The sequence below is a fragment of the Magallana gigas genome, chromosome 10 (assembly GCF_963853765.1).
Source record: "Magallana gigas chromosome 10, xbMagGiga1.1, whole genome shotgun sequence".
NCBI lineage: Eukaryota > Metazoa > Mollusca > Bivalvia > Ostreida > Ostreidae > Magallana > Magallana gigas.
The window spans coordinates 12,687,395-12,938,947 of NC_088862.1; the positions used below are offsets into that span (position 1 = coordinate 12,687,395).

At 32.0% G+C, this 251,553-nt stretch overlaps 10 protein-coding genes, 4 long non-coding RNA genes and 1 other non-coding gene across 31 annotated transcripts; 7 read left to right on the forward strand and 8 right to left on the reverse strand.

Moving 5' to 3' along the window:
• The first annotated feature begins 2,269 nt into the window (after window positions 1–2,269).
• On the forward strand, window positions 2,270–4,037 carry LOC117687220 (uncharacterized). The gene is made up of 2 exons (XR_010710518.1): window positions 2,270–2,925; window positions 3,442–4,037. It is a non-coding gene; the product is annotated as an uncharacterized lncRNA (long non-coding RNA).
• Window positions 4,038–20,549: 16,512 nt separating this feature from the next.
• Window positions 20,550–22,371, forward strand: LOC136272513 (uncharacterized). Its single transcript, XR_010710521.1, has 5 exons — window positions 20,550–20,649; window positions 21,359–21,425; window positions 21,587–21,724; window positions 21,923–22,001; window positions 22,276–22,371. It is a non-coding gene; the product is annotated as an uncharacterized lncRNA (long non-coding RNA).
• Window positions 22,372–36,530: 14,159 nt separating this feature from the next.
• LOC136269603 (allene oxide synthase-lipoxygenase protein-like) lies at window positions 36,531–44,253 on the forward strand. The gene is made up of 15 exons (XM_066074180.1): window positions 36,531–37,064; window positions 37,302–37,346; window positions 38,074–38,202; window positions 38,294–38,391; window positions 39,067–39,199; window positions 39,436–39,531; window positions 39,617–39,713; window positions 40,496–40,613; window positions 40,811–40,903; window positions 41,093–41,153; window positions 41,912–42,023; window positions 42,405–42,496; window positions 42,580–42,756; window positions 42,980–43,143; window positions 43,640–44,253. The coding sequence occupies exons 1-15, from the start codon at window positions 36,603–36,605 to the stop codon at window positions 43,752–43,754; spliced, it is 1,992 nt and encodes a 663-aa protein (XP_065930252.1). The 5' UTR covers window positions 36,531–36,602; the 3' UTR covers window positions 43,755–44,253.
• Window positions 44,254–46,947: 2,694 nt separating this feature from the next.
• Window positions 46,948–58,459, reverse strand: LOC117683959 (uncharacterized). Its single transcript, XM_066074182.1, has 15 exons — window positions 58,067–58,459; window positions 57,341–57,546; window positions 56,860–57,005; window positions 55,631–55,778; window positions 55,238–55,374; window positions 54,733–54,868; window positions 53,943–54,038; window positions 53,089–53,228; window positions 52,441–52,532; window positions 51,940–52,024; window positions 51,458–51,529; window positions 51,089–51,184; window positions 50,686–50,844; window positions 49,934–50,029; window positions 46,948–47,899 (listed from the first exon to the last, which is right to left on the reverse strand). Exons 2-15 carry the CDS (start codon window positions 57,495–57,497, stop codon window positions 47,765–47,767), a joined length of 1,695 nt encoding a protein of 564 aa, XP_065930254.1. The 5' UTR covers window positions 57,498–57,546; window positions 58,067–58,459; the 3' UTR covers window positions 46,948–47,764.
• Window positions 58,460–63,219: 4,760 nt separating this feature from the next.
• On the reverse strand, window positions 63,220–80,929 carry LOC105342834 (uncharacterized). Of its 3 annotated transcripts, XR_010710515.1 has the most exons (16): window positions 80,810–80,918; window positions 80,672–80,705; window positions 74,678–74,893; window positions 74,202–74,365; window positions 73,150–73,297; window positions 72,593–72,729; window positions 72,194–72,329; window positions 71,543–71,638; window positions 68,046–68,185; window positions 66,239–66,330; window positions 65,655–65,739; window positions 65,161–65,232; window positions 64,683–64,778; window positions 64,178–64,336; window positions 63,818–63,913; window positions 63,220–63,608 (listed from the first exon to the last, which is right to left on the reverse strand). It is a non-coding gene; the product is annotated as an uncharacterized protein (transcript). The 3 variants fall into 3 exon arrangements; XR_004597812.2 differs by lacking the exon at window positions 80,672–80,705 and having other exon boundaries at window positions 80,810–80,929; XR_010710516.1 differs by lacking the exons at window positions 80,672–80,705; window positions 80,810–80,918 and adding an exon at window positions 76,637–76,757.
• A 4,844-nt stretch (window positions 80,930–85,773) lies between these two features.
• On the reverse strand, window positions 85,774–98,504 carry LOC105339995 (uncharacterized). Its single transcript, XM_034454276.2, has 16 exons — window positions 98,458–98,504; window positions 94,617–94,713; window positions 94,240–94,419; window positions 93,811–93,965; window positions 92,798–92,945; window positions 92,272–92,408; window positions 91,860–91,995; window positions 91,321–91,416; window positions 90,112–90,251; window positions 89,672–89,763; window positions 89,086–89,170; window positions 87,824–87,895; window positions 87,328–87,423; window positions 86,825–86,983; window positions 86,461–86,556; window positions 85,774–86,246 (listed from the first exon to the last, which is right to left on the reverse strand). Exons 3-16 carry the CDS (start codon window positions 94,388–94,390, stop codon window positions 86,073–86,075), a joined length of 1,737 nt encoding a protein of 578 aa, XP_034310167.2. The 5' UTR covers window positions 94,391–94,419; window positions 94,617–94,713; window positions 98,458–98,504; the 3' UTR covers window positions 85,774–86,072.
• A 5,544-nt stretch (window positions 98,505–104,048) lies between these two features.
• On the reverse strand, window positions 104,049–155,490 carry LOC105340042 (uncharacterized). Of its 8 annotated transcripts, XM_020072120.3 has the most exons (20): window positions 155,405–155,490; window positions 154,819–154,908; window positions 135,554–135,759; window positions 130,021–130,041; window positions 129,452–129,472; window positions 127,749–127,766; window positions 123,957–124,120; window positions 119,726–119,873; window positions 119,246–119,382; window positions 117,361–117,496; window positions 116,953–117,048; window positions 112,053–112,192; window positions 111,508–111,599; window positions 110,537–110,621; window positions 108,876–108,948; window positions 106,954–107,051; window positions 106,463–106,621; window positions 105,749–105,844; window positions 105,048–105,306; window positions 104,049–104,322 (listed from the first exon to the last, which is right to left on the reverse strand). In XM_020072120.3, exons 3-20 carry the CDS (start codon window positions 135,708–135,710, stop codon window positions 104,300–104,302), a joined length of 1,923 nt encoding a protein of 640 aa, XP_019927679.3. In that variant the 5' UTR covers window positions 135,711–135,759; window positions 154,819–154,908; window positions 155,405–155,490; the 3' UTR covers window positions 104,049–104,299. The 8 variants fall into 8 exon arrangements, with proteins under 8 accessions (XP_019927679.3, XP_065928854.1, XP_019927680.3 ...); XM_066072782.1 differs by lacking the exons at window positions 154,819–154,908; window positions 155,405–155,490 and adding an exon at window positions 144,621–144,664; XM_020072121.3 differs by lacking the exons at window positions 154,819–154,908; window positions 155,405–155,490 and adding an exon at window positions 139,813–139,944.
• A 7,120-nt stretch (window positions 155,491–162,610) lies between these two features.
• LOC105337408 (D-3-phosphoglycerate dehydrogenase) lies at window positions 162,611–177,244 on the reverse strand. Its single transcript, XM_034454258.2, has 11 exons — window positions 176,971–177,244; window positions 174,948–175,099; window positions 173,755–173,820; window positions 172,849–173,005; window positions 172,118–172,250; window positions 169,863–170,011; window positions 169,240–169,392; window positions 168,901–169,033; window positions 168,460–168,602; window positions 167,673–167,889; window positions 162,611–163,021 (listed from the first exon to the last, which is right to left on the reverse strand). Exons 1-11 carry the CDS (start codon window positions 177,103–177,105, stop codon window positions 162,867–162,869), a joined length of 1,593 nt encoding a protein of 530 aa, XP_034310149.2. The 5' UTR covers window positions 177,106–177,244; the 3' UTR covers window positions 162,611–162,866.
• Window positions 177,245–179,553: 2,309 nt separating this feature from the next.
• Window positions 179,554–181,214, reverse strand: LOC117683955 (uncharacterized). Its single transcript, XR_004597811.2, has 2 exons — window positions 180,941–181,214; window positions 179,554–179,776 (listed from the first exon to the last, which is right to left on the reverse strand). It is a non-coding gene; the product is annotated as an uncharacterized lncRNA (long non-coding RNA).
• A 1,818-nt stretch (window positions 181,215–183,032) lies between these two features.
• LOC105322634 (excitatory amino acid transporter 1) lies at window positions 183,033–191,776 on the reverse strand. Its single transcript, XM_011421461.4, has 8 exons — window positions 190,759–191,776; window positions 187,966–188,008; window positions 186,824–186,923; window positions 186,145–186,325; window positions 185,426–185,659; window positions 184,267–184,461; window positions 183,671–183,805; window positions 183,033–183,526 (listed from the first exon to the last, which is right to left on the reverse strand). Exons 1-8 carry the CDS (start codon window positions 191,313–191,315, stop codon window positions 183,358–183,360), a joined length of 1,614 nt encoding a protein of 537 aa, XP_011419763.3. The 5' UTR covers window positions 191,316–191,776; the 3' UTR covers window positions 183,033–183,357.
• Window positions 191,777–194,820: 3,044 nt separating this feature from the next.
• Window positions 194,821–204,617, reverse strand: LOC105322635 (neuronal acetylcholine receptor subunit alpha-6). Of its 2 annotated transcripts, XM_066073687.1 has the most exons (9): window positions 204,199–204,617; window positions 202,909–203,172; window positions 202,313–202,384; window positions 201,609–201,757; window positions 200,089–200,133; window positions 197,898–198,007; window positions 196,854–197,392; window positions 195,790–195,980; window positions 194,821–195,573 (listed from the first exon to the last, which is right to left on the reverse strand). In XM_066073687.1, exons 4-9 carry the CDS (start codon window positions 201,702–201,704, stop codon window positions 195,226–195,228), a joined length of 1,329 nt encoding a protein of 442 aa, XP_065929759.1. In that variant the 5' UTR covers window positions 201,705–201,757; window positions 202,313–202,384; window positions 202,909–203,172; window positions 204,199–204,617; the 3' UTR covers window positions 194,821–195,225. The 2 variants fall into 2 exon arrangements, with proteins under 2 accessions (XP_065929759.1, XP_065929758.1); XM_066073686.1 differs by lacking the exon at window positions 202,909–203,172.
• A 3,689-nt stretch (window positions 204,618–208,306) lies between these two features.
• On the forward strand, window positions 208,307–231,857 carry LOC105322636 (uncharacterized). Of its 2 annotated transcripts, none has more exons than XM_066074178.1 (16): window positions 208,307–208,462; window positions 208,766–208,853; window positions 212,694–212,792; window positions 213,132–213,230; window positions 214,326–214,424; window positions 214,720–214,818; window positions 215,056–215,147; window positions 215,688–216,024; window positions 216,116–216,307; window positions 216,552–216,764; window positions 217,350–217,414; window positions 229,314–229,443; window positions 229,805–229,939; window positions 230,190–230,484; window positions 231,037–231,244; window positions 231,606–231,857. In XM_066074178.1, exons 2-16 carry the CDS (start codon window positions 208,785–208,787, stop codon window positions 231,706–231,708), a joined length of 2,235 nt encoding a protein of 744 aa, XP_065930250.1. In that variant the 5' UTR covers window positions 208,307–208,462; window positions 208,766–208,784; the 3' UTR covers window positions 231,709–231,857. The 2 variants fall into 2 exon arrangements, with proteins under 2 accessions (XP_065930250.1, XP_011419769.3); XM_011421467.4 differs by lacking the exons at window positions 229,314–229,443; window positions 229,805–229,939; window positions 230,190–230,484; window positions 231,037–231,244; window positions 231,606–231,857 and adding exons at window positions 217,851–218,118; window positions 219,018–219,186; window positions 219,768–220,010; window positions 220,171–220,251; window positions 220,388–221,606 and having other exon boundaries at window positions 208,308–208,462.
• On the forward strand, window positions 222,093–229,237 carry LOC136272511 (uncharacterized). 2 transcript variants are annotated; one of them, XM_066074189.1, is made up of 6 exons: window positions 222,101–222,164; window positions 225,805–225,879; window positions 225,985–226,059; window positions 226,923–226,991; window positions 227,300–227,507; window positions 227,612–229,237. In XM_066074189.1, exons 1-6 carry the CDS (start codon window positions 222,119–222,121, stop codon window positions 227,697–227,699), a joined length of 561 nt encoding a protein of 186 aa, XP_065930261.1. In that variant the 5' UTR covers window positions 222,101–222,118; the 3' UTR covers window positions 227,700–229,237. The 2 variants fall into 2 exon arrangements, with proteins under 2 accessions (XP_065930262.1, XP_065930261.1); XM_066074190.1 differs by lacking the exon at window positions 226,923–226,991 and having other exon boundaries at window positions 222,093–222,164.
• Window positions 231,858–232,418: 561 nt separating the features above from the next.
• Window positions 232,419–243,300, forward strand: LOC105337085 (uncharacterized). Of its 5 annotated transcripts, none has more exons than XM_066074188.1 (6): window positions 232,419–233,246; window positions 235,816–236,089; window positions 240,484–240,646; window positions 241,909–242,151; window positions 242,322–242,402; window positions 242,536–243,300. In XM_066074188.1, exons 2-6 carry the CDS (start codon window positions 235,850–235,852, stop codon window positions 242,604–242,606), a joined length of 798 nt encoding a protein of 265 aa, XP_065930260.1. In that variant the 5' UTR covers window positions 232,419–233,246; window positions 235,816–235,849; the 3' UTR covers window positions 242,607–243,300. The 5 variants fall into 5 exon arrangements, with proteins under 5 accessions (XP_065930260.1, XP_034310147.2, XP_034310148.2 ...); XM_034454256.2 differs by having other exon boundaries at window positions 232,420–233,246; window positions 235,794–236,089; XM_034454257.2 differs by lacking the exon at window positions 232,419–233,246 and adding an exon at window positions 233,286–233,793.
• Window positions 236,849–238,616, forward strand: LOC136272514 (uncharacterized). Its single transcript, XR_010710522.1, has 3 exons — window positions 236,849–237,300; window positions 237,480–237,605; window positions 238,022–238,616. It is a non-coding gene; the product is annotated as an uncharacterized lncRNA (long non-coding RNA).
• Window positions 243,301–251,553: the final 8,253 nt, after the last annotated feature.

The following is a 251,553-nucleotide window of genomic DNA, read 5'->3' on the forward strand; positions in this document are numbered from 1 at the left end:
TGACAATTGTATTAATAACTGATCAGGAAACTTTACTGGACTTTACATACATTATTAAAATACAGAAATATATATTTAAAATATTGCTATATGTTATTATACACAATAATTTAATCAGTAAAGTTGTTTGAATCTCCTCAGTGATAAAAATACTAGTGCAACCCTTGCGTCTCCATAACTGTACTCGCTAATCTTTTAATGGAGATGCTCACGATTTTGGTCAAATTCCATTGTGCTATTTTTATTGTTTACAATGCTATATGAATGTAAATCTAACGATCAAGTGAAATTTTAGAATCGGTCATTGAGTTATGAGCAAGGTACAAGTCCCACAACTCTTTGTCATGTAAACAACGCTCGTGCCCTGTTTTTGTTTACATAGTTTTAATATACCAGGACAAAAAAATTGAAGCTGATTTTTCTATCTTCTTATTCATTTTAAGCATAAATAAACGTTTCTAACGTTAAACACATTTCTTTTAGGTCTATAACTGGAATTTTCACTTCAACATTCAAAATGTAAAAAAACAGCTTTGTTTACATAGCAAAGATTTGTAAGCTCTGTAACTCGCTTAAAACTCAACAAATGATACTCACAATTTGATTGCCTATTAAAATGCCTTACTGAAGCATTGTAAATATTAAAATCGGAAAAATAATTTTTGACTAAAATCGTGATTATGCCCCTTTAGAATGTTCTATAGTGGAAGTAAAACATGTTTAGAATATGACAAGCATATGTTTAAATTTTACTATTGCTTTGAAAATTGTCATTGTTGGATTCTTTGTACACGTAGATATTAATAAAACAAGATATATAATATGTAAAGCCATTTATGCTATGAATTGGTCGTCAAAGTACCTTAATTTATAAAACTTGGAATATTCTTAATTTCTCAATTATTGATTTAACTTTAGAAAGTAAGCTTTACAATTTCCGTCTCCTCTTAATTATGTTTTTTTTTTGTGAACAAAACATGAGATTTTTTACAAAAGTTTACGTTCGTTGGTGTGTTTTTGGTACTTGTGATAAAGTCCCAATATTTTCAATCTACTTTTATCAATCCGATAGCCTTTTAAACTAAAACTTATGGTCTCCTTCCACCTAAAAATTTTTGTTTAAGTAATTGATTGGGCCAAATAAATCCCATTTCAAGATTCTCAATAATTTAAAGTATACTTGTGCACCGCCTTCACGTCAAAATTCAATATTCCGTCGTAGTCAAACTGTTAATAGACTTACACTATTTCTGTATCTTAACTCAAACAAAATTGAAACTTCCGCGAAGGTTAGCCAAAATTAATGAGAGTACAATTTCTTTTTTCGAATCAAGGTTTACAGAAAATTTCTATGTAGACAATTAACGTTTATACTTATCACCAGCCACCGACTATTTGATGTACTGTCAAACATAAAATCCTTATTATTTTTAAATACTACTTTTTTAATTATATGTTTGGGTTTGCTCAAAGTCTATGCCTAAACTTCAATAGCATCCGTCACTTAGAAAAAAATATATATGAACTGTCTCAAAAATCTCCGAAAACCTACGTACAACCATCTGTTGAGAAAAAGGTCGTCCATTTAAGTTCTAGCTTTGTCTCAAAATAGGGTACCTTATTCTTAAAATGAGTCTCAGAAACTATCAGTTGGCACGAGATATATTTTTGTGTCTATGGAGGTACATTGAAGAAATATTTGAAGTGAAAAATATATGTAATTTTTTTCCTTAGTTACGACAAATATTTTTATACCTTTGCCCCACTTCAAAAATAATTTTGATTTATAGAACTGAAAAAGAAATTGGAACTAGTATAAAGAAATGTGTCGTATTCAACAATGACTCTTTTGAATTGACATCAATTTTTCTATGAACATACAACGTCAATATACCTTCATGGAAACAGGAGTTCTAAGTATGGACTGAATTTTTTTTGTTCTAAATATAGACCCCATGCCGACTGATAAAAATGGGGTACCATATTTTGAGACAAAGCTACATCATTAACGTGCAAGATTTAACCTTTTTCTCAACAAATGGTTCTACAGTGGACACAAATCAACGCCTTTTATATATTGTACCGATTTTTAAGTCTTTAAGAAAAGTATCGAGCTGTGCAGTTGTAAAGTTGTTCTAAGTGATTAAAATTGCATTATTCTGGTCTTGTGTTGGCAGTTTGCATTAAAAAAAACACGTAAAATTTCAAATTCATTGCTTTTTAAGAGTAAAAATCAACAAGCATCAAGCATTTTGTGAAAGATATGGAAAGTGACATAAAAACAATAATGATAAAAACACATATTAAGATAATCAGAATGAAGATTGTATTAAAAATATTTGGGTAATTTTTTTTTATTCGTGCTGTTACTATGGAAACCACGTGCTTTTAGACTGACTGATTTGTACTTCATTTTAACATGAAAATTTTTGTATATACGAATACAATATTATGTTAAATCATCTTAAAACTCTATCAATAATTTTTTATACAACAAAACACTTTGCTGTAATTTAAACATCATTAAGAATTTACATTTACTTCATCCTTTGATATTTATACCCGTTTTATCTTGTTAATTTTGCATGCAAACACCAGTCAATTCAGTGCACTTTTATAAAATTCTACAACCATGTCAAGGTTAACTAACACTACATATTTATATTATGACATTTGTTCTAGAAGAATCAATTAAAAAATCTTTAGGCAAGTCAACCGTTTATAAATAAATACTGATTTTATACACCTGGAAACGTGCAAGTTTTACTCTAATTACCTCCCTTTGATATGACTCTCTTACGAAAGGAGGTATAAACGGTATTTTGTTTACATTGTTTACAACCAATATTTCTACGGAGCTGAAGTGAGACGACTATGGATTTTAGTTTCTGGATTATAGAAGTGTTTATTTAGTTCATTATCATGGTAAGTGACAACTTTTACTAGTTTCTTATTTTCTACTGGCAAACATTTCTTTAACGGGAGAAATAGTGGGTGCTGTAGATCTTCGTGAAAATTCGGATTAACATGTCAATGCACACAACATTATAAATAAAAGTTTAAACATGACAAAGAAAATGTATACGTGATTGCTAATTGTACATAGTGTTTGTGCATCAAGGACAATAAACTTTTAATGAAAAATGTATTAACATACATGTATAGACTATATGGTAGCTACATGTATACAAATCCATGTTTAAATGTATCTTGTGTGAATAATTGATCAGTCTTCTTATTATTCTATATGTTGGTAATTAATGTTGTATTCACATAAAATCAACTATTTGTACCATATTGCTAGAAAAAGTCAAGATTTTACACATATCTTAAATGACTTATAACAGTAAACTATTTTACTGTATGAGTTTTCAAGACAGTTTAATTAAATAGGGGATGGAAAGGTGTATGAGTTATAACAGGTTCTTTGTTTTATTACAGATAACTTAGTGAGTTGTAAACAGAAAATGTGTCACATGCAAGCCAAATGAATCAACTTAAATGAGGATGGACACTAAAATCTACCATGTCTACACAAAAATTAAAATATTCATACCAGACAGATGACAGAGACAATGCTTGAAATATTTAAATTTCGCAAAAGAAGAGGGTGAAAGTGCAATTGAAAAAAAACCCCAGACCAACAAATACTAAAGTTGACAAGGGATGATTTTCTTTAACAGAATTTCTTTCATCCTTGAACATAAACAGCTATGTTATCCACTTTGTTCCACAGAAAAGAAGAGCTGGCTTTCAACTAAAACTGAAAATCTTATCAAATAGAATTCAAAATTATATATAATTATATATAGGGATATTTGGGTTAAATACAATGGTACAAACAAGTATTTTCTGAACTATTTCAAAGTAAATGTGTGCCTGACTTAAACTCTGTCTATTTTTGAAAATAAGATGTGTTCATATGTCAATGCTGATGCATAATGATTTATTACCACTTGATCATTTGAGTTGTTGAATTATTTTCAGTGAAAATTATTACAATTAATGATGGTAAAAATTAAAGTTGATATTCATAAGATTGTTTTATTTGTGTTTACTTTACACTGTTAAATAAAGAATAAAATCCATGTTAGATAGAGCATTCAGCAAGTTCTGCAGTAAAAGCAGTAATACAGGTTTATGTCAAGCTATTTGAACTGACCTGATGACATTGACAAAACCAAGACTAAATAGGAAATAAATTCATGCATAAGAATATAAACCAACAATTCACATATTGATATTAAGGCTACTGTACTATCTATATCAGCTGACTGTCAAAATATTTCTCTGAATTTTTGCAGACCAATTCAATTTTATGTAAAATAATTGATTATTAGATTTTGAAGAAAAAATATTTCCCCATCTTAATGACAAAAAGTTTAATTACTGATCGAGTAGGGAGATGGACAGAACACTTTTTAAAAGTGGCTTAGTAGATCAATTCTCAAAGTAAGCATATACATATATTGTTGAGACAATTTTTCTTATGTGAAATTCCTGCATGCATGGGTGCTGGGAGGGGGCGGATATGACCAATTTAACTGAAATAATTATTGTCATTTATTTGTTATAGTTACATCCAAATATGATTCGGGCTGATATCAGTGAAAGAAAGAAACTATTGGTGACTGTGTTCAACTATAAAATAATATGATAATCAGATGAACATCTAAATTGGATATTTCGCCTTCTGAGGAATAAGTTACCTCCTTGATTTCTTTTTCTGACCTTCACTTTTTAAATAACATCTCTGCACATACTTTTTCATGCAGCAATGTTTTTTCTTAAATATACATATTGAAAAATGAATTATGATGGACTTCCACCCACCCCCCCCCCCCAATAATCTTATTGGTGTTTGATTTTATCAGAACAACTTGAAATCTCTTAGACATGTTAGAGTAGACTGGAGATTCAGTATTACATTTAGAGATGAAGAGCATATCTTTCTTCTAAGCTGATGTCATTTTAAATAATTACGCGCCCTTCAGAGAGCTTTATAGGTGATAGACTTTTAGTGTAAACTGTTTCAAATAACAAGAAAAAACCTCGAATATTTTTGTAAGAATTTTACATTTAAAGCCCTCTTTCTAAACATTTATATATGATATCTTATTTATGAAGTGGAAAACAAAAATATCCAGAAAACTGCATTGAAATCATAAGAAATCTAAACATTTAGAAAGCTTTTATTTCAAATCACACTTATTATTAAAAGTTGGCTTATTTTAAGTACAAAAAGGTCAGGAAAGATGCAACTTAAACAAAATATATATTATACCCGGTATATATATATTTATTTTATATATTCATTCTGACCATCATTATAGTACTTATATAATGAAAAACAATATTGGTATATGATGTTATTGTTCACATTTTTTGTCAGGAATATCTAAGTCATTTTTCATTATGTTGAGAATTGCATTTTAAGTACAAAAAGGTCAAATAAAATGAACTCAGAGGGTAAAACCTGACCTCCTTCCTTGCTTTTTCTTGGTACATAATATTTTAAATGATTGTTTTGTATGCAGATTTTCACTAAATTTATGATTCAACCACATTGAGGAGTAAAATACCTCATTTATAAATGAAATAAGTATTTTAATTACCTTATATTTGCCCTTACGTCCGTGTGTCCATGTTTTCTAATTTTAGATGAAAATGATTGATCTTTAAAATGTCATTTTAAAAAAAAACTTTATAAAATAGAAAATTTGACTTATTGTGCATCTTGAACCAGGGAATATTTTAAAAATAAGGTACAATATGATCTATTCAATTTAATAATACTTGGTTTTTATGTTACCATTACCTCTTTGTAAAAGCTTAAAATGCAAATTTGATATACTTTTAAACCTTGTACAACTTTCCCCCCTCAAAGTTGCCTATGAATTTTATTTTGCATATTTATAGTACAGATGATCACTAACAGAAATACATAATTTATTTTTCCAGCAGTGGTTGTAGATTTTGCATATAAAGTGATAAAGATGTGCAATTTTTGAAAATTGATAAGCGCCTAAATGCATGTTCTCCTCCTGTTGTCATGGCAACAATTACAATGAAATATTTTAAAATTTTATTTTTTCATAAAAATGGGAAAACTCAATCTTATGATAAATACAAAAAGCAAAATACTATATAATATCATGTAAAGGAATAATTTACGTAGATGTTTAGCTAAAATCATTGTTTTATTTTCAAAGATTTGTGCACCCGTAACTAAGGAAATAAATTTCCTTGGATACCAGTCCCATAGTATGACAGAAATCATTGTTTATCAGGGATTTTGTGTGAAGTAGATTAAATTCAATAATATACAAGCAGCTTTTCAAAAAATAATTTTTCCACTTTCCATGGAATGCTTGATGCTTGTTGATTTTTACTCTTAATTACTTTGACAACCGGCTTTGATCTGTTTTTTTTTTTAAAAGTCAATTAAAGAAATGTTACATTTTTATTCAAATGTGAACATATAAGATTGCCAAACATCCCCATTAATAAAAAGAAAGTTTGATTTTCAATTACATTAAGAGATAATGTACAATTTTGTGATATAAATATATATGTTTTTAATTTCCTTTAAATACAATTCAAACTAAATGATTTAAATAAAAGAGATTTGAACACAATGAATAGACAGTTCAACAATTAACTGCACACATTTTATGCTATCATGTTAGATCGACATTATACATTTCATGCTTATGGTTTTCTCTCTCAATTAGATTTTCAAAGATTATCAATGTTTATTAAATCTCGTTTGTTTTATGTCATCTAAGTCACTCATGTTATCTATTCCAGTTAGTCTTCGTCCATCGTCGTGCGTCGTCTGTTAACAATTTAACAGTTTTAATTTCAAAACTACAACGCAAATGAATGCCATTTTGGTGTGAAGTATTTTTATGGTAAGAGGAATCTTAATTGTAAAAAGCATGGCTTTACTACCCCGGGCGTCATAGACGGGGCCAAATAGGCATTAAAATGTCAAGTTTCAAATAATATTCTTCTTTACTCCCACACATGTTAGGGAAACACTGAATGCATGCATATGGTTATGCTATTCATGAAACTATCTACCTAAATCCATGGCCCCTGGACCAGGGGTTTAGGAGTGTCTTATTGTGAAGTAGTTAAAAGTTTTGTTATGCGATATAAATGCATATCTTAAGCCAATAAAATAAGGTAATATAACCAGAGATAAATCATACCCGTAAAAATTGGGTAGATATTGAAATAATTATCTAAATAGCGAACTTTTCTAAATGAGTAAACGTCATCCGAAACCTAAAATCTTTGTTGGGTAAAAATAAGCCAGTCAAATGAATCCTTCTTTATTTTCCACACTATTATGACCCATATTATGAGCGTTAGCAACGGTCCCATCCATAGCATCTAACTCGGTTCCCTTAATGAAGTCATCATGTGTGTCGTTTTCAATTGCATCCTAATCTTTGACTTCATATTCCAAAGTGCTAGATTTAGACTGGATTCGTTTTTGAAGTGATTCGTCAGCATTCTTTAGAAGTTCTTCTTTGGCGGCAAAGTATTTCAAAAAAGTCATTGTCGATTTGTAACTTTGCTGTAAAAATGATTAATAGATTAATGTTCTGTATGTTTGATGATTAAATGTAACTTAAAGCTGACGTGAATTCATAAAAGCATCAAGAGCCCATATTAGTCTCTATCGCTCAACTGCCACTGGAGTATATATAACAATCGAGCAAGTTAGGGTCTACTAGTAGGATATACAAGTAAAATCGCTTATATGATTTGTTTCGTTTTTGCAAAAAAAATTAAAAAGTTTAATCGCTTTACTGTGATTTCATGGGAAATCTTCCAATTTAAGTAGCTTGAACCCAAAATATTTCATTCACAAGGTTAAGGAAACCAAATGAATATTATCTTAGTCGAAATCAACTAACATCAATAACAAATCTCATATCTTCTTCTTCCAATTTAAAATCAGTGAGTCCCACGTGGCCAGTATCAATGCCAACAGTTCTATCAAAGTCTCGAGGCTGTAAATCAAAGATGAATTATAAATTTCGAATCAATCAACATGTTTGAAGTTCTAAATAAGGCAAGTTTTATTTAAAAAGCATAAGACGCGGGGTTTGTGGATAAATTGTCGGACAATATTGGTAATATCTGCTGTATATAGGGAAACATTTCCCACTGGTTTATTTCACTGCTTTTGCCTTCTTGTCAGCGGCCTTTTCAACGGCCGATTTTAAGACTGAGTGAATTCCAATGTCTCAAACGATCTCTCTTTTATCACGAGTTTACCCGGGCGAATTCATGATGGGGTAAAATCGTTTGTAAGTGAAGAAGGACGAAAAAAACACGATGTGAAAATAACACTGTACACATTATTTCACTATATAATATCAGAATATAATCATAATCGTAATCAGCATGTATACTGCGGAATCATTTTATTTCGTGGGGGCCAATTTTCGTGGATTGTGGGTTTTTTGCTTATTTGTGGGGATGTAATTTCATGGATGTTTCAGTTTTTAGTTTAAGTAGGTAAACTAAATCTTTTATAATTAGTTTTCGTTGAGGATGTTAATTCATGGGCGAGGGCTACCCACGAATACCACATAAATTGAGCCACAACGAATTCTAATGATCCCACAGTATGACCCAAATGTGAAGGTAACCTGAAGAGGACCTTACACTGACAAATGCCCGTTGAACGTTTGTTTAAAGGCGCTTTGAATCGTTCCAAAGAAGTCAAAAAACCCATCAACGTTTTTCCTCTGGTAGCCAAAAAAACGCTCAATTAGTTGTACACCTGTGCCATGCATAAAATTTAATAACTCCCGAAAGTCTATCTGTAATAAGAAATCAGTGTAAATTCCTGAAACTTGCTATGATACCTCTTTGCTATTTAATATATTGTTTGGTCATATTTTGTATTGATCATTCCAAATTCGTCAAACAGCGTTATTTAGGTTTTTAAAACTGTTCTGATATATTTTTTTAAATTTTGAATCAATACTAAATTACTCTATATCTGTGTCTGAAAATACCTTGCACATTTCAAAAAAACAAATCGGGAAACATTTAATTTTCCAACCTCGCCAGATTTTTCTCTGTCCAGAAGATCAAAGGCATTCTGAACTGTGCAATCTTTTCCAAAAAGAATTTCACAGCTCGTCGTAGAAAATTCCTCCTACAAAAATTAACGGAATATATAATTTCAGTTTATGAAAAAAGATATGTTCATCAAGATTGAAAACTAAAACAATATGATAATGTGTGTTTCCCTTGGAGGGTATCTGCGTTAAAAGAAAGTTAAAACTGTTTAAAACGTAATCTAGTTTCATCAATACTCGCTAGTAACCAATTTTCGTGGCTTTTGTTGTTGAGAGTATACACGAAAATGAATCTTTATTATAGTGAAATTTCTAACACTCAAGAGTACATTGTGATAGTTTGTACTTACAGATATAAAAACAGCTTCTAGCTCTGTCCTGTAAATGGTGTGGTTTTTATCCAAATTGTGTTTCTTCAAAACCTTAAAATAAAAATGACTGTATACTTTGCATAGAATTATGTTTTATTTATTTGTTGTCAAAGTTCTGTTTTCATGTAGAGATATGTTAAGTTGATATATTTCGGTATTTATGGTTTATTATAAGTTATTATATGTCCGTCAAATATACCTTTTTAGTGGCCTAATTATAGTGATATACTGGTAAAAATCAATGGAACCGTTGATTCCGAGTATCAGCAATTGCTTGCTAGACCTCTATTTATCCTTGGACTATATTGCTTTAACTTTAAGCATTATGCAACAGAAATCTTCTCTTGAATCTTATTGAATCTCGATTTAAGTGGAATATTCATTCCTAATTGTGTCAATTCATATGTTATACATTCCTTAATTATAGACAATATTGCAATTCACTTTCAAAAATTCATCCACTGCCATTACAACTCGTCTGTCTTCTCTCTTAGCCTTTTCTTGATCCTGTTTTTGTTTTAGTTTTATCCTGTAACATTGAATCGCAAAGTGGCTTCATAACAAACCTGAAATATACATAGGACACTTGCTAACATTATGTTCAATGGCATGCACTTAAAAAATGCTATTTTAATGTGCAAGGCAAGTTCCAAATAATGAATAAAAAGAAGCTGTTTCTGTTTTAGCATATTAGACTCACATGAATCTTTTGGATACAAAATTAAAGGTACTTCATGGTCAACATAAAAGCCATCAGATTTCACTTTAATTTTTGAGAAATAATTTCCCAAGCTTCAAACTACATGCATTATTTAACATAATAATGTTAATATTTTCCTATATCTTTCTATACAGCTTCATTTACAATAGATTAACTGAGTCTTAATATAATTAGGGATACCAGTGATAAATGCATGTTATTTTAAAATGCCTTCCGTTCTTACCTTCCTAGTTTAGTGTTGGGAATTGGATCAAGTTGAACACCTATTCTCTTCTCACACATAAATCTGAACATATCTGTCTCAGAGTCGGCGTACTCGAGCACAAGAAAAAAGATAAATGAAAAACAAATGATCATTAGAAATGCCAAAAATTATATATAAACGTACATACCATTTGAAATATGCTAGTAGAAAGACTGTCGTGGCTTTTTTCTATAAACGTTGTCAACGTTATAGTTTTGGAGTGTTCGTTTTGATTGGGTTTTTATATACGTGTTTTTTTGTTTTTGCTTGTTTTTTAATAGAGATACCTGGTATATTGGTTTCAAAAAATATGTGAAATATTGAGATAAATGCGAAACAAATGTTTATAAATCAAAAAATACAGTTTTTATTAATGTATATCCTAATTTTTAAAAGTTTTGATTTGAGGAATAACACTACAGAGCATCTTGAACAAGTGTGTGTTTGTGTTTAATAGTTCTAGGTTAAGCGTTTATTTTTTGAAGGGATAAATGATTCCTTTAATGTGAAAAAAATAATGCGAAATGGTATACATTTGGTTTTATAAAAAATATGATAAGCTTAATTTTTTTTTTTTTTTTTTTTGCAATTATAGAACATGAAACTAGAAATGAAGTATGTCAACAGTTCATACCAGTACAAAGTCCAACGTCTTTGCTTGGTCTTTCTGGTCAAGGGCAAACCTTTGCCGTTGGTCTAATAAGTTTTGTAGATCATCTAATGGTTTGAGTTTTTCTAAGAAACTATCTTTTGAATCTATCGAGAGCCACCATCCTGTAAGTAAAGTACCTGAATTATAACTGCATTATCGCTGTTCTATGATATGATTTGTTTTATGTACTGTGAATTCCTAATTAGACGCAAGAAATTAATATTCACGCAAAATCTTGATAATCTTATCTCGCTGATTTTAAAATCTCGCTTTAATCTTTATACACATTTAAACTATTTTGAATTATGATAAAAATTCTGTGTTCGCGTTATCATATTCTCGCTATTTGATGCTAAACCGTTGAATCGTTGAATTAAGTACTGGCGTAAAATAAGGTATCTACAGTAAACACTTGTCGGAAGAGTAATTGAAGCCGTTATCATTTTTAATAAATGCCATGCATTGTTTACTAAAATATATGAATACAGGAATCACCATGATAATTGATCTATTGTATGTTTTTAAAGTAGCGATACTGGAGTCACTATACAATACTCTTGGAATATATAGTACAACTCTAATATGAATAAATGATTATTAGTTTAAAGAAATACATGATTTATATGGAGTAATAACCTAAATTGTTTCACGGTTTGCTATGATAATAACTTTTTCTGTGTTTATTCTTATTAAGTGATAAATAGGTACTTTTTACTTATACAGAATTATCAACTCTCTCAGGATTACAAGCATATGTTCTATTCTATCTCAACCTAGGCATTATTTTCAAGCAGTGTTTAAATAACAGCTTTATGATTTACCTACATTCTTACAGTACAACGTGTGTTAATGGAATCTATGTAAACCTACTCACCGTCGTAGCAGTGGATGGGATAGTTACAAATTAATCCGCCGTCTACATAGGTATTTGTTTCTCCGTTACATGTGTAATGTGTTGGTTGAACGAGACCTTTATCACAAAATGATAATTAATTTGGATACTTGTAACCACATGAACATGCATACTGGATTTTTATGAATTTTATTATTGTATCTGTTTTAAAGGCTTTTCGCAATTTCTTCATTTCTATCAAGAAGCTCCATAGGGTAATACATCTGCTTAAGAAAATACGTCTATCTATCTATCTATCTATCTATCTATCTATCTATCTATCTATCTATCTATCTATCTATCTATTTATCTATCTATCTGTATCTATCTATCTATCTATCTATCTATCTATCTATCTATCTATCTATCTATCTATCTATCTACCTATCTATTTTTCTTTCTTTCTTTCTTTCTATCACATAATTATCTTATTGTCATATTCTTTCACACACACACACACATATATATATATATATATATATATATATATATATATATATATATATATATATATATATATATATATATATATATATATATATATATATATATATATATATATATTGAATAAAACAACATAAAGATCATATTAATGAAACGATATTGAAAAATATAACCGAATAATAAAGCATGATCGTTCAAAATCAGTTGTAATAATTCCAACACTTGGTGTTGTTATTTGGAAATCCCATAAAGTGTTATGATCATAAATATATTTAAAAAACTGTTTTTCTACATATATTCTTCTAATCTCTGAATGTTTCAAACATTTTTTTTTATGAAAACAATATTATTTTCCTTGTGCCATAATATCATCATCAACACCCCCTTTCTAACTCTTAAATGTTAAAAGAAAACAATCGAATTTTAATTCTTTTAAATTCATATCTATCATCACAACGATCAAAAACGAAAATTAAAAAAAAAAATTAAAAAAATACAGTGAATGACATTATACTGAGTATTACCTGGTAGTGCAATAGACATCCGTACGGCAGTTCTAATGGACATAGACGGTGTAGTCTTTACGTGACAATATTCCTCTCTCATTAGGTTAACATTAGTCACAATGATACAAAGCTCTAGCACAGTCTTTCTATAATGCTTAAAAAAATATATATATTCATAAACCATAATAATAAAAATGCTTTAAAAAATGTATATATATTTATAATGAAATGTTAGTTTTGTATATATTGATACACTCAGAAATAATAATGAAAGAAAAATGCTACAGTTCAAACTAAACACAAGACATATTATTTTGAGCCGTGTTTTTTTTTATTAATAAATTGTACATTTGGTTTACTACTTTGGTAAATTAAAACTTGTTGAAATTGCAGTTCCTCGTCGTATTTGTGACGTCTCAGTTTTGAATTATTTAAAACACAAGTTTAATATTCAATTATGTACACTTGATGAAAACAAAAGCAAAGAACCTCGTCAAAAGTTACGTCTTTGTTGCCCATCTTTTTTTCCAACAGTTCCCCGAACCAGTTGTAAAATCTATTACCAGGATGCCACTCGTATCTAGTCAGTAGATTCGGCAGAAGACTAAGTATTCCACACTTGGCATCTGACAAATATATTCTATAAAACTATAACGTGTCCTAGAAAATTAGGGGAACAGGGCATATCATATCCAATCGTTAGGTAAGGAAGAAGAATAGATCTCCCATATTATCATCTGATTTTTGTCTAGAATATTGAATCAGTGACAACTTTGAAATATCTGTAACATCAAAACTAATGATTAATTACAAAATGTTCTTGCATCAATTCTTTTATAAGACATGGAGAAAATATTCGATAGTTAATATACATGTGTATCTCTTTTTACCTAATACTATTGAAGATAAATCTTGACCCATTAAGTCTTGGGTTTCTTCCACATCGTATCCTACGGCCAAAAGGGAAGCTGAAATTGCGCCTGCGCTAACTCCAGCAAATCTTCTGATCTGACTGACTAGTCCAAGTTCCTCCAAAGCCTACGAAAGGAAGACAAACATCCTGTATGTACAAATATTTAATGCAGCTTAATTTATGCTTTAAGTTCACATATACAAAATATTTCGGTGGAAAATTCACAGTGCAATTTAAAAAAGCTCATTCAATATTGGTATATGCTTGTGTTATTGACATACTATTAGATAAAATACACCAACAATTTTTTTTATCATTCTCATTTAGAAAAAATCTTAGATCTACTCAAGTAGATCGTTACACAGGGGTTATTCTGGGCCTATTTAATATGTTACGTCGTATACGTGCATCATAACTATAGCTATGAGCAAGGTTAAAGATGTTTTGATCACCTGCTGCATCTCTGCACAGATTAAAGCATTATATTTTTTTTAACTACATTTTCTCTATTATTCTTGTTTTTTCTGTTGTTAAACTGACACAGTATCTCAAAACAGATGTTATACTTTTTTACAATGACAACTGAAATAAGAAGAATTAAATCAAATATTCATCATATGAAAGAATTCACGAATAATGTCATCATCTATTCGTTTACAAGACATTAAAACCCATTCAGGACTTACACATGTAAAAAAAAAAAACCAAACAGTTTCGGACATTAATTTGAGTGTCACGCGATTGCATTTGCTATCTAAAAAGGTTATAGTAGGATTGACACACTGACAAAAAAATATAGTTTGAAATTATTCGATGTATGTAGTATGAAATATGCACTTTTAAAGAGCGCATCTTAAGATATAATTCTTGAAGACATCAGGTTTCACAGAGAGCCACTGGCTCATGATTTATGCCAAGCTGCAGGTTTTTTTTAGTTCCCTGCGCTGTGTGGCTATATGGAACTCAATTTCCATGTGTTGGTCCGTCCAACGCTTTATTCCTCTTTTCATCTGATACATAAAATATGTTGAAATTGGTAAAAATTCTATATTTGGTAAATTATTAGTTTTAAGTCATTATATCTTTTAAAGCGTTGTCTGATAGGTCTGAGAAACATGTCCATATCCTTTTGAATAGCAACTGGGCAAGGCAAAAATGTTGATACACCATAAGAATAGTATTGCAATGCAAATTCACAATATATTCTTGTACCTTGTTAGCGCCTGAGTTCGCATATCCCTTGGCACCACCTCCTTCAAAAACAAGGTTCTCAAAAGGGTAACTATGGTCTTTGGGATTAATACTCATGGCTTTTATTTCAATCTCGTTTAAAATAGATGGCGATTTGCGATTGACACCTAAAAAACCCCAGAACACATGAAAATAGCAGTGGGTCGAGGAATATAATTTTTAAAACAAAGTTAGAAAAAACAGATTAGCACTTCAACAACAACAAACAAAACAGAAAAGGGACAAGATCATTTTATTGTGAAGTTTCTCCATTAAATGATAAGTAGATTTTTCAGTTTATATATTAAGATAAATCATGGACATATTTTATTGTATAATACGTAAGGAGGCTGACCGCCTCTATTTTTTTTATTTTCGGCTTTATGTATTAACCTGTAATTATAATGTGTGTTAAGGGTAGTTAATACATGTAAAATGAATAGTTAACACTATCTAAAAAAGCAAAAAAAAAAAAAAAATGACCTGTGTTTCCAGTGTCATCAGGTGTCGCTTTTTCTTGTTCCTTTTCGACATCTTGTATGAACTGTTCGTCAAGATAACGCTTTCTAGCCTCCAAAATTTCTTTGTATTGAATATCTCCATGATCCGTTTCGATTTTTTCCCCAAAGACGTTCCCCATTTTCATTAACGGTCAATAAACTTAAAAGGCCTTCTGACAACTTTAAAATCTGAAATTGAACCATATTCTAAGTTAGTTATTCTACAAGAAACACGAATGAAACTATACAAGCAGCTAAAGTACTACTTCATCATTTGAGGATCATAAGGTGAAATGCATTATACCTAATAACATATTGATTGTGAATATCATGGGTCTAGAATATACACTAGTATTTACATTTAATAGTGTTGTTTCCCACAAAAATCAATTAATTAAAAGGATAAAAATTGAAATTCTACTTTGGAAATTAATAGTACGAGATTATCTCAGAAACAGCAAAATTATGTCGTCTAATTTTTCATCGCCGAATTCTTGTAAAATGGATCTTTTTCTTCTCATAAGCACGTTTTCGACACATTTGCTTTGTAAAATAAATAGAAAAATATTAGTCGAACATTGAAGTACATGTATTGATTTTTTAAAAAATCGAAGTTTGATTGATCACTCCTAAAATTTGTCAACATTAGTTTTTCATAAAATTACATGGACATTGTACAAACCAACTTCTTGACATAAACTTTATATCAATAAATTTAAATCTTACCTCAACGAATTTTAGTCATTTGTATTGTTACGCTCACAAACATGTGATCTGAAAAGACTTGTATGAAATATAGGAATGCGGAATTTGTAAAGTAATTGGGAAACCAGCTGTCCTGCACTGTTCACCTACAAGAATTCTACATGCATATCATACAATTTTACTGATAGTTATATCAAATGATTGATTCATTTTACTGCGTTCTTTAACCGCTAAACGTGTTTAAGATGTTCCTTCCCGCAAAAAACCTCCAATATAAACTAAAAGAGAGATAGAGAAAAAACACAACGAATTAAACTTTCCGAACACAGTATATCATGCATCACGAACATTGTAAAAAAACTTAACTGTTAGACATACTTCTTTTTTTCTTTATCAAAAATAAAACTAATAGAACGAGACTTTATCATGGAGGGAACACGTGGTAGAGCTGGCGGGTTGATTTGATTAACAGGTGCAGCACGTGGACTGAAATTGCATGATGAATTCAATAAGAGTGTACCATATTCTTTTATGAATACTAATTTTATGAATATTTAGTATTGGATATTAGTATATTTCACATTGGTGTACGTTAAATTACACCTAAACGCTCTCTCTCTCTCTCTCTCTCTCTCTCTCTCTCTCTCTCTCTCTCTCTCTCTCTCTCTCTCTCTCTCTCTCTCCTGTAAGGTGTACTGTTGTGCGATTAGACGAAGCCGTACGAGATATATACTTTTTCTTTTGTCGTGAATAGGTGTGAAAACCCTCAAGGGCATGTCGTTTTCTACCCTGAGATTGTTAATCACTACATGTATACACAGAAAATAATCGTGACTTAAACTTTATATGTATACACAGGAAATGCATACTGACATAACACGTTATGATTCCATGTGCTTTAACGCAGCACCAACTTTATATAAGAATGATAATTTTATTATTGAATGGAAAAATAGATGTGTTAGTTGATTCCCGACATCTGTTCATTTCTCAATTTAAAACATACACATGTATTGACAGTTTACGGTGCTATGCGTGTCAACTTATAAAATGAGAAGATGAAATTGCTCTGCAATGATACGAGTTCATCTAATGAAAATATTTAATTTAAAGATTGTTATAAAAACAGGATTATCAACTAATAGAAATAATAACTGAAATAAGCACGTCAAATACAAAGATATGTGTTCTTATTTACACATCACAAAATTTAACAGCGTAATAATCATGTTATGTTGTAATTCAAATGTACATGTAGTTTCCGATTTCATGAAATTCTATTTCATAAATATAATTTATGCATTTTATAATAATATGGACCACAATTATTTTACAATGCAGCTGTTATGCTTAAATCTGAAGTCGCATATTTGACGTGGAATTACGCGACCCGCATTGCCTGTAATGTACAGTACAGGTAAAGTAACAACAACAAGCAGCAGCAGGAAGAACGGTAAATCACACCGTCGCGGTGTCATCACGGTCGCAATCCATACCGCGATCAAAAACCGCGATGGTGTATCGCGGGAACGATAAAAATACCGTGACGGTAACGCGGGCCAATACGGGATCCGCGTTGCCTGTACTATATCTATCTATCTATCTATCTATCTATCTATCTATCTATCTATCTATCCGACTTTAAAGAATGAATTTTAAACATCCCGATTACAATTATAACATTTATTCAGTTAGCGAAGAACTTGACTTGGAATAAAAAATTTAATCGAGGTCGTTTTCAACTTTGAATGATAGCAGATTAACAGCTGTCATTTACTTATGAAAATGCATATATTTATACACACAATGATACATGTATTCATTCTTTAGATTGACGTGTGAACTCAAACATTATCAATTTTGTTTAGTCGAGTATTTGAGTAACAGAAAGGAATAATCAGAACACTGTGTATATTCATTTGTATATGTAAATCAAACCGGAATAGATGGTGTGACGTCAAAATAATTATTTTTTTTTGTTTTTAATACAAAAGAGTTCTACATCATGTCAGCCTCCAGTAAATACGATTTCTCCAACTTCAGACGTTCATTAAAGCTTAATTACGTATTTTTTTTTAAAAACAGCATGACCACATGTGATAATTTACACCACTTTATTAAAATAAATAAATTATGTTTTTGACTTTCCTTCCCCTTTAATTTTCAGCAAGAAACTCAATGCGGTAATACACTTGCTTCTGAATATGAGTTGCTAGAGAAAAAAAATATGAACTTGTTATTGTAAAAAAGTATCTATCTATCTATCTATCTATCTATCTATCTATCTATCTATCTATCTATCTATCTATCTATCTATCTATCTATCTATCTATCTATCTATCTATCTATCTATCACATATCTTTTCATACTCTTTAACACGTAATGAATAACTAATATATATATTGAATATGATTTTAATATAGATAATGTATGGTTGTAAAAGCATATTAAAAAAATTATGACGAAATAATAATAAAGCATGGTTGTTCATAATCAGTCAGTCCAACACTTGGTATGGCTATTCTGAGATCCCTTCAATTGCAATTATGATTATAGATATATATTGAAAAAAAGTGTTCTTTGGTAGGTTTTCTTCAATGAACAGAATGTTTCGAACATCTTATTATGGAAAATAAATTATTTATTTACCTTGTACCACTTAATCATTAGATTCGACCACTGAATAAAAACAAAAAAGGTCCAAAACGTCATTATGTTACCTGGTATTGCCATAGACATCCGAACGGCTAATCTGATAGGCATATCTGGTGTAGTCTTTACGTGACAATATTCTTCTGTCATATAGTTAACATTAGTCACAATGATACAAAGCTCTAGTCCAGTCTTTTTATAATGCTTGAAAATCAAATATGCATTCATGAGATGTTGGTATGGCAAAAGAAAAATGCAACAGTTTACAATAAAGACGAATTCAAAGAATTTACTAGCACGTTAAGCCATGTCTGCTCTGATTTTACTACTGTTTATTAAACTTGTTGGAAATAGGTGTTTCCCGTCGTATTTGAGACGTCCCACTTTATAATTAAATTTGAATAACAAGTTTGATGTAAAATCTGATGGACAATTGATGATAACAAGAAACAAGAACCTCATAAAAGGTTACGTCTTTGTTGCCCATCTTCTTTTCCAACAGTTCCCCGAACCAGTTGTAGAGTATAGCAGCTGGATTCCAACCGTATCCGGTCAATAGATTTGGCAGAAGACTAAGTATTCCAAACTTGGCATCTGACAAAAATATGTTATAAAACTATAATATTCAGTCAAATGTGTAATAATAAAAAAAAACAGGAGTACAGGGTATGTCTTATCCTATCGAGAGGTAAGGAAGAAGACCACGTGTAAAGACTCAAAATCTTGCATCGTTGATGCAACAAATGAATCATGGAAAGGAATAAGCTTATGATGAGTATTTCACGAATGATTGGTACATGTACATAATGTATATATGAAAAACTGTTTTTGCTATAATAAATTGTTGATAGTTCTTTTCGTTGAAAATGACTTCAGTCAAATTTTACACGGATTCAATATGATATTATTTGTTATATATATTTTTTTAAATGTTGAACCTGTATGACAATTTTGAACTGTTTATTATATTAAGATAAATGATTAATTAACACAATGTTCTTGTATCATTATTTTACAACTCAAATCTTGATTTAAAAAGCCTTGGAGATCTTTCGAATCGTATCCCACGGCCAAAAGGGAAGCTGTCATTGCGCCTGCGCTAGCTCCGGCAAATCTTTTAATCTGACTGACTAGTCCAAGTTCTTCCAAAGCCTACAAAATGAAGACAAACACCATGTATCTAGACATATACAGGTAAAATTGCTACATATGTTCAACATATGTTTCGAGTAACATATGTTGAACATACGTTGAACATACGTTAAACATATGAATTTTTCAAAGTATGTTGAACATATGTTTGAAATATATTGTTAACATATGTTTGAAAAAAACATTAAATATATTACAGACTCAAAACATATGTTGAACATATATTTGTGGTAATCATATGTTCAACGTATGTTTAACATATTTTGAACATATGTTTGTTTAAAACATATGATCAGCATATGTTTTCAATTTGCGTTATGTTGATTAAACATGTTTGTTGGCTTAAATGTTTACATATGTAGTAATGAATACGTGTATAAACAACTTATATAATCAACATTAGCCATGCAATTTTTTCATATGAAGTGTTTCGTTAACAAATCCAGATTTAAGCCTGAATCGGTATTAAATTTAGTGTTCATAAACACACGTCATATTTTACGTCACGGAGGCAGAAGATCAATCTCCAGGATGGATTTTAACTTGTACTTATAAGGTAAAAATGCGTTTTCATTTACCTATTTAAAATTATATAGTGGCAATGAGTCAATCTACGGGCATAGTTGTGTTCTTCTAGAAAATTCGGATTGAAAAACCATACTGTATAAAATAATGTAATGTCAACAACCGACGGTCATCATTGTTGTTAAACTTTTTTAAAACCAGCTCTATAATTGAACCTCTAAGGCTGTTGAAATTGTTTTAAAATACAGTGAATATATCATACAGTAATTACCATGTTTACGAATGAGAGAATGTAGAACATCTCAGAAAAGGTTACGTCTGTAAATTTCTTCACACAAAGCTACAACTCAACAGCTTACTGTCTATAGTTTATTTAGACCTTACAAGTTTAATAGTAAACAAGCATAAAAATGTAGATTTGAAAAATATATTAAGATCAGACGCATTTAAAAACTTGGAAAGTGAAAGTAGCCCCCAAAACTAGAGCAAAGCTCATTGCAAAGCAACGAGTATGTCATATTGCTGTTTTAAATCAGTTATTAATGAAAAAAAGTCTTTACAATCCCACAGGGAAATTCCTAATGAATTATTTTGTGTCAACACAAATTGTACAATGATTTATATCTTTTCATTGAAATATTTATATCAATTCAATTCATTTTTCTTTTAAAAAAATCTTTATCAATATTTATAGTGTAATTTTTATTACATGCTAATTGCAAAAAGTGTTTTTATTTTAGGAATGCAGTGACTAGTGGACACATCACAGATGGCATCAAATAACACAGTGTCAGAAATTATGAAGAAGTAAGTACATAATTATAAAAATGTCTTACATTTCTTCAAAACTGCAGCATAATGTATATTTTTTAAACTTGTAATATTATTGTAGTAAAGTTAATTAGGTTCTATGAATATCAAATACTAGTAATGAGTAACACTGTTTGACAGAGTATTATAATTTGTAGCAAATGGATGTAGTAGTGCAGAGGTTTGTAAGATTTCTTGGATGCAGTCTGAAGACGATGAAGTGATGAAAGATCCAGGATCCAGATATTCGTCCTGAGCTCAAAGATATCTGCACAACATTTGCTATACAAGTTATGGTAATTAAATTCAAACATGGCTCTGACTGTATGATTGATTCTAATTATAAAATGTTCTTAGTTCTAATGATTTTTTGTAAGATTTTAAAATCTCACTTTGTAAAAATAACACAAATATATTAATGGTTTTCCACTTCTTAATTTGAAAATTTTTAAAAGGTCTGATGGTGGTTACTTGCATTTGTATTAATATTTTAGACAGAAGTTTAGACTTGACTTGTGAAATGATAAACAGCACATCGAAAAAGAAGTTGGACAAAAAGTGGGATTAATGCAGGTATATAGTTATTAATTTCTCTCTCTCTCTCTCTCTCTCTCTCTCTCTCTCTCTCTCTCTCTCTCTCTCTCTCTCTCTCTCCCCAGAACTTACAATGATGTAAGTATTCAACAAAATTTACTTAAGGAATAGAATGAAAAAACTTAACTCATGTTGTATTTGCAACTTGATCTTGATACTCTTCAAACTTTTATTTTAATAATGGAACAACTGAGGCAATTATAAACTTGTAAAGCATCTTAAAAAGTGTTTCATTCTCTGTTTCTTTTTCCAGAAACTATTAAAGCTGCAGTGAGTGAGAACCATTCACAGGAGAATAACAAACTTGTCTATATGATATTTGCAACAATAAAAATGATATGTATTTTTATCTCTGTTTTTTTCATCAGATAGATGGAGCTAAAAGACTCAGTGTTGTAAAAACAGGATAATCAGTTGAAGAGGGAAATTCAGAAAGAGAATTTGTACCAACAATGAATTATAAAATAAAAAAAATATTTAAAGGCATATTTTCAAATATGCATAAGACATATGTGATACATGTTGTGTAAAAAATCCGAAAGGATAAAGAAAATGAGTAAACACAAAAATGAAATTAACATATGTTCAACATATATCTAACATATATTTATAAACATATGTTAATCATATGGTTATAATTTAATTCTGGTTGTAACGCTCTTTCTGATTGGCTAGAAAAATTATTTTATATCGTATAAAGAATGTTGCCTACGTCATAGTAAGACTAACGTCAAAAACATATCAATACGCCTGACGTTACGTTTGAATTTTGTACAATTTTACGTCATTTTAAAGGTCAAACAACCGTTTTTATCTACAATGAAGAGTAAAAAAATTAAATTATAAGCAATGAATTCAATATTTATTAGTTTTATACGATATAAAATGGTTTGAAACAGTTTACGCTTTTTTATAAACCGCTTCGCGGTTTATAAAGCGTAAACTGTCCCAAACCATTTTATATCGTATAAAACAAATAAATATTGAATTCATTCCTTAAATCAAAAACATGTTTAATAAATGTTAAACATATGATGAACATATGTTTATGAACATATGTTTAACATATGGTGCTCGTTTTTTATGGCGAACATATGTTTCAGAACATATGTTCAACATATGTTAAACATATATTGAACATATGTTGCAATTTTACCTGTGTACTTAAAGCAGTTTTAAGCACTTAGAACTGCTACATCTTTGCTATAGCTAAAACGTTTTATCTTTATAAACAACAGATTTCTTTAATTTCATTTTTATAAAGCAGAGTTTGATATTTCTATGAAAAATGGGTACTCTTTTTAATAGAAATTAAGTATTAAGATTGCTGATACACTATAAAATACCATTGCAATCCATAATCCATTATCTTACTTTTACAGCGCCCGAGTACGCATGCCCTTTGCTACCACCCCCTTCAAAAACAAGGTTCTCAAAGGGGAAACTATGGTCTTTTGGATTGATACTCATAGCTTTCTTTTCTATCTCGTTTAAAATGGATGGCATTCTTCTCAATTTACGATTGACACCTGAAATGAAAAATGAAATAAATATGGCAATTTGAGTTAAAGAATAGAAATTTAAAATCATAGACTACGAGTTGAGAAAAAAGTTTGACTCTCAAAATGACAAAGATAATATTATATTTCATTGCGAAGTTTTCTTGATTAAATAATGGGTGAGGTATTTTAATTTACAATTTTGGCATCTTCTTTTGGATAAATCATGAATATATTAGGATGATCCGTTTTGCATTATTGAAGAAAGCTGATCTCCATCTTTTTTGTTTTTTGCTTTACGATCCCTTTGTTACCTTGTTTGTTACGGCAGTGTATAAAAATAAAAACTTAGAAATGTCAAAATAAGATACAAAAAATGACCGGTGTTACCAGAAGGATTGGGTTTCGCATTTCCAAATTCTTTTTCGTCATCTAGCTTGGACTGTTCGTCAAGATAACGCTTCCTAGCCTCTAAAATTTCTTTGTTTCGAATATCTCCTGGATCTGTCTCGACTTGACTTCCAAAGACGTTCCCCATTTTCTGTAGCGGCCACACCAATTTAAAAAGCCCTTTTGAATACTCTGTAATCTAAAATTGATCCATGTCGCAGTTAGTTATTCGACAAGGGACATAAATTAAAATATAGCTGACGCGGTAATTATACTAATTCATAATTTAATGAGGAGAAGGAAATATACATGTAATGAAAACTTTAAATTCAATTAAGTTTTTTATCGGCAAATTCACATAAAATTGATTTCTTTCTTCTAATTTGCACATTTTCGATAATATATTGGTTTCTCATATTTAAAAAAAAAAGAGTAGCATAATAGTAAGGTTTTGGTCGGAAGGATAACTAACGTCAAAGGAAGACCGTGGTTTCTCATACAGTAAATACAGAGTAACATTTATAATGTTCAGTTTAATGAATTTACTTAATAGAAAATCAAACTTGCGTAAAAAATGATTTTAATTTTACCCCCAACCGCGAGTTCCATTTTACTGTGAACAAAAAAAAATCAAACATGTAGTAATGTATTATATATAATTGTGGTGAAAAGTAGCATATTAATACATATATGTACTTAAACTATGCTCGCTCAGGATCCATATATGTAATTTAGGACAGACACCTAGATGTATGTACCTAACAATACTTCTGTAAAAAGACCAAGCGGCAAACATATTTTTGTCTTATTCATTGTAGAGAAGAAATGAAAATGTAAAAACAAATACTAACACAAAGGTTTATTTGTATGGTCCTTTTTGATCTGATTAGTAGATTTGGTTTTGACGTTAAGGTAGGCTTCAAACCAAACTATCATTTGTATTCCTGTAGGCATAAACAACAGAGAGCGTGGATGCTTATTGTTAGATAATTATTTAATCGTACGGAGTTAAAAACTGTCAATGGTTTCCTCAACAGCATTTGTTGACGCCAATGAATAGTTGTTTAAGAAAAGAATGTAGTTGGTCTTATTATTTCGCTGAAACGCTCTGATTATTTTAAAGTTTGCTAAATAAGACTTAATTCAACACCGGTCTTCATGCATTAATAAATTTTCATCACATACTTTCAAAACTCTAGCATGCTGAGTTTAGGACTTTTTTTCTTCTTAGAAATTGCCGTCGGGAAAAAATTTGTCTTTAATCTTTAAAAAAAGTTATTTTAAAAGATGTTGATGGCATTGACTGCAGGTAAATTGAGGTCTGATACATTTCTCAAATGCAATTATAACAAGGAAATTATTCAAGTTGTTGGACTTCATTTGCCCCTGATATTAAAGTAGAAAAACTGTTTGTAAACGAAAGCGATGACAGTTGTTAGCTTACGCTGCTAAAAATAATATGTTTGTCTTGTATGACAGATTACAATTTTTTTAGAGTAACTCAATGCTTCATCTCTATATTCTATACGTTTAAAAAACTTCTTTCACCAAGCATTTTGAAACTATCAGTATAATTTTTACTCTTTAAAGATACATCTCCTGATTTTTTTTAGGTTTATAGTTGGCTTAAAAGGGACCTAGACACGATGTGTCCCCATTTTCAATGTCTAGTATGATTAATATTGGTAAAACACAGTTATGTTAAGGCTGTCCCAAGCTAAATTTATATCGGAAAAACGATACTATTTTAATTATCGAAAAATAATACTTTAACCGGGCGAACTTCTTAAAACTTTTATGACATAAATTAAGAGCGATATCGAACACTATGTTTGATGCGTTATTTTGACGTTATATATTCTTCTTAGGCACGTGACGTGCGTATCCTAACACAGCAAATGAACTATATAAATCGCATCGGCGTAAGAGATTAATGACATTAAATCAAAAATATTTTTAATGAAAAATCATTCGATAAGTAATGTTTATTGCAGTTCTTGCTTAGGAGGTGGGGGGGGGGGGGGGTTATAAATATTTCAAAATATTGTCGAAACATTTCACATCATCATCGATATTAGGCACATTTTTACCTTTAAGGCTCGATTTAAACAAAATTGGGTCAAATGGTAGGTTTACCCCAACATGATTCACATTGGTACTTGTTTACTCTGCCAAATTCATGTAAAATATACTAAATTGGTATTGATCTTTTACTTGTGCCAATCTGTTTTTTACACCGTCAAATTATTTCCATTCATTAGTTTACACGTAGCAGGGGAAGTCTACAAGCCATGACACTGCCTTGAGGTGTTAAGACACGTTTGGAGTACAGCAAAGCTTTGAGACTTAGGAAACTTTTACATGCTTCCTTTCCTTCGTATTGAGTCGAGACACGTAAACAAATGATTATACATTTTAACGTATGACGTCACAGTGACATCGCGCTTTATTTCCCGCGACAAATTTCGAAGTGGATCAAAGATCTGTAATGCGTGTACTAGCTGTTTCAGTATATACTGCGCTACCTGCCTCAGATGGTTTGTTTTAATATGTTTTAGATAGAGTGATTAGAGACAGGGGCACGGATACAACGCATGTAAATAATTAGATTGCAAAAATAAACACATTTTTTAAAAAGATATGAACAAGGAAAAAAATTAAAGTGAAATAACAACAATGTACACAAGGAAAAAAACCTGTATTTATCGCTAACACTTTTGACCAACTTAAAGACAAATTATATTTTACAGGCTGATCAATTCTCTCCAAAAGTAAAGAACGGTTTCATGAGGTAGCAAGTCTTTGTATTTTGTTAAAAAAATTAAATTTATAAATCTATTTATAATATTCACTCTCTTTCTTTCTTTCTCTCTCTCTCTCTCTGTCTTTCTTCTCTGTGTCTTTCTCCGTGTCTTTCTTTGTGTGTTTCTCTCTCTCTGTCTCTCTCTTCTTTTTTTGTTTTCTGTCTGTTTGTTTTTCTGTATGTCCGTCTTTAATGTTAGTTGATAACTGTCAAAACTAGCTTAAAGTTGACAATGATGCAAGGTTTGTGTAATTCTTGCTGCGCTCGCCACAACGGTAGCACCGTAAAACATATTAAATAGTTATTTACCTAATACGAAGCTTCAAACTGCTGATTTTTTTAATACTCAACATTGAAAATATTGAATTTTGTATCACTATTATTTACGACAGCGTCTATGTAAAGGAATAATGCGGTTTTGTAATGTGAAAAAAAAACTTACCGGATAAGGGGTATTTTTACGTGCTGCTATTTTTTACTAATTTTTACGAGTTTTATTAAATCGTAAAAATTAAACGCGTAAATTTTCACAGAAGTAAAAAAACACCGCACTTAAATTTTCTACATCGTACGTTTGAGATTAATGCTGATGACCTTCAGCTCAGTCCCTGACGGCTGTACATGTAGGTATATTTGAGCGGTTTTGGTCACGTGGTGATAACAGTTCATATCTTTCTATTCAGTCTTGAGTATTTTTTAAAATTACGTATAATGCCACGTTAGTAGCTAGATTTCAATCACTCAGTCAATAACAATGGCGGGGATACGAAGCTATTTCAAACCAGTGTCTACAATGCCATACCCAAATGGATCGCTTAGTTTGAGAGAGAAAGAAAAAGAGAGAGAGAAAATGAATAAACACAATCATTTTAATTAAGGACTTGTTAACAGAAAAACGATTTTCTAATTTATATGTGTGTTAACTGTAACAAAGTCACCATGAAATTTTACGCCTTTTACCACAGATGACATGTCCAATTCGTAAAAAAAATACGCGTAAAAATTCAAATCGCCCTATTTTAAGACATATTCGTAAAAAATAACAGCGGTAAAAATTACCCGTTATACGGTATTACTTTACAATACATTTCCTGCGAACGATTGAAAGGAATGCATATCTTATAAAGAGCAGACAAGTGACTTTCTACACATTGCTGTGAAGTAAATTGGGCAGCCTTAACATACCTGCGTATTTATTCTTCGTCATTGTTTGAAAGTAAAATGTCGAGTTACATGTACTAGGAAGATACAGAGTTTATAATCACTTGTTTTGTAAACATAGTCAATTCAATCAGTTTATTTTGTATACCATGAGTCTTTTAGTCAACGAAATGGTACTTTCCTTACTTCACAATATTTGTAAAACAAGTCTCGAGCTTGGTTTATAATTAAAAAACAACGAATTCTTACCCCCTTTTCCTCTTTCTCTCTCTCTCTCTCTCTTTTTTCTTATAATTTCTCTCTCTCTCTCTCTCTTTTTCTTATAATTTCTTGTTTTGTAAACAACCCCCGATTCTTGTTATTGTTTACAAATGTTTATTATTCTTTTTAAGTTTCAATTTTGTTGTCAAGTTTCTTTTGCTGATAATATTATTTTTGAACATATTCAATCAGTTTCTCTTGTTTGCCACGAGTCATTTAGTCAACAAAACAGTACTGTCCTTACTTGACAATACTTGTTAACAATTATAAGTGTCGAGATTTGTTGATAATTACAGACCCTGAAACGTGCTACTACACCAGTTGCACGGTTCAGTTCGTTACGCTTTTTGAGCGGTACGGTTCGCTTTTTGAACGGTACGATTCGTTATATGAATGGTACGGTTCGGTTTGTGAACGGTACAGTTCGATTTGTGAACGGTACGGTACGCTTTGTGAACGGAACGGTTCGCTTCTTGCACGGTACGCTTTGCTTAAAATAGCTGCACGCTTTGTGAACGGTTTGCGCGCTTTATTAATGAGCTAGGCGTGGCCTGAACGCTTTGATTTTTCTCGATATGATTTTGTTTAGTTTTTGCCCGATCTACTTCAGCAAGGTGGTAATTATGACAAGAATTTTTCTTTATTTATATGATATATTACAAAAGTATTTCAATCGATTTATTTAAAATCGATATCAGAACTTCCATCCGTTCCCCCGTTTTTGATACGTTGCGTGAAACGTGTACTCAGTGACAACCGGGAAGCGGAGGTAATTTTGATTTTGATCAGTCTGTTATTATTTGTATTTAATTTAGATTAATGTAATCATTAAGATAGATTAAAAGAACTGTTTGACTTTAATCCGATATAATTTTGTTGATTCAGCGAGCTGTCGATAATTTTACAAAGCATCTTAAGTTTTTATTTCTATACATGTATTTGAGGTGAAGTCATAAATATTCAAGTTCTTATCCATTTAAAATTGCTATGAAAAATTGCCCCGACTTTATTCCGATATTTCTTTAGTTTCCTCTATCCTTGTATTGATTCTCGGCTAGTTGTTATTATTCATAATTCGTATGATCATTCTTTATTGCGTACTACTGTAGTACTATTGCCGATCGCAGATTGCCCTAGTGAATAGACGATGTGAAATTGATGATAAGATAAACAATGAATTTCAGATAAGATATCTTGAAATCAACTGTTATATGGTTTTTTGACACGAATTTTTGTTCATTTAAATATTGATTCTATGATTTTCTGCAATTGTCCGTATACACAGATCATACCAACATGTAACCCGTCATCGCTTCTCTTATCTGAACTAAGATCGCGTGTGTAGTCAACATATGACTATTAGTTTTTGTTTTTCCGTTAAACTATACATGTACATGTACAATGTAACATATTTCTTACGAAATGTACACAACTGGATATACACAACATGTCAATGATTTATATATATAATGGCGATATTTATCATTCTGTTGAACAAGTGTCCGCTCTTCACTGAATGCATGCGATTTAGCTGACGTTTTACAAATCCTGACTAACCGGTTTATATTTTATTTACCTTTTTACACACATACTTGTTGTAAACAGGACACGAAAAATTACCCGGTTATCAACAAATGAATGCTAAAAGTGATAAATATATAAGAATTTATCTAGTAACAAAAATAATACGGCAGCGAGGGAAAACGACTCAGTATATGAATTATAATCATGAAATCGGAAAGAAATTATTGTTGAATATAATTTAAAATAGGAACACTCTTTTCAATAGGGATTTAAGAAAACATAAAACAAAAACGTTTCATTCGATGATTTTTTTCTAGTCATATAGTAGGAGTCAAGTAGCACGCGGTGCATGGCGTGATCTGTACTGTTATACCTAAACTGATTGACAGGCGAAGCACGTAGAGTCCTGAGATAAAAAAGCTGTGTTTGTGCTTACATGTACTTGTTATCTCATTCAACTGTTTATGATGTAAAAAATCATATTTTGGTACATTAATGTATTCGGTAAATGATATTTTTATCGCAAGTTAATATGTAAAAATTCCTCATGTATAGAGTCGCTGTATTGTTCTACGGATTCTTGGACCGATAGTCTTACGTGTAATTGTTTGTGTCTATTTCTACAGACAGTTCTTTTGGGTTTTTTTTAGAGATTAAGAAAAGCCATGAAACTAACAAAGTAGAAGTAAGATATATTCAGACTATACACACGACAGATTGTAATGAGTTACCTAACAGGTGTCCGTGGAAAGGTGTGAATACCGGCATCTCGTGTACACCTGTTTAAGCGTCCAAATATACAGAGTTAGTTGTAAAGTACAGTAACTGCTAAAACAAAGAAAGACAATAACACCTGTTGTGTATAGAACCAAAGATCAGCTTCTGTACACGTATTTCGCACGAGTGATTTTTGTTCAGGTGAAATCACGACGCCATTACCAGCTATGCGGGAAGTAAAGTTGAAAGTTATTTTATGGAATGCGTGTACTTTTTTCCGTTCAATGCTTGCATTTAATTTACTAAGATTTTGTACATGTATATATTTACAATTTATCATATGAGTGATTTTTTGTTTATTTATTGGTACAAAAATAGCTCAAGAACAAATTACTCGAGTCACCGGTAATATGTAGTTGTCATTTACTACAGCACATATATCAAATTGGTTTAGAAAAAAAAGCGCATGTCTTAAATTGGTTTGAATTTTGATAATATATCAATTGACTAATAAATATATTTGGTAAATTAATTTGAATTTATCTAAGAACAAATTAATTAAAAGGTACCCATTTACGATTACAGATCACAACTTCGCGTTGAAAGGCCCGACAATTTTCTGGGTCTGCGTAACTTAAGTCGACATTTTTTCTTTTTTTAATTTAAAAAGGATATAAAATTATATATATATATATATATATATATATATATATATATATATATATTTCAACCCTTGTTTAGCCATAGTGTATTTATTTCTAAACATACCCTACTTTTTTAACGTCTCGGGTAACGATCTCTCTCTCTCTCTCTCTCTCTCTCTCTCTTCTGAAAATCACTTAAAGCTATGTAAAGTCCAGTATGTACCCATTGTTTCAAACATTTCATAAAAATAATCAAAATAGTATAACTACGAATTGTGTGAACGTTAATATTTTACAATGTTTAAGAAATCGGCGATGCAAGTTTTGTCGAAAAACAAAGAAATGATTTCGATCTAAGAAAGGAAATATTTTTGTGACTGTTTTAATAAGAATAACAGTTTTAAATCTTAGTATGTGTTATCTAATCCCGTATGAAAAATCTAGCAAAATATCAATCTTATCTGGTCAGCGATAATCGCAGCAATGTTAAGCCGTCCCGATGCTAAAATACGGCTGGAAAACGGTATTTTTTTAATCATCGTAAAAATACTTTGACCGGGAGTATTTCTTAAATCTATGATACATTTATTGACACCGATGTTAAACATAACATTTGATGCATTTTTGTAACGTCATATGTACTTTGTAATCACGTGACGGGCGAATCCTGATAATGCGTATGATCTATATAAATCGCATCGGCGCAGGTGATTAATGACATTAAATCATACATATTTTTAATAGAAATCCTTTGTTAAGTCATATACTTTGAAGTTCCTGCTTGGGAAAGAAATAGATATTTCGTTTATGGAGGATATTGAAACATTCCACAAAATCATCAAAATAATGCACATTTTTACTAATCAAAAGCGATTTACATAAAATTGGGGTAAATCCGTAGGTTTGTTTCCCAAGCACGATTCACTTATATTCTCTACCAATATTACGTAAAATATTCTAAAATTGTGTTGATCTTTCACCTGCACCAAGCTGGTTTTACATGCATGGAAATTTCTTCATTCAGTTGTTTACACGTAGCAGGGAGAGTCTCTGGGACAAACCATAGCCTTTTACTTAAAACAAAGTTTTAAAACTGCCGATTATTTGATACTTACGGCGGCGTGGAAGGGCCAGATGAAAAAATAAAAAAATCTTCTTTGTTCGGACAAATAAGCTATTTGTTCGGACGAATAAGTTATTTGTTCGGACGAATTACGATTTGTTCGGACGAATTACGATTTGTTCGGACGAATGAGTTATTTGTTCTGACGAATTAGGATTTGTTCGGACGAATTACATATTTGTTCGGACAAATAAGTTATTTGTTCGGACAAATAAGTTATTTGTTCGGACGAATTAGGATTTGTTAGGACGAATTACGATTTGTTCGGACGAATAAGTTATTTGTTCGGACGAATTACGATTTGTTCGGACGAATTAGATATTTGTTCGGACGAATTACGATTTGTTCGGACAAATTAGGATTTGTTCGGACAAATAAGTTATTTGTTCGGACGATTTAGGATTTGTTCGGACGAATTAGGATTTGTTCGGACGAATTAGATATTTGTTCGGACAAATAACTTATTTTTTCGGACGAATTAGATATTTGTTAGGACGAATAAGTTATTAATAGTGGTACATGTATGAGAGAGAGAGAGAGAGAGAGAGAGAGAGATGTCATAATCATGGATACATAAATGTGAAAAGTCTAATCATTTTACATGATCATGCTTGGATCCAGAAACATTTACCGGGGTGGTGGTGGTGGGGGGGGGGGTCTGATAGATAGTTTTGTTTGCGGGGTGGGGGTCAAGGCCCCCCGACCACCCCGGCTCTAGATCCGAGTATAGATGTATGCCAACTCTAGGCAGCGCAGGTTTTTTCTTTGCTAACTATAAGTTTTATTTCGCGCAATGCCAGAAGAAATGATTCCAATAGTCATAATTATATGATTCCGCAGGTGGATTTCGATTGTTGATGTTTATTTTGAAAATGTAGTCATTCTCCTGTTTACTTGGGACACTGGACATACGAAATTATCTTTCGCCTTAACTTTATACATATACATGTATACGATCAAAGTTAACTGATATACTTCGTGAAATTGTGATAATCGCACAATTAGTTAAGTGACTTATAAAACAAACTAATTTTTACTTATACTTTATAATATAAAGACTACATGTATATTTAGACTACATGTATCTGCTCTGGTTATAATGTAGATGAAAGGGGGGGGGGGGGGTCAAGCCACCCCTTTCCTTCAAATAATAAATTGCTAATGATATAGACATTGGTGTTATACTATCTGACATGTATGCAATATCTGACATATTTTGCTGTCAAGCTCAATTTTCAAACTCTTTCTATCTAAAGGATTGTAGTTATATTATCATGGTGCCATGGGTTTCCGATAGTCTAAAACTAATGTTAACCTTAATGGTTGTCTCATTAGTCAACTTTGAATCTATTTCATTTTTAAAATCAGACATAGCATCAAAAATCGTCGATACAAAATCAAAGTTAGTCGTCATCATATGCAGTTTCTATCTATAAATAACCTGGATGCCACATTCGACCGATAAAAATAGGCGTCAGATGTTTCCGATAGTATGATTCATAAACAATATTTTTCAATAATAGTTAAGAAATATGAGATACAACCTTTTGAAAATATTGTATAAAATTGTCAATTGTTTTGTAAGCTTTTATTTCACCTTAATCGTCCAATTATTTAAATTTTCCCCAGAACTTGATTCAATCAGTTATGATTATTCAATCAGTTATGATTATTGATAATGTTTTTATTTGCGCTCCTAAGATTCCAAACATAAGAAAACTTTACAAAGCCATATGATAATTTTAACATGCAAATACGTCATCAGAGGTCTATTTGACGGACAATAAGTATTTTTATCATTAAATTCTATTTTCATTACTTTTTTGCATTATAGTTAGGATGTTTGGTTATTTTGCTGACTTTATATTATAAAGTATAAGTAAAAATTAGTTTGTTTTATAAGTCACTTAAGTAACTGTGCGATTATCACAATTCCACGAAGCATAGCAGTTAACTTTGATCGTATACATGTATATGTATAAAGTTAAGGCGAAAAATAATTTCGTATGTCCAGTGTCCCAAGTAAACAGGAGAATGACTACATTTTCAAAATAAACATTGACAATCGAAATCCACCTGCGGAATCATATAATTATGACTATTGGAATCATTTCTTCTGGCATTGCGCGAAATAAAACTTAGAGTTGGCATACATCTATACTCGGATCTAGAGCCGGGGTGGTCGGGGGGCCTTGACCCCCACCCCGAAAACAAAACTATCTATCAGACCCCCCCCCCCACCACCACCACCACCACCACCCGGTAAAATTTTCTGGATCCGCGCATGATCATGTAAACTGATTAGACTTTTCACATTTATGTATCCATGATTATGACATCTCTCTCTCTCTCTCTCTCTCTCTCTCTCTCTCTCTCTCTCTTTCTCTCTCTCTCTCTCATACATGTACCACTATTAATAACTTATTCGTCCGAACAAATCCTAATACGTTCGAACAAATCCTAATACGTCCGAACAAATAACTTATTTGTCCGAACAAATAGCTTATTTGTCCGAACAAATAGCTTATTTGTCCGAACAAATAGCTAATTCGTCCGAACAAATCCTAATTCGTCCGAACAAATCCTAATTCGTCCGAACAAATAATTCATTTGTCCGATCGAATCCTAATTCGTTCGAACAAATCCTAATTCGTCCGAGCAAATATCTAATTCGTCCGAACAAATAGCTAATTCGTCCGAACGAATAAGATTATTTTTTTTTTTATCTGGCCCTTCCACGCCGCCGTAGATACTGGTTTTTAATATGAATGAATTTTGTAGGTCTCGCATTAACGGCAGCATCTATGTAAAGGAAACGTGCGGTATTATACTGGTTTGATATAATTCACTTTTAAGGTTAAGAAACATTCCCTGAGAACTATCCACAGGAATGCAGATCGTGACGTCAAAGTTAATTATAACGTCATTTCGTATGCAGTACAGACAAGTGACTTTCTACATATCGCTGTAAAATCCATCGGGAAGCCTTAACATGCCCGCGATCTCCGTCCGCATTCGTCGAAAGACATTAGGTCAATGAGCCGTATATGGAAGTTGCACGCTAATTGCACGGTACGATACGCTTTTTTGTCCGTCTGGAGGCGGGTCTTGCATAAATTATATTGCACGCTTTTTGCACGGTACGGTTCGTTTTGTGAACGGTACGGTACGCTTTGTGAACGGTACGTTTCGTTTTGTGAACGGTACGGTTCGTTTCTTGCACGGAACGGTACGGTTTGTTTTAGAGGTGAAGTAGCACGTTTCAGGGTCTAAAAAAACAACGAATTTTTCACCCCTCTCTCTCTCTCTCTCTCTCTCTCTCTCTCTCTCTCTTTTAGCTTGAACTCTAACTTCAAATTTGGGTCATTCATTCAAAATTCACAAGTACAACGGTGTATTCATTGTACAAAGTGATTCTTAACCGAGTCTTAGCCTGTTTAAAAATTTGAATAGTCTCAACTCATTGTCTACCCAAGTTCTACGAGTATTACCTGGGTTGGGGCAGTTTACGCTTTTTAATCCGTGAAGCGGATTACAAAAAAGCGTAAATTACTCCAACCCAGGTTAAACGAGTATATATATATATATATATATATATATATATATATATATATATATATATATATATATATATATATATGTCTCGAGCTTTGTTTATAATTAAATAACAACAAATTCTTACCCTCCCCCTCTCTCTGTCTCTCTCTCTCTCTTTCTCTCTCTCTCTTCAAATTTGGATTATTCATTCAAAATGCACAAGTAAAACGGTTTATTCATTGGACAAAGTGATCTTAAACCGTGTCTAGGCCCGTTTAAAAGTTTGAATAGACTCATTATGTATATGTAATTTATTTTTTGAAGGATGTGAAACAAAGTTCAAATTAAACAAATATGCTGTCTCGCCAACCAATGTTTGAACTAGCTAACAGCAGGGGGCAGGAATCAAGCAAATGATAGTGTTATCCGGATCTCTCTCTCTCTCTCTCTCTCTCTCTCTCTCTCTCTCTCTCTCTCTCTCTTGCAGCATGAACTCTAACTCTTCAAATTTGGGTTATTCAATCAAAATACACAAGTAAAACGGTTTATTCATTGGACAAAGTGGTCTTAAACCATGTCTAGGCCAGTTTAAGGATTACGTTTACTCAGGGGCGAAAAAAATTCATCTAATAGGAACGAAAAATTACTTATTCTACATTGTAGCCCCACTATTGTGGTGCTATTTATCAATTTCAAATAACCAGGTCAATGACCTACTTTTTCCTCTTTTTTTTTTAAAACAAAGTTCAAATTAAACAAATATGCTGTCTCGTCGACCTAGGTTTGAACTAGCTAACAGCGGGGGGCAGGAGGCAAGCAAATGATAGTGTTATCCGCATCTGTGTCATTTAAAGCATATGTCGTATATAAAAAGGCTAGTTCACACCAACAAATTTACTGAAAGAACATCCACGTTGAACAATGAGTACCTACGAAATCAAAGTCAAGACTGGGGACCGATTGGGAGCCGGGACTGATGCCAAAGTGGAAATAGTTCTACTTGATGGCTCTGGAAGACAAACTAAACCTGCCTATCTAGACAACTGGTTCAGGAACGATTTTGAGGCCAGACAGTTAGATGTTTTCACTATTAAAGATGACACAGATATACCTGATGTTACAGAAATCAAGATACGAAGAGATCAGGCCGGGTTGTTCAGCGATTGGTATGTTGAAAAGATAGAAGTGCTCAACAAGAGGATTGGAACTGCCTCGGTTTTTCCAATTCTTCGTTGGATTCGTCCTGATGTGGACTTGTACGTTGGGAAATTTGATACGCTTCTTCCCCAGTTTGACCCTAGAAGAGATCAGAGAAATGCTGAGCTTGAGCTGAAGAAAAAGCTCTATGAATATGAGGAAAAGGTTTCTGGCCTACCGGTTCAGGTTAATGTTTTACATAATTATTATTTAACATTAATTTTGCATAATATTGTCCGTTTGAAACCACTGTATTGACTTAACAACATACTAGTTTATTAGGTCGTATAAGATGACAGGTATGAATAACAGTATGATAATTTTTTGAAATTTTATGGTAAAGGTTTGACTTAATAAAAAAAATGCCAGTTTTAAATATTAGTAAAAGTATTTACTATTTAGTAATGCAGTTAATTTTATCAGGTTAAAAAGGTTCCCGAGGATGAGGAGTTTTCAATATCTGCAAAGGTAAGATGCATTAATATATTGATCAGCTTTTTTTCTACGGATATTGCTAAAGACCAATTAATTGTCGTATTTGCTAATTTGTAAATAACAATGTTATTATTCTTTAAAAATATTTTTTTCTAAGTGTTAAAAATTGGATTTCCTAATTTGGAAAATTAAATGTAATTGAACTGCGTATACTTTTTAACTTGATACATGTAATACCGGTATTCGATAAAAATTGTCTAGCGCTCTGAGTTTTTCTGATACGGACTTCTCGGTACAGGTAAATGTTCTAATGTCAGGCAACTACAGGACCTACTTACAATGACGTTTGTGAAGATTCACGTTTTTAAGTGCATTTTCCAAAAAGTAGTTTAAACATTTGAATAATTTTAACGTTCAAAAAGGAGGTATTCAGTTTACACAAAAAATAGGCGAACAGAAATGGGGAAGGGCGCTTCAATCACCTTTTGTTCATGCGTCGGTTTGAGTTGTCTGATGCATCATATCTTTTGGTAATCTTTCAGATTATTTGATGGAATAGCTTTAGATGTTCACATCTAATTTACATCAAGTTTGATTCCTATAAGACCTTAAAAAAATACATATACTTCAAACAACAAAAATTATTATTATTTTTGAAAACGTATGAGGGGTCTTAGTTATAGAAAGCCACATGTCTTTGGAGAAATAATAGAAGCAGATACTAAAAAGTCGTGTTTCAACTTTTTTTTCTTGAATTTAGTGGGATCTTCTTAAAAGGAAATTCAGCCTCCTGGCTGGAAAAAGCGTGGAAATGATTTTTGGAAGTGGCTCATGGGAAACATTAGAGGACTTGACTGGTGTCTATTCAAAAACATTCGGAGATCCAAAGGTAAACATCCTTTATGCTTCTATTGTTGTTGAATGTGTTATGGTGTCTATATAACATGCAAATTATGATTTACAAGTTTGTTGTTAAATAGGAAATGGAGAACTGGAAAAGTGATGAGCATTTTGGATGGCAGCGTTTAAACAGTGTCAATCCAAACCTCATTCGTCTTTGCACAGATATACCATCCAAGTAATAATTATATTTGAAAATATTTTACATTAATCATACGACTGTATCAATGGTATTTGATTTGCTACATATAAAACAATTATTGTGATTGGCTTCGGCCAATCACAATTGTGTCAGTATTGGGCATTCGACAGGTTTTAATATTTGCGCACGCATTGCGCCTCGCACTACTTTGTTTACCATGCGACGATGCGAAGACAGCTTCATGTCAATCTTAAATGACTTGTATTTGACTAAAGACCATTATTGTAATGCGTTTTCCTTGATATTAAAACAGTTATACAGTTGCATGATCATTCCAATCACGCTTTTCTTCACAACAACTAATGAATAGAAGTACATTTCGCCTACCAAGAGAAATTTTATTCATTCATTGCTACTCCGAAAATGAACAAAAAACAAAAAGATTTGTCCTATTGATCATGTTTATTGCTTTGAATGCTTTTGCATTACATTAACCTGAAGCTCACCAGTGATATCACATACCGATCATATTTTAAAAAGGACTATTTGTTAACACTTGAGCATGATTCTAAATAACAATAAGATTATATGTATACAAAGTTACATGTATACGCACTCGTTTTCAATACATTGCAAGAAATCATTAACTTATATTAGTTTTATATACTTTGATAGCGGCTTCAAATGACCAATCTATTTATTTACCACTAGGTTCGGGGTGACAGATGAATGTATTAAAGAATGTCTCGATGGACTGACATTGTCGGAAGCCATGTCCAAGAAGCGATTGTTTATCGTTGATCTTGAAATACTTGATGGAATAACTTGTGTTGAAGGTTACATTGTGCGTATAAATTATCCAACAATTACTTGAACATGATTTCATTAAAGCATCTGCTTAAGATTTATTTTTTTAAGTTAACCATGATAACTATTTTATCATTTGCAGGTTTGTTGATAAACTTAACTATGCTTTTTAAATACTCTTCGTGAGTAAAGATGAGAAGAAATATTTACATCTTAGAATACAATAAAGATATTTACAATGTTCATTTATTTTTCTTTGCGTTTATTGTACAGTCCCCAGTTCCGATAGCCCTGCTCTTTGTTAACGGTACTGGGAAACTCATGCCCGTAGCCATCCAACTTTTTCAACAGAAAGGACCGGAAAACCCCGTAAGACTCTTGCATACATTTATTTTACATCATTTTGTAATACATGTTAAATGGGCTGTTCACTAATAAGATGATTTTCATTCAGGTTTTTGTACCGACTGATCCACCGTATACCTGGCTTTTTGCCAAAATGTGGTACAATGTTGCGGATGCAAATTATCACCAAGCCTTAACCCACTTAGGTATTGAATTTATCTAGATAAAAATAAACCTGTCGAGCTTTAAAGTACATGTAGTAGATAACAATTAACACTAGATAACACGATCTGTTTTCATATATCCGAGTCTCTTTCGGGACCAGACATAATTGTATTAATCCTTAAATTCTTTATGTATTGTTAATTGTTCGTCAGAGTCACGCATATGTTGATTGAACACGTTTAGTTTTTCTGACTAATCACAAGATAACTGGGACCAAAATTAGTAATACTGATCGTTACAGAAAGAAAAACATGAACTAGGGACTTCGTTATTCCCAAACAACAAATCGGATTTAATTCTTAAAAACATATAGCGATAAGATTAAATATAGTGCTATTATTAGGTGTTAAAGGTAAAACTATGTACACTACTGAGATTAAGAAAAAGTGAGACAAATATTTTCATTTTAAGGGCCATTGACTATTGATACATGTAATAGAGTCATTTTGCAAACATGAATATGAACGTATTGATTTGTTGATTATGTGTTTTTACAAACGTTTATGTATTTTTAAACCATATTTTGCGCAAAAGTACGAAGAAATCGAAATACACGAAAATGGGATAAATGGGTGTAATATTCGTAACATATAGTCCACTTTGATAATACAGCAAACGTTTGAGTATTATTTGCATAGCCATTGTGTTCAATCCTATATTTAAGGCGTTAAGACTTATTATGAGGGGATATTGAAATATTTAAAATGCAAATGTTAACCCAAATATTACAAACAAAATCAACAACAATATAATTTTTTTGAAGGTTTCACACATTTATTAATGGAAGGGATATGTGTAGCAACAAATAGATGTCTCTCGCCATCACATCCAATGTTCAAATTGTTGGCGCCTCATTTTCTTTTTATTATCGCCATTAACAGGTAAGTGTACATAAATGTTACAGTATTAAATTATTTTAAAAAATATTTTGAAATCAGTATTTCTTTAGCATTTCAGAAATATTGCGAACGTACCGAAAAATGTATGAGGCATCATATGAATTATTTATACAAAAATTTAAAAAAAAATTACATATAAGTCTATGAAATAAATTCTCTTTCTTTATGTTGTTTGGTAGTCGTGGTCTCAACTATTTGGTCTCACCAGGTGGATGGATTGATAAAACAATGGCGATTGGGGCTGTCGGCATTTTGGAACTTACTAAGAAAGGGTTAGTTCTTGTATTCACCTTTATATTCCGAAGATTCACTGACTTGCACTTGCGAACAGAGCTAATTCTTCCAACAATCGTACCACGTGGATTGGGGCTTGATCCAAAACACGCAAACATTTTTGTTCGTTTTATTTGACCCTTTATTCGAATTGAGATTTATTCTACACTTTGTTTTGAATAAAATAGTGCTGACTCCTGGAGGATGAACATCGAGGGAAACTACGCAGAGTTTCTAAAAAGCAGAGGAGTAAGTGTTTTTTTTCTTCCACAACAAAAATTGTTTGTGAATATTTATGTATAACTGATATGGTGGTGTTCTGTTTGATACAATACAACTGAAGCCTTTGACAAAAAAATGAGAATTGCTATTTATTAAATAACATAATAAATGACAAAGTACAAAATGCCAAAAAAAAAACCAGCAAAAATTTAAACTACAAAAATCACAATACTCTTAATCAAAGGAATAATCCTAATATAAAAAACTAAATAAATAACGCAGAATTGTAACTAGAATAAACAGAGAGCAAATGACAATGGAACATGGACATTTCTATTTACAAAAAAGATGGAGTATCTACACAGAACGTAAGACAATAAACCATGGCCATTTCATATACAAAAATGTGAAACTTTGCAGATTTTCTAATAGCAGAGGAGTAAGAGTTTATTTTGTCTACCATAACGAAACACATGTAAATTATATATATATATATATATATATATATATATATATATATATATATATATATATATATATATATATATATATATATGTATGTATGTATATTCGTGGGATTCGTTGGTACCTCTCATCCACGAATTAACATCCTCCACGAATTAATAAATTAGGGTAATAAAGTCATATTTCCTTTGTAGGTTTAAGAGAATACACGAAATTACGTCCCCATGAACCTGTAAAATTTAGGCAATCCATGAAAATTGGCCCTCACGAAATTAAATTATTCCACAGTATTGTAATTAACTTTTTACATATTTTGATAGGTGTATTGCAATGATGGGTCAATTTTGCCGACCTTTTATCAGCGGGATGACTCGATGATGTTATATGAAGCAATTCGTGACTACGTGACTAAATATGTCAACTTGTATTATGGTGAGTGTAGAAATGAACAGAAATATCAAATGAGTTCTATAGGTTTGTAAAAAGATTGAAAGTATATATTTTCACTGTATAATGTTTATTCCCTTACAATAATGATAACTAAAGGTTACTGTTCAAATGCCACGTTTTAATGTCTTGTTTTTTTTTTAAATCAGATTTTTAAAATAGTTACCAAGAACCATCAAGTCAAAATGTTGTGTTGAGATTTTTACTCTTTTGAAATTAAATAATGTTAAATCCACATTTATTAAAAGAAAACAGTCATAACATATATAGTGAGTCACGTTCATCAATACTTTAAAATGCATCTTAAATGTCATTAGATCTTTTCTTCACTAAGTTTACGTGCATATATAATTATGTTGTCTTTAGACACTAATGACAAGATCATTCACGATGTGGAAATTCAGACGTTTGGACAAGAACTGACCAAGTCAAAGTCAGATGGAGGGTGTGGAATTCTGGTAAGTCATTATTTAATATTTGCACTATGTGGTTGACAGTTGCATTTGTTTTTAATTTCAATCATTTTATTTGTTTATTATAGGGCGTCCCTTTTGAAAACGGAAAGTTCAGCAAAGCGGATCAGCTGATAGAGGTTTTCACATCCGTGATATTTTCCAGCAGCGTTTTACATGCTGCTTCAAACTTTCCTCAGTATGATGCTTACGGATTTCCCCCCAACTATCCTACAAAAATTAGAGGAGTTCCGCCGAAGAATAAAGTACGTCAAAATGATAATAATAAATTTTATACTTTCAAATTGTCATAATAATCGTATAAATTTGCAGCGCTATTTCTAAAATATATTGGATAGTTCAAAATTATTTTCACTTTTTTTTTTTTACAAATTAAATAAAAATGCTTACAAATGAGCCTGAAATTCATGTTGATCCATAAAATATGAGCTTTTATTTTTTTTCTCAACCCGGTTAATATATGTTCAGAACCCACTGAAAGAGGAAGACATCGTAAAAAGCTTGATAGATAAGTCTACAACACTGGACGCAATGGTCATCACTCGAATCCTCAGTGAAAGAAGTACCAACGCTCTAGGAGACTTTGAAGTCACCTACACGTATGATCCCGCTGCAGTCAAAATTGTAGAGGAGTAAGTGTCATGGAATAATGTATGCAGGGTTATTTTCGGTCCGTGTTATTTTCGCCCTTCTTCCCTGCAAACGGCTTTGCCTCGTCTTAAAAACGACCAAACATGGGGCGCAAAAAATGGGAACGAGTATTGCCCTGCCTACATTACATGTACATATAAGTTTCAGCACTTATTGAACACGAAATGGGATTCTTTGACGTGATAGTCGAAAAAGTTTGATAAAAAGGGATATCTCGTTTTATTTTCAATTATTTCTTCTTATTAAGTTCATTACAATAAGGCGGTGCAAATGAACTTTTGTGATAGAGAATGAACTGTAAACAGACAAACATTGATGCTGATCATAAATCAAGATTTATATGTTTCGTTACATCAACATTGTGTATGTATATGAATTTATAATTTTAAGTTCACCACCTGTTGGACACGTAAGTTACGAAAAAATCATCGTTTTATTACCTTTTTCATATTTACATTTTTTAAAAATTAATTTCAGATTTAGACAAAACTTAAAGGACATCAGTTTGAAAATGCATCAAAGAAATGAAAAATTGGTGCAAAAATATGAATATCTCTATCCGGAAGAAATTCCAAATTCCATCAGTACCTAACCTACAATTGAGAATCCAGAGGTGATTCACAAAACTGAAAACGAAATCATATGGAACATGATACGAATGAAGTTCACATTCTTTATTGCATGTATTAAAAACAAAAATAATATCTTTAGTTATCTGTTAGAGACTTTTTTTTAGATTTCTTTTTCTTTTGAGATTTGGTGATGGGAATATTAAAATATATTAAATTCAATTCATGTTATGGTACATGTATGGTATTATGATATTTTCGTTATTTTTAATTTTATGATATTCATGTTTGAGCATATTTTAATTTGTAATCAAAGGCTAATATTGAGCTTTGTATTTAATATGCTTGTGCAAGTTCATGTATGATAATATCAATAGCATATACTTATAATTTGAATGTACATGTGTTAATAAAGCAGAAAATAAAAAAAAGAATAGGAGAAAAAAATCTTCGTTCATATTTTTCAAAACCACCTTATAAAAATGTTGTACTTTTAAAAGTTATTTCAGTGCAAACCCACTTAAAGTACTAGATTTCTATAGGGCTGTTGTGTAACAATATTTTGTGTAACATTAACTGGACATCTAGGTCCCAAAATATAAACATTATTTTGCTAATCCTTTTGTGTAAATGTAAAGTTCGATCACAAGTAAGCTGCTGAATACTATAAATGTACAACTATAAAAACTGTATTCATAGATCATACAAATTAGAGTTTTGACTAAATCTAATTTTCGATTTCGACATTCCCATCAAAATAGGCTACATTGAACAAAATACACTATATTTTGATACTTCTTGACCATTTTATTAATAACTGATCCGGAAACTTTACTGGACTTTACATACATTATTAAAATACAGAAATATATATTTAAAAAATAGCTATATGTAATTGTACACAATAATTCAATCAGTAAAGTGTTTTGAATCTCCTCAGTGATAAAAATATTAGTGCAACCCTTGGGTCTCCATACCTGTACTCGCTAATCTTTTAATGGAGATGCTCACGATTTTGGTCAAATTCCATTGTGCTATTCTTATTATTGTTAAGCTTTATGAATGTAAATCTAACGATCAAGTGATATTTTAGAGTCGGTCATGGAGTTATGAGCAAGGTACAAGTCTCACAACTCTTTGTCATGTAAACAAGGATCGTGCCCTGTTTCTGTTTACATAGTTTTAATATACCAGGACAAAAACAATTGAAGCTGATTTGTCTATCTTCTTATTCATTTTAAGCATAAATAAACAGTTTTTACCGTTAAACACATTTCTTTTAGGTCTAAAACTGGAATTTTCACTTCAACATTCAAAATGTAAAAAAAAAGCTTTGTTTACATAGCAAAGATTTGTAAGCTCTGTAACTCGCTTAAAACTCAACAAATGATACTCACAATTTAATTGCCTATTAAAATGCCTTACTGAAGCATTGTAAATATTAAAATCTGAAAAATAATGTTTGACTAAAATCATGGTTATGCCCCTTTAAAATGTTCTTCAGTGAAAGTAAAACAGGTTTAGAATATGGCAAGCATATTTTTAAATTTTACTATTGCTTTGAAAATTGTCATTGTTGGATTCTTTGTACTCGTAGATAATAATAAAACAACATATATTATATGTAAATCCATTTATGCTATGGATTGTTCGTCAAAGTACCTTTATTTATAAAACTTTGAATATTCTTAATTTCTCAATTATTGATTTCACTTTAGAAAGTAAGCTTAACAATTTCCGTCTCCTTTTGATTTTTTTTGTGAACAAAACATGAGATATTTTACAAAAGTTCACGTTCGTTGATGTGTTTTTGGTACTTGTGATAAAGTCCCTATATTTTCAATCTACTTTTATCAATCAGATATCATTTTAAACTAAAGCTTATGGTCCCTTTCCACCTAAATATTTTTGTTTAAGTAATTGATTGGGCCAAATAAATCTCATTTCAAGATTCTCAATAATTTATTGTATACTTGCTGCACTGCCTTCACGTCAAAATTCAATATTCCGTCGTAGTCAAACTGTTAAAGCTTAGTTAATAGACTTACATTATTTCCGTATCTTAACTCGAACAAAATTGAAACTTGTGCCAAGGTAAGTCAAAATTAATTAGAGTACAATTTCTTTTTCGAATTAAGCTCTACAGAAAATTTGTATGTAGACAATTAACGTTTATACTTATCACCAGCCATCGACTATTTCATGTACTGTCAAACACAACATCCTAATTATTTTCAAATACTACTTTTTTAATTATATGTTTGGGTTTGCTCAAAGTCTAAGCCTAAACTCAATAACATCCGTCACTTAGAAAACAAAAATATATGGACTATCTCAATAATCTCCGAAAACCTACGTACAACCTTCTGTTGAGATAAAAGGTCGTCCATTTAAGTTCTAGCTTTGTCTCAAAATAGGGTACCTTATTCTTAAAATAAGTCTCAGAAACTATCAGTTGACACGATATATATATTTGTGTCTATGGAGGTACATTGAAGAAGTATTTTAAGGGGAAAATATATGTATTTTTTTTTCTTATTTACGACAAATATTTTTATACCCTTCCCCCACTTCAAAAAATAATTTTGATTTATAGAACTGAAAAAGAAATTGGAACTAGTATAAAGAAATGTGTCGTATTCAACAATGACTGTTTTGAATTGACATCAATTTGTCTATGAACATACAACGTCAATATACCTTCATGGAAACAGGAGTTCTAAGTATGGACTGAATATTTTTCTGTTCTAAATATAGACCCCATGCCGACTGATAAAAATGAGGTACCATATTTTGAGACAAAGCTACATCATTAACGTGCAAGATTCAATCTTTTTCTCAACAAATGGTTCTTCAGTGGACACCAATCAACCCCTTTTATATATTGTACCAATTTTTAAGTCTTCAAGATAAATCTCAAGCTGTGCAGTTCTAAAGTTGTTCTAAGTGATTAAAATTGCATTATTCTGGTCCTGTGTAGGCAATTTATAGTAAAAAAAAAACACGTAAAATTTCAAATTCATTGCTTTTTATTTACTTTGACAACCGGCTTTGATCTGTTTTCTTTTTTTAAAAAGTCAATTAAAGAAATGTTACATTTTTATTCAAATGTGTACATATAAGATTGCCAAACATCCCCATTAATAAATAGAAAGTTTGATTTTCAATTACATTAAGAGATAGTGTACAGTTTAGCGATATAAATATTTGTTTAATAATAGAGATTTGAACACAATGAATACACAATTCAACAATTAACTGCACACATTTTATGCTATCATGTTAGATCGACATTATACATTTCATGCTTATGGTTTTTTCTCTCAATTAGATTTTCAAAGATTATTAATGTTTATTAAATCTAGTTTTTTTATGTCGTCTAAGTCACTCATGTTATCTATTCAAGTTGGTCTTCGTCTATCGTCGTGCGTCTTTTGTTAACAATTTTACAGTTTTAATTTCTTCAAAACTACAACGCCAATTGATGCCATTTTGGTGGGAAGTATTTTTATGGTAAGAGAAATCTTAATTGTTAAAATCATGGCTTTACTACCCCCGGGCTTCATAGACTGGACCAAATAGGCATAAAAAGGTCAAGTTTCAAATAATCTTCTTCTCTACTCCAACACATGTTAGGGAAACACTTAAAGCATGGTTATGTTATCCATGAAGCTATCTACCTAAATTCATGGCCCCTGGAACAGGGGTTCAGGAGTGTCTTATTGTGAAGTAGTTAAAAGTTTTGTTATGCGATATAAATGCATATCTTAAGCCAGTCAAATAAGGTAATATAACCAGAAATAAATCAAACCCGTATAAATTGGGTAGATATTGAAATAATTATCTAAATAGCGAACTTTTCTAAATGAGTAAACGTCATCCGAAACCAAAAATCTCTTTTGGGTAAAAATAAGCCAGTCAAATGATACACACTATTAGGACCTATATTACTAGCGTTAGCAACGGTACCATCAATAGCATCTAACTCGGTTCCCTTAATGAAGTCATCATGTGTGTCGTTTTCAATTTCATCCTAATCTTTGACTTCATATTCCAAAGTGCTAGATTTAGACTGGATTCGTTTTTGAAGTGATTCGTCAGCATTCTTCAGAAGTTCTTCTTTGGCGGCAAAGTATTTCAAGAAAGTCATTGTCGATTTGTAACCTTGCTGTAAAAATGATTAATAGATTAATGTTCAGTATATCTGATAATTAAATGCTACTTAAAGCTGACGTGAATTCATAAAAGCATTAAGAGGCCATATTAGTCTCTATCGCTTAACTGCCACTGGGGTATATATACCAATCGAGCAAGTTAGGGTCTGGTGCTTTCCAATCGAGGCATTCAGATTGCACGGACTTCTAAATAAACGAACAACAGTGTAGTAAATGTTTGATTAAAAAAGGAAAGAAAACTTCCATCAATACAAAATAGAAAATGATATATTAAATCTATTTGAAATAATTCCCAGGGTATCCATATTATTTGCACAGACACATGTTGTGCAGCGTTTCTTTGCTTGCATATTAAAAACATGTCTCGTTCATACAGAGTGCTTAACTTCAACATGACATTAAAGATGCAGGTCCCATTACACCCAGTACAGTTGATAAGTGATAGAATATCCAAGAAAATAACAATGTAGCATAGTTTTTACAGAAGCAAAAGTACTACATACATATATCTCAAGTCCATTTTATCACTGCAGGATTTGTTATGGGTGTGGTTTGCGCAAGCGCAGCGGTATAACAATAAGACACAAAGAAACGTTCTACAAAGATCAATGATTTTTTGGCTGGATTTAAGTTTATTACGGGCCGCCGGAAGGCGGTCCGTTATTTGATACACATTTAAATATTGTTACTGCGTTTCTGCGGGATAGTTTTTTTTTTTATTAGAATTAATACTATGCTTATTTTTATGAATTAAAAGTCAATTTGCATGTAGAAATATGTTTTATGCCTTTTAGAAAATATCACATATTTTTTCTTTTACTCGTAAATGAAAAGTAGGTCAAACTTAGTAAATTGTCGTATTTGGCGCGTTTTTATCGAGACTATAATCTATTCGGAAAATATCGGAGTTCTTCATTCTTTTCAAAACAATGCATCAGGATCGGTATGCGGGACATACTAAAGACCTAAAATATTAAAGACCTGAATGTCATTAAATTTTATATGAATGATATTTTTTAATTTCTATGTGCCGTGTCAAATAAAAAGAGTTTGTGTGTGTATTTATTATATTTCCATGTAAAATATGGTAGAAAATTTCAGGAAATGACATTATATCAATTATTTACGCAAGAATATGACAGAAATGAAAATTTGAATTGACTGGAAAATTTGAACTAATAAATTTTTATTTTATTATGAGGTCCCTTGAAATCATGCTAATTCATTCAATACAATGCAACCAAAATAACCCAAAATGGTTTGAAATACATAATCTCCAAGAGAAAAATGATGAGTTGCACTTTGTATTAGAGTAATGTACAAATCAATGTGTTCTCCATTACTTTATACTATGGCAATGATCATACAATTTCCGTTAGAAATGCTTACAGTAACGAAATCGATTCTTTAAGATAATAGTAAAATGTTAAACTTCAAAACAAGTTGCTGAAAGTATATTAAAATTTACCATAAAAATTAGAACAACCAACTCTTATTTTCTTCTTTGTGGTGTGTTTTTATGTAAACAACCAATGATTCATACAACAATTATATTTTTTGCGGCCCATTTGACGCTTGCGTCAATATGATTTCTTGTTTTGTTTGTTTTTCATTAGATATTTGGTACTAGTACTCTTGTTGTCAAAGCTTCTACAAAACGCGTTTAATAATACGTTGATCCAATGCGATATGTTCCGGTAAAATGAACCATAAATAGTGATCTCGGTCTTATATAGTGGTGTGTAGCGACGAGCGTTACAATAGAAATGATAAACTAATACGGTGGCAGCCGGAGATGAAAGGAAAATAATGCGTATTTATGAATGCATGTCAGCTTTAACAGGTTGATATAATGGTAAAAGCGCTTATATGATTTTTTTCGTATTTGCAAAAAAAAATTAAAAAGTTTAATCGCTTTACTGTGATTTCATTGGAAATCTTCCAATTTAAGTAGCTTGATCCCAAAATATTTCACTCACAAGGTTGAGGAAACCAAATGAATAGTATTTAAGTCGAAATCAACTAACATCAATAACAAATCTCATATCTTCTTCTTCCAATTTAAAATCAGTGAGTCCCACGTGGCCAGTATTAATGCCAACAGTTCTATCCAAGTCTTGAGGCTGTAAATCAAAGATGAATTATAAATTTCGAATCAATCAACATGTTTGAAGTTCTAAATAAGGCAAGTTTTATTTAAAAAGCATAAGACGCGGGGTTTGTGGATAAACTGTCGCACAATATTGGTAATATCTGCTGTATATAGGGAAACATTTGCCACTGGTTTATTTCACTGCTTTTGCCTTTTTGTCAGCGGCCTTTTTCAACGGCCGAATTTAAGACTGAGTGAATTCCAATGTCTCAAACGATCTCTCTTTAATCACGAGTTTGCCCGGTCGAATTCATGATGGGGTAAACTCGTTTGCAAGTAAAGGACGAAAATAACACTGGGTGAAAATAACACTGTACACATTATTTCACTATATAATACAATGTATCAGAATAAATCATAATTGTTATCAACATGTATACTGTGAAATCATTTTATTTCGTGGGGTCAATTTTCGTGGATTTTGGGTTTTTTGCTTATTCGTGGGGATGTAATTTCATGGATGTTTCAGTTTTTAGTTTAAGTAGGTAAACTAACTCTTTTATAATTAGTTTTCGTTGAGGATATAAATTCATGGGTGAGGGCTACCCACGAATACCACGAAAATTGACCCACCACGAATTCTATGACCCAAATATGAAGGTACATGTAACACGAAGAGGACCTTACAGTGACAAATGCCCGTTGAACGTTTGTTTTGAAGGCGCTTTGAATCGTTCCAAAGAAGTCAAAAAACCCATCAACGTTTTTCCTCTTGTAGCCAAGAAAACGCTCTATAAGTTGTACACCTGTGCCATGCATAAAGTTTAATAACTCCCGAAAGTCTATCTGTAATAAGAAATCAGTGTAAATTCCTGAAACTTGCTATGATACCTCTTGGCTATCCAATATATTGTTTGGACATATTTTGTATTGATCATTCCAAATTCGTCAAACAGCGTTATTTCGAATTTTTAATACTTTTCTGATATTTCTTTTAATTTTGAATCAATACTAAGTTACTCTCTATCTGTGTTTGAAAATACCTTGCACTTTTGAAAAAAAATTAATGCGAAACATTTAATTTTCCAACCTCGCCAGATTTATCTTTTTCCAGAAGATCAAAGGCATTCTGCACTGTGCAATCTTTTCCAAACAGAATTTCACTGCTCGTTGTAGAAAATTCCTCCTACAAAAATTAACGGAATATATAATTACAGTTTATGAAAAAAGATATGTTCATCAAGATTGAAAACTAAAACAACATGATAATGAGTGTTTTCCCCAGGAGGATAGCTGCGTTAAAAGAAGGTTATAACTTTTTAAAACGTAATGTAGTTTCATCAATATTCGCTAGTAACCAATTTTCGTGGATTTTGTTGTTGCGAGTATACACGAAAATGTATCTTTATTAAAGTGAAATTTCTAACTTCAATAGTACATTGTGATAGTTTGTACTTACAGATTTAAAAGCAGCTTCTAGCTCTGTCCTGTTGATTGTGTGGTTTTTATCCAAATTGTGTTTCTTCAAAACCTCAAAATAAAAATGACTGTATACTTTGCATCAAAATAATGTTTTATTTATTTGTTGTCAAAGTTCTGTTTCCATGTAGAGATATGTTCAGTTGATTTATGTCGGTATTTTTTGTTTGATCATAAGTTATTTTGTGTCCTTCAAGTATACCTTTTTGGTGGCTTAGTTATAGTGATATACTGTTCAAAATTAATGGAACCGTTAATTCCGAGTATCAGCAATTGCCTGCTATACCTCTATTTATCTCTTGGACTATACTGCTTTACCTTTAAGCACTATGCAACAGAAACCAAATGAATGCAATTTTCTCTTGAATCTTATTGAGTGTTGATAAAAGTGGAATAGTAATTCGTAATTGTGTCAATTCATATGTTACATATTTCTTAATTATAGACAATATTGCAATTCACTTTTAAAAACTCATCCACTGCCATTACAACTCGTCTGTCTTCTCTCTTAGCCTTTTCTTGATCCATTTTTTGTTTTAGTTTTATCCTGTAACATTGAATCGCAAAGTGAGTTTATTGCAAACTTGAAATATACATGGGAAACTTCCTTACATTATCTTCAATGGCATGCACATAAAGAATGCTATCTTAATTCTAATGTGCAGGACAAGTTCCAGGAATAAAAAGAAGCTGTTTCTGTTTTAGCATACTAGACTTACATGCATCTTTTGGATACAAAACTAAAGATACTTGATAGTCAACATATTAGCCATCAGATTTCACTTTAAATTTTGAGAAATAGTTTGCCAAGCTTCACACGACATGCATTATCTAACATAATAATGTTAATATTTTCCTATATCTTTTCTATACAGCTTCATTTACAATATATTAATTTAGTCTTAATATGGTTAGGGAAACAGTGATAAATGCATGTTATTTTAAAATGCGTTCCGTTCTTACTTTCCTAGTTTAGTATTGGGAATTGGATCAAGTTGAACACCTATTCTCTTCTCACACATAAATCTGAACATATCTGTCTCAGAGTCTGCGTACTAGAGCACAAGAAAAAAGATAAATGAAAAACAAATGATCATTAAAAATGCCAAAAATTATATATAAACGTACATACCGTTTTAAATATGCTAGTAGAAAGACTGTCGTGGCTTTTTTCTATAAACGTTGTCAACGTTATAGTTTTGGAGTGTTCGTTTTAACTGGGTTTTTATATACGTGTTTTATTTGTTTTTGCTTGTTTTTTAATAGAGATACCTGGTATATTGGTTTCAAAAAATATATGAAATATTGGGATAAATGCGAAAATTTTAAACAAATGTTTATAAATCAATAAATACAGTTTTTATTAATGAATATCCTGATTTTCAAAAGTTTTGATTTGAGGAATAACACTACAGAGCATCTTGAACAAGTGTGTGTTTGTGTGTTTAATAGTTCTAGGTTAAGCGTTTATTTTTTGAAGGGATAAATGATTCCTTCGATGTGAAAAAAATAATGCGAAATGGTATCCATTTGGTTTTATAAAAAATATAATTTTTTGTTGTTGCAATTATAGAACATGAAACTAAAATGAAGTATGTCAACAGTTCATACCAGTACAAATCCCAACGTCTTTGCTGGATCTTTCTGGTCAAGGAAAAACCTTTGCCGTTGGTCTAATAAGTTTTGTAGATCATCTAAAGGTTTGAGTTTTTCTAAGAAACTATCTTTTGAATCCATCGAGAGCCACCATCCTGTAAGTAAAGTACCTGAATTATAACTGCATTATCGCTGTTCTATAATATTATTTGTTTTATTTACTGTGAATTTCTAATTAAATGCAAGAAATTAATATCCGCCTAAAACCGTGATAATCACATCCCTCGGATTTTAAAATTTTGCTTTAATTTTTATATACATGTAAACTATTTTGAAATTTGATAAAAATTATGTGTTCGCGTTATCATATTCTCGCTATTTGATGCTAAACCGTTGAATCGTGGAATTAAGTACTCGCATAAAATAAGGAATCTACAGTAAACACTTGTCAGAAGAGTAATTGGAGCCGTTATCATTTTTAATTAGGCCATGCTTTGTTTATTAAAATATAGGAATATCGGAATCACCATGATAATTAATCTATTGTATGTTTTTAAAGTAACGATGCTGGAGTCACTATACAATACTCTTGGAATATATGGTACAACTCTAATATGAATAAATGATTATTAGTTTTAAGAAAAACATGATTTATATGGAGTAATAACCTACATTTTTTCACAGTTTGCTATGATATTAAGTGAAAAATAGGTACTTTGTACTTCTACAGAATTGTCAGCTCTCTCATATTTTCTATTCTATCTCAACCTAGGCATTACTTTCAAGCAGTGTTTGAATAACAGCTTTATGATTTACCTACATTCTTACAGTACAAAGTGTGTTAATGGAATCTATGTAAACCAACTCACCGTCGTAGCAGTGGATGGGATAGTTACAAATTAATCCGCCGTCAACATACGCGTTTGTTTCTCCGTTGTATGTGTAATGTGTCGGTTGAAAGAGCCCTTTAACACAAAAATGATACTTATTTTGTTTACTTGTAACCACATGTACATGCATACTGGCTTTTTACGAATTGTATTATTGTATCTGTTTTAAAGGTTTTTCGCAATTTCTTCATTTCTATCAATAAGCTCCATAGGGTAATACATCTGCTTAAGAAAATACGTCTGTCTATCTATCTATCTATCTATCTATCTATCTATCTATCTATCTATCTATCTATCTATCTATATATCTATCTATCTATCTTTCTATCACATATCGTATTGTCATATTCTTTCAAATATATATATATATATTAAATAAAACAACATAAAGATCATATGGATGCAACGATATTGAAAAATATAACCGAATAATAAAGCACGATCGTTCAAAATCAGTTATTTCAACACTTGGTGTTGTTATTTGGAAATCCCATAAAGTGTTATGATCATAAATATATTTAAAAAACTGTTCTTCTACATATATTCTTCTAATCTCTGAATGTTTCAAACATTTTTTTATGTAAACAATATTATTTTCCTTGTGCCATAATATCATCGTCAACACCCCCTTTCTAACTCTAAAATGTTAAAAGAAAACAATCGAATTCTAATTCTTTTAAATTCAAATCTATCACCACAACAATCCAAAACAAAAATAAAAAAAAAAATAAAAAAAAAATACAGTGAATGACATTATACTGAGTATTACCTGGTAGTGCAATAGACATCCGTACGGCGGTTCTTATGGACATAGACGGTGTAGTCTTTACGTGACAATATTCCTCTCTCATTAGGTTAACATTACTCACAATGATACACAGCTCTCGCCCAGTCTTTTTATAATGCTTAAAAAAAATTATATAAATGTATTGAAATGCTAGTTTTGCAAAAAATTAAATTAAAGAAAAATGCTACAGTTCAATCTAAACACAAGAAATATCAATATAACTTTCAGCCATGTCTGATGTATATATATATATATAATGAAATGTTAGTATTGCATATATTTATACACTTAGAAATAATAATCAAAGAAAAATGCTACAATTTAACGTAAACGTAAGGAATATCAATATTACTTTCAGCCATGTCTGGGGTTTTTTAAATTAAAAATGGGGTTCCTTGTCGTATTTGTGACGTCTCTGTATTGAATTATTGAAAACACAAGTTTAATGTTCAATTATATACAATTGATGAAAACAAAAGCAAAGAACCTCGTCAAAAGTTACGTCTTTGTTGCCCATCTTTTTTTCCAACAGTTCCCCGAACCAGTTGTAAAATCTATTACCAGGATGCCACCCGTATCTAGTCAGTAGATTCGGCAGAAGACTAAGTATTCCACACTTGGCATCTGACAAATATATTCTATAAAACTATAACGTGTCCTAGAAAATTAGGGGAACAGGGCATATCATATCCAATCGTTAGGTAAGGAAGAAGAATAGATCTCCCATAATATAATTTCATATTTTTTTAAAACATTGAATCTGTGACAACTTTGAAATATCTGTAACATCAAAATAAATGATTAATTACAAAATGTTCTTGCATCAATTCTTTCATCTGACATGGAGAAAATATTCGATAGTTAATAGATCTCTTTTTACCTAGTACTATTGAAGATAAATCTTGACCCATTATGTCTTGGAATTCTTCCAAATCGTATCCCACGGCCAAAAGGGAAGCTGTCATTGCGCCTGCGCTAACTCCAGCAAATCTTCTGATCTGACTGACTAGTCCAGGTTCCTCCAAAGCCTACAAAATGAAGACAAACATCCTGTATGTACAAATATTTAATGCAGTTTAATTTATGCACAAAGGACAACATATACAAAACATTTCGGCGAAAAATTCACATTGTGCAATTTAAAAAAGCACATTCAGTTTTAGAATATGCCTGTGCTACTGACGTACTATTGAATACATGTATAATACGACAACAACACTTTTTTTTATCAATCTCATTTTCTTAAAAAAATCTTTGATCTACCCCAGTAAATCGTTACACAGGGGTTATTCGGGGCCTATTTAATATGCTACGTCGTAAACGTGCATCATTACTATGAGCAAGGTAAAATATGTTTTGATCACCTGCTACATCTTTGCACAGATTGAGGCATTACATTTTTTTTTAACTACAGTATCTCTAATCTTCTTGTTTGTTGTTGTTACATGTAAACTGACACGGTGACTCAAAACAAATGTTTCACTTTTTTACTATGACAACTGAAATAAGAAGAAATATTCATCATATGAAAGGATTCACGCATTATGTCATCATCTATCGTTCACAAGAACTTACACATGTAAACAAACCAAACTGTTTTGGACATTAATTTGAGTGTCACGCGATTGCAATTGCTATCTAAAAAGGTTATAGTAGGATTGACACACTGACAAGAAAAAATAGTTTGAAATTATTTGATGTCTGCAGTATGGAATATGCACTTTTAAAGAGTGCATCTTTAGATATAATTCTTGAAGACATCAGGTTTCACAGAGAGCCACTGGCTCATGATCTATGCCAAGCTGCATTTTTTTTATTTCCCTGCGCTGTGTGGCTATATGGAACGGAAGAAAAACTCAATTTACATGTATTGGTCCAACGCTTAATTCCCCTTTTCATCTGATACATAAAATATTTTGAAATTGGTAAAAATTCTATATTTGGTAAATTATTAGTTTAAGTCATTATACACACTGTATCTTTTAAAGCGTTGTTTGATAGGTCTGAGAAACATGTCCATATCCTTTTGAATAGCAACTGAGCAAGGCAAAAATGTTGATACACCATAAGAATAGTGTTGCAATGCAAATTCACAATATATTCTTGTACCTTGATAGCGCCTGAGTACGCATATCCCTTGGCACCACCTCCTTCAAAAACAAGGTTCTCAAAAGGGTAACTATGGTCTTTAGGATTAATACTCATGGCTTTTATTTCAATCTCGTTTAAAATAGATGGCGATTTGCGATTGACACCTAAAAAACAGAACAAATGAAAATAACAGTGTGTTGAGGAATAGAATTTTTAAAACAAAGTTAGAAAAAGACAGATTAGCACTTCCAAAAAAAAAACAAGAAAAGGGACAAAATTATTTTATTGTGAAGTTTCTCCATTAAATGATAAGTAGATTTTTCATTTTATATAAGATAAATCATGGACATATTTTATTGTATAATACTTAGGAGGCTGATCGCCTCTATTTTTTATTTACGGCTTAATGCATTATCCTATAATCATAATGTGTGTTAAGGGTAGTTAATACATGTAAAATGAATAGCTAACACTATCGAAGAAAGCAAACAAAAATGACCTGTGTTTCCAGTGTCATCAGGTGTCGCTTTTTCTAGTTCGTCTTCGACATCTTGTATGAACTGCTCGTCAAGATAACGCTTTCTAGCCTCCAAAATTTCTTTGTATTGAATATCTCTTGGATCCGTTTCGATTTTTTTCCCAAAGACGTTCCCCATTTTCTTTAGCGGTCAATAAATTTTAAAGGCCTTCTGACAACTTTAAGATCTGAAATTGAACCATATTCTAAGTTAGTTATTCTACAAGAAACACGAATAAAACTATACTAGCAGCTAAAGTACTACTTCATAATTTGAGGATCATAAGGTGAAATGCATTACCTAATTGTGAATATCATTGGTCTAGAATATACACTAGTATTTACATTTAATAGTGTTCTTTCCCACAAACATCAATTAATTAAAAGGATAAAAAAAATTCTATATTGGAAAGTAATAGTACGAGATTATCTCAGAAACAACAATATGATGTCGTCTAATTTTTCATCGCTGAATTCTTGTAAAATGGATCTTTTTCTTCTCATAAGCACGTTTTTTGACACATTTGCTTTGAAAAATAAATAGAAAAAGATTAGTCGAACATTGAAGTACATGCATTAATTTTTAAAAAACAAAGTTTGATTGATCACTACTAAAACTTGTCAACATTAGTTTTTCATAAAAATACATGTACATTGTACAAACCAACTTCTTGACATAAACTTTATATCAATAAATTTAAATCTTACCTCAAACAATTTGTCATTTGTATTGTTACGCTCACAAACATGTGATCTGAAAAGACTTGTATGAAATATAGGAATGCGGAATTTGTAAAGTAATTGAGAAAACAGCTGTCCTGCACTGTTCACCTACATAATTATGTACCTTATCTGCTGACCAAGCTAGGTCTCATTTGACAAAATATCCGGTTTTTGTCATATTACATTATGAATAACAAGTACTTCCCGTAAGTAAATGTTGGTCGTATTCCGGCTGCACTCGGGGTGACTTAAGACGTAGCCCAGTTTAAATGGAACTGTAACTAGGAGTATCAAAGGCGGATACGGAAAACTCTTAGCATTTTAGACTGATTCCATCTTATTATCGCTGGAACTTCGTATTTTCAACATCTAGCCGATTTCTATATATATATATATATATATATATATATATATATATATATATATATGTGTGTGTGTGTGTGTGTGTGTGTGTGTGTGTGTGTGTGTGTGTGTAATTAAAATCGTGTAATCTATAAAGCTCGGGCACAAACACTGTTGGCCTGGATCTAGAGTTGACTCAAGAGATCTTCACTCCAATTCGTCCTACAAAAGCACATTTCCAGCTTTAAATTAATGTTTGTTATTTAAGTGATAAACACCGTTATTTAGTGAACATGGTGTTGTGAATAACAATTGCTTTGCTGGCATATTTCATGATGCGCGGTAGCGCCGCATCATGGATAATATGCCAGCAGAATAGTTGCTATTTATAACGCCATGTTCACTAAATAATCATTGCTTAATACTTATATTTTTATTTTTGTATATTAATCCTTGCAGATCCCCCTGTTTTAGAGCTTGCCACTTAGATATTGTATCAAAAATTTACAAATCACATAGATTTGTTAGCATAATAAACAATATGTAATAAAGTAGTTCCTTTAAAATGATAATATAGAATATGTTTTAAATGCACTAGTTTTATGGAATTGGGATCATATAGTGGTTAAAGGAGGCTGACTTTCGTTTTCATATTGCATGTTTTTGCGCATTTTTGTATAATACAGTGGATTTATACTTCTTATGAAATTGTTTCGATGTCATTTATAAAATTGAACGCAATACACAAAATACAGATATCTTTTTTCTCGATTTATTAAGGAAATGTTTCATTTTTGTCCGTTGTGCAGTAGGGGAGTCTGCCATTGCGCTATTATGACGTTGTGATAAAATGAAGCTTATTAGGAGTACGTTATAAGAAATAACATAAAAGAACAAGAGGCCCATGGGGCCACATCGCTCACCTGAGCAACAATGGGCGTTCAAAAGATATTGTGCCATATGGTCCCTCGGTAGAATAACAAAAAATAAATATTGTAAAGTATTCGAATTTTACACTTATTTTTGCATACACGTAATCTTTGACATTGTACCTTCATGAAATACTATTTTTTACCAGATTAAGAAAATCCCACGCAAGATATAAAACTGAACATTTGGTAGTGGTTCACTTTTAAGTTGTTAACTTCTAATTCCCATTATTTTGCAGCAATATTTACAGCGAATACAAATATACTGGTCCATCAAATATCCTGAAATTTTTATAAGATTGGCAAATTAATAACTGTCAATCTTATGTTTTGCCCAGGCCAAGTCTTGCCTACCCATTTTACCGGATGCCGAACCCGAAGCTATTAAACTGATTGAAACACGCCTTTCCTTTATTATTATTTTCGTAATAACTCAGATTTGAATCAGAATTATCACTTAATTTTTGCAATTTATATTTTCCTTCCCATAAGGATAATTTATGCTAAACTACGTTGAATTGGATTCAGTAGTTCTTGAGAAGAAGATTTTTAAAAATGCACCCCCCTTTTTCTACAGTTTCAAGGTTTTCTCCGCTTTGAATACAGATCGGACTTTTATTTCTGCAATTTATATTCGCCCTACCATTAGGATGCTTTGTGCCAAATTTGGTTGAAATTGGATAAGCGGTTGTAGAGAAGAAGTTCAAAATGTAAAAAGTTTACATAAGGACAGATGGACAGACGGACAACGGACAAAATGTGATCAGAATAGCTCACTTGAGCTTTCAGCTCAGGTGAGCTAAAAATTAAAAGATGTACGCTGTTGGAATTTGATACACAGAATGATGCTATTCTCGAGGACATTTTCCTAGACTTTTAAATGAATACATTTTACCAATCATAATTCGTAATGCTCAAAGTATATAGCAAAATTTGGTGCATTTTAATATTTTGAGATGGCCCCCTCTAAAAACCAGACGGTTGAATTTAGTATTTTTTACATATACATGTAAGACAGGAAATCATATCATTAATCATATATAACAATTTGAGAAATAAAATATTGTAGTATTTTTTAATCTGCTTCGAATTGCGGAGAATAACATATTTCTATATATTTCTATAGTAAATGTGCTTCTATTTACATTGTAAGATGGTCCCTAAAAAGAACCAGACAGTCAATTTTCTTGAAACTTCGCAAATAAACTAGAGTTGGTTTCAATGACATATAGTTAAAAGTTAAAGAGTTTTGCAAATGTATTTTTTTTTTGCAAAAAAAACCAATCGGCCTCCTTAAAGTCTGACTTATCTTATCTATACATTTTTTTTTAAAATTCAAATTGCATGTTCATTTCATGATTTGTTTTATTGTTTTAATATCTCAGATATACTTGGAGATGGTACAATTCATCCAGTGGATTTGATTATGGGCCCTGCCTTCCTGATTGGCTATAATGCTAACGAGCTGGGCCGATTGAACAGAAGACTGCGATTTGAGGGAAGATATCTCGCTGATAATTTCCCTTCCGAACTGGAGAAAATTTTAAAACGAATCAAGTTTTTGAGAGAAAAAAATACAATTACAAGAGAGGAAAACGAGTCACAAAGAGGTTCAAGTATCGATAGAAGATGTAAAATTAGTAATAAAAATTTCATATGAAAATAAGTTGTCTTTTATTTTGATTTATTACTAAAGTTATTGTGTTTTCACTTGTATTTTTCAAAACCATCAAAAGATTTCATGTCATATTTTTACCATTGCTTAAAATTTGACTTATTAAATTAGTATTGTAAACTTTCTTTTCCAAAACTACTTCGCATAATAAAAAAGGAGTCCTTTGTTATCAACAATGAAACAAAAAACAAGAGAAAACTCAGTTACTGTTATAACAAATCTAAAGGGACATAAAGAGACTATTAATAATCATTTATCATAAATCGTTATTCGTTTTTCAAGTAACCAGTTCTTAACTGCATGCAACTACATATGTAGCAAAACATCATTACATTGTACCACTACTCGCCGTGATTAATCTATACAAAATCATAGGCGTAGTCATTTTTCTATATCCTACTGTTTTTGAGATATAGGAAAGGGGAGGGATTGAAAAAATAAAAACCTTAGGAATTTTAAAAGACACACTATTTAAAAAGAAGTAATAAACATATGTTTCAAGTTTTAATAAGAACTATTTACTACTTCCGGTTTTATGAACCAACGCTCAACAAAGACCTGGAGTTACCCAAATAAAGTTCTCCAAAATGAGTGTATACGTATTTATTAGCACTTATGGAACTCTCTAACCAGTGAAGATAAGAAAATAAATCCAATTGTTTTTTTTATTTATATATCCATGACATGACCGGAGGTCACTTAAGATCATAAATCAATGTCGTAATATATTTGACGGACGGACGTGCGGCAGACAAAAAGTAAGGTGAGCTTATATGTTAGAACTTAAATATATCACAACATAATGTACATTTAATTACAACAACAATAATTTATAATTTACTGATTAAATGCCAAATTTGAATTCGTGTTAGTCTTTAGATCGTGTTTAATAGCTGCAATGAACCATTAAATCAAAAAAAGTGTTGGTGTTTTACTCTTTTGAGGTTAAATGTTATGTTTAATCCACTAAATGTTATGTTAAATCCACATTCAAGTTAAAAACAATCATAGTATATTGGGGCGCGTTTACTAATAACACCTTGGACATTCTAACACCATGAATTTGTTTTACGCAAGTTGACATGCATGTACCATTGTGTTGTCTTTACACACTTAAAATAAGATTATTTATGATGTGGAAGTTCAGACGTTTGGACTAGAGCTGACTAGGTAAGAATTAGATGGAGGGTTAGGTGTTGAATTATTGTAAGATGTCTTGATTTAAAGGGTTTATCTCGTAAGGATAAATCAGGTTATCCTTCGTTATGAATCATTGTTGATAATTTATGAGGAAAGGCAATAACTCTGAGTAGTCGGTCAATTTTTTTAATTAACCCCTAAAACATCCCTCATTTATTATATTCAGAATTTTCTAGAACACAATGTTAATTTGTGAGCATGATTTACTCTTCCTTTTTCTTCATCAACCGCTGCAAGAAACATTGCAACCACCATCCAACAACCAACGTCCTTAAATTAAGTAGTTTAAATTGTTTATAGTTAAATTTCGTTGCTGTTTTTTTTCTTTCTTATTTTATAATTTCAACTTCATGACCAGGAGTTACTCCAGAGGAATTGACAGCGCCGATCGGTCATTGTAATTGCATTTGGTGATAAAGGACATTGCATAATTTTACATGGAATGCCATCTCGTGGAAAGGTGTGCCAACAATTGATCAACCTCACCATCTCAATGTTTAACAAGGAGATCTAAGGCTTTCTGTACTATACAGATTTTTCAGTCAGTAAATGACTGCTGTTATTGGAAATTTCTTCTAAAAGTAGGATTTTTCGTTCTGAAGTTTGCTGTGTTTGTCATAAAATAAAAGTTGTTTTAATCTTTTATTTTATATTTTTTTTCTTGGAAATTGTATGCTTGTTTAAATAATGTACTTTAATTATCATAAAGGTCGCATTTCAACGAGGAATGTTCCTAACAGCAACGCTGAAAAAATACCGACAAATTTCGATTCTTTCATAAATATCATTCCCTTGAAACGGGTTGTGGTCTTTCGTTTTAACAAACTTGAATTCCCTTAATCCAATAATACTCTTTGTAAATGTTGGTTAAAATTAACTCAGTAATTCTGAGACAGCCAAACATTGAGGAGTTTATGATCATACTCTAAGGACACAAACTTCTTAAGATATTGTTTGACCGAGGTTTTTGAAAGTTAACAACTGAATAATAGTTCTTAATCGTACAAAATGACTTTTTATTCATCATTTTCAGAAAAAAAATGAACTGATTACATGTACATATAAACGTCATCCTATACCAAAGCTTCAAAAATATACATTCTAGAAAAGAAAACAGTCCGTCAAACAAATCCTTCCTTACGGTACATACTATCAGGATTTATATTGCTAGTCTTGGCAAGGGCGCCGACTTTGGCGTCTAATTCATCATTCCCCTAGAGACGTTACTTTGTGCGACGTCATCATTTTCATATTCTTCTCTAGCGTCATTCCTAAAACTGCTTTACATGGAACTGTTACTTTCCGGAAGTGATTCAACATCCTTCAGAAGTTTCTTGGCGACAAAGTATTTCAAAAAAACCATGGTCGATTTGTAACCTTGCTGTAAAAATGTTAAGTGAACCAATGTTAAACATTTAACCATGTAAATGGTACTTTACCAGAAGATACAAATACACTTAAAAGGCATACGTCGCTTTTGCAAAGATAAGATATCAATAAAAATATTCCTTTTTAAGTAGCTTAAAAGCCCACATTTTCACTTGCTTGTGTTAAATTGACCCAATATTATTTCAGAAGAAGTCAGCTTACAGCAACAGCGAAGCTCCTATCTCCATCTTCCAATGTAAAATCAGATGTCCCCACGTGTCCAGTATTAATGCCCACAGTTCTATCCACATCTTGGCGCTGTTATTTAAAGATGATAAAAAAAACAATAACTGTTTTTTAGATAACAAGCTTTATCAATCAGCCAACATAATTGGAGCAAATGTATTAAAAATGCAAGTTATTTATCTAGAAAGCACAACACGAATTTCTGGTGAATGCATGTAAATGATTAGAAAGTCGTTAATGGAACCATATAAATATACCTTTATCTCAAAACCATACCTATCCTCATGCATAAGAGCCGAATTGGAAAAGAAAACGGGTACGACAATGTACACTTACATCGACAAATGCCCGTTGTACGTTCGTCATGATAGCGTTTTCAAGCGTTAAAGCGTAATTGAAAAGTCCATCAATGTCTTTTCTCTGGTAGCCAAGAAAACGTTGCTGTAAATTTACACCTGCTCCTTCTATAAAGTTTATTAACTCCTGGAAGTTTATCTGCAATTGGAAGCAAGAGTAAATTTTTGAAATTTACTATACCTTTTATTATCGAATATAATATTTCGAAATGTCATGTTTTCGTCATTCTAAATTCTGCATTCTTAATTCAGGGACTTTGCAACCGTTTTGGTGTTTTTTACCCTGTTTTTTGCTTAAACTATACTGAATATATGTGTATTTGAACCATCTTACGTCTTTAATAAATAAAATTCCAAGAAGAATATTTTTCTGAGGATATTAAAGGCTGTTTTTTTCATTAAAGAATTTGTCCTTATTACATTAACATCTAACACAATTATTGAGATAATAAAAAAAAGATAATGCTAATTAGAAAATTTTAAACCTCGCCATTTTTATTGCTGTCCAGAATTTTAAAGGCATCCTCCACTGTACAGTCTTTTCCAAAAAGCAATTCACTGCTCTTTGTAGAAAATTCCTCCTACAGAAAATAAAAAAATTAATTTCGTTTAAAAATGATATAATCTATTCTTTAAATTTGGAAATTCAATAAATATACTAATGAGTGCCCCCTACGGTAAATATTTTGGTTAATAAATGCTTTATTCTATAAATCTTTATAAAACGTTTTTGGTACATCAATATTCGTTAAATATCACTTTTTGAATTTCGAAGTTGAGTGGATCCACGAAATGAAATGTTCACCAAAATTGCAATTTCTAGTAACACATTGTATTGATTTGATCATTGTACAATGTTTTACAGATCCCTAAAACTGTGATATCAAATCCACGAAAATTGATGACCACGAATATTAATGAAACCAAAGAAATATACACTTGACCATTACAGTTCTGACTTACACATTCGAATGCTTCCTTTAATACCTTCCGACTTATTGTATGGTTTTTATGTAGCTCGTGTTTCCTCAAAACCTAAAAAAGAAAGTATGATTGTATATTATTTCCAAGAACATTCTCCATTTTCATTAAAGTAATCCAAAGTAGATCAAAACAGTATCATTTTTTTATATAGTTAAAATTTGTTTCATTGCAATTCAGAAATGTTGATATATCGAAAGATCTTTTTTGCACTTCAGATATACCTTATATTTGATAGCTAAGATACAAATATGGTAATATACTGTTAAAAATAAATGATCGCGTGTATTCCGAGTCTATAAAAGCACTTGCAACAGTTCTACAACCTTCAGCGTATAATGTTCGAAATGAATAGGTTATAGACAACAGCAGACCCAATTGAAAGCGGCGTCTCGTTAAAAGTGAAATGGCCATTCATAAATTTGTCAAACAATTTGTAAAATATGTATTAAATACATAATCAGAATTGTAATTACTTTCATAAATTCCGCAACTGCCATAATAACTCGTCTGTGTTCTCGCTTAGCTATTTCTTGGTCTCTTTGTAGTTTCATTTTTTCTCTGTAATGTACATGTATCATAACAAAATCATTAACTCTGGACCTAGGATCATGAAGCAATCTACGACTTAAGTCAAAAATAGTACACTACCTTAATGTTTCTTGATTTATATCACTGTCAAAATTGAAATGCTTTTAAAAGATCTTTGTTTAACGTTGTTCATTACAAATTTTAATGTCTTTTTATGATAAACAATCATTTCATGAAATACTGAAATATTGACTTAAGTCTGAAATTGCCTCATGATCCTGAAGCCAGGAATAACCTTGTATATGTGCAGTGTGCTTATAATATACTACATTCTACGCAATGAAATTTATAAACAAATAATGAAAATGTTAGTTTTTCTCAGTGTGAAAAATAGGTTTCTAAACATAAACAATGTGTTTCTTCAATTTGTTTCTTCTGGTGCATATTTTGCAACATGCATAGTAATGTATATATTGAATACAGGATCAAGGTAATGAATGATTTATCTTATTACGCTTTCTGTTCTAACCTTCCTAGTTTAGTATTGGGGGTTGGATCAAGCTCAACTCCTAATCGTTGCTCACAGATGTATCGGAACAAGTCAGTTTCAGCGTCAGCGTACTGGAATACAAGAAAAAGATACATAAAAATATTCCTGTGGAAATGTCCTTTTTTTTCTCTTCATGTTATTATTGTATTTTGAGGTTTTTTGCTGGGTTTTTCTTTTCTTTCCTTTTTTTTTGTTGTTGTTGTTGGTGTAATTTGGCATTATACGTGTTTTTATTTGTTTGTTGTACTTTTTGTATTAAAATATCTATATTTATATCAACTATAAATAATATCAATAATTGTTATACGTAAACAAGATGATTCTTTGAATCTATGCCCTAATATGTACATATAATAGATGTTTAAAACTTAAGAAAATAAAGATGTTGTACCTTACGTAATTGTGTGAATAAAGTTATGTTTTGCACTTTTATTTTATTTTGAAAAGAGAAATAAAAGAGGTATATTATGCTTAAAAAAATGTGTGATATTTTTTAAATGTATTTAGAAATAATGAAAAATAGCACATTATGTCACAGTTTTTTTCAGACAAAATAAATGCCCACAACCGTCGTCAAAAACTGAATAACTATAAGTAATACATTTAATGTCAAAATGCATAATTAAATTCAGTATATAATGTGAATTTCATCTTGAGCGATGGTTGTGTATACAGTTTTAAAATCCTTCCAAAAACCCCGATGTCCCCAGAAATAAATTCCACCACGTGGCTCAGCAAAACGTTTCAAATGTTCATTAGTCTGAACCACAAAGACGTTAAAATTTTGGCATGATGAAAAATGCATTCGGCGAATTAACTGGCCTATTATCACTACCTTTACTCTAACCCCATCTCTTAAATACTGTCCCACAGATATAATATCCCTAGCTAATTTCTCACTGTTTGTATTTTCACAGATATCATTTTCACCAATCTGTAAAAACACCACATCGGGAATTGAGTCAAAATGCAGAATCTCCGATCTGAAGACACGCTTGTTTAATCTCAAACCGCCTTTTCCTCTAAATGATACTTTAAACACTTCAGGGTCCAAATTTAGATTGTCTGTTTCTGTCTGCATACCATAATCTCTTAATCTTCTGATGTAAGAATGTCCAATCACGCACACATTTAAAATACTCATTGTTTACATATTGTACCCCAACCGGAACCAGCACAAATAATCATGCGATATCGCATACAACAAAAAACTAGAAACTGCGTTTCAAAACTTACTGTATCAAAACATTACTCGTGCTAACACTATCAGAGATGAAGACAGAATGACCCTAATCTCACCGGTCAGATACTGACCGCATCAAACCACGTTACCGTATCGCTTAATTTGATTGGCTATTAAATTAAATTTGGGGAGAATTTCACCATTGGATTTTTATCAATTACATGATAGGTCACTTGGAGGTTTTTAGACTAAGAATTTGGGCTAAAAATAGACATGGACAGTGACCACTGCAGGGAAATTACATAATATGGCCAACGACCACTACAAGGCCTGGGAAAGAAATGCAACTTATCTAATCAAACATATACATGAAAAATACAATAAATAAGCAAATAAAATTATAGCATTCAACACATAAATACAATTATTAACATAATTGTTGTTTCAGTATATAATGTGAATTTCATCTTGAGCGATGGTTGTGTATACAGTTTTACATTTCATTTATTTTGCGATGGCTATGAATACAGTTAACTTTTCTATTTCATTTGTTTGCGATTACATGTAACAACAACTGAAATAGAGGTTTGTAGACAGTCTTACCAGTATAAAGCCCAACGTTTTTTCTGGATCTTTATAGTCCCGAGCAAATCTGTGTCGCTTGTCTAACACGTTCGGAAGATCATGTAATGGCTGAAGTTTTTCTAAAAAACTATCTTTTGAATCCATGGAGAGCCACCATCCTGTAAGTAGAGAACTTGTTCTATAGCTGTTTAATCAATCTCATACAGTGAAAAAATGACAATAAAAAACCGTGAACTCAAGTGTCTCAACAATGTCTCAACAATCCATAAAACAAAATATAAATTCAAAGCAGAGCAACACAGACCTCCAAATAGAGGTACGATCAGGTGCCTAGGAGGAGTAAGCATCCTCTGCTGACCGGTCACACCTGGCGTGCGCCCAGTGTCATTTCGGTAAAAATGTCATTATGGGGGAAAATGTCGAATATTGGGGAAAATATCATGATCGGGAAAAACGGAGAAAAATCAATCAGTGGACAATTCGGTATTCAATCAAAAGTCCATAGAAGAGCAATCACGAACTTCTGGAAAACCCAGAGGCAGGATCAGGTGCCTAGGAGGAGTGAGCATCCTCTGCTGACCGGTCACACCCGCCTTGTGTTCGTTGTCGTAATCGGGTAAAAACGGAAAAGTCCGTAGACAAGTAGGTGATTAATTATGGTCTAACAATTAGTATAAAAAACGTCAATCAGCATGCGACTCAGTGGGAGATTGTATTTGCTGACAAGGTTGTTGTATCGACCATAGAACTTACGAAAAGATGACTTCAAACGAGACTGTAAAAAGTCCTGTGTTTTTTTCAACTTGTTTGTCAGTAGCTTGCTTAGCCTTAGAAACTGTTCATACGAAGAGCATGCCCTTGCGTATCGCATTAAATGAGAAACAAAAACACCATATGCAGGTGATAAAGGTATATTGTTTCATTTTCATGCATATTAGCTTGAACGGTGTATATAAATGTAAGGAAATAGGTCATATTTTTGCAATGATGTTTTTTAGCACATATAGTTCAAAACATGAAGAATTAATCTTTTCTCCACTATCAATAACTGGTAATGTTGATTTTCTGTACTGTAAAACCATTTGAACAGCTGACTGATAATCAATTTTATTGAACTGTAAAAATCAAAGTACAATTGAAGGAAACATTACTATATCTTGGTTTATCGGTTGATAGAATTGCTCACATCATATTTAGATTTAATGTGATGTGTTCATTATTGTTACAAATTATTATTTAACCCATTATTTTCAAATCATGAAAACATAAGATTTTGTAAATACACACAGTCATATACATGTAAGATTTGAAATTGTAAAGTAAATAAATATTAATTTAAATTTTCAAGATTAGAATAAAATGTTGACAAGTTTTACCTGATATCAAATTTTGATATAGAATAATCCATTTATATATAAGCTTCTGTCTGTCTATGTTGCATACATTTTCACAATATGCCCATATGAATTTTATTTTTCTACTTGTAGCTTCTTTAAATGATCCTTTTATATGAGTCATTCTTATATGTTATAAGTAATAGTACTAGTAATATCATTTTGTTTTTTTAATACAAATTTTGCAAACCTCCAAGAGATGAGAACATCACTGGTATGTGTTGACGAGGTCATTCCTAATACAAGACACAATGCGTAGAAATATAAGAATTATGTAAAAAAAAAAAAAAAACAACCCAGAAACCATGAGTGATGAAGAGAATTAAGTGCTGATTATCGTTTCTCTTATGTTCATCATGATAAAGCCTTTCCCGATTGATAACTTGGATCATTTCTTTGGTAATTCAAGGCCGACAATATTTATTTGAACATTTATGATATAATATTAAGACAATTAATAAGCAACACAACATATCCTGAAATATGAAGCTGGACCAAACCAGTAATGATCTACCATTTATTATTTATTACATTTACTTGGATTTGAAAACCATTTCTGAAACTTCAAAAGTCATGAATAATTTGGACATATAATGCATACAATTAAGAATTATTATCGTAAAAGAATATATATTACGATACATGCATATGCTATAAGAAATACAATTGATAGATATCAAAAGTTGTTTATACTGACCAAGTGCAGTAATGAAGTTTGTAATGGCTATAGACTGTTTACTGTTCATGTGGAGTAACTGATATTTAAAATATATGTCTTATGTTTATAATTATGTTTAATTTTATGATTTCATAGTATATCAAATCATCATTTCTGGCTATCACTGTCTGTTTGTCCATCCATTTATCTGTCTGAAGTCTGTTTTATTTTATAACCCTGATGAGGTTACTGATGTAAATCAAGTTCAGATCATCATTATGACGTTTATATACAACAAGCCTCACAGAAAATATTAATCCTTTTAAATGACGGAGTTTTTGAATGAGTTATGAATGCATTGTTGAGTCAATTTTTTATTTTAAATACTTTTTGAAATTATTTTTGTGAATAAGAATATTTGTTGTTATATATACTAGCATAGATACCTTATCTATATTTTTATCATTTTTACATGAAAAAAATATACATATCCTAGTAAGGCCATACCAATAGATTTTCTTGTTCGTCGGACATTAAGTGGAAAAGGGTACGAACGGGCGTGCGATTAAATAATAAGATTATTATTTTTTGTGGCCGAAATTTTTACCAAAACCGAACCGAATAGTTTTAAACACGTTCGGTTGCATTGGATTTCCGGATAAACCTTAGAATGATTTAGTAGTATTTTTAGGAAACCCAAGCTGTCAGTGATGAATATTATGAAAGAACGTGAAATACCCTAATGTAGCGGTCTTGTTGACGTTTCGTTACATGAAATTTTGTTTTTTAATTGTAGGTCTTAAACGTATCCGGTTGAATTGTTTTTTGGATAAGAATTAGATGATTTTGTGGTGTTCGTGAAAATCTGTTGCAATCTGTGATGAATGTAATAAGTTTAGAATAGCTGTTTTGCTGTTAACATGTAGGACATCATTTTTTCAAGGTTATAAGTAAATAATGCAAATATTGTGAAAGGAAATAAAGCCTATTTTAAACCGGGCTCTGCTTGGATCACGTCTATTGAACTTGAAGGTTCTTTGGCAGATATTCTAGTCAATAGGATTTATGGTTTTTTAAAGCAGCTAAAGACAGGGAACCGATGGAATCGAGTCGTTTTAAAGAACACATCCGAAAAACATTTGCTCTACGCTTTTCAACAAATACGGTCATGGTCGAGTATTTACTTACTATCACAGAATGAAGCTCTGCCATTCAGTCAACTGAATGGTAACTGAATGGTCTGGAAAGGTGACTGAATGGCATAGCTTTGCCATTCAGCCACCTTTTAGTTACCTTTTAGTAACATTTTAGTTGACTGAATGGCAGGGATTCATCCTGTGTACATTACACTTTTTTGACATGAACAGTTGAACATTTTAAACACGGTGATGTCCACGACTTAAATACTGATGTTGAAGTTTCTAATAATAAAGAATATAAAAACAGTATATAAACCAACTAACCGTCAAAGCAGTGAATTGGATAGTTACAAAGTACTCCCCCATCAACATACAAGTTTGTTTCTCCGTACGATTTGTAATTTGTTGCTTGGAAAAGTCCTATAACACGAAAATGATAATTAATGTAAAAGCATGTTGATACTTGTAACTACATTATCTATTTCATCTATCTATCTATCTATCTATCTATCTATCTATCTATCTATCTATCTATCTATTTATCTATCTATATCTATCTATCATATTTTTTTTATATGTTTTACAGACACACGCAGACACACTCACACACACACACACACACACACACACACACACACACACACACACACATATATATATATATATATATATATATATATATATATATATATATATATATATATATATATATATATATATTGTCTGACAAATAAATTTCATATGTATAATCTGAATATGGAACTACATCATTTTTAATAAAAAAAACCACCAGAGTCAAACAATAATATAATTTTGTTTTCTCCTTGATTATATGATTTTGGGTGTTATTATATTCGTATTCAAATTAAAACTAACAATTATCATCACCATCCCAGCAAGAAACAAAAAATTAAAAAAAACGAGAAACCAAATAAAGAAACAACTCAAAATAGCATCAAAATAGCATCAAATTACCTGGCAATGACATAGACATCCGTACGGCTAATCTTATGGGCATATCAGGTGTAGTCTTCACGTGACAATATTCTTCTTTCATACGGTTTACATTAGTCACGATAACACACAACTCTATTCCAGTCTTTTTAAAATGCTAAGAATTATAAACGCACACATGAAAGCTTGCTGTTAACAAAAACAAAATAATACTTAGTTAATTAAAACAAAGTAGAACTGTCCAAAAAGAAAAAAATCAAACATATTAGCTTTAAATTTTAAAAATCATTATTTTAGATTTTATGCATACTTTTCTACTTCAATAAGTTTGTTTAAATTGATGTCTTTTGTCATGTTTGTACAGCCTATACTTTTAATTAAACTCTCATAAAACCATAAACAACAAATAAATCAAAGTACCTCTTCAAAGGTAACGTCTATGTTTCCCATCTTTTTTTCCAACAGTTCCCCGAACCACTTGTAGAATTTTTTAGCAGGATTACAGCCGTATCCCGACAGAAGATTTGGCAGATAACTGAGTCTTCCAAACCTGGAATCTGAGAAGAAAATGTTTTATAAAATATATCATTAAGTCAATTGTGTCAGGTTAAAAAACAAGGGTGAACACACTATCCCATTAACAGGTAGGGGAGAAGACTAACTAAGTACTCTAAATCTGATATATGTTAACGACAAAAAAACAAATAAATTCAAGAACTATTTATTATTATATCAACATACTTTTATTCATTATTTGGCTTTACGTTACTTAAAACTATTTTCTTAAAGTTTATTGTTGGAAATGGCTGCCGCGAAATTAAAAACAAATACATGATTGTATACTAATCTTAGATATTCTAAGAATGTATGATCAATGACAATTATTCGAATATAGCTAACCGATTAAGAAATTGCACATGTATTTGCATTGTATTTTAGTTGAAGTAAAGTTAAACTAATTTAAAATCAATATTTACCTAATAAAATTAGAGACAGGTCTTGAGTTAAGAAGTCTTGGAGATCTTTTGAATTGTATCCCACGGCCAAAAGGGCAGCTGTCATTGCGCCTGCACTTGCTCCGGCATACCGTTTGATCTGTTTGATAAGTCCAAGTTCTTCCAAAGCCTACAGAACGAATTGAGAACACAGTGTATGGTTTAAAAGTAATTAATACAGTTTTATGCAATATGCACTATAGAAAGAACCGTTATAAATTTACATTAGGCAAATGATAAAACCCTTCACCGTCGTAGAACTCAATATCGTATCCCCTGCTCAATTAAATTCTAACAGAAGCCACGTGGAGGTCATGTAAGTTCAATAGATAATACGGAATAGTCATTCCTTTGAGCACTATAACGTCATTTTTATAGTAATATAACGTCAGGTTTTTTATCATTTGGAAACTTGTAAATTTGTTATGGAACGTTGATTTCTATCGTTATATAAATGGTTTGCCATTTATAAAAAGACTATCTATGAAATATAATCATTACAATGTTTGTATTTGATCTGTTATGGTTTATCCGTATTCAGTGTATTCCATCTGGAGATAGAGCGGAGTTCAAGCCCCATATAGAATTTACTGACCACATATAAACCATATTAGATCAACTTCAAACAATGTACCTAATCATATAACGAGGTATCAACATTTGATAACCAAACAAAATTGACTTTTGTCCCCATGAATATTATTTTTATTATCTTTTTTTTCGTATCAATCTTATTAAACAAATATCCTTGATCCGCTCACGTACATCGTTAAAAAGAGTTATTTAGGATCTTATTAGATATGTTAGGTCGTGTATCATTACTGCAAGGCAAAATATTTGTTGACTTTCTGCCAGGTGATAAAATATTTTTTTCTTAACTACATCTTTATTATCTAATTTTTGCAAAGAATAGTCTAATAAACCTATAAAACACGCTTATATCCTTTTTAAATACAAATTGAGTATGACTGAAATGTGGATACATGTACACAATAGGAACACCATTACAAAGCAAAATACCGATATTCTCTTACCTTAATAGCTCCCGCGTACGCATGACCCTTGCTACCACCTCCTTCAAAGACAAGGTTCTCGAATGGGTAGCTATGGTCTTTTGGATCAATACTCATGACTTTCAATTCTATTCCACATAGAACGGATGGCTTTCTGTCCGTATTTCGATCGAAATTGGATATGGCTAGAAAAAAAAGAAACCAGTATTTTAAATTAGTGACAAGATTTCAACAAAAAAATAGTGACGAGTGAGAAATAAGTAGAACTTTGAAAATGACAAAGATATATTTCATTAAAAAGTGCTCTTGAAAAAGAAATGTGGGATTATTATAAATATTTCCTAATTTTTTAGGATAGCAATGAAAAAAGTCTTCTTTGTTTAACAACGTTTTGCAGAATTTTTACGGCCGAACGAAACTTTTTTACCTTGTTCTAACGGTACTGAATATGTATTACATGTTAAAGCAATAATCGTGAAAATATGACAACAAATAACCTGGCTCTCTGGTAGAATCGGTAGAATCATCATCATTTTCCGCCTTTTCCTCATTTCTCTCAAACTGTTCCTGGAGATAACGCTCCCTAGCTTCTATAATTTCTTTGTTTCGTACATCTACGGGATTTGTCTCGATTTGACTTCCAAAGTAGTTCCCCATTTTCTTTAGATGTCACACCAACTTTAATAGTTTTGTGTTCTAAATTTGATCCATATCTTAAATAAACAAGCAATATGAAAAAAAAAAGTGTTGATGGGGTACGGTATCACAGTGCCGACAAGACCTTTTCTTTAGAGGTCACACCATCTTCAATATTTCTGTGTTCTAGATCTGATTCATATTATAAATTAACCAAAAATATGAAAAAAGTGTTGGTGGGGTTCCAGTATTACAGTGCAGTGCAGCACAACCTAACACCAGAACAGACACCATGTAAACCTCGGGTTTAATTTCGGAACTTACACGGGGTTTACTATGGGTCTGCTTGTTCAAATTGTGCGTCAATTCTGAGTTTACTTTGGGTTCACTTGTGGTTTACTTTAGGTTTATCTTGAGTATTTTGGGGGGTCTACTTTACGCGCAAAAGTGTGACACAGACCCGTCTTTACTTACCATCTCACCACCTGTAATTCCCACCCCGTGTATATTACAAATATACATATAGCGTCTGCTTTCAGAGGCATACTTCTGATTGAGGTTTAATATGGGTTCACTCTGGGTTTAACTCCGGATCTGCTCTAGTCAATCCGGAGTAAACCCCAAGCAGAACCCGAAAGTAACTGAAGGTTTAGTTTGGGTCTACTTTCTGTTAGGTTGGGTCTGATTGGTTCTTCATCATTTGAGGATGTAAAGCCTTAATACATTTTACATTGAGTGAAGCATTGGCCACGGATATTTAATTGTACTTATCGTTTAATCTACTAAATATTATGCCACTGCATGTTGATAAACACGGTCCACCGAATCAATAAAAGAGAAAAAATCTTCATTGCAAATTAACAGTCTAAAATCATCTTTTTTCAGTTTGCATTGGGCCATTGTTATTCATCGGTTCAATGTAAAAGAATTCTATAAAGTGTCAGCGGGCGAATTTAAGCCTGGGCAAATACCAATGTTCCAAGTTACATATGTATCTCTTTAGTAAACAATTTTGTCTGGGCAAATTTAAGTCGGGGCAAAACCATTTGCAAGTACTGAAGGGCGATAATAATACGGGGCAAAATAACCCTGTATACAGTATTTGTTGTGTCAAAATTATGACAAAACAAGCGAAAATCTATGTTTAATCACTGGTCAAAAGACTTAACCCAGCTCTGCAGAATAAAAGCCAAAAGTTAACTCCTGGTTAAGCAATTTACCCAGTGGTTATCTTTTGAGAATTAGAGTTTAACCACTGGTCAAAATTTAATCACTGGATAAAAGATTTGACCAGTGGTTAAAGTCAATTTAATTTAGTGTTTTGGGCAACCCGGTCCAGGACTAATTTATTTAAAAAAAGATTATTATTACCTTTTTAGGGAAATCTGCTTACACTTTCAATTTTGTCAATATATTTCTGATGCCTTTGTGTCAGGTTGAGACAAAAGTTAAAGGACATAAATTTAAAAACCCGTGAATGAAATGAAAAAAAAATAGAACAAAATTATGAATATTTTTTTCTCTGACAAATCTCGGTTTCCATCACATCATAGTGTAACTTATAATTTAGGCCTGTGAAAAAAAAAACTGAAAATGAAGTCAAATCAAACATGATAAAGACTGTTATCATAAAATTCAAAGGTTACACTCGAAACATACTCAAATCATACAACTGCATGAACAAGCAACGCTGCTGGGTTTTACACAGAAACAAATAAACGATAGATAAATATACTCTGAAAGTAGTTTTTTAAACACATATTAATCAATTAATTAATTAAACAGTAAAGTGGTTTGAATCAACTTATCGGTCAACATACCAGACGAATGTAGCCTTAAGTATTAAGCACTGTCTTTGAATTTTTACTTCCTAATCTGCATAATGCTCCTGACGGTTTACGTCTATTTGTATCAAACGACCTATATTTTTTACACGATACTGTGGTTTCATTAATTTTCGTGGGTATCAATTTTCGTGGATAAAGTGAAAATCACAGTTTCAAGAATACCTAAATTCGTGGCAAATGATCCTATCAATACAAAATGTTAGTAGAAATTGTAATTCAATGAATATTTAAATTCGTGGATAAACTTAAAAACGAAATCCACGAAAATTGGTATTCAACGAATATTGATGAAACCACAGTAGCTAATCACGTCTACGTTGGCCTTTTAAAAACCATTGTGTGAGAAAAAGTTATTGTGTTTAATATTTTTCCTATCGATTTTCAAAATTCAATTTATTTTTGGGCAAACATTACAGCAAAAATAAAAAAAAAAACAAAAAAAAAAACAGACAAACAAAAGACGGAACAATAGCAAAAAAATGTTAAAATTTAAGTTTTCTCAATATTACATATTTTTGATCAAATTTTACACAAAAACCCAAATCGCAACTTATCGGGTCTTCCTGACGTGCTCGGAGATACACCTCAAATGGAATATTTTTATATTACCGGATGTTATAATTTTATACAAAGTGGGGTCGCTTACAATTAAAATAAGTATATTACACTACAGCCAACGCAGATCCCGTATTTTCCCGCGACACCGTGATGGTGTTTTAATCCTCTCCACGATACACCGTCGCGGTATTGTAATGGCGGTGATCGCGTGGCCACGATTTTACCGCGATGGTGTAAGACACCGTAACACGCGTGTTATCAGTATCAGGGATTAAACCAAGAAGGAGAAACAAGCGCTGTTTTAATTATTGTTAGAATTTAGATATAAAGATCGTTAGAAGAAAAATTCATTATTTTCTTTGAATTGTTTTTAACAAAAACTTCTAGAAAACGTTACATGTATTTTTTTAATGTTGTTCAAGAGTCCCAAACATAGCAATGTATTACGCAAGTCATGCATATAAGTGCACTTGAAAATTAGTAATATTTTATTTTAAAGTATTATTTTTTTGCATATTATGAGTTGAAAATATGCCACAGATTTAAAGAAGACAAATATTGCGCGATGTACTATTATAAAGTCCCTACCGTAGGCATCAACTCAACTTGACGAAAGTATGTTTTCCCCTCAATCTGACTCTTATTTAACTCATTAAATATTTTCCGGCCTCTCTCTCTCTTTTTTGTTTTAAATAAATCAGATTATATATACATTTAGGACGATCGGTGCTAATTATAGTCTATGCAACGGTATGGTCAATCATGGAACAATTATCACCTTGCAGGACTAGTGTGGTGTGTTCTCCGAACGCCTACTCCTCAATTAAAAATAATAATTGGTCAAGGCAATTATGGGGCCCTCTAAGGGAACACAGGTAGACTTTACCTGTGTATACTTTAGGACACAGGTAGACTTTACCTGTATATACTTTAGTTCACAGGTAGACGACATTGTCTTATTTTTAATTTAAAAAAATAAAAAGATGCAATAAATAGTGCTAATGGCTGCAAGTACCTGAAATTATATTAAAAATACCATATTTTTTTAAAAACCTAAATGGTTCAGTGAAATAAAATAATCATTAAATATTATTTAAAAAAATAAAAATAAAATATCTTTCTTAATTTTTAAATTTACATTTTAACAAAATAAAACATTATATCTTAAGGTATAATTATGATAAAAAATCACTTTCTTCAACAAATTTGTCCTAGCTGTGAATAAATGAACGACATAAGCTTAAATATTTTTTAATAACAAAGTCATAAAACCATGTAATTGAACATCATTATGGTAAAAAAAATCACTGATATTTTTTACATATTTGTTTTGAAATCAATTACTGTAAAGATGTTGAACTGAACTCATCTAAGCTGTAAATAGATAGATCCTCTGGAGGTGCACTACATCTGGGTGTTCCGCCAGTATCTCAACAGAGAACGACATCCCCACAGGTTTTGGACAACAGCAACACACCCATGCAGCGGACCACACTGAAGTTGTCGCCAAACAAATTATGACAGCCATCTCCATAAGATGTACAGATGAAGTTAGGCCCATCCCCTCCATTTTCAGCGAAGAACCCAACAAACTCAGAGACAACGAATGGGGCGACACCAGCAGAGAGCTCATCGAGAGGCTGCTTTCAACACCGCCAGGTCATCACTCTACAGAGCCCGCAGGAAACAGACACCACCACTTCCAAAGACTACAGCAGACATCAGACTGGAGGGGAAATGGACAGAGACAGAGACGGGACAACCATTCCTTCTACTAGATAACATCTTCCAGAACAACACGATACTTGCGTTTGCGACAACATACAACCTTCAAGACCTTGCTGCCTCCGAGACCTTCTTCTGCGATGGAACCTTCTACACCTGCCCCACCCTCATCGACCTTATGACCTACGCAGATTCAGCATCGGAACTTCTTCATTGACATAGTGACATTGAACGTGAAAGGACATTAAGACAGACTCAGTGCCCATATTAGTATCTGTGTAAATATTGTTTATATATATTGGTATAAATTATACTTTTTAAAACTTTTTGTCATTTTAAATTGTTATTTATGTTTTAGACATCCATGTATTTATGAGTTTGTTATAAAACAGTTCTTAGTGTCAAAATAAAAAGAAAATTGTATATAAAATGTTATGCAATTTTAAAACATTATTTTATTGAATTACATGTAGTGCTAATAAATTAAATAGAAATATTAAAATTGATTCAATGTTTTCTTTTTATTTATGCAACAATTTAAATTATAAAGACATTAAAAATTTAACAAAAATGACAAACTGTTGTATTATTTTCATTCAAGGAAACACAGGTAAAGTCTGCCTGCGCCCCTTTAGAAGGCCCCAAAATTGCCCAGTATAATTGAATAATGATAATTGGGCAGTAGGCGTTCGGAGAATCAGCCGACGCGGGACCCGTGTAACGGGATTTTCTTCAGGTGACACTAGTGGCTGATTCTCCGAACGCCTAATGCCTTGACCCATTTAAAAATGACAAAGTAGTTGTTAAAATTAGGTAACGCTTGCATATGTGTATGAAAATAATAAAAAAGTATCATCTAGACAGGCTTGTTTTCTAAAGTCTAGTATGGTTAATAGTGGTATTATTTATGCTTCATCGAATTTTTAATGTAAAAAATTGAGTTAGTAGCAAGATACAGAGTTTTTAATTTCTTGGTTTGTTTTAAACAAAGGTCGATTCATGTTATTGTATACTTAAGTGTTGCAATGTTTAACAGAGTGGTGTTTTTGTTGATAATATTATTTAAGAACACATTAAATCAGTTTATCTAATTCCCACAATTCAATTTGTCAAAGAAATGGAAATACCTCACTTTGCAGTATTTGTAAACAATTAAAAGACTCGAGCTTTCTTTGTTTATAATTGCCGTTCCTCTTTCTCTTTAAAAGCATGACCTCAAATCGTAACTAGGTTCCTTTAAAATATGAAGAAACTAAGTGCAATGGTATTAAAGTATGTGGCATATGAATAGACTCTATATAATTGTTTTGAAGCATACCACAAAACATACTATTGAACAATAATGCTGTCTCGCCGACCAAGGTTAAATTGATTTTGTGTCATGTTTCGAACAATGATACAAACTTTAACACACGGTTAGTACTACAATACTGTAAATATGAAAAGGTGAGGCTTGAGAGGGAAAACTGGACTAGCATGAGAATAAAAATAATGAATATGTAATCGAGTAGTAAGGAAATCCAAAAGACAACCGTTTAGTTTGACAGATTTATTAAATGTTTTAAAGCATTGACCTATAAACAAAGAAAAATATAATTGACAAAATACAATTTTGCCTGTACTTTTAATATGTTTTAGTTTCAATTTTTCGTTGACAATAAGCAATCGTTACTACAGTATTCATTTATTAGGAATGTTTTGTAATAATTTATTATTAGAACTTACAAACAAGTTTTAGAAATCAATATGGCAAGTTTACCTGCAAAAAATACGATAAATTATAAACCTTTCAATTAAAATAATATGCCCTATTCGCTATCATGGTAGCAAAGACATATATTACTAAATATAATAATAACATACCACAAGATGCAGCTTATATACGCTGGATTGTCCGACGTCGTTAAAAATAAAATGCTGCCCAATTTAACTTAGTTTAAACGGTTAATTATGCAAACAGAGAATCTTCATTGGATGATAATACGAGCCAATGAAATTAAAGAAAATTTTAATAAAAGTTTAGAAGAATAATATTTAAGAATATACTGCACAAAACGAAAATAAAAAATTCAAAAACGAATAAATACATAGGAAATAGATAGAAATAAATCTGTTCTGTTCTACCACATATGTCTTGTGTTAAGTTTTCACGAGTTGAGAGCAGGAGGAAGGGAGCAAGCAAGGGATTGTGTTATCCGGATTTAGGTCGTTTTGAACACTGCCCGGTACCACTACATGTCATTCGTACATAGTTTTGTAAATGTTAACCTTAGAAAGCTGGTTCACACCAAAAATAATTGCTGGAAGAGCATGCACGTTGAACAATGACTACCTACGAAATCAGAGTCAAGACTGGAGATCGAATGGGATCCGGGACTGATGCCAATGTGGAAATAGTTCTACTTGATGGCTCTGGAAGACAAACTAAACCTGCCTTTCTAGACAACTGGTTAAGGAACGATTTTAAGGCCAACAAGTTTGACGTCTTTACAATTAATGACGACACATATATATACCTGAAGTTACAGAAATCAAGATACGAAGAGATCAGGCCGGATTGTTCTTGGTATGTTGAAAAGATAGAAGTGCTAAACTGGAAGAGTGGAGCTGCCCCGGTTTTTCCTATTCTTCGTTGAATTTGTCCATCTGTGTTCTTTCCCAGTGAAGAAATCAGAGAAATTCAGAGCATAAACTGAAGAAATCGTTGTATGGATATAAGTAAAAGGTCCCCGGTTTACCGGTTCAGGTTAATATTTAATAATTTCCGTTAATATTGATTTTGCATAATATTTTTAACGGAAACTAATTCATTGACCTAACAATAAACTGATTTGCTAGATCGAATAAAATGTTCGGTATGAATAATGGAATTATACTTTTTTGAATTCTGATGGTTTACATTTGGCTTCTTCAAAATATTTTGAATAGCTATTCAGTATCATTTAATATGTGTATTAACTTTTAGTTCATTCGATTGTTTTTGTCTGATTAAAAAGGTCCCTAAGGGTGATAATTTTTTTTTAAATTCTGGAAAGGTAAGGTACATTTATGAAGAATATTGCTAGAGTAATAAGTTTTTGTATTTGCTAAATTCTGTATGTTATAGACCATTTTAATATCCATTTAATAACATTTGTTTATTAGTTTAAACAGCTTGAATTGCTATATAAATATAATATGTAATATTATTGAATCGCATATTAAATTTCATAACGTAATATTATTAAATTTTAATACAGATAATCTAGCGCTCTGAGTGTCTTCCTTTAATTGCACCTGGTACAGGTAGCTGTAAACAGTTAAGTGATTATAAGAGCTATCGCATTTTATTAACAAGCGATTGCAAGACCTGCAAAAAATGACTTAAGTTTGTTTAGAAAATAACAGGTTATGATCTACACATATTTGCAGTATAGCATACTTGTTAGAGCGTTTAATAGATGTTTGACATGCAAAACGATACACTTTGTGACAAAGATGCCAAAGATGGCTTACATATTTTTAATAAACTGAAAGACGGTATTTTTCTAAAGGAGAGGAAGTACATGTTGCTAACAAATTAGGATAATCCCAAACACCTAAACATTAATGAAATATTCATTTATTATGAATTTCTTTAACTTAGAGTTACTTAATGTATCCTTGATGTCGCCCTTTTATTTTGAAGATGCACAGTGCATTTTGAATACGATTTTACAAATTATAAAGCATTTGCAATCATTTGAAAACCCCTTTTAAATTAAAAGACAATGGCTTTAGGTCTTAACCACTTCAACATCCAAATGTATTTTTTTATCACGGCGTCATATTGTTTGAAACATTTACCTATACTACATCAACGCTTGATTAGTCTGTCATTTATGTCCTTAATGAAATTTATAAAATTAAATACATGTACTGCAAATTTTAATTTGTAGCGTTATCACAAACAAAGCCACTACAAAATGTAAATATGTCACTATGAGTACTAATGAGTATTCGGTTTGATACATTCTTAGTTGCAAGGTATACCTAGTTTACCAAAAGGGTTGTCTCCTGTAAATATACAAAAAATAGGCGAACAGAAATGGTGAAGGGCGCTTCGATCACTTTTTGTTCATGTGCCGGTTTTGAGTTGTCTGAAGCATCTTATCTTTTAGTCACCTTTCAATTAATTTTAATGGCTTAGCTTTAGAAGTTCTCATAAAAATCACAAAAGTATGCTTCGTGTTAACTTAAGAGACACATAAAGTTTACTTTGAAAAACATAACCTCATATTTAGAACGTATGTGTGGTCTTGGTTATAGAAAGCCACGTGAGAAATAATGGAGGCAGATGATAAAAATTCGTGTAATTTAATTTTGATTCTTTTATCTTGAACTAGACTTTGAGCAGTGCGTGCACGGGTTGACATTGGATATGATATCGGTCATTTACGAAATAGATACATCGACACACCGTATTCTTGATATTTACATAACCAAGCTTTAAACCTAAAATAAATTTATTAATTTTATTACCCTCTACTTCGTTAGAAAAATCTAACTGAGTCTCGGGACAGGCCTTTACCACAGTAAAAACGCCTCCCATATACCCGTAATGAAGCAAAAACTTGCAGAATCGCTCCGAAACGATTTTGGAGAAAATTAATGAATCTGAATTGGAAATAATAGTCAAATTGTTTATAACAAACCATTCTGAGGCTGTAAATACATTTCATCTAAAAATTAAATTCATATTAATAAAGAATTCAACACTTTTTCGCCAACGTTTTTTACGCGCTTCGAATTTACACACCATGTTGACATTCGGAACTCTCGGGATTTTTTCTATATTAAATGCACTGAGTTAGAGTTATCCTCCGTATTTCCATTGATAAACAGAACATAATTATGACAAATTTTGAATGAAAATTTACACGTATTTGTAATATAGTTTCTAAGTTTATCAATGCAAATTGGGGAAACCTAAACTAAAGATCCTCTCGTGATTTAGCATGAATGTAATGTGCGTGTGCAAGATTGTAAAATCCTTAAAATCAAGATGATTTTAGAATTTTTTAAAGGAATTTTCGTTGATTATTAATTACCGAAGCTTGATTGAGAAAAAAATAAAAACAAATTGGTAGTCTTCAAGTACCAGTGATGTTTAAAATATATAAAACAAAAGAGAGTACTCTTCTGATTTATCGGTATTAAAGCCCAAAATTTCGAGTCTATTATTTTAACATAGTAGTATAGATTTTAGGACTTTTCTGGTGACTATTCAGAAACATTTGGAGATCCAAAGGTAAGCATCTTAAATATCTATTGTTCGTTGAATGTGTAATGACATGTAGAATACATATTTAATTTGATCTTTTATCAAAATTATGATCTACAAGTTTGCTGTTGAATAGGAAATGGAGCACTGGAAAAGTAACGAGAATTTATTTGGCAGCGTTTAAACAGTGTCACTTTAATTTTCATTCGTCTTTGCACAGAAATACCCTCCAAGTAATAATTGCACTTTAAAAGTATTTTATTTATTCATTATTCTATTAAACAGACGACGCTATACATTGCACTTTTATTGTGATCGGCTTCGGTCGATCACAGTTTTCTCCCGACGAGGCATCTTGGAAATTTTACTATTGGCACGCGCATTGCGCCTCGCACTACTTTGTTAACTATGCAATGACAGTGTCATTTATATCTTCAATTTCATGTAGATTTTTAAACTATATCATTCAAATTCGATTTATACAATTACAGCAGAATACAACCAATCATGTTTGCAATGCTATTTTTGTCTTTGCAATCATTGTACAGTCCCACGTGCCGATAACCCTGTTCCTTGTTAACGGTTCTGTGAAACTCATCCCCGTAGCTATCCAACTTTTCCAACAGAGAGGACTAGAAATTTCCATAAGATTTCTTCAAACCATTGTTTTGCATCGTATTGTAATACATGTAGTGATCACTCACGTTAATGATAATTTTTTCCAGGTTTTTTACCAATTGATCCATCGTACACCTGGCTTTTTGCCAAAATGCGGTACAATGTTGCAGATTCAAATTATCATCAAGCTTTAACCCACTTAGGTACTGATTTTGATATCAAAACAAAATATCTAGAAAAACTAATTGGACTATCGATGTTTAATCTAGTAAATAACACTGAAACACTATGCATATGTAAAAGCATTTTGTTTCCTTGTATTCAGGTCGCATGTCTTGAGTGAACAAATGCAATTCATCCTACTTTTTGTAAAGTTAATTGTTCGCCAACAGTCACACATATATTATTACTTATTAGGTTTGTTACTGACTGTGTACAGAAATTTGTGGGGTCGGTAAAGTCTATAGAAGGCGAGGCGGAACCGAACTTCCATTGGGGCCTCATACTTCTCCAGAAAATTACATTTTAAGCAAACTTGTATCTACTCTACCTGAGGATAATTCCAGACAAGTTTTAGCTTGTCCGTCTCAACAGTTTTTGAGAAAAAGATTACTGAAAAAATACCGACAGGGCGTGGTCCTTCATTTTAACAAACTTGAATTCTCGTTATCCAATAATACTTTTTGTAAAGTTTGGTTGAAATTGGTCCAGTAGCTCTATGGCAGCCGAAAATGTAAAAAAAAAAACAATTATGGACAGACGAGCAAACAGACAAACAGACTGTCTAACGGCAGACAAAAAGTGATTACAAAAACATGAGCTTTCAGCTTAGATTAGCTAAAAAACTAACTGAAAGTTTATTTAACAAAATCTTAATAATAATATGTTGCAACACATTCCTTTTGTCAATTAGTTGTTTATTTTTTTCCTGTATATCATTTTCATCATGAAAAAAAGTTGTCATAGTGTACCTTTTTAAGAAGTTTATGATAATATTCTGGGAACACATGCTTCAAAACTTTTGTGTGACCCAGTTCTTTGAAGTTTACATTTTTTTTAACCAATAATAGATCTTAATTCACAAATCATTAATACAATTTTTTTATTCATTATTCGCAGAAAACAATCAACTAAACATGTAAACGTCGTCCTTTACCAAAGCTATAAAAATATACATTCTAGTTAAGAAAAAAGTCCGTCAAACAAAGCCCTCTTTACAGTACATACTATCAGGATTTATATTGGTAGCCTTAGCAAGAGCACCAACTATGGCGTCCAACTCATCATTCCCGTAGAGACGCCATTTTCATATTCTTCTCTAGCGTCATTTCTTAAACTGCTAGACATGTAACTGGCAAGTTCTGGAAGTGATTCAGCATCCTTCAGAAGTTTCTTGGCGACAAAGTATTTCAAAAAAATCATGGTCGATTTGTAACCTTGCTGTAAAAATATTTAGTGAATCAATGTTCAATATCTAATCATTATAAATGTTACTTTATTAGAAGATACAAAAGCGCCTACAATCATGGCATATGTCGTTTTTGCAAAGATGGGGCTTCATTGAAAATATTCCTTTTTAAATAGCTTAAAAGCCCACATTCTCACTTGCTTGTGTTAAATTAACCCAATATCATTTCAGATGAAGTCAGCTCACAGCAACAGCAAAGCTCCTATCTCCATCTTCCAATGTAAAATCAGATGTGCCCACGTGTCCAGTATTAATGCCCACAGTTCTATCCACATCTTGGCGCTGTTATTTAAAGATGATAAAAAAAAGACCAATAACTGTTTTTTAGATAACAAACTTGACCAATCAGCCAACATAATCGGAGCGAATGTATTAAAAATGCAAGTTATCAAAATCTAGAAAAATATGACTTTTTTTGAGAATATATGTAAATGATTAGAAAGTCGTTAATTAGATATAAATGTATCTCAAAATCACAGCTATCCATCATGTATAAGAGCCAAATTAAAAAAAAAAAAAGGGACGGGTAGGACAATTTACATTGTCTTACATTGACAAATGCCCGTTGTACGTTCGTCATGATAGCGTTTTCAAGCGTTAAAGCGTAATTGAAGAGTCCATCAATTTCTTTTCTCTGGTAGCCAAGAAAACGTTGCTGTAAACTTACGCCTGTACCTTGTATAAAGTTTATTAACTCCTGGAAGTTTATCTGCAATTGGAAACAAGAGTAAATTTTTGAAATTTACTATACATTTTATTATCTAATATAATATCTAATCATGTCTTGTTTTTGTCATTTCAAATTCGTCATTCTGCTTAATTCAGAAATTTTGAAAGGGTTCGGCTGTTTTTTAACCCTGTTATATACTTAAACTACTAGTATACTGAATATATATGTATTTGAAACATTTTGCGTCTTTGGTAAATAAATTTCCAAGAAGAAGAATTTTCTCAAGAAATGATATGGTGTTTTTCCATGTAAGACATTGTTTTAACTACATAAAAATCTAACAAAACTTTTTGAAATGAAAAAAAATAATAGAAGTTTTAAACCTCGCCATTTTTATTTCTGTCCAGAAGTTCAAAGGCATCCTCCACTGTACAGTCTTTTCCAAAAAGCAATTCACTGCTCTTCGTAGAGAATTCCTCCTACAAAAAAATAAATATGTGATTGTTCGGTTAAAAATCAAATAATCTATACTTTAAATTTGAAAATTCAATAAATATACTAATGAGTGCCCCCCCCCCCCCCCCCCCCCCGAGATTTTAGATTGATATTTTGGTTTATAAACACTTAAATGTTTATAAAACGTTTTTGGTTCATAAATATCCGTTGAATACCAATTTTTGTGGATTTCGTTGTTAAGTGGGTCCACAAAGTGAAATGTTCACCAAATTGCAATTTCTAATAACACATTGCATTGATATATTCACTGTACACTGGTTTACGGATCCCTGAAACTGTGAAATTAAATCCACGAAAACTGATGGCCACGAATATTAATGAAACCAAAGAAATGAAGACTCGACAGTGACAGTTCTAGCTTACACACTGGAAAACTTCCTCTAGTACTTTCCGATTTATTGTGTGGTTTTTAATTAGATTGTGCTTCTTCAAAACCTAAAAAGAAAGAAGGTATGACTGTACATTATATTGTTAAAAATCTCCATTTTCTTCAACGAAAACCAAAGTAAATCAAAACAAAATCTGTTTTATATAGTTAGAAATCTGTTTGTTGAAAATTGTAATTCGAAATTGTTGATACATCAAAAGTTCTTTTTTAAGTCCTTCAAAAATAGCTTATATTTTGTAGTTTGTAGCTAAGATATATGTATTACATGTATAATAGTAAAACACTGTTAAATTTAATGAATGCGTATATTTCGAGTCTCTGAAAGCACTTGCCGCAGTTCTATAACCTTCAGCGTATAATGTTCAAAATGAATGCAGTCCCATTTTGAAAGCTGCGTCTCGTTAGAGGTGAAATGGTTATTCTTAAATATGTCAAACAGTTTGTAATGAAAAAATGACAATAACAAACCGTCAATCATCTAAAAAAATCCATAAAACCATGGAGGGGTGAACTTTTTGTCGTAATTGGGAAAAAAAAGGAAAACTCCCTAGACAATTAGGTGATTAATTAAGGTCTAACAATTAGTATGAAAAACGTCAGTCAGCATGCGACCCAGTGGAAGATTGTATTTGCTGATAAGGTCGTTGTATCGACAACAGAACTTACGAAAAGATGACTTCAAACGAGACTGTTTATAGTCCTGTTTTATCAACTTGTTTGTCGGTAGCTTGCCTTGCCTTAGAAACTGTTGATACGAAGAGCATGCCCTTGTGTATCGAATTAACTGAGGAACAGAAAACCATATGCAGGTGATGAAGGTATTTTGCTACATAATTAAGGAAAGTTGACTATAGAAAAATTGAAGTCATCGCGTTTATCATAAAGTTTTGTAGTTTGATTACCATCATCTGTGTCATATTTGGATATTTTACTGGAAATGATTCCAGTAAAATATCCAAATATGACACAGATGACGCAGACTCTGTGTCGACGTAAGTATGGAAATAATAATTGTTAATTGATAATACGTCGTCAATATACCTGAATGCTGAGTTTACTTCTTTTCACAAACAAGTTTTTGAACAAGTTCTGCTTCGTAAGAATATAAAAATAGGTCTGCTAGCAATAGGGCACAATTGGTACTCATGAGAATTCCAACAGATTGTTGGAAGACTTGATTTCCAAAAACTACAACATGCAAAAATGTTATCAAATACATAATCAGAATTGTAATTACTTTCATAAAATCCTCGACTGCCAAAACAACTCGTCTGTGTTCTCGCTTGGCTATTTCTTGGTCTCTTTGTAGTTTCATTTTTTCTCTATAACGTACATGTATAATAACAAAATCATTAACTCTGGATCTAGAATCATGAATCAATCTTAGACTTAAGTCAAAAATAGTACACTGTCTTTATGTTTCTTGATTTAAACTACTGTTAAAATTAAAATTCGCTTAAAAGTGTCCTGGTATAATGTTGTTAATTACAAATTGTGATTGTCTTATGATAAACAATCATTTTATAAATAACTGAAATATTGACTTAAGTCTAAATTGCCTCATGATCCTGAAGCCTGGAATAACCTTGTACATGTGCAGTTTGCTTATGATATACTACATGCTACACAATGAAATTTATACACGAATAAAGAATATGTTATTTTGTTTTCTCAGTGTGAAAAAATAGGTTTTTAAATATAAACAATATGTTTCTTCCATTTGTTTTTTCTGGTGCATATTTACCAACATGCATAGTAATGCATATATTGCATACAGGATCAAGGTGATAAATGAAATATTCTATTATGCTTTCTGTTCTTACCTTCCAAGTTTAGTATTGGGGGTTGGATCAAGCTCAACGCCTATTCTTTGCTCACAGATGTATCGGAACAAGTCAGTTTCAGCGTCGGCATACTGGAGAACGAGAAAAAGATAAATAAAAATATTCCTGTTGAAATGTCTCTTATTTTTCTTTACATGTTATTACTGTATTTTGGGATCTTTTTCGGGTTTTTCTTCTTTTTTTAATGACACATTATTTTTCAGGGGTTTTTTTTAAGTAGAAAAAATGCCCGCAACCGTCGTCACTGAATACATTGTAACCAGTAGTAATAAATTAATGTGAATTTGCATAATTAAGGTCAGAATATGATGTGAATTTCATTTTGAGCGATGGCTATGAATACAGTTAACTTTTCTATTTCATTTGTTTGCGATTACATGTAACACAAAACTGAAATAGAGCTATGTAGACAGTCTTACCAGAATAAAGCCCAACGTTTTTGCTGGATCTTTATAGTCCCGTGCAAATCTTTGCCGTTTGTCTAACACGTTCGGAAGATCATTTAAGGGCTGGAGTTTTTCTAAAAAACTATCTTTTGAATCCATTGAGAGCCACCATCCTGTAAGTAAAGAACTTGTTCTATAGCTTTTTAATTGATTTCATACAGTTGTTTCATTTTTGCACTTGTCAGATCACAATTGAATTCCCAAGATTGACAATCACGGTGGAAATGGGCGCGAGTGTGGGTTTTTCTTATACATGTAAGATATATAACCGACATACTTGTACAAGCCTTAAAGAACTCTTGTGTTCAAGGGAAAATGAGAAAAAAATATTGTCCGGTTAACAAACAAACACTAGTAGAAAAGCGGGTTTTTTTTTTCTCCAACGGACACCAAAACACTTTTTAAAATTGTTGAATCATTTAGCTTTCACTATCATATGCTCTAAACTATTCCTTTTTCTTAAAGGTTTTTTTTTTCTAACATAGACTAAAAGCTAACGAATCTGAATCTTCATCAGCTTTAAAACTTATGACATGCATTATTTACTCCAATCAGTATGAATGCAACTAAATCAGTCTTAATGATAATTGATGTGACGTATTTTTATTTTGAAAAGTTACGACACTCGAGTCATTATCGACCTTTACTCTATAAGTTATAAAATACCGTTGGGGTATATTAGTACATCTCTAACATGAAACAATAATGAGCAATTTAAGAGGAAACCTGATGGAATTGGAGCTATGTTGTTTAGTGAGAGAGCACAAGGCGGGTGCGACCGGTCAACAGGTTTTGTTTACTTATCCTAGTCATCTGATCCCATCTCTATGGCAATGTTAATCATTCTGACCATGACATTGATTAAACATAAAGAATAAAAAATAAAAAGACATTTTCTACAAAAACTCAATCAAACTTTCTCTAACGGAGTTATAAATATAAAAAATGTAAAGGTTACTTACGATATAAAAGTTGCAACATTAATACCTCGTGCGTTTTCCATTTGCACTAATACATGTAACATGTCATTTAGATCCCACAATTAAATAAAACTATTTGTGGAAGATTATTCCTTTACTTATTTAAACATTTTGAACAGCAGACGATGATGTCGAAGACTTAAATACTGATGTTTAAGTTTCTTAAATCAAAGAATATTAAACAGTATAGAAACCAACTAACCGTCAAAGCAGTGAATTGGATAGTTACAAAGTACTCCACCATCAACATACAAGTTTGTTTCTCCGTACGATTTGTAATTTGGTGCTTGAAACAGTCCTATAACACGAAAATGATAATGTAAAATCATGTTGATACTTGTAACTACATTATCTCTCTTCTATCTATGTATCTATGTATGTATCTATGTATGTATCTACCGGTATCTATCTATCTATTTATCTATTTATCTATCTATCTATCTATCTATCTATCTATCTATTTATGATATACTTTTTTGTGTTATATTTTCTAACATACAACATACACCATTCACTTGTTTTACAAATAAATTCCATATGTATAATTTGAGATTGGAACTAAATCATTGTTAATTAAAGAACAACAGAGTCAAACAGTTAAGTGTGTTCTTTCCTTGGTTATATACATGGTTCAATTAGTTGGGGTATATTACATTCGTGTTTGAATGAGAATTAAAAATTATTATCACTACCCCAGCAAGAAACCAAAATATGAAACAACTAAAAATAGCATCAAATTACCTGGCAATGACATAGACATCCGCACGGCTAATCTTATGGGCATATCCGGTGTAGTCTTCACGTGACAGTATTCTTCTCTCATACGGTTTACATTAGTCACTATGACACATAGCTCTAGTCCAGTCTTTTTATAATGCTTAAAATTATATATGCACACATGAAAGCTTGCTATGAACAAAAGCAAATAATACTTGGTTAATTAAAACAAAGTAGAACTGTCGATAAAAAAACCAAATTATTTGCATATTTAGCAATATCAGATTAAAATTAAAAAATCATTATTTTAGATTTATTTGATATACTTAACTACCTTAGTAATTTTATTTAAACTGAGGTCTTTTGTCGTGCTTGTGATGCCTAAAGTTTTAATTAAACCCTCATAAAACCATGAACAACAAACAAATCAAAGTACCTCTTCAAAGGTAACGTCTTTTTCGTCCATCTTTTTTCCCAACAGTTCCCCGAACCAATCGTAGAATTTATTAGCAGGATTACAGCCGTATCCAGACATGAGATTTGGTAGATAACTCAGTTTTCCATACGTGGAATCTGACAAGAATATGTTTTAAAAATATATCGTAAAGTCATACCTGCCATGTCCAAAAAGTGCAGAGAATACCGTATCCCATTTGCAGGCTAAGAAAAAAGACTAATTAAGGACTCTTAAATTGGTAAATGTTAGAAACAAAATGATCAACTTAAAACTTATTTCTAAAAGTTCTTCATTGTTAATGAAACGGTTGCCACCAAATTTAAAAAAAAAAACCCAAACACATGAATACCAATCTTTGACATTTTTAAGAATGCATGATTTATGTGACAGTTTCAATGTTAGTTACTTCGATAATAATAACTGATTTAGAAATTGCACTTGCAAACTAAATTATGTCTTGTTTTAAGTAACTTTAGATTTATATTGCTTATGTATTTCTTTTTACCTAATAAGAGTAACGACAAATCTTGAGTTAAGAAGTCTTGGAGATCTTTTGAGTCGTATCCCACTGCCAAAAGGGAAGCTGTCATTGCGCCTGCACTTGCACCGGCATACCGTTTGATCTGTTTGATAAGTCCAATTTCCTCTAAAGCCTACAGAACGATGATTTGAAAACAACGTGTATAATTTAAAGTATTGAATACAGTTTTATGCAATACGCACTTTAGATTAAAAAAAATTATAAGTTTACATTGAGCTATAAGAAACCTTAAGCGATCGTAGAACTCAATATATTGTCTCATGTTCTAAGAACATTACTGGCAAACAGCAGTCTCGTGGAGATCATGCAAATTCAATACATAAAACGAAAAAGTCCTCCCTTTGGGTATTATGACGTCATTCTTCTAGCATTATAATATCAGGTTTTATACAAAAATTGGAACTTCAAACTGTGTTATGAAATGTGAATTTCTATAATTATATTCAATGTTTGCCTTTTTGCAAAGACAATCAGATATATAATCATTACATGGTTTGTATTTGACCTAATATTGTCAATTCTTAATCAGTGAATTGTATATGGGGCGGGAGCTCTGCTCTCGTCCAATACAGAATTTACTATAGACTTATAAACCATTTAATTAATAATATGACAATGTCATCAACATGCTATTTGATAACCTATGAAAAAAGACACACACACACACATGAGAATCTGAATATTATGAAAATCAAATCCTTGATCCGCTCAAGTATATTACTAAACAAAAGCCATGAAGAGGTATTTAGGACTTTATTGGATATGTAGGTCGTGTATCACCATTGCAAGGTAAAATATTTTGTGATTTTGTGCAAGGTTAAAAATCGCATTTTTCTTATCTACATTTTTATTGATGAATTTTGCAAGGAATAGTCTAATATGTTTAATATTTAACATAATCATACTCTTTAAACTAGAAATAAGGTATAATCGGAATTTGAATGCACTGACAAAGCAAAATATTTATATTTTCTTACCTTAATAGCCCCAGCGTACGCATGCCCCTTGCTACCCCCTCCTTCAAAAACAAGGTTCTCAAAAGGGTAACTATGGTCTTTTGGAGTAATACTCATAACTTTCATTTCTATTTCGTTTAAAACGGATGGCTTTCTGCTCCTATTCCGATCGAAATCTGAAAAAAAACAATGTATTTTTTGTTGTTAAAAAGCGACGAGTTGAAAATAAGTAGGACTTTCAAAATTACAAAGAAAAGTTTCATTGCAAAGTTTTCTCTATTAAAAAATTGGTGATTATTACAAATATTCACTTAATTTTTTAGATAACCAATGAGAAAAAGGTTTTTTTTTGTTTCATGATGTCCTGCAGACTTTTTATGGTTTAACTTTTTTTATAACCTTTTTTGTTAAAGTACTTAATGTATATATAAAGTAATAATAACAAATAACCTGGCTCTCTGCTAGAATCAGCATCAGATATCGCTGTTTCGTCATCTTTCTCGAACTTTTCCTGGAGATAACGCTTTCTAGCCTCCGTTATTTTTTGGTTTCCGTCATCTCCGGCATTTGTTTCTGTTTGACTTCCAACAAAGTTCCCCATTTTTTTTGGAGGTCACACTAACTTTGATCCTTTGAATCAAATTTGATCGGTATTAGAAGTTAACAAGAAACATGAAAATTGCATTGATGGGGTAATACAGTACTGACACGATCCAACCGAACACCAGAGCAGATTATTTTAAAGATATGTTCAAAATATATGCGATATGGAAGACCAGAAATTGCATAGCATAAAGGAAAACAACTACCATACTCTACCCACTTACAACTTTACACTGCACCTTAGCTGCTAGCCGGGGTCTCAGAGAAGATATCCGGTTGTAGGAAATTTTCAGTAATTACTTGAAGGGAAAATGTTTTGACCTATAGAAAAACAAATATGTTTATTTCTGTGTAAACGTTAAAATAAAATTACGATTATTACCAAATTTGCTTGTTACATGACAGTTTTATAATTGTAAAACAAAAACACGATTATCTATCTAATTTTGAAAAAATTGCTTTTGTCAAACTTACAAATAATTAATGCACAACAACGAAAATGTGTTGTCTAAGCCAAGCATTTGTGAACTAATGCTACGAAATGTTTGGTTAAATGTGCATCAAACGGCAAAAAACCCACAGAAAACGGACAATTTGAAAGATTTTGTCTGAAGAATCACAACGGAAGCTTATGGTTTTTCATACTGTAAAAACAGAGTTATCCAAAAGTGGTGTTTTGGTTGAAATTATAAGTAAGTTTAACAAAGATGGTGACTTCCAGTATAATGTGAAAACATATATACATTTGAAATGTTCGGTTTAATTAGTGCACTATAAAGATAAACGAAATTGCAAAAAATCATTTTATTATGGGGAAAAAATGTTTAACATGGAGTCATGTTTTACAAGTAGTTAATTGTCACATATTAGCATGTACTTAATCTCTGCTTGGAAAGGAACCATAAATGAACTTACAGACATGTTGATAACCCTCACCTTTTCTCTATAAGAGGAACAAGTTGCATACTCATTAAAAATTTTTTATTGTAGAGTAGAAATTCATATGTGAATCATTGACTGACTTTATGGTTTATTAGTTTGATCCCGAGGCTTAGGATTGACCGAATGATTTTTCTTTGCAGAGTAAACACCATATAGCTATCCAACACACGTGTTTTATTTTGTACCATGTGCTTACATCGAAGCACGATGTTGCTCATAATATTACAATATACGGCAACTCTTCATTATTCACACGTCATGCATTTCGTTTTGAATCAAAATGGTGTTAAAACAATACTTTACTCTAATTTGCTCTCTGATATATATTTAAATGATTTAGATTAAAATATTTTGGATTCTTTAATTGTAACTGGTGCACTTTACTGTTACCTAGCCATTTGTTCATGTCCAAGAAGCGATTGCTTAACGTTAATTCTTGAAACCTTTAAAGAATATCTTGCGTTGAAGGTTATATTGTACGTATGAAATCCATACGAGAAATTTATATTAGGAAAACATTTACGGTAAATTGAATCAGAAATGATATCTCTAATGAATTCTTTTGGTATGAAAACACTTTTAGAATAATTTTTTTAATTAGTTTGATAAATTAAAAAGCGAACGCAATGATTTCTTTTAATAAAACTGAAGCTCCAAGGTCTGTCAACCCGAGGTTGACGTTATGCTACAATTTAAGGGATTACATGGCTCAGTGGTCATGGGCGTTAGGCCAGTTACCGAAAGGATGCTGGTTTAAACACCGCGATGGTAACTTGATGATGTGTGTTGTGACCTTAGACAAGGAACTTTACCTACATTGTCTCAGTCTACCCAGCGGAAATTGGGTATCGGCTTACGCTGGGGGTTAACCTGCGATGGACTGGTGTCCCATCCAGGGGGAGTTAATGATTCTCATCCGCGTAGCACCACGGAAACCGGGGATAAGCACCGGCGTTATACGCCTTCGTGGCACTGAGAAGGAATTAACTTTAACTTGACGATTTCTTCAGCTAAATGAGTCAATGAAAAATATCAACAGCATCTGTGTACAAAGCAGAAGTGTTGTAAAAAACGTACCACCATTAAGGTAGCTAGATTCAAACCAGGCACCCATTTACTAAAGGTCGGTAAAAATGACATATGCCTGGAATACCGCTTTCCATTTTTCTTTCTTTTTTGTTCAGAAACGGATTTTTAGTTTCTTTGGGGGAAAAAGTTCAATTGAAATGTTCAACGACGTTGTTGTTTTTCTCCAGACTCGAAACAATACGGTATTTCTTTAAAAAAAAGTTGTAGGATATCATCCTTTAATAAAATTTACAGATACCTAAATATCTACGCCAACATACGTTTTTAATGCAATTTGTAAAAATTAGATCTTTTTTGAAAAAGCTTTTTTTTTCAAACTCAAGCTTAAAGTTCAATGCCGTTAATCTACTTTAGTTTTTTGACATGTTTTTGAACAAAATATAAACTGAAAAAAATTAATATCAATAACCACTGAATTAAAAAAAATAAAAGCAAATGATATTTTTATTGCAATTAAACATAAATTATATAATTAAGGGAAACATTTCACAATTATTTTTTTTTTCAAAATCTAATAAGTGAGACTATATAGAGAAAGGCAATATTTTTGAAAAATAATATTTTACTCAGTTATTGAAGAATGCAACCCCAAGTAAATTAATGTGCGTAGATATTTGGAAAACTTGATATCTATTTGATTTAGTGAGAATATTCAAAAAGGAGCATACAAACGTCTTCCAGAGCAGAGAAAAAGTCGTTCTTGAAATGAAATTGTTTCTGCATCTCAATTAACGATTCAAATTATCGAAAGTATAGGCAATGACCAGGTGTAAATCACTTAAAGAGACAGTACGGCGCATCTTATTAAAAATCCGACTTGAAAGAAATTTCCGATCGGGTTCCGTTTTTTGTTCTATTGACAAATGTATCAACTTTCAGAAAATTACAACTTTCTCCTTGAAATAAATCTAGCTATTTCATTAAAATCAATAATTAGGAATAACCAGTAAATATTTACATCGCGACGTGTCACGGGGTTCAGCCTTCTATTCTATTACGCATGCGTATTTACGGTAAAAAAAAAAAAAAAAGCACACATGTGGGGCTCGCGAAGATTCACCTGGACATGTTTGTTGATAGAAATATATATTTCCTACTTCTCCCAGGTAAAAATTGTTAAACGTTTTTAAAATAACCACATTTATTATTTTTTAAGTATGTATTTTGCGTGTTTATCATGGTAATTGCGGCAACCTAAATTAATTTTTGTAAGTGAGGCCACTGAAGGGGGGTAATTTGACCTTTTTATGCCTGTTCATTTTAAAATGAACTGAAATTGGTTAACCATTAATAAATTATTGAGAAAGAGATATGATGTGTTAGAGAGTCCCTTATACCTCGTAAACCATTATGACCGTAGTTGGGCGAAGATTCTGGAGTTTTCAGCGTGCCAATTACTGTCAATCAAAATTCACGTGGTTCAAAAAAACGATATAAGATGTTTCCGGTTTGTACGACTCTTGAATTTCTGGAGGCTCATAACTACATTAATTAGGAATGTGAAAGGGATTTTAATGTATTTCAACTGTCACAGTCAACGTTATTTCTTATTTTCTAACGATACAATGGGTAATCTGAAGTTATTCATACATGGGATTTCAGCTGTAATGTTCTCTGTAAATAACCAAATCATTACCTTTTTAAGGAAAATGCTTTTAAATTAGCTCTTGATCTTGTTTATATATTTTGGTTATATTTGCCAAAATTTAGACATAAGTTTAAAAATGCATGAAAGAAATAAAAAAAAGAACGAAATTATGAATTTATCTTCTCTTAAGAAATCTCGAATCTCATCAGTATGTAACATATACATTAGGACAATTTTAAAAAAACCCTGAAAACAACGTCAAATAAAACGTAAAATAAACTGTTTTCATAAAATTTAAATGTCACTAGAAACATGACCAAATATTTATATGTACTTTGCTGGACGAAAAAAGACATAAAAATATGTTCTAAAAGTAACTTATTATACACATATTAATTTGTCAATTAAGCATTAAGGTGTTTAATTCTACTTATTGGTTAACATACCAGTGTAACCCTCAGACCCTCAGGATTAAGCAGTGTCTCTGAAATTGTACTTGCTTATCTGAGCAATGCTCTTGTATTACATATCAAACGACCTATATATTTTAACATGTCAACTTGTCACGTCTGCATTGACCTTTTTTATCATCATCATGCAAGAAAAATAAAATTTGTTGATATGCAACTTTTTTTATATCAACTTGCAGGATAATTAATATGATGATTTGTAACATAATTAAGTCAATTTGCAAGATGCTTAAGTTGACCTGCCATTTAGGTTTTTTTTTTTGTTTTTTTTTTTGATGCGCTGCGTGCAGACATAGCTACTAGCATCTTGTTCATAAGTTTGATCTTCAAAGCAAATGTTTTTAAGAATCGCGTTTATTTTGGAGTGAAAAAATGGCACTATTACAAACAAAAAATACTTATTGTAAATTGTAGTCCTACTGTAGGACTACTTATTTTTCACTGTAGTACTTTTACTTTCAAGTAACTTGATCAACGACCTGAATTTAGTACTAGTGACTTTTGAACACAAATTGGAAAATAAGTCAAAATTTTCTATTCAAACCAAGATTTTCTCTTTTTTTAATTATTAAAGACAGTTCAAATTTTTGGAGGGTGGGAAACAGTAAAATATGAATATGTATTATTATTTATAACATATATATATTATATATTTATTTTATTTTTCTTTCGCATTTCATTTATCAATGTTCTAGTTAATGTATATGTATACATTTTTGAACAAATATTACAGCCAAAAAAATATATAAATAAAATCGAAAAAAGGAACATCAAGATTTGAATTTATGTTATTTCGAATTTCCTCAATCGATATTCTCAACTATCAATTTGATCAAATATTAGTGTATTGTGTGTGTAAAGAACCCTGGCTTGCACTAGCTTCAAACAATTAATGACTTAAACTGATGATACACTGGCAATACGCGTAATACATGTCAAAGTTTTGATTCTATTGACATTTTTTAAGAGTTTGAAATCCCTATCAAGACTCCTAACAATGAATACGACATATCGTAAAAAGTATTTCTTATACTTTAGATACCATTGTTCGTCATTTTAAAAACTACATGTAAATTTACAAGGGACTTTGCTGAAATGAAACTACTCAAAGAATTGTTTGCTATTTGGTTGGTGTTAGATTAGTTAGTCTTCATACATTTTGTTTTTAATAGTTCATATGCATGGCTATATGTAAATATGTACTGTTAACACAATGATATAAAGGATGTCCAAGAATATCTGATACCATTTACTCTTTAGATAACTTTTGACTACATTTCCTTACAAAAAGTCAAACGCATTTTCATAAATGTACATGATGTACATTTCCACTTCAGCAAATTTCACAAACACATGTTTTTCACAAACTGAGCATTGTTTATAAAACCATAACAAACTGGGAGTGTGTCCAAATGACGTCCTTGTTATCAACAATAACGTCAATTGAATGAGTATAATTCCTCACAACATCCCATTTGTACGTATCCCATTTTCTCAAATCCTCTCACTATTTAAAGAACACGTTACTTTTTTGTCATTATATCACACGATATCTGGAGTCTGTATATGAAAATACAGGTTTGCTCGAGCAATCTTAAAAAAAAAATTCAATTCAAACAAAGATATATAATGCAACTCTGTGACATCATAAATCTATGAAATGCACGTTTTTCTTTCATTTTTTTTTAAAGAATTGAATATTATTCTATTTCTTATTTGAGTTACAATTTACAAAGTTTGGCTAAACATTATTTAATTTTTATGAATTTCAAACGGTATACGATATTCATGGACACCCTCTACAAGTAATAGGCGTTAGAGTTTTGATAGAATTGAAATTTTTAGAGTTGGAAATTCCCATCATAATTTGTTTACATTGAATACAACAAAGCGTAGGAAATATTTTATAAAGTTTAGATATAATTACTCGTCATTTTTATATTGAAAGTACATGAACCACCAACTTTGCTGGATTTTACACACAAAACAATAAACGACAGAAAATTATGTTCTAAAAGTAGCTTATTATACACGTCAAATGAATCATATTCTAAAACGATTTGACTCTACTTATCAGTTGACATACCAGAGTAACCTTCAGGATAACGCAGTGTCAATAGCTGTGCTTGCGTATCTGCACACTGCTCTTCAACGTATTGAGTTTTCACCGTCGTTTTCTTATCAATTTTCGTATAAATAGATCAAACGAACTATATTTATGTAATACTTTCTGATCTGGCTGGGAGCTTAAAAAATGACACAACACATATATTGCGAATTTAGTCATTTTATTAAATGATTAGCAATCGACCAATATTAGGGGAGATTATTTTTCAACGACTTGCATATAATTAATGACCAAAATCTTTACACTTAAGCTAATAACCTCCACTGTTAATATTGAGAGTGATATAACAATTCAATACAATAATACAAATTAAACGTTGGTGCCATATAAAACAAAAATTGCCAACAAAAATCTCCAAACAGCAATATACAGAGGAACATGCAGGGGATGGAAGGTGGGTAATTCTGACGAGAAAATCTGTTCGTTTAAACTGACCACCCAAGTCCGCCAAAATGGCACTGATACTTATTACGTGTATTAACCCACAAATTTGATTGGTCAAAAAGTATTGCAAGTAACCCCTGATGCCGAACTCATTCTAAAAAAACACATTTAAAGAAATCTTATAAAGTTTACACAAATGTTATCATTTAACAATAAAACGGTTACCGTATTATGTGATACTTTCTGATCTGGCTAGGAGCGTAAAAGATGAGACAACACATGTATTATGAATTTTTATATATTATGACTTTTGTAGACAACGCCAAATAAAGTGGATTAACTCGGTTGACATACCAGAGTAACCTTCAGGATAACGCAGTGTCAATAGCTGTGCTTGCTTATCTGCACAATGCTCTTCAACGCATTTAGTTTGCACCGTCCTTTTCTTATCAATTCTCGAATAAAGAGATCAAACGAACTATAAAATTAAACTTGCCACTCAATACATAGCTGTCTTTTTAATATGTAAAGATAAGTTTAATTTTCAAAATTGACGTAATTAATGATTGCGTTTATTCTGGGGCGTAAATAATTTATAATACTTATTGTATAGTATGGTAGTCCTCACTACGTATACTTTCAAACAACTGGATCATCGACACATATTTCATTCTAGTGACCTCTGGTGATAATTGGGAAATTAGTCTCAGTTTTCTATCCAACAACTAGCAAATTTGTTTTACTTTATATGCAAACCAGTATACGGCAGAAAATTAAATATATTCTGAAAATAAGGAGGAAAGTGGTTTGAATTTATCTATTTTCTAATAAAGTGGCGAAGTCTTATTTTCAAAGTTCACGTAATATACAAATGCGTTTATTCTGGGGTGAAAATAGTTCTTATATTTTTAATTTAAAAATACTAATTGTCAATTGTGGTCTTAATGTACTTTTAATATTAGTGATTATATTATACTTTCAAACAACTAGATCAACGACCTAAATTTCATTCTAGTGATCTCGGAATGATAATTTGGATATCAGTCAAAATTATCTATCCAAACCAAGGTTCTTTTCTTTTGGATTTAATAAAAATAGTAAAACGACTTGCAAGGTGGGAAGCAGTAAAATAAAAAGATGTTTAGTAACTTATTATACGTTTTACAAAATGAACATCTAAGTTCAAATCTCAAAATACCTATATTTTACTATAATGGCTAATCACGTCGGTATGAGCCTATAAACCATCATGCGAGAAAAGATAAGTTGAGATGCGATTTCGTTATATAAACTTTAAGGATAATTATGGTGATTTGCAACTATTTGCAACTTATTCAAGTCAGTATACAAAATAGTTCAGTTGACAGGCCATTTAGGGTTTTTTTCTATCTGGAGATTATTTTATGTATATGTTAGATTTTTGTGAGTCAGTCTGTAATTTGAAAATAAACACAAAACAATACAACTATAAAGTACGTAAAATGATAGGATAAACACATAGAAATCTTACTTTGGCAAAACAAAAATGATTAAGCAATATTTGTTTATTACTTTGGAGGTTTTTGTGTTTTAAAAAAATTGATTTTGACTATTGAACTTGGTAATTTTTTTCTTATTTTAAATCCTGAGTAAATTCAAATTTCGGTGGCATGTAACGATAAATTCTGATGTTGACATAAACACTACTATGTTAGAATTAACCTTTGTTTATTGTTTTGGTCTAAATACGCTCTACGAAATTTGCTAGTGGGTTATATCTTGTTATAAAAAAAGATTCGTTGCAGTTTATTGAACTAAAAACGATGCTTTGACATAATATTTTTTGATGATCTCTAAAATATGTTTTCTTTTTAGTCGCCTTTAAAATAAATGAATGACAGAAAATCGCTCTGTAGATATCACAATATATGTGATCTAACGCGGGGAAGACAAGGAAGCATATGAACAATTTCGCATCTTATTTCGATTGTAATAATTATACACTATCAGATGTTAACTATAAATAGCTTACATTTATTCCTTGATATAAAATGAGATAGAACAACACTATCCCGCGCTTTTCACCAAAACAATAAACTTATCAGGTAAAGGAAAAACATCTCACTTTTATGAAAAGTGCTCCTAGAATCCTCTTTTCTCCTCTAATAAATAGTTATACGTCCAGTTCTCTAAAATCCTTCCCAATTCTTATACAGTTTGCACGGAAAATGAAAGTGACAAATACATGTTATATGGGATTTTAGCAGAACTACTGTGGAATCATTAGATTTCGTGGTGGCTCAATTTTCGTGGAATTCGTGGCAACCTCTCATCCACGAATATACACCCCCACGAACTAATAAACTAGGGCTATAAGGTCATAATCCTTTTCTATGTATTCAAAAATACACGAAATTACGTCCCCTCAAACCTGTAAAATTTAAGAAATCAACGAAAATTGGCCCCCACGAATTTTAATGATTCCACAATATTTAAGTTAAACATTATTCAAACTATTGATAAATGTTGAATGTGAAGTTCAAAATAAACGGGGTAGTGTTATTCTAGACGGATGTTCATATCATAAACATCGACAGAGGAAAGCCTGGCCGAGAAATAAAAGCATAATTACATACCTTTCAGCAAATATTCGATGAAAATAGCATATGTGCCAGAATACCCTTGCTCAGTTCTCAACAAATCACACCAAAATATATTATACCTAATTAAAGTTCTTATGTTTCTTATATGTTGAATCTGTTCACAATGCTTTTTCCAATCAAATTTTCACGACATTTCACTTTTAGTTATGACGTCATCAATGTTTAAATCTATGTAAAACAATCTAATTTCTGATAAAAAAAAATATCTCTAATATTTTTACTTTGAAATTGGTCTGTGTTTTGCTGATTACATATTTGAATATAAGGTGTTTGATAACTTAAGATTCGTTAGTTCGCGAAATTATGTGATTGAATCTTCCATTGCATATGCTTCCATAACACCCCAACTAAAAATACTGCAATCAATTTTTTTGCTTCTTTTTGATGTCCCGTTTAAAAAAAACAGAAAATACTTCTGATGTTAAAAAAATATATTTTATTCGAACACAAATTATGAATAAAGAATTATCACAATAAGAATCTATATCTTAAAGCAAATGCAATCACCATGTGCATGAACGTTACAATTCGATGTTGGGTATTCCATCCATTAGCACTTCCATCTCTCTTGGAATTTCCAACATTATATCAAATGGGCATTCAAGACCACTTTCTGGTTTTTCGGACACCAGTGCTTTAAACTGCAAAACTGTCAGTTTCGGCATCATCCTTTCGATATATGTCCATCTGCAAAATATAACATCAAACAAATAACCTTACGTTATATTATTCTATCAAATCCCAGATCACCCAAAATTGAAAATCTGGATTTCTTACTTGACACGCTGTATTAAAATAAAATTTGCATTGTTCGGGTTTCATGTAAATATTTGTTCCAAGTTACCGTTTTCATCACTTTTGACATGTTTTAACGAAAATACGCATACCTGTCAAAGAAGTACAATTAATATCGATGAAAAAAGCTTTTAATTCAGAGAAATTCTAAGAAACGAAAACTTATTTCTTACAAAAGTTTATAATGGGAAAATTACTCGGATACCTCGAATAATTTTTCAACGTTCTTATTCGGGTACTTGTTTGTCACTTGCTATGCAAAATCCCCGTAGACTTTTTTTTGGCTGTGAATTGAAACTCTACAAATTATATAGGGCGTTTCTAAATCGAAATCTTGGGATTTCTTTTAACTTTTGAATGGACATTGTTTGAACTCAAAGAAATTATACAACATCCAATAATTTAGCAAAATGCGCTGCGATAATATTTTTACATGGTGTAATAAATTAGTCAAAGCACGTTTCATAGATTTCCTGTTTAGATTCTTTCGTTATGACAGTATCTGAATTGCAATTATCAAATTAGGTTAATATATAAATAATAGAATCAAATAAAATGCAAAATCTATTAAATCTGTTTGGCATTTAAAAATATTAGAACTTCCATTGAATACACACTTTTTGAATTACTCGTGTTAGAATTAGCATCTAGTTCATCTTTTCCTTTTATAACGTCATCTTTTACATCTTGGACGCCATCTACAACATTCATATCTTCCATGATTTCGTCATCATCATTTTCATTTTGTTCTTCAACGTCATTTTCTACCGTGCTAGACAAAGAACGGATTCGTTCCCGAAGCGATTCGTCGTTTTTAGCAATCTCCTCTTTAGCGGCGAAGTATCTCAAAAAGGTCATGGTCGACTTGTAGCCTTGCTGTAAATAAATAAAAGTCATATATATATATATATATATATATATATATATATATATATATATATATATATATATATATATATATATATATATTATAATCATGTTCAGTCGATAAAAAAACACAATGCTTAGTCCAAATTGGAAAATGTTTTTAACTGTATTTAAGATATTTATTAAAACTAGCTTTTTGTCCCTTTTCCCCTTACATGACTCAGTGTTCAAAGAAAGAAAATAACTTTTTTTTATTATTTAAGATATTTTTTTATCAAAATTTAATTTTGCAAAAGTAATAATTTAAAGTTTGTATGTTAAATAATTAGTGTAAAATAATTTTAATCGATATATTTGTTTTGTTTCACTTGAAAAGAGGTTTTCATTCTTTTTTTTTACTACACAAAACACTTGTTTTATTTTGTTTTATGAATGAAAAATCAACACTTACAGCTACAGCAAAGCTTCTGTCTTCCTCTTCCAACGTAAAATCTGAGGTCCCCACGTGACCTGTGTTTATTCCGACAGTTCTATCCAAATCTTCATCCTGTTGAATGAGAAATGGGTCATTGAAAGACTGCATATTCTATTTATTCTTAAAACTTGAATAGTAAACGGGGTTTCATTGCAGTGCAATATGATTTATAGAGAACCCACGATCAATTCTGATTTTGATTGTAGTTAAAATTAGTAAATTTATCCATTTTCCAGAATGATAATGGCGAAAACATTTACCTTTTTATATCTTTTCTTGAAAAATTCAAATCAGTATCAATGCATGTACACTAGATTGAAATTAGGTGGAAAAATCACCAAGTAGATAAATAGGAGAAAAGTGCAACACCCAGAAGAAACAACAATATATTATTATATTATTATTACGCTCAGATTATTGACTAATCTATGCCACTGCATGCATTCTGGGGATTTATTGTCATAACAATATCATCAAATAGAAATTTTATTTATTCAGAATATTTCATATCTTTGGTTTGTGTAAGGTCTGCCAATTCTAATAATCTTGAGCATTACATACATGCCATTGTTACGTTTCCATCGGTATTCATACGGGATTTGTGCAACAAATCTTAAAACAAAATGTATTCAAATGCGTGCAGCTATACGTAAGAATTGATAGATGAATGGAGATGGAGAAGAAACTTACATTAACAAATGCCCTTTTAACGTTTGTTAGCAGCGCGTTCTGGAGTGTGTCGAAAAATTCAAAGATGCCGTTAATGTCTCTCCTCTGGTAACCAAGAAAACGCTGCTGTAAACTGATCCCTGTGCCTTGTATGAAGTTCATCAACTCGTTGAAATTTATCTGTAAACAAAATCGATTAAATTGTTCATAAAGTTTACCTGGTCTCTTACATGTACCTCCATTAATCATTTATTGACATACATGTACATTATTTATCCTAATACTTAGTTCGTATTCATCAAAAGCTCCAATACCTCCATAGTACATCATTTATTCTAATACATCACGAATAACATTCCATGAAATTAAACGATAACATCACAAAGTGTATCTTTCATTAGAAAACAAATATAGAATCAGTTGTTCTTTGCTTCTATTTTTTTTTATCAAAATTACAATCAAACCCTACAAACACGTTGATGCACATAGAATGTGTAACAAAATTAACCAACCTCGCCATTTTTATCTTTGTCAAGGAGATCAAAGGCTTTCTGTACTGTGCAATCTTTTCCGAAAAGCATTTCACTGCTCTTTTTAGAGAAGTCGTCCTGAAAAAAAGAAAATTTTAATCTAAAACTACTTCAAAATATTTCAATTATTTTAATCGAGAACTTATAAAGAATTCTTAAAGTGGCTTGGTGATCAACATACTAATCATCAAATCCTTTTTTAGTTTTAGATATGTTTTTGAGTCAAATACTTATTATCTCGTATCTAAAAAAGTAAAATTCTTAATATTTTAGTTTTAAAATTTGAATATCATCTTATATCTTTATAAAAAGCTCTTTTTAAAGAAATTAATATATAGAGTAAACATGGCCAAAACCATACAGCCCTATTTAGCCTACACGCAAGAGTGGCTTATTATATTGTTCGTTCGTTTTAAAATATTCCTTTTTTTCCAAGTTCTTGACAGAAGTATGTTCATTTTAATGATTTTATATAATATATTATATTACTTTCATGTTGAAAACTGAAATCTGATTGGTTTAGACAGCAGTTTATAATCCGTTCTATTATACTCAGCGTTAGCAACACACTTGACAACGGATAACAAAACGAATTGTTACATGCGCGTAAATTCTGCGCGTACGGTTCGCCAAAGAACTGTGTTTGTCAATGGTTTTCTCAGGGGTGTCATTTCAATTGTTATCGTTCCAAACAGGCACTGTTTGGATAACATACATGCGTATATATATCTTATTAAATAAAAGCAATCAATGGGAGACATATATGTCTCTAAGACCAACTCATAACCGTAATGTAAGCATTTCTTTTTTGCAAATAATAATTTTGATAATTTTAAGCGATTTCATCATTCATGTTTGTAATGAGAAAATGATTTTGGTACCATTAAGACATCATTACCTCCTGTAGAAAGAAAGAAAGTAAATTCTGTTAAGAAAGCATAATATAGCCGAGATTCACTAGTAGTCCTCTTGTACATGCGTGCTTAATGGCAATATATAAACAATATTATTCATTTATCTTCCCATGTTCTTTTTTTAAATTAACGAAATTTAAAGTAAACCTGTATTTAGTTCTCTTGTGTCTAAAGTTATTTCCTTAAATTTTGAAAATTGAAAAGGAAATGACATACTTATTTCCAAAGAGTATGTAAATACGTATTGTAAAGATATATGTGAAATAAAAACATCAAATATTTCTAGGCTTGTCGGAGAAGAACATTGTCTGATTTGTCTTAAGAATTATACGGTGTATATTATATTATTCTACTTAATACGTTCGAATTTCATTTAAGAGAAACCAATTTAAAGAACATCGTAACAGTCCAAAACAAATAACAATGGAATATCCGCAAGATGAATGTATGACAGCTAATCGACTAATAGGTAACTGGAACGTCTGGGAATGTGACTTAATGACAGAGCTATGACGTCACATTTTCGTCACATTTGGAATATAGTTTCATCAATGTTCTACTAGAGGTACAAAACCCCACATCAGATAGACTTATTACTTATTCTCTGAAAGTTTATTTCTATCAAATTGCATGAGATACCTCCAAACTGAAACTTACTTCCTTTCGAAAAAAAAAACAGTATAATGAAGTACAATTTCATTATTTTTTTCTTCAAAAAATTGCCAACTGACAACAGAATGGGTTTAGAAACTATATGTTAAAAGTTAAAAGTCCGCTGACGCTTTTATATTTTTTTGTTGAAATCTTTTCAAAACATAACATTTTGGTCAATTGTTGAAAATTAAGAGAATTTTAAAACTTTGAAAGACAGGTGTCTCTTATAACCTTAAGTGGTGAACATATTATATCGAAAAGAACATTTTATTTTTCTTTTCAGATGGCTTTTCTTCCCTATTGTAAGATCTAACACATTTCAATATTTCCTACTTACATCTTTGAAAGCATTTTCCAATTCTGACCGGCTAATCGTGTGATCTTTATCCAAGTTGTGTTTCTTCAATACCTGAAAGCGAAGTACAGGTTTATTAACGTTACTTTCATTTATCCATCAATTCCACTACAATCATATCTTGTAAGACAACTATTGTTTAACAGAGCAAGTTGTACCTAATGCGATTTTTCACGATAAAACTCTTAATTATTACACATGAATTATTTATGACAATTTTCATCTGAGATTTACATGTAAAAACAAAGTTAGATTCCATCAAGGTAAATCAAAAAATGTAATCATCAGATTGAATGAATCATGTAGCTGTAACACTGTAAATCAGAAAATAACTCATTTATTACTGTGAATTATCGGGGTTTTAAAGATCATAGTAAGTGGAATGTACGTATCTCTAATATTTTTATCTGACTAATGTCTCATAAATGTTAATTAAAAAAGAAACATATAAGAAAGAAAAAAAGATGTTTTCCTGAATTACTTTTTTTCCTGGGTTTTAAAGGGGCATGGTCACGATTTTGGTCAAAAATTATTTTTTTATTTTAATGTTATAATGTTTCAGTAAGGCATTTCTAATAGGCAACCAAAAATTGAGTGTCATTTGTTGAGTTATAAGCAAGTTACAGAGTTTACAATTGCTCGCTATGTAAACAAAGCGTTTGTTTACATTTTGAATGTTGAAGTGAAAATTCCAGTTTTAGACCTAAAATGAGTGTGTTAATCGTTAGGAACTGTTAATGTATGCTTAAAATGAACAAGAATATTGACAAATCATCTTGAAAAATATTTTTTACTGGTATATTGAACCTATGTAAACAAAAACAGGGCACGAGCCTTGTTTACATGACTAAGAATTGTGAGACCTGTATCTTGCTTAAAACTCATCAACGGACACCCAAATTTCACTTGACCATTAGAAATGCACTCATAAAGCTTTGTAAATAATAAAAACCGAAAAATAAATTTGACCAAAATCGTGACCATGCCCCTTTAACTGAAAATATAATCCTCATCTTGAAAAGAAAACTTAACTTTGTATATCAATCAACAGACAGGAATCTTTTTGAAATAAAAAAAAAACCCTCGTGCCGAAATTAAAAACCTACGAAGTGGTTTAACCTTGTCCAAGTACCGGAGTAATAATGTTTCTATTCAGTTTTTAAAAATATGGATTTAAAAGCAAATAAAACAAAAAATGTTGAACAGTAACCTTAACTTGGCCTCCATTAAAACAAAATTTCCTGTATGTTGACTCATAAGCTTTTAACGGGCAGTAATTGACTACAACATAACAATTCCAGTTTTAATATTAATAAAACCAACAATGCATGTTGAAGTTGTATCTCTTTTTATTAAACTTAAACATGAAACTAAACGTTATATTTAACTAATGAAACACTTGTAAATTGTAAATTGCAAAAACCTGAATTTTTTTAATTCGATCAATGAAATATATTTGATATATTTAAAGCAAGTTTTTTTTTATTTATGCAATAGCTTCAGTTATCTTACTTTGCTCAAAAGTTGTATCTAATTTGAAATCTATGTTGCCCACAACAACCTGGTGTCTCTTAATAGTGAACGTTCTAAATCGAACATTATGCCACAAGAAACTGTAATTTGATTTAACATTGCGCCCTACCTTCAAAAACTCGTCCACCGCCATCATAACTCGTCTGTGTTCTCTTTTGGCTTTTTCTTGGACCTTTTTCTGTTCCATTTTCATCCTATCAAAATTAATTGCCATTTTTAAAAATAACTGATGAGGTAAAGCCCAATAATAAGTAAGAACAATTACATTGTATCGTGCAAGCAAAGTTGAAGCGTTGTTATAATTGAATTCTGTCATTCCTATAATACAATCATGCTTATGAAGAAACAAAGACTATCAGGAATTTTTTCCAGATGTTACATGCGTCATCACTCAGTTTAGAGAAACTTAAATAGAAAATTGAATGCATAGTATGTGCAATGTTATCTATTACTGAAGGAAATTTTCATTTGCGCTGGGTTTGTTGGGTTTTGAATCATTTTAAATAAATAAAGTGTTATGATTGATGTCCCACAAGAAAGAAAGTACTGTATACTGTTTGTATTGTTTAACAGGTACCTGTAGTAAACATTTGAAAAGTAAACAAGCGATAATGGATGTCAATAAAATATCTCAATTTAACATGTGATACATGTACAAACATCGCAACATGGTTTTTTTCAAAAAATTAAATTGAAAACGGAGGAATGCAATATTTTTAACCTTAGTTTCTTGTTTAAAAAGTGTTGCGTGTCTTTCTTTTTTATATTTTACCTCTGTCTAAATACATATCTATATTGAAAAGCGTCTGCTCGTTTATAAATGATTATAAAATCTAATTTTTCTTAACACAATTCTTGATTTGAAATTTAAGTTTAATTCTTTTAAACTTTTAAAATTTTAACACAGTAAGAATAATTGAAAGAAAATCTGACGGACTATAACAATTAATATTACGAAGGTTTTCAATTCTCTTTACTTTTTACAAACTTCATGCATCACATTAAAAAAATGACATTAGGATCTATTGCTTATGATGATAAGTTAAACAATAATATGATTTCTAATCAATTTGTGCTTACTTTGCTAGTTTAGTATTTGGGCTAGGATCAAGGTGCACGCCTATTCTTTTCTCCAACAAATACCGGAACACATCCGTCTCCGAGTCTGCATACTAGAGCATCGGAAAGATATCAAGCAAGTTAGACATAATAGCAAAACGTAAGTATTTTTTTTATTAAACAATGCCATGCAATGATTGATTTTATTTCTTAAAAAAAACATACAGGAATTAGAATTAACCTAAAGCAAAGCAAAGTGCATGGTTGGCAAAGGTAAATGTTGTATATGTTAATTAAGATCAATAGTCAAACATTTGTCTATTGTTCAGACTAAATAAAGATGTTATCCTGTAAATAATTGGGCAAGACTTGCCATTTGAGAACTTTAAGGCATTGTATTAACAATAACGTTTTTTATGAAATTCTAAAATTATAATTTACACACAGATGCGAATAAATACCAATCTCTCTCAAAAATGAACTTGTCTTATTTACAGCGTCTCCACTTTTTGACCATAAAAAATTAAAATCTATCTATCAATTGATAATCACTGTAAATGCTTTACCAGTAGAAAGCCCAGTGTTTTGGTTGGATCCTTGTGGCGACGATCGAATCTTCGCCTTCTGTCAAGCAGTTTTGGGAGATCATCTAATGGTTGGAGTTTTTCTAAGAAACTGTCATTTGAATCCATAGAGAGCCACCATCCTGAAAATTAATCAACGTCTTAATTTGTACTATTGTTGCTTCGTTAAAGGGTCATGGTCACGATTTCGTTCTATATTATGGTCAACCAAACTTAAAGTGTCAGTAGTAAAGTAATAAGCAAGATTCAAAGCTCACAATTCTTTGCCATGTAAACAAGGTTCGTGCCATGTTTTTTGTGTACATTGAATGTGTATAAAATAAATTCGGATTCTGAATGTGAAATAGTTTAGCATTTGCATACACTGGAAAAAAGGACGTCTAAACATCAAAATTTGTTAAAGACATTTATATCTTAAATGTTGCTACTCTAAAAAAAAACAAATAAATGAGCTGATAAACTAAATTTTGCTTTGTGGTCCATAGGATACTTCACATTTAGCACGACAAGCTTTAAATAGTCATGCAATAAAAGCATTGATTCTATCTTTCGCGTTGTTTCAGCAGAACTGCAGACTGGTTACAATGTTCATTTTTCCTATCATTGATTCCCGAGGGGCCACGCATTTCTCCGATTTCCTCAGATGCCTCCCCATTTGGGATTCTACTTAATAAAATAGTGAATGGGATATTTATTTATCAAAGCAATTGCATATTTGACTCACTGTTTCAATCAAAAACGATGGTCATGAGATTAATTTCTTTTACTGTAAAATGATAATTAATCTATTTCATTGCTATTTTGTATTGTATTAATAAATAGTTGAACGAGATGAGTTGATGTTGATAATGAATTAATAATCATAAATTTCTGTTATTGACTCGGTGCGATATATATTTAACGGAAATTGAAGATCAACAGACAGAAAATTTATTAATATTTAAAGGGGCATGGTCACGATTTTGGTCAAAAATTATTTTTCCGATTTTAAAATTTACAATGCTTTAGAAAGGCATTTTCAATAGGCAACCGAAGTTTGAGTGTCATTTGTTGAGTTATAAGCGAGTTACAGAGTTTGACATTCTTCGTTATGTAAACAAAGTGTTTGTTTACATTTTGAACGTTGCAGTAAAAATTTCAGTTTTAACCCTAAAACGAATGTATTAAACGTTGGGAACTGTTTATTTATGCTGAAAATGAATAAAAAGATAGACAAATAAGCTGGAAAAAGATTTTTTACTGGTATATTGAACCTATGTAAACAAAAACAGGGCACGAGCCTTGTTTACATGACGAAGAATTGTGAGTCCAGTATCTTGCTTATAACTCTACAAGTGACTCTCAAATTTTATTTGATCATTAGAAATGCATTTCTAAAGCATTGTAAATAGTAAAAACTTAAAAATAGAATTTGACCAAAATCGTGACCATGCCCTTTAAAGAGAGTAATGGATCAAAGATTTTTGCTTTTGTGAGTTTGTTTTATCAGTGTTTTCTATTTGATATTATTTAGACAAAATAGATTTTATCTTAAATGCGTAGACTAAAGTTATCAATATGTTTAACATCAACTCTGCACGTGTAGTTTAATGAGATAATAGTAATACAATTTTGAAATAAACACATAAACTACTAAAATTTCAAATACCATTTTTTTTAGTTAAATCTTCATTTTTGCAGCTACATGTGTATGCACGATATTGCAATCAATAGAAATACAGAATATTTCGAGTGCAATTCAGATTATATATCGGATACGTACATCGATAACTGACAAGATTCTCAAACAGTTATTCTACCAAAAAAAATAAAAACCCATAGTACATACATGTAGATGAATAAACATCATCTCCTTTGAAAAATGTGGTTTGTTAAAATTTTAATTTATTTTTTCTCAATTGATTTGTATTCTAAAGGTGAGGTTAAGCGTAGAATTAACATAGGCCAGCATGCGCGGATCCAGAAAATTTTTCCAGGGGGGGTCCGAAGGATAATTGTGTTTGCCAGGGGGGGTCCGAGACATATTTTCGCGATAATTTTACTATGTAAATTTAATAAATTTTCATTTTCCAGGGGGGGTCGGGACCCCCCCCGACCCCCCCTCTAGATCCGCGCATGGGCCAGTCTTAGCCTTAAGATCAAACATCGCGATATACTTTGATTTCTGGCATTGCGCCTGATATCTTGTCAGTCTGCTGCTTTTATCTTCAATGTTCCATTAAAATTTGATCAATGACATTTTTTTAAAAGAAGATTAAAGATCGCAACAAGCATTGTTGATTTGCTGTTGTCTTTGTTTCCAAGACTTCAAATCATCTCATATTCAGATTGAATTAGAAATTACAAGGGTTCTCTTTCAAGCCATTCATCAAAAGAGATCTAGAACAAATAGACTTAGCATCTACGAACCAATTTTCTATTTACAAAACATCTTGTTGGGAACTTTCATCAAAAGGGAACAAACAGTTGAAATATATATGAACCAATTTTCTTTTCATAAAACACAAGCAATGCTTCTACGATTGATTTCTTGGATTCATGAAACATCTTATTTGGAACTGATTTCTTAAATCAATTTTGACGACATGTTTGATTCTTTCATACTCTACCTATTAAGAACTCCTTATTCGTAGCATACATATTATGTGAACCACTGATATTTTTATAAATACATTGGGAACAGTAATTCTATGTATTCATTTATTTTGCCTTGATGTATACATTCATTTATTTGCCTTCGGCGACGATGGAGATTTCAATTTAACGACGACCAACAAAAACCGAAGTGAAACCAATGCAAGTTCATAGAAATCCTACGCATATAAATGTTTATTGTAAAACACAAATAGAATCACAGGGCACTCAAAAATCTATACGGAAACCACAGAAGTGATATTGTGTTTCTTGACGATGCATGATAATTCTTGCATTGAAATCTCAAGAGCAATAAGAAAAATTTCTAGGAATTGGTTTTTAAAAAAAACGGAAACCTACTGAGTGTAAGGGCACCTTGATTTTTATCATCTAAGAAAGAAATATTTTTATCCACCAAGGTTACACTGAAAATAACAAATCTCCAAGCAGAGTCACCCAGGTTATTAGATCCTCGCGATTAATTATTTAATCGAGGCGTCTTGTATTTTCGTCTTGCCAAATCTTGATTGATCTTTCCAGCGTGATTAGTTTATAATATCTCCGTAGGATAACAAATTCTGTGCAACTTGACAGAGATAATTGCTATGAACTACAGAGAAACATATGTCACAGTGATGTAATCTGAGTAATGTTTTTTTTTTTCTTTTCTGCAATTTCATCATACTACATACTTGCTATCATTAAATTTGTTCTCATAACCTCTAGATCAATTTGATCCAAGTAGGTTCTCTCTTTTAAAATTCGATACATGCATTTATTTGTAGACATACTTTTGATGATAACCTTAGAAGGACCGGTAAATTCGGACCAATCAATTGAAGTCCAATTGGTAATTAAAGCTTTTTAAAGGAAAAAAACATTAACGAATGCGTCCCTTAAAAAGTACACTACTCAATTCCATCTTTCACAATAGTCTCTATCTACGAAGAACCTCTGCTGATTTTAAACAGTGCATGGAATAAAGATTTCAGCTTGAAGACTTTTTATCATCCTGAATGTTACAATCTGGTATTTGGTCATTGAGGCAAATTGTCTCAAAGAAATGTGATTTTTGGATGACAATAACAAAAATGACCTTTGGGTGACCTTCAGAAGACCTCAGATTGTCACCAAGTTCATCAGCAAAGGAAAAGAAAGCTACTTAAAATCGAAGAGACGGCGATGGTGTCAATAATTTCTTGCCTTTACTTGTCTAGAATACAGAATTGTTCAAGTATACAAAACAGCCTTCTATGGTTACGTAGATAAAACGTCGTCTTTGCTACTGCCAACTTAATTTTATTGTGCCGTACCTCTTTTTAAAAAACCAAAATTTTAATAAAATCATCAAACAATTTCATTTTACTTTGAATGTGTTGAAGAAAATGATGCTACCTTTAATCTCAATAATCGATATCAATATTCATCTTTTGATTACGCCTACATAAATATACATGTATATGTAGTCTTTCAATTAACAAAATCTTTATAAAGATTAAATAACGTTACGAAAAAATATTTCAATTGCTAATCAGACCGATTCAAATCAAATGTGAATCTATTATTGCGTTTCATCAGCGCACAAAAATGCATTATTACTCATCCGAATCAAACAACATTACAAATTATGTCCGACATAGCTATGTAGATGATGCATGGATGAACTTCAAATAAGATCAGATTTGCATAAAGTGCACACTGTGTAAACGGCCTAGTTATTGAGGAAATGCACTGGATTATGTCAGAAATCTTGTTCGACAACTCTATAGAGGGACATGAAAAGCCAGTTGCCTTATTTACAGACGCTTCAAAAAAAATGTGATCTAGCTACCTGACATGGTTATTGTGCAAATGAAACTAAAGATTTTGACCCGATTTTGTCAAAGCGTTAGGACCGAGAGGGAGCGAGAGGAGAAAGATTATTTCATTGAATACTTTTATGAGCACATGTCGACCCATTTAATTAAAACTTCATGCAGTAACCTTTAAAAAAAAAGTAGCAAATTAAAATTACAAACTTGGTATCTTCATACATGTGCATTCGTTCTTGCGTTTGATGCTTCTGGACATGTGTCCACGTTTACAATGTTAACATTAGCGGAAACAACCGAAGAAGCAAGTTTCGGGTTTCAAGCGTGAGAAAATGAAGTATCCCTCAGACAAAATTTCATTTATTTTCAAAATGCACTACTTGAAAATAAAGTTTATTGTCAAATGACTGTTTTACCATTGACGTAAACCGACTTACCGTCGTAGCAGTGGATGGGATAGTTACAAATTACTCCGCCGTCAACATATGTGTTTGTTTCTCCGTTGTATGTGTAATTGGTCGCTTGGAACATTCCTATAGCACGAAAATGCCCATTAAGTTAATGAAAATTCATTATGTTATTGGTTCTGTATAGAGTTATAAAAGGATATGAAGATAATTGTTCTTCTTGTTCATCATCTTGCGGGAAAGTGGGGCTAAAAAATGTGTAGCACTTTTGTAACTATCTTTCTATCTATCTACTGAAAATTGTGATGACTACTTTGCTGGAAGTATCTTCTGAATTATAAACTTTATATATTTATAACAACGGTTCTATAAATGAAAAGTTTATTTATTCCATCGGAAAGAAAATTATAAAAATTGAATATAAAGGTGTTTAATTACCTGGAATCGCCATGGACATGCGCACTGCTAATCTGATAGGCATATCCGGTGTAGTTTTTACGTGACAATATTCCTCGGTCATGTGGTTCAAATTTGTCACAACAACACACAGTTCTTTTCCAGTCTTTTCGTAAAGCTTAAAAAAAGGAAACAGCTTTTTCAAGTTCATGTCTGAAAAGTCAAATTCTTAGTGCAACGGATTTGTTTTCAAATGTTTGGATCATATTAATGCTATAACAGATTTCTCATATAATTAATCTATCTGAAGTGTCTGTTAGGCTTCTGCTCCCCCCCCCCCTCCTCAAACCATCCCCGCCTAAAAAAATTGTTTTTATAAATCCATGCAGAAATGGCATTACTTTGAATTGAATTTATATAAGAAAACGGGGAACTTATGAAAAATAGGCTAAATCTAAATAAATTTATATATTTGGTTAGTTCAGTTATCTAACTACAAATGGTATGTTGTTCCAAAAAAGCAGAATGCTTAGGAACATCGAACTATTTCAATCATCTTTGCGTTGTTATACCTTTTTTTAACTGTTTGTTGAAGGTAGATTAGATGAACTCAGATTGTGCAATTATCGTCTGCTTGCTGAATTTGTTGTCTTTACTTCAGGGGCCGTAAGCTAATGCACTACTATAAAGTGTTACATGTATTTATATTTAAAACTAATATAAATACAAAAACGAAAGAACGAGAGGTTTTTTAACGTAAAAATTACAACAGCCATCCAATGTGAGGTTTACTGTTTTTGGAGATTGGGTTACTCGAGCTATGCAATATATCTGACCTAAGATTTGAAATTCAACCCACGGTACAAATTTACACAATAAAACGAGATTCTAAGTTTTCAGTTTGCAAAGCTATATTCTTTAAAAAAAATTGTCACTGGAATTCGTTTATTTGATATACATCCTAAATTGCTGTTTTTGTTCTAAACATCGTAAAGTTTCTGAAACTAAGGAGATGTAAGCAATTTGTTTTGTCTTTTAAAACAACAGAATGAATTATACCATAAGCATTTAAAAATACAATGTATCTTGTTCTCCTTTTTTCAATGTACTTTAGACGACACAATTTTCGAACAAAGACATGTCCACTGTCTAACATGATTCTTGGTTTAAGCTTTGGGCAATTTTCGCCAATTAAACTTGTAGATGACTCAACTAAGAAGTTGTACGTTAATGACAAACTCGATCCAAGAATGCAGTTGACAGGGTCGTAAATGTGAAGACTTCTCTATTTGCGCTCAATTTATATAATTACGAATTAAAACACCTCCTCCGAGACTCTAATTCGAGATGTTAGCATTGATTCTAGGTTAGAATTGGTCCACAATCGTCATTTTTTAAATCATTTTTTACTATTGAGATTTAATTATCTTTTACGAGGGTAACTGTACCATAAAGTGAAATGTGGGTCCCCACACACTACTTGAAAAAAAAACCTGCAACTACGCATCACAACGTATGCAAGTTTGGTTAATATCCCCTTACTTAACCCAAACTATCATCATGTTTGTAAACTTACAGGCGTAGGTCTGATATTGATTTACAGTCAAGCGCCACCAATATAATGCACGTATAATCAGTAAACTTACTTCCCTTGATGGTTTGAGACCCAGTCAAACCCTAACATTTACTTTTTGGGCCAAAAGCTTATTATTCATATATGTACACGTCGATGTGAGCTTTGCGTTCATCACAACTGACTATCAAATGTTTCACACAAAATAGAATATAATTCTTGATAAATTAGAATATATATATATTCGGCACCAATAAAATCAAAACCCAAAGTTGGCATCTCCGTAAAGTGGAATGTCTCCAGTCATAAGATACTTCCAAATTTTCAAAAATTAACTAATCAACAAACACACACCTCTCCAAAAGTTACGTCTTTATTGCCCATCTTCTTTTCAATCACTTCCCCGAACCAGTTGTAGATTCTGTTGCCGGGATTCCAACCGTAACCGGTCAGAAGATTAGGCAGAAGACTAAGCACCCCAAACTTGGCATCTGACATAAATATGGTATAGAAACTACAAAGTTCATTCAAAAGTATCATACACCGGTATTTGTCAAAAAAAAAATTATGGGCATGATTTTTCGACTAAAAATCACCATACTCACGTTATAATTATACCTTTTTTAACACAAAAATGATTATGATGAAATTATATTTGTATTAACTATAATAGAAATACGCTAGATTAACTACTAGTCGACCAATACAGTATATTCATATAAAACGGTGAAGTAATCGCTAAATATACAAGATTCATTACAAATAATTTATAAACAAATGGCTGTTTTGCGAACCAACTTGACTGACTATAGATATCGCGATCTGATGTTTTACCTAGGAACATTTTGGACATATCCTGACTGAGGAAGCCTTGAATGTCTTTTGAATCGTACCCAACCGCCATTAAGGAAGCTGTCATTGCGCCTGCGCTGGCACCGGCAAACCGTTTGATCTGACTGATCATCCCAAGTTCTTCCAGAGCCTATAATAAACAAGAAGTGGTTCTAAGAAAGTCCATTATTGGTGACAAGTGAAAAATATATTTCATCTTGCAGCTGCTAAAAATTATGAGGACTGGAGCGTGGCAGCTTTCATATGAAATGGCTATCTTACGTTGCACCTACAGGCTTCCGTATATCGCAAATTATTCATATTGATTCCATTATATTATTTTATATCTACAATAGCTTTAGTTAGTATACATATTGTTACAGGCACCATGACATTTACGGTCAGGTTCTGAATGTTCAATGTTTCTCTATGCACGACGGAATTTTTCAGAAACAGGCTACCCATACACGTTGTAAAAGGTGATAACATAAAGAAAATAAGACAACAAATGCCTAGATATACGTATAAACTACGGTTGCTTGTAAATCGTTTCTTTTTCTATAGGACCTATATTCAAAACATAAGTAATTATTCAGGCGAGCTAAAATAATTTTTGATACCAATTTACGTAAAAATATTCGACTCGATGAATTTTTTTACATTCTAAGAATTAAGTTTTTTTTTTTTCAAAAACTCATTTGTCACTTGAACGCAATCAATAATAACTATTCGATTTTTCTTTATAACGACCAATATTTTGATCAACTTCTCGGAATAAAAGTCCCAATTGTTTTTAAATTCGCCTTACCAATGATATATGTATGCTTTAATAAGTTACACTAAAAGTACTAGAAACCTTCAATCACGAGCGATAACCGTACATAACAGAGACTGATATGAGTAGAAATTGCACATGATTATTATAATTAAAACCGTTCATAAAAGATCTTACAGAATAAAGTTTTGGTCTTATTAGGTTTTCATATTTTACGAATAGTAATTTATAAACAGCAGCGCAAAGAAACTGTTAGAAAACTATTCATCATGCATAGCATATAAATGACTTCCGAAAAAAAACGATTTGTGTCAACTGCGAGACGCAGTTCGTTGGAATTTATTTTAATACAAATAGGCGGAATTTTAAAGACTGTCTTTATTTACTTATGAGTGTTTTACAGACAAAAAGTTTCGCTCAGTCTGTCGGAGATACAATTACAAGCTACATTTAGCTGGAATTGGTTAATGATTATGTACATTGTAATATGAGCTATTCGTCCGGCTCGTCATTCCATGTACGAGTATTTCATGGTATGAGATAATGTGTCAAAATATTTAGGGTTCAGAATAGATGAACTGTAAGAAAGTCACAGATTACCTACACTCAAGCAAACAAGGTTTTATCATTGCGAGAGATCTTAAAGCTGGGGGCCCAAGGCTGTTATTTTAATTTACGCGCAATACGGCGGAATTTTATCCCACACTAAATGGTTAAACAACCATTTGTAGTAGATATCGATATAGACGTTCTGTTTCAAGAAATGGCTAAAACCTTAGACACTTAATTATCTCACCCCCAACCATTCCCCCACCCTCAATAAAATATCAAAATTCGCTTTATATTATCTCTTAATTATCTAGTACATGCTTTTTATGTTTCTCTTACATATATTATTGTGTACCGGTACATTGTTTAACGGACCAGCCAAACAGGGAAACAAATTCAGAATATGCATGTAGGAAACTTTTCACAATTGGATCTAGAACGTGTTTACAGTCGCAGCGCTAATTAAATTCTATATTTTCAATTTTCTAAGCATAGATACGTTAATAAAACTATTACAAATTATACCATTCTTTTTTATCATGGGGACGCAAGTTAGCGATCTACACGTATACGAACTTTTTAAATGTCTCAATCGAGGTTTGGAGCATGCAGATGACTAACATATAATACAGGGGAAAACAAAAGGAAATGAGGCGCAAACAATCTGCACGTTCAACAAACAGAAATCAGACGTTGCTGGGTGCAACATAGACGACAATGGATAAATAAAACTCGGATCAAAGCAAGGGTGAGGTTTCCGGAAATCACGATTAAAACTTTGACCGAACATTTTAGGATGGGAAATAAAAGAAAAACAGGTTTGATTCAAATCATAACCGGAAAGTATACGTATATAAAAATGTTATTTGTGGTTTTTGTTTGTCGCTTGTTTATTCTATATTTTAGAACCTTTAAAGCCCCATGATTCAACACGTCTACCTCATGAAACCCTTTTGATCTTATAATTGAATTTAAAGAAATCCCGGGTATGTATCATAGCTTGAGCAAAATATAGATTAAAGTTAATTATACCGAGCACAAAGGTCGCCGTAAATAGGTCTGATACATTTCATACAATGAGTAGTCAAATTCTATGCCCTATTTCGTTAATAAGACCATAAATTGCTTTTTCGGATCGCGTCATATTTTCAAAATAAAAATTAAATGTTCGATGGCTGAGTGTAATTTTGGTATATTATCGTCATCAAACTGCGACTAGACCTCACTCTTAATATATATTTATTCAGTTTTAAGTATAAGCTTAATACATTAGAAATAAGGATTCAAAAAGAATCGTTCACCCTTTAGTTTCAGTAAATAAAATACCAATTTGCAAGTAAAGAGATAATTTTAATGGATGTACGCGTAATCATTTAAACGTACTGGTTGGAGAGAGAGAGAGAGAGAGAGAGAGAGAGAGAGAGAGAGAGAGAGAGAGAGAGAGAGAGAGAGAGGGGGGTAGGGGTGGGGGGGGGGGTTAAGCTTCTACTACCGTATTTATTATACATGTACGTAACGGTCTATTCATCGAGAAACCGAGGCAAATTGAGGACGGCAAATAAAGGTCTAATCTGAGTGGAAAATATTTTAATGAGTTCGTTGTTAACATTTGTTATCTTTCCACTACGTTAGTAGAGCAGTCAGATATATTGTCATATAGCATTAATGTTGACAAAGCATATTTATAAAATGCAGCAAAGCCCTAAAGGCAATACTGTGGTTTCATTAATATTCAAGGGCATCAATTTTTCGTGGATAAAGTGAAAATCACAGTTTCAAGGATAGTTACGTAAATTCGTGGCCAAAGACCCTATCAGTACAAAATGTTTGTTGAAATTGAACTTCAATGAACATTTAATTTTGTGGATCAACTAAACAACGAAATCCACGAAAATTAGTATTCACTGAATATTGATGAAACCACAGTACTTGCACACTTCAGGGGGCTAGGCTGTCAACAAATTCACCATCAGATCTTGAAAATTTCAGAAATGACTTGTTTAGCTATAATATTTAGTAAAGAAAAATTCAAAGTATTTTACCTTTTAAATTTTGATTTTTTTTCCCCTACATTTTTATATAGAGCTCTTCTTATAAAGGAGATTTATACAGTGTCAAAATATCCACGACCGTTGAGCCCTCTTAAAGATTTTCTGCTGGTACATGCATACCGGCAACGCCATATTCGATTTATATGTTCAAAGAAATATCTCTTTCTCAGTTATATTTAATGGTTTTGAAAAGATAACAAGTCTGTACCCCATTTACTCAATTTAAAGCTTTTAAAACATAAAGAAAAGAAACTATGGTTAGATAGGTGTTTTCAAATTTGTCCCTGGATTTCAAAATATCAAATGACACAACTTATTCAAACAATATAAAGGCTTCTTTAAATTGGTATTTCTCTTTGAGAATTACTTCTCGGATTCTATCAATTATACCGTTTCTCTTTTTTAAAAATTCACAATTCTATGAATGCTCACTCGTTTAAAACAGATTAGATTCCGTAATGATTTTGGCTTTTTATGTCTATTACCCAGTGCACATAAGTATTCTTCTCTCAAAAATAAGAAATTAAGGTCCAAGTTGAGTACATGCAATTACAGGGCTGAATATCAAAAAACACTAGGAACCGTTACACGTACGTCGATTAACAAGGACATAAGAAATACCGAACTTTGGATTCATTTAAAGTAAAGATAACATCGATAGACATTAACATTAAAATTTGTTTTTTAATTAAAAAAAACATAAAATTTTCTCATATAAAATGCACTTGCAACAACGGGTTTATCTATTTAACTGTTCCAGTTAATTCGACATCCGAATTTCCTAGAGATACCATTTTAACGCAAGCAGGTATAATTTTCACCCCTTGAAAACTGATTATCTAGAGTACTCTCCCCTTACCCTGACAGCACCGCAGTATGCAAGTCCCTTATTGCCGCCTCCTTCAAAAATGAGGTTCTCAAAGGGGTAACTGTGGTCTTTTGGGTTAATTTCCATGGCTTTGATTTCCATTTCGTTTAAAACAGACGGCATTTTCTTCAGTTTCCGGTGGTGGTTGTATACACCTGAAATTAAGATAAAAAATTAAAAACAATCATACAAATCGAATAAAAAAAACCAATATATTACTAAAACCGATTTGGTTTGACTTTTCCGATCGCGTCGCGTTCAACTTTTTCAGCTACGTCATACATAAACAATACCCGCACCTTAACCACAGTTTTTTTATTGGTGGATTCAGCTTACCGCTGATTGGCTGCTGGTTAACTAAGACTAAATTATGCACGGACAGAACAACAACATATCAAAGAATGAAAAATTCACATGGTACTCGTGACTGTCGAAATTGGGCTATTTTTCGAAAGTGTACACTTGTGATAAAACAATACATACGGTACATAACATATATAGCTGTAGCTCTGTGTATAAATTTTGGGTTAGAACTGAAATATAAAGCTACAGTGCATACAATACTTACATGTACAAAAAAACTTTACGGCAATTTGCCGCGTATAAAAATAACACTATTTTTTCAAAATATTTACATCATACCATACCACATTTTGTGCAAATAATCCATTTAAGTAATTCTTCATTTAGTTTACTACTGCTAATAATTGTAGCTTTACCCGCCCCAAACTTTCTCCTTTAACCGTACTCGGAAAGCGGATCAAGAACTGTATTTTTTATGTATGTAAACAAACCAGTGTTCATGTATGGAGCGGGTGATCGGGGGTTCAGAGACAGGTAAAATAAAAGAAATCTGCAGTAAATGGTTTGTGGATATTTTAGTATATATATTTACACCGAAAGTGATAGGGCAACAGAAGAGAAACGAATCGGACACTTGCCTAATGAAGACGCACATGTACAAACCTCCTTGCACTCTCCACTTCCGTCTCGTTCTTTCACACAATTGTTCAATACTTTTATTGACTGTCGATTGCCGATCGAAAGGTGTAGAAGTCGAGGAATTCATACCTATCACTTTGACTGGCAAGTTAGTAGGTAATACATGTGCATTATACATTTACGGTATTTACATGAAATGAACGCTTAGCACATGCAACTTTTAAATATTATATTTTTTATAACGCCGTACTCTGGACCGTAGCTTGAGGCTATGGTTTAACGCCCGTTTACACACACAGAGAGAGAGAGAGAGTTTAGCACAGAATTTAAACATACGGGATAGTCGATTTTGAATGAATAATATTGGGGGGAAATAAACTGTTCTGAGAAATCCTTCAGCTCTGGCATTACATAAGAGTATACTGATAACTCGGCCAAAAAATAGGAGTTAACCAATCATATAGTTTTCACACCGGCGGCGTGTATAATTTATGCATGACGTAGCTGACAAAAATGATCGTGACGCTATAGGAAAAGTCAAACCAAATCGGTTTTGATAATAATAAACCTGTGATGAATCGTGAGGAAAGACTTGTTTCAAAATTGTTCAATCTTAAATAAACACCATTTCAATCAATCATAACTGTTTATATTTATTTAACTTGATAGGATGACACAATATTTGACAATAAATCGTAACATTGTGACCATATGATCTTAGTAAGGTAAGTTTTAGTGATTGTATATTAGAATAAGACAGTATGACATGCACACTGATTACGAGAGAGAGAGAGAGAGAGAGAGAGAGAGAGAGAGAGAGAGAGAGAGAGAGAGAGAGAGCACGCATTTCTCATCAATTTAGATTTGATAGAGAACACATGTTCGTAACTAGATGTTAGATACATAAAATTATAGATTTTTAGATGCATTCTCATGGCCACTTTTTATTTGCCATTTTAATACATAGCATGGTTTGATTATCTACAGTAGTATATGATAAGTTCATTGCATATTACGCTTTAGATATTCATATCAATTTGGTTTTCATTGGTCACTTGTCCTTGGCTAATTACATGTATACATTGCTGAAATACCGGTAATTTTAGATATAAAAGGAGTCTGTAGTTTGGAGTATTATAAATGCATGAGATTAATCTAACTATTACATGTATATAAACTTTAAAAATTGCACAAATATATTGAAGAAATTTAAACAATTTGCATTTTTTTTTCAGTGGAGGGAGGGGGGGGGGGTATTTCGATATTTACGTTTGTATATTTTGCTTTTTTTATCTACCGACAAATACTAAAAAAACAGGTATCGAAAATGCAACTGCTGGAACTTAATTAATTGAATCGTGCAGTAAAAAAGAATTTAAAACGCCTTTTTTTATTGTGATAAATCAAATGTAAACAATTAATTAATAAAAAGGATAATTTAACATAATTTTTCATCATAAATCAAAAAACATAGCACTGGAAAAAGAATTAGTCAATAAAATTGTCAGCCATGATAAATAAAATTGCGGCATTTTTTTATGTATGTGTACAATGAAAAAAAAATCGAATGACTGATGAATTTATTTGAATAATTTGAAGCGTATCTACTACATTAGTAAGTTAAATGCAAAGATTATATTAAAACAAAAACTGTCTTGCGAAATATAGAAAATTTAAAACCTGACATGAATTACTAGACTTGCATTATACAGATGCATCTCGGCCTCAAAATATATAATCAAAACATTATTTCAGTTTACGTATAAATACATCTTCCTGTCCATGACGATAATAGCGGATCATAAGCCACCTTAAAAGTTAATATCGAAGATTTCTGTTTTATATGAAATCTTGCATTTGATTTACTGGTGATATGAAGACACATTTCTTAGATTTTCTGTTATGTTTTGATAATGCTTTAAAAAATCTCGTAAACTTGTCGTCCAAAGTTTGAAACATCAGTATAATAATTTTAACTTCGAAATTATATATATTATTAATGTCTGCCAAAAATGTCCTCGTGTTTCTACGAAGTGTTAAATATAGATAAATGAAACAGAGCGAACCCTTTAAAGTTTTGCATCTATATCTTAATACATGCTTTGTGTGTGCGTTTATTTTTTTTTACGTTTATCTCAACCTTGATGTAAAAAGTCTGTCAATAGATTCATCACACCTCTTTTTTTTTTAATTCCACACCTAGACATTCACCTGTTGGTAATTTAAATATATCTTTCATCACTTTTAATCGGAAATTCCAACAAAGTTGACGTTTTAACCTATTCAATTAAGATTTAAGAGTCATTGCGACCCAACCCTCCTTTAAAATTAACAGGTTTGTTGAACTGTAGTCAAAGTAGTAAGTAAATATAGCAGTAGTCAAAGAAATATGCAAACACGTCGGCGTCAAATTCATTCATCCATTCATTCATGATCGTAACATAGAGTCATCGTCCCAGAATTTGAACTTTAAACTTTTCGGTACAGAGAGAGAGAGAGAGAGAGAGAGAGAGAGAGAGAGAGAGAGAGAGAGAGAGAGAGAGAGAGAGAAGTATTAATATATAATACTACTATATTTATAGTAGTACATAGGTAGTAATGGTTGAATTGTACAGTAATGGTTGTACATGTACATTCGTGCAGTAGTTATACATGCACATATGCATGTTGCAATATAGGTAGTAATGACAATAGTGCATGTTACATAATACAGACTTTTTAGAGAACTTCACATACATATGTAGATTACTTGGTTCGAATAATAGAAACATAGATTATGTGCAAAACATGTATTAGTTTGGTAGAATACATGAACAAACTAGCCAAGGGCCAGATATTTACCTCTAAATTTCACAGCGGCTGCAAATAATTCATGTAAGAAAATAAAAATAAAATTATAATATAATAATTACACTAATAAGTAATATTTTTTAACAACAATAACACACAAAATTTCGCCAAGTTCACACAGAATAAAAGTATAAATAGTTATGTGTATGCAAAGGCTACTGTGAAATATGTAAATCTATGACACTTAATAAAAATATTATTTCGAGGTTAACATACTTAATTCAAAAATATATTTTATTTCAAAACAGACACAGTCTGCTTATAATTTACTTATTAAATAAATGTTAGTTTTCCTACAAAAGAGACACACATCAAACGGAGAAAAGTGAGATCCATTTTTACAAGACCTTAGACTTTTGGTAGGACGTAGCTACGTGTATCTATTTCTTGCGTCAAGACAAGTTAAAAATGATGCTGGATTCAAGCTGATTTCAAAGAGCCATGGCCGAGTGGCCAATAATGAAATAGACAGGCCTACGTCACAATTGTTTGAAACAACTACCCAAAGTCCAAGCTCTTGTTAAAATAGATCTATACAACAATGTCGTCTATGTCTGTGAATATTACTAGTCCTGCTGCCTGCATTGCTCGCCTTGTGCGTTTTCAAAACTGTAAATGATCACGTTGTCACACATTTGCTTAACTGTGTTATAAAAGTAACAGAAGTAAATCATGTGACATTGAAGTAGCAGTATATAAAAATCGTGCTAGCAAACAGACTGCAATTGTAAATTTCACCCAGCTATTCTGCAATAAAGGCAAAACCATGAATTTCTGTGAAAAAGGATGGGTTTTTTTGTTTTTTGTTTTTTTTGTTTTTGTTTTTTTTTTTTTTTGGGGGGGGGGGGGGTGTTCATGACTCTTTTTTTTACTGTTTATATCGTTTTTAATCTTTCACATAATTTATATGTAGCAGTATTGGACACAGACAAACAGACAATGTTTGAGCGGAAAAAGATGACAATACAACAGACTGTGCTCTATAGGGTTATCAAAGGTTACTACTACATTATAACTACTGTAAAAGAAATTCATTTTTGTAATTCAGAACGTTAGAAGTTGGATCCTACTACGCTATATGTTAACAAAAGTTTTAAAAAAAAAGACTTGATTATTAACATAAAAAATATTTTACGCTGCTGGAAAAAAAATTCAACAGTTTCTTGTTTTCATCACATAAATAAACAAAAACTAGTGATTTTTTTTGTTTTGTTTTGGGGGGTTTTTTTTGTAAAGCTGGTAAAATGAGTAGTAGATTCATCAAAGACCAAAAATGAAAAAAATTCTCTTCAATCTAGTTTGGAAGTTTGTTAATTATTACGTATCTAGATCTGATTGTTGATAAATTGTAATCAATAAAGTAAATAAAAAAATGTAATGCTAATTCATATAAAAATTCATAAGTAATTTATAAAGGACACCGGTCATAAACATAATAATATTTATGAAGATTCGCAAGACCCTCAGTAGGTTTGTAAAGATTGGATTTATTCTGTTAGTTGCAGAGAAGAGATCATTAAAACATACATGTGCATGAGGTGCGTTTGATATATACATCAAAGGTTCTGCCCATTCGGACCACCCTCTGCCATTTTTAATTTCTAATAAGCAACGGAAAGGGCGAGGTGATCCGAATAAGGCTTTAAGGACTGATATTCCGAGTGTGCAAGGAGACAAAGAGAAACTGGCTTTACCTCGTAACCTAGCAACATAAGCTACAAAATGAAGAAAAGTACAGGCTAGCATGAAGAGGTTTTAAATTACCCTTTTGTACATTTTTTGCATTCCATATCAATAGTTGCAGATATGCATGCATATGAACGTGTTATATGCAATAATACGTGAATATTGTACCATACGCTACATTTTCTTAAAATATTAAGGGTCAAGTTTTTTGTTTTGTTTTTTGAATAACTAAAATATAATTGCTTTTTTGATTCATATTTGATTGATCTTGCATGTAAGTTATTTCAAATAACAAAGTGATGATATACATATCCGAAATGTCATTAATGAAGGGTTAATTTGGGGCTCAAACCCGAATTTTTCGTCCTTTTTTGAGTGTTTTTAACAAGATATTTATATAAAGGTAACACGATTTGCTTCTGAATTTTTAGCAAAATTATCAAGGTTGTTGTTCATACCTAAAAGTTTTCGAGAATCGAAGGAGAAATTGACAAGAATGAAAGACAAAATAAAATGATAAACGAACGTGATTTTGTAATGTAACTAATAGCTATATCTCAGAGTGAGAAAATGTTACCTCGGACTTTTGCGACATTTACTGCAAAGAAAAATTACACAGTGACTGCAAAGCAACAAAATAAATCAACGATGCGTATATACCATCTAAAAGCATGCGTAGCTATTCAATCAATTCAAAATTACAAAATAATCAACAAAAATTAAAAGATTAACGCCGTGGCTTACGTGCAGTGAAAGCCAATATCCTTCTAATACGTGTTTTATCAATTATAACAAATAACAATTAAAAGCATGCGCAGCTATTCAATCAAATTCAAATTATAAAATAATCAACAAAAACTGAAATGATTTTTATGCAGTGAATGCTTGATATCATTCCATCAACCAATTATATATTAATAGCCAAGTTTTCATTTTCCAGAGAAATCCTATAAGATTAAATGCTATCGAATCACAAATATTTATAAATCTATTAACAGAAGAGGTAAGGCATTTTTCTTCTTTCGAAATATCTCCTTTTTTCCAAAAGGTTTTTCTCGAATCATTCTCTCTTCTGTACGAGTATAGGTTATATTGTTTCTTTCCTTACAATCAGTTATATACTTTAGCATAAAAAGCACTAAAATGCCTTTTAAGATGCTAATAAAATCAACTGGCATGAAGTCAAACAAAGGGTAAATTAAGAGTAAAAACAGCAAACTGTCTTTGTATAAAATTGTGAGAATAAATATCAGATTGGATTTTTTTTTTTCATTTTATTCCATGTAGAAATATACGTCAATGTTCCATGAAAAAGGTCAAAGGTCAGTTGATTTCATTTTAGCTAATAGACAATCACAAATCACAAAAAGCAACACAAGCAAACAAACAACCCTCTCTCTCCCTCTCTCTCTCTTTCTTTCTCTCTCTCTCCCTCTCCTCTCTCTCTCTCTCTCTCTCTCTCTCTCTCTCTCTCTCTCTCTCTCTCTCTCTCTCTCTCTCTCTCTCAGAACTTGATCGAGGTACCTACCTAAGTTGAAAAAATGTTATGTTTGAACGCTAATAATAACAGCATAATGCAAAACTGTTTGCCATGGGTTACACTGGGTTACACGTATCAGAAAAAAAACATTTCTTATTTCTTCATATTTCATTTTATGCACTTCAATGTGTTTATCAATTGCATTTTTTTTTACATTTACGTACTTATATCCTTTCAGACAAATTTTCATTAATGGCAATTCTATACATAAATCAACACTGATGCCCTTTACACTTATTCATAAGCCATGTAATATTGATAGCTGTTCATAATCTAGCAGTTAATATAGCAGAGTTATTACTTCCGAGAGTTTGACACTGGGGAGTCATATCCAATATGTTTAAGCAACACAGCAAGCTTCAAGCAACGCACGGGCGTCGTTAAGAATTTTAGTCTTGTATACGTATGAACATATACCTTCGCTTTGCTTTTAAAGAAGAATTGGAGGTGGAGGTGGGGGGGGGGCGGTTAGTGGGTGAATTCTACGACGAAATTGTTGTATATATCACCGCCCTATTTAACACAAATCTAAAAACAAGCTGCATGTAAACTGCAACATATATATATGTATTGAAATGAAAATACCCCGGCCTTTAACTCTAAAACCCTATCAAATTCAAGGGTTTAATATACAGTTTGCTCAAAAGTGGTACATGCTATATAGTAATCGATTACAATCGATTACATTTTAAAGAGTAATCGTGCCCGTGCCTTAGTCTGTGTACATGTAGTTCTCTTATCTTTCACGAGAAAACATATACTAGTAGCATGAGAATGATTTTGCTCCACCTTGTTTGCTATTTATAAATAAATACTTTAATTTATGATTTATCTTTTTTTAATAAAATAGACCGCACAATTAAACACGACAATGAAAAAAATCAGGAAGGAAGTATTTGCATCAATATTCTCCGAATCTCTGACTAATTGTCTGTTTGGTGTGCATGGGATAGATCGTGTGTGCTCTGTTCAATAATTGACGTAAGTTACGATACGTATGACCCTCCAGAGAAATCTCTCCCTTCACGATGACTAAACAAATCTTGATGAGCATCATCATAATGTTAGATATACAGAAGAGGTACTTATTATATAAAAAAAAAATTCTGCAATGTCTATCTTTTTAACATAACGTAATGTTATCATGTGTTAATCAATTTATTTGATTGTTGAAAGGCTTGCTCACTATGATATGCAATGGTTGGTCAACATAATACTATGGAAACCCTACCACGTACATATACCTGCATGCATCTGTATGTATGGTTGAAATAGGATGAAACCTGTATTTTTATTAAATTGAAATCTGCATGAAATTGACGAATTAATAAATGGTGAAAGGGTTATGCAAAAAAAAAACTAATAATAAAATAACAAATTGGAACTTTTTTTTCATTTTTTACATGACAACTATGACTTGGAAAGGGCTAGAAATAATACGTATCACAATGAGAGAGGGAGGGGGAGGGGGCATATGGTCGGGAACTCGGCGTTTTAAATTCAGATTGTTATAAATAACAATGAGCGATATCAGACCGGGGAATTGTGTTTACATAGGCACGGAAGAATACCGGTAAAAAATCGTATATCAGAAGACATTATAGCAGTTTGAATGTGAATTTAAAATGATTTATGGGTGTCTGGGGTAGAGTGGGTTATGCAATACTGTCCATCGACGACAGACAGTTTATCTCGGGGATTTATTACTGGCATGGAGTGGGTGGCGATCTCAATTTCACACAGAGAGAAGAGATAATAAATTGTTTCATAAATATCTTCAACCAAATGGACAACAACTTTTTCCCTTTGGCCATAACACACGCACAGACACAGCAGGTTGCCAAGTTACTCTATACATTTGTATATACTGTGTAAATGGTTGAATGTCATATATATAGACACGAGCTTGCATGTTTTTAGTAAGAAGTATTGGATTATATACGTTTCCATGCTATAGATGCAAGTCGGTAGCTCTACAGGAAAAGCTGGGTTGACATGCAGAACAAGTATGTCAACCAGAATTTGCCGCAGAGCTACATGTCTGCAGCTACTATATGGGGCGTCAATGGATGAATGTTGTATGTAACAGTGTTTTATTACAGTACCTAAATTACCTGAGTTTCAATACTATAGGTGCAATTCTGTAGCTTTAAGGAAAAAGTTGGGTTTACATGCCGTGCATGTGTTTTTTAAACCGAATTTCCACGTAGAGTTACAGGAAAGCAGCTATCCATGATACTCAATAGTTATGACATCAATAGCTGTATACAATGTATATGGGCCTGTTTCTGATACTTAGTTAAGTACTTGAAATTAGGTTCCCATGCTACTGTCAAGTGATATACTTAATAGCCTCTCTGTTAATAGTCTGTGTTATTAAGTGAAATAAAAAGTAAACAGATCGGCGTTCCCTGTATCAAGCCGCCGCTATACAGGAAATGAATAATTGTCTGTTCACATCTGAACAATATGAAATCTTAATTTGTCACGACCCCCCCCCCCCCCCCATCCCTACTCCGGAAGGAAAGAGGGGTTGAAATGACCGACATGGCTACATGTAAATAATCAATATCTTTTTTAAAAAAATCATATAGGAAATACTGTAATAATTATCTAGAAGTTATTGAACAATGTTCCTGTTGAAGTCTGGGCCGCTATTATGTGCATGTCCTTATGTGTATATGTAAAATTGCAATAATTGAATGTAATAGCATTGCATTTTTTATCTAATTGTATGACAGTTATTTAGTCCATTTACATGAAATTCAAGTCGAACGAAACATAATGCATAATATGAAACTGCATGTTTTCCACGACTTGTACAACGCAGTTATCTTTAAAAAAAAATGACTAATGTTTAAAATAAACAATGTATTTCTATTTAAATTTACCTGACTTAACTTAATATTACAACATGTTTAAATCTGAAACAATCACAATACGAAGGGTTCCCTTCCTTCTATTTGATCGAGAGATTTAAAAAACAAAATCAAAACTATCTATCGACTCCAAGTGTCCATGAGATTGAAGTCAAGGTCTACTACATTCTTTTAGTAAATAGTCACTCCATCCTAGCCAAAAATAGCCAAAAGCTGGACCTCGGAGCTCAAAATGGACGTTAATGGAATAGCCATAAAACACGCTAAGTATACAAACGCTAAATGTAGCTGAAGGGCAAATTCCAGTCTATATTCAATATGTAATCAAATAGATGGTTTCCTTATCTGAACACTGGGACACCCTCTCCATTTAATTTCATTTTATTTACTGAGTGTAGCGTTGCACAGAATATGTAAGGGACGTTTGTACATGTATGTGTCTGGGTCTTGGTGATTGTTTTGGTTCCATTTTCGCCTCCCGTTCCGTTCATCCAATTAGTACATTTTTATATAAGAGTTTTACTTCCTTAACTTATCTTTGGTGAAGTTTTACCGTACGTCGAGTGTACTAAAATTAATGCATTTCCTATACACATATGTTGTTTAACTTTTCATTTTGTTTGAATTGGGAAAGGGGGGGGGGGGGGGTGAAAATTTCGGTCGATGATATTAAACATTACGAAAACATTGGGACAATGTCAGTGAAGTTGAGTCAAAGTTGCAATTAGAATGTACAGCAACACACCTTAAAATTAGAAATAAAGGCTTATTTTAGATATTCTGTCCGACAGAGCATTTAACATATGTTTTAATGCTAAACATTCATGCATCTATGAGTAGCAATTTGCGTAACGAAGAAGAGCCACGGGGGTTATGTTATGGAAGTTTTGGATTTTATTAACAGGCGTGTAATATCATGGGGGCTTCTTAAGAGGGATTCAAATGTTCAATATTGAGTCTAAATTACTTTTAGGGGGGCAAGGTCTTCATCAGATGATGAGTCTTGGATTTTATAACGTAAATAAAATGCATTCATAGTTGATTGTGTGTATTAAATTCCCCGCCTGCTACCGTTTAGTTCTTGTCTGTTAATCTGTCTGTGAGAATAATCCTTTAAGTATAGCTCCATGTTTAAATTCTAAGGGTTTTCACATGTCAAGCAAGACAGTTCATAGCACTGGGGATTCGTGCGCCTCGATGAAGATTTTGATTATTCATGTATGTCAACTAACTCCAACACCCACGCACCCACCCCATTTTCTCTCACACAGTCACATATATAACGGTCAATTTCACTGCCTATCCAATCAACTACTTGCTTCGATGGTTCGCAGTAAGCCCTGGAGATGTCGTTTTATACGCATTGATAATAAAAATGCCCTGTTGAGGCAAAATTCCATCACATTTATTTATTGGAGCTGGATGGTCAACATAGTAGCCTTCTTATCTACCATAACATTTAGATATTTATTCCTAAGTTACATATGATTGTATTAACAATTATTTATTCAGGAAATATTTCATTTATTACAGCCTTAAAATTGCAATAAATCTTATATCTATATTAAGAGCTCTTTTTCTTTAGGAGACCAATAAAGTATATAATCATGGTTACGACCATCCAGCCCTCTTAATTATTCATACATATTTAACAGATTAAACCTCTAGGATTTATGTGTAATGTAACCCACCTTTGGTTCCTTTGACGGCCGAGTCCACCTCATCTAGATCATCGTCGTCATCTAGTTTGAACTGTTCGTCAATGTAGCGGTTCCTGGACTCCAGAATCTCCTTCTTTCGGATATCCCCAGGATCCTTCCAAGATGGACCAGCAACCGAGTTCCCCATTTTCCTCAGAACAGAGAAGAATCTTTGGAATCCTTTCCGGTACTCTATGCTGTAAAATTGGTCCAAAATATAAGTTAACAGTGTCACAATGGACATGAAGAAATCGTTTATCCGGAACCAGTCCATCTTTACAGGGTTTTTTTGGGGGGGTGATGAAAAGACGTGGTGGGGAGGGGTGTTGAGATTTCGTTGTTGTAACTTCTCTTTTTTTTTAGTTCCAAGATAAGGCGATCACCGAGTAGTGTTATTAATATTGAATCCGAAATTCCGATACAATGCACGTGCACAAAAAAATCGATCAAGTCTGGCCAAAGTCCTTATAAACTGGGGTTAATCTCGTTACTTTTAATGATATCACGTCTTTCCGTTCGACAGTTATATAGCGATTGATCCTAGACACACGGTTTTCTTTTTCCCTCTTTTTTTCACCACATCAGTCGATATTTCCGTAACCTTCTCTCATGCTGTTTTAGGAATATATACAGACACACTATGTCTCAACCGAACCATTTACATCGCACGCACTATATAGACCGGCGTTGCATTTTGGGATGAACAGAAGTCATGAAATCCAATTAAAAGACTCAATTATTTTTTTTTCTCTCTCTCTTTCCTTACTCGACTGAATTTACTATTTTTAACACTTGTCACCTTCAACGAAAATTTAAAACGTAGCACAAAATCACTGTGTATATACCGATACGTTTGCCCTATTACACGGGCAGACGAACTTCACACCTGGAGGATTTGAGCCAGATTTAAGTTAATCCAATAGAAAGTATATGACTTCGCGGTGAATGTTTTGGTTCAATTGAATTAATCTCCTCACTATTATTTACAAAGACCTCACCACGAGCATTTGCAATTGCGTGAATGAAAAAATCTTACCACATTTAACTTATTTACATATATATTATAATGTGATCTTTGAATATTCATGATTTGACAAGAAAGACAACTTCTGCTTGTTCGATCAGTCTATACTTCAGCATCAGTTACCGAACGTTTTTCTTAAAAGGCTATAGTCAGTTATTTTATTCTTTTTCAAATAATTGGGGTTTTTTTTTCTTTAATTATTTGATAAGAAAATACATGTATTGAAGTATATTTGTTTCATTAAAAGTTTAAAACTTATCAATTGCAATTTACACTTATTTTATTATGTTTGAAATCTTTAACTTTTAATTTTCATGCAAAACATTTCTGTGTATTGGAACGTAAAAACGAGTTTAAGACGGCCCGATATAATAGGTGGACCGGCTCTTAAAAGTAAAAAAAAATTGTAAATGTTTCACAAATTTCGTAAATCTGTGAATGACTAATTAACGGATTTGGTTGATAGTTACTATGAAATGGAAACAAAACTGCGAATATTGGGAAATCAAAAGAAATATGCTTTCTAGAAGTTGAAGTTTTTTTTCACAATACTACACTATTAAGGGCATATTTTACATGTAGCTTAATGATAAAAACCAAAGTGAGAGCCAACATGGAAAGTTCTCTTTGAAGTAATAAGAAAACTAAGACTAACTGAGTTGTATTTGCCTGTCCTATAGATTTAATAGAGGAAGTTCTAGTATATATATCAGTTTTACTGCAAGCTTGTAAATGATGGGTGTACGTGTATTCAATTTGTAACATCATCGAAAATGTGCATGTAAGGGCAAAATATATAAAGATAGTAAGTAGGGCCTACATGTTTTTAAAATATAAAAAAATATAGACATGTAACATGTTTCAATGATGCTTGTTAATATTACTTCAATCAAATTAAGTATATCCGAGCTTAAACTACGACAAAAAAAATACATTGTATATTATGTGGGGGTTTTTTTTATGGCAGACGAATGATTAACATCTAAAACGCCAAATTACTATTTTAAACCTCAGATCTTTATCTTCTTATCATGTTTTGTTTAAATAGTATCGAATTTTTTTTATAAAGTTAATCATAATCTCTCTCTCTCTCTCTCTCTCTCTCTCTCTCTCTCTCACACATCACTTGTTTTCGTTTACGGATGTTATCATGCAAATTAAGGTACTTCGAAAGGCGGTTTAAACATTTCACACCCGACTTATTTATTATAAAAACTAATATCACAAATTTGAATGTCCCGTATCAATCAAAATCAGTGGCTCTATCTATCTATCTATCTATCTATCTATCTATCTATCTATCTATCTATCTATCTATCTATCCACCGATCGATCGATCGATCGATCTATCTATCTACCGATCTATCCATCGATCTATCTATCTATCTATTTATCTATCTATCTATCTATCTATCTATCTATCTTTCTGTCTATCTGTCTGTCTGTCTATCTATCTATAGATCTATCTATCTATCTATCTATCTATCTATCTATCTATCTATCTATCTATCTATAGATCTATCTATCTATCTATCTATCATCTATCTATCCATGGTGCACCTTCGTTTTCTCGTCTCAATCTCAAATCTAATAAAATTGTAAAGTTTAGAAACCCAAAAAATATACATTGTTGATTTCCTTGGTACCTCTTTCTTTCTATTTTTTTTCAAAACAGCAAAATTGCTTTATTATGTGTTTAATGTTGGTGTGAAGTTAACATTCAAGATATCGAGCAAATCAAATACACTCCTCATTGATAGCTTCAAACCCATGATTTGTACAAATAGTTTAATGTCGATAATGCTATATTATCAAGCATAAACTTATTTTTGATAGTCTATGGTTAGGCTATGAATTTAAAAAAAAAAAAAAAGCAAAGCAAAACAAAACAGATCAGAAACAGATTTTGTTTGCTTTTGCCTAACGTTCCTAATAAGCACATTGTCAAGTACTTAACGTTTATAAATGTTATCAAACTACGATCAGCACTCAAGAGATGTAGATGGATTTTGCAGGAAATTCCCCCCACTGCACAGGGTACCGACATCGACCAGATTAAGTTGAATAATAAGCTAAAGATCCATCTCTGTTCACTACATTTAATAGCTTCATCAATGTACCAGATTTTCGGCAAAACTTAAGTATTTAATAGACAAAACTGTTTATTTTGATATTCTGTCGTTTCTTGCTATTTTATTTGAAAATATCATATTTTTAATGTACATTTTTTAGACAAAAAGGTTAAAAATATATTTGTATTTTGTAAAAGACTTATGAAATTTCCACAATTTTCTAAAAAAAAAAAATCACTTTCGCATTATGTTCAAAATATACATGTTTACTTAAGATTTATTTCATTAGAGACTTTTAACTTGAATTTCAATTAATTTTTGGTTGAATATTTTTTATTATTGTTGGATTGAAAAATTAACTTTACAAAGATGAACCCCTAATGGAGACGTATATGACCTTTAGGTTAATAATAGGGTAAAAATGTATGGATTAAATTAACTGGTTTTCAACATTAATTTCTATGAAAACATGTATAATGTTGAAATATTCTACATAACGGTACATCAAATCCAAATCTTTATAAAACTTTTATAATATAAAGTTCTGCCATTCATTTAACTGAATGTTAACTGAAAGATCTAGGAAAGTGACTGAATAGCATATTAGTTATATCATACAGCCACCTTTTAAGTAACATTTCAGTCACCTTTCAGTTACTTTTAAGTCACCTTTGACCAGGGTTGTCTCTAAGACCCGGGAGGCGGGGAATACCCCCGCCTATAATGCCTTAATTACCCGGCTATTTTTGAATTTCAATCACAATGTAGCTATAAGCAAGACCCCCAGACCCCCTTCTACATTTTCATTTCCTCCTTCCGCTTCAATTTTTAGAGACAACCCTGCCTTTCAGTTGACTGGATGACAGATGCTTATCCCCCCGGAAATCTTACAAGTATTAAAGGAGGTTGGATTGTTAACAAATTTCCAAATACACACTGTAAATCAGATCTTCTTTAAATTTGAAGATAAGTTTGTTACAGTAAGTCACAAACTATAATTTATTAAAAAAACCAAAATCCATAAAGTTTAGCTCGAAAATTTGAACATTTTCTTATATCTTTATACAGGGCTCTTTGTTTCAAGGAGATTCAGAATTACTCTCAATACAGCCACAGCCATTCATCCCTCTTAATAACAGTATCAAAACACTTACCAGTGATGCTACAGATTAACCCTCGGCATATGAAGATGAGAACGTATACAAATTATATATACATGTATATCTGTAACCTGTAGTTACGTAATTCTATCTCCGTGAGCTGATGAGTGCGAGTCCTCTATAGTATAATACCACTGATGCCAGAGAAGACGTCTGAAACACTATCACGGCTGAACCGGACATATTAACCAGTGTACTATTAAATTGCATTTGTCGAGAAAAAAACCTTTCAATCACTTTTTGCATGATGTTTATTTTTTAATCTCCTTACAAAGACGCTCTGATGATTTTAATGACCCAATGTATACAATTTTTTGCAATCTAGAAAACCGTATGCATTTCAAATATTTGTATGGTTTTTTTTTTATTTTCATTCATAGTTTTCAGCCTCGTTATCGCTCTTGACATATGACACTTGACTTACATGTATATATGTCAAAAAGGTTTGTGAACCCGGAACTTTTATTTTCACTGAAGCACATATACTTTATCTGTTAACAGTATAGTTGTAAAGGAACTACACTATTGAGTTCAAAATATCAATCATATGGCAATCGGTTTTTAGAACGCAGTTCGCAATTGAATAGTGAACTGCGTTCTATCTAGAACGCAGTTCGCAATTCAAAATTTAGAATTCATATTCGCAGTTCGCAATTGAATAGTGAACTGCGTTCTATCTAGGACGCAGTTCGCAATTCAAAATTAAGAATTCATATTTGGGGCCCGATTGCCTTATATGCAATTGAATAGTGAACTGCGTTCTATCTAGAACGCAGTTCGCAATTCAAAATTTAGAATTCATATTCGCAGTTCGCAATTGAATAGTGAACTGCGTTCTATCTAGAACGCAGTTCGCAATTCAAAATTTAGAATTCATATTTGGGACCCGATTGCCTTATATGCAATTGAATAGTGAACTGCGTTCTATCTAGAACGCAGTTCGCAATTCAAATTGTTGAATAGTGAACTGCGTTCTATCTAGAACGCAGTTCGCAATTCAAAATTTAGAATTCATATTTAGGGTCCGATTGCCTTATATGCAATTGAATAGTGAACTGCGTTCTATCTAGAACGCAGTTCGCAATTCAAATTGTTGAATAGTGAACTGCGTTCTAGATAGAACGCAGTTCATTATTAAATTGCATATAAGGCAAGCGGGCCTCAAGTATGAATTCTAAATTTTGAATTGCAAACTGCGTTCTAGATAGAACGCAGTTCACTATTCAACAATTTGAATTGCGAACTGCGTTCTAGATAGAACGCAGTTCACTATTCAATTGCATATAAGGCAAGCGGGCCCCAAATATGAATTCTAAATTTTGAATTGCGAACTGCGTTCTAGATAGAGAGCAGTTCACTATTCAATTGCATATAAGGCAAGTGGGCCCCAAATATGAATTCTAAATTTTGAATTGCGAACTGCGTTCTAGATAGAACGCAGTTCACTATTCAATTGCATATAAGGCAAGCGGGCCCCAAATATGAATTCTAAATTTTGAATTGCGAACTGCGTTCTAGATAGAACGCAGTTCACTATTCAATTGCATATAAGGCAATCGGGCCCCAAATATGACTTCTAAATTTTGAATTGCGAACTGCGTTCTAGATAGAACGCAGTCCACTATTTAACAATTTGATTTGCGAACTGCGTTCTAGATAGAACGCAGTTCACTATTCAATTGCATATAAGGCAATCGGGCCCCAAATATGAATTCTAAATTTTGAATTGCGAACTGCGTTCTAGATAGAACGCAGTTCACTATTCAACAATTTGAATTGCGAACTGCGTTCTAGATAGAGAGCAGTTCACTATTCAATTGCATATATTACGGTGCGCCCGCTCCCGTACAGGACTAACACTGGGCCAACCGTGAGCTTATTCTCTTGTTGTTGGACCCAGCCTCATATAACCTCCAACAAGCCAACACGCGTTTTAGTTTTCAGACTTTTATATAGACTTTACATGAAATATACTTTTACGTGAGTTTGGTATGTATCAGCACCGAAGGTCTGATTCCAACTCACTATATTTTACAATTCAGAATAATATATAATGAACAATGGAACAACACAATGAAGGATTAACATAAGAAGTACAGATGTAAGTAAATCAATTATCAAACAGCTATTGAGTGACTCGGGACATTTTAGCAGCATGTACATAAAAGGATTAATAAGATGAAAGAAGCTTAAGTGTCAATAAACATAAACAGAAGTCAATTAAAAGATTAGCTGTCCGTCACTGATTGTGCCTCAGGTGGGATTAATGCTGCGCGGAATTTATAACGTTTATAAAACCGTTGTCGAAATAGATGAAAAGTTTTTGTAACAATTAACACAAAGTCCGAAAAACATAATTTACACAATAATTAAAAATAGTCCGAAAGATTGAATTTCACACCGTGACACATATAAGGCAAGCGGGCCCCAAATATGAATTCTTAATTTTGAATTGCAAACTGCGTTCTAGATAGAACGCAGTTCACTATTCAACAATTTGAATTGCGAACTGCGTTCTAGATAGAACGCAGTTCACTATTCAATTGCATATAAGGCATGCGGGCCCCAAATATGAATTCTAAATTTTGAATTGCGAACTGCGTTCTAGATAGAACGCAGTTCACTATTCAATTGCATATAAGGCAATCGGGCCTCAAATATGAATTCTAAATTTTGAATTGTTAACTGCGTTGCAGATAGAACGCAGTTCACTATTCAACAATTTGAATTGCGAACTGCGTTCTAGATAGAATGCAGTTCACTATTCAATTGCATATAAGGCAAGCGGGCCCCAAATATGAATTCTAAATTTTGATTTGCGAACTGCGTTCTAGATAGAACGCAGTTCACTATTCAATTGCATATAAGGCAAGCGGGCCTCAAATATGAATTCTAAATTTTGATTTGCGAACTGCGTTCTAGATAGAACGCAGTTCACTATTCAATTGCATATAAGGCAAGCGGGCCCCAAATATGAATTCTAAATTTTGAATTGCGAACTGCGTTCTAGATAGAACGCAGTTCACTATTCAATCGCACTAAATTTTGAATTGCGAACTGCGTTCTAGATAGAACGCAGATCACTATTCAATTGCGAACTGCGAACTGCGAACTGCGTTCTAAAAACCGATTGCCCCCTGCAAGTCATTAACCTTCAGTTGTCTAAGTTCGTAATATATACTTTATATATTACGGTAATTGGAAAATTCAAAAATCACGAAAATTGGCCCACACGAATTTAAATGTTTTCGAGGTATAGCACCAACAGGAAAGTGTATGTCTTGTCTCTCTGAATTTATTAAATTGAAAAAAAAAATGAATGCCATACATGTACGTGTGCAAAAAAATGCACTCAGCCAAATCAAAGAGAAGATATTAACATTAAATCAACGTGTTTTATGAATATAGACACTTCTAGATACAATGTGTACCAGACATCTCCGGGTTATTTTTAATGCCTTGATCAAACAACACTATGATTGCAAGACAAATTATTTTACATTTTTAGAGATACATTGATAAATACCACTCCCGCTGAAGTTATCTTGAACAGGGTGTGGAGACATTATTTCCGTATGATTTGAGAGAGACAATCCTATCACTGTTATCTAGAACGATATTCAGTCATTCTCCCATCTGCATATCAGACCACCCCTTACCTCAACAACAATCGCATTCTTTAAACAACAACAAAAAAAGTTCCCTCAATTGAGTGCACCAGAACAAGCCCATTATAACACTTATCATTATCTGGTGCATATGTTCAAAATGATGAATAGGGACAGAGAGTCAATGCTATCTTTTTTTCAACAGAGAAAGTGGTGTAAATGAGGGAACGTAACACTTTTTACACATCGATTGTGTAAAAAAAAATTCGATGTCATATTATCCTTGGCGCGAAAACACGAGGGAATGATGCAGTTGCTGGAATGTGAAACATGCTGAAGACTGACAGTGACGGTTCCTAACACATGTTCCCATTTATGCTAACAAAACAGTGCGTGTAAAACATATAATTCTGCTAGAAATGCCTCTTAAACTGTCAGTTTAATTATTTTTTTTGTAGTAATGAACCAAGATAATTATATATTTTTCTTGCTCCTTTCTTTATTTTCTACATTCATTCGCGGAATTTGACTTTTTTTATTTATTACCCCTGTTGCCAAGTGATGTTAACTAATATTAAATTTAATTTCACAAATAACTGGTTCCTATATTTAAAAAAAGGAAAGGAAAGGAAAACTAGGCTTTTTGCCTGACGTCATGACGTCAGGCATATCTAAGGTTTAAAAGTTGCAATCTCCGAAACAGTGCAGACAATGGGACAAGCAGTATCATGATATTTCACAAAAAAGATTAACCGATGCGTGTTTAAGATGTCAGCATTTACATTCACAATTGATGAAAATGTTATATGGCATGTAATAACAACAGCGAGCAAGAGTTTTCAATTAAAAGGGACGGTCACCATGCAGAGCACGTGTGTAATCCTGCTTTAAAATTAGATCAGCATTCCACTATATTTGAACGGTGAAAGGGTCACCGCAACAAGTTGTAACATATTGTCTATTACGGTATAATGTAAGAAATAATTGGTGTTGGATTATCATTATTACAAGAGAGTCATCAGTTTGGATTAAAACAAATAAATATTTATACAGCTGGAATGTTTACTGGAGGAACTAAATCGCCAAAGCGGGGTGTGTCCCCATTTTCGTTTAGTTGGGCGATTTCATTAGTCTTGAAAAGAGAACATAACTCGCATGTCTTACTAAATGTACATTACCACATTTAAAACTTACTAATCAAGGTGTTTCTTAATTCGATACATTTCTTCCAAAACATCCGATCCAAAGTATAATGTACATATATGTAGCTGTTACAAAACAAAAGTAAAAAAAACTAGAGCCGAGCTCGTTGCAAAGCAACGAGTAGGTCTTCCGTCGCAACTTCGTGTCGCGAAAGGATTGTCCATCAGTCTCATTAAAATACCTCCTTCTCCTGACACTTGTCAGAGCCTGACAGACCCTGTATTGATAAAAGGTCATCTTTACATGACAATTTCTTCTTACGAATTAGAGCTTTAGAAAATTGATTGGAACTCTTCAAATGGAGACAAAAAAAATTAATTCATACCTGTTTTCTATGTAACCTCTAGATTGAGTATTGCACTACTCATTAAACAGATAAAGGCATATCTTTGCTAAGTAGGTGTTTATTTAATTTGTATGCAAATGTGGAGGTCAAGTGGGTATAGTCTGTTATTGATACAGGTCTATCAGAACCTGGCGAGTGTAAGGAGAAGGGAAATGGTTTTTAATTATACTGGATTATCAATATGATAATAGTAAGTTCAAGAAATCGAAAACGAGACTCAATTTCAAAGTATTATTTTCATACCAGGCAAGTTCTTCGTTTAACTTACTTCAAGTTTAGGATAACTTTAAAAAGTACATCATTTATGTACATGTATATAATTAATTTAATTATAATAAAATTGTGGATGTGGCGGTGGGGGAAATGACCCAAAAATCAATTTTCTAAGCGTTAACTTAATGGAAATTTTGGTTGAGAGAAAGGGGGCATTGCTCCCACTGGACCATCTAAAAGGTACTGTTAGCAAGCTCACAAATGATATCCCCGCTAAGAAAGAAGTCATTACTCACGTATTTCTCTATTAGAGAATAATGGATGGTTCGTTTTCTTTAATAAGTGAGTCAGACAAGGCAAGGTATATTTACAGGTCACAAGTAATCTTTATGACAAACTCTAGCTTTACTCATTTCCATTAATACAAGATATGACACATGTTTAATATGACTTTGAACTTGCGCAACTGACCCTGGGTCAAGTTCATGACACATCATCCGTCATCAGGAATCTTTACATGAAATAGAAACTCCCAATGTTTCTCCTTAAATGACTTAGGAACAAATCATTACACACCCTCAGGTCATAAGCAATCTTTGTGTGAAGTAAGAAATTCCAAAGTGGACCGGAAACAAATTTTGCACTTTTCCTGCCAGTGACCTTTACTTTGTCCAAATGACCTTGGGTTTAGGTCATGAAGCTTCGTCAGTTATTGAATATTATTTGTATGAAGTAAGAACACTTCCAATGTTTCTCCATCAGAAAGATATAGACCGGACACGACGTACGGACGGACAAGGTGATTTTTATTTAACCCCCCCTCATTTTTTTTCGTGGGGTTTAAAAATCTTTTTCGCCCGTTTTGTGCGGCACAAAAAAGACCTATATTTTTCAATTATTTCTATCATATCACATATAAATATACATGTAAATGTATGATTTGTATGCACATTTGAGTTCTTCTCATCATCGTCGGAAAGGATAAGAAACCCTTGGGGTCCAATAATGTCTTTTCATGGGCATTTGTCAATTTGCATCACTAAATGATTTCCAAGCGGTAATAAGCTATCAAAGCTATTGAGATGTTACATGTAGATATTGAATTTCTATAGATTTGAATTTAAGGTTAGGAAAAACAACACTTTTTTATACAGTAAAAAAAAAATCTAAAATAGCTTTATGTACGCGTACACATAAATAAGAAGATGTAGCGAAAGCTATAAAGACTTTATTTCTTCTGTTCTAGACTTTTTCAGAGTTAACAAGCTACAAGGTAACAATCTCCCATTTTGACAAGCTAGATTAAAAATAAAATATTCAGCTGAGTTTTAATCTGCATTACAACCTCATATTACACAACTTCAATGATTTTTTTTATCAATGTGCATATAACAATAAGTAAAATCCCCAAGAACAAATATCTATCGCAATTAAATGCATACATTTTTGGGAGGCAGAAAAGTCGCTATATTATAGTCTGCAAGTCAATTGAACTACTACAATTATTTCAAAGAAATAAGAAACTGTCGACACTTGCAGTACTCTGATGATTTAATGACGATCGACAGACTTTATTGCTTAATGTAGTCGTATATCATTACTTCTAATCCTGAGAACAAATTCTATTTAATATTTGACTTAAAACTGTTAACTTATAAAACCATAGACATAAATAACTTATTAAGTTATTTAAGTCTCTGATAATATATATTTTATTCTGTTCATAACTATAGAAGTTTAGCGTGTTCAACAGGTTAATTTTTTAGCCACATTCTCAGATTACGATATCGCACCTTTAATGTGAGGTTGATTGACATCGAATATTTAAACACTTATTGTTTAACAATTGACCGCTGCATTGAAAGCATCCTTCCAAATGTTACTCAATTATTTATCAATTGCTGATCTGCAGCCCAGGGGCAATATTCTAGGCTATGTGCGCTGACGCGACACGAGATTTTCGGTCGCACGTGGAGCGGATTCATTTGACTTAGCATAGACTGACCGAATAAACACACGGGTGGGAAGGTGACATACATTGAGGAGAAAAATGTACACATGTTAAGCAGTCGCCAAAAATGGGTCTTCGCCACATTTTGAAAAAAAAAATCCCTTGCACTGTGATCATGAAACCGATAAAATCTTAACAAATCTTGTTTAAAAACCCATGTGAACATTCTAAAAATAATCACCAAATCCCTCAATTCTATCGTGTCAGCCTCTACCGCCAATCGCAACTTCTCGGGCCTTTCTGGCAAGCTCGGAAAACACTTCGAATGTATTACCTAGGCGTCCATGACGACCCCCCTTTTTTTAAAACTTGATGTAATTACAACACATTTTATGATCTGTTGAGATGTGAGCTATATTTCATTAAAGGTATCAATATACACTAAAATATAAACCAGAAACGACATACAAAACTTCTTGCCGATACTTATTTTAATGGGAAGCGACTCCATTTTGTATAATATTCTAACATCCGGTGATGTTAATACATTCGAGGTGTTTTTCCAAACTTGCCAGAAAGGCCAGAGAAGTTGCAATTGCCTCTACCGCATGTGTTAATTTGATATTTGATTTTTTTTATCCTGCCTTGAACGCTTGGAGACTGTTTCATTTTCTTAATTCGGCTAAATAATGCTTCCAATTTTGAGCGCGCTCTCTCTCTCTCCTTCTCTCTCATTTTATGTGCAACCTTATGAAGACGTCAACTACTTTCTACGATATCTATAAAACCTCTCAGCAGTATCTAGCGGAAATTTTCGTGGGTAAATAAAAAAAAATCTTAAATTGAAACACAAGTCAATCTTACATGTACCGGTCAAAATCTCGAATAAACAAATAGTTGGAATCGTACAAAATATCAATAAACATGCACGTGTGATCAAGTACATGCAGAAGAACACGAGCTACCGCGGATCACTTGTCCACTCGCGCGGGATCTCCTTGGCTATGTTCTAGGGGTGATCATTTGAAGGTTTAATCTTCGTGGTTTTTCGTTGTTTATCTATAACATTATTAGTACATGTATAGTTTTTAGAACATTTTAGAATTACAAATTCACTATTGATTTATGTCTGATGATGTTTCTGATTTGGAACAATATCGCTTTTATCAATTTTTAGAGGGGCTTCTCAATTCACATTCTAATGTTTCATTCAATAAATTGAAGGTGAACAAAAAGAACATAAAATTGAAACAGTTCTTGTATATATATCTTGTTATTAGATAACCGCTGACCTCTAGGTAGTGCAGCCGCGACCGATTTCCTCGGCCGCGGATGAGGGATCGGATAACTTACGTAAAGTTAAAACACACATAAAAAGCTCAGAACCCAGGAAGATTTACAATGTTTGCAGTATGATGAATAAACTCTAATTAATTTAAGTTTTTTCCCCCTTTAATCCCACAGTTGATCTATCTGTCTGATACTGCTTCAGTTCGAGTTTATGATTAAACAGAACGATTTCTTATTCTATCGTTTAATTCAAATTAAGAAGAGTAAGCTTTAATGTCATTGTGTACGATTCTTGTGTTTGCTGCTAAGTTAAAAACATATGACAGACGCGATTCTTGTGTATTAGATAACCGCTGACCGCTAGGTAGTCCAGCCGCGACCTTGGCGATCGAATTTCTCGGCCGCGGGCGAGATGGGTTATGTAATGACGCAAACAACTAAGAATTTAGGTCGATTTGAAATGCTTGCAGTAAAATGACTCAAATCCATTTCATGGAATTTATTTTTTTTTAAATCTAGTTTATGTATCTCACTAGATAAGAAAAAGAACGTTTACATTTTCTCGTTTTTGTTTTTCTTAACGGTTGTCCACTATAGGACCTAAACAGAGGTTACTCCAAAAAAAAGGCTGTAAGAAAAACATGTACACGTATACTTTTTAGACACTTTTTCAAATGAATCAAAGCATCCCGTATATGCTGGAACACTTTCAGCTGTTAATATATGTACGTTATTCGCACGAAGACGATTCGCTTACTTGCCAAATGAATACAGGTACATGTTAACAAGACAAGCTTTTTACACTCATAATACGCATTACCGGTACAAAATAGTTTTGTAACGACATTGATAACACAATAATGAACAACTTTTCTATCGACAGCTATAGCGAAATATTAACCATTTTTGAGTTATAAAGCGAAGACTTTTAAGTGCTCTAGACCCCTAATTTAAGGGGCCAGCCCTTTTTCAATGGTGTCAAGTGAAAGCCCTTTACATTTTGCACATATTTTGTTCTATATGTGTTTAGAGAAAATTTTAAACTAAAGAGCTACAAAACAAAAACACAACAAAAAATCAGCATTTTTTGAAACACAAATTCAAATTAATTTTTTGAAACTTTAAAGGAGGAAAATTGTAAAAACAAAACTCGGAGGACAACGTTCAAACTCTCTATTTTGAAGATTTGTGACTTTGTAACACAGGCTGTGAGCGGTTTCAGAGCCTTTGCGTGCACAAGAATGCCTATATTTTGGGGAAAAAGGGGAATAACTCGGTACCGGAAGTGTCGATATCAACGATTTTCCATAGATATTGAGAAATAGTAACTACCAATAAGCTCTGCAAATTTGAACTTTATAGGACAACAAACAAGCAAGATATTTGAGTTTTAAAAAACGTCTAGAAGAAAAAAAAGAATAAAAAGAATTACCAACAGAATCAGTACAAGGTCTTCCGTTGAAAACGGAAGACCTTAAAAATCATCTAACCCTCCCCCCATGGATCTCTGCCAATGGATGAGTTCATTCGTTGCGTGAACGGTAAAGCAGGATTTCGCGCCAAAATGTCTCATTCATAGTTTTTGTGGGTCGATTAGTTGACGAGTCTGTTGGGATCATGCAAATACCCCAGAGCCCACCATGTGTTTACATCACAGGCACGTAGCATCGGGGGTTGGGGTGAGGGAGGCTGCTTCCTCTCCCCTCTTTTTATAGAATAAATGGAAATATCATGGATTTATCCCCCCCCCCCTCCACTTTTGTAGGAGCAAGCAATAATGAAAAGTTCTGCAAATAAGGAATTCTAATTGAATTGAAGTTACAGTTAGGGTTTTTTTCATGAATTTGAGAATTCATCCTTTTTAATTGCTTGTCAAGATGATTTTAATGAAGCTGCCCACACACATTCAAAAACAATACGTGTTTGTATACCCTCTCATATTTCATAAGGTTGGAAGTTTAAAAAAATGCCTTTCAGTTGATTTTGCAATTAATAAAACAAATACAATTTGCAAAAAACGACTATTTACTCTCCAGCTCTCAAACTTACATGTACTTAAATGATAAGTGTGCATTCCTAAAAAATTGAATTAATAAAATAAATGAATTTCAAGTGATATATATATATATAAATATATCTTAAATTTCCGTGTTCCATTTATAGATTTATGATCAGCAGCAAAAATTAAAATTAATTTCTGATAAGATAGCCTAATTGATACATGTATGCTTCCATTGAATAATTTTGTTTAGTCAGGCAAGCTTTTTGGAAAGCTATTACTTGTGTATTATTAATTTTTGTTTTGTTTATTAAAATTCAAAATTAAAACGTTCTATGATTTTTTTCATTAAAAGAAATTGCACTAATCTGTATATATGTTTTAAAATGTTTTATCTATAAGAACATCAAAGGTCTTGCAAAAAAACAAATCATAAGATAAGACACTTATACACGTCTCTGGGGTGCTTCAAATATAAACAGACAAATTGTAACAGACTGTAACTTATTTACGTAATTCTATATTGCCGAGGTCTTATGAATGGGAGAAACGGGTTCTTCTTTCTCATATCACAGAATTAGTTCTATTGACGGTGGATAAAACTTAATATGTGTATAGCAGCTTAAATCTAAACCTCTCATGTTGAAAGTTTCAGGAACATTATTATTATATGAATACACTCATTGTTAACTCAATATTCGCTTTGCATTAAAATGTCTCGATCTTTTTTATGCCAAATATGTATCTATATATATAAAGAATATTTGTCATGTTTGCCTCTTTTAGCTAAAAGGCTTCTCTGAAAATGTAGACATTTTATTCTCATTAAGAATGCCTAATATATTTCAAAAGTTTATTTTTCATTCGTATTTACCAAATATTGTTTATAAACAATTAACATGACAAAAAAAAGGAACGTGGAAATGCATGTTTTGTATGAGTTTACTTAATCTATAAATCATATCTCAAAGGATAACATACTAATGGTCGAGTTGCATGTCATCAGTAAAGAATAGACATTGCATTCTTTTCTTTACTTAAGTAGTCGTATCCTGTATCTTGTCAAGACAGAATCAGGCACGTAGCATCAGGGGGGCCACTTTTTCTCGCAGCAACTGAATTTTTTAAAATTTACATATAAAAGAATGAATTATCATGGATGTAAAAAGTTGATATGATTATAAGGAAATGAGGACTGCAATTGAAGTTATATACTACGCCCCCCCCCCCCCACCCCCGATTAGGATTTTGAAGATTTTGGGAAAGTCCTATCTATTTCCCTCTTTTTTTTTCTTTTCTTTTTTTGCTTGTCAAGTTTTTTGGATGAGTTTGGCCCCCCCACTTTCAAAAACGATGCTACGTGCCTGAGAATTGTACGCATGGTTTACTAGTACATGTATTTATGCTAATACTTAGATGGAATCATACTCGGTAGATGTAAATATACACTAGTCTTGCAAACTGTGTAAAGATATACCGAGCATATCAAAATATTAACCTAATATTCTTTTTCACTGTATGATTTTTTTTTACCATTGACCCTTAAAAAAAATGAAAACGTTATTAAATAGAATATATTAACATAATATCAAACGCATTACTATAGTATTTGTCTGTCTTCCGATTATTTATATATGGTAAAAAAAACAAATTTAAGTAAAACCTTGCCCCAAATTGCATGCACTTATTACTGATTTCATATAGCAGCTTTATTTCGTTTTTAAAGGAAAACCCACCCATTGAAAACCTATCCTCGTCATGTTTCATAAATTTGGTTAGTTGTCTTGATATCAAAATCACTTTTTACCGTCTAAAATGATTGCTGTTAGAGCAGAGTAGAACCATTTTAACCTTGGACCTTCGATAGGACGAAAGTATCTATTTCTTGCGTCAAAACAAGTTCAAATGACGCTGGTTTCAAGTGAAATACACACAGATTGCGTATTCTAAGCTCAAAAGCCAGACAAATCTTGTTGATTTCACAGAGCCTTAGCCGAGTGGCCAGCGATGAAATAGATAGGCCTACGTCACATTGCTGTTTGACACAACTACGCTAAGTCCAAGATCTTGTAAAAATAGTTGTAACTTTTTTTCCAGCTTTCCAGGAGTTCCTTCCCACTATTAAGAGTATGCAAATTTGTGGTAATAAAAATCTAACAAAGACACTATAGCTGACTAAAAGCGATATTAACAAGTAAATGACTGCGGAATAATGCACCATTCGTCATTATGATCGCTAGTGTATTCAGGGAATTTACTATTACCGCAGATATCTACATGTATGACGTTTTAGAATACAATTCTGATTGTAAATAACATTCATTGTACATGGATTATACGAGGTTCACAATATTTACCCACACCTACATGCATACCTCTCCCCTGCACATGCTCTAAAAACAGTACTGCGATTATTATTTTTTCGGTGTCCATTTTTTAGTTCAGTTTACACTTCATTGTACTTTTTGTTGGGATTTATATTTGTATGAGCATCATACAAATCGTACGCATTCTACATTCAACGATTACTAATTTCTTTGTGCCAAAGATACACAGTAACCAAACCTTGGAGGAGGGTGTGTGTTTATCCTCAAAATACAACAACACGTTTCTAGATATGGGTTGTTACAGTTGTTTAGCCACTGCTGAATACCAGACATATTGTCTTTTTATACCGTGCTCAAACACCGGGCGTGTATCAGACATATTGTTCTGCACTCATTGATAAATACCACTGTCACCAAATTCTGTGCAGCCAATTACAGGGAGCATAACATTCTGAAACACAGTATCAAACAACAAGGTTTGGGAATTTCTTTTATGTTTTGAGAAAGACAATACTATACCGGTATACACCCAACATTAAAAAAAGCTATTTAGTCATTCTGCATCGTTCAGTGTGCATGTACCGCAGATTCACCTCAACTTAATAGCAGCAAGTGTGCCTTCAATTGAGTCAACCAGAGTAAGCCCGTAATTACACTTTGCATTAAATGGCACAGCTGTTCGAAGTGAGGTTAGTGGGAAATAATAAAACTAATGCTTTCTTTCAATAAAGATATTTTTCTTGGCGAGATAACCGAGCTCTGAGGTAAAAAAAAAAACATGTGCAAGATGACAGCAATGACAAGTAACCCCAACATGTGTTTTATTAATCTAACAAAACATTGCGAAAAACACAAATTGTCCTACTAGAGATGCCATTTCTAACGATAGTTAGTAGTGTGAAATACTGTTTTTATAAAAAAAAAATGTCCATCGTACATTTGGGGTTTTTGACGTTCTGATTTTTTGCTTTAAAGTGCTCTTAATTATGACTAATGTATCTTCTTGCTAAAAAAAAAAATTTCCATCTCGAAATATGAAACAACAAAGAAAAACGTCAAAGTAACTGTGTTTTATTGCTCTTAAGAAAGAGGAACTCATAGAGTACCTTCTGCACCAATATCCATGCATTCAATGATGAGTTGTTTTTGACGAATAAAACTACAATAGTTTATGGAATTATAACATATAAACCAGAGTTTATGAATCATCCCATTTATTTAGACACACGGTTCTGTCCGAAAAAAGAAAGAGATGGAAAGGGAGAGCGATAGAAATAGCGATATAGAAACAACTCGAATGTTCCTTAAAATATGATATTACTTATTCAATAACCAAATGTTTGATAACAAAGTATTAACCATTTTAGAAGACGCGCTACATGTGTAAAGGTTTCATAATACATAATTGATAGTTAAATTGATACCCAAACAACTTCATATGAACACATACATGTAACCATCGGATTGCTATGTCGAAAACGAGTTTTTAGTAAATAGTCAATGACTATGAATACTTAAGATGTCACGTTTTCTGACTGTTGCTTTAGTCTTAAGAAGAAAAAAAACATTAAATTTTAACAGGTGGTGTAGTGTGTTTTCCCCGGAAATTACATTCACTATCTGGGTCAGAAAATCGTAAGGTCTCTACAGAAGAGAATCTAACGTAGTTCTGATTAGAAAATTCTTGCAAAAAACTTCTTATCTGAAGTGATCATAAAAACCCTATCAATTTAGTAAAATCACATTCGCATTTGCTCCACTGATAAACGCACGAACAAAAGTCATTCACAATTATACAAACCATTGCAATTGGCTACGTAGTGTACATATGTATTTAAGTGTACGTAACGAGACTTGAATTTATTTCCCCCTGTAGTATTTTTTATAAAGATCGAGATAATGCGAGAACTCGATAGTAAAACTTTGCTACGCATTGCTATTAATATATGTGTCAAAGTTATACCGATAGATAACTTTGTATACAAGACAGTGATATTCCGAATTGCTAGGCTAGAAAACTATGTAGCAACAGTATTAAAGAAAGACTTTTTCAAACAACTTACCCCCAGAGTCACAGCAGAATGTTTTTCTCAACGAAAGCTCAAGTTGATTGCAGGTTATCAGGTTTTATTACGTAACAGAAAGCAGGTGGCCTAAAAAATAGAAACGTTGGGTTAATCGACTAAAAAGATTAAATGCAAGACTGCGGTTTTCTTCTCTTTCTTTTTTTAATTTTTTTTTATATTTTTTAGGGTTCCCTGCATGTTGTATTTTGTACAATAAAAAAAAAAACCCTAACAACTAAACTATTTACACTATACTTGTAAGTGGTTTATAATTCATAAAGAATTAGAACGCTTAAGTGCTGATTGGCATTTCTATAGGAATTATTGCTGCAATACAGTTTTAAAAGAATACTTTCAGTACATTTGCAACGTGTTTTTTTTTCTTTTTAAATCGTTTAAAGAGCGGAAGTGTTCAACAAAATGAACATCAGATTAACCTTAAATGTTGACAAATTATAATTTTGGCCATAAACTAAAGCTTATTGAGGATAAAATTCAAAAAATAAGAGCTCTTCGTATTAAGAAGGTAAATATAGCCTTAAAACTTTCAGGACCATCCAGCCATCTTAATATTGAAACTCACCAGTGACGGCTGTTTTTCTTCTTTATTATAAACACTCTTTTCGTTATAGGCTGTGCATACTCTTTGCAGGCAGATCTGCAGTTGTTTGAAATGCTTGCTCAATGAGAAAGGCAATCTAAACAAGTTTATATATCAAGTTTCTTTGTACAGTTGACTACATCTGTTTAAACATCGAAGTGCGCATGTTTGTAAAACGAACTAATTAAATAAACAATTACCCAGATTTTCTTATACATCTGATATGAAATGAAAAAGACAAATCTTATCCCATTTTGATATATTTTCAGTCAATGATATAAAAAAATATAAATACTGTTTAACCACTTCATGTCATCCTAGGAAAGGCTTTGGATACTGAATGTATGATAACAAAACAAATTGGATAATCATCAAACACTCGAAAAAAGACTGTTTACTGCTTACGTTTCCTGTACCATTACGGAAACGTCCAAATGGGTATCTCGTTGACATTATTCCAACTGTACTTAGGCATTTCCGATGAAATTACAATATATTAAAGGAGGCAGGATAGTCAACAAATTTAGTAAATGATTATTTTAGCTGTAAAATGGTTTTAGTGGTAAACATTCCACATTATTAACGTTTGAATTTATTAAATTTTCCTACATCTCTGCAGATTCGTCTGTTGAATTTATCAAATTTTCCTACATCTCTGCAGATTAGTCTGTCTATAATTATATACTAAGTCTTGTATAATCTAGAACTGGCCACGGTCCTCTTAATCAAACGGTTTTATCAATCAATATTTCTAGCAATAGGTCTCACCTTTTGATTCTCTGAAAAAAAAATTAAACAACTACATTTTAAGCGGTATACACATGAAACTGTACCTGATAGATGCTGTACATGAACTACGCAGGATACTGTGCAAAACCTCTGACCAATTTAGCTCTAAGTTTACTTTTTATCTTTCGTATTTCACATATACCAGTAAGAGTTCAAATCAGTTTCTTGTTTCACGTTTTTGGATTGCAATTATGAAACATCATCGCGGACTACGTTACCAGTTTAGTATGATACAAGACCCATTCATAAATAATACCACTTTTAAAACAATGCAGTTACTGTTTTTATTACCTAGTACGTCAGTCTAATGCTCTATATTTTAAACGTTGCGTGCAAAAGTCGTGGGAAAACATACTATTTTCGACCAATAAAATGCCAGAGAATTTGCTTTGTAAATCATTTTTTTTTAAAGTTTTGAGAATTTAATGTGACAAAATATTTTACATAACTACAGTGCATTTTATACCTCGATCTATGCACAAAGTGAAATGGAAAAAATCGTGGGCAGAAAAAAAAGTGTAAAAGACCACATGTTCCAATGAAAAAACTACTAATCGACTAAACATCGTTGTTGATAGAAAATTTACAGTATCTCAAACTTCACATATTATTCATGATATAATAGGATTCTAACAAAGGGCAGCATGTTACACGGAAGCGTGAGCCCAAACATTTGAGCATAGTATATGTACATACATGGTATTAGAGCATAATCTTTATCCTGTATAATTCTTAAACTAATGTAGCATGTGTGACTGTTATCACAATGCTTGTAAAATAATATCATAATTGTTTCTGTACATTTGTGTATTATAATAAACAAGTGTGGTTGGTTTAAACATATTTTATTACATACATGTATATGATACACAGTGGGTGTAAACACGTTCTGATCATAATACAAATTATATACAATTGCAGGCACGTAGCATAAAAGTATGTCTTTGACTTCAATTTGACTCTTAATTTTTTTTATTTTCATTCTAATTTATTACATTTTTCCAAACAAAAAGGGGGGGGGGCAACTTCATGAAAATTCAATTTTTTATACTTAAATTTAAGAAAATTTGGTTGGAAGGGGGCAGGCACCCCCTGCTCCCCCCCCCCCCCCCCCCGCCGTTGCTAAGTGCCTGAATTGTCATAGAACGTGACATTCTTGCTATCTGTAGAACAAGGGAAAATATATACAACTGTACATGTATAACATGTTTGTGTGGTTTTTTCTCTCAAACCATACGCGTATACCAATGGTGAGTGTTCCGTTTATATACAATGTAGTGTGATTTCGGTTAAATGCTTCTTTCTTGCTGTTTACTAAGTAAATTAAATTGTTTTGGCGTTACTTCTTTACTTCAATTCTTAGAATCAAATCATTTGTAACTGAGAGTTTATGTTGTATCTTAAACCTAGTTTTCTTCATTTCTTAGAAATCAGCTAGAAGGCTTTGTAATGGAAAGTTAATGATGTCTCGCCATCCAACTGCTTTGCCATAGGGATATTTGCTTTACTTCAAAAGCATGATAAAGTGTCTAATACTAATATAGCAGCGTGAAATTTGCTTGCGGCAGGTAAAACAAAAATAAAACTAGTTTAGGTATGAAATTGTTATTTGTTATGTATTTCAAGACAACAAACATACTACCACCGTATACAGAGAAATTTTTGCCCCCGTTTTATTTTCACCCCTTGGTTCTTCGGAGTGGATAATGTCCAAAGCCGTCGTCCACAGCGAAAAAGTTATAATGTAAATTTCATTGTTGGCGACGATTGCGGATGTATTTTCTATTTAAAAAAACTAATAAAGAGTGTCCCTTGTTTTAAAGATTTAAATGCGGGAAAATGCATTTTTTTTTAGAAGTAACAATTACCCTTGTTGAAGTTTGATCATCAAGTAACTATTTATAGAGACTTTTAAAATATTTGGGGTTTTTTTGTGTACATAAAAGCTACATTTTCATTTTTCCCCCTTTAAAAAACACTTTAAAACAGGGCAAGATCTGACTGAAACTGAACCAAAAACGGTTTATTGATAGACATGACTGTATAAAATACTGTGGAATCGTTAGATTTCGTGGTGGCTCAATTTTCGTGGAATTCGTGGGTACCTCTTATCTAAGAATTTACATCCTCAATTAATAAATAAGGGCTATAAAGTCATATTTCTTTTTCTAGGTATAAGAGAATACACGAAATTGCGTCCCCACGAACCTGTAAAATATTTATAAAAGCAATCTACGAAAATTGGCCCCTACAAATTTAAATGATTTTAAAGTAATCAACCAACGTGGGTTTTTTTTCATAACCTTGATCTCTTGTTATAGACAATAATTTCATAGAAAAAAACGAATGTTTGAACATTACATTAGGGGTCAAAAAGACTTCTAAGTTAATGAGGCATCATGACTAGACAAAAAGTTGTATATAAAAAAAAGAAAAAAAGAAAAACAAATTGTCTTTAAAAAAAAGTAAGACTGTTTATTTCACGATCTTACAATGTGGTACTTGATTTCAAGGCTTTTTACTGATCATTGCTTGCTGTCAATAATGATTAATTACAATATATTGAATATCGGTATAAGTTATTGTATTTCATTATTAAAGCAAAAATTAAAGTTAAACGACAATAAGATTATTCACTAGATCGAATATTTTACAGTGTTTTTATTTTCTATATGCAATCAATCGAGATAAGAGTTGACCTTACATTACTGAAGTTTGTTTATATCTAAATGTTGTTTGGTGCGTTTTAATTCATGGTTAAATTCTCTGACAATGTATTGTTAATTACAAACCTTCGTTCTGAAAACTACAGGGCGCAATGTGTTGCTACAAAATACTGGATATGCTATTAATCTGATTTCGTATACTGTTCAATATATTTACCACACACACACACACACACACACACTTTCTCTCTCTCTCTCTCTCTCTCTCTCTCTGAAAAAAATATGAAAACATCGAAAGCAAATAAATTAAAAATTAAATTGTAATGAAATAGTCATGTTCATTATTTGATTAACATTTGTCATATTTCTGGTTGTAAAATTGTTCATCTTCCCGGTACTATGTTCTTTGAACCCATATTCTAAACATTTTAATGAGTGAAATAATTTTTTATTTTTTTTTTTTTTTTACAAAAATGGTTATCTTTATTATATATCGGTGGCATAGATCTGCCACTACTTGTCAGATAATTATGTCGACCTGTCAGATCTTGATGTCGACTTGTCAGATAATTATGTTCACTTGTCAGTTCTTTAAGTCGACTTTTAACGTATTCACGTGTTTAATAATTCAACACGTTAACCTTTCCACGCCCAATTTGAGCCATCCATTTGAAATAATATTTTCTGACAAGTCGACATAAGGATCTGACAAGTCGACATAATCATCTTTTAAGTCGATATAATTATTTGACTAGTCAACATAATTATTCGACAAGACGACATAACATCTGAAAAGTCAACATCATTATCTGACAGGTCGACTTACAATATGAATGATAATTTTCTTTAAACTAGTGGCCATATTATTTTTTTCTGTCAGATAATTATGTTAACTTGTCAGATCTTTATGTCGACTTGACAGATGTTAACTTGTCAAATCTTTATGTCGACTTGACAGATAATTATGATAACTTGTCAGATCTTTATGTCGACTTGTCAGATGATTATGTAAACTTGTCAGATATTTATGTCGACTTATATGATATTATGATGACAGGTAAATGGCAGTTAGTGGCACTAACACGCTTTGACAACATAATATTGAGTCTCTAGTCACCATGGTTTTTTTCTGACAAGTCAACATAAAGATCTGACAAGTTGACATAAATATCTGACAAGTCGACATTATCATATGAGAAGTTAACATAATTATCTGACAAGTGGTGGCAGATCTATGCCACCATATATATTGTACAAAATTTTGTGGTTAAATAATTAAATCTTTAATTTTTGAACAGTTTTTCTTGTGGTATTAGACGTCGAACTAATCTTTTGGTGACCGGCCATGCTGTTCAATTATAAATGTTTTATTAATGCCGCTGAGCACTATGTTTGATCACTCGGTACTATTTTATTAAAAAAAAGATCTGTTTCGTACGTTTGTTTAATAAAATTGTCATGTTTTCCCAGGCTAATCGTGATGATCGTTTAAGAATATTCTACGTTTATCTTGCGAATCGTTTAAAAGCCAGTCGTGTATGCTCATCCTATCGTATTATGTGTGACTGAGTGTGTGTATCCTGGTGTATATGGAATAACAACTTTTCAAACTTGATATCACAAACAACCCATCAATAAAGTAGCAATCAAAATATGAAATCGAGATATGTACAAAACAACAAAATTGATAATATCATGATTTGAAAACAAAATTCAAAATTGTTTATCGTTCAAATTTAAAGAAGTGTTTTAAACGTGCTTGTTCGTTTAATTGTACATGTCTGACACGTCTCTGGAAAGTCGGTCAAGGCGAGTCTTCTCCAATTTCTTCTCTAAACTTCTAAAACCATTGTATGAAACTTCATGTATTTATTGCTTACAAAAGTTACTTGCACAAGATCTAACCCCTGTAATAACCCGAACCAACAGACATGCATTGCCTTTACCCACTGTTGCGATACGAAATCTGTCAAAATGTGGATAAATAATACTCACGACCAACATTTCCACCTAACTTTTAGATTGTTATAAAGAAAATACCCCTTACAAGGGCTAGATGGTCCAGCCCAGTTTACACTATTTTTATCAAAATCTCCTTGGAAAGGAAAGCTAAGCTGCAGGTTTGAAACAATTTTTTTAACGGTCGTCCATCCGAATATTTTCAAACCGGGGGCTACAGACCTGCAGCTTAGGAGAGCTATCGAATTTCTTTTTACGTAAAAAAATTAATAATAGCTTTCAAAATTGTCTCTAAACATTTTCGGCAGATCTGATGGGTTTTTTTTTACCACCCAGACTCCATGAAAAAAAAAAGAAACACTCAAACAAATAATAGAGTTAGAGAAAATTCAGGAAATACAAAGACTTTGGTCTCTATTTTTTTTTTAGAATAGTATAGAAGAAAATTATTTCTACTTCCGTACAAAAAAGCGCTAGATTTTAATCGAATCTTTATTTACAGGTGCATTGTCTTTTTTAAACGAGAAACCAATTGGCTTGTACTTTTTACTGTTAGTACATGCTGATATATATGGAAAAAAGGTACATTTTCTAGATAAAAAAGAAACGAATTGGGGGCCGGCGCAATTCCCCTTCCAACTGTCCCCCAGTAGCTAGGTGTCTGATTTATAAATTAGAACTAAACTAAATCCTGACCTTACATTTTGAAAGTAGGTAATGTTTTTTTTTTACAACCGTCTGTAGGTAAAGGTTGTTTTTCTCTCCGTCGCGACGTATGCCTAAAAGATATAGATCTTCTGGTTTACCAGACTAACTTTCAGGTGTGTTGCCAATATTTTTTTTTTTTAACATTTGAACAACATTCATGAACTTCAAATTATGTAATGTCACCTCGAGTGATGCAACAAGATTGTTTATAAATGAATTTGACTTGTGGCATATTCAACGTTTTCAACCGAAACAGGTTTGTCTGAACAATAAACTTTTCATATCAAAACAATTATGGCTTGTCGTTTCAGTATGGACTAACGTGATTTATACTTCCAAGTAGTTGTACCTACAATAATCATGTACTCGTATTTTGAAAAATTGGGTTTTCCAACTTGGCAAAAAGCTTTAGGATTGGGCATCTCTCATCGATTGTATGAACTGTTGCATCAACAAATAATGATGCATTGCAATACATTTCAAACACTGACAAAACTACAAGCGAACTGATAGGACAATTCCGTGCCATTTTTACCTCTTTCGGCAAATAATAAAAATGCATTAAAAACTCCCTTATTATGTAAACAATGTAACTGATGCTAAAATGAAAAAAAAATGTATATGCTTATTTCATGTATCAGGTTTGTCATAAATTATTTTATTATTTGATATAAATATCATGTGTAACCCACTCTTCTTTACACACCAAATCAATATTCTGCGCTTTAATTTCGAGATTCATATGTCTTAGTTAGTTCAGTTTTGTGAATGTGTCCTATAAATTCATGATACATATGCATGTATAAAAATTCATGCACTCGCCATGCTCGCAAGCTTAATATTTTTACCGCATTTAAAGATGCATTATGCATTTAATGTCGTGATCTTCAGTTCTCAGTAAAACGTGTTTAAAATACAAGCTGACTTCTGGAGACACCATCTTTAACTGCAAGGGCTTAGAGCATGATTGTCTAGAATTGAAGTCATGCATTTTTCTATATCTGCTTGTCATGTATCAAATTTTAATTCAGCTTAATCAAACACATAACCCAGCCAAGATGCAAAAATGTCTAAATTGAATTTTATTTCCATAACTTCATATCAATTACACTTGTACTATTCAGTAGGCCTCTAAAGAACATTCAACGAATTTAAATGGGGTTTTATCTCTCTCGTTAAAAACCTTTCACATTCATAAATGCACAAAACATTGAGTGGTAACAATTAAGGTGTCATGTATAGTTGTATTTGTATGCGAAATTTTCAGGCATTAATTAAAGTCATTTTACTAATGCGTAGGTCTATGATAAAATTATCTTTCATTAAAATGAAATAGCACTCATGGCTTTGACCACGCCTTTCAAGTTGTCTATACTTTTCTGGGAGGGCGGGGCTAAGAAGTTCACCACACCCCACCTATCTCCACCCCCAGCAGCTGACAGGGTTAGACTGGTCACGTTTTCCCCTGCAACAGCACCTATAAAAAAATCAAATAATAAAAATATTGTTGAATTTTCTAAAAAAAACATATTATTATTGAAGATTTTTTTATTAATTTTATTTTTAAATTATCTATATCAAAAACTTGTTCGAATGAGATGGGTTGATAAAGAGGGTTGAATGGTGTTGTCCAATTTTAGATTATAGTGATCTCCCTAAAAATATGAGCTCTGTATAAGGATATAGAAAATATTTAAATTTTTAGCTACAATATTTGAATTTTTTCACTTAATACTGGTTTATAGGTAAAATCTTTTTACCAACATTCTGAGGTACATGGGTTTATTCCCACTTAGCCAACATTCTGAAATTCTCAATTCCCACTTGGCCAACATTTTGATTTTCACACCTGAGTGATCAGGAGGCTATAGTCTGTTTTCACATGTAAGTGTATTTGTTATCAATTACCTGAGAATAGTTTATTGAAAAAATGCAAATAACAAATTAGCATTTAATTTTAGCTATAACATGCATGTGATATTTAAAATAAATAATTAAATAAAAATAACCAAAGCATATTTTTTTCCAAAAATAAATCAGCAATTTTTTGCAAGATTATTAAATAACACATTTTATATGTATTAACCAATGCCAGTACTTGCATGATTAAAACATTTATGTAAATTAACAAACTGTTTATAAATTGGATGTACATGTACATATACATAAATAAGATAGATCAGCAGTTTTTAAAGAATAGACTAGAAACATGTATTACTATGTTCTAATATAATATCATATTTAATTAAACTTTTGACATTACAATTTAACGCAAATAACACAGTTTTGTACCTCATGTACATGTGTATTTTAATGGTTTGAGAGAATAAACAAATTGACATTGATAAGCAATATTAATTATGATTAATTTACAGAATCAAAAGCCTGAAAATTATGACTTCTTATAATTGTTTTATGGACTGTTTGTTGAAAGTAATAAAAAGTAAAAATGCCCGATATTCAGGTGCAGGTCAACTTTAAAAAAAACGACAAAGGATGATTTTATCTTCTTAACTAATGATGTATTTATCATCATACAATGAATCTTATAAAATGTGAAGTATCATCGTTAGGAATATAATTAAGGACTTAATTTACTCAAGCGTTTTTATGTATTTTGTTAATTTCATATTATCTAGATTGGAAATATTCAATATAATCATAGAAACCAAAGAAATCAAGAGGACGAATTAAGTTTTTATAACTTGTGCCCAATCCCATTGCAATATATAATGCAATAAAATATGTTCAAATCAAAACCAAAGAAAATAAAAAAAGAATTGAAATATGAACCTATATTATTTATAGATAAATTTCAAACGTGACTCTTATAATTACGATATTTTTCAATGCCAAGTTTAAAAGGCAGCTTATAAAATTATCTCAATAAATGATGAAAATAGACAAACCATGATATTTGAACCTTAATCAAGGGCATAAATTATAAGGGAATATGTAACAGTTAATTTTTTTAAATTATATTTTCATCTGAATAATTATATAAAGTACTAGGACAGAAGCTCAATTCATATTTATTCCTCTGTAGGCTAACAAATATTTTATTTCTCTGACTTTTATCTGAAAACAGACTATAACTTACCTGTAATTAAATTCTTTTGTTCTCCACCTGCACCCCATTCCCACTTAGCCAACACAAATTTACCTGTATTTTACCTGTATTTTTTCAAAATGTTGGCTAATTGGGAAGACACCGGTACATGTACATGTAGGTCTGATGTATACATGTAGGCTACATGTATGTAGGTTATTTATTGACCATCAAACCTCCTAAATCTCATTTGAACGAGATGGTTTAACAAGAGGCCCATGGGCCACATCGCTCACCTGAGGAACAATAGGTATGATAAAATCAGCTTAATGGAGTCATAATACAAACAATCTGGACGATGTACAATAATACATGTAGATCCTGTATAGATAAAATCCATTTTCCCCTGGATATTCTTATGTTTATAATCATTTATTTAGTCCCTTTTCTAACAGGATGATTTTATAGTCATATCACATGTTGAGTATTACAGTTCTCGAAAAGATCCTTAACAATTGTTTATATATGGGATATAAAGCTACATCAAACTCTGAACCTTCTTGTGAGGCCAAAGAATTGTCCTGGAGCCAAAGTCTTAACAATTATAAAGAAACATCTGTCTGATTAGTTTCTGAGAAGAAGATGTTTAAAGATTTACTCTATATATTCCTATCTAAAACTTTTACACAACACCCCCCAATGTGGCCCCACCCTATCCCCAGGGATCATGATTTTCACAATTTTGAATCTACACTACCTGAGGATGCTTCCACACAAGTTTCAGCTTTCCTGGCTGATTAGTTTCTGAGAAGAAGATTTTAAAAGATTTACTCTATATATTCCTATGTAAAACTTCGACCCCCCATTGTGGCCCCACCCTACCACTAAGGTTCATGAATTACACAACTGTGAATCTACAATTCTTGAGGATGCTTCCACACAAGTTTCAGCTTTCCTGGCTGATTAGTTTCTGAGAAGAATATTTTAAAAGATTTACTCTATATATTCCTATGTAAAACTTTGACCCCCCCATTGTGGCCCCACCCTACCCTTGGGGTCATGAATTTCACAACTTGGAATCTACACTACCCGATGATGCTTCCACACAAGTTTCAGCTTTTCTGACTGATTAGTTTCTTGGAAGAAGATTTTAAAAGATTTACTCTATATATTCCTATGTAAAACTTTGAGCCCCCATTTTGGCCCCACCCTACTCCCGGGGGTCATGATTTTCACAACTTTGAATCTACACTACCTGAGGATGCTTCCACACAAGTTTCAGCTTTCCTGGCCGATTAGTTTCTTCGAAGAAGATTTTAAAAGATTTAGTCTATATATTCCTATGTTAAACTTCGACCACCCATTGTAGCCCCACCCTTTCCTCCGGGGCTCATGAATTTCACAACTTTGAATCTACACTACCTGAGGATGCTTCCAAAGACGTTTCAACTTTCCTGGCTGATTAGTTTCTGAGAAGAAGATTTTTAAAGATTAACTCTATATATTCCTATGTAAAACTTTGACCCCCCCCCCCCCATTGTGGCCCCACCCTACCCTCGGGGGTCATGATTTTCACAACTTGGAATCTACATTACCTGAGGATGCTTCCACACAATTTTCAGCTTTCCTGGCTGATTAGTTTCTGAGAAGAAGATTTTAAAAGATTTACTCTATATATTCCTTTGTAAAACTTTGAGCCCCCATTGTGGCCCCACTTTACCCCCAGGGGTCATGATTTTCACAACTTTGAATCTACACTACCTGAGGATGCTTCCACACAAGTTTCAGCTTTCCTGGCTTTCTGGTTCTTGAGAAGAAGATTTTTGAAAATTACTCGAAATTTCTCATTAATTTCTAATTATCTCCCCTTGAAAACGGGTGTGACCCTTAATTTTCACAACTTTGAATCCCCTTTGCCTAATGATGATTTGTGCCAAGTTTGGTTGAAATTGGCCAAGTAGTTCTTGAGAAGATGTTGAAAATGTGAAAAGTTTACGGACAGACGGACGGACAGACGGACAGACAGACGGACGGACAGACGGACGGACAGACGGACGACAGACAAAATGTGATCAGAATAGCTCACTTGAGCTTTCAGCTCAGGTGAGCTAATAAAAGCAATTACTAAACTGCTATTTTTTACTCATCACATTTGTGTTTTCAGCCCATTTTACATGATTTAAATTGGTTTTTCATTGTTCTGTTCAATGACATCTAATTTTCTGTTTAAACTTGTGCTCGAAGCAAGAAGACAAATGGGGCAAATATAAATTAGAGGTAGAAATAATCCTTTTGGTTTATACAGTAATAATGCAGTTAAGTTGAATGTACTATCTCATCAATATTATTAATATCTGAATTACCAAAGCTCATAACTCTACCAGAGTTATCTGCTCTTAGTGGCAAAAATTTGAATTACTCTCATGGAGGTACTCTCTATATCCTCCCACAAGGATAATATATTCTAGCTTCCATTACATAAAACTCACTAGCTAGGACAGAATTAGTGGGCGTTGGCAAAACAATGAAGCCACAATAGTCTTACAAACTCACTGAATTTACACTACATTGTACAAGCAAATTTACAGGTGAAATGCAACTTTAATGACTAAATTCAATAACTTCACCAGAGTTACCTTCCCTTAGTATCAAAATAATTTTTCCACTAATGAAAGATTTAACCACCAGGTATTTACTTAAAATTTTTGATATGCCATTAGCTACCCAAGAGTTATTCAGTTGAAAAAACATTTACTGTAAACGTATTATATTTGGCATGTACGATATTTGGCAGAAAAAAGTTTTTGAACAAGTTGGTGGATTTGAATTAGCATTTTCCTGATTGTGACTATTCTAATACCTATATATGCATGGCATTTAGCAATGTACTTCATTTAGTGGAAGCCGCATTTTGCCAAAAACACTAAATAGAATACACAGCCAAATGTAATACGTTTACAGTAATCTGAAATGAAAACTTGAAGCTTATTAAAGTTTTTTTTTTTTTTTCCTTTTACAAAGCTCTTCTTTTTATAGGAGATAGATACATAGCAATGAATATTCAGCCCTCTTAACTCACCAGATACAGCAGAGAGTAGCTGGGCATTGTCAGCGGCGGAGAAAACCACGGTGGTCCCTGACAGAGTGGCGGGTGCGGGGAAATCCTGGCCCTGGAGTGACAGGAGAACCGCCCCTCCGCTACAAGTGGTCCCGGTGGCCTGGAACCCACCCCCAAGGTCAACAGTCACACAGGCTGAGTAGGGCCTGCAGCATTTGTCAATGTTGGAGATTTCCACCTGTTGAGGGAATGAAAAGTACAATGTACATTAATAATTCTATAATCCCTATCAAATTGAATACTATCTATCATGCATATCATTCTGTTCAGTTAAATCTTGATCCTCCTTTTAATAAGATAAAATGTTTCTCAAGTTGTTTGAATATTACCTACTGTTTATCAAATTATTAAAAAGATTATCCTAATACAGTATAAAGTATGTAGGTATGTGACCTTATAATACTTTTTCTTGTATGACCACAACTGAAAACTTTTGACTCTTATCAAATTGGTATATTGACTCATGAAATTTCAGCTGAATTATATCCTTAAATCGAAATTTTTTTAACTTGTCATTCCATCTAAAAAAGAAACAAGTAAAAATGAGGATGTCTGAAGACGCTAAAGGTCAATGTCACAAGAAAATGAGTGTAAAAGTTCAAGGTCAGTCAACAAGTTCAAGGATCATTATACAAAAATCAACATCCAATGACATTAAGTTTATTCAATGAAAAAAAGACTAACTGCATTATGATGTAATGTTTACTTACAAGCACCTCTATGTTTATATAGTTACATATATCCTCACCTGTAAGTTTTGTTCTTTGGCCATGGCAGGTGCGTTGACCAAGTTCAGTATAATACCATCGCCCCCAGCCTGTTGTTTTGTTGCTAGGTAACCAGCTAGTACAGCTGCACTAAGGTAGGAGCCGGCTTGTTTCAGAGAGGCACCTAGAAGAATTAATAGAGAAGCAAAAATTTTAGTCTGGTCGAATTCTTCATCAAATTTTACAGTATTTAAAACGTAAAAAATTTACATGCAAAAGTTATTCATGAAAGTATGATCTCTTGTATTATTTATTGAACATATCATCAAAATAAAAAATTTCAGACCATTTTCATTCACATCATTTCCATATTTTCATTTGAAGTTCTGTACCCTATTCAATTTTTATCAATCTAGATAACGTTGATTTATTATGATTATACATGTAATACTGATTGTATTAACTATAACAAGACAACCTACCACATGCAGTTACTTTAATTTGACCGGTCGTTTGACCTCCAATTGACCCCGCAAGGTGACCTAGCCTCTGTCCCAAGGTCACCCAAGCTCTAGACTCCTCTGACAAAGCATTGGTCATGGCATTGGCATTTATCTGTGGAAAAAAGAAAGAACTGTCATATTTGTCATCAGTTAACTTTATACTACCTGTCATGCAGTTTTTCAGATACAAAACTGAGACATCATAAGAATTTATCATCAAGTTTAAACAACTTATCAATATACAAAGGTAGTCATCAAATTTTTTTCATAAAAATGATTTTTTAATCATTTAAACTGAAAAAAGAAACATTTACATACTGCTCCAAAGAGTTTCTTCCCTTTAGCAAGATCCACAAATTGTTCAGCTATTTCTACAGCAACCCTCTCTTGGGCCTCTGAAGTACTTGCTCCTAAATGGGGTGTTGCTACAACCTTGGGATGCTGAGCTAGTGTAAAATCAGCTGGAGGCTCCTGCAGGTGAAACAATTTGAAACATTTACATTGCATGGTGTAATGTGTTTAGTACAAATTGAAGAGAGCAAGTTGAGTGAATTTCCATTAAACAGTACAACAAATTTTAACTCTAATAATGGCTTATTATAATGTTTCTAACGAAATGTGTAACCTTTGTATGAGGCCATCCTAAAAAAATGTTTGTTTGGAATTGCCGCCTGGAGTTTTCTAGATCCAGGAGTGAGGGAGTTTTATTTTTATTTTTCAAACTTGAAGTTTAATTAAAAATTGATAAAAAAAAAAAAAAAAAACATATAAAAGAGATCTGTTTTAGCTACCGTAATAAAATTTTTTCAGCTTGGGAATTTCAATGAGGCGGGAGGCAATTCCATACAAACATAATTTTTTTTTTGGCCTGAATTTATAAAACTGTGTAGAAATATAAGCTCTAGCTACTATGTCAGACGCATCTTAACAGTAGGACTTACAGAAGTAAACACATCAAGACCTGCCCCTCCACACTGCCCTGACTCCAGGGCCTTCAGTAGGGCCTCCTCGTCAATAATGCCCCCGCGGGCAACATTGATCACCCTCACTCCCTTCTTACATTTGGCAAACACTGCATCGTTAATGAGATCTACAATGTAAAAATTATTATTATTATATAATGTATATTCTTAAAACTAACAATTCTGATCGTTTTAAAGTAGGTTATTTAGCCACTTTCTGATTTAGAAATTCACATCACTTTACTAAAATACTTTAACAAGAAAAATATAATTACATGTATTAAGCAAATTCATTTTTTTTTTGGTTCTTATTTATGAGCAAGCCTTTGAATCACTAAACAACAGCATTACTTGATTTGTCTTGTACATAAATTATTTGCCTCTTAATTACTACTAAGCCATTTTGAACTGTAAAAAAAAAAAATTAATACTGTTTGACAATCCTTTTTTGCTCTGTGGTTATTCTTGCGGTTATTCTTACTTTTGGTTTGTGGTTATTCTTACTTTTGGTTTATGGTTATTCTTTACTTTTGGTTTGTGGTTATTCTTTACTTTTGGTTTGTGGTTATTCTTTACTTTTGGTTTGTGGTTATTCTTACTTTTGGTCAGGGATGGGGTCAATTACAATGGAAGGTAATTAATTAAATTACAATTACTTCCTTAAATTCTTCAATTAAATTACCATTACCATTACAAGAGTTTTCAAATGTAATTAATTAAATTACAATTACTTTGCAAATGTAATTAATTAAATTACAAATTACATTTTGAAATTCATAAAAATTTAATAAAACTATGATTTATTTACAACACATAAACATCTAAGGACGTATGTCTATAATGTGAATAAAGTTTCATCATTATCAAAATACTTTGAGACACTGTTTGATAATTTGCTAACTACTTTGATAAGTAAAATTTTTGGAAAGAAAAAATAAAAATTTGGTTTTATTGTTTATTTTAAAACGCAGGTACCAGTAGTCACAATATGGAGGTGTCTCATACCACCTTAATATTCAATAAACATTTGAAAGTCATATCCCCTAACCTACACCTATCATGTCAACTCAAGTATTTCCTGCATGCAAAACTATTAAATGAAAACTTTCTCCTTTGCATTTTTATACCCTATTTTTTTTCTTTGTAAATACAATGCCAAAGTACAGGTTAATCTCAGGTAGATGGCAGACTATACTTGTTATCAAAACACAATTCACACCTGTTGTCCTCTACCTAATTATCAAATGTTTGCAATAAGGGAACACACCCTGTGTACATGTTAGGCATCAAAAACTTGGAAGCCATGCATTTGAGCTCTATGCATTTTAGGCTGCATGACTTGATAGTTTATTTAACACTGATTTTGTTCGTAAATTAAACAGTGATGTTTAAATCTAACTCGATGATGATTGACACCAATTTATCTAATAAGAAGGGAAATAAGTATTTTTAAAAAAGAGATCAAGCAAATCATCAAATACATGTTCTTAATTAAATTTGGGAAACTTATGATTAAATATTGAATCACTGAAAAAAATTCATTCTGAAAAATATTTAGTATGATATATATAATAATAGTTTAATGCTTTTTAACTACTCTTCCTAACTTGATCTTGTACCATTGATAGTGTTGGGAACAATGGGTAGTGGACAGCTTCATATTTATATGTACATCAGTGTGTAATTGAAAGTAATTGAAAAGTAATTGGAATTACATGCCTTTTTTTCAAGTAATTAATTAAATTACCATTACATGTAATTGAAAAATTGGTCAATTACACATTACTTTCAATTATATTAAAATTTGTAATTAATTACACTCAATTACCATTACAAATTACCATTACCCCATCCCTGCTTTTGGTTTGTGGTTATTCTTACTTTTGGTTTGTGGTTATTCTTACTTTTGGTTTGTGGTTATTCTTACTTTTGGTTTGGTTTGTGGTTATTCTTACTTTACTTTTGGTTTATGGTTATTCTTTACTTTTGGTTTGTGGTTATTCTTACTTTTGGTTTGGGGTTATTCTTACTTTTGGTTTGGGGTTATTCTTACTTTTGGTTTGGTTTGTGGTTATTCTTACTTTACTTTTGGTTTATGGTTATTCTTACTTTTGGTTTGGGGTTATTCTTACTTTTGGTTTGGTTTGTGGTTATTCTTACTTTACTTTTGGTTTATGGTTATTCTTACTTTTGGTTTGTGGTTATTCTTACTTTTGGTTTATGGTTATTCTTACTTTTGGTTTGAGGAATCAGAGGGGTGTGGACGGTGATGAAATCAACTAAGGGCCACAACTCCTCCAGAGACATGGACTGGACTCCGAACTCCGCACTGACCTCAGCTGGGATGATTGGGTCGAACCCAATGGTCTACAGACAGACAAAACTTACTAAAGTTACATTGGAAACAAAGGTAGCAAGTCAAATATGCTTTAACATGCAGGTACTTGTTCTTGTGTACTGCAAGTTATGTTTTTTATACACATTTCACTAAAAAAACAAAACATAGCACTTAATACCGGTGCATAAAGACATTTTTACCTCAACCCCACAAAAACATTTAAACTTTAAAACAGAATTTTATTCCCCATGTTTCTAAATCCATTGGTACAATCAAAAAGACATTTCGTACAGTAACTGTAAATGACAAGTATTTATGCTTACTTCCTAACAAACTAAAATTATCAAATTAATGAAATCAATCAACTCACAAGATGAATCTCTGCCATTTAATTAAGTGAAATGTGACTGAATGGCATAGCTGTGCCATTCAGTCACCTTTCCAGACCTTTCAGTTAACATTCAGTTGACTTAATGGCAAAGGTTCATCCTGTGTTACTACAACTTTTCAAGTACAAATATTTCCCATAATCTTATCAGATCATTCTTAAATATTTCTGCAGATGACACTGAGCAGTCACTATATTTCAAACTCAGCCATCAACATTTTGCATTGCATGTGACAGACCTTCATTCCAAATGACTGCATCCTAAGAGCTACTTCTTTCCCAATGCGTCCTAATCCCACAATTCCAAGGGTCTTTCCGTAGAGTTCTGATCCCATTAGTGCTTTCCTTTCTGACCATTTCTTTTCTTTCATGGCCCGATCTCCACTGTGTACATTTCTGGAAATAGAAAATTACTTAATGGTCTTAAAGTATGAAATCTTGTTTTTTTTTTACAAAAATAAACCCAGATCTGGAGTTAAGAGTTTATTTGCATTTTTTTTTCATCATAGGAAGTTTGCCAAGCATTTGATTAGACCACATATTGTAATACATATTGAAGAAAAAGAATCAACTGAAGACTAGAAGTTCTAGAACGGTTAATAAGGAGGAATTTAATTTCTGTACACATGAAAAATAACAACTGCATGACATAAGTAGCTATATTAATGCATTTATGTGATTTTCACCTGCATAAATCACCAAACATACATGTACAAGTACCTTGAATCAGAGTTTTAACATATCGATGCACCCTTGTTCTATGAAGTTGAATATCTCAAGTTTTTTTTTTATTACATTTAACCATTTAATTGAATTGAATAATATAAAAATAGAAAAGATAAATGGATAGCTTGGAAATGTCATTTGGTCATGATTGCTAATTTTAACAGTCCCGTTTTTTAAAAAAAAAAAAAACCCTTCATGGTGTATAATATAACACATAAACTGCATCACCTTAATTCAAGATGACAGCAAATTTGCAGGCATTAGCAGTTTCTAAAACATCACAATCTACATAACTAATTATAATTTGAGAGATAAATAAAAAATAGCTTGTAATAAATCAACACACTGTACGTTACACACCGTGGAACAAGCAGTGTGCAGATTTTTCACCTGTTCCAGAGACAGGTAAAAATTCTTACCTTGATACACAACAGATAAGTGTACAGGTTAACTCAGCAGCACTAAGGGTATTCCCACCAGGTGTACTGAAAATAGATGGAAAAATAGATTTTATTTGGATCTACGGAGGCTGGGCGGTCAACAAATTAACCATAATGTCTACCTTATTACAATTTTCAATAGGATATTTTTGTCACAAATTATAATTCAGTTAGGAAGAAATGCAAATATATAAGATTTCAAATTGAACATTTTCCTATATCTTTATATCAGTAGCAGAGCTCTTTATCTAAAGGAGATAAATGTAGCCCAAAATGGCCAAAAAACATCCATCCCCCTTAATTTATAATACAACTTTCTCCATTTTTGTTCTGAAACAATTCCTTTTACCGGTAATAAAAAATTACCATCTCTTACAAAATTGTATCAGTTCATCTCTAATTATAACATACATGTATTTATTAATAAGTAAATGCTTAATTTAAGTTACAAGTATCAGCAAGACTTATAAGATGAGCACTTTTCAAGTGCTTTAGCATGTTTAGGTAAGAATCCACATGTATACTTTCATTTTGGAGAGAGGAGAGCTAGGGGGGACATGTTTATCATGATTGGGAAAAGAGGCCAAATTTCGTTTTTTGGTTGTGCCGAAAAAAGGCTCATACTGTGGTACATGAACATCACCTGATACATTCAGTAGTCTGTCAACAGTGTCACATTTTTATTAATGTGCATGACCGAAACAAAAATGAAGGTCATGTTACTTTATTTTTTCACTACTTCCATGTCATGTAAAATTTTCTATTTGTCATGTGATATAAAGTGAGGTTGTACTTAATACCTAGATTTTTTTTCTTTAATCTAAAGTTTTTTCCTGTTTTGGATAGCTGATGTAGAATGGAACCAAGAAGGAAATGAGACAAAAATTCAATATCAAGACCCCACATCTTAAAACAGCAACTTGGACTGGTTTGCTTAAATGATCAATGGTCAAAGTAAACATTTGGATACAAGTAGGAGAGTTGACCAGAGGTTAACTTTTGACCAGTTTTTAACAATTAAGTCAAGAGGCCTTTATTGTCAGCAGAGAAAGAGCACTTATAAGCAGTTGCCAAAATTATTGTCTTGGGGAAACAGTAGGTAATTTTGAGCAGCACACGAGAGCCCAGTCTACTGAACAGGCCTCAATATTCATGGTTGTTTACTCCCTTACTTCATGACTATGATTCCCCTTTTGGTGGCCTCATTGCAGTCAATGTTGTCCACCCCTGTGCCCGCTCGGCCGATGATCTTCAGTTTCTTTCCCGCTGCGATGACATCAGCGGTTACCTTGGTGGCTGACCGAACGATGAGTCCATCATAATTCTGAAAAATGTTCAGGCAAATCTTAAGTACTAATGGAGATCGAATTGTTTACAGTTAAACACATTTATATTGAAGCAATCAAATTCTATACAGTTGTCAGTTATAAAATGGTAATAATAATACCTGTATGCGTTTAGGTAAGAGAGCAAGTTGTGTACAGTAAAAATATGCCAGGAACGAAACATTTTGATTTGTTGTAAACATCAAATAATTTCAAACTATGAAAGTTCAGGACACTACAAGATGTTAAATCATGTTTATATATGTTGACAAATGATTCAAAAGTTCGGTAAAACAAGCAGTCTGAAAGTATTGCATCAGCAATTATACAAAGTCCTTGCTGATGTCAGAAAATGCCAATTTAGTGTACCTGTTCATACGTATTAATTTACAAAGCGCACATGCAGACCTGAGCTATCAATGTTTTTTTTTAATTTTTTTTACTTTTAAAAATTTACAGGAAAAGCGTTGATCTTTAACTATAACTTTTCATAACTGACACTAAAATATTGAGCTTGAATTCATGTTCAAGTCAATTAATCCTCAAAATTCTAAGCAAATGGGGACTAAAAGGCAATTGGGACACAAAAGCAATTGAACTCTTGATGAAAGAGTTAAAGCTTACGATGTACAGTCACTTAACAATCTCCTGCAGATTATACATGTCACGTAAGCATTGTGTCTGTCAGCCCAATTTCAACAGCTGTTCAATCATCTTCATCTTTTCAGTGTGTGGTGGGGAGCTATTACTACATGTATATTGATTTAGGTTCATCTGATTCATCATAATCCCCTACTCAAGGTCTCAATGAAATCATGTGTTGTCATTGAATTGTACTCTAGTCTTGTTATTACAGTACACAAATAACAGATACATAAGACACGTAGCAATGCCCCCCCCCCCCCCCCCCCACCCCCACCCCCCACCTACCCAATATCAATTCTGCTACTGAAATTTTAATTCCTGACCTTTACTTATATTAAACTAAATTTTTTTTAACAAAGCTGTTGGCATGGTATGGCTATTTTGGGATTCTCTATACCGTCTTATTGTTGGGATAAAGTCCCTGCCGTTGAAATGTATTGGTCAAGGTCACTGGTTAATTGTTCATTAATTCTTATTACAGTAAGGAGACTATAAAGTCTTGAAAAAGGCAGATTCAACCAGCTACATAAAGGTTGTCAGACAGAAGATAATAAATGACTGTAGCAATAGTCCATCACCCCAACTGTATTTTCATGCAATATGTATGGAAAAAAGTTCCTCATCACCCCCCCCCCCCCCCCCCCCTCCCAACTTTGTGATTTTATAAACTTTTCACTTCTCCTTCTTCTGTAAAGTATGATTGAAAAAGCATTGTCGAACATGTATTAAAAACTATTCTCCCTTATATGCTCATTTTAATGACACAAACTCATTTAATAAGGCATCACTGTATGTTAGCTGCATGTCTGTACACTATAGCTCCCGGTCTGAAAAAATTTGGATGGACAACCTAGCTGGTCCATCCAAATTTTTCGGACCGGGAGCTTCAGACCTGCAGCTAGCCGTATGTAGGCATATACTGTAGACAGTTGTACACACATTAGTGACAAACATTGCAATACAATTCTCTCATTTTACCTTAGGGGTGGGGGTGGTCACTGGTCAGCAACTTAATTGTTAGGTCGAAAACCAATTAATTTAATTAACATGTTATAATCACAAGTGTAAATAGTCTTTATTTCACTGCTACTACATTACGTAAAACATGTCCTACAATTTAACTGGGCACGGATCTAAGTTTTAAAAAATTAAATAATAAAGAAGTTGTCTCCCCCTGAACACAATTTTGGGAGCAAAGAAAACTTACGAAAAACATGTTACTTACGGGAATTTCTTTCAGAAGTTCCTCTTTTGAGAGCTTGGAATTTTTCAACACTTTAATTCCATTTTCTTGAAGAATTTTGACGCATTTCTGGTCAACTTCATCGGAAATTAGCACGGAGCTCAAATTAAACGACATGCTGTCTCAACATCAAATCAAAACAGGAGGCAGACATAGGCGGTGTTACGTGTATTTGCCCTTGGGGTTAATTTAGTCCTGACTCAAATTTAAAAGTAAGACTCAAAAGGGAGGATTTAGTTTAATTGATACGTTGGTTACACGTGTAAAAGATAAGTTTTGTTTATGTGAATGATCAATATGCAGGTTTGATTGTGTAAAAATAGAAATCCACGTGTTGGACTTGGCGGCAGTACGATAGCCCATTGATGTAAGAACTTAATCCATTTTAAGAGAGAGAGAGAGAGAGAGAGAGAGAGAGAGAGAGAGAGAGAGAGAGAGAGAGAGAGAGAGAGAGAGATGGTACCTAAGCTCGGTCGAAACTGTTGCTGCATAAAATGCATGTTATCTACAGAAATAAATGGTCAAGTTTGGTATGTGGCATACACGTGCGTGTAGGCCATTTGTCAATGCTTGCAAAGTCAATCGGAATTCTGGAATCGATCGATATAATGAGAATTTTAAAGATTTATATTTTAATGATTTATGAGATTTTGATTTTTTTTTTTTTCATCCCTCCCTTCAATTTTTTATCCGCATTGATAGCAAATCGATGTTTCAAATCTCCAAAGTCTCCAGAGCCGTGTGAATGTACTTTAAGACTGTGAAGTTATATCCAAAAGCTTTGAAGGAGATACATGTAGCTCTTTAATCAAACCCTCGGAATGAACTTTTCCCCCCGGAAGGAAATTAAAAAGGGGGCTAGACCTATCAAAAAATCTTTACCAAAAAAAAAATCAAAATCCACCAGGTCTTTGGTCACTTTGATCATGGCTATATGTGGCTTTGCAAAAAAGACCTCCCCTTAGCCCCACCCCCGGGTCCGACGCCTACATGGATTAAAAAAGCTACCCGGGCTATTCACAGTCACTGGGTAATGTATAATTATATTATCATAGTGCGGGGAATTATCTTTTTATAAAAAGAAATTTATCTAATGCCACGTAGGGCGCCTGCATGAGATTTGGTGTGGCCAGTTGCATCTCCGACCCGCCGTAGATATATGTGACTGTCATTTTAAAATTCCCGACCAAGGACTAGATGATGGAAATTTTTGGCGTTCACTTGTAAATGTCCAAAGTGACCTGAATATTGTGACATGCACGTGACGAGAGGTTTCGTATTTACGAAAGAGTTTCATGGAGCATGACGGAATAAGGTATTTAGCGACATCAGCAGGGCAGAAGTACTGATTCAACAGAATTTAGAATCGACGAAAAAGCAATTATATATATAAAGCTAGGAGCTACATGTAGCTTACGATAGACACTATCCCTAACTAGCTATGATAGAATTTATAAACTGGACTATTGCATTTTGTCTTATACGCATGGTGTACTAGTATGAGGGTTTAAACGATAGTTGAATGCACGCTCAGCTTTGCGCAGATCTTGGCAAAAAAAAATCAAAAGTTCATGCATTCACTAGGTCGCAGAACGCCAGACTGTATAAAGCTTGAATTACCAGAAAATTAGATTTTACTGCATGTAGCATACTTTAATCAAATATATTCTACAAGATTCACACTATATGAAAATGATAATCTAATATATATTGTTCGATCATTTACAAAAATGAACTCAATCATTTCATATCATTTTTCGCAAATAGCGCGATTCTTTAATATGGTATCAATTTCGTTTTCAAATGCATACTTAAACATATATATATATTGATGAAGTCAAGATATTACACACAAAGTATGCATATATCCTAACGTTAACTTACTAAATACGGTCAGGCACAAAGAACAGATTTTCAGAAGGGGCAGAGCACAACTTGGAGGACCCAACTGGTCTGAACATTTATTTACCTAAAAAGAATGTAAGATTTTTTTCGTATAAAAAATTTGCAAGGGTATATATGCGATTGGTACAGATACATGTAACCATCGCGTTGCACATCAGGGCCAAAATCACTTTATTCATAATGTTAGTACTAGTATATATTACATGTAGATATATGTATTTAGTATATTTGCGGCGGACTCTGGACCCTGCATGGCTCCAAGCAAAATGACGGACAGCGCATATTAGGCTTTAAATAGATTTATGTCGAAAATTTTCCTATTCCTCCTCTTCTAAAAATCCCCATGAAGATGTAACCTGCATGGTCAAGGCTAAACTATATCAAAATAACAAAGTACTTTATATAATATTTATGTGTAACCATTTTTATCAAAAAATGATAACGATACGCGAGTTGTGAATATGAAGAGATATGTATACATTACATGCTCATATGTACATTTAATAAATATCATATGTTATATACATATTACATTTATGATATAATATCATCATGTTAATTTTTTTTTAAAATATGATTTATATGCATGGTTATGACCACTCTCAATTTGGTATGGTAAACATTTATAAGATCCGCGCCACTTTTTAAAAAATGTCTTAGTTTCATCGCCGGCTGTTGTGTCCCGGGCCACTGCACGTGGCGCAGCACCTATTGGCTATCTGGGGCACGGAACACATAGAGGTCTGTAAAACCCGGATGTAGTATTCAGCCACCTTGTCACATGATATGTTGAAAACAGACAGATCTTCGCATTTTGATGACGTCACGCCATGGTCGACTGAATTCTGCAGACGATCAAGATGCTTTTGAAGTTCTGCATCGTCTGAAAGTAAAATTGTTGTAAAATTTTTACATAAAGACCTGAAATAACCTTTTCCCTACTCAATCCCACGAAATCCTCAATTCATTAATTTTAATGTTCTTAGATTAACAAAGAACAATTACAATAGTTATTCCAAATCTTTTTTTTTTTTAAACAATGAAATGTTTACTTTGGAGATTCATGCGGAATACAATGCAGCGACATTGCAGAAAAAAATGCATAACCAGATTTATAATAGTACAATGTCACTACAATCACACTCGGGACCCCCTACCTCGATCCCCATGAACATTTTCTACATCTGCGCATGTTGCCCACGCCATAATGAAAATTCATGCGCTTATCAGAGAAGGAAACGTCCCAATTGCAAGTACCTGTCTAAATTTACCACTGAAAACATCTTGAACAGTATATCTATCTGCATGATTGTAGGTCCACTGGAAATTCAGGTATTTATGCAGCTAACAGTACATTCAAATCGCAAAAACTTCAGCAGCAATTTCAGTATTTTATAAATGACATACAATTTTAAGGGAATATGAATATGATATATTTAAAACACTTCCGTATAATTCAAGTATTATATTACAGATCGGGGCCCCCGAATGCATTAATAATTTGTGTACATGTATTAATGATTCGTCTATCAAAATGCATTTGTAATACAGTAGTGCATGTTTAGCTCTTGTTAACGATGACATAACGTATTTGAAAAGCTTTTGATGGTTAATCAATTTATACAACCCCCAAAATTGGGAGGGGGGCGAGAGCGAGTATTATGGGTATCAGCTGATAAATAATATAACCATAGTCCTGATATGAACAAACTCTAAATCTGATAGAAATTGTATCCATATCACCAAGATGATACATGTGTATCTTTGCGCACATCTAGGGAAAGGGAGGGGGGATTAAAGGGTCTGGACCCCACTGGAAGTTATGAAATTCACATATAAAAAACATACACCGAAAATAGGACTATGACACCCCTTCCCTTAGCAAATCAAACAAAATTATGTTCCAGAAGCCCCCTGGAAAACATTTCTGGACCGGCCGCGCATGATATCCGAAGACTTAAATAAGCAATGATAAGAATTGATTTTTCGTCTTTTCATCAGAGATTATAGTTATAGAGGAATTGTTCTAAAACAAAGATACACTTACCTGCAAAGGCCAGACAGAACAGACCCACAAAGACCAGGAGGTGAAATTGGAGAATTTTCATGATTTCTGTAGTATACAGTTAGGATTCAGATAGGCAAAACACATGTGTACAGGATCTATCAACAATGGTTTCAACAGAACGGAAAACCGTTAACAATCACTCTTTATTTTTTAATCTCTCGGATTAATAAGTTTTACTAATCCCTGTTGCAAGATCATCTATGTTCTGATCTCGAGTTAAATACCTGGGAACGAGTCTTAATCATCTTTAATCGATCTCTTTGCTTAATACATGTAATACACCTAAAATATAGTTGGTTGGTCATGCGCGGATCTTGAAAATTTTTCAAGACGGACGGAGGTCCGAGAGATATTTGCATTTGCCAAGGAGGGGGGGGGGTATTTTTCCGTACCCCCTTTCCCCGACTCCCTAGATCCGCGCATGGCTGTTGAACATGTGCATCTGTGCTAGCCAAGGAGTTCTGTCCCCGCGACTCTCCTCGTTAATGAGTAGCAGATCAGAAACCCTTGGCTAGCGAAGATGCATGTATTGATAGATGATCAGAAAATCCGTCTCTAAAGACACAAAAAGAGGACTATTTTTCATTTGATGACAATATGAAACACAACATATAAATTATAACAAAACCTTTTATTATTTATTTAACACTCAGTCATTTTAGAACAAAAAAAACAACTTAACAATGCCATATAGCAAAGATTTGTTACAACACATACATGTACAGTGAGACGTTTACAATGTTTACATTACCGCTACAATCGAGTGCTTAAAAATAAAACAAACATACACGCGCGGATATATATACTGAAATATGTTCAAGAACGACCATAATATCATTTCAAATTCCACAATCATTTTATTTCTTAGAATAAAAGGAACCCAAACTGGCCGGGGGGGGGGGGGGGGGGGGTGTGTGCTTACAAAGTAAAATAGTTATCGTTCTTGGACAATATGCACACGTAACTAGTACATGTACTATATATTTTTTTTTTCAATACGGTGACCATTCTTATGATATACGTGTAGCTTTAAAGGAAAAATTATTCATTTTAATATACCACTGAGATAACATACTCGTCTTGAAAGGGAAAATGCATATATATATATACCGAAAAAAATTCTGTTCTTGATCTTTCAAAAATAAACTTTTAATGTTAAAAAACCCAATAAGCATGCCATTCAGTCGGATATTCAGTACTTTAAGTTTAAACATATTGCGTATAATTATATATGTGTTTAAATACATTATATGTACGTAGTTGATAGAAACCAACTTTGTATTTCTCATGTTTATGAATGCGCAATACACTTTCTGAATACAGTTCCAATGTAAGGAGTTCACGTGCGACACAATGTAATCTTTGTATAACGTACACTACGTTGTAGGTCACGTGCGACACAATGTTACCTCTGTACATGTATATCTTACACTATGTGTAACCCGGAACCTTAGCCATAGCAGTAAAAATCACCTCTACTGCTCACTATTTCCTGATTAGATTTTCTTTTGTTCACTAATCCTGTGCACGCATTACCATTGTTTTCGTTCAGTTCGGGATAAAAAGAAAGAAACAGAAAAAAGATACATATAGGTATGACAATTCGAAATCGTGTCGTGTGTAAGTGGTTATTCCAATTTAAAAACGACACAACTAAGACGGAATTACTAGACTAAGTACTGTAAACCGACCTTTATTGGAGATTAACCTGAGATAAACTGGTTCATGGCGACTAACTTTCGCGACGAAGCATCATCTATACGCGTGTTTGCGGCGACAATAATTCACGACGACGAGGTTCTCGCGGACCTCGTGAAAATATTGCGCACGCGAATAAATGTTGGTTTTCAGTAATCATCAATTCAAGAAATTCATTATGTCGAAAGAGAAAGAATTATGTTCCAATTATCTGTGTAGACCAAATATACTCACATACATAAGCATGTGAACACCTTTCAACTTACTACACATGCATGCGCATATATTATGTAGGCTAACACTATTCTATACAATGCTACATGTATCTATTAGTAAATCAGAATATAAAATTACATGTCAGATACTAGATAAGAAAACATCATACAATAATCATAATTGTTTTTCATAGCTGTGTATTTAATGTCTCAAGCTTACTGTCCCCTGAATTTAATCGCCAGCAGAGATCGAGACATCTTCTTATTAAAGTTTCAAATTTCTATAAGTTAATTGAATCTGATGATTTTAAGTCCTCGAGAATGTATTTTTAAAATTTATATAAAAAACTTTTGAAAACTTTGACATAAAGAAAATAGCCAAGTGTAAAAGTTTTCGATGTAATGTTTTTCAGCAGGATGTTTCGATTAATAAATATATAAGATGGTTTTTTTATGGTTTCTAGTTGAATTTCAACTCATATTTTACACTGCTGTAATGGCGTCTTTGCCGTTCGGAATATCAACTCGTACGAGGTTGAGATTGTCAGTTTTGTCATCGTTGTATCCCGAGAGTTCGTCCTTGGACAAATGATAAACAATGCCAGCCCCAATGCTATCTCCAACTACATTGGTCATGGTCCGGAATCGATCCCTTTAAAGTATCATGATATCCGTTAAAATACGTCACTTATAAATATCTTAATGTAAAGCAATGAAGCAAAGTAGTTATAATAACTATTTTGCTTTTGATGAGAAACAAAACTGTTTTCATTAAAAAAAAACACCCAAAACTTACAGGAACCAATCAACAACAAGTATCAAGGTGACGTCATCAATGGGCAACCCGACAGCTGCGAGAACTATAACCATGGTAACCAGACCGGCTTGCGGAACGCCTGCCGCACCAATAGAAGCCGCCGTTGCCGTTATACTGAAAGCAAAGATTGAAAGATCTTTTGTAAATAACCAGGACTGTATTTGGATTTCAGAACTGAATGAATATAGTATTACACTGTACTAGCTATATAACATTTGTTGGTACATGTTATGCATTTTTTTCATTATCAATTTTCAAAATGCAATACGCAAAAAATCTTTGATGGTGAAAATTTGACGGGGTCTCTAACTGTATACAGGGTTATTTTCGCCCCCCCCCCCCCCCCGTGTAATTTTTGCCCTTTTGTTTCGCCGCGTCTTGAAGATGCAGTTGTGTCGCCTAGTCTTAAATTCGCCCTCTGACAATAAGGGCGAAAGGGGCGAAAATAAAACGAGGGCGAATATTTCCCTGTATACAGTATCAACATATGTGAATTTCAAAGAATGAACTTTTATTGATACAGTCATGTGCACGGAAAGTGAAAATAGAAACAGCTAGTGGAAATAAATTGGTACCTGATGGTCACAATTTGACCAAAGGACATATCTATGTCGTTGACTTGACCAATGAAAAGGGCAGCAACTGCTTCATACAACGCTGTGCCGTCCATGTTAATGGTAGCGCCCACGGGAACTACAAAGCTGCTCACCCTCTGGTCGATTCCATTTTTCGTTTCCAAGCAGCGCAATGTTACTGGCATAGTTGCTGAGCTGAAAGTTAAAATTTTGAATTTCATTAATTTGTTCATTAATAAGTTTAAACAAAACATTTCAATTTTATCCAAACAACTATGTACACTTAGAATAAAGTGTTGTAGTCCCAAGTTATTGCTTCTATCAATTGTTGATGGTTTTTCAATAAAAATACACATATCTGTGAAAGAAATACAGTTTAAATCCATAAAAGGGAATATATCCAAAATATCTTCATTGAACCATGATCATTTTTCATTCATAAAAGTTCACATGAACGAAAACAAATTTCTTACGGAGATTTATAATGGGAATTAAATGTTTACATCTTTTCTCCATTCGGAAGTACTCGGGATACCTCGCGCAATTTTTCAACGTTATCATCCTGGCTTGTTAATGGCTGATGCAATGCAAAATCTCTGTAGACTTTCTATTTTTGTTTGTGTATTGAAACCTGAAGTTGTAGAGGGGGCGTTTCAAATAAGATAATATGGACATTTTTGATATTAGTGGATGAACGTAGTTTGAGCACAAATGTATTTATGATTATTGAAATATCAAGCAAAAAGTGGTGGAAGCAAAAACAGAGTACATGTATAAAACTTGTTTATGAAAAACATATTCCCCAAAACAGACATTTTTAAAATTGTCCTGAATAGAATTTATTGATGTTGAAATGGTAATTATAAATATCCGAAATTTAATATTGTCGCTTCAATTATTGTTACAGTAATGAATGCATTTTAGAAATTTTTTTATAAAAAATGTCATACCAGTAACCGTAGTACTAAAAAAATTAGTTGGTAAACGAGTCATTTAAGTAAGTAAAATTAATGAAATTTAAACATAATATACTTGTATTTCTATACTAGTAAATACAGCATAGCGATGGAGAATATCAATTTCATTTTAAACCTGTTTTAGTGCTACACATTATGCAAACTATTATTAACTTTCAAGTGATCAATCGAAATCTAAGTACCTGCTCGAGGTGCCAAAGGCCGTTGCCATGGCTTCCAAAATGCCTCTTAGAAACACGTACGGGTTCCGCCTGGTGATGACGAAATACAGCAGTGGAAGGAGCACTCCCCCGTGGATGGTCAATCCGAACAGCACGGTCAGGAAATACAGCCCCACCCTCGTCATCAGTACCCCGAAGTCCTCCATCCCCACGATCTTACCGGCGATCAGGAAGGTGATTCCTATTGGGGAATACCTGCAAGGTTGATGACGTCACCGAAATAAAAATGATGCCATGTTAAAAAAAGACACCATTACGATAACGTTTCCTTTTCTGTTTAAAAAAACATATAAAACTTATTGAAAGATACACCATGAACTTTTTTTTTCAGTTTAAGGTTATATTCAAGTGAATATTAAAATTTTATTTGTATATTATTCATGGACTATAAGCTACAACTCGCTTTAGAATAAGTTAATCAAATTGATCAAATGTAATTATTAAGTAGATAAATTGTTTTTCTTTTTAATAAAAAAGAATTATCATTGTATGTAGGTCACACAATGTCTCCTTAAATTGTCTTGTTTTGAATCGTAGATGATTATGAATCAAGAACTCGTGGACGACTATTTCCACCGTAACCACTGACTAGATTTTACGTAGCGCATGTACATGTATACTATCAAAACGTACATGTGTGTTTATAATGTTATTAGTGATGTTCAAATGCCAACATTTACCATATGAAGACAACAAAGAGTTTCATGGTACAATCTGTGATACAGTTACAGAAATTGAGCAGTGGCTTGCCCTTGTCCCCCATTCTGCCGATGACGATCCCGAAACAGACGGAGAAAACAACCAGACCGAGGATGTTAGACTGACCCGTCTCTCCCTTGGAGGGTTCAAGGGTCACCGTCTCTGTAAAATGGAAGAGGAGTGATTAAACAGATGTACAATGTCTACACATTTGGCAACGCACTTTGAAAAAAAATAGCACTTTGAAAAAATAAAATTTCAAAGTGCAATAAAACAATATCAACGCACTTTGATGTGAGAGCAAGTTTACATGTGAGTCGATTATAATTAAATGAGAGAGAATTAAATGAATGAGAGAGAGAGAGAGAGAGAGAGAGAGAGAGAGAGAGAGAGAGAGAGAGAGAGAGAGAGAGAGAGAGAGCGCACACAATATATTTTACAACGCGAATATAGATCGATAATACTTTTTATGTATACATGTATTCAGTAAAAACACTCCAGCAAGACATTTGAGAGAAAGGAGAGTAAACTATCATTTCTCTTTTCATTTTCTCGGTAATTATATGTGATGGCATTACATGTATATTTAGGAAAGTACATAGTGATACATGTACAACACACTTAAATTCTTCGAATTCTGTTTGTACAATGTATACGTACCTTTGAGTTCAAATGTTTGGTTCATCATTTCAGAGGTCGAATTTTCGTTGATCAGTGAAAGGTTCTTCACAGTTTTCTTTTCATTGAGGTCTGTTCTGTACTGTTAAAAACCCCCAGGATATATATCCTTTCTAATATTGCATTTGGTTGTTTTCATAACCATTTCAGAGAAATACATGTACAATTTTTATATTGCTTTTATATAGAAATGACGTGAATTCTACGGCGAACCGTACGCGCATAATTTACGTGCATGTAACACTTCGTTGTGTTACCCGTTGCGAAGTGTGTTGCTAACGCTGAGGGTAACAGAACGGATTATCAACTGCGTCTTAACCAATCAGATTTCTGTATTTAACATAAAAGTATAATAAAACGAATTGTTACATGCGCATACGGTTTGCCGTAGAATTCACTTTATTTCTGTATAAAAGCAGTAAAATTTTCTTTAAAATTAAGACATTCAGTATAATAAAATAAATAGTGCCTGTTTGGGAGAGTAACTGTTGAAATTGATACCCCTCGAAAACCATTGTCAACCTCCACTTTGCGTCGGTTGACAATGGATTTCTCGGGGTGTTAATTTCAACAGTTACCCTCCCAAACAGGCACTATTTATATATTGTAACCTCGATCCGTTCCCTGTTTTCTATTGTCGCTACACGATGGAAAAAAAACAAAGAGCGGATCACAAGTCTGATTTTAATCAGATTGCGATGAACGTGAATTATTTTTATTTAAGGAATGAATTCAATATTTTTTAGTTTTATACGATATAAAATGGTTTGGGGCAGTTTACGCTTTATAAACCGCGAAACGGTTTATAAAAAAGCGTTAACTGTTCCAAACCATTTTATATCGCATAAAACTAATAAATATTAAATTCATTCCTTATAATTTAATTTATTTGCGATCAATTGTTGATAAAAACGGTCATTTGATCTATAAAATGACATCAAATTGTACAAAATTCAAACGTAACGTCAGGCGGATTGATACGTTTTTGACGTTTGTCATACTATGACGTAGGCAACATTCTTTATACGATATAAAATAAATTTTTCAACCAATCAGAAAGCGTGTTTCAACCAGAATTAAATTATTGGCCAATTTCTAAACATTTTTATTTAAACCATACTCACCCCTGTATAGCAAGCAACGATAAGATTATCCGGAAACATGTTTCTGTAACCGAAAAATATGAAATAAGAAATGATTCAATTAGTGTTAGATGTTTCATACTTTTTGAAAGAAGAAACTATAATCAACGACTATAAAATATTAATAAATTCTTTGAATGTTTACATTTACATGGCATAATATCGCTTACAATTTATGTAAAAATTGCTGATCTGATACATGTAAAAAAAAAAACAACCTTAAAGCGGCTAGGGCGCCTACATTCTGTGGTATAGTTGCTGAACTTATTTGATTGTTTGCGATAATGAATTTTTGAAATCGGTTTGTCTGTCAACGAACGATTTGCATTTTGAATGCAACCAAAAGCGATTTCGCAAATGAGGCCCTAGATTGAATTGTATACATTTACTTAACATATTACTTCTAAAAGCTTCCTGGGGAAAGAGAAAAAGTGAAAACAAAACAAACCAAAAGGGTGGCGATCGAAGTTCGCCCTTTTATTTAATGTCAATAGCAGAGCCTCAAATTCTAACATCCAGACTACACATTGCGTCTAATATCCGGAATACTACGTGGAGTTATTGAATGACAGAAGCTGCGGTGCGATTAATTAGTCGATTACCTCAACTTTATGGGGATAGTAGATCAATAAGCAGCTTTTAAGTGATAACCAGCAGTCGAGGGCCGCAGTGAATTTGTGAGAATGATCGATCGAATTTTTTATTCCCGGCTTTTTGGTGTGCTTTTTGATCGTAAATTTTGTTGACTGACAAAAAATATGCATGAAAAGTATTCTGAGAAGAAACATCAAGAGTAATAAATAATATAAAAAGAAATAGTGGTAAAAAATCTCCGCAAGTTTAATCTAATCAAAGCTAAAAAAAAAAATCTCAATTTTTATGTCTTATATAAACAAAATTGGAGAACTTATTCGATGCAATTACGTGCGTTCTTGAAAATAACGGTACATTAAATTGTCAAGATGGAAACTGTTTTTATTGTACGACACAATGAAGCAAATCGGAATTAAACGACAATTCATCAAAGCCAAATGAAGAAACACAAACTTCACCGTTGGAACCACGTCACATAAATAGCGCTCAGCTCCTGATAATTTCGATAGACAGAGGCAATTTACTTTTTTCACTTCTCGACTGGTCGTCTTTATTAGTGTATTTAGAGCGACCCCTTCCCGTGCTTTCAGTAAAACAAGGACTCGATTTATTGCAACTGTAAGTTAATTAAATTGTACTACATAAATGCATGGTACATGTAGCAATAATATGAGCATCCTGGTTGAGCGTGCATTTACTGGTCTTACAGGCATAGACGCATAAGTACATGTACATTGTACATAATTATGTATTAATAATGATGTATTTGTTGAGATATGCGTAGAGAGAGAGAGAGAGAGAGAGAGAGAGAGAGAGAGAGAGAGAGAGAGAGAGAGAGAGAGAGAGAGAGAGAAAGAGAGAGAGAGGGAGAGAGAGATGCACATAGTTACACTCAAGCACAGTCAAAAGGCCACGATGAATAATTCAGCGAACATTTGCGTGTTATGAGGATATTTTAGAGTAAGCAGGTCAGAACCGATGTGGATGCTACTGTACGGACGAGATTTAATCAGCCAAGGAGAGATTTTCTCTAGCAGCACCTGTACAAGGCACAAGGCGGATTAAAAATTCCATTAATAGGTGATCATGCCGAATAATAAAGCTTCTTTTGTGCCGAGCAATGCACGGAAACTTGGTCGGATGGCAGAATAGGAATCTAATTCATTGCAAAAATAACATTTCTTATAATTGTTGTTTTTAATCATGGATTTTTTAAAATGATTAATGTCATAATTGAAAAAAAGAAGGGACTTTTGGCCTTCAGTAGAACCTTTCGAGGCACCAAGTACAAAATAATAAAGCCGTGTATTAATTCACAATCTACATGTAAATAAATTATACATAAACTACAAAATACTTGAAGACGTAATTTGTAGTTCAAGACATTAAATATTTACTCTAAGGAATACTGTAGAAATCATATTTTGTAAACAACTAACGTCAAGAAATATAATACATCTGTACATATAAGGATCTCTAAAAGATATCAAGCCACATTTAAATACTTTACCGCAACATTCAAAAGAAGAACAAAGTGCAACGAGTGAAAGACCAAAAAAAAACCTGTTTGGTGGAAATTGCAGTATTTACGTGTATATTTGAACCATTTATCTTAAATCGCTGGTTTTTACAAAGATTAACAATCTCTTTTGAGTGGGTTTTATAATTAGTTTTGCGTTTAAAATTCCAAGAGCTGCTATAACAATGACACACATTGAATTCTCGCTGTCAGAGAACGGAGAAAATCCTAAACTTACAACCAATGAATTATCAACTTCCATGGCCAATTCATGTCTCTGCGCAACCTTTCACAGCGCAAAAGTTTAATTGAATTTTTTGACATCCTCCATCTTGATACATTGTTACATTTATAATATTCACCAGTTCCCTAACCTCATAGCGCTTCAGCTCTTGCAAAATATAATTAAATTAGGCATTGATAAGAATTGCAAAGGTATTAATTATTTAGTTAATCTGTGTGATATTCCTATTATTAAGTACGGCAAACACTTTGGATTTTATCTACCGGAAGTGTTTATAAACCGTTGATTAAAGAAAAACAAAAACCCAGGGGACGGGAAAATGATCAGCTTATTGTCATGTGGAAAGTCTGATTTGGTTTAAATATATTTTGAAACTTAGATCACCCTATTCCTAATTTTATGTTTTGTGCTAACTCACCTAATGAGATCAAGAAATGTATCCACTGAGTTTAGTTTTTTGGCTTCACCGTATCTAGGGATCTCGGTCTGGTCGCCATTGGAGCCTGGACGAATTGTGACGGCCATTATGATCCCAAGGATGACAGCCAACATGGTAGTGGTCCCAAAATACGCCATCGTTCGGAGCCCCATCTTGCCGCATGTCTTAGCATCAAGTCCCGCGATCCCGCCAATCAAACTTGCAACAACCAATGGAATGATCAGCATCTTGAGCATGCGCATTAACATTTCTCCCGGAAATTGTAAGTACATGATTTCTCTTTTCGTTAACTGTCCTGTAGCTCGAATCCCGAACCCGATTGCGCACCCAAATACTACTGATAGTAAGAGAAGAACCAGAATAAGGTTTTGTTTTAATCCTTTCACGCACAGGTGTAACATATTGGTCCCATGTCTTTGCTGGTACGAGCCCTCGTTTTCGTACAGAACTTGAGTGTCATATTTCGCAGATGTGTCGTTGCTACAGAGAAGTTTAGATTCTGGATCCACCAGTGGTTTTGGAGGTTTGTAGTCCATATTGATATTTGACTTTTACCTTATTCCCCGGAATCTGATTTACAATTTATCTATACATAAAAGTATACAGACAACAGTTTGTTTAAATGCAATTTTTTTAAGTTTACTGATTAAACAATAATATTAGTATAGCACCTGAATCAGAGGCATTGGAATTATCCGAATGTCGTATCCAAGATGAGAATGGACACTTGTACAAAAACATACAAGGTAGATACAGGGAGAATCTAATTAGATGCGCATGCGCCAGAAAACAAACTTCTCCATCAATATGGAAATACTTATTTGCTTCTCTTCACTGGGTAATGAATTGCCTCTAAGAGTAAATCTACACAACAATATAGATGGACCAAGGTATAGAGCAAAGGAGAGAGGGAGACTTTCAGGGCAGAATCGATGTGAGCGCATTACCGACAATATCCCGGCTCTTACCTCAACAAGAGAGAGATATTTCCATCGACCACCATCACACAGTATTTGTTTACAAATAGGGGATATATTGAAAAAAAGGAAAGAAGTCAGACCAACGCTCACATCAGAGAGAAAAGATTTTTAATGAAAAAAAAATGAAGTAAAGCTTTATCATACTACACCAAAGAGACTTTATCTTCCAAAAGTTTTTTTTTCATTAAGGGCTCTTTGATAACCACGAAAGTTCATAAACCTTTTCTGCAATGAAAAAAAATTCATATGTCTAAAACAATTTTATAAACAAAGATATTAGATATCACCATCAAAGAAATATTCTATTCTTGCAGCCTATTCAATGCAAATTTGTTAAATTTTTACAAATCAAATCATTATATAACTTAAAACATCAAAATATGATACCATAATTTTTGAAATCATTTATGGACCTTGTTTATTAATGGCGTAGAGAAAGGAAAATGAGGGCCTGTTTTCATCAATTCCTAAAGAATTGCAAAGTTGTCTATTTTGAAAGTTTTGATTTATATGATTACGGTTTCTTAGAGGACACAAAGAAATCCTTTTTGAATTCATTTGTGTTTTCTTGTAAATGACATTGGCAATTGTAATAGGTTGTGGATAAGTTAAAGAACAGCTTTCTTTCATTTGGTTTTACGCTAATGTTTTGTCAAATAATGCAAATTCTTCCGAAGACGGGCCTATTCCAAAATTCTGGGTTTTTTCCCCCACTCAAATGTCTTGACATTACATTTTTGGGAGGCTTCATTATTTGGTCGACATAGCATTTAGTGCATATACCTTGCACTTTGAATTAAAGGGCATAAACAGGCAAATTCCTGATTAAATAATAGCGGCCTTTTGCTCTCTTTGTTTTCCTTGCTTCAAGCTAGGAAGAATTGTCGACTTGAATTGCTGTTTGAATTCGTATGAATTTTACATATTCAATCATTTTTTTTCTTTTAATACCAATGTTGATCACTATAATTTTATTGCTGAAATATGAACATTACACAGTTTGTTGTGTTATTCCAACATTCGTTAGAGAAATCGACTTTCATTACACAGAAACGGTGAAATATCATCAGATAATAAATAACAATTTTCGTTTCAAATAATTTCAATATCAGAACAAAAAAACCCCAAAAAACAAAAAAAAACAAAAAACAAAAAACCCAACATATATATGTGTCGAAGAAAGTTTTGACTATATATATATATATATATATATTTAATTTAAAATCGAAACACATGTAATATCATCATTTACCAAAGTCAAATTCCTGAATAATTGTTTGCATGTACCAGATCAAAACAAAAGTCACTTTTATTAAAATTGATGTCAAATCATACAAAAAAGTTCATTGGACTGAGGTTTTAATGATTGTTTTATATAATACATACATATAAATACGTGTACATATTAGATGAAATGATTAAAAAAGAAACAAGTTCTACATTATAGGCTATACATTCCTCTAACTATTTTTAGAATCGGTAGAACAACAAAGTAGTGCCTTGAAGCAAAATACTTCCTATACTTTCAGAGGCTAAAAACATGTATTAGGACAATTTAAATCAGAATGAATGAAACATGTCAGAAGAGAGGGTTTAAAATTTTAAAGGCAAGTGTCAAAATTGAATTATCATTTGAAGGAAAGAATTGACTTTGTTTGATGTACATCCTTTTCAAGACTGTGAAATTCCCTACTTTTACTTTCATTTTCAGAGTTTATCAATACAGACGCATTTTGCCCGAAAACTAATTCGACTTCACACCTAGAAATTTTACCAGGAGAGAGACAATCTTATGAGCTTTTATTCAAGAGGTCCCGCGTTGCTGAACGAAAATTAGGACCGGAGCTATGAATCCTAACGTTATCATTGCCACCTATGGAAAATGCAATAGTGGAATATACCCTTCTTACTGGGAATCATTAGATTTCGTGGTTGTTCAATTTTCGCGGAACTTGTAGGTTCTTCTTATCGACGAATTAACGTCCTCCACGAATTAATTAACTATGGTTTTAAAAATCAATTTTCTTCAGTAGGTATATTAGCATACACGAAATTATGTTCCCACGAACATGTAAATTTTAAGCTATCCACGAAAATTAATGATTCCACGGAAATACATTTGCAAAAGATAAAACTGTCACTCACGGAAGACACAAATGAATAATCTCAGCGAGATTCGTCGAGACTGAAAAATTTTTGACGGACGTCTCTTCCGAATCTCAGACCAGTGCCACACAAAGTGATTCGGGAAAATTTGCACCAACTTCGGCCGGTTGTTATGTTAGAAATACGCTGAATTAAATCATCTGTTCGCTTCAACTTTTTACTTTGAACATCCCTTTAACTCCCTATCAACATAAAATGTTAGGTTCCTACCGTTAAAAGATTTATATCCCACAAAATATGAACTTGTTTATTTTTCAATTCATTTCCACACTCATTCACATCTCCAATGCTGAAGAGTTCCAGTCAAGGTCACAAATAGCCTGTTTCAGAATATGTCGTACTCAAAGGTTTCAACCTTATCATTTTATGAATATTTCATTATAAAATTAAAAGGTTTAGTTATAAATACCGGATATTTCCTTTTTATATATTATAAAATCCATATTTTATTTTTTTTGGCAAATAACTTGACATCTAAATGCATTTATAAAGTTTTTGTTTGCCCTTTTATAGTTTTCTATGTAAAACTACGAATACGACATATTTTGAAACAGTCTATTTGTGACCTTCACTGGAACTCTTCAGCATTGGAGATGTGAATGAGTGTGGAAATGAATTGAAAAATAAACAAGTTCATATTTTGTGGGATATAAATCTTTTAACGGTAGGAACCTAACATTTTATGTTGATAGGGAGTTAAAGGGATGTTCAAAGTAAAAAGTTGAAGCGAACAGATGATTTAATTCAGCGTATTTCTAACATAACAACCGGCCGAAGTTGGTGCAAATTTTCCCGAATCACTTTGTGTGGCACTGGTCTGAGATTCGGAAGAGACGTCCGTCAAAAAATTTTCAGTCTCGACGAATCTCGCTGAGATTAACAAATGAACCCCCCCACGAATGTTGAAAATAATAAAACACGTCAATCTTAGAGGCCTAAGAGGACTTATCCCCCTTAATCAATACAGTATGTATTGAGAAAATTGTTTATTAAAATACTTCTATTGAAAATTTAATAAAGTATTTTATAGATAAGCACATAAAATACATATATGTATAATGATATATCATGATCAAACATGTATGGTCATTAAGTATCATGATAAAATATTGTTGACAGTGCAAAACAGATTTAATAATATTGTTTGCCTTGCAAAAGGTCTTTCTGAGAAATGAGAAACTAACACGATAGGTTTTACTTTTTGTAGTGCGTGCTTTCATTGTGGTTTCCACATTGTGCACAATATAATAAAACAATAGTTTAAACCGGTATTTTTGGTATGTAAGTATTTTGAAAGCATTCATTCATTCTCTGCAACCGGATGTGAATATTCACTTCCGGGAACCAGTAAAGACAACGTAGAACAGATGACAACGACAACGAATAACACCAAGAGCAATCTGTCTATAACGAGGGCAAGCTGCTGCCACTCTAAATTGATGACGTCACGTCTGTCCTGTTCCGCCATTCTTTGGTCGTTTTTATCAATTGTTTTGTTAACGCGGTGCAATATTCTCACGAATTCCTTCTGACTTGGGTCTTCCATATCTGGCTTGTGACCGAGTCTTGATGGCATACTTCCGCTTCCGTTAGTGGCTGGTGGCGGTTCGCTGTCGTACACAATGTAACGAGGTGAAGGGACTTGTTCCTAAAAGGCGAGTACAGTTTCTTCTATTAAAGTACTGTTTGACTAAACAAAATCCAATTTTATTTTGCCATTTCATAAAGTTATCGTCTTAATCCTAACCTTGTTTTGAACTGAGGTCTCAGTTTTCTTACCTTGATTTTTTGATTTTCAGAGAAAATTCAAATTTTTATTTTCTTTTAGCCGAAAAGAATGTTTTTAACAAAAACAATGCCATACCATCCCTTCCTCCGGAGCTACAGGTAGATCAATCTTTAAAAACAACATTTTCGCGATGATCCCAAAGAACACCCGTTTGAGGCAGTAGGGTACTTTGTGACCACGTAAGCCTTTGTGGTGAACATTCAGGGTAAACACATTCAAAGCTGTAGATAGTGAAATCAGGGCGATGGACATTCCGTAATACAAACCTAAAAAAAAGGGATGTCTAATAATACCAGGCCTGAAAACATTATATCGTGCAACAAAAATAAAAAAATTAATGAAATTGTTAGTTATGATTGTTATGGACCTAAAATCTTGATTTAAGAAATCGAAGAAAACGCGTCACGTGTTTGGTTTCCTTAACAAACTGTGCAATCAATGACTGTAATCAATTAAATCTAAGTCGTTTGCATTGTTATTTATAACTGGACAAGCTAGATGATTATTGTATACATAGATAACTCTTTCTAGAATCACCTTATTGCATAAGTTTAAATGTATTAATTAGCATGACAAAGAATGTATACACATGTAGCTCCCAAAATACGTTCTGAAATATGCGTCGTATAGATGGACTTTGCACTTTTAAAACTAAACACTTTCCCACTCCAGTATATATTTCTATAAATTTGCTAACTATCGGGTGTAATGAATTAATCTCTTTTTTTCTCCCAGTGTAAAACGAAATTTACATCAAAGCAATTAAAGAAATCGCGTCCTTTAATGTAGCAAAATTGAAAATTAGCCCGTGTGTTTTTGATTACCTAAATGTCGAAATATGCTACCACTGCTTGTCAAAAAGTATTAAAGGCTCCAAGTTTTCTGTATATGTTGATATTTTAATGGTTTCTTTAATTTCTAGCTTCAACAAATACTGTGGTTTCATTAATTTTCGTGGGTATCAATTTTCGTGGATTTTCTAAAAACCACAGTTTCGAGGATACGTTATTTCGTGGCGAAATGTTAGTTGAAATTGGACTTCAATGAACATTTAATTTCGTGGATCAACTTAACAACGAAATCCTCGAAAATTGGTATTCAACGAATATTGATGAAACCACAGTATACGTTAGGTATACCTATTAGGGGCACGTTGTCGGAAACAGGAGGAAGCCTCTCGGCTACAATCATCAGGAAAACAGTCATGGAGAGAAGCGTCGTAATCCCCATAGACAGTTTCTCACCAGAGTCATTGGGCATATAGAACCCGAGCAACGCTACCAATGTAATAAGTATGCACGGCATGACCATGTTAAACAGATAGAACAGCGGTTTGCGCTGAAATACTAGGGTGTAAGTCATGAAGACGTAAGGTTCGGGGCAACACGTGAACACTACCACGTGACGTTCGAAGCTGAACTCGACGATCTCGAATTCGGAGCTATTGACGTAGTTTGAGAGATCACCGTCCTTAGCAAAGTTTCTTATGTCGACTCGATAAGCGTCGAACGTCCAAGACGCAAAGTTCATAGAACAATTCTGAACATCGAAAGGAAAATAACGCACATCCATTGAACATGAACTTTTGAAAATCCACATCGATAACCACGTGACATTTCCGTTGGCGGACACGATGACATTGGTGCTAACAGACGATTGGGCTGTTCCAACATCAGCACTATAAAAAAAATCCATCAATATTTATGTACATTTAATAAGTACCTGAATATGTTGAATAATACTACAGGTACGATGTACGAGTACATTATGAAATATTTATAATCCATTATATTTCAGATAGAAAACAATGTTCGATTACTAGTAGTTTCATATACATTACTTAATATATGCATATAAAAAGTAACCGGTAAGATAACGGAAACCGAAACATTTTTTGTTACAAAAAATGGAAAAAGAAATGCATGTCTAAGGTGATTAACAAACTTTGAAAAAATAACTGTAGAATTTAAAAAAAAACCCGATTGCAATTATCGCAAAATCTCATATATAGCCCTACTATTTCACCTCAACACTACACGACTGTTTATTCTCTGTACAACACAAAAAGTTTCGATTTGTAATCAATACATAGATAAACAATTCTTCGTTACTTTGTTCCGTTTGAAGATAACTTCAAAACTTTGTTAAGCGTCTAAGAACTATTCACCCGAGCTAAGACTTACTTGTCGTACAATAATATGTCCGGAAGCCAGATTTGGTTATACGGCAACCGGATTACTTCGATCCCACCGTATTTCCGGGGATTCCAAGTCAGCATATTGTCCATCCAATTCTGAAAACAGATTTTATTATACAAACGCATTTTAAATATTGTGTTTCTATAACTTACAAATCTGTTGTTTTGACAGTCGATATAGACAAAGCACACGGTTATTAATATGGTTGTACACGAGGGGTTCTACATCGATTCTGACATCATAAATAAATAAATGTTTGAGGTGAACGATAAATCAAGCAAACAAAATGGAGAAATGTATATGAAATGAACATTTCTTGTACAGGACGACGAAAATAAAAGGAAAACATCAACGATGCTCTTACGTAATAAGAAGCTTAGAGTTACATTGTAACTTTAACGTTAACTCTAGAATCTATGTACTAATTTACTGACATTATCTACTGAAATATACAAACAAAATATACAAACAAGATGAAAGAAAACAAAAGTTTCAAAACAGTTTCCTTTGTAGATGTAATTTTGTAGATACATGCACATTACCCTGAATTCCGCATAACATTGATTCATAATATCATCTATCAAAACAAAAGGAGAATGTACATCAATTCAAACCCATTATTCTAGCACTCTGCATCTATATTCATGATTCCATTTCATATGGTTGGTCTTTTTTTATGTATACAACAATAGTGCCAATAAAACAGCATTCTGCTAAAAAGTTGGTATAAAGATGAGAGAATTAAATATGATCAGTCTGTTCATATGGACGTGCGGTGTAGTCAAACGTTTTTCCCGCTTTTCCGAGAAATGTATTAATTACATCATTTTTTTAAAACAAATGTATTAACTGAATTATGTCTCCATTATATCAAAGAGAGAAAAAAAATTAAACAAATAGAACGACATAATTACAAGCAAATTGAAAATGCAGTGTTTTAAACGAATATGAAGAACAATGAGAATGAATTTTAAAAACAATGCTTGGTGAGTTCGATTTATTTCAAAGGAATTAAAATCACAAAAAAATTTAATGCACAGTTACTGTAAAAATGATATGTATCAAATTAAATGGCAAACATGCTATTTGATATAAAATTAAAATGGACTCGCTCTGTTTCATTTTTATCACTTCGATTAAAGTTTGCGTTTTTGCAAGTAATCACAAGAGAGCAATATAAAAACAGGTTTGTGTGAAATAAAACACGTAAAATCTGCCTGAAGAAAGGTTAAGATAATTCATCTTTTGTTGAAGACTGATTTAATATAACGCTAAGCATGAAATGAAAACCTTTTGGCTGTTTACATCAAATAAAACTAGACAAAACTCATTGAATCTTATCTCTGAGTAACAAAGAATTATACGATTCGCACGCCGATGTTTATTGTCAAAGAACTTTTTTCTGTTGATGCGGGTGCTCTCTCTGATAATCCAATTCCAACAGACATTTATGCATCGAACGAAGCAAACAAAAAGAAAAATTACTTCTTGTTACATCTTTTGTGTTTTGTTAAAGCATATTTAATGGAAAATCATTGAAAAACATGAGTTTCACATTCACATATTTTTGGGTGGTGATAAATGGAAGAAGAAAATCTCATTTTGATTACAAATAAATTATGTTTCATGCGCAAAACATCTTGCAAAGCTTTCTGCAATTTTCATTTTTCTTTCTCTTTTTTGTAGTGTCATATGATATCTGAAGTTATTCGTTACGTTTTATTAAAATGCGTTTCTTTAAGTATCATTGATGTTGAAGAAAAGAACATTTACATTACAGACTGTTTGTTGTGCACACGAGTCATAAACACTATGATCTTATATAAGTTAGAACCAACATTATGGAAAAAATGTTCTTTTATAAAATCTGTTTTCCAGTAAACTAATGTACACTTTTTTTTTTTTACACGTTTTAACGTTAATCAATTTTTTTACACTGATGACGAAAGATTCATCTTAAAAAGGATTCATTTTCATGATAAGGAAAAGGTGATGAAAGATTCAAAGTTTTGGTGATTAAGAAATAAAAAAAAAGTTTCTTTGACATTGATACAACTTAATTGTATAGTGTTGTGGGCTGTTAATTAATCTACCATAAAACAAAGATTAACGACCCTTCTATTTTTAAGTTGCTTTCTAAGATAATTGATGTAAGAGCATGTGAAAAGAAACTTACCAGATTCAGCCAACAGTTAGTGGTAATTATCTGATTTTTTTCGTCCTACAACGATTAGATAAAAACAATTGTACAATACCAGAAATACAAATACCACTGATCAATCTTCTACATTTTTCAACTTCAAAGACATTTCCAGAGCACGGTTTATTATAATCATTTAACAATTTCTTTTTCCTCCACCTTCTTTGCTGAATGAACTTAACAGTATGAAAATACAAGATAATACTGAATTATCGTCGATTGTTTTATGTCATGGCGCAATGTGCAATTTTTAACAAAGGAGCAGTGGGTTCTAATAAATGAAATGATTACAGCTAAAATTGAAGTTAACTGACATTTTTTAGGACACTAAGCATAATCCAAATGCTCCAATAATGTTCTGTGATTAAAAACTAATACATAATGATTTTAAAGATATCAATTTAAAAAAAAACCCACACGAGACACCTAATAATTAAAACAGCTAAAAATACAAGCATAAATGGATCTAAAAGAGATACTTGACTAGTAGATAATTTGATAAATAAATGATATGTTCAAGACTGTTGCATAAAAGACTGAAAACCCGAAGCAATCTATATTACCACTCGAAGGAAAGTATATATTTCACACTTTAAAAGCTGTGTAATTTACTTTTTCATTAGTACCCTACCGAACCTTGTTTTTGTACATTTATCTTTGGTAAAGAATGGATTTTGGCATTATGAATTGCAATTTAACCCATCCCTCCCCCTACCCGAATGAATTGTATATTGCTGGTACATGTATGTGATTGTTCATGTAATGTGATTATTAAGACGTCATCTTTGTTAAAATTCAAGGTTGCTGAACAGCTTAAATTGCTGAACATCTCTAGTTTTTATATACCAATAGATATGAAAGTAATTCTGGATTTTTTTTAACTACAAAAGAAGTGATTTTTCATATATCGTAAAATTTGAGTGAAAGAATTGAAGGATTTTATGTTGTCGTGGATTAACTTTACAATAATATCATTCTTTTCATATGTTGATTCTTGATTTGTCATACATTGGGGGGGGGGGGGTAGGCTAGTATGCCCCTATGACTCCAACTTCTCAATCTTTCAAGGTAAATTTAGGAACAATTATCTTTGCTCCGAGAAAAAGTGGGGTGGGGGGGGGGGGCTGAACCATCTATGATGCTATGTCCTTAATGGTTAGGTCTAACTTTGCAAAAAAAGGGGGGGGGGGGGCTAGGCCCCCCCGGTTCCGACGCCTATGTGTATGGAACAGAGACTACAAAACTTTGCTACTGCAAGTTATATAAACGAATGTTAATGTAGGATGGAAATGAGACCTGTCAAAGACGAAAGTCGTATACAGAAATTGAGATATTTAACAACGAGATTAATGTTAAGATTATTATCTTATTTGCATTTATTGTTTTGAATAATAATAAAAGTGTTTAACTGAAACAAACAATGCAAAAATAAAAATACAAATATCGGGGGAAAAGTTCTTTTTTTTTTGTAATTTATACATTAGGTAAAACTTTACCACATCAATGATCTGGGCTAGAGCAACACTGAAGTTGATGGTTGTGGGTAAAGTGTGGTTCACAGAGGGACGGATCCGTTTATCGTATCTGGACATCACGTCTCGGATCAGACGAAACTCGTTCTCATCAGCGGCCGTCAGCAGAAACACTGCAAAACAAAGGCACTTGCATTGGTTTGTTGTCGAAGTCTGAACTAAATTAAAGAACAAACTAAGGAAACATTTTAGTGAAAGGACCATTGCATCTATGTGATGGTTTTGTCTTGTATGTTTTAAGGTTGCTAAGTTTCTGTTGCCTTTTTTCCCTATACAGACAATGGTTAAAAGAATAATTGATATATTTACTATGGTATAATTTAATCAATTATAATTTCAACAATTTTTAATTTTGAAGTGCCAAATGTGAACAACAAAGTCTAATTTTTTTTAAATGTAGAATTGTAAAGAAAAGTGGTTGACAATCTAACCCCTATTTCAGAAAAAAATCTATGACACACTTCATCCTCTTAATTCCGTTGAAAGATATTGAAGTATTTTCGAATACTACCAAGATTTAGATACACAGTACATATAGATGATGAAACATATTTCTATAGAACTTATATCAAGAACGTAATATTCCAAATAAAGAATTAAAAGAACTTTAAATGGGATAGAAAGCATTTCTTTGAAAAAAAAAAAGATTAATTGCTACGTTAACTAACCTTCAAGAAAGCACCAGCCAAAAAGTATGACAGACCAAATGTTTCTTCCTCTGGACGTTGATGATATCTTGTCTAAAATAAATTATTTGCATGCTATGTTACATGTTTTCTTTTATTTATTTAACAGCAAAATCCATTTACATTTGCTAGATATCCAGGATATTAAGACAGCTACATTTATTACAGCTTTATTACTAACAAAACAAATCAAAAGTATTATTATATAATAGATTTGTCAATAGATTTACCGTATCTCCAAACAAAGTCATTAAAAAAAATAACATGATATCAAGGTTTGTTAAAATAGTGTCCTATCAATGTCTAGTTTTCAGACTTTTCAACTCAATCAAAATTGTAAAGAAAAGAGAAGAAGATGGGGAATTAAAACTTATATTCATTGATACACGCAATGTACTTAAAAAAAGAAACCTCGCAACTAGAATTCTCTAGGCTTGGGTGATTCAAAACCGTATATATCAATTCAGAAAATAAACGACGCTAAATCTAAGCATTCTCAAGCAATTGTAATCCATCCCCATTCATTAATGTCAGAGTTTTTTGCATCTTTTGAGAAGAAAATGAACTTAAGGTCTTACAAAAGCGATGGAAATCTTTTTTTGCTTCTTAAGTTGAAGTTGAAATGAACGGTCCATTTCGATAACGATTTTTGGTTTGCCCGAGTTTATTGAATTCAGGCACTTTTGGCTTTGTGTACGATTCTTGAGGCAGTTAACGAATCCGCGAAACTAAGAATCAGGAGGAAAAACAATTTCCTGATGCGAGTTTTGCTGAGTCTTTCACAAATGGACTTTGATGATTGTTCTACCATTACAGCCCTAGGTAATCGCATGGTATGGATCCTGAGGTTAACCATAAAAATGACCATGAAAATAAAGAATAGAAAGGAGTATAAAATTGCACTTTTCTTTGTGACAGGCGTGGGAATGAGATTAGAATGTTTCAAAATGTGCCTTAAAAGAACTCAATGGAAAGATCTCTTATTAAAATAAGAGTTGGGGAAATCAGTTTACTAATTTTAATAAATACACATACGCGTAAATAAACATGGACACTGATTGTATCTTTTACATTTATGTCCCATCCAGAGAAAATCTGTCATCCTTATGTTCACATTTAAAAACCAAGACAAAAAAAAAAAAAAACAAAACAAAACCAAAAACCAAAAAAAAGAAAAACAAAACAAAACTACAAACATAACAAAAACAGCCCACGCAAAAGTTTGACTGCACAATGCAATGTTGAATGTATCAATAATCGCTATTCGGACGATAAAATGTTGAACAGATGTACATTGTACATGAATAAACAACATATTTCTATAGAATTATGCAACAAGCAAGGAGTGTACTTTTACATGTACATATATTATACAAATATCAGACATAGTTTTTATCATAAAGAAATTTCAGGCATAGTTTTTATCATAAAGAAATATTTGGTCATTGTTTGGAATGTCATATCATAACTTTTGACGCACTCCAGATTTTGATGCTGCATTTAAATAAACTTGACTTGCATTTATATCTACTTAGGAATTCCAAGCATCATTTTTAGATATAAAAACCAATTTTAGCACTTCTCGTTAATATGGTTTCATTTTTATGAAAAAATCATTGAGTACAGAAGAATACATTAATTCATACAAAAGAAACCCATTTAACACCCGTTAACCTGTTGTTCACAACATGCAAAAAGGAACCATCCTGCCCCTCGCCCCCCCCCCCCACCCCCCCTAATAAAAAGAAGAAATAAAAAAAATCGAATAAATTGGAAACAAAATTAAAAAAATAATGAACTTTTAAATTTTTAGGTGCCATATGCATTAAATTTTATCAACAAACTTGCAGGAATAAAATTTCACTTACCCATGATGAATAAGTTACTTTTGATCAATCCTTAGTAAATCTCCTTTTCAGCCTTTCAAATACTGCAGCAATTCTTTTTTTTTTTCTTTATAATAAAAAAAATCCTTCACAATCTCAAAAGCCGCCTTCATGTAATATCGCGTTCGTCTCTTCGCTTCTATTGTCACCAAAACTGATATTTCTGTTTACTTTCTAGTTAATTTATCTTCTACTCAGCACCTGAGTTCGCACATTAGTTATTTGTATGCTTCATTTGCCAATTTTCCTTCCCATTTTTTTAACTCTCCTTCTATCCTTCTTTCCCCGTTTAGCAAATATTGTGTTTTCGTTATTTAAGCTCGAGCTGAAAGAAGAAAAAAAATAATACGATCTGATTAGCAACAGATTGCCACGAGTGCTGGGGTTGAGCCGTGTCAATAAGTAACATCTTAAATAACTAACGACTTGGGAGAAGCCAGGGTAAAATGCTTTGTTATCTATAGTTACATCTGTGACCAACCGCAAAAAATGTTGTAATTATATAATGATTGGACGTTTTTTGTTCATAGGCATATAATTAAATTTAATGATTTTTTTCCCGCATACTCTGCAATTGACTCGATTGTGTTGTATTTTGAACCACCCAGCGTATGAATGGCTATTAAAAAGAAAAGAAAAACGAAAATCGTTTCGCGAACAGTACATCTTTGATAGCATGAACAAAAACAAACGATCTCTCACTACATAAGTACAATTATCTAAACTGTTGATTTGCTCATATTTGTTTTTTCCTGATAAAATGACTATTATCAGGTGGTAAGCTTTTTAAACCTAGATATTACAAAATGATCAATCTTGCATATGATGGTGTCTTTGATTACATATTTATCAATTTTACGGACATAACGCACTCTGATATGATACAAATTAATTCTTTACCTTGTAGATAAGCACAAGCATTTTTCGGGTTTTTAATGAACATTGCAAAATCCTTACTTCTCAATTTTTACTTATCGTATGCTAATGTGCAATTTTCTTGTCATCAATCGCGAAAATGTACATACTTTCTATATATAAACGCAAACAAACTAATGTTTCTAGAAATAACTGAACATAGTAATAGAAAGGCAATCTGTTTTCAATAAGGCAATGCGTTAACAACGAAGAAAACAATAGGAAAGAACCTCTAAATTGATATTTATCATTACGTACATGTATCATTAAGTTGACAAATCGCCGAAAATAGCGAGCCCTTATTTATATATGTTCGTATTTTGCTATTAAATCAGCGTCTAGACATATAACAACAAAACTCAACAACAGCACAAAATAATAACCTTCCTCCAAAAAAAAAAAAAAAAATCAAAATACAGCAATGCGGCAAAAAAAATCTTGACACGGAATTTTTAGATTTTTTAAAAAAGTTTACCTTTTGTACAACTTACACGGGTCTTGTTAATTCCAACTTTTTGTATAATTATGTACCATCTATGATAAATTGTACGTACTTTGCAAATAGGAGTAGATGTGCCATCAATGGAAGAACTCTGATGGTATTTAATGCAATTTCTTAATGTATGTGGATTTAAGTCGTATTAGGTCGCATTTGATACTCTATGAAGTCGACAGTATTGTGAGGAACATATAAGGTTTGTTTATTTTTAATTTGTTTGAGAAGATAGTGTTGTTGTCGTAAAGTGTACTTTGCCTTCAGCAATCTGACTTTAACAGATCTTTTCTGTGTGAAAATGTTGAAAATATATTATTTTATCCTGCACTTGAATTTTCTCCGCATCTTGTTTATCATATATTTTGCTTGATAAATACCATTATGATAATGATTTTTTAATCTGCTTACGCATGCATGTTCATTAGGTTTACATTGTTAAAAAGAGAGATGAAATAAGCTGTTGTTAGAGATATTGAGATAAATATTACAATTGTAAAGTTACCCAAAAAAGTGTCCACTTTGATATGTATGTAAATTAAAAACTAAACAGACTCCGTTTTTGTTGCCATTTTTTTTTACTATTTCAATCTCCTTTAAAAAGAGCTTTGTATATAGTAAGATATAGTTTAAAGCATTAAAATCATTTATAGTTCATTTTTATAAATCTGTTCCTTTGTTGACTACCCAGTCTCTTTAATATATACCTGTTTAACCTTTAGGACCTAAACAAGAAAAATAGCCAAATGTACTAGTATTTCGTTGAGAAATACTTTCTGTTCAGACAGGAAAAGGTAATATGTTTTAGATCGTCTGGCCAAGTCTGTTTGTAACCGGTCCTTACAGAATGCGATACACAAACCAGATCTTCCCGATGTCCGTAATTGCATTTAGAATGCACCAGCAGAAGATCTGAGGAATAGAAAGCAGATCAAAGACCGCAAGTGTCGTCTGCTCAAAGATCAGTGTCGTTTGGTTCGGAGACATTAGCAGACGATCTTCGGAGATGTTGGATGACGCATTGATTTTGGGATCTGCAGGGAATCCGGCAAACGATGGGTTCTTCGAAACGTGTTAATTCCTTGCTAAAAATGTTGTTGATTCTTGTAAATAATGTTTGATTTAAAAGCGGTAGCATGTTTGTGAACAGATTTAGAAAGTGAGTGTTTCTAATGCAGGGAAAAAGTTTCCCATGATGTTTGTATTAAGGGATTAGCGCTTAATTGAAAATCTTTACGACTTAAAAGGGGTGATTTCGTTTATCTGTGTAAATAGGTGGAAAAAAAATAAAGAAGAAAGGAAAAGTAAACTATGTACATGTAGTAGTAAAAAGATAATTTAATTGTGTACGATTATACTTTTTTATTGCCAACATGACAAGAAAAAAACATGCATGGGAATAGAACCTTTATTGGAAAAGCGCACGTTACGGAAATATGATAGGAAATAAACAGTTTTTATTTAAATTCAACCCTTTAATGCAAATAGCCTATCATATATTGTATATTTTTCATTATGTTCTTATTCGTTAACACTCAAACGAACATAAATAATTTATAAAATAAATAACAACACGTATATAGATGCAGAAGCGCTCTCAGAAGTGCAGTTTAATTATTACATGTATACAATCACATAATTCAATTTTCTTGTGTTCTTTTTCTCTACAAAAACAAAACAACACATATTAGCAAAATATTTATATATATATTTTTCATAAAACCAAACATTTATGACTATCTTTGAGGGCGGGTGGGTGGGGAAACGTCTGCTTGCACTGAGAGAGAGCCTTCGAATGACTTAAAACTCAATTCTTTACCAAATCGTGCGTACCTTACGAGAATACCTGTAGAACAGGTTTTCTATAAATATAATAACCAATCAAATTGGTTAGTCTTCATAACAAACACCAGGTAAACACGTGTTCGATCGAAACACGTGTTGTAATACCTTCAATAAATACATAAGTGTTTTTAATATGTACTTGCAACCACCCCGAAAAGTAGCATTAATCGTATGTCTCAGCTTATAGAAGGGTGTTGCACCTTACATACATTGGTGCAAACTGATTCCTTAGTTTTTAATTGCACTTAAGGTATGGATTAATGAAATAGAGCGATGGCACTAGACTACAAAAGAGTTACCCCTCTTTCAGGTACATGCAAGAGGATGTACAAATGACATGGTTTACTCGAAAGCTACCTTAAAACGAAAGTAGCCAGAAATGTTTAAAAACAATTAATGGATGGATGTGTCTGTCCTCGTTTTTTGTTCAATTTTCAACAATTTATTTCTTTGATAAAGAAACAATAGAAACGGTTTTCAGTAAAACCTTTTGTTCCGCAAACCTCTCAATAGATGTCAGTTTTTTAAATACGGGTTTTTTCCTCCAATAGGTAAACTGTTGAAATGTTTAATTTGAACCACGTAGATAAGATATATTTTCTAGTCTGTAAGACTAAGAAGAAACTGTTTTCTTTTTGATAAGGCTTATTCAAACTTTAGTTCAACCCAGACTGATCTATTAAATTATTTATCATGTTTTCTTGCACGGGCAAAATTGAAGGATAGTTATCTTTCAAAATGGCGCTACACCCGATTAAAACCCTATGGATCAATACGGCATTATTCTCCTGCTTTTGTAGATTTTCAATGACCCGAAGAAATCCGGTCGATAGCTCTATAGGTAATCAAAGTTTAACCAGGAAGAAAAAATACGTCTGAACGTTTAAACCATTCCATAGTCACATTCAAGTGAAAAGAAGGGGACTGCTAGAGTAATAAACTTCCTGAATCTCTTTTAGAACTAAGGATTTAACAATTTGGGATTTTTTCCAGGTATGTTTATTAATTCTAGAATATTACTGGAAAGTATTTCTCCTGAAGGTTGTTGATATGTGTTAAAATGTTTTTTCCACAAATTGTTAAGATATATTTTATTTTGTTCAGACTTATTTTCAAAATGCACTTTTAAATTTTTTTTAACCCCCTTCCAATACTTTTACTTTGGATAAATAATTAATTCAATTTGTGAAGAATTTAAAGTTTGTCTTTAATTTGATACAAAGACAAGCGTCAATTTATTCATGTTGCACGGGTGAATTGAATGAAAACAATTACGCCTTTGTTGTATTGTTTTAGAATGTGAAATCACAAGGAGATGAAAATGAGTGACCCGGACACTGCATCCACTTCTCGCGAGGACGAGACTACTCTGCGAGAAAAAGACGTAAGTTTTCAACACATTGCAGGAATTTCATTGTCCATCCACACGTAGCAATGTCGGTTTTTCGTAATGGAAATAACGGGGGTGGGGGTGGGGGGGGGGGGACGGAATCTTCCAGCAAACATATGTTGGATCGATTCCTAACAGTACACCATACAATTCTTGTCTTATTAACTTAAGTATGTGCATGAAAGGGCCTCTTTCGGCATACGCGCAGTCTATGAGTCTGTCGGGTGAGACCTTAGTACTGGGTCCATTGTATGTTTTGTTTCAGATCGCATAACAGACAAATATTTAAATTGTTACAAGTTCTAATTTACGCATTAGTGACGAACGGGTAGAGACATTAAGAAGTTTGTGTTGAAAAGATCGATTTTTTTGGAGGGGGGGGGGGTAATTTTTCTAATTTAAACCTGTTGTTTGTTCAAGCTTGGTTGCTATTTAAAATAACTGATAAAAAGATAAAAACGTGCAGAACCAATTTCTAAAAAAATTGAAGGCGTGTTGAATTAGGGAGTTTACAAAATGCAGATATAAATAAGACATATTTTTTTTCATTCTGAACACCTTACACTTTAGCCGATTATAAAACGTAAATTACGAATATTCAATTAAATTAATTGCAAAAAATGTCGATTTTCATACAAATAAATATACCATTAAACTATTATTAAAGAATATTTTGATCCAACTGTTTTATAGATAATTTAATTTACGACTCAATATGAAACAATTCAAAGGATCTTGGCGGTCAACGAAGAAGTCATCAGATCTACCTTAAATTTTAACATAATAATGATTTTAAAGCTGTTATAATATCTGTATAACTGTAATATTTGAATATTTTCGAATATTCCCATACAGACCTCTTCTGTTTAAGGAAATCAATAAAGTCTAAAATTGTCTTAAATTTGAGAGCTAAATAATCAATTCCATATCGTTGTAAAAGGTTTATAAAATGTAAATTACAGTCGACATTCTCAGTCAATGAAGATTCACTTCCTTCTAGTATGTAAAAAAAAATGGCGATTGTTTGGATCAACATATTTAATTTGCTTGTTATTTGTTCAAAGAAATTATAATACATGCATTTCTCTGTTTCTGTGGACAATATATAAAAAATAAACAAACATGTTTATAGCAAAATGTATGTCCACAAAAAGGGACAATTTGTTGAATTATAAACTATAAATTTATACCTAAGAAAGCTGAATGGTCAACTAATTAACCATCACGTGTTCCTGCATATTTAAAATGTGATTTATCTGACATTAAATTAGTGTTTAAGTAAAGAAAAAAGTCCTTATATCTGAGCGTTAAAATTCGAACAACTCCCTTTATCTTTTCACAAAGGTTTTTTGTAAAGAAGATACAAATGGTCACGAATACCGAGGTCTCTTAAAGCTCTTTCAAAGTTTATTATGCGATCCCGATTCAGATGGACAAACATGCCGTATCTGAATATACATAAGAAAATTCAATTACATTTGAATATGTGTGTAAACATACAGTGTTTTTCTGCGACGTTATTCAATCTCTTCGCAAACAGACAGAAAGCCAGACATACGAAGCGACAGACTGAACAATACCATTTCTATCTTACGGGGTACGAAAATATCAAAAAAAGAATTTCAGTATTATGCATGGGGTATACAAATACTTGAATCACTTGAATCAATGTGTATTGCTTGCCAGTTTTATTACGCAACAATAAAAATGTGAGGATTATATAGACTTGATCAGATTCCAAGTTGTAAAAAACTTAAACATGTAGAAAAAAATCGATAATATTGCTCATTAAAATCTTGCCTCTATTTATTGTGTCACTTAGAGGTTAAAACTTTGAGTTATAGACTAAAGACGTAAAAATTCTACATGATGTGCTTTGCCTTAATTCACCTGATGTTCGTCAAAGGATAAGGTTTATTATATCTATGGTTTAGATTAAATTTTAAGTAGTTTCATCCAATATAAATGTTGACCGATGCAGACCTACTGGCTATCTTTAATTATGTGTGCATTATTATCCTTTTAAGCCCCCCCCCCCCCAAAAAAAAAAAAAGAGAAAAAATATAATAGTAAAAAATAATAAAATTAATTATTACAAAGTTAGCCTTTACAATTAAACACGCAATATTTCTTTTATTCATTTTTCTCACGTTGAATAATTCTCTACTGCAAAAAGCAATAATTTACCTATCAGAAACAACGGTAAAAACTATTGGCACCTTACCAACAGCTTGACAAATGGAGTTTACGACCCATTACATACTGCAGAAGTTGTTTGACAAGCGCATGCAGTTTGTAAAGATTGATCAAGATCATCGGGAAAAAAATAATAATCAATCTTAGAAAACCAATAAATTTATGCTTGTAAAGGACCATGGTCTGAAATTGCTCAAAAGTGCAGTGTTCCATGCGGTGTTCCGTGCATTCAATGCAAATAAAAGCTAGAGGCCCAAATGCATGTGCACATAGTTAAACTGGATTTCATTGAAATTTATCAAACTGATTAAAATTCTAGATATAAAGGTTGGACGCGGATAACGATATAATACAGTATAGAAAGTATTAATACGGCTATTCCAACTGATTAACGCCATTTAGTCAATAAAAGGTTTAAATGCTATGATGCATCATGCGAATATTAATTAAGCAAGCATTAAGTAGTGCAGAAGAAATTTTAAAATGCATTATCTGCTCACGCCTAATTCAATTATTTTTAATGCAGTTATCACTTCTTTCATACCCCGATGATCAACCAACGACAGCAGCATTAATGTAAACAGTTTTAAACAACATCTGTATAAAAACTTCTCCTCAATTGTCTATAAAAGAAATGCAAAAAATATTCAATATGTGTATGTTTTAATAGTAATAAGTAGGTTCAAGGAAGTTAACTATATAAGCAAAGCATTTCAAACTGAAACATACTGATTTTGACATACAAAACTTTATGTACTATGTCAAAACTAATACTCTAGCCACTATACTCGTAGAATTTATTTACATTTTGAAATTTATTTGTCTTTATGTTGCATTTCAAATTAAAACATATTTATTTTGACATACTTCACTAAATAAATGTCAGATGTAAAAAAAAGGGTCAATTTGAATTAGTTTGTACTATTAAAATGAATGTTTAAATGATTATTTTTGCATTTATTATACAATTGATTGTTTTTCATTCAATTTCAAATGTTAATACTAATTATAAGCTTAGTTTTACTCCCCATACTTTCAAATAAATAAAGTACAATATGAAGTATGTGAATACCTTTGTCACAATATCTTTTAAATCTAAAAGTACATTAGAATTTAAGGATGAATATAGATCGACTTTTTTCTTTTCCAGGATTTCAAATGGTCATTTGATCAAGCAAAATTTGGCGCGAAATAATAATAAAAAAATGCCTCCGTGGTTTGTCTCAATGATTAAAAAATGTATTATTTTTAATACACGCTTTTAACCACAACTTCTATAGTTTTTTTAAATCAATTGTTCTTTCTTTATAGAATGATCGTATTAAAGTTCCTACTAGATTATGATTTTTGTAAATTACCATACGATCAAAAAAAAAAAACAATAGACAAAGTACCATGATAATCATTGGATAACAAACTTATGATAAAGCATCATTGATTAAACTGGCATACCGCTATCATACATACTCATTTGTTTTAATTTTTCGTCCATTGAAACAATGTTTGCTGCTCATTTAAGAGATAGCTAACACTTATAGAACCTACACTGCTTCTAATTTGCACCCAAGTTTCTCGGTAATCAATGTCGCTCTTGTGTGCTTTAGTGATGCAAGCCATATAATTCTTTCTCTTTGACAGATTCTCGCAATTAAACTTCTTCGAGCCATAAGAGAGAAGAAAGTCTCGGAGGCGAAGAAAATATTGACAGAAAACCCAAACATACATTACAGAGATAAGGTAAATCATACATAAAAACGGACTTCGAACTCTTGCACATTATCTACGAATATGAGTTCATATTGTACTGTTTTGAAGCAACAAAGAAAAAACCATAGAGAAGTTCCCTAGAAAATGTCATTGTTTTTTAATTTCCTATTTTTTTTTAGGTCACAGTAGCTCATATCCCAGGATATGTCTCATTTTTATATTTTAGAAATACGTATATCCTTGTGCTTTAACTATCGACGCCACTAAATCCAATGTGGTTAAAAAGTCGAGTTTATTTAGTATTTTGACATTTGACAGATAAAATAATAAATTGCATATTATCATAATTGAATACATAATAAATTTCAGACCGGATGCCAAGGTTTACACTATGCAGCGCAAGAAGGTTTTCTAGATCTAGTCAAAACACTGATAGAGGAAGGAGCACATGTCAACTGTTTTGATCAAGTACGTAAATGCAAGTCTACAATCGAACAGTTCAATATATCTTATGGGGGATTTAAATCACCATTTTGGCCTGTAGAACAATATTTTACACGCATTCTGATATGGATTTTAAATGCCACCTCATTGTGCAAAACAAATACTGTTTGTTTGTTACTCTGTTGTCCTAAAAATATATTTATATTTGATTTCATGTTTACATTGTGGTCTTTAAAACCTTGTTCGAAGACAAATTGCGCCTACATTCATATGAATGCCAATTTTTTTTTAGCATATCATAGAAGTTTTACAAATTTACAAGGGAGACTAATTATATACTTTCAATGAGTCAATTAAAAAAAAATTTTTAAAAAAATCCTTGAGATTGAGAACAAGAAGACTATTTGTTAGAAGGAGGTGCACGAGTATGCGATCCTAACAAAAAAACTAAATAAATGAGAAGTAATTATGTATAATTTTTATAGAAAAGTGCATTTTTAAGAGTACATGGTAACATTGCGGTTTTCACTTCAAAAAAGATCTTTACAGCAAAACTTTCAATTTTTTTAATAATAATTATAAATTCAGCCAATTCTCACAACAATAAAAATGTTCAAGATTCCTGAACCATTTCATTAAAGTTAAAACAGCACATAATTTTTTCACGTGTCGTTTAAATCATGATGATTTTTGAAAAAATTAAATCATGTTAAACAGTTTATTAATAAAGAGTCAACGAGCGATTGGGTGTTTTGCTTTTTAAACATATATCATTGCCAATCTATAAGTAGGACGAATTTGTTACTAAAATGTAAAACCATGAATGATTGATCTTTCTTTGATACATTAATTCGATTCTACAGGCAAATTTTCATTAATTTATGATCTATTGCTTGCAAAACTTACATATAGTAACAGTAAGAAAACAAACTGAAATCTTTAAAATCATTTAAAGAAATTAAATTATACTACATTTATATGTTGCCATATTTTTTATGAATTTTTTTTTTACATACACCAAATGCAAAGGTTGTAAAAAAGGAATGCTGAACTTTTCAAAAGAAAACATGTTAGATACATGTAAGTATTTGATACTCAGTCTGATATTTTTTCTTAAAGAATGGACAATCTCCTCTACACAAAGCTAGTTCAAGGGGTCATGTAGACGTTGTGATACATTTAGTGGCCAATGGAGCCCAAGTTGGATCGTTGGATTGGGTAAGTATTTATCTATTAGTCTTGAAAACTGTTTATTTTGTCAGAACGCTAAATATATAAATTTTAATATAGAATAATAGAGATTAAAGCAATTTTCAACTTATTTGTATCTTTTTGGGGGGAGAAAAATCAACAAGAAATGAATTAAAAGCTATACAAAGAATTCACTCAAAAATTGGTAGAAAAAATGAAATTTAGGTAAACAAACCATATTTTTGCATAGTTTGAGCTTTGTTGAATGCTGGACATTCATAATTAAAAACTTCCGCATTATTGATTGCCATCTTTTGGACAGAATAATCACACCCCATTTGAGAAAGCAGTAATATCACGTTCAGTTAATGTGGTGGAGATTCTTCTCATGTTTGGAGCGGAGCCAAACCTGCAGGATTGGGTAAATAGACATTTGTACAGTTACAATACTGATGTTATTGAACATATTTGTTTACAAATGGTTAAACGCTCCCCCGTGTTTTTATAAAATGTTGATTTCTTTAATGCGTCATACAGTGTTCATCAATGGTTTATCTCATTTACGTGCATACTCATATTTGCCCACTTTTAAAACGTGTTTTCTTCTTTAAGATAACTCTAAATTAGAGATAAATTATGTCGTATGTTTTATTTTAAGTCATGGACGATGGAAAAGTTAGGAGAGAAAGAAATAAAGATCCAAGAACTCATCACAGACCACGTCCCACTAGTGCCCGGATATAAATACGAGTAAGTCCCATGGATAATACAGCGTTTCTTTGTTTTAAACTACGGTTTGCAAAGATTTCTCTTATAATGATCTAAAACCTTTAGCGTAATTAGTTTCTTTCCATTAGTCTTAAAAGGTTGAAAAAACTTATATGATATGAAAAATTACGTTTCAATTCCTTCAAATAAAAAAATCTTTACCAACAACTTTACAAATTGATTTGTCAATTATTCAGTGATTGTTTCTTTGTTTCTTAGTAATAATTTACAATTTCAACATTCAAGACAAACTTTTTACATCAAGTAACAACCTTTAACAAAATTCAGTGTTCTATTTCTTTGCAAATAAATTTTGACATGCAATGGGTATACTTACATGTAGCAGAAGCTAAAAGTTAAGAGAAATTACAGATCAGTGTGTGTTGGTAGACATGTTTAAACTTATTGGCGAACCAAAAAAAGTTGACACTGGCATCTTGTTATGAACGTGTTTAACAGCACATTTCAAATTCTCACGTTTGTTTCATTTTCATTTACACTTTTTTGTCGCATATGTTACAGGGGTATTCAATTTGAAGTTGTCTGTGCCAAGCCAAATGAGGACATTACCCTTGAGAAATTACGACTGACACTCTGCGCCATAGATGTGCGGAACTCCTTTATTTTCTTCTGTCGAAAAATGCAATCCGAGTACACAGAACTGAAATCACTTTTGCACGAGGATCAGACACCATACAGTGATATGTTTGAGCTTCGGACATGGGGAGCCACTCGGAAAACCTTGTCGCTGAAGGTTATTGTAGAAGGAATTCCGAAATGCAACGAACATCTGTTCGTCGTATCACATGATAGACAAGTAGGACGAGTTGATAACTTCATTAAAAACGAAGATGAAAATGTAAGATTAAAGGCATTTAAAAATTTTACAGTTACATTGAACAGTCCCCTGCAATTTCAATTATTTACCATATTGTTTCTTTTATAAACAGACGACAGAAGTTACGTTGACAATAAAAATGAACACCAAAGGACCAACACAATTTGCTATTGCCAGCGTCTTTAAGAAAGAAACATTCGCAATTTCGGAAGATGAAGTCGTAATTAAGCCAACTGCCGAACCAGAGGCGGAAATTGACATTCCAAAAGGAACGTTCGATAAAGCAGCCGAATTACAACTTAATGTACCTCTTTTTCTTCCAGATATATGATTATCATTATACAAGTAATAGATTAAACAGATATCAGAACAACTGTTTAACTGTTTAAATAAACAGTAATTTTTTTCAATTTCTTAGCGTTGACCATTTTAAGATTATCAAATGGGTATATGTTTATTTGAATAACCTTAAGAGTACATGGCATTTTTATAAAAAGATATCAGACTTTGATGTAGTGAATGCATGCGAGATATCATTGTTTTTTAAGGTGGTTGACACGAACGATGTCAACGAGGACGAGGAGGACGAGTCTGGACCTCTACTGATGACAAACGTCATCGACATGTCCATGAGTGATGGTCAACAACCCAAAGAGGAGATAGTGATGAAGCTTCCTATCCACAAGAAAGGAAACGAGGTGGAGGAGATGTGTGTTTTGGCAACATCAGAAGAGGACCCAGATGATGTAGATGATTGGGAGGTAGAGTCAACGTCAAATCAGTTAAATTCGTAGAGGCTTATTTTCGCGACAGTTAGTAATTGTGGACTGTCGATTTTCGTGATCAACTTTAAATTGTCAAAAACTAAAATTAATGATGGTCATTGTGCAAAGATATGCAAATATCAACTTACATACATTTACATAATGCCCAATAAGATTTTGAAATCGAAAATATGATTAAAACTATATCAGGAAAATGCTTAAAATTTTTCTTTCAAGAAACTATATGAATAACAATTTAATTTTGTTATAACTATTTCAACCTCGTGATATAACATTCAGTCTAGTTATGAGCTACAGTGCTATCTTTTTTTTATAACATTGCAATAGTCTTGATAAAGTAGGATGATTTAAAAATTTATAACCACGATTTATGGAGATAAGAAAATTTTGAGAATCAGATTAGAGCCATGTGTCAGATTGCTTTTCAATCGTTGCAAATATTTGCGACTTCTGAATTTTATTCTGATTATAATGATTATTTTTTTTCCATTTCATCATAAGGTACACTCTACAATTTTTATATCATAGTTAGTATTAATTCGTATCTAAAATAAATTTTAGGTTATTGAGGCTCAGACAGATTCAAAAGGAAAGGCTGCTGTCTTCAAGATAAAACACTTTTCTATGTAAGAAATTCTGTTTGCTGATAGACATTCATTACAAAATATTTTATCCTGAAATAGTTTCAAACTAATATTTTTTTAACCATATATATAATAGCATCATTATGCATTATGTCATAGTCAAATTATCACAATTCACAAACATTTTATTTTAATAATGAATTCATCAGTTATGATTTTGTACATTTATGCACACAAGTATAAAAAAATAATGCAAGCATACTGCAACTAGCTTTTAGTTATTTTTTATATGCAATATATGCATTTTGCATTATAATCCTTTAAACATGCAAGTAATGTTGTGGGAAAATAGCAATTAAGCACAATCACGTAGGCTTAAATCGTTAACTCATTAATTTCAAACATTATTTTCACAAATGACATGTCCCATTTAGTCAATGTTCTCCAAGTCATTGTTGAAAGAGTTTAAGATTTACAGCTATGCTGGAGCCAATAAGAAGAAAGTTTTGGAGGACAAACAGGCAATAACAGAAGCCATTGCACGGTCTATCAAGAAGGAGAGGAAGGTGGAATTTCGACTTTTTACCAGATTGGAACAAGAAAGAGGAAAGTTTCAGTTTATCTTAGAATGCTGGACTCCAAAAAAACTTAAAAAAGGCGGAAAGTCCAGATTTGAGAACGATGGATGCGAGGTCATAGACTTACCTGCAAAATTGTACATCGTTGATGAGAACCAGACTTTCAAGGTACTTTGATAAGGAGTTGTTTGTTTAAAAATATTCTTTAAGGACCTAAAAACAAAATGAAGTAGTATAGTGTTAGCAACACTTACTTAGTAAATAAAAATATGATTCTTGCTACGATCAATTGCTACAATGTAGTAATTTTATTTAAATACGACTTACAGCAATGACAATACATTTGAAATTATTTGGATTACATAACGATTTAAATATTTTGTAAACTGTTTTTGCTACATAATTGTAAAATTATCATTTTGCTTTCAACATAATATTGTTCTTGGATAATTTTCATATTTTAAATGTTGCAATGTATAACTAGCACACTATAATGTAATTCTATTAAGAATTGCAACTATTTATGTATGTTAATTAAATGTTTATTTTTATTTTATCTCCGTGAAAATTTTTTTTGAAAAAAAAATTACGAATAAACTTGATATTCTTTTAAAAAACCCTGAAATAGTGTCTGAGCTATATGTACATACCCATGGAAATTTAATCATTTGAGAAATTATTCAAAAGCAGCATTCAATTTGATTTCATTAGTTTTTAAACTCGGAATAACTTTCATGCGTTTAATTTGAGCCACCTTTTTAACTCAAATTCCGATTGCACTTGGTTTTTTTATCATCAAGAAAAACTGCATCGCAGAAAAATAAAATTTCTTTAGTGTAACGACATATTTATTTACTGCATGGCTATAAAGACAATAGCAAGTTTATTTTCCCCTAAGACAGCAACTACATGAATATCCCGATCATTTTCTTTGTTAAATAAGGAACCCTATGTGAAAATTCAAATAATAATAATCATTCTTTTAAATATTTTTCTGTAGATAAAATCTGAACCAAAATATGATTTATCAATGGCTTTTAAGCATTTGGTTTTTTTTGTTCAAACAGTTGAGATTTAAAGGCAACTGCAGGAAGGTTTCAAGTGAAAACACAACAAAAGTGAAAGAGGAAGGCAACAACGACGACGAGACGAATGAAGAACAAAATGAAAATGAAAACGAAGATGCAGACTCTGAAGATAATGACTTTGTTATATTGGACTTCGTAGGTAAAAAAGGTAAGGTTCATGTAATAAAACATTTTTTTTATCTCAAACAAAATATGATATGCAAAAACATGTCATATATGTTAACATATTATGACAATTACCGGGACAATCAAGAAAACTTTCGATCGTGTATTTGGTTACGGACATAGTACACAAGTTTAATATCATAAATGAAACCTCCTAAGAATATATTTGAATTACTTGCCTACAAATTCTTGAGACAAATCGTTCAGAACTGTTAAAATTACCTAGATTTTATGTTTACGATAATTCAAGCGACAAGCGATAAGCACGAGCTATAATAATTGTGAAGTCATGAAACAGAATTAACGTTTTCGCTATTCTATAGGTTCATGTAAGGAAACATATTTTCAAATGTAAATATTGCATTGTGACGTCACGTTTTTCCCTCCGTCTCAATTCGGGTGTACAAAAATTTACACCCGGCTTGTTAGCTAATCAAATTTTGTGTTGCAAGCTACATCGGATTTTTTTTTATTGTGCTGGCACGTGATTGGCGAGAAAAAAAATCAGACATGTTTAATAGAATTTTGAAAATGAGTACTATATATATAATTTATGCTTTTTAGGTTATTCATTTACTATTGTGGACATGATTGTTCTTGATACGGAGAAGCCTAGTGGAAAGGTGATCATTGATAAGGAAATTCGAACCATAGAAATGATTGAGCAGATAGTTAGCGAGCCAAGTGGTATCTGCAAAGGAAAGGGTCAGGTGGTCCCCGTAGAAAACATAACATTCCACTATGAAGACCTAGCAGAGGTTGCATTTGGAGTTAAACTTCCACCACCACCTAAGCCAGTGAGAGAGCGTAAGAGCTTAGTAAATCTAGTGGGCCTCTGTTTCAATATACAATAAAATAAACTATATGTATTCTTTATATAAATTTTAGATATGGCTTATTGAGACAAACACTTATTTAATTTCCATTATAGAACTTGATTTTGATAAAACTAACTCTTTTTTTATAGCTACAGACATTCAAATTCAGTCTTTGGTGGAAGAGAAGAAATTGGAAGAATTCGTCGAAAAAACGGACGCAGAATATCCTAGTAAGTTTTGTATAATTCACCAATCGCTCCTTTTACTAATCATTATTTATCATTCAAAGGACTTATCTATACTAACCCACAAACGTAGTCTTACAGTGTTAGTGTTGACACTTTTTATGCAATTTGCGTTTTTAAGGCTTTGTCCCGGGCATGGACATGAAAAACCTTAAGTCTATTGGTGTCCAATTGAACACAGAGGAAGCAAGAATATTTGGTAAAAATTTAGGCCTCAACAACGACGACATTGAGGACTTTATGAAATTACCTTTTGGGGCTGTTTTCATGATACGAAAATACCGAGGCAGACGGCCCCATTATTCTCAAAAAGTGAGCATAAAAAGAGCTCTGGAGGCGATTGATCGCCACGATCTTGTTCCGCTTATCATGCCCGAAGAGGCAGAGAAAAATACCAATGCTGTTGCACGGGATGTTGACAATGGAAAAAATGATATAAATGGTACGCCAGATGACAAAGACGTCATAAATGAAAGTGATACAAATGTAGAGAAATCAAACGAGGAACCAACAGCACAAGAGAATAGTAGCGTCAAAGAAAACGTGCAAGATATTGAAGAGACATGTGTTCCAGCACAATTTGATGAAAAGCAAAACGAACAATTCAATGAAACAGTTGGTCTGGAAAACCACCAAAACGACGAATGAACGAAAAATCATTCTCTTACTATTGCATTTACAAAACTTTCAAAGATAAACATTGCATTGAATATGATTTTTTGTCGTTGGATATATACGGCATTAACTAAAGAACATTTACTATATGTTAAATCATCAATTTTATGTTATTTGCAAAGCTTTGTAATTTGTTGGTCTTTTTTTTTCTGGAGAATTTGTTATTGTTATCTACGGGTACACATGATTAGGTTTGTTAGTGGTTTTATGGTGTTTGAAATTGTACATGTATTTTAGTGAAATTGATTCTTGGTGAACTTTCGTGCATTGGATAATTTTAATTTCTTTCATATTTTTGTTTACTTTTTCAGCTGATAATAATCAAGGTATTTTGAATTTAGTATGTTCTGAGCACTACACCTTCATTTCTTCAAGAGTGTTATTTCATGACAAATGTACTTTTCTGTTCACTGTTTAGATCTAGACACTGTTTTAGCACCTTCTGTTTGAATTTGTATCATTTCCGATCTGATGTTTCAATGAAAAATGATTTTATAGCGTTGACTCGTAGACATAGTGTAGAAGATACTTGCTGTATACACTTAAATTTTCATATAGTCTCAAATTCAAGTTCAATATTTCACACTTTTACCTGGTTGTTATTGCACGAATTCCTAATACTAGTTTGTGATGTTATATTCTAATAAAACTCAGTATTGTTAGAATTGTTATTAATATTTGGAAGGCATAGCCTTTGTAAAAGACCCAATTTATATATTATTTTCCTTTTAAAAACAAATAAACTAGCAAACTTCCGATATAGAATGCAATTACTTTGAGGATCAAAAAGGGCACCTCAAGACGACTTTCTTTCTGGTGATGGAATGAACTTTGTGTGGTGCAATCAAAGCATCAGGCTTTCTATCCTTACCTCCCTGCAAAGAACATGGCTTTATTACCGTAGATATGATCGATTTTCCTACAAACAGATTAGTGCAAACCTTTTCTATTACCGCTTCAGACTATTGCGTGCATTATTCAATCCAATTTTTGCTTCCACGAAATGTATCCTATAGAAGTGCATAAGAATTTATCATCAAAATATCACTGAAATAGAAAAGAAAAAAAATTAAAAACACCTTGTTATTAAATCGCATCCAATATTATACATGTAAGCAGATTTCACGTTTCAAATAACCTCTCCTTCAAATTAGAAGAAACAAACCATGATAGAAATATGGATAACCTTGCATCACACACAGAGCGGGTGTCGTCCACAGCTGGTAAGTAAATGTGGTACTCGGAAACTCATAATATCACCGTTGTTTGACTTTTAATGTATTCCAAATTGCTCATATTGACCCAAAAACTAAAATATATAAAATTCTACTTCCATAAAAAATAATTCACATCCCACATAATATTACTAATTAACCTAAATTCTGAAAATAAAATTTTAAAAGATGGAAAGTATAACTCTAGAGTGCCAAATCTAACCAAAATTTAATTATTTTGATCTTATGATTAAATTCGAAACGTGACTACTACGAATTATTGGAAGATGCATTGCAAATTAATCAATGTAGTATCGATGCAAACAAGCAATTACTGTATATTCCTCCGCATTTTTTGACGTTGACATGCAAAATGTTGATAAATATATTACATTGATATTTCATGTAAGTATACCACAACATAACAAATTAAAACATTTGCACAAACATGAAAGGACCATGGATCACATCGTAAACCTAAGAAACATAAATCAGTTTTAAGGAGCCATTCACTTATTATTGTATGAAAAGATTTTCACAGTTTTCTCCATACATTCTTCTTTTAAACATTAAGCCCCTTTTAGTAACTTAATGATTTCATAATTATTTCACATTTTGAGCATTGCAATTTTCATAGAGATGTTTAACAACTGTAACATAAATATAAAACTGTGCACCCATTGTGTGTTGTCCAGAGGCTACTCTGAACAATTGAGAATCATTATGAAATTTGAGTTTTTTGAGAATCATATGAAGAAAACCCACCCCCTCCCCCAACCTTCCCCCTCATTGTGGGTTACCTCTAACCCGAAAGATCATGATTTTAAAAACTTGAATCACAAAATGCTTCAACACAAGTTACCGCTTTTCTGGCTAATTGGTTTTTAGGTAGAAAATTTTAGAAGAAGACTACATATACCTTTGAACTAGGGATGTCAACGAGTACTCGAGAATTCGACTATCGCTCGGTCACAGCGATCATCGACTAAAATTTTCTTAGTCGATTACTCGTAATAAAGTGAATAGAATTGAAAAATATTCTTTTTTTCTTAACGCGGTAGATTTTTTTATACGAATGTTGATAACAGTTTTTCTTTTATTGACATGTTTGATCCGCAAGTTACGCTTCTCTTCCATCGATGCCCCTGGTGTATTTTTGAAGCGGATAATAATTAATCTCTTTTGATTTACTTAGACAGACACAAACCGTTATTTGAGAACAATCTGTGTTTCCTCCAAGTTATACATTGGATGAAATGTTTGTATAATCAAAACTTTAATCATGTCAATAATAATCTTTCGGCGTTTGTTTTTATAATCATTAAACTCTGATTGTTGATTAGGCACGGACAATGACTTAGTACCGTGGAACAGGGTCTTTTTTGATTTGCCGAAGATGATACGGAACTCAATTATATGTAAGAGTCATGAGAAAAAAGGAAAAGCCAGGCATTTTTTAACGGATATTTAGATAAATTACTATCAAATTTACTTTAAACCAAATACATTTAGTATATGTTATCATAAGTTTGTAAATATTTTTTAATTTATGATGATATCAATGTGGCAGTAACATTTTTTGATTAAAAAAAGACTCACAGTTTCAAATACGCTTAAATCATCGAGTACTCGACTATCGCGCTACTACAGCCTCCGGTCAATCGACTAAGCCAACCGAATAAAACTGACATCTCTACTTTGAACACATTTAATCGCCTCCCATTACGGCCCCACCTTACCCTTTAGGATTATAATGTAAACAAACTTGAATCTCTACTACTTAAGGATGCTTCCACAGAATTGACTGCTTTTCTGGCCAATTCGTTTTTGAGAAGAAGATTTTGAAAGATTTTTCTACCTAGATGAATTTGAAATAATTTGACCCACAATTGTTGTCGAAACCTACACCCGAGATTTATGGTTTGAACAAACATAAATCTACACCACCTGAAGATGCTTCTATACAAGTTCTAGCTCCTCTGAGTAATTGGTTTTTGAGAAGAAGATTTTTGAAAAATACCTACAAATTCATTTGATTATTCTTTATCTATCCTTATAAGGGGTGTTAACGTTTTTAACTCACTTAAACCTCATCACCCACCAATACTTTGTGGAAAGATTATTTGAAATTGAAGACGGATAAACAGACAGTGAGACAGAGGAACGACAGACAAGGTCGGGTGGCCAGCAATGAAATATTCAGATCTGCCTCTAGGTTTTAAGCATGGATAGTCTTAGCCAGTATATCAATTAAGCATGCAAAAATTTTAAAAGACAAATTAAATTGAATATTATCCTATATTCTTAATGCAGAGCTTTTCTTTTCAAAAAGATCAACATAACCAAAAATGGCCAAGCCATACAGTTCTAAGACCGATGTTTTGTGAATGTGTGATTAAGTCAGAGATACCAGATTTAACAAAAATAGCGAAGGGGAGACAACTACAGCATTTGTATAATAAGCAATCATAAAAAAGTTCCAAAAATGTACAATGATCAATACTACATTAAAAATCTAATGAAATATATGTATTGCGTATATAATACAAAATTTTAATAAAATGTAAAGCAATATTGAACCAAAAAAATAAGATAAGAAATCATCAAGTTTTCTACCCAGATTTAACCAAATACCCGTTTAAAAACCTTTCAGAGCTTAGAATACCGGGAAATCTAACTTTGATCATCACATAACTCAATCATGCCTATAAGATCTAACATAATTTTTATGTTAGGTAGACCTTGTAATATACACGTAGTCAATCTATTTAGCTCTATCAGATTTCATTGAAATCGGTTGATATTCAAATACGTCGGAGAAAAGCGGACAGTTTAAACACTGATTACAAATAATAGGATACATTTTATTTCATGAACCAATAAATATTGCAACTGATGTAAAAGACAGATACTATGCCAAAGCAAACACTGTGAATAAAAGCACTTATCATTATTGTTAAAAAAAACACACGCTTCATAAAACTAGTATTATCTCAATCACCAAGTATAAAGAACAAAAAGGAGATCAATACACACGAATTGTAACGATTAAAAATCGTCTGTCAACAATCATGTTTTGATATATCAAAACAGTCTTATAAAGGCACAGAAACACCTTTAAAGTCCAAAGCTTCCCCATTTTCTAAATAAAAACTACAAATCTTTATTTTCGACAAAAATTTCATCACACTGCAATGTGTGCAAGAAAAAAAATCTAAATGGCATTAGCTCAGAAGGATGTCAAGAAAGTATATGATAAATAAACATTAAAATCTCGATACCTTTGAACTGAATCAGATCATAATGATAAGCACGCTTTGAAATACCTTCTCCAATTACAATAGACGGTACCTTATTTCGTTCATGCACAACAGTGCACGCAAAATGACCTTAATGTAGAAACATTATAGAACTGCAGAATAAATTAAGCTAACATGATGTTATTTAACATAAAGTAGAGATTTCTTTGTATTTTTTATACTGAGTTTAATAGACAATGCACGGTAAAACCGAATAATTCTATATCTCATATATTAATAGATAAAGAAAAAAATCGCAGTTGTAATTGACAATATCATGAATAATTATTTCAAATTTTATGTCCAACATTGTACTTTTTAATAAATATAAACTTGGTGATTTTCGTCAGATTCTGTTGAAGTGAAAGAGGAAGAGGACATTATGTCTCGAATATCAACTCCTGAAATAAATGACGATACGGAAGGTAAGCGAATATTATAATATAAATTGTTATATCAAATTTACTGATTTATTACAAATTTTGTATACTGTGCATTGCATAACGTTTTGCTTATCTATTTGATTTTAGAACACACTGAAGCAGAGAAAGAAGACGAGCCAGCATTGAGAACACCAACTCCCGAGAGCGATGAACCCACAGAAGGTAATGTATTCATATACATAGATGAGTTATATTTATATGTTAAAAAACATAAAGGTGAGGATGCCTGTTAAGATGTGTAAAAAACACATCCAACAGCTGGGCGATAGATATTACTGCAAGTTACTGTATAGTGCATGTATTTTGCAAGTAATGAATAAACAGTGTAAATGTTTTGTCAGTTTGTGTATAAAGAATAATTTAGCCCTAGTTGTAACGCGGTGTATGATTAGATGGAAAAAATAACTTAACTTGTATAACCTGGTTTGCACGTAACAAGACACGTCACAATACACGAACGTCCAAAATGTACTAATATGCTTGACGTTACGTTTGAATTTTGAACAGATTAATATCATTTTTTAAAGCAAAACGCACTCAATTTGTACAATTAATTACAGAAAATAAAATTATAAGGTATGAGCTCAAGATTTACCCAAGTTATAGAATATAACCTAGGTTGGAGAAATTAACACTTCCGTATTATCCGCTTTGCGGATTATAAAGCGTAAACTACCCAAACCCAGGTTATACTCCTATAACTTGGGTAGACATTGAGTTCATACCATAATTAATAATTATACAGTTCCTATAAACGATTGACTTCTCAAACTCCATACTATTTGCTTAAATTCAGTATAGGAATATATCTTTGAGCATATAAAATTCGAAAATTAAGTGAAACACAAAAAACAAAATACAAGCCAAGTTGATTAAAGACCTTGGTTTTTAATAGAAACTAAACATTTGCAAACAACTCAACGCTTTTAATATGTGCAAAAAAACCTTTTTACTTTTGTTTACCAATGAAAAGTTCTATGATTTGGCTTAATATTTTTTGGCGTAAAATGCTGAATATTCTACAGAGGATATAAAAGAAAGAGAACATGAAGTGCAGAAGCTAGTAGCAATGGGACTCAACGAAAATACGGAGCGTTCGTATACATTCTTATAAATATTTGTAAAAACTGTTTTATCTTTTTTTCAATCTTGATTTGCATGTAAATAAAACGTGATTAGAATAACAATATTTTCAATAAATGTTGACATTAATCCAGATTTATGATCAAGAAAAGTAAGTTCATTAAATTGAGTGGTTTTCCCCTTCACATTTTGTACTTTAATGAACATTTGAATCTAAAAATTGCACTCTAAACAATCATTAGTGTATTATATGTTAAATATGTTTTATTTCAGCACAATATGAATTTATATGTAGTTTTCTGTCTCTGTAACATTACAGTTTCCTACTCGGTTTTAAATCCATCTAGTATCACCTCTCTTTGTAAATGTTTGTCCATGGAAGAAGCAGGACTTTTTGGACTTCAGCTAGGGCTGCCATTATCCATAAAGGACGATCTGTTTAACGCGGCTAACCCTGCAAAGGAATTGGCCTTTAGACTACTTGGGATTTGGAGTGGATCAAAACATAGTTCTCGCCGAGTTAGAAAGTATGTTTGATTTTGATATAATTTAGTCTTAACTTCAAAGATTTATTAATAAGATCTTATAATTTAATTGATTGTTTTTAAATATTGTACTTCGTTTCTTTTAGAATTCAAGAAGCACTTCGTCGGATTAGCAGGGACGATCTTGCTCTTGCAGTTGGAGTAGCATTTGAAAATGACTTACCGTTCACTTAAAATACTCTATCATATCTCTCTAGGACGTAGAGTCGATTTATCACACTGCAATAAATTTGGAATTTATTGACAGTTCACTGTACGAATTAATGTATTATTATTGTTATTATTATTATTTTATTATTTAATTATTGTTATTAGTAGTATGCATAAGTCGCATATTTTATATGGCATGGTGCACAAGCTTGTAAAATTTAAGTTATTTTATGTATAAGGAAAAACCCCAAAAATGTTAAAGTAGTGATGACAGTTAACTGGCAAATCCCCCAAATATTTCACGAAGAAAATAAGAATTTATTTCATCAGATCTGCACTAGGAAATCTATGTATCTACCGTAAATCGAATTCTCACGATTTAAATGTAAAGTATAGTTGATATTTCACCTTAGATGTTAGAGTCACAATGGTCTTCTCCTCACAATATTTAAAAAATCAGAAACAATGTTTTGTTATTATTTCACTGTATTTGATCGCTTATGAAAATGACACAGATCATTCATATGATATATTTCAAATCCATCCATAGGTGTGATTTTCTCCTAATTTAAATCCATTTTTCTACTTGAACAGACAACAACATTTGAAATAATTTATTTCAAATAATATTTTTTTAAACATGTATATACATTTTAGAAAACTTGTTAAAAAAAATAAACATTTTTATGTTGTTCAGTTCTTGTTTGATTTTAAAACATCAACTTGTTTATTGCAAATTTATTCTTTATATAGTTTTTTTTTGAAATGGGCTGAAAAGTGACAAAACCGTGGGTAAAAAAATCCATCAGGGTTTTCTAAGAAAATACTGGTCAAAAGAAGTGCTCAACATCAAATTTTGTTCGATTCGATTATGAGTAATTGTTGAATAGAATATTTTACTGTCATATATTGAAGAGCAAAGGTCATGCATAATTTTGTACGTTCATTTTTATGTTACATATAAGGAAAAAGAAATGATTTTCCTGTTATTGTTTTTATTTGATGTTTTGGTTACACATCCTCCTTGAGAATTATTCTTTTATGTCTGCCATTGTTGTGTTTGATATGCTGAAGAAAGTATGGTTTCCAATAAAATATAAACCTGATGTTATATATCTTAAGCCTCACTTTTAATGCTTCTTCAAATATTTTCTTGCAAATGATATTTTAGCAATATGTTGCTGTTTGCTTCAATAAGAAAAAATAATATCTTTTATTTCGCTATCGTTATATCGCAATTTAATAGCATCAAAATAATAACATACTACTCAATCATCAGCTTTTTTAATCATAATAAATAATAAAATTTCGAAGTTAATTTTTTTTCTTTTAATCCTGAACAAATCAAAATTTTATCAAAGTTGTAAGCATGAAGACTCTTAACTGAGGAATTTCATAACGTGACACATTGAAAACAAATTTTAATATAAAATAATGAAAAAAAACTTCTTTCGACCTTGAAAATAAACAATCATAATCTATAGGTCAGATGTTCAATGATATACTCATGTCCAGCTTGGTTCATTTTAATGCTAAAATTTATAGTTGTTTGTTTCATCCTAGGAACATACCGGTATTTGCATATTTGCAGATGGATATGATAATTAACTATTTTCACGACATTGGTTTTTCCTACAGTTATGCAGTAACGAAGAAAAAGTTTGCAGATCAACCTGCTCAGCTTCAGAAAGTGGTAGAAAGCATCAATAATTCACTCAAGGAAACGAAACGTGTTCATTTTCTTGTTATGACAAAGTGGGATTTCGATGTAAGTTAAAGACACTTGTCATTTGATTTTATTTATTCCTTAAGGATGCAGCCGTGTAAAACTGTATATTTTGATTATGTTTCCGTAAAAATCTTGAAAAGACTCTTTTGCAGAAGAACCTTTAATAACCTTTTATATAATCTAGCCACATATATCTTATTTTCATTTGAGTAATAGTAAGAAAACAATAAACAATGAAACGCTTATGCTTATTTAATTAATTTTTTGTTTTTATTATCAGTTCAACATTATAATGTACGTGTACCGATAGACATATTCTGTGATTAGAACTAAACTTACTACCTTATATATTTTCATTCAACCATATTTGTAAATTGTTTTACCTTTTTGTAATATCCAGAGTCATTTTGATGTCGTAATTGAGATTATCCGAAAGAAACAATCTAAAGACAGAAAGAAACATTGGACAAAAGAAGGATATGAAGCGCTCGAATTGTCAGAAGAATGTATTATAAAAAAGAAACAAACTTTTAAAGTAAATGAGTAATATATGATTAATACAAACAGGTCAAATACATTTCTTTCTGACAAAACTTTCATTTTTAAAATTTGGATCAGAATTAGTGACTAAATCAATTAAGTGGCATTGAGGTACCTACGTGTATAAGTCATCTTATATGTTTGAATACATTCGTCATTAAAAAGAGCACTACACTGAAACGCAAATATATGGTGCATACAATTCTATCGCGAGGTGGTTTGCAATTATATTTCGTATATTTTAGATATTACTAGGAGGGGATATTGAAAAAGATGTTGAGACACAAAAAACAATAGAGTACCATCACAACCGCCAGAACAATAGCATTGTGGCTCGAGTTATAATTCAGAACAAAGTAGAAGAACCACAAGTAAATGTTGATATATTGAAAGGAGAAACCGTTTTGTATGAACAAAACGTCGTTGTAAATGAACGAATGGATGGCTTTTGTAAGCGTCAGAAGACAATTACTGAACAGGGAGAACAAATTGAATATGAGGGCTTTCAACAGATGAGCGTAAATTGTATATTTCCTAATGGTGCGTAGACATTTCTTCTTCTTGTTCTTCTTCTTCTTCTTCTTGATAGCTGAAAGCACAGTCATGTAGTAATGTAAGGTCTTCATGTGAATTTCTTTCTTTAAACGTTTTTAACTTACAAGTCAAAGGAAAACATACCTTAGGGAAACTAAAACATTTAAAAAACTAATACGAAGGACAAATGCATGTTTTGTGTTCGCTTACTTCTTATATCTTTAGAATTTTATACATATATTATATTGTTTTGTCACATTTCATCATTTTATAAATGGCAATTTTGAAAACAACCCAAAGTTTAACCAGATGTAAATCCACCAGTTTCATCAACGTGTTGGTTAAGTTTTCTTGTCTCTATTACAACACACTTGTTACTGGAACAGCACGATTATAGTTAATTTCATAGGTGCATTGCTACACTTAATTGTACATGCGAGTTATAACTCGTACATGTACTCATTAAAATGTTTTCTCGAACAGCCAGTCTTTAATGTTTTGTTAATGGTCAAATTAAACAATGAATTAAGAATAATATCTATATTTTTTCAATTACAGTATCATATCCCGTGTTGGATGCGCCCAGTCTTCAATTACTCTGTAACTGCTTCAGTTTGGATGAAGCGGGAATGTTTGCACTTCAAATGGGTTTCCCGTTATCAATTAAAGAAGATCTTTTTAAAGCACAATTTCCATCAAAGGAACTCGCAAATAGGTTGCTTCGTATTTGGAGAGGAACCAGACACAGCCTAGATAGAATCAAGAAGTAAGTAGTATTATAAGAGTAATGATAACAATATTATTAATACCAGAAGTCTATGTACAACATTTATTTTCTGAATCTATTTATAAACACTGTCTGTCTATTACGAAAAGAAGTAAAACAGAAGTTACAAGTATATTTATATAATCCGTGCATCTATTTTTTTTAAAATATAAAATTACATTATCTTTAAATTGTTGTAAATATATAAAGGTTCAAATCACCAAAAGTTTAGATGTTTCTTGTGAAAATGAAAAAGTATATCTGTTTTAATATTTATTGTATAAACTAGGTCTGCTTTTTGTTCATGAATATACTTAATCTTAAGTCTTAACACTGCTGTGTCAAAACTGCCTTTTCACAGAATTTTGCATGGCTTGGCAAGGATTAATAGAGGGGATTTGGTGGACGCCTTCGATACAGCATTCAATGAAGATCTTCCCTTTCCCGAAAATTTGAATGTTTAATTGATCACTTCATTTAAAAAAAATGTTGAGATAATAACTGCACGGACAGATTTGTACACGTTTTCATGGTTAACGTTATGTTCGTTTAGTGTATATACATGTATGTATTCATGCTTGATATTTAAAAAGTGACACTTTAATTTTTATATTTTTATTTTTGAAAAAAAAAATTGCTTACCTGGATGTTGTTTATTTCATAAGTGTATTATTATAGAGACAAAGTTATAGAAATATTAACTTCAAGTAGATGATATTTAATATTTTTTCAAGTCAAAGGAATGTCATTTTTATAAATATTTCAATGTAACATATTTATAAACCAATTTGATTACAATATATATATTTTTTCACTGCTTACGGGGGTGTATGGCCATCTTGTACATTGGGAAATAAAAAAAATATCCGCGCCAGGCAACGCATAATTAAGTTTCAATTGCAAAAATTTTCTTTTGAAAATCAGTTGTAAATCTGTTATTCATACAACAAAAACATTTATTCATACAACAATGTTTTTTTAACGAACTCTTTTAAATCGTGCCACAATACCATAGGTGTCAGAACTAGAGGGGGGGGGGGGGTAGGGGTAAGCCCAACTTTTTTGCAAAATTATGAATAACCATGACCAAAAACCTGTGTTCTTCATGCTTGTCAAGATTTCTGATAAGTCTAGCCCCCCCCCCCCCCCACTTTCATTTTGCTTCCGACGCCACGCCACTGAACACAGACGGTATTTAATGTTCACTACGTCATCAATTACAGAGAATGGTGATACGGTATCGGAAATCCACAGTGTGGTGTCTAAACAAAATCATATCACAATTTGTGAAATTGACAGTATGAAGAAGGAAAAATAAATTTAGTTATCTGTTTCTTACAACAAAGCATGCACAATCATAACGTTTTACTCGAATCTAACCTTGAACTAAATTTAGGTGAACATTTAAAAACATGTCAGGATATTAACTTCGCATTTTTTATTCAGTCCTTGACAACTTTAGTAAAGAAAAACCAAATACAACTATTAAATTCGTCAGAAAAACTTCCAAAAAAGATGTCATTGAATGTCTATTTAATGCAAACAGTTTTTTCCAATACGTAAAATGTAGATATATTAGAAAGAAGATATGAAATCTTTTGCAGTCTGTTAGAATCATATATGATTGCTGACTGTTTAACCTAACTTAAATCATGATATATAAATTAGAGATTCGATTTAGCATTAACGGATTTTGCACACAGTAAATTGCACTACACCCAATTTAAAGCACAGCACAACTATTGATCAACATTGAATTGTTTTTCTGCTTGTGTTGGTACGTGTTAAATTTGCCCAAAGACACCTGCCGATCAACTACCAAAATAGTAATCAAAAAATTAAACCAGGAAGGAAAAATACATTCAAACTTTTCAGACTTCGCGAAGAAAATTAAGCTTCTGTATTTTAAAGTACTAACCAAGGAATATAAAATTTTAGATTAACTCAGGATTGTCTATTCATTAATTTTGAAAGAAAAATACAGGAGACATTACTATTAAAGGTAAATATGATATTCATATGACAAACCTCAAAAAAAGATGGCATTAAATACTTATTAAATGCAAATATTTTTCTCCATTGCGTAAATTGTTGAAATATAAGAAAGAAGATAATAAATCTTTTGCAGCTGGCAAGCATAACAAAGCTTATTGGTTAACCTAACTTAAATCTTGATATTTAATCTCGTGGATCCATCAAGTATTGACGAATTTTCCGCACAATAAAAAAAATAATGGAACAGTTGTTTTTTTTTAAACTGCACTACACCTGATTTAAAGCACAGCTATTGATCAATACTGGGCTATTCTTCTACTTTGATTGGTAATGTTTTACCCAAAGTCAACCACTGATTCACAAAAAAGTAATTAAGAAATTTAACCAGGAAGAAAAATATTTTCAAACCTATAACATTTCGCAAAGGGAAGGACTACTGGGGAAATAAAGTTGCTTTATTTTAAAGTACTTTCTAAGATTATAAATCTTTAATTTTAACTAGGACTGTTTATTCGTTGATTTGGAAAAAAATACAGGATACATTTCTATTAAAGGTAAATATGATGTAAATATATACTAATATATATAAATTTTCAACCTATAACTTTAGACTGAGTTTCAAATGCACCTTTAAGATCCTCGGCCCAACATACACAAAAGTAAAAACGAATAATTGACTAGCTAAAGGTCATCCATTTTCCAATGGAAAACCCATACTATACATATGAAAAATATCGATTGCTTCTTTTTCTTCCAGTTTTTATTTTCTTGTAAATTTTTTGCACGCAAGTTCTGGTAAATGACTCGGTTGATTTTTACGAACCTCTTAAATCTTATACGTGTAAATATTGATCTACAACTTTTTGAATTTTTAATAACGTCACTCCATTTTTTTATATTGACGTCAAAGCGACTTTCAGAAAGGTTTGTCAAGAAATCTCCTCTTAAACGATTACATTATAGATTTGAGTTGAAATTTTCAAGACTGATTGTCAAAATATTGTAGATGGGCCATTTGGCATTTGAATCTGTTCTCATTTTAATTGAATTAAACCACCTAACTATAATGAAAAGCTTTTCATATAATACGTAAGATAAATCTTATTTAAAACAGGCGTCTAAATTTCTGATCTAAATAAAGAACTATTTAAAAAAAACAATATTAATAACTATATAGCTTGGAATCATGTCATCTACGTTAGTCTTTCCTGCAATCTTCGTTAGACAACCTCAGTAGCGTTCAAACGGGAAAACACCCTTTCCATCCATATATCTCAAAATCAGAGAAGAAATCATGAACATTTGTAAAACAACATAAATTAAAACTTAAAGTATATTTTTTTTATTTACATCAAGATATCGGCGCTGACCTTTTAAAATATAACCTTAAGGAATCAAGGAACTTATACTGTCTCGCATCGAGTTCTTTACTTAGAATTTGTTATGTTACAAATACAAAAATGTTTTAATGAAAGTTATACACACGTACACTATGGAAAGCCAAGTAGTTCAATATTCTATCTATGTAATTATGTAGTTATGTTTTCTAAATGTGTTATTCGTTGAATGTAGATAAATAAATGCCAATTTTCAACTCCATTATTTAGTCTTCGAAGATTGTTTATATAAATGTGTTACTGTATAAGAGATGAATTTTAATTTTTAATATGCTGTACATATAATCATTTATGCTTTAACCCCATCTTAACTTTTCAAGGCAATATTAACGCTTGTTTATTTCCATTTAAATAAATTACGAGACCTCTCCTCGTAATTACGAGATAGTTAACTCGTATAACGAGATTTTTTTTCTCGTACTTACGATATGATTGACTCTTAATAACGAGATCTTTTCTCGTAATTACGAGGCAAAAATATTTTTGTGTGGACCTATTCGTCTTTTGTATTTTATTTATAGCCTCTATCAAAAAACTTCTTAATCATTCGCAACTTAATATATGAAAGGACATGGAACTTTGAAGCAATGTTTCGTGTTTTTATTCAAACTATTAGTCAACAATAAACAGGCGACGCCCTTAAAAATTACTTCATCCTGAAAGTTCCCTGATCTGATCACCTGTCATGATGAATAAATGCTGATAAAATTTGCTTTTTATTTTGGGGGGTTTATTCTAGTCAAAAATCTCATTTTGAAATTGATAAAAAATTCTGCCATATACAGCGCATGTTGCACATTATTTTCCTTATTGAGGACCAACCTACACCGAAAATGCGCCAAATATTAAATTCTATTCTTTTATATTCATCAAATGTCACATTAGACAATGAATGTCCAAATTTTAAAGAAATTCATCTATGCGCATTAGTCTATATATTAGGCATGCATACTGCACAAAGCTTTAATTTCTTTGAATTAATGAAATATATGGATAATGTTTGACAATCATTTACAAATGCACATGTTTTGGGGAGAGAGATAATTAAGCACAATAACATAGCATTTGAACATTCATTCATTTATTTTAAAGCATTGATTTCACCCCAAAAAACTAAGTTCAATTTAATCCCATTTTACCAAGCCATTTCTTTTAAGAGTTTCAGATTTACATAAACAGATATGCCGATGCTATTTTAAAAGAAGAAATTTGAATGGAGGACGACAGACAGGCAATAACTGAAGCAATTGCACGGTCTATCAAGAAGGACAGGAAAGTGACATTCCGACTTTTTACCAGACTTGAGCAAGAAAGAGGGAAATTTCAGTTTATCCTAGAATGCTGGACTCCAAAAAGACTTAAAGGCGGAAAATCAGGATTTGAGATGGATGGATGGGAGGTCGTGGACTTACCTGCAAAATTGTACACTGTTGATGAGAACCAGACTTTCAAGGTAATTTTATGTACTCTTGAAAATATTAGTTTTTTAGCTCACCTGAGCTGAAAGCTCAAGTGAGCTTTTCTGATCACACATCTGATCACACATCGTCCGTCTGTCCGTAAACTTTTCACATTTTCAACATCTTCTCAAGAACTACTGGACCAATTTCAACCAAACTTGGCACAAATCATCCTTAGGGAACGGGGATTTAAAATTGTGAAAATTAAGGAAACATTTAGAGAAAATTTCAAAAATCTTCTTCTCAAGAAACATTAGGCCAGGAAAGCTGAGACTTGTATGGAAGTATCCTCAGGTAATGTGGATTCAAAGTTGTGAAAATCATTATCCTTGGGAGTAGGGTGGGGCCGCACTGGGGGGGGGGGGTGTTAAAGTTTTACAAAGGAATGTATTGAGTAAATCTGTAAAAATCTTTCTCTCAGAAACTAATCAGCCAGGAAAGCTGTAACTTGTTTGGAAGCATCCTCAGGTAGTGTAGAATCAAAGTTGTGAAAATCATTATCCCTGGGAATAGGCTGGGGCCACACGGGGGGGGGGGGGTGTTAAAGTTTTACATTGGAATATATAGAGTAAATCTGTAAAAATCTTCTCAGAAACGAATCAGCCAGGAAAGCTGACACTTTTGTGGAAGCATCCTTAGATAGTGTAGATTCAAAGTTGTGAAAATCGTGATCCCTGGGGGTAGGATGGAGCCACATTGGGGGGGGGGGTGTTAAAGTTTTACATAGGAATATATAGTGTAAATCTTTAAAAATCAAAAATATGGCTAACAGAAATTTTAAAACCATGATAATTTTAGTAGAAAAGAACATGTTAGCAAAAAAAAATTTCAACATGAAAAATGCAGCTCATATTGCTTAAGGTGGAAGGCTACATCGTCAAATCATGTCTGACTTCCGTTCGAAACGCCATTGTGTTCCGGATTGATAACATTATGTCGTGGTACAAAATAGCTATACACCGTTTAATTGAACTCTTCTAACTAAGGAGATGAGATTGGAATTGAATCACCAAAACGCTTAGAAAATATGTAAATTTTCTTCCTGTTTAAAGCTTTTAACTAACATTGATTATCAGCTGTTTTGTACGGAAAACGTGGAATCTAAATAATATACCGTTTCCCTGCTCTGCTGCTATTTGCAATACATTTTTGTCATGTCATCTGCAACAGACGATCATACATATGTGTCGGATTATCGATATAGGTAAGCAGATATCAAATTTTCATTTAAACTATATATGCCTATGATGAATATAAAACGAAAGTATACCGTAGTACGATCTCTTGAATTGATCCTTACTTCCCAAATTAAAAAAAAACATTTGCAGTAAAAGACTTTCACTGAAACTTTGACATTAAACTAATGTATTTTGATTAAAATAGATACAGCTAGGTAGCAATAGCAGTGGAAGCCCAGATTTGTAAGCCAAATGAGGGAAAGACAGAATTCTGAAAAGGAGCATGTTTTTCATTTCCACACATGCATGTGTATCACTATGGACATCTAATGTATGTATTAATATGCGTATCGTTGTTGTTTATAATTGCTATTGTATATAAAAAAGTAAAAGGCAATTTATAATATAATCAACTACTAATATTTTGTTCTGAAGAGTTAAATATATATAATGCATTCATCAATAATATGATTTTTCAGCTTCAAACATTATCATAAGCACTACTTATCTTACATCTACATATTTAGCATAGACTTGTTCCTTTTTTAATTTTTCTTCGTGATTTTAATTAATTAAAAAATTGATCCCAAGATATTTGAGACCATGTAAAATAAAGAAAGACAACTCTTAAACAGGATCTTTCATACCAAGATTTTTGCAATAATTAAGTATTTCCTTTAATTTTTCAATTTCATTCAATTTCTTTTCTTCATCCCATTCACCAACGAATATTGTTTATATTTTCAGGTTTTTGTGGGATTTTGTCCAGCAGTTTGCCTTAAAAGAATTTTTTTATATTTTAATTTCATATTTATGTGGATTCCAATAAAAATCATACAAACTTCATTCATGTTTTTTTTGTTTTTCATTTCTAAACTTAATAACATTTCACTTTCATAAGAATTTTAAAACAGAAATGTTTAAAAATTTGATAAATAAGGGGTTATCAGGAACCAGACTGATATTTTAAAAATTTTCTAGAAAATAGTGTATTGTATTTTGAGGTCTATTATTGTTGAATACTGTGCCTAGTATTGGTAACAAATGCATGCAACAAAAATCCCCTACACTTATTTGGTGTAGAGATCCACCTTAAAGGATCTTTCTGAAAACTGCTATACTCAACATGTGATATGACTATAAAATCATCCTGTTAGAAAAGGGACTAATGATTATAAACATATGAATATCCAGGGGGAAAATGGATTTTATTTATACAGGATCTACATGTATAATTGCACAGTGTCCAGATAGTTTGTATTATGACTCCATTAAGCTGATTTTTTCATACATATTGTTCCTCAAGTGAGCGATGTGGTCCATGGGCCTCTTGTTTATAAATAGAATAATTTGATTGTCATGCAATTATATGATATTAAATTTTTCACATTTCGTAATCAATCTTTCTTATCAACAATAGCACAGATAGCATGAATTAATACTGACTGAAATATACTACCCGTGACAGAACATCAACGAGGAAATTGATATTTTTCAACACGTGCGTTATATTAACAATAGCATTTTACGATTTCAATCGATGTTTAGTAAAGTTATCATATGAAAATCACTTAAAAAGCACCAAATGACTATTTAAAAAACAAATTTTTTGAATGTGGGTGTCTGAATTCTTCTTATCACAGGTTGTATTCGCTTTAAATATACTGTTCATTGTTCAATCGATATTGTTTTGAATAATTGGCAATCCTTATAAAATGCTATTTAAACAAAACTTAAATGCTACATGACATGATAATAGTGTTTTGTCATTTCCATCGACAGCAATCCTAAAGCTTAGTAGGAAACTCAGCCAAACCGGAAGTGGCAACCAGAGGTCAAGATCGCTTCTTTATTGTTATACATAGAAATAAGCCACCCGACGCCATTAAAACCAATGCATTTATTTCATATGATCAATATCATTACTTATTAGGTTTGTTACCGACTAACTACAGAAATATATTGGGTTGATTAATCTCATAGATGGCGACGTTAAGTCACGTGCTATGTTTAACCAACGAAAGTGTGACATTTCATTCCAAGGGAAACAATATGTTATATTGGGTGGACATTTAGAACTATGGTTCACCGTATGATATTTACATCAACCGTAAATGATTCTTCCTATTTCTTACGGAAACTGATAATTATTCATAGCTTTGTAGAAATTGACAACACTGAAATCTATCTACACGCCCCTTTATCGCTTGGTCAAACTGTCAGCGACCTCAGATTAATCGCGGAATGCACGAAATAGTCATGATGATTTCAGACTTAAATTCCCATAGAAAACGATTACAGTAATTTAGTTAAATTTACTAACTTACTTTTAACAATCCATTTATTCATTTGTTAAAAGAAATGAATAAATAAATATTTACAACAGAAATTTTTTGTTGGATGATTTATGCGGGTTATTAAGGTAGCGATCATTGCATGAAAAAAAAATTACACAACTCACTAACGTGGGTAATGTATTTTTTCTGCAATGTCGCTACCTGCATATCCTGCATGAAACACCAAAAAACACATTTTGTTACTTATATAATACGCCTAAATAAGTACCCTTTATGACCTTTTCAGCGTACGGACTACTAAAGTAAGTGAGTAGAAGCAACGCGCACAAAATAAACAGAAATATGATTCCTGAAATAAACAGAAATATGATTCCTGTCGTGGTACTCGTAGTCTTTATTAAAACACGATTGATAGCAATGATAAAATGGTTGAACAGCTGTTGCGTTTTATGCCAATATGAATTGCATGTATTGGTATATATCTCTGTGCTAAATAATTACAGTTATGAAAATCATCAATTATCTTGCTTTTAAATATATAAGTATCAAATGTAAAGATTAACACACTATGCTATAGATTAAAATTAACAAATATTCGTTAAGATTACTCTGTAAAAAGTTTTAAGGCAGAATTCCATTTTGATAGAATTAATCAATTATATTTTTTTCTTTTGCATACAAAACGAAACATTTATCTGACTTCTTATTTCTTTTACATATCTAAATTCAAATTCAGACAACACACAAGGAACGTATTAACTTGTTTCAAACATACACAGTGTATTTTTTTTAGTTAAAATATATAATATATATCTCAAATATATAGACTTGATAGCATTAAATGCTAAATTAAATAACACTTAATAACACTAATATACATTAGTTTTCAAATATTTTATTTAAATTTAACAGTTACAATTCGAAGGCAACTGCAGAAGGGTCTCAAGTGAAATGTTTACGAAAGTAAAAAACGAAAGCGACAACGAGGAATATGAGGATGAAGAGGAAGACGAAGATGAAGAGGAAGACGCTAAAGATAACGACTTTGTTATTTTAGATTTTGTAGGTAGAAAAGGTAAGTGTAAAGATTATTTTCTCGTTTTTAATCATATACCATACTAGTATTTGGTATGTGAAAACGATTGATAACATATGGGCGGCAGAAAAGGTAAAAAGACGTTAATACAAAAGGAACTGATTTTTAAAATCGTGTAAAATACGAAACAGAGCAGCACAGGATGAATGACCATCTTTTAGTTCTCCTTAAAGATGGCTTAAAGATGCTTAAAGGTAGCTTAAAGACTGTCTTTAAGCCACCTTTAAGCTACCTTTAACTTTTAATGTGGCTTAAAGGTGGCTTAAAGATGGCTGCTAGGTCCTTTAAAGGCTGTTTAAAGACTGGCTTTAAGCCACCTTTAAGCCGCCTTTAAGGAGAACATGTAGGTCCTTAATGTCCAAACTTCTTTAAGCCACCTTTAAGCCATTTAAAAAATCTTTATTCAGTATTTTGCTTAATTTACCAACAAAATGTATTAACCTTATAACAATTTAATCAGCTGTGATCAATGGACAAATATATATTCAACCTATATGCGAACTATTTATTTTTAAAAAGCATAGCCGTGCGTCTGGACAAAAACACACCTGTTGTGTATGTCCTGTATATTCCGTGTTAGTTCTGGGTTTTTTAGGTTTATCAAACATGAAATATGCAAGTCTTTAGTACCTTAATTGTGTATTTGAATTGTTTGTTAGATAAAAACAAATGTATATGCACGTTTATCTGCGGGAATTGGTTATTTACTTCTACACAGCAGTGAAAATTGATACATAATGATGTATTTGATATTATTCGTTAGATTTCTTGCATTTCATAATATTTTGCAAATATGATGTACAACTTCTTTCATTCCAAATGTGTTACAATAGTGATTACATAGTTATATTTATAAAGTAATTCATCCCCATCTACGATTAAAAAAAATAAATTTAATAGTAGTTGGAACTTTAATGGTGTCTGTAATGTAGTTCTTATCGTGAAATACATCCCTAACCTCTATTAAAATCATTACTTCAATAGTGGTTGTATTTCAATAGTGGTTGCAAAGTGATTTTTCTAATGAAATTCGTCCCCAACCACTATTGAAATAATTTATTTCAATAGTGGTCTTATTTCAATAGTGGTTGCCAGGTGATTTTTCTGATGAAATACATTCCCAACCACTATTGAAATAATTTATTTCAATAGTGGTTGCAACAGAGCATTTATATTTTCTTTCTATTAATAAGGGTATTACATGAATTAAATTGAACATTAAAATTCTTGATATGTAATAGGTTATTCATTTACTATTGTGGACATGATTGTTCTTGATACGGAGAAACCTAGTGGAAAGATGATCATTGAAAAGGAAATTCGAACTATAGAAATGATTGAGCAGATAGTTAGCGAGCCAAGTGGTATCTGCAAAGGAAAGGGTCAGGTGGTCCCCGTTGAAAACATAACTTTCCATTACGAATACCTTACAGAGGTTGAGTTTGAAATTAAACTTCCACCACCAGCTAAGCCAGTGAGAGAGCGTAAGAGTTTAGTAAATCTAGTGTGCCTCTGTATCAATGAAAGTTTCACTATGCAATAAAATAGACAACGTGTATCCTTTATATAAATTTTGAATAGGCTTATTGAGACAAACACTTATTTAATTCAATTAAAGAACTTGATTTAGATAAAACCAACTCTTTTTTTATAGCTACAGATATTCAAATTCAATCTGTGATGGAAGAGAAGAAATTGGAAGAATTCGTCGAAAAAACGGACGCAGAATATCCTAGTAAGTTTTGTATATTCACCAATCACTCCTTTTACTAATTATTCTTTAATATTCAAAGGACTTATCTACACTAACCCACAAACGTAGTCTTACAGTGTTAGTGTGAACTTTTTATGCAATTTGTGTTTTTAAGGCTTTGTCCCGGGCATGGACATGAAAAACCTTAAGTCTATTGGTGTCCAAATGAACACAGAAGAAATTTAGGCCTCAACAACGACGACATTGAAGACTTTTTGAAATTACCTTTTAGGGCTGTTTTTGGGAGTTGATTTTAATCAACTCTCCTATGCAGTTACTTAGACAAACCGAAAGTGAAACAGTGTTTGGACCTCAGCACAAATCATCGCTGCTGACAAGACTTAGTTCTTGAAAATAATTGATAAATTCGATGTAATGTATGCTAAAGCATTGTTTTTCAAGGAAACTTATTTATTAATACCTTGAAAATCTTCAGATTTTAAATGGTACGAACAATTTAGATATTTTTATAGTCGTATGTATTCCTACGCCATGCAGAGTTCAATATTGTCTCGTTCAACTCGACGCTCGGTTGTCTCCGTAAATATTCGACAAGCAGAGAGTCTCTCTTGCTTGTCGGAGATTTACGGTGTCAGCCGAGCGTTTGGTTGAACGAGACTAGAGTTCAATATTGCTTGGATCCATACAATTTTCGAGAAATATTTCTATTACTGAAACATAGTTTGATTGAATTAATTTTATCTTTAAATATTATTTAACATGATTCATATGGGGGTTTCTCGACATTCTGGTCAAAAAAGTCCAAAAATTCATATCATGAAAATGTGCGGAATTCAAATACAAATTAGAAACTACATGTACTTGTCATGCAAAATAACATATCATTGATTTAAAAATAAATAAACATCGACAAAATCAACTCCCGTCAGTTCTTTAGTACTTTGATTATGATACGAAAATACCGAGGAAGACGGCCCTATCATTCTCAAAGAGTGGGCATAAAAAGAGCTCTGGAGGCGATTGATCGACACGATCTTGTTCCGCTTATCATGCCTGAAGAGACAGAGAGAGGTACGAATGCTGTTGTGGGAAAGTTTGACAATGGGAGAAGTGATATGAATGGAAAGACCGATAAATTTGACGTTTTTGAAATGAATCATTCAATTATTATGCATGAGGAACTACCTAGAGAGAGTTGCAAAAAATATGGACAATGAAAAAAATGATACCTAGAAATCATGGAATGATGAATGACAATGTTGTCATAGAAAAAACACACACAAAAAACGAGGATATATTTGCATATGGTATCACGTTCAAATGCTTTGATATAAAATTTAAATATTATGCAATGATGAATGTGAAAAGATATTTGCTCTAAACGTATTATATTACATGTAGTCGTGTATGATATTTGGCGTAAATTAGTTTTGATCAAGTTGGCGTTGATTTGCATTAGCGTTTTCCTAAATGTGACTATTCCTATTCATATTTGCATGGCATTAAGCGATGCTCTTAATTTTGCGCGCGCGGAAGCTGCATTCCACCAAAAAGCGATAAATAGAATACACAGTCAAATGTAGTACATTTACAGTACTTTACTGACTGTACCCAAGTTATCATAAATTCCTTAAGTGATTTCCATTTGTTTTTGCTTTAAAAATGCTATCTTTGCAAATATTCCTATTGCTATTCTTTAATCACATATGATCATATTTACATTCGTTGTCCTCTTTCTTATCAAATTGCATGTACATATTTGTTAACAACTAAATGAAATCAATTTATTCATTTATTATTATACCAAAGGTTAAATTCATTGAATGACAGATTGAAAAAATAAAATCGTGTACTTAGAATTTATAGCACCGTGCATTATTTTTGTCAGCATAATTCTACTGTTTCAATGGCTCTTCCGTTAATTCTGTATTACTTGTAAGCATTTGAAATATAAAGTGTAATAACTGCAATGGTATGTGCACAAAAATTTTCATATTAAACGCGCTAACGCGCTTTCTTCAATTTGTATGCACACACCACCGTTGCATTGACATTTGATATAAGATCATATAAAGTATGAAATGTGACCTTCTCTGCTCACAACTAAAATGTATTACTTGTATACGAAGAAAAGCGACGGAGCTTCATAAAGTTATATATGTGATATTGAACATGATACCCTGACAGATTTAAATTTTACAAAATTAAGAATGTTTATATTCTTCTTAGTTATGTCCTGAAAAGGTGGGTGAAAATGTTACAGATAATCAATATATTTCAGTGACGTACTAAAAATCAAAATACTGAGAGTACTTAAAGATGGGGTCTTGAAAGTTTGAATTTGTAATTGTTCACGTTTTCCTCGATTATGTTCCAAAAATTATGAGTTTGAATTAGTTGTTTCAATCTAGTATGCTAAAGTTCGGCTTTTTACAATTGCCTGATACTTTGTCATAATTTTACCAAATCCCGGCCGGTGTAACGAAGAATTTTGACCCGGGTTGAAAATTGACCCGGGGGTCATTTTTCAACGTTGAAAAATGAGACGAAAGGTGTTGAATAAAGACCCTAATCCGTTGAAAATTGACCCGCATCGTGGAATTTTGATCATGAAACCGGTTCAAAATTCAACAGCAAAGAAGCACAAAATAAGGAATCAATATTATAACTTGAGTTTATTTTAATTAAGAATTATCAGCTTATACATATTAATTCTTTTATATTTATATGTTTCAACGGGGGGGGGGTTAAAATGAAACTTTATAAATGAATTTTTTTTTAATTGACATATTATCCCTTAAAATATGTAATAACTATTTTATTCATAATAAACTTTTCGCGTATAATTGCTGTTTTGTGTGATATCTATATATTTCTTAAAAAAATATATGTTTTTTAAGAATATTTTTATATGTCACAGGATTAATTATTTTAGTTAATTAGTATTCATATTTGCGTTCACTTATTTCAACATTTCATGTTTTCATTTCCCATTGTTCATTTGTTTACATTCACACCGCTTCATTCATTCATACAATCATTCATAGTATGATAGTAGTATGAGAGGTCGCGTGGTTACATTTGGCGGGTGGATCAGTGAATGAATGGGTGTGTTAGACTGGTTTTTCGGGTTTAAGTGAGTGAGAGCGCATGTCCGTTTGCATTATCGAATTTTTAGCACGAACTTTGATTTAATATCACGACGCCACCCAAGATAGACTGTTGAATTATTAAGCTTTATAGCTTGTCAACCCGACTATTATCTTAGTTCATATTGCTGTTAAACTTGGTGAGTTATTTTAATCAAATATGTGTAATTTAAATATTATTTAACTAAAGATAAATATAATGAGTGAATGTAGAGAATGAGAGTGTTTTAGTAATATTATAATTGTATATGATTATAGATCACCTAGCTGTACTTGAGGAAACCATTTATTCGATGATATACAAATACAACAATAAATATTCAGCGTCATTTCCACAAAAGGCCTTGGAGTTCTTAATATGTTCCCAAATGTAGCCCAGAATATTATATATCAGCTACACCTTGACATATACATAATTACACGTTAAAATATTCAATGCAGTTAAACTCCATTTTTTAAATTCGCTGGAGAAGTGTACAAATGTAAATATTTTAAAAATTACAATACATCATATTGTTTAATTTTGGATTTACATTCACCCAGTAAATTGAAACTTTGATATTGTTCATTGTAGATTTTCTGGGTATGTGCAAATACAAAATTTAGAGTATGTCATATTGATATTTTTGTGCTTGCACCCACTCAGTTTGTTAAAACTGTGATTATCTGAATTTTGTATTCACACCTATCCAGCCAATAACAGTGTACAAAATGATAATATGCTAACATGTACTCTTTCATGAACAAAGCTGTAGTAACTATATCTTGAAAGCCAGTTTTTTTTTTAATTTTATTTGTTACGTAGTTACTAGGGTAACTAAATATCATCAAATCGCTGATTTTTTTTTTTAGGCATAAACAATTCTGCTTCATAGAATCTGTAGCAAGTTAGCAACCTAATTTTTGTACAGGATGACAATAAAATAATTTTGCTTTAATAGTTTTTAAATTGCTTTGATTACAAAAATTTATCATAAATACTAACAGTAATTGTTTTCGTCAATAAATAGGTAAATTGCATTTTTTGAATAGAAATATGTAGAAGAATATCATACAGCAGCGTTGGAGTAGATGGTTGACCCTCCTATCACAGCCACCTACATTATATTAATTCAATTTAAACGTGTTTTATTGAACGGAATGTTCAAATTATTGAATGGATTGGATAAGAGTCATTGCCTATGTAAACCCTTTCAAACATACAAAGTCAAGAAGAAATTATCTATAGTCATAAGAATATAGTATTACAAGTTTACAGAATATTATTGATATTATTATGTGCATATAAGACAGGGGATACTTGAATATTAAATAATTATCTGAATATTTATCATATATAATTGTATGACATATTGTTGGTAGACATGTTGACTCACACCTACATTAACAAACCTATCACCTTCATTTATACCTGCAGGGATACAAGCTTAAGAATGACATTTTCATGATCCAACCCATTTGAAAAGAACAGTAAATAAAAGGGGACTATAATTATATTAAGTAAATATACATGGACAATACTTAAATAGGTTTAAACCGTGTAACCTAAGAGAATCAAAAACGCTTTGGAGCTCTAATATAAATATAACCATGGGAAACAATTTTACAATTTTATCTATATGAAAAATCAGAACTACCATAAAGTATGTAGTTCATATAAAAAGGTACTAGTACACTAATGTCAATAAGTTGTTTAAAAAGTTCGTCCCTTTGTTGAGTATATCTAAGATATCCAGGGGGAAAAAATCACATTTCCTTCAGATGCAGACCTACTCTATAAACATAGACTCCCATCAGTTTAAAAATTCCTTAAAGTAAGCTTTACTAGCTTTATTCCGTAATTGACGTAAAATAATATTTCCTATTGCCTTAACTGAAATTTTTGTAAGCTTTAGGTATATTTTGTTTTTTAAGTTTTGACTTAAAGAATGATAAAGTTGATGAAATTTTCTTTCCTGCATGAAGATTATTCCATAATTTACATGTTGGCGGAGCAAAGCTATTGTAATAAGTATATAGTGATAAATAGTAAAAAAGCTCATTCGACCTAAGATTATATGTATGTTCAGTTAGAAAATATGATTGAATTCAATCTAACATATCTTGTGGTGCTAAACCATTTATAATCTTGGAGAATATAATTAGTTTATGTTTATCCCTTCGAGATTGTAAGGTTTCCAAAATTAAGCACACAATATAAAATGATTTTAGAAGAAATAACTCTGATCCCTGTCACTGTCCTGGTTGCTTCAATTTGTACATGTTTAAGCAATTCGGATTTTCCTTGATACAGCTGCTCCAAACAACATCACCATATTCCAGTCTAGGTTTGATAAAAGCCGAATTTTAATAAGTGTTTATCTATCAATTTTATGCTTGAGTAATCTTAATATTATATATTCAACTTTTTGCATGCCTTTTCATATATACCATTAATATAATTAGATCAACCATCCTTTGACTGTATATTTAGATGCAAACCTACTTTTTTAAAAAAAAATTGATAACATTTTTGCTGTATGCTATATGTTTTTAATTTTGAGGAAATATATTACGTCAGTTGCCTGTGTTTCTGATTTACTGGTAATTAATGGAATTGAAAACTGAAAATGATAGTTCTAAATAAATTGCATTTTTTAAAAAGAACTATGACTCTGCATATGCAGAAAATTGGATGGTGTTTCAATAAAGTTAATCCGACAAGATTATGAAAAATTATTGTTAAGTATATATGTATAATACAGTATACATAAAAAAGATAAAAATATGACAACCATTCATTTATTTTTTTTTGTCAGGGATGCTGACTTCTTCAAATTAAGCATAGGTATATGACAATATATCATTTTTTCTTGATATAAATATATATACCCTTTACCCAGTAAAACAGTATAGAGGTTATATTTTCAATTATTAGAAAATACAACGCCAGGTGCTTGTCGAATAGAGCTCTGTTGAATTGCCTTAAAAGTGACAATAGCGGGCAATACATTTGTTAGATATATTTATCAGAGATTATGACAAGTTGAAACTTAAAATTCTGTCACATGAGGGAATGAAAACCATGTCATCTATGTCAAAAAGTATTCTAGCCCTACTCACCTGTTCCATTCCGAAGCAAACGGTAATTTTCTTAGCTTTATTTACATAGTATAGTAAAAATAAATGGATATCATATTTTCAGTCTCAAAATTAAATGATTAATTGGACCTATCAACCTAAAAGAAATTAGCCCGTCCGCATATGTATCGGACAGTATGAACATTTTAAAACTAAAACTTTCAAATATGTGCATGATTGCACATTTAAACTGTGTAGAGTAAGTTCCAGTTCAGATCAAAAATCTGAGGTTGGGGTCAATTCTCAACAGGATCAATTTTCAACGTGTCGATGTCTTCAGAGTTTAGAAAAATCTTTCTCATACCGTTGAAAAATGACCCCGGGTATAAATTTCACGATTTTGGTCTCAATTTTCAACGTTGAAAAATGACCCCCCGGGTCAATATTCAACGTTGAAAAATGACCCCCGGGTCAATTTTCAACCCGGGTCAATATTCTTCGTTACACCGGGATTGTTCTTCATAATTGTCGAAAATTGAGACAACGGTATATTATATAAAATAAGACCCCAAGAAAAATTTAAAAAATTACAACTAACCGGGAAAATCAGAACAACTCTATTTAGGTATATAATTTGAATCGTTATATTTATTTATTTTGTGATCAAAGGGAAAATCTATAAGTCGGACGGTATCTGTTATACAAGGTTTATGAAAACTCCAAAAACTCTCAAACTGTTGAATTACCGAACAAAGTAAACATTTGTATACCGATAACAAACACAGGCATCTAACGTTAGAAATATTTCTTTTTTACAATAAGATTATTTCAAGTACTATTTCCTTAAAAAAAAGTTTATCGCGGTAGCCATTTTGATTTTTTAGACCTTCTTACCTGTCATGATTTTCTTGCAGCGATTCATATAAAATTAATAGGTTAAAAAATAAATTCGTTCGCCACTTACTTTTTTTTGTGTAAACTCGTGCATCATTTACACGAATCACGATACAACCATTTCTGAAATTTCATTAAAAATTATACTCCGAATTGTGTCATCTGCTTTTCAAATCGATAAAACTAGAAAATGGAGATCAAAAGTGAATGAATAACGTCATATTTTGGGGTAGACCTTTCCTGATTGGCTGTTATATATGATAATTGTAAATTGTTAATTTTAGCTATTAATTCAGATTTATTTGATTTTAAGGTCAAGATCTAGTAAATGATTCTAGAGTGTCTTTTTGGTGCTAGAACCATTATGACGTCATAATTAATTTTGATGAATCTTTTCCTGTATTTTTACGGCTTTAAAGGAATTATGTAGAAAATAAAACAATATTTTGACATTCTATATTTAATCAATTGAAAAGTAATCCCGGTACCTATATTTAAGTTGACATCATTTTAAAGAGGAGGTCAAGAGCTTGTTTAATGCCGTTTTGTAGAGACTGTAGGCATTCTAGATATATTTCATAGGTCAAAAATGGACAAAAGTCCGAGATTTGTTATTTTTATCCTTCATATTTCATAGAAAATGGTTGTTTAAACCATGATTTTTCATTGAGGTTACCAAATATTTAAGCCCCGGTACACCCAATGAAGCAAGGATATTGTTATGAAGCATCATTAAAAGAATTTATATCTTGAATTTCATAAACCTGTAAGCACCTTTCATTTACTAGATCTTGACCTTAAAATTTCTAAAATATGCAAAGTTAACGCTTTAAACAGTAAAATCAACAAATGTTGCAGGACATTGTCATTTCAGGGATCTTTGTCCTTTCAATACACTCTCGTCTATTAAACGGGGTTCGAAAGCGATTTAATTTCAAATTTTCCAAAGAGCTACATTAAAGGATTTGTAAATCAGATTTTTTTTAAAAACTACGATAAAAACTTTTTTTTTATCTTCTTTAAATTGGGATAAGTCCTATTCATTTACATGTACTACCACACAATAAATTAAAAATTTAAAACATAACAACCATGCGTTATCTCTGAATTCATAGGTCTAATATTGGTGCGAGATATTTATCAATGGAAGAAAGATCAGCTGAGTTTCTGATGAGAGACATTAAAATATGGATGAAGAATTTTGAAAAATCATAAATACGACTGGCTTTGTCCGTTATAAAGGATAGAAAATGTCTAATAACATTAAACAAATTACATGATTGTATATTCCGACTGAGCCGGACAACATGAACATTGATATTTAACTTGGTTCTTCAATCGATAAGATTGTATATATTAATTAATCTATTGGTCACCCAAAATGTATAATCTATATAGATTTTGCTTACAATGTATTGTTCAAAATTTAAATTCAGTTTAATTAACTAAAGAGTCAATGAACGAGAAGGCAAATTCAGATTTGTCTCATTTTCTATGTACAATTTTTTTTTAGAGATGAACAGCAGTAATAACGTGTGTTGACTGGAAGCCAAGGAAACACCTATTTAGAACCATTTTAACAGGGGCTTGGACTTTCGGTAGTTGAGTCAAACGGCAACGTGACGTAGGCTTGTCTGTTTCATTGTAGGCAACTCAGCCATGTCTCTTTGAAATCAACAGAATTGTCTGGCTTTTGGGCGAAGACTACGCAATCGGTGTATATTTCGCTTGAAACCAGCGTCGTTTTAACTTGTTTTGACACAAGAAATAGATCGTTACATCCTACTGAAAGTCTTGTTAAAAAGCGTATACATGGTTCTAATATGTAGGACATCTGTTTATTTTAACCTCAGCTCGCGCATGAAATTCGGTATTAAAATTCATAATTTTTCAAAAATGGCACATTGCGTTTGGGAATTTTACTTTCGATTGAACCTTCAACCTCTTCTATTGATTTTATGAGCTCGTCCACCAACTGAATCGTTGACGGCGTTGTGCATTCAGTTACGTAACTCCATTCCACAAAACACTACAACTATCGAACCCGAGCAAGAATATTTTGATGAATA

Bases quoted from the DNA above. Each gene is read 5' to 3' on its own strand.
- LOC136269603 (XM_066074180.1), top strand. From the start codon at position 36,603: ATGAGTACCTACGAAATCAAAGTCAAGACTGGGGACCGATTGGGAGCC. The intron at 37,347-38,073 runs GTAAGATGCATT...TCTTGAATTTAG, and splicing joins AGTTTTCAATATCTGCAAAG to TGGGATCTTCTTAAAAGGAA. The intron at 38,203-38,293 runs GTAAACATCCTT...GTTGTTAAATAG, and splicing joins AAACATTCGGAGATCCAAAG to GAAATGGAGAACTGGAAAAG.
- LOC117683959 (XM_066074182.1), bottom strand. From the start codon at position 57,497: ATGGGGAACGTCTTTGGGAAAAAAATCGAAACGGATCCAAGAGATATT. The intron at 53,229-53,942 runs GTGAGTTGGTTT...CTTTACTTACAG, and splicing joins TCCCATCCACTGCTACGACG to GATGGTGGCTCTCGATGGAT. The intron at 51,530-51,939 runs GTGAATTGCAAT...TTTTATTTTGAG, and splicing joins CAGTGGATGAGTTTTTAAAA to GTTTTGAAGAAACACAATTT.
- LOC105339995 (XM_034454276.2), bottom strand. From the start codon at position 94,390: ATGGGGAACTTTGTTGGAAGTCAAACAGAAACAAATGCCGGAGATGAC. The intron at 90,252-91,320 runs GTTAGTTGGTTT...CTTTACTTACAG, and splicing joins TCCAATTCACTGCTTTGACG to GATGGTGGCTCTCAATGGAT. The intron at 89,171-89,671 runs GTAAGAACAGAA...TGTACGTTATAG, and splicing joins CCCAATACTAAACTTGGAAG to AGAAAAAATGAAACTACAAA.
- LOC105340042 (XM_034454259.2), bottom strand. From the start codon at position 135,836: ATGGACTGGTTCCGGATAAACGATTTCTTCATGTCCATTGTGACACTG. The intron at 129,473-130,020 runs GTAACATTTTCT...TTCATTTTGTAG, and splicing joins AAATGTCGCAAAAGTCCGAG to CTTATGTTGCTAGGTTACGA. The intron at 108,949-110,536 runs GTAGGGCGCAAT...CTTCGCTTTCAG, and splicing joins CGGTGGACGAGTTTTTGAAG to GTATTGAAGAAACACAACTT.
- LOC105337408 (XM_034454258.2), bottom strand. From the start codon at position 177,105: ATGTCGTTTAATTTGAGCTCCGTGCTAATTTCCGATGAAGTTGACCAG. The intron at 173,006-173,754 runs GTAAGAATTTTT...TTCTATTTCCAG, and splicing joins CTTATCTGTTGTGTATCAAG to AAATGTACACAGTGGAGATC. The intron at 168,603-168,900 runs GTAGGTTGTCTT...TAATTCTTCTAG, and splicing joins AATTAAAGTAACTGCATGTG to GTGCCTCTCTGAAACAAGCC.
- LOC105322634 (XM_011421461.4), bottom strand. From the start codon at position 191,315: ATGGACTACAAACCTCCAAAACCACTGGTGGATCCAGAATCTAAACTT. The intron at 186,326-186,823 runs GTACGTATACAT...TCCATTTTACAG, and splicing joins CCAAACATTTGAACTCAAAG to AGACGGTGACCCTTGAACCC. The intron at 183,527-183,670 runs GTAAGTTTTGGG...GATACTTTAAAG, and splicing joins CTTGTTGTTGATTGGTTCCT to GGATCGATTCCGGACCATGA.
- LOC105322635 (XM_066073686.1), bottom strand. The intron at 200,134-201,608 runs GTAAAGTTTTAC...TAATCGTTGTAG, and splicing joins TAGCCCAGATCATTGATGTG to GACGAAAAAAATCAGATAAT. The intron at 195,981-196,853 runs GTATACCTAACG...CCTTTTTTTTAG, and splicing joins CGACAACGTGCCCCTAATAG to GTTTGTATTACGGAATGTCC.
- LOC105322636 (XM_011421467.4), top strand. From the start codon at position 208,785: ATGAAAATGAGTGACCCGGACACTGCATCCACTTCTCGCGAGGACGAG. The intron at 213,231-214,325 runs GTACGTAAATGC...TTTTTCTTAAAG, and splicing joins ATGTCAACTGTTTTGATCAA to AATGGACAATCTCCTCTACA. The intron at 214,819-215,055 runs GTAAATAGACAT...TTTTATTTTAAG, and splicing joins AGCCAAACCTGCAGGATTGG to TCATGGACGATGGAAAAGTT.
- LOC136272511 (XM_066074189.1), top strand. From the start codon at position 222,119: ATGGATAACCTTGCATCACACACAGAGCGGGTGTCGTCCACAGCTG. The intron at 226,992-227,299 runs GTTCGTATACAT...GTAACATTACAG, and splicing joins ACTCAACGAAAATACGGAGC to TTTCCTACTCGGTTTTAAAT. The intron at 227,508-227,611 runs GTATGTTTGATT...CGTTTCTTTTAG, and splicing joins AGTTCTCGCCGAGTTAGAAA to AATTCAAGAAGCACTTCGTC.
- LOC105337085 (XM_066074188.1), top strand. From the start codon at position 235,850: ATGGAGGACGACAGACAGGCAATAACTGAAGCAATTGCACGGTCTATC. The intron at 236,090-240,483 runs GTAATTTTATGT...TAAATTTAACAG, and splicing joins ATGAGAACCAGACTTTCAAG to TTACAATTCGAAGGCAACTG. The intron at 240,647-241,908 runs GTAAGTGTAAAG...GATATGTAATAG, and splicing joins AGATTTTGTAGGTAGAAAAG to GTTATTCATTTACTATTGTG.